The 267699-nt window shown below is 39.9% G+C and overlaps 12 protein-coding genes and 1 long non-coding RNA gene across 23 annotated transcripts; 8 read left to right on the forward strand and 5 right to left on the reverse strand.

Annotated features, from left to right (window-relative positions):
• Positions 1–4156: 4156 nt before the first annotated feature.
• prim2 (DNA primase subunit 2) lies at positions 4157–37576 on the reverse strand. The gene is made up of 14 exons (XM_034101105.1): positions 37500–37576; positions 36408–36557; positions 36194–36306; positions 35370–35464; positions 35152–35272; positions 34493–34588; positions 33069–33206; positions 29496–29563; positions 28063–28135; positions 27600–27785; positions 12254–12380; positions 11945–12027; positions 6801–6869; positions 4157–4489 (listed from the first exon to the last, which is right to left on the reverse strand). The coding sequence occupies exons 2-14, from the start codon at positions 36550–36552 to the stop codon at positions 4268–4270; spliced, it is 1536 nt and encodes a 511-aa protein (XP_033956996.1). The 5' UTR covers positions 36553–36557; positions 37500–37576; the 3' UTR covers positions 4157–4267.
• Positions 37577–38466: 890 nt separating this feature from the next.
• rab23 (RAB23, member RAS oncogene family) lies at positions 38467–45344 on the forward strand. Its single transcript, XM_071205624.1, has 7 exons — positions 38467–38896; positions 41493–41726; positions 41816–41901; positions 42475–42635; positions 42736–42814; positions 42902–42994; positions 43075–45344. Exons 2-7 carry the CDS (start codon positions 41572–41574, stop codon positions 43206–43208), a joined length of 708 nt encoding a protein of 235 aa, XP_071061725.1. The 5' UTR covers positions 38467–38896; positions 41493–41571; the 3' UTR covers positions 43209–45344.
• bag2 (BCL2 associated athanogene 2) lies at positions 44760–48546 on the reverse strand. The gene is made up of 3 exons (XM_034100692.2): positions 48269–48546; positions 47816–47925; positions 44760–46431 (listed from the first exon to the last, which is right to left on the reverse strand). The coding sequence occupies exons 1-3, from the start codon at positions 48388–48390 to the stop codon at positions 46037–46039; spliced, it is 627 nt and encodes a 208-aa protein (XP_033956583.1). The 5' UTR covers positions 48391–48546; the 3' UTR covers positions 44760–46036.
• A 2634-nt stretch (positions 48547–51180) lies between these two features.
• On the reverse strand, positions 51181–60249 carry znf451 (zinc finger protein 451). 3 transcript variants are annotated; one of them, XM_034101403.2, is made up of 13 exons: positions 60146–60249; positions 58676–58736; positions 55955–56032; positions 55758–55871; positions 55275–55386; positions 54890–55040; positions 54662–54788; positions 54378–54537; positions 53533–53680; positions 51915–53386; positions 51759–51830; positions 51533–51598; positions 51181–51339 (listed from the first exon to the last, which is right to left on the reverse strand). In XM_034101403.2, exons 2-13 carry the CDS (start codon positions 58730–58732, stop codon positions 51299–51301), a joined length of 2598 nt encoding a protein of 865 aa, XP_033957294.1. In that variant the 5' UTR covers positions 58733–58736; positions 60146–60249; the 3' UTR covers positions 51181–51298. The 3 variants fall into 3 exon arrangements, with proteins under 3 accessions (XP_033957294.1, XP_033957297.1, XP_033957296.1); XM_034101406.1 differs by lacking the exon at positions 60146–60249 and adding an exon at positions 59631–59735; XM_034101405.1 differs by lacking the exon at positions 60146–60249 and adding an exon at positions 59504–59735.
• Positions 60250–62799: 2550 nt separating this feature from the next.
• dst (dystonin) lies at positions 62800–167352 on the forward strand. Of its 3 annotated transcripts, XM_034100355.2 has the most exons (104): positions 62800–63170; positions 63491–63522; positions 64653–64841; positions 68455–68668; positions 82115–82176; positions 84519–84608; positions 87779–87856; positions 89493–89585; positions 95738–95904; positions 95999–96111; positions 96300–96406; positions 96505–96624; positions 96981–97076; positions 97183–97310; positions 98764–98857; positions 98954–99108; positions 99189–99648; positions 99738–99866; positions 100256–100333; positions 100417–100578; positions 100844–100948; positions 101125–101220; positions 101331–101456; positions 101545–101697; positions 101794–101948; positions 102439–102565; positions 102680–102863; positions 103522–103679; positions 103773–103951; positions 104062–104200; positions 104288–104481; positions 104584–104746; positions 104829–104912; positions 105089–105196; positions 105292–105390; positions 111634–111780; positions 113517–113605; positions 113692–113800; positions 114380–118708; positions 118794–118940; positions 119041–119256; positions 119337–119480; positions 119569–119805; positions 120457–120609; positions 120706–120939; positions 121064–121348; positions 121916–122464; positions 122655–122831; positions 123789–123912; positions 125993–126201; positions 126308–126625; positions 127155–127321; positions 127451–127607; positions 128494–128620; positions 128806–128856; positions 129620–129855; positions 130012–130141; positions 130498–130697; positions 130822–131320; positions 131571–133039; positions 139144–139305; positions 139503–139673; positions 139961–140127; positions 140653–140812; positions 141013–141339; positions 141488–141572; positions 142184–142425; positions 142528–142734; positions 142874–142993; positions 143120–143227; positions 143331–143549; positions 143633–143836; positions 144084–144315; positions 144781–145007; positions 146776–146898; positions 147004–147105; positions 147698–147799; positions 148102–148275; positions 148935–149090; positions 149273–149470; positions 150120–150248; positions 150947–151117; positions 152196–152351; positions 153126–153332; positions 154142–154261; positions 154854–155023; positions 155115–155274; positions 156170–156364; positions 156442–156570; positions 157183–157326; positions 157473–157661; positions 157770–157899; positions 158093–158256; positions 158651–158813; positions 158895–159049; positions 159147–159221; positions 159388–159405; positions 160105–160221; positions 161767–161884; positions 163338–163451; positions 164536–164726; positions 164933–165043; positions 165650–165776; positions 166288–167352. In XM_034100355.2, the coding sequence occupies exons 1-104, from the start codon at positions 62990–62992 to the stop codon at positions 166539–166541; spliced, it is 22314 nt and encodes a 7437-aa protein (XP_033956246.1). In that variant the 5' UTR covers positions 62800–62989; the 3' UTR covers positions 166542–167352. The 3 variants fall into 3 exon arrangements, with proteins under 3 accessions (XP_033956246.1, XP_033956247.1, XP_033956248.1); XM_034100356.2 differs by lacking the exons at positions 114380–118708; positions 118794–118940; positions 119041–119256; positions 119337–119480; positions 119569–119805 and having other exon boundaries at positions 62804–63170; XM_034100357.2 differs by lacking the exons at positions 62800–63170; positions 63491–63522; positions 64653–64841; ... (1 more) ...; positions 160105–160221; positions 163338–163451 and adding an exon at positions 69834–70022.
• LOC139435266 (uncharacterized) lies at positions 105739–109545 on the forward strand. The gene is made up of 4 exons (XM_071205707.1): positions 105739–105779; positions 106032–106038; positions 106125–109142; positions 109537–109545. Exons 1-4 carry the CDS (start codon positions 105739–105741, stop codon positions 109543–109545), a joined length of 3075 nt encoding a protein of 1024 aa, XP_071061808.1.
• Positions 109676–111627, forward strand: LOC139435267 (desmoplakin-like). The gene has a single exon (XM_071205708.1). It carries the CDS (start codon positions 109676–109678, stop codon positions 111335–111337), a length of 1662 nt encoding a protein of 553 aa, XP_071061809.1. The 3' UTR covers positions 111338–111627.
• A 6052-nt stretch (positions 167353–173404) lies between the features above and the next one.
• LOC117460176 (collagen alpha-1(IX) chain) lies at positions 173405–186126 on the forward strand. The gene is made up of 27 exons (XM_034101449.1): positions 173405–173468; positions 173951–174062; positions 175172–175295; positions 176477–176870; positions 176959–177036; positions 177131–177226; positions 177307–177360; positions 179986–180039; positions 180132–180185; positions 180269–180322; positions 180474–180527; positions 180609–180662; positions 180744–180797; positions 181169–181222; positions 181310–181354; positions 181440–181493; positions 181577–181630; positions 181717–181770; positions 181902–181973; positions 182060–182095; positions 182355–182399; positions 182491–182523; positions 183079–183225; positions 183631–183807; positions 184445–184535; positions 185551–185628; positions 185917–186126. The coding sequence occupies exons 2-27, from the start codon at positions 173984–173986 to the stop codon at positions 186120–186122; spliced, it is 2295 nt and encodes a 764-aa protein (XP_033957340.1). The 5' UTR covers positions 173405–173468; positions 173951–173983; the 3' UTR covers positions 186123–186126.
• A 4375-nt stretch (positions 186127–190501) lies between these two features.
• On the forward strand, positions 190502–212787 carry col21a1 (collagen, type XXI, alpha 1). Its single transcript, XM_034101011.1, has 29 exons — positions 190502–190583; positions 195709–195836; positions 196031–196591; positions 196753–196918; positions 196998–197226; positions 198387–198557; positions 200071–200148; positions 200951–201031; positions 202184–202246; positions 202634–202687; positions 202777–202830; positions 202934–202987; positions 205259–205312; positions 205404–205457; positions 205538–205591; positions 205954–206007; positions 207263–207307; positions 207401–207454; positions 207549–207602; positions 208554–208607; positions 208766–208837; positions 209294–209329; positions 209958–210002; positions 210833–210865; positions 210956–211102; positions 211198–211252; positions 211337–211528; positions 211607–211684; positions 211771–212787. The coding sequence occupies exons 2-29, from the start codon at positions 195740–195742 to the stop codon at positions 211956–211958; spliced, it is 2877 nt and encodes a 958-aa protein (XP_033956902.1). The 5' UTR covers positions 190502–190583; positions 195709–195739; the 3' UTR covers positions 211959–212787.
• LOC117459863 (uncharacterized) lies at positions 197793–234839 on the reverse strand. Of its 4 annotated transcripts, none has more exons than XR_004553565.2 (5): positions 234751–234839; positions 228613–228719; positions 220791–220926; positions 220346–220491; positions 197793–198489 (listed from the first exon to the last, which is right to left on the reverse strand). It is a non-coding gene; the product is annotated as an uncharacterized lncRNA (long non-coding RNA). The 4 variants fall into 4 exon arrangements; XR_004553566.2 differs by lacking the exon at positions 234751–234839 and adding an exon at positions 234510–234598; XR_004553563.2 differs by lacking the exon at positions 234751–234839 and adding an exon at positions 234202–234256.
• bmp5 (bone morphogenetic protein 5) lies at positions 214018–222634 on the forward strand. Its single transcript, XM_034101012.2, has 7 exons — positions 214018–214778; positions 217227–217419; positions 220352–220500; positions 220807–221004; positions 221181–221257; positions 221375–221485; positions 221620–222634. The coding sequence occupies exons 1-7, from the start codon at positions 214283–214285 to the stop codon at positions 221767–221769; spliced, it is 1374 nt and encodes a 457-aa protein (XP_033956903.1). The 5' UTR covers positions 214018–214282; the 3' UTR covers positions 221770–222634.
• hmgcll1 (3-hydroxymethyl-3-methylglutaryl-CoA lyase like 1) lies at positions 230011–253064 on the forward strand. Of its 4 annotated transcripts, none has more exons than XM_034101013.2 (9): positions 230011–230308; positions 235734–235811; positions 236271–236378; positions 236734–236829; positions 237004–237152; positions 243989–244052; positions 244299–244487; positions 251300–251425; positions 251801–253064. In XM_034101013.2, exons 1-9 carry the CDS (start codon positions 230213–230215, stop codon positions 251903–251905), a joined length of 1011 nt encoding a protein of 336 aa, XP_033956904.1. In that variant the 5' UTR covers positions 230011–230212; the 3' UTR covers positions 251906–253064. The 4 variants fall into 4 exon arrangements, with proteins under 4 accessions (XP_033956904.1, XP_033956905.1, XP_033956907.1 ...); XM_034101014.2 differs by lacking the exon at positions 230011–230308 and adding an exon at positions 234554–234728; XM_034101016.2 differs by lacking the exon at positions 230011–230308 and adding an exon at positions 234793–234823.
• Positions 253065–254774: 1710 nt separating this feature from the next.
• gfral (GDNF family receptor alpha like) lies at positions 254775–258648 on the reverse strand. The gene is made up of 9 exons (XM_034100192.2): positions 258574–258648; positions 258142–258273; positions 257565–257720; positions 257337–257393; positions 256311–256626; positions 255698–255957; positions 255528–255608; positions 254925–255006; positions 254775–254844 (listed from the first exon to the last, which is right to left on the reverse strand). The coding sequence occupies exons 1-9, from the start codon at positions 258608–258610 to the stop codon at positions 254775–254777; spliced, it is 1191 nt and encodes a 396-aa protein (XP_033956083.1). The 5' UTR covers positions 258611–258648.
• Between the last annotated feature and the right edge of the window lie 9051 nt (positions 258649–267699).

The following is a 267699-nucleotide window of genomic DNA, read 5'->3' on the forward strand; positions in this document are numbered from 1 at the left end:
AAAGTAGTAGGCCTACATCATCAGCTACCATGTCTGACAGAGAGGAAGACAGTGAGGAGAACAGTCAGGAGGGTAGTGATGACAGCTTGTAGGATTACTGGTCGTGCTACTGCTAATGTTGTCTTGTGTTCACCTCTGCATGTGTGTTCTGTGTTCACCTCTGCATGTGTGTTCAGTGCCGTGCGTCTGGCAAATAAAGACCCCTCAAAAGTTACGGTTTATTTAATTTTAAGGATGAGCACCAAGCAACATCTCCAGGTGCTCCTTTGAGAACCAGGGCAAAAAAGTTATGGGCGGGGTGCCCATAACTTTTTGTTTATAACATCTTTTTGAATGGTTCTAACAAGTAAACACATTACTTTAACTATTTTATTTAGCATTTTAATTCAAATGTATTATTTTTCAAACAGCAACTCCAGACAGTTGTCAGCAGATAGGAACAATGTTTTCCATTGTAAAATAGTTGTCCTACTTTCTCTTCCAGCAAAGTAAACAAAGTAATATGTGTTTTAATAAATCCCAATGGGACTTTGGGTTGAAGAGAGGCAGAGGGGGAAAGCTTGTGGATGACATTTGGATGATTCTGGAGGATAAAGGAACAAAATGTCAACCACCATCGTCTTTAAACGAAGAAGGGGTAAGACTTTAGAGTTTTAGATAGCTTTTTCATTTCCGATAGTAAATGGTCAGTCAGTGTGTTGTTTGCCCCTTTACCCTTATTCCTGAAAATGCTAGGAAGAAATTTCAAATGTGAAATGATAATTAATGTAATGTCAAGAACTCCAACCCTTTAAGCAATGTACTGCTCATTTAAGCTCAAAATATTTGTTACCATGATGTACCCTCCTTCAGGCTTTGCTTCAGATCTTTATTACCTTGAAAAATAAATATTATGTGGCAGTAACTAGGGTGCTGAGAACAGAAAGTTTTACTGCAGTGCAGCTAATTTGACAATAATCCAATATAGACCGAACATAATAATCTGCTCTTCCTCACACTGAAAAGTTAATACTCCATCACAACAGCACACACTTTTATGAGATCTGAAATGATGAATGAGACATTTATCAAATAAATTGGGCCCATATTTATAAAGTCCGAGGGTGAGATGTAGAAGAATGTGTTATGGGATGTTATAACCTTTGATTTGTTTTGGTGCATTTCTAGATGATATGATACATTCTTCTTTAGCTATAATGTATACTTTAAAGGTGGGGTAGGTAATTTTGGAGAAACCAGCTCGAGTGCGCTAGAATTTGAAAATACACAACCGGAAAAAATCTGCCACTTCCTAACGGCCCCTACACACGGCGGCGTGCGTTGCCGCTTCAACGCTTCTGCCCATTCACTTTGAATGGGGTGACGTCACGATTCGCCGAACTGCATTGTGGGAGCAAAGCGTAGCTTCTCTCGCGGTGCTCGCTGCAAAAGTAGAGCAATGACGACGGAGGCGTCAGCCAATCAAATCCCGCGTATGCAAATCTGACAGTACAAGCACTAGCCAATCAAACCGCGTGTATGTTGGGAGAGCCAGACCGCAGTTATTTCCCATATGTCAACAAAAGGAGGAGAAAATGATCGTGGCGGTAGGGAATCACCCGGTACTCTATGACCAGTCCCTCTTTACATACAGGGATACAAACCGGAGGAGCCAGGCATGGGGGGAGGTGGCAGAGACAGTGGGTGAAACTGGTAGGTTTTCGCTTGTTTGGGGAGGTTATATCCAGTGTACTTCGTTTGAATGGACAGCTAGCAAGCATAGACAGTATATTTAGCCAGCATGGATGTAGCATGAATGCTTTGCTTTGTATGTCCGGGGCGGGACATTCATGTGATTGGTTGTTGGTCGCGTTTCTCGCGTTGACTCCCCAAGCTCAAGACACGCCCACCGCCAAGCGGCAACGCACGCCGCCGTGTGTAGGGGCCGTAAGAGCCCCTCCTCCAACACACACGACCAATGAGGGCACGAGATAGGTTTGTGCACAGAAGGCTGACAGGCAGGTAGGCCATCCAGTTATTTTAGCCGGGCCGGCTAAAATGAGTGGTCGTGCTTTTTACAGCATTGTCAAAGCATTTAATATATTCATTGCTATCGGGATGTTAAGAGCATTCCATGGAATATAACAAAAAGTGTTTCTGAAATAAATTACATACCCCACCTTTAAGTGTTGTTTTCATTTTCATGTATTTGAATTTATATTATTGGCCTTTAGCTGCAATGCTTATGCTCTTGATGAGGTCATGTTTGCAGCATTTACCAGCTCCAGATTGCGACACATTGACAAAGCTTCTCTCCAGCTCCACAGCACATCCCCGCATACAGATTCTCCCCGCACGTCAGTTTCCATACGAGACTCATGCAACAAATGTTGCGGTTGGGTCTTGGATTACATTTATTGCCCTTTTGGATAACACACCATTCCCAGAACACCTCTCGCCCATGTAATGAAGAAGGGGAAGGGAACAAATCGAGGGATGAAAGAAAGCAAGGTCGTGATTAATGATGGTAAATCCATTTGGAGGAGATAAACAGCGTCCTAGTCAACTGCATGCCTACGGTCTAAGAAAGTGCCAGCTTTATCAAATGTAGTCATGCACAACCAAATATTAAACATCAAGGGTGTCTTGCTGACAGCAGCCCAGCTTTCTAGTTTCCTTATTATACTGGATAAATCCTCTCCGTGTCAAGCACCAATGCCTGGATTTTAAGACCTAAATTTAATTCCAACTCTGGAGCAGGCCGCGTGTTACAAGCGTGAGACAGTGATGAACTGTGGTGTGAGCGTCAAAGACTTCAAAAAGGAAAAGCCAGCAGAAGATATGTGACTAAGTGCTATGATTTCTTTCTACATTTGGCCCCGCGGGGAGATAACATTTGATTAAAAATTCACAATCATTAAATTACAGAAAGAGGTTTTCATTTATACATTCAATATTTCCCTTGGCCTGCTGGAAAACACATTTGTATTCATGTAATTCAGGTCTACCTTTTCAGGGCCTCTAATTGGATCTAAAGTTAGTCATCTAATAAATGAATATAGTAGGAGCGGTGATAAAAGCTCACAATCATACCTTCTAAAAACAAAGAGAGGAGAAGAAGAAGGTTCCCGACTTTCCGACTGCCACCATTGTCCACAAATTATTGCAGACAAAGGTGACAGCGGCGTGCGTTGAAGCTTCCAACGCTTCTGCCCATTCACTTTGAATGGGATGATGTCACTTTTAGCCGAACTGCATTTTGGGAAGCGACGTGGAACGTTGCTGGCTTCAAAAGTTGAGCAATGTTCAACTTTTGACACCTCGACGGAGGCGTCAGCCAATGAAATCCTGTGTATGCAAATCTGTGCGCTAGCCAATCAAACCGCGTGTATGCTGGGAGAGACTACGCAGGTCATTTCCTCATATTCCAAAAAATGGAGGGAAAATTCATTATAGCGGTAGTGAATCACCCGGTGTTGTATGATCAGTCTCTGTTCATCTACCGGGATACAAACCGGAGGAGCGAGGCATGGAGGGAGGTGGCAGAGACAGTGGATGAAACTGGTAGGTTTTCGCCTGTTTGCGGATTTTATATCCAGTTTACTTCGTTTTAACATTGCTATTGCTTTGTATGTCGGGGGCGGGAGATTCATGTGATTGGTTGTTGGTAGCGTTGCGCGCAAAAAATCCCCAAGCTTCAGATACGCCCACCTCCAAGCGTCAACGCACGCTGCTGTGTGGACGCTCCGTTAAGAGAAGATTTAAACACCTCCTGACCACGTATACTTTGAATAAATTGCATTGTGTACTATGAGGCAATATTCCAAGGCGGCATAATACAGCTGTGAAAATTGTTTACTTTCATCCATCTTCCTGCCACCATTCATCCATACTCCTGCCAGCAAATACAATGACATTGTTTCTGAGACAGCTGGGTAATGTTTTAGTCATCACAACCACATCCCTGCCAAAACCCAGTGCACTGAGCCATCTGAGTTCAGACAAGAGTAAAACAAAGAAAGAAGAACTCAGACTTCTTTTACCGCTGCAGAAATACTGTCACAGTGTCACCGACATAACAAGTGATTTAAGGGTAGAACACTTGGAACATTGTCCAGGCTAGTTTAACTCAAAGCCTGTTGTGTTGTGGCAATAAAAGAAGAAGTGGAGAAACAACTGATATGCAACTTTTAATTTTAACATCTCATGTACAGTGACTTTAAACGATTTTACAAAATGAACCCGACCCAACCTTAAGTAATCAAAGGTATAAAAAATAAGAAGCAAATCAGGCATCTTGAAAGAAAGAGTCCAGTTCCTCCGTCATCTCGGCCACATCCTGTGTGTTCGCTGCTGCCTCTGGAGCCGCGCTGGGTGCTTTGGTGGAGTTTTCCTGAGGCTTTTGTGGCGCATCCGTCTCTCGCTTTATGTCCCTGCCACCGGCCAAAACTTTCTGGCTCTCTATAAAGTACTGGTTGGGGTGGTTGAGCGAGAAACTGGCCTCCTCAACCTGCTCAATAAAAAGAAAACAGAGGAGAGAGAGGACAAGAGAACATGAGAATAGCAGTTTGGTTTGTTGCAGGTTGCTAGCATAGCAATTTATTGATTCAATGTTATTGCCTTTTATGAGAGTCATGACACATCTGCTTCATTGGCAACCATGTGGAGTGTAATTTACTAATTTACTAGCAGGCTTTCTTGGCCAAATTAGCGCTCTAATTCAATGAAGAGATGAAATGCCCTTTCAGGAAATAAAATGTCAGAATCACTCATGAGTAGAAACCTATGAATCAATTTACAGATGAAGCTCGAGCACTTTCGAATGATCTTCCTGTGACCTTTTACATCATTTAAAACAATTGTGAAATTGATGTTTTCAAAACCATTACATGTGAATTAATGTTATAATTACTGGGGTAGACTTGTACACAACAGCAAATTAGAATAGGAGACATTTCACTCCGCTGCTTCTACCTGTTGCCGTTAGAGACATCGTGGATGTTTGATAGACTTTAGGGCAATAATGTAGGGATTTTACTACTTCCTATAAAACTATTATATTGCATCTGTGTAGCTGAAGCGGGTGCTAATCAATGTGCATAACATAAAACAATACAACACATACTTGTGCTACAGATTTGTAACCAAATTATTAATTTTACACATGATTGCAGAACATAATGTAAATGAATATACATGTTATGGCATTTCTCATTTAAGACAATAAGCACCAAGCCATCCATGTAGGCCATCATTAGAATAGTGTATTCCCCACATATGGTGGCATTATTTGAAGACCTGTGCAACATGCTTCAAATAGTTATACATCATAGTGTGTTTAAACGTTTCTAGGATGTGCCGAGTCTTAAGCTGGAGCCACACGAGGACGATAACGCAAACGGACCGAAATCCTTATCAAAAAAGTCTTCCGTCCACACGCAACAGGCACCAGAAACGTGTCCGTTCACACGAGACTGCTCGAAAGCGCTGGAGACGCTGTAGTACATATGCCGGGCCTGTAAGTGGCGCTGTAGTTCGGCCACAAAATACACCAAAAGCAGCGAAGAAGACTTCTCGCAGATGCATGGTTGCCCTTCTGTTTATTCTCTGCGCTGGATTTAGCAGCAGAGGTGGGGTTTCGCCGGTCAACATGTCCGTTAAAGTTGAAATCTTCCGGACAAAATTAGAAAAGTGCCGGTCAAAGGTCTTCTTTGTTATTTATTGAGCTTTAAAACAAATGCATAATGACTATGTAATAATATAACAATAATACACGGAGGACGGAGCCTCTTTTTTCCTCCTCCTCTCCTGACAGCCCGTCAGTATCTGTGGTCTCATGCAGCTGGCTGACCCGACAGTAGAAATAAACATATCTATAACTATTTCACAGTTTGAGAGGTCATTAAAATAGCTAAGGGTGATGATCTAACTTGAAGTGTGTGTTTTGTTCTGCTCCATCACAGCGGGCGGAGCTGCAGGTGATCATGCAGAGCTGCGTGTCTCCTCTCCTGTCCGATTAGACTTCACTCGCGTTTATGTCCATATCGATCAAATCTAGCTGGAAGCTCCTGCTGGGTGCACTGTCCTGCGAGATACCGGGACCTGGCTCGAAACACTGGGGCTATTGCGTCATCATTATCAGGAAATGATCGTTATAGGGCGTAGACACGGAGCCGTTTGCCCCCCAGAGCGTTTCGTCCGCAGATCTACCCACCTTGGGACCCGTTATCGTTATCTGCGTTTCCCTGTCAGCGTCGTGTGGCCGAACCGTCTATCTGATAGAGAACTGTAGCGGATACGACCGTTATCGTCCTCGTGTGGCTGCAGCCTTAAAGTGAGTTCCTAAAGTGCTCTTGTGAAATGTTCAGAATAAATTACAGCAGTTAACACAGTGCCGTTTCGTGTGACTCAGCATGTTATATTACTTTAATACTATGGTATTCCACTGATGCACAATGCAACCTTGTATTTGTATTGACCCATCTAACATCTAAACTGTGTACTCACCTCAGTCCTTATGAAGACCTTGTTTTTTTTCTCTATTTACCAAACCCTGCTTTTCTGTGACTGCAAGGGATGATGACTCAAGTACCCAAACTAAAACAGATTCAATTATCCACAAGGAGTATCCAAGCGCGACAAAAATGAATCTAAAGTGTTATAATAAACCAATACAAATTAAGTGGCTGTAACCACCAGCTAATGATCGAGGAGATGACAGTTGAGGGTCTCTCCTGAGCCTTCATGCATGACGTGCAAATCCCTGCCTCTGACACAGGTAGCCCCAGTTACTGCCTGCTTCAAAATAAATCTGCACTTACATTGTGTGTCAGCTCAAAGTACTTTTGGCAGGCCAGCTGATAGTGCATCCCTTTAATCAGCTCCAGGATCTGCGGCAGAAAAAGGTAAGAGACGACAGCAGGTTAGGGTTAACCCTTAGATACTCACCGAGTGATTTAATGGATATATTAATGATTAAATGTTGCAGCTCAAAATGGTTTTAAAAGACATTGAGTCAACTATCTACACAAACATACCTCATCAATTACAAAAACAGCAGTGAAAACATCCTTAGAGACTTTTGGAATGCAGTGAAAACATTACCAGGCTTGTTTGGGCTAATTTAAATATTCATGCCATGAGTCAACTCTTTGTAGAATACATTATGGCAACGCTCACGGCTTATGGTAAATCTCAACTTTTGGACTTTCTTTTTTGTGACCAACTTTTTATTGGGACCTATACAGATACAAATGATATAGACAATACCACTCCGTCCCCCCCTCTTCCCACCCATCTTGCCATTTCACAGAAAATCCTACCTGATGTTTTTTAGCAATCGTCTGGGTTCATCTATATATTATATATTATAGCATAACAATTTATAGCATAACAATTTATCCACATAAAATACATTCATTCCTATTTTTTTTTCTTTTTTTCCCACATAACATTTCATCTGTTTAAGCTGAATTGCGATTAACTCCTAATAAACCACAATTGCACCAAGGTGTGCGTATATATGTACAATCATCATTTACATGAATGCTATTACCCGATCAGCAGCACTTTGAATAGCCTCTAATGTTTCCCCCTTAGCCTTATTAGCAGAAGCGATTGACAGCTCTGAAATTAGTAGGTCATGGAAGGATGATATCCATTGCTTAATAAATAAAGTATGTGGGGGTTTCCATCGTATTACTATTATTTATTTGGCTGCTGTTAGACCAGCAAAAAGCACCCTTTTCTGATGTTTCTGTGGATCAAGAGAAGAATCATCATTCAACAATAAAATATTTGGGAGACAGGGTACGTGAACTCCAATAATCTCAGATACAATGTCAATAACCTGTTTCCAGAACGTTCTTACTGCAGTACATTCATAAACCATGTGTACATATGTGCCAATAGTCTTTTGGTTACAGAGAAGGCATATGGGGCTTGGAATCATCCTTAATTGACAGCATTTTCTGGTTGACAGGTAATATCTGTGTATCATTTTATACTGTATCATTATCAGCACGTGCTCTACGCTCTGCATCAGCCAAACGGCTTGCTGCACCCTCGCTGCGAGGGGGATCCAAGTTCCCATCAGCAAAAACACGTGGGTTTGCTATCCTGGCTCCAAAGTGGTGGAATGAGCTCTCCATTGACATCAGGACCGCAGAAAGCTTACACACCTTCCGGCGCAGACTGAAAACTCATCTCTTTCGACTCCACCTCGAGCGATAGAACTATTAACAAAGCACTTATATACTAATAAAGGACTGGCTTATCTAAAGCCAGTTGAGTAGCACTTGAAACGATTGGCTCTTTGAAACCTGATGTTCTTATATGATTCTGTTTTCTTCAAGGTTGTGTCTTCCTGGTCGAATGTACTTATTGTAAGTCGCTTTGGATAAAAGCGTCAGCTAAATGCAATGTAATGTAATACTGTATCAATTGGTGATTGTGGTTACGCGATGTTAAGGAGATATTATTCCATATTCTCTTCCAATCAATAGTCTGCGTATCATTTTTTAGATCTGCGTTCCATACTGCAGAGATGCCAATATATCCGGTTAATTTATCTTGCCGTTTTTTATATATATGTGAAGTAGTGCCGCTCACACTGTTTGGACTTAATATGACCTTAACCAATTGATGTGTTGGCAGAGGTTGATTCCAAGGAACTCCATATGTGCGCATGGCAGTACGTAGTTGTAAATAGAAAAAGAAGGAAGAGCCAGGCACATTATACGTATCTTTCAATTCTTGGAAGGACATCAAGCCGTTGTCGTTGGTTATGTCAGAAAGATAATGTATTCCTCGGGTTTGCCATTGTGCGAATTGGATTGCTTTTTCCCCAATACGTAGTAACAGGTTATGAAAGATGGGTATGTTACTATGCCAATCTACAGACCAATTGCACAATTTCTCCACATGTTTCCACACTTTCACGGCTTGCCCAATAATTGGTCCAAATGTTTGCATACAGTCATATGGCAGAAAATAAGACATCACCAAGTTTAAGGGGATAGACTATACTTCTTTCAATTTTAATCCAAGGTACATTGGTGCTTTCATCAATCCAGTTTTTCAAGGCTCGAAGCGTGAAGGAATGGTGATAGAGCCCAAGATTGGGAACATTAAGGCCTCCACTGTTTTTGTCATATTGTAAAACTTTGTATCTGATTCTTGGGTATTGGTTTTTCCAAATATATTTTGAAATCCTATTCTGAAGTTTGTCCCAAAAACTGTCTGGTGGAGATAAAGGCAATATACTAGCTAAGAAATTGACTCTTGGTAGAACATTCATCTTTATGATTGAAATTCGTCCTGCTAAAGAAATTGTTATATTAATCCACTTTGTTAGGTCATCTTTAATTGTTGTATACATTCTTTTGTAGTTTTTTGCTACTATTGTGTCTAATGAGGCATATATATCAATTCCCAAATACTTAAATTGTTGGACAATCTGCAATTCTGTATTTAAGTTTAGTTCAACCATGGCACTATTGAGGGGTAAAATACATGATTTATTCAAATTGAACTTGTAACCAGATATTGAACTAAATTGGGTAAAAATATTTAACAGCTTAGGAAGCGTAGTTGGTACCTCGTCCAAGTACAGTAGTAGATCATCCGCATATAACGAAATGTTGTGGTCTGTGTCTTTTACAACTATCTGTTTTACTTCTTTGGATAGTCTTATTTTCTGTGCAAGCGGTTCTAGAGAAATTGAAAACAGAAGCGCGGAGACAGGGCAACTTTTGGACTTTCTATATTTCTTTCTGATTTTTCTGAAGCTCTGCAGGGTTAAAAAGAGAGCATGCAGATGGATACTTTGAAGCCCAGGCTTTGGCTTGGTCACATAAGAGCTCTCACTTTTCTTGTACTTAAATCACAGTAGTGCCACTGTGACTCTATACTGAGAGTGCCGCTTCAAAATAAATCCAAGGCCTACTAAGGAATCTGTGTTTTGCTCCTTTATAACTCCCTATATACCTGAAGGCTGCCTCCAGCGTGATGCAGCCACAGGCGCGCTCACCACTAGGGCTGATGTGACTTGGATCAGTGGAGAGCTAAGTCTCTGCCTGATGATGCACTTTATATTATTGGTAAATGGAAAACCAGGAACATTTGCAAAAGTGCACAGAAACTGATATTTAAAAGCAGCTATGCTATGATTTATCCAGGAGAAAGATATCTTGCTGGTGTGACATTAGGGAGCTTCACTCTGGACTAGAAAGTTCTTAGGAAGTTCAGGTTATTTATGTGTACCCGTAGGTAGATTTGGTTTGCAGTTAAAAGACAAGGTATCCATCGTCACGAGACACGCTTCAAATAACACAGACAAATCGTTAAAAAGTACCACAAGAACAAACCTGGACAATCAAATAAATAAATAAATAGCCATTGCTGACACAGCATCTGTGTTATGCTGCTACAACTTGTTCACCCGAGCGGTGGCTGCTGGAACAAAGCTGTTTTTATACGGCTTTGTTCTGCACCTTGGAACTATTAACCCCTCTGCCCGGAGGAACAAGCTGAAACTCACTGTGCAAAGTGTGGGAATCATCCTTAAACGTGTAACATGTCACGTGTTGAATCCACAAAACACAGTGAAAACAGTGTGATTATATAATGGATCCATGTGTCTATGTGGAGAGTCGTGACATTTATGGATGATTCCTAATCTATTGGTTTCCCTGCCTTAAAGGTGGGGTAGGTAAGAACGGAGAAACCAGCTCGAATGCGCTAGAATTTGAAAGTACACAAAATCACAAAATCTGCCACTTCCTTACAGAGCCCCTCCTCCAACACACACAAACGCGCACATGACCAATGAGGGCACGAGAGAAGTTTGTGCACAGATGGAAGGCTGACAGGCAGGTAGGCCTTCCAGTTATCTGCCGCGGGCCGGGGCAAATAACTGGACGTGCTTTTTACAGCGCCACGGCTTCCACAGATGAAATATTTGTATATATTTATTGTCAAAGCATTTAATGTATTCACTGCTATCGGGATGTTAAGAGCATTCCATGGAATATAACAAAAAGTGTTTCTGAAGTGAATTACCTACCCTTTAAGGTTTTATATTAGGTTCCATCTGTACGTCAAAGTTTCAGTTATGCTGGTAAATATAGGATCATAAAGGTGACCTTATTTTAGGGAACATATAAAAGATGTTGTGATATAGACTAGGGATGCCAGCGATTATTCGATTATTCGTTACAGTCTCCATAATCGAATATTATTTTTAAAAATCGATTTTATTTATATATTTTTTTTATTATTATTTATGTATTTTTTTTTTTTCTGGCTTAGTTTCAACCAAAATATATATAAATATATATGTGCTAATAATAGTAATAGTATTAATAATTGTAAATGGCCATTGGTCACACCACCAGTTTGTTTTACTGTAAACTGGGAGGAAGCCTGCGTGCAGAGCAGACTGCTGCTGCAGCACGCTACACACCGACCTCGCCCCCACCCCCACCCCCCCTCTCCCTCACACGTGCGACTAAAGATGAACAAAGCGGCAGGTAAAAAGAGTTCCTCCTCGTGGAACTACTTCGAACTTACAAGTCCAAAGGAAGTTAAATGCAAGCTCTGTGAAAAGACGTTGGTCTATCACAGCTCAACCTCAACAATGCGTTCGCATTTGAGTGCGAAGCACGCCAAAGAGGTTACAGAGAAAGACGCAGCACAGCCGGCCATTACCAACTTCACTTCAAGGCCACGTCGTTGTGATGACATGCTTGTTTGTTTGTACTGTTAAACATGTTCTCGTAAAGAAAACAACGGAATTCCTTTTGTCTGAGTTTTTTTTTTTTCTCCCGCGGGGGGTTGAATAATCGATTATTATTCGCCAGGGCTGCCGAATAATCGATTTAGATCATGGTCAGTTTCTGGAAACCCTAATATAGACCCTGTCCATGTATCTGAGGCCTACTGTAGACAGGACAGCAGCACCCACCTGAATGATCCCGCTGGGAGACACTTTGTAGACCTGAAGCTTCTGCTTCAGCAGCTCTGGGTTGCTGTGACGGAAAGGACATCCTACAAACATACAATTAAAACATAATAAACAATTCACATAGCACAACACTTGTTTCACTGATGGAAGGAACATGTAATACTGAGCATGGGAAAACTATATACTGTTCATTTGGTAATGATGATCACAGTCAGGTGTGTCACTAGTCCCAGGGAAATGACTTTAACTAAAGGCTGTCGAGTGGTTTATCACATGGGTAATGGCTTCTCCCAACAGCCATCAACTCACCATGATGGTCGCCTTGGCTGGGTGCGTTTGATAGAATCACCTTCATGCAACTGTAGGGGGTGTAGTCTGTTCGCTTGCCTTCTTTGCCAAACATGTGGCGGACGCTGTAGGCATATGCTTTGTCAAACTACAGAGGGAGGGAGAAGAAGGCAGAGAGGAGGAGAAGGCATTAGTGAGGAGGATGAGAGTGTAAGAGGGACATGGTTGGGGTGAAAAGAGGCGTTGTCATACATCATGTCAGTTTTGACAGGGTGTTTTCCTCCATGAAATATCGAGCTATTAGAGCGAACCTGCTGTACAGGTGTCTTCACAGTGTAGATAGGAGCTGAATTATGGATATCGCAGAATCACCATCTTTACCTTTGATTGCTTTGCCCCCTGTCGTAAGAGTACTTTGATATGAAAAGTATATAATAAAAATTAGGGATGTAACGATACCAAAAACTCACGGTACGATAATATCGCGATAACAAGTTCACGGTACGGTATTTATTGCGATATTGAATAATAAAGAAAGAAAAAAAAATGCAATATTTTTTTTTCAATAAACATTTTTTTTACTCGGAAAACGTTTCTTTATTACATAATAAATCTGATTTGTACAGCATTTTAGTAGGATAGCAGTATTTTAAAGTGTCAAAAACAAAGTGACAGTAACAGACTGGAACAAGAAAACCAGTGTTTTTGTACCTATAGTACTACCAAACAAAGTAGGCATTTTCTTTGTGCCACTGCATCTCACACATAAACAAGGACATTTAATAATCAGACCCTCAACCCTTTAACTCAACTCAAACTCACTAGTCACTCACTCAGCATCATCAGACAGGTTTTTAGGAATATGAGAATGTCCACATTTCCAGGTATTTATAAGCTGGGATGTTTAGTCATTTACAATATCCCCTGCTCTGGAAAAAACTCTCTCGCTTGGTACTGATGTTGCTGGGACAGCAGTGGTCGCGTTAACCGAATATTTTATTTAACAATGACGTAAAAATCTGAAAGCAGTCTGTCATTTTGACAGATTAGAACAAACTCGGAACAGCGCCAACGTTTCCCCGCAGCGAGGCTCTGGTGTTATGCCGTGTTATGCATGCCCTCCAAAAGGAAATGATATAGTTTCCAAACCGTACTTTGCCGTACAGATCAATACATGTCTGGGAGGTTTTGCTTTACGCTGTGCGCGCTCCCGCGAGGTGCATGCACACGCGGCATAACAACGCCGCCCCCCCCCGTTGACATTCATTAAAAAAAAAGATCGCGGTAGATTTTGTCAGTCTCATGACGGTATTGGGACGTTTATTTACCGCGATATTCGGTATATCGTTACATCCCTAATAAAAATACATGTAGGATCTGCAAATATCCTTTTCTAGCATTCACTGTAATGCTAGTTATTGTGTTGCAATTTTTTGTGTGAAGAGCTGAAATTATTAAAAGTACTATTTTGAGGTATTTCTTTTCAGTATCTTTATTTTATGGTTCTTTTTACCTCTGCTCCACTATATTTCAAAGGATATAATTAGACATTTCACTCGACTCCCTTAAATTGGCTATGTTACTAGTACAAAGGAAGTGTAAAGTTGAGACGCCTTGTGACATTTCAGGTGTCCGTTAGTCGTTAGCATTTTTATCAGAGGCATACTGTTGAGACTTCTTTGGAGTTTAATTCAATTAAAGAGATACAATTATTTCTTACAGTTGAAAAATAAACTATATTTATTTTATTGCCCATCTCAAATCCTCTCCATTCTGTGACTCATTGGAGGTGGGCAGAGGTTTTTAAATAGAAATTGCTGGACTTACCAAAGACAACTCATATTCTTGGATTCATTAATTCTCCACAATCTTTACTCCTGTTATACGTACAGAGCTCATGCAACCATTACAAGAAATGTACAGCCTCTAAAGCCAAACAGTAAAATACACACAGTGTGCTGAACACAATAACCACGACTGCTCCCATCATAACACATTAATGCTGTAATAAAACCCTTGAACTTGCTAATGTGACAAGCTGCAGTGGCAATTCACAAATCCATAAAATCTTCTGGAAGTGCAATAAATCAAATATTAATTATGTAGAGCTTTGAAGGATTGAGAGGCCGGTTCTTGATTTAGGACCCCCCCTCCACTCTATTAAAACAGATCCTGAAACTCCACTGGCACTAAAGTGTGTTTAATATGTATTATGTAAAGTAATTAGGACATAGAAAAAGATCCTATGTGGTATGAAGAAGTTATACCAAGAGTTAGAAATGATAATTTATTAAACTGTAACTTCTTCCAGGTGAGACTGAGGAGGGCTGACTTTTATACTAAAACTTTCTTTACAAGAACTATAAACTAACTTTCTGACATAAGGATTCACCATCGACAGATTAGTAATCGTTAGAAAATGCCGTTTGCTCACGACTAGTCCCCTTTTTACTCGTATAGAATGCAGCTCCTCTTCACATAAGATATTCTCAGTGCTCCTTTTAATCGCCGACTGTGTTCCTACATTTCAGCCTACACTTCAGATAATCCTGGATGTACTCTCAGCACAGTTGACCTCCAAAATGAGAGAATTTAGAAAAAAACTGAGTCGAGAGCCTAAACACAAGCACAAAAGCTGCATTAACGGCGCGGAGCCACAGCTCTACCCGGGCTCTTCTTGGCTCAGGGGGCTCCGTAGCGGTAACATCCCCCCACACTCTAGGACATATTCACAAAAACCTGCGGCGGTGGAGACAGAGAAAATAGGACACAATCAAAGGGATTACGTACGTGTGTGCGTGTGTGTGTGTGTGTGTGTGTGTGTGTGTGTGTGTGTGTGTGTGTGTGTGTGTGTGTGTGTACACACTTGGCATGGCTTCTTAGGCTCAGTCCACAGTGACTGGTGTGCCTGCAGCTCCAATTCCTCTTATGTGTAATACCATTAAAATACGTCCCGTTTTAATCTGCGCTACAGGCTGCTTCAGAAGCTAAGAACAATAAGAAGGTGAGGGACTGTAACATCCTGCAAGTGAGCACAAGATGAGAGGTTTGATGTTGTAGAAAGAAAAAGGAAAGCTTTTTTATAAAGGTCATTTATACACAATGCACAAGTGAAAGGCATTGGAGACAAATTAGAACTGCAAAGTCACTGAGCCGAGTCTGCTGCAGACACTACAAGTTACAGTGCGCATCTCAACCAGTAAAAAGCTTAAAATCAATGGAAATATGGGGGCTGCAATGTACTGGTATTGAAAATAACCGTGATACTAAAATATTAACTATTTATCAAGTTAATAATACACAAACAATATTATTTTTCCGGAAACAAGGAAATAAACACATACTTTTATAGGCATAGCGTGATACTTTTTGCCATATATTTTGACAGTCCTATTCTAATTATCTTGTTGTTAGGGAACTACAAAATAAAAAAAAAGCATGGATCATGTAAATAATTAAATGAATACATGAATAATGACTGGAATCCATGTATCTGCTTCACCTACTGTACACGCTCGCTCACTGTCACACGGGTACTGGGATAGTTAAACAGGAGAACAGCACTATTCTGCAAGCTACTCACCATAAAAGATAATGACAAAAAGCTTTGGAAGCAGTCCAAATAATGAAACAGTGACCCTACTACAATGTTTTTGTCTTGCACTTTCTACAAGAGGAAACAAATAAATCTCTTCTATATATTTTTATAAACAGGGATGTACTTTATACGTACTGAAAATATCAGTGATACAAAATAACATACAGTGTACAATTGTATCCACACAATAAGAGGTGTTCACATAAAAGTGTCACCAAAAGAGAATCCTCCATTGTGGAAAAGCCCCCAGAGCAAACCAAACCTATGGTGTGAAACACTGTTAATTAACCTGAAGTTCCATCTGTAAAACAAGCAGTTCAAAAGCCTCCCCTCCCCCGAGGCAATATGATACACGGAAATTGAGTTCGAATAGACTCTCCTCCAAATGAATAGGCTAACTTTTGTGGCAAGAGAAATGGATGGATCAAGTCGATGTCATCAATTTCAACTCTTCTTCTAGTCTAATATTACATCGCCTTTTCTCCTGCAGGCCTCCCTCTCGGCATCGCTGCCTCCCATCTTTTCCCTGTGCCAGTCGCATACTAATGAGCTGGCTTCGTGCAGCACGCCACCAAGTGCAGACCCTGACTTAACACATACATCATGGTGAGAGCCGGGATGTGGTCAGCACCATTCTGCCGTGGAACAGGAGCCTGGTCACACTTTCTCTGGGAGCTGGTGCAAGGAAGTAGAGCTCATAATAGAAGCCATGAGGCTCTTACTGCAGGTAGAACTACAACTAGCAATTATTGTCATCTATAAATAGTTTGGTCTATAAAAGTCAAGACAAAGAGAAACATTTTCATCCCAGTCTCTCAAAGTCTAAGGTGGTGTCTTTAAATGTCTTGGTTTGTCAGTTATAATAGGATAACAACCAGAAAAGGGCAGGATGTCTACATATTAGGTGTGTAACGGTATACGTACCCGTACCGTGACATAAAAAGCGAGGTACGTACCGAACCGAAATGTTTGTGAACCGTTACACGTCTCCTACTACATATGTGACCTGCTCCATCGAAATCAGTCGCATTGACCCGAAGACACATTTTGAGTTGTATACACTGTTGGAAAGAGGCTATTCCTAGCTTTCTAATGATATCAGGATTGTTGTTGTACTCCAAATATTAAGCGAAATATGTCACATTATATAATGACTGTCACCGAGTCCTCATTTTGAGAAAAAGGCCTTTAAAGTTTCCTCTTCTCGGAATCCATCGATCTGATTGATTATTAGTGGAGCAAATGATCAAAATACTACGGAGGGAAGATATTTTCGTTTGGAGGGGAAGCTCGCGAGTGTGTGTGTATACGTGTGTGTGTGTGTGTGTGTGTGTGTGTGTGTGTGTGTGTGTGTGTGTGTGTTTGTGTAATTTTGCGTTTGTGTGTATTGTGTTTGTTTCCCGGGAAAAACACTCACGAGAAACACCGGCTGTTGTTGTGCCTGCTGTGACGTTAAGTTACTCCGTTCTCCGCTTGTATTTATGCCGTTACAATCTTCAAAGTTGTATTTATCAAATGAATTTGCCAAAACAAGTTTAATATTCTGAAAGCCAAGACTCTGTTTAATTGAAATCAGATGAAAACAAACTGTAACGGACCCTGCCGTGTTATCTATGATTACTATACTCTTACATTCATAATGTTAGCCGGAGGGAGGGGGGGGCGGCGCTGCTGGAAGAGCAGATTGCGATTGAGAGGTGCCTGTCTTCGTCCCTTTACAAGCTTCAAAAATGTATTTATCGTGTGATTTTGGAAATAAAAGTTTCATATTCTGAAAGCCAAGACTTTGTTTGTTTAAAATCAAACAAAACACCCGAACCCTGAAAAAATTGTTTTTTACGTAAATCCACGTTTATTTTGAAATGAGCCGTTGCGACTTCCGACTGATTTCGATAGAGCGGGTCACATATTAGAGAAGCTGTCGACAGAGTGTTATTCCCTAATTCACAATTCATTAATTATCAAAATAGAGACCTTTTTTTTTATTAACCAATCTTCAAAGCTGTTAATCAGGAGCTAATATCAGGTATTATAGCAGGCCAGTGTCAGAGCACAAAATATGTAATGTCAACAATTAAGTATGTCTAACATAGTTTAATGCAGAGTCAAACCATTTCAAAGGGCTCCAACATTTCAAGATTCAAAGGTTTATTTTCATAACATATACACAACTACGGTGTATGACAAACTTAGATCGCAGGTTCCTCAACAGAGCATACAAAAATGATTGGTGATATTTGCTTTTCTTTTTTATCTCCCATCAGTAGTGCGCCCTTGTAAATTCTATGTATCATTTACCCATGTCTTAAATGCAGTTATTCATTTCCATAAATAGTAAAAGCCGAAGGAAACAAACAAATTTAGAGGCAGGGTCCATGAACACAAGAACTGCATAAGAGTATGACGGTTTTTTCTTTCATAGGTGCATTAATAGATTTCACTTATAATGCATTCCTTTTTGCATTTTGCTAATTCTTCAAAGGTTTGAAAAAATTGATAGGTTCAATGGTTTAATGCAGTGGTTTTCAAACTGTGGGACGCGACCCCTGGTGGGTCGCGGAAGTACTGAAGGGGGGGGCGCGGGAAGAAATTGTAAACAAACACTGCTCGAAAATAAATCTACAAAATGGAGAAGTTTTTAACACGGCCGTCAGTTATATGAAAAGTGGATGAGCCTACGACAAGCCTTGCAGCAACTAAGCCCAAAGCAAGAAAGTATGATGAGTCATACATCTCCCTTGGCTTCACATCTAACGTGGTAGGTGGGGAGGAACGACCAGTGTGTGTCCTCTGTCTCAAAACCTTAGCAGTAGCGAGCATGAAACCAAACAAGATGAAACGTCACTTGGAGACCACACACCAGTGGCGGTTCTAGAACATTTGACATGGAGTGGCAAAGGGGGGGCAAGAGGTCATGCCAGGGTGGCATGGGAGGGCGGACAGTACGTGATATTTTACACTGTATATAACCTATTTATTGTTAATTCATGCCCTAACACAAGTGTTCTTAATGCACAAGAGAAACAAGGTGTTCAGACAAACAATCGGGTGCCCTTTGAGTCCCCCAAGCTTACTTCAATAATTTTAAATGAAAGGAAACTACAAAATGTATTTTAAAGCAATTAATTAATGGAACAGGTTGTTTTGCATTACAAAAAATGTGTTGTCTTAGTATTAGACATGTGCTCACTAAGCATTATTACATATTAATTTAATATTAAACAAATGAAAATGGCCAATTATTCCAAAATGTTGCTGCTAATATAATCATATGCTTGTCAACTTTAACTGATCAAAAATAAATTCTGAAAAAATACTTGAATTATCTATGAAATTGCAATATTGACACACGTCCCTCAGTTTGTTTCAACCCTGTCACGCCATACCATTTACCCTCCTATTAAAATAATGGATCAGTCCATGTGTGATCTGCATTGAGCAGGGGTGTCAAACTCAATTTCATCGCGGGCCACATTCGCATAAAGGTTGCACTCAAAGGGCCGGTTGTAACTATATAAATATATAATATATATATAAAATAATGTATTATATTACATTATTGCCTCTGAATTGGATTATTATCGGATAGGATAATAACTTAGTAATTAACTATGTCTGAAAGCAGAAGTCCAGGGCAAATAATTGCAAGTCTCTTCAGTGCGCATGTCACAAAACGAGATGCATTGTGGGACATGTAGTTTTTGGGCAACGTGCTTCTGTAAAGCGGCATGTAACCGTTTAATAAACGTATTATATTCTTTGCAAGCTCTTGCAGGGCCACGTCAAATGAAGTCGCGGGCCGGATTTGGCCCCCGGGCCTTGAGTTTGAGACTAGGGCTGCAACAAACGACTAATTTGATAATCGATTAATCTATCGATTAATGAAACGATTAATCGACTATTCGGACTATTACTGTATGCCTTGCACAATTTCTCAAACGCTCTTATTTAGCCATCAACTTTTAGATTTAGCTTGAGGTTGTTTTAGGCATGTGGAAACTAACAATGAAGACAATAAAGATGAATACTTGATTCCAAAATAAATATATTATTGAAATAACTTAAATTGTGAACAAAACTAACATTGCTTTTTATTCAAATTAAATAAATAATATTTCACATCAAAAGAAACAACAGTGTTTTAACAAATCGTATTAAATAATCTGATGACAGAACTGTAAACAGAATAGCTGAAACTTTAACAAACTAAATAATAATAATAATATATAATATTTTTATAGCGCCTTTCAGGAAACCCAAGGTCGCTTTACAAGTCGGGTAGGGGGGGGGAGTAGGGGAAAAAAGGCAGACAGGTTAAGGGGGTGGGGGGGGAAGTAGCGGACAAATAAACCTATTAAACTAACTATACAGTAGGGAAAGCCTTGGTAAAAAGGTGCGTTTTGAGGGCTTTTTTGAAAATGTCCAGGGTTGGGGCGCTGCGGATTTCGGGGGGGAGAGAGTTCCAGAGGTTGGGAGATGCCACACTGAAGGCTTGGTCACCAAAAGTCCGCAAATAACTCTGTTACCTCTAATCATTATGTTTGTATAATGTAGTTAGCTCCGTGTGTTGCTGCTAGCATACATAACACCTGACGTGAAAACGTTACTCGTGGACGGGGCTACAGAGCTACTAGAAAGACGGTCGAACCCGGTGCATTCCTCCGTCTGGATGTGGAGCACTTTTGCTAAATGTTTAGACAAATAGCTCGTGTTACCGCCCTTACATGCTAAACTCTTATTCCACTTTTGGTAACGAGCATTCTCCACATCGAGACGGGTAAAGTTTAACCACCTCGGAGCGCGTTCTCTCCGCCATCTCCCACGTGTGTGTGTTGCAGCTGCCCGTGTGTAAACTGCCCCGCCCCCTCGCAAGCAGGCGGGGGAGAGAAAGATCGAAAATACATCATAGACGCATTTGTTTGTCTTTTTGCATATTAGAAACGAGTTGGCGACACTAAGACTGCGATATAATGTCTTTGTAGCAATAATACATGACATATATTTTTTAAATGTCTCCAGTACCGATACAAAGACCAATAAAGTTAGAGCTTAACGGGGCGTAAAACACACGTGATGACGTCACCAACGAATCGACGACTGAATTAGTTGGCAACTAATTTGGTAATCGATTTTAATCGATTAAGTCGATTAGTTGTTGCACCCCTATTTGAGACCCCTGGCATTGAGGGAATTACATCACAAAAGTGTCAGTTTCTTCTCTTACCTATATTTCAGTTTTTGTATTTTCATATTAAGATTGACAAGCTCAACATTTCAACTATGTTGTATGAATTAATAATAGTAAATAATTGTTTATTACAAAAATAAACAATAGTTTTGCAAAATAATACAATTTTGTAATGTCCTTGACTTCCATGTGGTGCCATATCTTAGCTAAACAAGGTTTCATGCCTACTTTTTGTCAAAAACTTCAACCCTGTTAAATGTTTTCAAGTAAATTCCTAGTAATTATTTATATTTTGTGCCTGGGGTGGGAAAATGTAAGTAGTCCACTACCAGATGTTATGACCAAACATTTTGGTTTCATTTTTCAAAGATATAAAGACCCAAAAGGCACCCGATTCAGAGAATACTCTAATTCCGCATACTGTAAGTACTTAGTTATAATTAAGTACACACATGACATGACCCATCTCTTCAGAGAGCTAAAGGTGACCTGTGCAGCAACACATTTCAATCAATAATTGTCAATACTAAGAGCTGCTAGATTGTGCTGCTGTAATGGAATATGTAAGGAGAATAAGAACATACCATGTGGTCCAGCTGGAGTTTCATCTGCCTCCTGATCCCTGCCTCTGTCCCTCTTTCAGATACTTCATCTTTATTCCTCACATATATTTCTTCTTCTTCACTAATGTCTTCATCTCCTCCTCTTCCTCCTGCTCTGACCCTCCTGGTCTCTTCAGTGAATTCTCTTTTCCTTTTCCTCTTTCTGTTCGTCCTGATCTCTTCTCAGATATGTCTTTTTGTTGTTGTTGAATCACTCCTATACTCTGGCCTGCAAGAGTCTACTTGTGAAAAGCACTGGCACAAATGCTTGTATAACTTTACACGTTAGGGCCATGTAGCCTAGCTAAAATGTAGCATATCATCAGAAAGTATTTATCAAACGCACACCGGCTCTGTGTTTAGATCCAGTTTTTACGGTAAAGGATGTATCCTGGTTTCATTGATCTGGCCTCATGGCTGTGATGTGTAGTTTACGTGGATTTAATAGTATGCCTACCGCATAGTTTAGCAAAGTGATCGATCTCCCAGCTAACGCTGTCTGCGTAGTATTTTGTAACGTAACGCCCCAAACAGCGCCCGTCTGTTAAACGCTATCGATTCAAACGGCAGCGTTTTATTAATATTTAGTTTCAAGCTCTCGTCCTTAGTAAAAACAAAACTAGTGGAAAGGGAAATGCTCCCAAGGGAAGCAGATCCATAGGTGCTGGGACAGCTCGCTCCCTCTCTGCAGCTCTGTGAGCCGCGGTCTGTGTGAACGCCGCTCCGCAGTTTAATGCATGGCCGTAGCTGCGTTTTTAACGGGCGTAAAATGATATTTAAAATTATTCACTTTTAACTAATGTAATGCTTGTTTTGTTGCTTGAGAAGCTTGTGGAAATAGTGTAGGTTTGTTTTAGTACAGTTTTAGGGAAACAAAAGTTAGGGGGGCAGCTGGGGGGGAAAGGCTCTACAGTGGGGGGGCAGCTGCCCCCCCTTGCATCCGCCCCTGCCACACACCCCAATGATGTGAACAAGCCCCTCGATTTCTTTCAGAGAAAATTACAAGAATATCGTGATCAGCAGATCTGCTTTGTTAAAACAGCATCTGTCACATCTAATGCTCAACTTGCCTCGTATAAAGTGGCCTATCGTATCGCCCAGTCTAAAAAAAACACACACCATCGCTGAAAAGCTCATACTCCCTTGCGCTATAGATATGGTTTCAACTTTAATTGACAAGGCAACTGCCCAAAAACTCAAAGCCATCCCCTTGTCCGACAACACTATTGCTAGACGCATTGATAAAATCTCAGAAGACATGAAAGAGCAGCTTGTTGAGAAAGTAAAAGACGAACACTTTGCGCTCCAGGTAGACGAGGCTACAGACAGTACTGTCTGTTAATTGCGTATGTCAGATACGTGGATACAGATGAGCTGAGCGAGGATTTGCAACTATGTCCGAAAGAGAGCAACAGCTGATGAACTGTTCAAAAAGAATCGACACCTGTGTGAGTGAAGCCGAAATGAAATGGGAGGACTGTGTGGGGATCTGCACATACGGTGCCCGGGCAGGAACACGGGGAGGGCTACAGGCGCTCATCAAACGCGTTGCACCGAGAGCAGTGTGGACGCACTGTATAATACACAGAGAGGCACTCGCGTCAAAGCAGCTGAGTCCGGAGCTTAATGCAGTTTTGTCCGATGTTATAACCACCCGTCAATTACATCAAAACAAGACCACTGAAAGCTCGCCTTTTTTCCGCATTGTGCGAGGGGATGAGCTCCGAGTACACAGCTGTTCTTTTTCACAGCGAGTCCCGATGGCTCTCTCGCGGAAAAGTGCTGTCCAGTGTGTTGGCGCTTAAAGATGAGATCAGAATCTTCTTGGAGGAGGAGGGGAACGATCTTGCCAGCAAGTTTAATGATGAACACTTCCTCATGAAACTGGCCTACCTAAGCGACATGTTTGTGAAGCTAAATGAATTGAATCTGCAGTTGCAGGGCAACAATACACACCTTCCACAACTTCCACACTCTTTATCACTTACAATTATACTGTATATCCTTCTTAATATAAAGTATAACACATATTTAATGTGCACTTTTCTCTCCTCTCTCTTCAAACATGTTCTTTTGCAATTAGCAAAGAGCTTAACGAAACCTCACAAGCGACAGCTTATCTGATTTTCGAACAGCTCAAAAGATGAAAGACTGTATCTTGAGCATCAGAGTCCGCTTTAGAAGTATTTGATGTTTTTTCTTTACAACTGAAACTGTGGCACCAGCATGAAATAGGAGCTCAAGATCTTCTCAAAATATGCCAGGACATTTCCTCTGTCTGATTCAACACATGTCCTAATTCTTATTCTATTCTATTTATAGAAGCAGCTCACATGGCTGATTTAAATGGTTTGATATCTACCCGTCAGTACTCCATGTAGATAACAGTGAGATGGACGTGTATTTTACAAATTCAGCAATCATAAACATATTTAAAGAAGCATCAATAAAACTAAATATTTGATGACTAGCAGAGCTTACTTTGTTTCAATAAAGCACATTAAGACGAATGCCATGTTGGGATTTTTATTTAAATAAGAGCACAGGTATTTTGTCATGCCGAGCAAGTGATGCTGGTAATAACAAATAAAAACATGACTAAACCCCCTCACTGTATTTAGGAAACCTTTGAGGGTTAATAATCAAAGTTATGGCTACACCTAATGATTTGTATTGGTCTAAAAAGTGTTACAAAACAATGCCTTAACGCTTAAAGGATTATCAAAATAGTAGCAGATTCAATTTAATAATCGTTTCAGCTCGACTCTGGATCCTTAGATTGTGACTCCAAGGGGATTTTTATTTTACATTTAAATCGTTTTTATTTCTCTAACCATGGCACAGAATAAAGTTCAGTCACTTGGAAGTTAATTTGCATGGTTCAAGCACTTTAGAGTGCATCTTGTAAAAGACATAATATCTCAACAGGGGATTCCTAAGTGGCTGCGTCAGGGGGGAGCATTGAGAAATGTGAATGTATTCTATACAACTAGCGCGATTATCTATTAAACATGCAGTTCCAAGATACGGAAAAATAAGAATAAAATAAAGCAGTATTTACATCCATTCTATTTCAATGTAAATACGGCTTTATTTTATCGTTTTAGGTTACTATAGTGTCGTTAAAATAGTCTGTTTTTTTAATTATTGTTTTACTTTTATGTATGCACCATGACACCTAGTCAAATTCTTTGTGCGTGTCAACCTACCTGGTAATAAACCCGTATGAGTTATTTTTTTGAGCTTGTCGAGCACATGGTGCAGAAGTTTGACCTTATAAATGTCAATGAACATTGAATTGACTAAATCAGACACGATGTTAAACAACATATCTACAGGTATCTAATAGATCAGAATCAGGAATATACAAACCCCAATGCCGTTGATAGTTAACAAAACAATATGAGAACTATTAAATTGTTAAATCACCATTAACTTGAATTCACATAAAGAGTCTTGGTTCCGCTCATGCCGAACACATGTTGTGCTTAACTGTCGTCTACTAAGAGACATTATATCTGAACCCTCTAAAGTCTTCATTGGCCTCCACACAGTACTGTGCTCAAATAATGAGACCAGTGAACTTCATTTTAAGCCATGCAGCTTTGATGGGGCCACTTCATCCTGAATGAAGCAGCAGCACCCATTTAAGTGTTGAGCAGCACTCCAGCACTCAGACACCAAGACATCTGTCCCAACAGTCCACTGATCTGGGGTTCAACTAAAACCCTGTCTGGGTCATTTTATCAGGTGACGTTTAGAAGAGCCTTTTTTTTGTCTTGTTTTGAAAATAATTATGGACAAGTGTATAATCTGTAACAAACTCAAAAAACATTGGCATTTGCCCTTGTCACTGAATTATTGCATCATTGTCCTTCATTTCTTTATAATCTTACATGTAGTTAATGTTGGAGAATAATTCTTCCTTACTCCTAAGATATTTAACCTTATTGCCTGTTGACGTTAATAACAAATCCTGTTTGTGACGCCAGCTTTAAGGAATGTGCTCCAGCACTTAGCGTCAAGTTTTATGGCCTGATAGGGGAGTTTACGACTGTGGGAACACTGGCTTTCTAAGCTCCAGAGATGGGAGAGACATCTCCTGTAGCTCCACAGATGTGTACGCCTCCCCCAATATGCTCATTAACTCTCTGTAAACTAGTTAAAAGGTCTATCGAGAGATAGGCTGAGCAGAATTAACATGACAACCCACCCGTGCAGTCAGAACCAGGGCTCGACATTAAGGACTGCCCGATGGCCCGGGGCCATCTAGTATTTAGCTCGGGCAATGAAGCCTCACCTGCTGGTTGCCCGATCGGGCAATCTATTATGCCAGTATCATGCAGCTCGCGGATCCAGTAATGAGTGACCCGACAGTAAAACTAAACATATCTATAACTATTTTAGGTAGTTTGAGAGGTAATTAAAATAGCTACGTGTGATATTCTAACCTGAAGTGTGTGTTTTGTCCGCTCACCGCTACAGGTGATTATGCAGAGCTGCGTGTCGACTCGTCAGCAGCAGCTGATCTCTCTCTCCCGTCAGATTAGACTTCACTCGCGTTTATGTCCATATCGATCAGATCCAGCTAGTTCTAGCTAATGATATGACTACCTGCTTATTAAAAGACACCTAAACAATAAGTGTCGCTATGCAACTGGGTGAGGCCACAAAGTATAGCGCAGCATTATGCATTTGTTTACATGCCCACCGGAACCCCGAGGCATTACCAACAGATCAACGCACAATCAACCCACACAGGACATCTCTCTCTCCACATTACGTGTTAGACATTGGAGTTGACTATTCTTGTCTGTCACATACTCTTCTTGTCTGTCACATAATTGGCGCAACTGAAGCGGTATTGGGCTAAAGGGAAATTATTTTGACCGAAGAGATTTCGATTTGCCGGCTAACGGGAACTCTGACGTCGCCATTTTGTGTGCTTCGCGGATGCGCTCGGCTCCTCTCGACTGCTGCTCGGTCAGCTTCCGGATGAGGAGCCATTCGTTCGACCAACTTACAGTAGATAACATTACAAATATTTTCAACAGGGGCCATAATAGTGTAAATAATGTTTGTTTTGGCAGTTATAACTGAATGTAATGTTTTCTACTTTTTAACATCTGGGAAGGCATTTGCCTTCATCAGATGGAAAGTGTTTTGATCAACAACTTAAGTATTTCTTATAGCTATGCAGGGCATGCAAGCGAGCAAACACAAACAAGAACAAACAAACAAGTGAAATGAAGAATACAATTGAAATTGTACAGTATAATATTGTGGTGGTTCATTTTATAATTCAGGCCAGAGAATGCACCAGACAGCATCTAAGACCTGCAAAAATCTAAATTTTCTAGGGGGAGGCCCCCCAAACCCTTCGTGCGTCATTACGTCCGCGCGCATTTTTCAGGGCAATCTCCATTGGGCTCAGGGCCATCTGTAAATTAGCTTAGACGGCCCACAGGGCCATCTCCCAAAATCCTTAATGTCATGCACTGAGAACCTTTTGCTGCTGTCACTTGTGAAATGAATTCTCCGGCCGTATCCTTGTAATAAACTATCATTGTTTGACATCAAAGCACCAACTCTCCTCGTGTCTCTGAGTCTTGACTCTCCATTGCTGCAGAAGTTTCCCTTACAGTTAACACCTAAACATAGCCTTTGACATAGTTATGTCACTTTTCAAAATAGGTCCCTCTTCTTCCTCTGTAACTGGGTTCTGGGTTGCAATAAGGCATTGCTAAGCAAGAATATTATGTAATAAATATCTGCCAAATCATATTTAGGAGAAAGCCGATTGATGTGTCTATCTCCCCAAGCTGACTTCACGACACTCCGCCATGGGAAAACAGGGAGCTGCACTTGTCTCTTAGCTAGATTAAGCATTCGAATTAGCCTGATGTGGTTTGAAAGTGTCTCTGTTAAGATAATGGTGAACACAACACACATGTTTACAAGTTTGGTTTTCAACCTTACCTTGTCAGCATCCACTTTTCCTTTGATGAACTCTGACCTCCAGAACTGCAGGGCTTGCTCCAGGGAGAGGCCGATGCCTTTGAGGAAGAGGCCGTACTGCATGCGGCCTCCATGACGAAGGTGGTGGTTCTCTCTGAGGCTCTGGTGGACCTGCCTCATGCAGAGCGGGAAGGACTTTCCTGATAGCTGGGCGCAAAAAACATAACATACGAATATTAAGATAATTTCATCTGTACCTGTAAACATATATTATTCTAGTTGTTTAATTTACTCCATGGGAGGAACAACATATTACACATGTGAATTTAAAAGCTTGAACCAAAAATACACTTCTATTCTATTCTAGCTCTGGGCTAACAAAAATACTGTACACACTTCACCCCCCCCTTTAACAGCTTGCATTCCCAGGCAAAAGGGCACCTTGAACCTGACATTTCAAGAATAGATGGTCAATGTAACTTACTGAATCAATTTGTTCCAAGGAGATTTTCCCTACGTTCTTCTGGTTGCTGTAATCCTGTCCCACATAGGCATGACTAAAAGAATAAAAAACATATTTACTGTGACAAATAAGCAACGTTTATAACCGTAACAATTTGAAAAGCAATCAGGGCTTCTATGAAATCGGATTATATTTGTTTCCAAAATACAATCAGCAACTACAGACTGGATATTAAAGACTGGAAACAATCATTACAAAAAAGTAAATAAACACATCCCCTGGGACACCCTGCAAAATAAATAAATAAACAAACTGTGATCGTTCAATTCTTAAGTCGATGACTTTGGCAACCCATTGAGTTGCGTATGGCAGCGCTTTACTTCTCATTGTGTTCCCCCCCCCACCTCACAGATTAGTGGCCTGCCTCCTAATCTCAGCAGCCTACCCCCTAATCCCCATCAACAATCGGGCAACATGACTTCTTCCACCCTTATATTCATGTTCTTACTTTCATCTAAAGTGAGATAAACCCCCTCACTGTGTTGTGAGCCGCTGTTCTTCTCTATTGAAGCTGAAATGAAGGCTGCTGCTATTAAGCCCTTTTTCATATAAACTTAACATGAACTTAGTTCCAATGGTAAACATGCACACACTGTCACTTTATCCTGACAGTGGTGCATGAGTCAGATTATTTTATAGATTTGTAAAGTTTATTTTTTGTATATTTAGTTCAACTGTTTTCAACATGGAAGCTGGGTCAGACTTTCTCCTTTTACAGCTAACAAGGTTCACTAAATGATGTTTCTGACAACGCTTCAGAGAAGAAATAGTCAATGCAGTTACAGAATCTTGATTTATTTTTGATAAGCTTAGTTTGACAGTTTGATCAGAGTCCACAAGCAGTGATTGACACTGCGTTAGACTCCCCTACTCTGATTGGTGGTTTCCCTGGAAGCTGATTTATTCACAGATAATCCGTCTCATGCTCTGCTGTCAGAATAAAGTGACGTTTTAACAAATAGGAAAGAAAGTTATTATTTATGAAAATAGCAAACTATATCTTTAGGGCATCTCCAGGGGGTTAGTAAATAATAGCAGTTTTAAAATCTAAAAGGAGGCCTTGTATTGGTTCATTTCTGTCAGTAATATTGGACATCTATTATTAACATACGATGTTTTGGAACAGTATAAGACTGAAACGACAGCCCCCATCGGCCAATTCTGCATATTCTTAATCACCTCAAAACAGAGTCATTTAACAGTACGAATCGTTAATGCTGCACACGTAGCCTAGGACCACAAGTTCCCCTGGACTTTTCCACAGGGACAGATTGGGTTTACTCAGACCAAGACTCCAAAACGATCTCTGGTGCAAAGATCAATCGTGCTAAATGTCTTTTTCACCGGAGCCCTGGCAAAGTGGCAGCGAAGTTATTAATCCCGCTGCTGCTTACCTGAGGTGGTTGAGGAGCGGTTGGAGCCGTTCATCAGAATGCACTGCTGGTAGCGAGCGGGCTGTCAGCTGCAGATCAGATGGACACCATGTTAGCAATGGTAAATAGTGTTGGTCAAAGGACTAGAAGAAGCTAAGATTGCATGTTAAAGGCAGATTTGTTGTACTACACATAACAGTAATTAAAATACAAGGCCACATCTTAGTGACCCCAGCTATTTGAAGTAAACTGCATCACAGTTAGTGAACGTTTCACTGCTTTACGCCCATCCCTTCAAACAACCAACACATTCTGCCTCAGTCTGAACACGTGGTTCAGCTTGTTGGGAACTTTCTCAGTTGAAAGTCTGACGCTATGCACATCCCTCAAAAACTAAAAGCTGCACTTTGTCTAAATGCTTTATAGACATGACTCACGCCCAAGCAAAAGTGCAGTGTAATCCTTCGAAAAAACTGCCTTGATACACTTTAATATAACCCATTTCTGTTATTTCTGTAGAAACAAACATCCAACCAACAATTAGAGTCAAATGTCGAAACAGCTTTCAACTTTATGCCTTCGAAATGGCACATATTTCCACATTGGGTCCTTCTTGTCCCCAGTGGAAGAGAATTACTATTAGTACTAACACAGAAACAATCATACCAAACAGTCAAAATGGCACCGTTACAAGAGAAAGAGCTTTTGGGAGCGCTATTCCATTCCAGCAGCTAGTGGTCCGGATAATTACCAGAACATGGGAGAATGGCGGGACTGGACTGAATTGCCCTTTTATTCGTTTTTCCTTTTGTCATTTAGAGAAAAAGGTTCTTCCCGTCCCACGATGGAGGATAAGTGCTAAAGCAAATCAAGTACATGTTGCCCACTACGCCAACATTAGTACAGGCAATGACTTTCTACAATTAATCTAGTGTCCAGTCTTGATTTGAAAATAACTTTTTGATATCACTATTGTGTGAATATGTTACGCATATTCCAGTTTGAGTGCTTCACTTTGAGTTGAGTGCACTCTTTGTCATGAACACAGAAATGACACGTTAAGGCACTGATTGAAGGTGACAACACAGTTAATTACAAGTTTGTGAACAAACACCACAATCACCAAAAATAAATGGACCTTTGTTCAAACTGCCAAATCATTTTCTATGAACAAAGCAATGAACCCCCGGTTTTGAAGTGGAATCAAACGGCCTCTTTCAAAAGGCATTGCAATAGGAGGCTCTTATGTCTACACTTTAGTTGGAAACTCAAAATATCACACAGCGAAATAGTTCCATCTAAGGTTTAAGCTATGATAAGCTTAGATTGTGTGTTTTTAGCAATATTAGGACACAATTAGGGATTGGAACGATTAATCGAATATTCGAATATTCGAAATGATTCAGGTATTCGAATAATTATTCATGTATTCGAATATGAGTTATGAATATTTGTATTAATTTTTTTTTTTTTGTATTAATTTTTTTTTTTGGGAGTGATGCCTAAGTTGATTACATATTATCAAATTGAATAATTCAATGTATTTATATACGACTATGCCATAGCTAAATGTGTTAGGTGACGTCTAAAGGTGTGTTTTGCTCCGCTCACCGGTCCCTCACAGCGGGCAGAGCTGCAGGTGCTGATCTCTCTCTCTCGCGTCCGGTTATACTTCACTCGTGTTTATGTCCAAATCCATCAGATCTAGCTACTTCTAGCTATTGATATGGCTGCTGCCCCTCCCTACACGTAGTGTTAATTTCGTCAGCTATTTTTTTATTTAGTTTTAGTCTTAGTCCTGTGTTAAATTTCCTTTTTAGTTTTAGTCATATTTAGTCACCTTCATCCTGTTTTTATTTAGTCAAGTTTTAGTCGACTAAAAGTCTGAGCATTTTAGTCTTATTTTAGTCAACTAAAACACTAACCAGTTGAGCGTGCTCCCCCGCCCCCTGTCAACACTCGCGACACATGAGTGGCCAGCCTAAACAACAATAAGCGCTGCTTGGCAACCGTGTGTGGCGGCAAAGTGCATAGACATTTTGACAGGAGAGATTTAGTTTTGCCGGTATTCAACATTTTACCAGTCATAGTCCGGTAATTATTTACACTCTAAGAAGAGTCCTACACAGACATGGCGTCAAAAAGGAGTAATGTGTGGAAATACTTCGACCAGGTTAGTGAGTGCGGTGTAGAGGTCAAACTATGCCAAATTAAACGTACACATGCAACCTCCGTTCCAGCTGAGAGGGTCTTCTCTCCAGCTGGCCTGATTGTGAATCGCCTCCACACATGAAAGCTGTAGGCCTATAGCTGTCAAACTGTGATCACCAGTTCAATACATTTGACAAATTCGACTTGGTTTCTACACTTATTTGAACATGTATGTATTTCTAAAAAATTCTTGAAAAAACATTTTTTTTTTACCCATTTTTTTTTTATAGGATATGTACATTTCGGTTAACCGGTTAACCGTTTTTTGGGGGGTCGAATATTCGAATATACATTTGCTTTCAAATTCCCATCCCTAGACACAATATTGCTATACTCATATTGATTCCATCATTTCCAGACTATACAATATAAATGTAACGTAATGAATAAAGCATTCTCCACAGACGTATATTTACTTTAGATTTCCTATTCTGATATTGAAGAGCACATGGTTCAGATTGAGGAAAATATCCTCTCTTTGTCGCTTGCATCACAATTACTGTATATTACACAAACAATATGATTACTTCAGTATAGTATTCACATATATTTTTGGCTGATAACACATACAATGTACATAATTGTATGTAGATTAAAACATTGAGATTCCAATCAGAACAGTGAGGATTTTCTGTTCTTTATTGTTGCATATTTTATATCTGTGACTTCTATTCGCCTGCATTTCCGATTGCTTGCACCTCATTAATAGGGAAGGTTTTTTCCTAAACTCTGAACAGCAGTGCGGCTCCCTATGGTTGTTGAGCGTGCTTCTGCCTGTTCCCTAGTCATTACCCCTCACAACGATTAAAGTGAACTGGTTGTCTCCTCACATGTATTATAAAAATGCCTCTGGACCCTAAAATACCATGTTCAATGTCCCTCGGGGCGTTCAATGCATCGCACAAGAATGCTGAAATTGTGCCTTCATAGAACTACTTCCACAGCCTTTAAAAAACCATGCCCTTAAGGATAATGAGTACTTTTATACTAGCTGTCGTCGCTGTTCCCTCCAGACATTTTCTGTCATGTGCGCATACTTATTCCCCCTTCAACTCTGTGCTTCTCCTTTTTCCCACAAGGCACTGAAGGGAACAGCCATGGCAGCAATTTAACAATTTGCCTTATGGAACCAATTTACCGTATACAAAATGTATTTACATAAAGTACATATAGAGGGTGCCGGTGCGTAATTAACATAAACACAATATAATGCAAAGTGTAGCTGTTAAAGTCAGAAAGGTGCATCTATCCATCTGAAAGCCCCCATACAGTGTGTGTCGGTATGTAAATGTGACAGGGTGAATGTTCACACATTTCCCTTTGAATGTTCTGTAAGGTTGTTATTCATTCTCTCTAAAACAGTGAAGCGCTGCAAATACTTACAGCGAGAGCTTTAGAAAGCCTGGTGCGGAAATCGTTCAGAACAATGGTGACGATCTCCTGGTGGGGGATGTACACGTAGCCGGCTTTGAGGTACACTTTCCTCAATCGCACTAGATCCAGGGCGTCTTGAAATGGAACCTTTAAAATAAATTGGTAAATATTCAGAATTATGAATGGATTCATTAGATAAAGATATTAATATTCAGTTTGCATAAAATACGTGTCAGGATTCTGAGGCAATCCATTTCGCCCTTCATCATTTGGATGCATTACATCGATATGCACTTACAGAGAGTCTGATGATTAACATGCGCTCAACGAATAATACTCTCAGCAAAAGCCTTAAATGTAAAGTCAAGTAGGAGGCCATGACACTTTCCCCATTGCTCTCACTTTGTGAACTTACATCTGTAGACTTAAATCCATTCAAATGTGAAAGGATTTTAAGGGGATCTTCTAGCAGTCAATTGTTTTTAGTTTTCGCTCCAATGTGAACATTAAGACATTTGCCAAAATAACGTCCACATTTTTTTTCGGGCAAAAAAAATCAAGACTCAGGGGCTTATTTCTACATTTCAGAGAATAGGGATTTAAACCAATATATGGCATTTATAGTTCATATAATAAGATGGTCTTTCTCCTCCTGACAACATATTACCTAAAAGGTGGGGAAGCTTCAATAAATCAGTGTTTTATTCCATGTGAATTCCTAAAATCAGACTCGGAAGTAAACTGCTAGACTGGTACTCTTGGCCAAGTTAGGATTACACAATGTGGGTGAAACTAAAGACAGATATGTCAAAGTCGAACATTAGACAAAAGGCAGAAGTCACTACAATCCAAATCCTAAACTGAGGATTAGAAACACTTCATTTCTTGCCAATAGGGTATATGTTTGTCTTGAAACTCTTGACATTTGACACTGCGGGTCAGTGTAATAAATGCAATCTCACAGTCTATTGCGATGGGTTCATTGCACAATTTGACATCTAGCAAAAGCATCCTATTGTGCAGACCTAATCAGAAGCATCTCTTCTTAAGCCTTTCCAAACTGGAAAAAGCCACAACTTTCCAACTCCTCACTTTAACCAGTTTGTCATGTAAGAATTACTCAAGCTTTTGAAAGTAAATGTAAGAATCACTTTCAATATAATTACAGTGGGGTGGTTAATTTATTACAGAATGACATCATCTGGCTGTCTGTTGATTTATCAATGTTAAAACTGTCATTTCTTTATTACAAGTCTGTCATATAGAATATTATGAACGGAGTTAACGGTGCTAAATCAATATTACTTGCTTCTTTATCCACCGGTGAGAACTGAAGGAATATAAATGGCAGAATATTATTGTATAAAGCTTTATAGAGGCATAAGCACATGATATGGTAGTGGTGTCCATGGAGAGAGGGATGAGGAACTCACTTTGTAGAAGTCCTGATCCTCCACAGTAATTCCACTGAAAGCGTAACTGGAGTTGACCAGTTTATCAAGCAGAGCCTTCTTCTCCTCGACACTAATCTGAAAGGTTATTGATGAGAATGATGAATTTCAGCGGAGAGCGGCACACGCACAACTATGGCAGTGTTAATACATTGAAGGCTTGTGGAAACAGAACGCCATTCATCAGACTAAGTTGCCTTTTTCGTCCTGGCATGACACATTATGTGTTGATAAATTATTTAATACTTTTCCCCCCCATTTTTCCATTGAGTATTAACCTTCATTTTATGAAAACAGTGCTTTCCTCAAGACACACTTAAAACTCAGAGAGAAACTAAACACATTAGAGTAAGGTTAGAAAGGTGCGACTGTTAAAAATAGCATTTATGTACATTTATCACCTATGAAATATTTGGTCACAAATACATATTTCACCAAAAACTAAAGTGAAGAAAAAACACAAAACATTAAACATTTAAACCCGTATTCAAGGAAAACCCTTAACAATAATGGTTTCTCTAACAGTGATCAAACAGCACCATCTAGTGACCATTTTTATAAACCCTTTGAGTTACAGAATGTATCTACATAAAAGGTAAAAGAAATAGGCTTTCAAAATATTTAAATGGCGAGAAATGTACCGTGTCATACTGCAGATTATTTCTGTGAAGAAATTCAAGCTTTTGTTTTGGATACAGGTCATTGAAGCGGTAGCGGAACAGATCAACTTCCTGTTGTATAAACCAGCGTCTCAGATCCTCCCTTTACAATACAATGAAGACCAACATGTATCAGTTGCATAACATTTTAAAATCACATTTTATTCACAACAAATATTTAACAGAAACTACAGACTTACGTTTGGCAGTAGGCCAGTCTGAGGATGAAGTGGGAGATATGGTCCTTTCTGCGTTTCTCTTGTTCAGTTGGTCCACTCAGAGGTTTTCTGTCATCCTGAATGGGTTGAAAGAGGAAAAGCATGATTGTAGACATTTATATTTTCAGTAATTACTTCTTAATAACTTTTGTCGTCTTGTTGGGTATACTTTCAGTTGTGAGGTAATATCAAAATGACAGAGTAATTGTTTTTACAGTCATGTCTACAATACCTGAAAGCCACCTTCCATTAATTAAGGCTATATTCAGTCACAATAGTTTGGAAAGTAAGAAACCTTTTTTATGCCCAACTCTTATTTCTCTGTGATCACTTCTCTTGCATTTGGATACTACTCACACATTGTACAGAAGATGTTGTCACTTTCATGTATGTTTGTTTTTGGATGTCAATCAAGTGCACAATTATGAAATAATTTGATGGTCTTAAAATTCTAAGTCAATTTGTCCCTGTTTGTAGCTGTATAGTCTTTATGAGAGTCTACCCGACAGCAGGTTCATCTACAACTTGTGGTCATTTTGGACACTGCAGATTGTTGAGCTGTTATGAAGTGTATTACATATCTTGGACAGGTATTTTAATTATTTGATCCAGCCCATTTATATCAATGAGTGTAGGCTCAATAACAGGAGCACTGGACAGTAATACAATACAGTGGCAATTGAGTGTAATTTAAGGAAAGCTAAATAGGATTACAGTGTGAAGCCCTAAGTATCTATAAACATGTTGGATCAGTGCTGTGTAAAAACGTGTAAAACTCTGTTATGTGTCTTGCTAAACATACTCACAGCTTCGGATCTGTAAAGAAAGTTCAGCGCTTTGGATTCAGCCTCCAGTTTCTTTATGTACTGGTCTGAGAGTTTCACATAGCTCACTCCCAAATTCTCAATGGTCTTCAACACTGCAGTGGCATTAAAAGAAGACGTTTTAAATGTTACACAGTCACATAGAAATCACAGAACATTTGACATTTTGTTCGCCTGCATGAGTTCCAGGTCTTACATTTAAGTCGTTCCACAGCAAAGGTTTCAAACTCCACGAGAGAGATGTTTTCCAGAGGAGGCTGCACGTAGAACAGCAGAGGATGACTATAGAGCTCCGTCTGAGAGTTGGTGGTGAATTTCTTTGTCCTGCTTGAAAACTGCATGGTTCCTGATGGCAAGGGAAAACATGAATGTTTTAAAAATGTATAATAATGCACCACAAGACGATAGGCTATTACTATTCACCATGGGGGTATATTTGGTCCAATTTTTTATTTGAGAACACGAAGAAACTAAAACAAGTTGCATGACTTGTGTTCTCCAATGTACCTGCTTTACTGCTGTTAATCAATGTTCCATCTATGTTGCCCACACCAGGGGGCAGGCATTTAGGGATTCGATCAAATAAAGATATATTTGAAAGGATAATAAAATGCATATTTAGTCCCAATAACTTTTCTACTTTCTATAAACCACAAATCATAATCCAACTGTAAATAGAAGGGTCAAGACTGGGTGAATATTCATGCAGAAAGCATTTCTCCCTGTCAAAATGTTTTATAACTGCAACAATAGAGATGCAAATTCGTTCATAGTGCACTGAAGGCAAAATACTTCAAGTCTAAAATAAAATGACAGGTGTTAAATAAAAACAGCTTGTTATTATTCTACAGCTGCCTTCACTAAACTCAGTAATGGGTAATATACAGTCTATGGTATTATGATGTTAATTTCACAAGATGTATCAAATCTGGCAAGCAAACCGTGAGTCCACAAGAAAGACAACTACACTTAACTAATGATACCAGCTAGCGATTAATTATATAACAATGTGTTAAGCAGTAAAATAGCTGTTAGCTCTTTCACATTTAGCCTGTAACCCTCAAGCTAAAAAGCCTGTACCCTAGGCCCTCAGTTCACAGTTACATTAGTCAACAACACATTATCTCAAACATAGAACCGCAACGTCTTCGTGCTGAGGCTATCTTACAGAAACTGTCCTGGAAACTGTGTTGAAGGCAGCAAACGTCTAAAACTGTCTCAGCAACTTATCACACAAATACGACAAGTACTTAACACATAACAAAATGTTGTATTGTTGTTAAATTACCGATACGATGATGGGGTTGTTTCTTCTCTGCTCAAGCCCGCCAAACAAAGTGGGTTGTTCAACAAACGCGGGTAAATGATGACGAATTTAGCACAGTCAGGAAGAGAAACGCTGTCATAATGTGGGGGGCGCTCGTTTAGGTTGTCCGCGTGACCCGCCGTATCTCACCTGATGATAATGACTTTAATACAGAAAATAAAATTAAGTCTTTTACATTTTTGCATAATAACTATCAATCAGTCGTCTGGAATTAATAGTTGATACATGTTGTTATGTTTATGACTGCCGTTTTCGCCGTCGACATAGGTGCAACGGGAACTTTCGGAAGTATCTGAACAACATAACAAGCGCGCCCAAAACACGTGGTTCATTTTAGACAGAAATCCATGACTGAAAAACTGACTTTTTTGTTGAAAGGAATATTATTAAATTGCAAGATTAAGGAACTGTCGTTATTTATCAAGACGCTTTCTGAACTTAATGGTAAAGGTTCACTTGGAAAAACTATTGATGAGTAATTCAATATCCATTTGTATGTTATTTTATGATTCTACCTCACCACATATCAAAGGGAAATGCTGTTTATTTTACCTTACTACATTTGTATTATTATGTAGTTCAAATGATATTCATACAAATATAATAACTAATACATAATGATAATTAATAATTACTATAGTATCAATTATCAATAAAGATTCAACTAACAAGGAGAAAGCTATACAGTATAGAGTAATCTAGAATACGCTCCTTTACCTGCTGAAACACTAAAGCGATGAGTAGGCTACATGCATGTATCAATAATGATTGCTCAATATATTCATATATATATAATTGAAAATTGTCCATTCTGCATGATACATTATTTTATATCTGATACTTTGGGTTTAACTTGATTCGAAATCATACACAATTCATACCAGTTGGTGTCGCTAATGAGATTATGTCCTTGTTTGGAAACCGACAACAAGAGGTAGTAGAAGAAGAAGGCTTTACTCCGCTGCTTAGCAACTAACATTAGCCAGCTAGCCTGTTGCCTTTAGCTACTCTCATGCGCAACGTAGGTAGGCTTGCGGATAGATAGCAATGCTTTTTCATCCCGTTCATGTCACTTATTCAACTCAGTTGTCGATGTTAATTAAAGTGTACCTGTTGCTTTGAAGCGTAGAACATTCGGTCTGTGGAGTCTTTAGCTATATATCATTGACGGGCGCGGAGGAGAAGGCTCTTTTCACTTGGAAAAGTGGCTAACATTAGCTAGGAAGCCTTAGCAGCGGAGTCACTAGCGTCTCCGATTGCCACAGAGGGAGGCTGGAGATATGTGATTGTGGTTCAGCCGGCTGATGAGCTCATCTAATGTTGGCAGACACTGGATGAGTTGAAACGTGATTTTACAGGTAAGAAATTGCCCTCTATGAATTTGCTAGCTTTAATGTTTCATGTTTCCTCACTAGCACAGTGAGTCCTTTAGTCAGCTGGAACGGACTAAACAGTTCCAGCAGCTGCTTCGTACCTAAAGACCATCCTGCCACCTATTCAACAGGTCATGTCTTAGTACACAGGTCATAGTAGAATAAATGTATATGTTTCTGTCCCTTTGGTATATTAGACAGTATTCTCATTTATTCTGTAAATGTTATAGTGTGTATTCTTAGATCTCTTCTGAATTTATGTATGTTCTACTGTGAATATATATATATATATATATATATATATATATATATATATACACAATTGTATATACACATTTGTATATACACATGTATATATTTACTTTTTAATGTTTTAATTAGTGTACAATGACTGTCAAAAAATGCTGATGTGGCAAAACAATTTCCTAAATTGGGATAAATAAAGTATCTACCTATCTATCTATCATTTATTGAGCAAGGCAAGGAATCCTAATTTAAGGGAATTTAACAGAATTAAAGGTTAAACAAATACTTACTTCCATCAAATTCTTTGGGGATGCAACCGGCAGCAACATTAAACCGAATCAGAAAAGTCAACTTACTCATACTGGCATTATCACATTAGTATTCTCTATGTGCCCCAACATATTGACTTTAACGGGGCAGGCCTGGGTAAAGTGATGATGAGTCTGTGAAGATGACTCACTGTTAAGGAGAGGAGGTGAATCCTTTTCTACATTGTGTATTTTTACATGTATCAGAGTTCATCTTAATGTGCATTGTATGAAACCCTGCTACTGTGCTAAATAAAATATATGATTATATTTTTCTCACGTCTTTGAAACATAGAGTATGAACAGGTTTAATCATCTCATTGTAAGTAGAAAACATCATGATCACTAGGAGAACCTGTAGATAAGATGTTTTCTGACGCAGGTATGGAAAACCACCTCTTAGTGGCTGGAAATATTGCAGGTTCAGTTTTTCTTTTTAAATGTTTTTTAAATGTATCTTATATTTTCAGATGTATCCACTGTTGGTAGAAATATCACATCTTAATCGTGATTAAAGTGATAGACTAAGCGATCATTACTAATTAATTGCCCAACTGTGGTATTGGTGTTAACAGTATGATATTGTAAAAGGGCCTTATAAGTCATTGTGTGTATTGTCAGATTATCTGAGACTAGTCAACCCTTGTTTAAATGTCGATTATGTTGTTCTGTGGTCTTCATGTGGTGACTGACAATCTATGGAGAGTACTTGCCAACTTCATAACCCATTACTTTCACTAGGTTGTTTCTGTGTTTCATTTTAAAAACACATCTTTAAATGATTACACTGAAAGATGAGATGACCGCTAATGTGTAACTCAGCTTTTGAGTCACATTTTGAAAGAAAGGAATGCGTCCTGAATCTTTGCCTAACATGAGTTAGATCAATTTAAGAGTTTGCCATGATCACATCTAATCCTCAGTTCCCTTTAACTCATTGAAACATTCACATCAGAACAAAAAGAGCAAGGGGGTTACTTCAAGCCGTGTTTGCCTACATGGTATAACAACTGCTGCGTCATGAATACTATTGTTGACTGTAATACATATTGTGACTCAATTCCGAACAGACTGTTGGATTCCACAGTCACACAGTAGGCTGTCGGCACCCACTGGGAACAGCTTTCCCACAGTATTGTTTAGCTTTGCACTCAGCCGCCCGCCACACGCCTAGAACTGTGGAACACCCAGTTGCTATGTGGAGTCTGCTGCTCGCACTGCTAATGGAAACATAAACACATTGCGCGGTCGCTGCAAACACGATCCTTGTACAATTTACAACAGTTAAATCAATGCTAGCATACATAACAGATTACAGGACAATTCTCCTGTTGTTCTGGTGGTAACCTGTGCTGCTGTTAGTGATTACATTTTCTAATACGACAAGATACTTTTGAAATGTTGTCAAAACACAAGGAGCAATGGCTTGTAATTAAATGTTTTTTTATATAAGGTAACAGACAGTTGCCACCTTAGTGATTTGTAACATAACTGCACCTGTACCGGCTAGAATAAGAATCATCTTATAACAGTTGACTACTCGCATGTTTATTCAATAAGTATAATCAGAACTACTTTAATGTGGTAATCCTAAATGTTCATGTTATGACCATGAGGTCCGCCCCAACCCTGTGTTCTTTTAAATCAAGGTTACAAACCTTTCATTTGAATGCTGCCTATCCTGAGATCCTTTAACCGTGCCTTATCATTGCACTTTTAGCTGCAGCCAGTATTTCACCGCTTTTATGAATTGTCTTTTTTGTTTGTTTTTAATTATTATGTTTTAAATGCCTATGTGAAGCACTTTGAATTGCCTCTGTGTCTTACAATGTGCTATACAAATAAACTAACCTTGAACCTTGACCACTTATCCATAATATACTAACGTCTTACAACAGTTATTATAAATCATATCAGGAACATTTAAAAATCACTACTAAGTGTTTTAATGTTTCCTTAGGCACAGCACAAGGGCTCCAGAACATGTCTCACAGATATGCTTTTTTTTTTTTTTTTTACACTTGCAGGCGGTATATGTGTTGGTGTCACATCACTAAATCTAACCAGGCAGAGTGGAACTGAGTGAGCCGGCCAGACATCGCCACCATGTTGGAGGAGGACATGGAAGTGGCCATCAAGGTGGTGGTGGTCGGCAACGGAGCTGTCGGCAAGTCCAGCATGATCCAACGCTACTGCAAAGGCATCTTCACTAAGGACTACAAAAAGACCATCGGGGTGGACTTCCTGGAAAGGCAGATACTGTACGTGACGTTATTCACAAAAGAATCACATTCCTCTATCAATTACGGCCAATTTTTTCAATGATCCTCCATCCCTCCTTATGTTTTAGTGTGAATGACGAAGAGGTCAGACTTATGCTGTGGGACACGGCCGGGCAGGAGGAGTTTGACGCCATTACTAAGGCCTACTACAGAGGTAAGACCCCCCCCCCCCCCCACTGTGACGAATATAACCCTGACCCTCCTCGCTGCTGGGGTTAAGTTTAGATTTCTCAGATTTTACGGATAACTGGCAGCACAAAAACACTTGCTCTAGCAAATATTTCATTGAGCTGAAAGTAGGGCTGCTCGATTATGGCAAAAATCATAATCTCGATTATTTGGGTCAATAATTGATATCACGATTATTAAAAACAAATATCCATTTATTTTGAAAACATAAATTTATTGGAGAACATTTTTTTTACCAGTATGTTTTTAACAGTTGATTACCCTGAACTTTAAGTATACTTCAACTGAAAAAAAAAAAAGTAATAATAAAAAAATAATCGTTTTATTTTGATTACGTTGTTTTCGTAATCGTTGCAAGCCAATCGTAATTGCGATTAAAATGCGATTAATTGAGCAGCCCTAGCTGAAAGTGAATCTCCAGTGGGGAGGTTCTGAAGTCCACCAAATGTTTTTACATCCTCGAGGGAGGGGGTGAGTTATGTATCATTTTTAAAAGGATGAACAGCTTGAAAACATGAACTGTCGTCTTGCATTCCAGGTGCCCAAGCATGTGTGCTGGTGTTCTCGACCACAGACAGAGAGTCGTTTCAGGCTATCGACAGCTGGAGGGAGAAGGTGGAGGCCGAGGTGGGAGATATCCCCACAGTCCTAGTGCAGAACAAAATAGACCTCCTGGAAGACACCGTTGTAAAAAAGCAAGTGGTTGTTTTCTTTAGTGCAGAAATCACACTAGAACAGAAGAGCTGTTGAATATTAAGGACACATGGTAATTGATTTTCTTTCCTTGCATCGCAGCGAGGAGGCAGAAGGTTTGGCTAAAAGGCTCAAGCTGAGATTCTATCGGGCTTCAGTAAAAGAGGACCTTAATGTCAACGAGGGTGGGTTACTGAAAAATAAAAAACCTGCAATTGAAACAGTGTGTTTCTAGATTTGTTAATACTTTAATATTTCTGCTCTTTTTCTAGTTTTTAAGTACTTAGCTGATAAGTACCTTCAGCGGCTCAAACAGCAAACGGCAGAGGAGACAGAGGTGCTCCATACAACCAGCAATAAAATAGGTGAGGAGACTTTCTTTATTATGTCACATTTTATTACTTTATTAGGATGATATTAATGATAGATTTGTGTTTTTTTAAAGGTGTTTTTAATACCACAAGTAGTAATGTCTGCAACCAGAGCTCCAGCAACGGCAGAGAAGTCATCTCCTTACGACCTAACAAACAAAGGACCAAGAAGAGTAAAAATCCTTTTGGAAGCTGCAGCCTAATTTAGATAAAACATATTTGAGTTTTAGTTACTGACTATTGTTTCTCAGACTAAATTGGTCGTTGTTGTATTCTGTGGAGGTAGCCACCTTTAGAGACCAAAGCCCAAACAGCCTGGGAAATACTCCTCTATACTTCTTTAATGACCTGATGATTCATCTGTACCCTAAGTTGTTCCCCTACATTGATGGTTACATTTCCTTTTGATTCCGCCTTGGATCTCCACCAATGACCTGCGCACAAAATATGTTCCTTGTGGTTGCCTTAAGTAACAGCAACAGCTGCAGCTACACTACAGTACTGTATGTAGTTTATACATCACATGACATACAATCCTCTCGTCAAAACAGCAAACGTTGCACTCTGTGAAAACGTACGTATGACTTTTAAACTCACCCATCCTGTGTTTGACATATAGTCTGTTTGCATGTACTGTAAAAGATTCACAGATCATTTTAAACCATATTCTTGGTTTAAACTATTCTGTTAATTGTGGACAAAACACGATCCAGAGTTATTCTCTGTGCAGAAGTATTTTTGTACGAATCGCTAGTGTTGAGTGATATTTTCACTGAAGTGTTGACATAGTGCCAAATTCCCTCTTTCCGAGCTGTAGATAAATATGAACACTGCCGTGACATGGATGTATCATCAAATAATAGAATGTGCTTTACGTATAACCAAATATGAAACACTAACTGGTCTTATATATGTCTGCTTACAGCTTGTTTGAGGGTTTGTTAATCAACACTTTCACACATGTAAAACACGAGTCGCAGTTATAGCGATGCGTTTTTGATTGCAGGTGTTTACATATTTAATTGTGCTTTTTCTTTAACTTTGGTACAGCTTTGAATTACACGTGGTAAGTCGCAGACTAAAAACTATTATTTAGACGACACAACTCTATTTTTATTATTTCAAACACTATATTTGTAACATTTCAATCACTAAGCATGGTTTAATTTCTTGTTTTTGATTCAATGGTTTGGCTTCTGCAGTATGTAATCCATTTATTTTGTAAATGTCGATATCCGTAGTGTCGGTACGAAAAGCCGATCTTTAGGGTGGGATATTTTGCTTGGGTGTGCTTGAATATGCAAGAAAGTTCCGTTTTTTTCTCAATACACAAGGGTACTTAAAAGATCTCTAAACTAATTCCCAAACCTCAAAACAGCTGGCTGAGAACTCTATGATCCTGCCTTGTCTGCCTCAGGTTTTCCTAAAGCTCATTATCTGAAAGACGTCAGTTTCCTAAGCACAAAAAGAATGTGGTGATGTGGAAGAGGCCACTAACAGACCATTTGAACATACGAATTATTTGAATGTTTTACATGCAATCGGTATAGGACAACTGGGAGTAAACATGCTCGATTTGTAACAGATCTCAGATTATTGCTATAAGCCTTTCCCAGATTGAAATGATTAAAAAAAAAAAAATCGTAATTCTCAAGACATTTCGATAAGACGGTTGTGAAAATCCCAACAGGTGCTTTTATGATGTTGCAGTTTATTGTGTCACAATTTAGGAGTTCTCATTTGGTTGCGCTGTTTTGAGGGGGGGGGGGGGGGGGAAGAGTGTGTCTTAACTGTAATGCATGCACGCCTTTTTCCCCATCAGTGAATGTTGAACCGCGTTGAGTCGTCCGCAATGAGTCGTCCTTGTTTACATTCTTCCCACTTGCCACCATTTTAATCCCTACTCTTGTTGTTTGTTTAAAACTGCCTGCACGGTAAATCTGTCAATAACTATTTCCTGAGCTTTGTAACATCGTGTGTACTTTGCCTTTTTTGCTTTTTGACTGAATGGATATAGCGCACTTTATCATTAAGATGGCATATAATCTTAAAGAACCATAAATTAAAACTAACCATACTTATGTGATGTCACTCAGGTGTTGTAATGATCTTTGTGTCTTACTGTTAATATACCTTATCACACTTCATGAATCAATCTCACACATTTCGATGTTTGCTTTCAGACAAAGACAACACTCATTGTTGGATTTTTTTGTTTTTAACAGTGAAAAAAAAAATGTATAACAACTTTGAAGTGTGCCACACAACTGCACACCCAATATTATGTTTGTGGTGGGGAGTTGATGGTTATATGACATTAATAAAACTTTACTTTTTTCTTGAGCATCCAGTGTCTAATTCCAAGTGACAATATTTCTCTGAAAATACAATCTTTTAAACAACTTATGTTTTTGCATTTTGATCATTGCCATTGTTCATACGCTAATTGAATATTAGCGCTAAGATGTCCCAGCTTCATCTATTGTGACAGAAGACGTCTTTCCTTAACATTTAAGAGATGTATTTTTTATTAGGTTTTTGACATACATGTACAATCTGACATCAAAACTACTTAGTGCAAATATGAACTAAAACCACAGCTAAATGTGATTGGTGTTGCTTTCACACAGAGGTAGATTACACACAACCAAAACAGTTACCAAGGTGATACAATGACACAGAAAATACTTTCATTAGATTCATTGTCATACATTTGGTTTTACTAAGAACTGTGACTACCTCTAATGGTGCTCTATAACATTGTGTCTTTCTTACTTAAGTGCATATGTGATCACACATTGTGAACTGGGAATACACACTAAATAATCTATATTAAGAGATTCAGTGTAAATGGCAATAATTTGAAGGTAACACCTCCCTCAGTATGAGTTACTGTATTTTTGGCCCTAATGTTCAGTATCATTGTAATTTCCCCAATGTACTCTTGCTGCTACTTGTAGTACATTAGTATAAGATAATAACAGTTCTTGGTGAGGTTAGTGGCATAAAAGAAGCATTTTGATTTGTTGACTGGTGCTATTGACAGCCATTGGCTTGTGGGTCCTCCAGTTTCTGGTGATCCATAATCTTGATGTTCTTTCCAGCATTTTCAACGTTCCTCACCAAAGTCTCGAGCCTCCTCTTGATCTTCTTCTGGTCCTCCAGAGCACAGCTGATCACTAGGGCCTGAAACTTCTGGTCGATGGGGACGGGGGGGGCCTCGGTCACACAGGCTGCGTACACGGCCAGCAGACGCTCCCGCCCGCTGTTCATGTCATCAAGCAACTTCTTCACTATTTCATCGATTAAAGAATTGGCGTTGCGCAGGGCCTCCTCCTGCTGGGAGTTCCTGATGGTGCCAACGGAGACCTCCACACACAGCGCCCGGCCCATCAGACGGTTGGCAGTTAAAGACAACTCTTCTCTCTCCCCTAAAAGATACAAAACAAGAAAGAAATGAATGCTGCATCTTTAAATAGCAAAATACACTAACTATACAGAGGTGGACACAATAATTAAAAACACATGAATATTCTGGTGTCAAATCCTTGTCGAGTTTGTTGGTGGATTAGAAACAAGACGCATATTGGGCGGTATGCATGTCTGCGATATGCAGACATGCATACCGCCCAAAGCATTGTGTTTGAGTCTCTTTGTAGTCGTTATGCATATTTTTGTTGTTTGTGTGTGGTCATTTTGTAGTCTTTTTGTGTCTCAGTGGCCTTTTCGTGTCTCTTTCTGGTCATTTTATGTTTGTTTGTGGTGATTTTTCATCTCTTTCTGAATCACACTTTGAACCCCCTGTATGTAAAGCACTATATAAATAGGCTAGGGTGCAGGGCCGGCCCTCCCTACACGCAGATCACGCAGACTGCGTGGGGCCTCATCTTGCGGAGGGGGCCTCATCTTATGGGCAAATGCGGCGCAATTACCCGAGGCTCCAAAGCCCCCCCCCGTCAATGATCGTGACACCTTTGCGTGGGGCCACAAGTTGGCCAGGGGAAGCGCTGCTACAGGTCCCCTATTATGCTGTTTTTCATCAATATATTACAGGTCTCAGATATACAAAACATGTTTCTGAAGCGTTTGGCTCCAAATACCGAACAGATCGTGCACTGCAGCATTACCCATAATCCCCTCTGTTTCAAAAGTGCTGATTATCTGTCTGTTACTTTAGATGAAAATAAGGAGCCCCTCCCCACGCCCCTCTGAGAGATATTTGGTTAAAAAGAACACAATGGTGCTCTAGGAGGAGATTCAGGTGATAAGGTGGGGGGGGTTGGTTGGTAATTGGCTAATGGTTACACAAGCCAAAAAAACGTTATGATATCATGAAGTGGCCAAAATCTGATCAGCTCATTTTCAGACAGGTTTTATATATTTTTATAATGCATCAGGACGAAAAGTGAGCAAATCTTTTTTCCTGAAACTTTCAGAATCTCTTTACACATGTTTATGTATAAAAGACATGAACAAGTAGATTTTGCAAAATAGGTGACCTTTAAATGGGAAATTAGGAAACACTGACTGTATTAAATGTAATAACCATGTGTTTAATATCAAGTATGTGAGGAAGATAAACTCTTTAAACTTGGGCCCTCTTTTCTTGGGTGGAGTGCCTGAGGTTGGGTTAGACACCACCCAACTACAATGAAGCATTCAAAGCATAACCTCATTGGATCACAATGTAACAATGAAATCAGAGGAGCAGCCGAATAAAGCAGATTACCCATTAATGAGTGACTACTACACAGTCACACAAGGAATCAGACTGTACACAAGTCATGAAATGAGCACAGTAAAGTTATGTCTCACCTTGAGAAATGTTTCTCAGCTCCTGTCCGTTCTGGATGGATTGGATCGTTTCCAGGATCAGCTCCCTCTCCTGCTCCATGGCGGATGCTGTTTCGCGTAAAGCCTCCACCCTAAAACACACCGACAACAACACATGACCACCGGCTTCCATTTGAAAACCACATCCTCCTCTGGAAGAATAACGGGCTGTTGCAAATCGAGAGTAAACATAACAAGACCATCTGGTATTCTATTAACATTTTAGAGTATTATCTTACTAAAATACTTACCTACACCCATTTATATTATCATGAAACTATTGAATTAGACCTTATGGATTACATCCGTTTTCTTCTACATTTCTATATATTTTGTATCAGTTAAAGAAGTTATGATATATGAGGATAATGCCTGAAAATCCGCTCAAGTGCCCGGTTTAGATCGCACATGGTACGGCCTGTTACTTCACTGTACCTCATTTCCAGCTGATCCAAACTTTCCAGGAGTTCTCCGGAGCGATCTGCCATGGACAGCGTCCTGCTGAACTTGCTGCCCATAGCGTCGTTCATTTTCGCCTGTATTTTAGCTTGAGCCATGTTGGTGAATGCTTTTTAATATGATAATTGTTAAGATCCGTGCCGGGGAGAAATCCTGTGTGCGATCAACACTCCTCTCCGTCCAGCTGACTGCAGTAGCACCCCAGGGAGAACATTTCCTAACATGGGCTGCGGCTTCCTTCACTCACAGAAGCTTCCCGAGGAGTCCAGATACAGTGGTAACCAAAGTCAGGTCCGAGGACCCCTGCAGGCCCCTGAGAAGCTCCAGAAGACTCACAGAAGTGCAAGATTGAGCTTTTATTCATTTCTGGAGGATATACAAACTATATAGCCTATCCTCCTGGGACCCGAGGAAAAAAAGTGTCTTCCAATTTCCTTTTTTTTGTGATTTCCTACCTATTTAGGGTTAAAAGAAAACATCTTGCAATTTAGACTTTTTTTATTTTATTTTAAAATGTTACAGTATGTCCACTGTAGAGGACGTCGGGACCATATTAGTTTGAAAAGACAGCCAAAATTAACAGATGGACTATGTTACGTTATAGAGTGATATTAATACAATAATACATTCACCTTTATTTAAAACATGAATAAGTAATTGATCTGAACATTGCTGTTTATTTGGTGAATACAAAACTAGCTTGTTTTTTGGTGAATCTTCCAGATCTTCAAGACTTTGTAGTCAATGTAGTGGGAAAGTACCTCATTGACTCCAGTCAGCACAGGCTGTAGGGTCATCTTGACTAGTTTTATGGATGTGGTCTCCATTTGACCTGCTCATAGAAACAAAGCTTGCATTCCTGAGGCAACTCTCATTTTTCATGGCTCCACTTCAAATAAAAACAACAATAAAACATACGTGCTACTCTTGGCCCACAGGGGGCCATGTCTTTCCAGCTCGTCCATATCTGTCTCTATGTATCTATCTGTGCGCTCAAGGAGCCTCCTGCATCTTTCCCCCCCTTCTTCTTGACCCTCTTCTATCCCAGGTGTGAAAGCCTCATCTCTCTCATCATCTGAGAGCTCACAATCTTAATCTCCCTGAACTATCTGGTACAGAAAATGTCTGCTTCAGTTCTGTCTCCTGCAACAATATTGAGTCATAAAGTCCATGAAGATAGTCCTGACGTCCACTAGAATGGACATTTATAAAAGGGCTGTTATTTGAAAACTTGAATTATTTAATTGCTTTCAGAACTAATTATATAGTTCCTCACATGTTAATAAACAAGAACATATATGATTTCATGGTAAAAATGACAATTATTCAACAATATTTGACTTCTCCTGCTTCTATACAATTTTGTTTTTCGTATGCCAGCCATTTTGGATGAAAAGAAAGAGGAACTTCCCAGCATGCAATTTTAACCAATGACATATCACTGGAAAGACCAGGATGTCCTCTGTACAGCACATCAGAGATTGATAGAGTAGCTCAAAAGAGTAAAAGGAGATGCATGTTAACAAAATGTCCACTACAGTGGACATTTTCAATGGGCTGGGCCCAGGAGGGTATTCTTACTAGTAAGAATGTTGTGTTTATTTCTGATATCATTGAATTTGAACTAGTTCAAATGCCAATTTCTGATATCAGTAATTCAATTGTTACTAGTTAGCCTACAATTACATTTGAACTAGTAAAAATACCAATTTCTGATATCAAGAATTCAATTTCAACTAGTCGAAATGCCAATTGTTAATATCAGAAATACAATTATTTGAACTTTTTACATCAGGAATTCAATTGTTACTAGTTATAATTCCATTTTTATGTATAACTAGTTACAATTGAATTCCTGATATAAAAAAAGACGTTTAACTAGTTCAAATTTACAATGAAATTAATAAAAGCTAAATCGGCGTGCCATAGGTTTGGCATTTTTTCTTAGCATGCAGTTTTTGAAAACAGGCAGGTCCTCCAATTAGTAGCATTTTGGGAGCCCTAGTGTTCCTTTTAACTGGTTCATTTTTAACATATCATATAACATAAGATTGTCAGGGCAAGGGCGCCTGGGATGTGAGCAACACAATTCAGAAAGATAGAACATTTGGAGGGCATGTGCCCAGACTTAAATTCTGTGTTTATAATGGTTAATGTTTCAAATGTCACAAAACTGTACTCAGCTGGGCATTTTAAAATTACATTCTGTTGCACAGCTTAATATTTTCAGCCCTTTAATCCCTTTTTGAAACCTTCCAGCAATTATTATATTTTACTCTATTATTATTTTTGATATAGGCTATACTTAAAACAAATTACCCACATAATAATTGCATAATTACTGCAACATAGAGAAAACCTTATTGCCATGTTGTAGTGCTAATCAGGTATTAAAGGAATCTGTCAGTTGTCAAATTATTTTTAAGACAACAGAAAACCTAAGAGAACAAATTGCTGTTGCTATCATTTCAGCTGCCCTTAAACAGAACTTCAACTGTCTCTACTTTCACAGGAAATGTTTACTATCCTAACTTGAAGAAGACTGAGACATGTCTCCATACAAACGTTGGCCCTGCTCCCTACGGCTTATACAAGACACTGGATTTCAAGTCTGCAATGAAATCAGAGACTGCAATGTGAGCTTCAGTTCGCCCTGTGGCCACAAGTTCAGCTTCAACATTTTGCAGTGTCATTCGATGCCATCTTTAGCAAGTGTCGACACACAAGTGTTGAGTCTACACAACAGAAACCATAAATCCACCTCCACAAAACATACCTTCTGCCAGCTGCATCTGCTCTGAACCCTGTTATGTGAAAGCCCTATATCATCATTTCTTTATGTCATCATATATTGGGACATTTCCAAAGTAGTTTAAACCGCAGACAAATTCAAATAGCAACTTGTATTTATTTATTATATTCAGAACACAAATACTTAGGACAAATCATCGCAATATAATGTCAGATAAGCATTGTGTCAAACAAAAAACAAAAATCATCATGTCTTCAAAACTCCAAAAGACTTCTTCTGAGAACTTCTTCCATCTCTGTAAAACAAAAAAAGCTGAATATAAAAAGTCAAATTACACAAAATAAAAAAACGAGAAAACGCAACACCGTAACTATGATGTGTAAATGTCAATTCGACCTAATACTTGTATGTTTTCTTTTCCTCCGGAGACTGCAGTAAGTTAAACTCAGGGGAAACGAGGAATACATGCCAAGCCACAGAACCCTAACCTGTCGACTCTCTTTCTTCTTCTGCATTTGAAGAGGGTTCCTGGTGCATCTCTTCCTCCGAATCACCTGTAAAGGAGCAAAATAAAAGTTGATATGTTGTAGGTTGATAAAAATACCATCACATCATTTAAATTGTTGTCTCTTGTGTACAAGTAGAAGAAAGCTAAAATGTGCTTTTGCCATCTTATCTATTGAGTGATTGATGTATGTATTGTTTATCACCTACTTCCACATGCTTCCTTCTGTCTGTCGGCCGGTTCCATTCTCAAAAGCTTCACCACGGATTCATCTTCAATCTCTAAAAATGACAAAATAAAAAAACAGGTTTAAAATGCTGCATGCAAACAAAGATAATACATGTTAATATTTGTAACAGATGTACCATTGGTGTCTGTTGTGATCTCCACGGCATCGAGCACTGTTACAGGGGATGATTCTGCTTTTGTGATTTTCCTGCAGGTCCTGGAGCTCATGCAAGGTTCCATTGAACAGTGTCGGGAGTGATAGTGTTTATGGAAACTCGGGACACTCGTGAAACTCTCCTGGCAAGCTTCGCATTGTATTTCGTAGGTCTTTTCCAGGTTCAAGGCTGCGTGCTTTGTGTGGATGTGAGTCTTCATCTTTGCATAGGTCTCCAAATATTCACCACAAAGAGTGCACACAAAGTGACATGCTCCCTCAGCAGACAGATACCTCATGCATTGTGTAAATGTAGCTTTTTTCTTCTCTTGGCTCTGATTGGAACCCATGCACGGGCACGTACTCCGACTGCTGCTTTCAGCAACAGCAGGCTGATCGGCTTCACTCTCATCCATACGGTAGTAGTCGGTACTGTGAAGACTCTTGTAGTGCTCCAGGAACTCGGCCTCTGTTTCGAACGGCATGCTTTCGCAGAGGCCGCAGAAGTGGAAGCTCTTTATCTGCCCGTCGTGCTCATTGGCACAGTGTCTCCGCACAGTGGAATCCTTAAAGAACTTCTGGGGGCAGTGTCCACAGACGAACCTCTGGAAGCTGTGGCTGCTCAAGTCGCTGCAGTGTTGGCGTGCGGCCGCTTCCGAGTCAAAGGTGTCCTCGCACATCCTGCACATCCACATCGGCTCTGTGTTGGAAGAAGACGTCTCTGCCATGTTCTGTTGGACCGTGGACCCGGACCGTGAACCCGCTTTGCTGCTGGTTGAAGGCTTGGTATGGACCTCCTCGGGCACTTCCTGTTCAGTGAAGTATGTGTGTCCGCTGTGAGCCTCGGCCACGTGAGACATGATGTCTTCATACCGAGGCATTTCCACGTTGCACTTGCGGCAGTTATACAGGAAGTTGGAGAGATGAGCTCCTCCGTGGAAGCGACTCATATGCAGGCGGGTGATGGCGGACTCCCCCATGTGTTTGCCACACACGCCACACTGATGGAAGATTTGGTTTGAAGCCAATATATGCTTTTTGGCTGTAGCCTCCTCCGAGAACTGGATGCTGCACTCGCAGATCCAGGCTGTTACATAGTTTCTAACAGCGCTGCCTCTCTTACGCTTGGCTGGAAGTTCATCACAATCACTCCTCTTCTTGGTTCTTTTTTGAGAAGGTGACTCAAGGCCAGTGGGCTGTCTTCTGCCCTGTGCCTCTCCAGCGCTCTGGGTGTGTTGCGTTTCCCTAAACCTGCAGTACTGAAGGAGGGCTTTGGCCATGGTGTTGTTCACCTCCACGTCATGCTGGGTCGATTCTTTGTGTTTCTCGATTTCAGCTTGGCTGAGGAAGATTTTACAGCAGAGGGAACACTGCCCGGCCACTTGCAGCCGCTTCATCACCTGCAATATGGTTTGATCAGCCAAGGACACGGCGCAGCCATCTCTGCATTGCACACTGCAAAACAGGATATATAAAGAAAAAGGATTTGAAAAATCCGCTTCATAAAGCCTCTAAAGAAAATCTGCACCTGCTATACAAACATAATGTATTATTTAAAAAAGCATATATGCACATACTGAATAAGTCTCCAAACAACTTACTTAAAGTGAGCCTTAGCTGCTTGATGTGAGATCAGTACTTTGTGACATAAAGAGCATCGGACTTTGAACGGGACATCCTTGCACAACGCGACGAGACGATTCTTAGCGTATTGTGGGACGGCAATCGGTTGTGCTCTTCCTTTGGGTTCTTTAACAAGAGGAGAAAAGGAAAAGGTTTGCTCAAATATTACCTCGAGTGCTTTCTAGGAGTCATTCTTTAGAACATTGGTTCTCAACTGGTCGGGCCTCGGGATCCACTTTTATTTGGATCATGGATATATTACTACCCGACATATTAATAATATTTTATGCCATTGTTTGTTTTTCACTTTGTTCTGAAGCTGAACCTTCTGCTCCACACAGAGAGAAGAGCAAAGAGGAGATAGTCTGTGAATTACTTTAAATTGTGGGTAAGGGTAGATAGCCCCCATTGTTCTGTGACCTGTCAATCATCAAACTGGGGTTCACATTTCATTATGTGTTCATTTTTATCTGAAGTTGTACACATGGATGTATAAAGAATAGTTTTACCGCAAAGTTATTCTCCGTGGGGACTTCCGGCAACAAACTTGATTCTGATTGGCCAGAAGACTCGAAAAAAAAAGAAGTTTTCAAAACCGTTTATGGTCTCCGTTACTTCCAGTCCAACGCCGACTGCATGCACAGCGTTAGAAAATCGGGCCTTCAAACTAAAAGTTTTTTCCACAAAAATAAATACAATTATATTTATTTTTTCTTCCCTCACACATCTGCGAAACGGGTCCGCGACCCACTTTTGGGTCGCGACCCACCAGTTGAGAACCACTGCTTTAGAACATGTTTAGAAAGCGTTCATTAAACTTTACCGCTCATGGCGAGTGACTCTGTGAAGTGGTTTCTGGTTGTCATGTGCTGCAGGCACTCATCTCGGAGGTTGAAGAGGTGGAAGCAGGCCGGACAGGCGAAACACACAATGCTCTGAAAGGTCTGATTGATGCTGTGACCGTCAGCGGCAGATGAGGACACCTAGTGATCAAAACATGTTTCCTTACAAAATAATTATAATATTACGAAGATGTAATACAAACTAATTCGGAAATCAGTCATAAAACAATATTTGTGTTATATGAGAGTCAAAAAGGGCACACACCTTGGACATGATGTGTGTCATCCATGCTTCTTCGGTCTCAAAATGTTGAGAGCAGACTATGCAGGCAAAGAGCTCAGATGGCCATCCTTTAATATGAATGGTTGGGTCACAAGGGGAGTGATCAAACCTACAAATAAGATATGTTATTGCAAAAATATGCTATATTTGTAGTCAGGAAAACGTTGAAATGGTATTACACCGATACTGAAATGAACATAAAAAGGTTACCTTTTTAGGTGACCGTCAAGAAGGGACAGAGTGTCATAAACCCGGGTACAGTTGACCACTGGACAAGTCTGTCTATTGGAACTATTTCCAGGAATAGCAACACGTCTGTTTCGCCCTCCAAATCCAGAATGAATCACTCCAGGTTTAGGACCTAAATATATGATGTAATAAATAAGATGCAATGTAATAAACCATTGTAAAAAGGGTGCTCTTTCATCACATTTCAATGATGTGAATTAAGGTAATTATTTCAGTAGGACAACATATTTTCCTGGCAAGAATATCAAACAGCTCATGAGAGAAACATGTGTTCAAGGTTTATAAACTCCAGATTGACAACGTCAGTGATTATGCAACACATTTCTGATCAACGTAAAAACGGCACCTGCTCTCTTTAACCACATGTCCACACAGTTCTTTGCATCCCGATTGAAGCCATTTGAAGAAGTGAAAGCCAGTTCCTGCCGTCCATGAGCCCTTTGTAGGATTTGCTTCTCCTGTAAGACAGAAAAAGATAAGCAATAGCAGAACATATTTGTACACTTGCCAACACTGTATGGCAGACAGACAGATGGCAGTAAAAACACCTACAGACACTGTTTATTGCTAATTCTTTAGGTCACAAGCAGTATGATGTTGCACTGAGAGGATACACCACTGTTGGTTCTGTAGGTTGTATGCATTCTGCCCACAAGGTGGCAGTGTTGATGCTACAACTGACCTCATTTGACCCCATATTATACCAACAACAAATGAATGACTACTAAGCATTTTATATCACATTTCCTCTTAACTAAAATAAAAAGCAAATTATAGTATCTAACAAGCAAGACATGATAGCAGCTTACTTCCTTTTAAAGAAACTTACCTTGAATGCCCGACATTTATCTATTCTTTCCTGCTTCTCTCGAGCCACCTTCTGTGCTAGTCTGTCCAATGTTGATGAAACACGAGCTTTATTGCGGGAGATTTTATCTTCAATCTGCAGGAAAATAAAAAGGCACAACAATTTTATAAACTCTAGACCGACACTGTCTATTAAAAACATTCTATTCATCAACTTACTGTGCTTGCAAATGATGGACATCCCTCATCCTCATCATCCAGGTCAATACATTCCAATACTGGTCTGGAAGGCCCCTCCTGAAGCAAATGCAAGACGCCATGTCATTTAGTCTTGTTAAACATATCCATATAAAAATCAAATAATGAGCAAACCTTTACATTGTGAAAAGAGGGATTTCTTTATTGCCCAGTGATAAGAGAGGTGATCTATGTCTGATCACAGCTACATCCATACGATACATGGAGCTGTTCAGTTAATCAAAAACGATATATTTATGAATGATGTCTTAGTATCAGGCTACATCAAGGTGTTATTGCGCAATGAGTCATGTCAATGACGAGAGATAGAAAGTAAGCACATGTATTTGATATCTTATCCTTTGAACCTATTGATTTTTCTTAAAGGTCCCATGTCATGCTTTTCCGGTTATTACCCATCCCCTTGTGTGTTATGAAGGTTTTTCTGCATGTAAACGGTCTGCAGAGTCAAAAACCCTCAAAGTACACCCTGTAGCGAGTAAAACTCTAACACAGTCTATGCTGCCCCAAAACGCCTCGTTGGAGATTTCTCATTTTCCATTGTTTACTTCCTGGGTACTCTGACGTGGGGATACCCAGAGGCCACACCTTCTGTCCGCATTTCACGAAACAAAGCTTCCCAAACCTTTCAGCGATTCATGCCGGATATGTACAGCGTAGGGGCGGGCCGTTTCTTCCTATAGGCGGCCACTAGGGGGCCCCCAAGCTGAAAGTATTTTTTTTTATTCATCCGAAAAACCAAAAAAAAGTTTAATTCATACACACAAAGATGAACAAAATTAGTAGAAGCGGGAGGGCTGAAGCATAGCTTGTGGAAAGTAGCCCTCCCGTGCATCATCCTAATACAGCGGCATTATTGCGTCAAAAACGTATAGAAATGAAGGAGTACAAAGAAATAAAGAAAACAGGAGAAAAAATGTAATAAAAGTTAGGGCAGGAAAACAATAAATGCAATATATATACGAAAACTAGATATAGGGTCATTTTCTGCACATGTCAATAGCAGTTTCAACTTATCTTATCTTTTTTTGGAAATTAAAATACTATATATAAATATATACATAGGTACACATGTACTTGGCAAATGAATAATAATAATAATATATGCATAATTGCATATAAACATTGTGAACCCTTATTTTCAAGTGACTTTTTTTACATTCATATGTAGGGCCAGGCCCTCCCATTTGACATTCCTGCCCTCCCCCAATAAACAAGTTTTTTATTATTTATAAAATAAAAAATAAATGTTTTTTATTTTTATTTTGTGATTTGTCCACATTTAGACCAATCACAGCGTCACACTCTGCCGCCTATTCTGGATTTGTTTATTGTGCATTCTGTAGACTCCCATTTCTGTTTGAATTACAAAATGGACATCAGAAATTGGCTTAAAAGGTCTAAGGATTTATTAAAACGAAATAGCTATGAAAGAACTGCAGCCGATGCACCTGCCGTTGCAGCAGCACGCCTTAATGTCACAAGCTGGACCTCGGCAAACCCCGGGGCTGAGTTAGCGAGCCCAAGCCTTGACTCATCAAGGCGGCCGCCACCAACACTGTCCTCCGAGGCACAGCTCCTTGTGCCCCTACAATCACCACCTGCGTTACCACACCCTGTACCACACCCGCCAGCCGCCGCCGCCTCCTCCTCCTCCTCCTCCTCCTCCTCCTCCTCCTCCTCCTCCTCCTCCTCCTCCTCCTCCTCCTCCTCCTCCTCCTCCTCCTAAACTGGATCGTTATCCAGGGAGATTGTTCTCAGGAAAGAAGCGTACTTTTGCCGCTGCATAGTACAACAACAGACCATGGCTTGAATATTCGTTAAAAGCAGACGCAGCCTTTTGTTTCCGCTGTAGACAGTTTAAAGTAAATACGTCTTCATCTGATGCGGCTTTTACTGTCAAAGGTTTTTGCGACTGGAAACACGCATTACAGACTGATAAAGGACTGCTAAGGCATGCCGCATCAAAAGAACACATTTCATGTGAGAGTTTGTGGAGAGAGACACGCGACGAAACAAATAAGGAAATTAGTACTTTGGTGCAGATCAGCCGTTATTACGTCAGCTGTCGTTGATATTATAGCTTTTTAAGCTGTCAACCAACTCCCTCTCAGAGGTGACCACGATTCACTCCACAGCATGTCCGAGTCAGGCAGTGGGCTCTTCCTATCGCTGTTTGAGTATACGCTGCACTAAGATGCAGAGTTGGCCAAAATATTTAGCTCGGCTGAGCGAAAGGATGCACCTGCAGTGCATAGGAACATAAACCATGCCCAAGGCGGGCTAAACAGTTCATCGTCTCCGTCTCTACTATTTCTCTCTGAGTGCAACGATGAGGAAGCTGCCATCCTTAACCAGTGTGCCTTGCTCGTGATTTACCATGCCGTGCACACAATGTTTCAAAAGTTCAAAAGTTTCTATGTTGCCCTTCATTTGTGTATGTATTTGCAATAAGTGTGCGTCTTTACGCAATGCTGTTGGCCTTGCTGTTTGATATATGTTGTGCCGCAGGCCCGCAGCAGCACATGACGGTTTTGTGTGCCCTCCCATGAAAATGATATGCCCTCCCTTTAGATTAGTTCTTGCACCGGGTCTGGTATACCTCAACAATGGAATTATGATCAGTAGAAATGGCCATGACATGGGACCTTTAAATAAATAGATAGTGTACACTCGACTTACTGATACAAACTCCACTTCTTCCACCTCATCGTCGTCTGCTTGAGTTGGAGAAGACATTTATCTGAGGGGGAAAAAACAAATGTAACTCTTGAAGCTTTAGTCCTTGAACATGTGTGCAGGAGAGAGGGACATACTAACTAGTTAACTTAAGCAAGTCAGCAGTGGTGTAAAGTAACTAGGTAGCTACGCAAGTACTGTACTTAAGTACAATTTTAAGGGACTTGTACTTTACTTGCCTATTTAAATGTGTTGCTACTTTGTACTTATACCCTACTACAAATCAGAGGTAAATTGTGTACTTTTGCTCCACTACCTTTATTTAATATCTTTCGTTACTTTGCAGATGTGAATGAATGATGTGAAATATAGTCAATGCTTAAATAGGAATTTGATTACACCGTGAAGCATACAACATAATTAAAACACATTTTCCAGCTTTGATAACACAATATATATTTCATATGAAATGGGTCATCTGGATAATTTTACTTTATGTATATTTTAATGCTAATACTTTTGTACTTTTACTCTGGTACTTTTACTTAGATACACGATCTTAATACTTCTTCCACCTCTGCCAGTCAGGTGTCAGTACTGAACAACTCCAATGTAATCTATAGCTAGTTAGTTTAGCGTTACAAGTTGCATGACATTAACCACACTGACTAAACGGCATCATCCGGTCGCCTGGCTAACCGAGTACAGTTGTAATATCCGGCCCACATTGTTAGTGTGTTAGTAAGGTACGTTTGCTGCGATTGATGAATATTAAAATGTTGTAAAACACATCGGAGGGCAGTAATTAGATTCAGCAACTGTTCAGGAGACCTTTCATCTATTTTCAGCTTGCCCACGGCAACAAAACACGACGTACTCCGGTGTCATTCAGATCAGCGGAAAAATGATGCATCCAATGTTTTGTCCAACATGGAAATTATCTCCCTCGACAACCTACCAGAGTGCTAATTTTTAGGGTTGCCGGTGGAAGCTACATTTCACAGTCTAATGAGCACTTAAAACAGTGTTTTTGGACTACACCTCTTCGCCACTATTAGCAGCACTGAGCGCCGAACAACAGCACTCTCAGCGCAGCAAGGAAGAGGTTCCCGCCACAGGCATAGCTAGCTGCGCTCAGAGCCGTATGCTGCGCTCCTTCGATGAAAGACTTGATTCTGCAACTTTACACACTTGACGGCGATGTAAAGTCTCCTCATTCAACACTAACGAGTTCACTGCTTTCCAATGTTTCTGTTTCATCAACCATCTATGTGCAGCAACTTTAAAGGCAGCGACATGAATGCCACACGTCCTGGATCAGGGTAAGCTAACGTTAGCTCTCTGACATGTATAGTTGCTACGTCTGAACTCGACTAAACGCTTAAAAGGTAAACATGCTAAAGTTCGATTAAAGTTTGCTTTGATAAAACATGGTTGAAATAAACAGGTTTATGAATCTGAGCATGACATTACCCGCTCCTTATTCTGTTGGCTCCTCAGTTCGCAGAGTGTGTAGATGCTACAACAACTACAATCACAGTTAACGCAACTAGTCTGGTCTGAAAGTCACGTGGAGCTGAAGCGCTCCTTTTCTACACGGAATGTGCCGTAGGGACGGGGTTAATGGTGGTTGAAAAGTAACAAACGAAAGATCAAACTCCGCCAGTCTGTTACCTGGTCCGGGATGAACTGTGAAACTATCCCTAACTGCTACTCTATTCATATTTATTGTGTTTTTAACGGTTTTTAACCATGTTAGATTAGATTGTTTTAGACACCTGGGCTGTAAATATGTACTGTACACTGTAGGCCTATGTGACTTCACTTCTATGAAACTAAATACGTTGTTAAAATCACTCTGTGCACAAACTATTTATGATTAAAGTGGATAATGTGATTAATTTATACATAAATGTATATTATATTATATCAAATTTAATATTCAAGCAATTCAAGCCTTTTGCATCAGTTGTCAAAGTCTGACGGGCTAATCTATGAACGTAGGGAAAACCAATTTACAGAAAGGAACAGGAAAATGTGAGTACAAATGATAATGGAATGTGTGCAAGAATATATATTAATAACATGCTTTTCTATTTTACACAAACATAAGACATGTATAAATAAATGAAATGTGTTTTGTTGACATACCCAACTCACCACACCTCGCAATTAACTTTACAGACATATATATTAGTCAACTATTCGACTTGCAGAAGAAGAATCATCTCACTAAACTGAATAAGGATTCGTCTTGGACTTTCAAACAACACATTCAAAGACATTACCTTAGACTTGGAGAACTGGGATTGTCGTTTTTCACTATTTTCTGATATATTGTAATTTGTAAACCATTAGTTTAATTGATAATGAATCTAATCATTAGTTGCAGACCTACTTATAGGAAAAAACATTCATACAATGAATAAAAAACGAGTCATAAAATAAATGAATAACCATATACAAACTTTCAAATTAGTTATATGTGGTTAAATATAGGCCATAACAATTGTCTCTATATTTTCATCATTATAAATTGACACATGTAATGTACCGTATGCTATTGGTTTATTGCATGTATGGATCAACACATTCTCACTCCCAGGTCGGCCTATGTTGACGTTATGTCAAGTCCCCTGTGTCGGCTTTTTCCAACGCAAGGGGGGGGCCTTAGCGTCCTTTTTCAACGCAAGGGGGGGGGGGGCCGCGTCCATTTTCAGCTTTCCGGGATGTCCATATGCTTCTATGGACGCTCATGGAAGCACGGCATTCGTTTGTGTCGGCTGCCCTTAATAGGCAATGTGAGCGTCCATTCTCATTGGATAACAACGAAAACAATGAAAACGTTATGGACGCAATTTCCTGAAGTAATCTTCGTAATAACTAGCAAACTAAAGATCATATACATCCACTGCACACATAATCTGAAATAACAACTCATATTTCTCGCATCAAATGACATCAAAACGCATTTTAATGGCCAAACTAACTTTAAAATAGGCATTTTCCACCGAGAATAAAACGAAGTTCGGCCATGTTTTTTTTCTTCTGCAGGGAGACATTTGAAGATCACGTGACGTCAAACAGAGCACATGGTGTAGTCCAAACGATAGCTGGGGATTCTGGGTAGTGTAGTGTCTTCTGCCATCCTTTACTCCGAAAAAATATTTGTTTCTCCGAATCGAAGGGGAAAAATACAAAAGCATTGCACACAATTTAAACCAATCAATGTTGTGTAATTAACAAGGATAATCTGGTGTTTTTTAGTCGATGAGTAGTGCAGATATCACTGTAAAATCAATCGACAGTAAGGGGAATACTTACTTCCGGGTGTACAATTCTCCGTTATCCAATGAGAATGGACGCTCACATTGCCTTTAAGGGCAGCCGACACAAACGAATGCCGTGCTTCCATGAGCGTCCATAGAAGCATATGGACATCCCGGAAAGCTGAAAATGGACGCTGAGCCCCCCCCCCCCCCCTTGCGTTGGAAAAAGCCGACACAGGGGACTTGACATAACGTATAGGCCGACCTGGGAGTGAGAATGTGTTGTATGGATGTATCACATGTTAACATAATAATCATGTCAGCGTCTGGTTCAATTGGCTCTTTTTAAATTTCCAAATAAAACACACGTTTCGCTCCTCACTTTGCTTGTCTGAGTTGTTCATCATTTCATCCCTCAATATCAGCTCATCCAGATATTACATAACCCATGTTGGATTATGATTAACGTTGGTCCCCCCCCCCCCACCCTCATCCTGAAAGTGTCTGTTCATGCACCTGACTCGTTTCAGAGATTGTCCACTAAGCCTGTAATTTAAATATACTTCAAATAAACGTTATATTATTAGACATTATATGACCTATAATAATAATAATATGTTGTTGTAACATTTGAGGTACACCATATGACAACAGATGTACAAAGGTTCCCTATCCACCAGGACTATTGAGGTTTACAAACATTAATAGGTCTGTATTAGTCTTAGTTATAGTGTTAATAGTATGACAGCATGATACTGCAGCAGATTACTGCGATGCTCAGCTGAATCTGCTGACTCTCCCTGCCCCTGTAAAAAATAAATAAATAAAACGCGCGTCTCTGCTGAGTCATGCATCGTATACCTCACAATAATGATATCAATAGTGTGGGCTGTATACTTTGAAGCTGCATGCTATACGCTGTTGGCTCTACGATGCTTCACGTATGTCCGTCACTGTCTTTATTCTCATCTTGAGCTCTCAGCGACACATCGGCAGCAGAGCTGCTACTGTCTGAGGCAAAGGGCTCTGTCCTACATCTCGCCTTACGATGATTGCTGCGGCGTTTTTGGTCCTGTTGAGGCCGTATAGCATTCAATGTGTGCTGCTGCTGCTGTTGCTATTGCTCGGGACTATAGCGACAATTCTGTTTTTCTGCTGCTGGCATCGCAAGCTTCGGAATGGACAACATCCAATAAAATCAGTGCTGTCCGGACGCTCCAGGAGCCGCGGTGAGTGGCGCAGGCCATGCGCATCTCCTCATCCTGACAGCTCATGTCTATAACCTGCATGTTCTGGATGTGTTAGTCTATTTTATGTCTTATAGCCAGTAAAGCCAACCCTTAGCTGCAATATGGGTTGTTGCATAAAACAAACGCATATAGATGCGAATAAGTGGGAAGATACTGAGTTTTTTTTAAATAGTTTTAGCCTAACCTCTAGAATTATTGTTGAAAACATGAATGTATTTAGACTATATCTGTTGTTTCATACTGTTAATGCTTGTTAAATGTTTTATAATATCTCATAACATCTGTTATCTGTCCTGTAGTGGGCCTCCGAACACATCATTTTCGATCAGAGGTATGAACTTTTTTTAATTATGGGTTTGAGTCAGTGCTCTGTAATAGTTAATCATTATTGGAGACATCAGGAGGTAAATGTGTGAAAGTTCTATTTAGTATACCATATCAGCTTCTTAAGAATAATATATTTCTGCAAAAGCCTGTTTTATGTACTTTTTCAGAACGGCATGACTATTTTAAGGAGCATGATGTGCGCAATGCGCATGTGTTGTAGGCTATCAATAAATGATATGGGTGATGTTGCAGTTTCATGCTTTGAGGAGGAGTGAAACTAGACTGGAGTTTTTTTCTCCAAAACACATAAAACTGAGCTGAAAGTGAGCTGATAGAAAGCCACCATATGTTACTCCACATAAGATAGGCTTATGTCATCATGTTTGATGGCTAAATGCGTCAAGTAGCTTCAGTCGCTGTATTTCCGTTTTACGCACTTCACTTTCAAAATAAAAGTACAAAAAATGAAGTGTAAAAAAAGTGCATGAACACGGATTAAAACGATTGCTATCGCCAAATTGCCATCTTTAAAATTAACACAAACGCTTTCTTATTAGATATAATTATGTTTAAGTAATAATGTTCCTGGCATGGTCTACAGTATAAAGGAGTGGTCTGTCATTTCTTTTAAAATAAAACTTAAATGGGGTTGCATTTAATGCACTAATGCCTAAAAATCTGCTTTTTTGGTAATTTGCAGTGGTTGTGAAGTTCCAAAAGACAAAATACTGCCCTTTGCTGGTATGTTATTGAACCACAGGATACTGAATCCCCACTGGCTCAGGACTGCTGCTGGTAGGGGTTTAGTATCATGTTCAAGGGCACAACAGCAGTGCAGTGCTTAATGTAGAACAACAGTTCCCTGATTTACCTTTAAAAGCATTAAGCCAAACAATGAACAACTCTGAATGGAAGAAACTAAAGGTATAACAAAGAAAACATAGATCATTTAGATTTGCTGAATCATCTTTCTCTATGAATCGAAATGTAGGCCATCTTCCATGACAGTGTGTCTCCATGGCTTAAGAAACATGGAATTGAATCAGGATCATTGTTTATGATAAGAGCTTTTGATATCTCCTACTGCTGAAAGTATGAACTGCTGCCATTTTGATATTTGCTGATGTTTCCCAGGGCTTCAGGCACAGTCCACGTCACGCCAGAAGGAGCATACATGCTCGAGTGACAGAGGAAAAGCCTAATCTGGTTGAGATTCCTGAGAGTGAACCAGAATCATCCTCGACTCTAAGAAAACGCAAAGTAAAGAAGAGGGTCCTGCCAGAGTTTTACCAGTCTGTACAAGTCACCCCCACACGCAGACCTGTAGGTACCCCCTTTAACTGTAACCATGATAAATAATACTGATTGTTTTGCTTGCTCCCCTCCACAGGAACATCAGTCTGCCTTTAACACCGGTAATGATTCAGAAGCTTGCTCAAGGACACAGGGCAAGTGTTTGTGTGTAAACCCTAATGATGCTCATTATAGGTTGTTAGTGTTGTTACTTTATTTATTTGTGTATTGTTTAGTGAATAGTAATACAATGAATATGAATCAAAAAACCGTGTTCACTTGTTATCATAGTCAATCTATTCTACAGTATTAACCTTTTAGGTTTAACAAAACAAAATGTCTAGGGACATTTATTTATAGGGATTATATACCTTTGCTTAGCATAAACAATTAAACATCTCTGCAAATTCAACCATAATGTGGTCAAAAATCCAACACTGATATTGGGCCATCTGTTATATTACATACATGTTTTATACATTAGCATGCAATTTATAAAGAGGATGCAATCTTATGTTGAAAACCTATGTGATCTTATTAACAAATCAGAGCACATTTAACATATCCAAAAACCAATGTATGTATCAAACATTCTAGGCCTTTAGGTATTTTCCTGTTTGAATATCAAATGGTAATAACACATTTTACTTTAGTTTGTTGTTATTTTAGTTGGCATGCTTGTACATCTTTCTTTTTTTTGAAAAATGTAATCTGTTAACAATTTACTATGGTGGCATAAGAACATTATGTATCCCTATATGGCTCAAAAGTCTAACTGTTTAAACAGTTTTAGGCGTTTGGTATTTCCTTTTCGTTGTATCCCTGTTAACTTGCTGCATTGCTTCCAAACCGTGTGGTCAAATGTTGCAATTGTTTTCTTAGTTTCAGATAGTGTCGTTTAAAAGGTGAGGAGGGAGAGTGTATACCACCTGACCCACATATTGATCCATTTCTTCCTGGAAGGTAACACCTGACTCCAGGAACAGAGAGCTGTATAAACACAGAGCCTCAGCAGGAAATGTGTACTTATGGGAACATAAGGTATAACCACATTGAACCCCTAGTGTGTTGGCCTTTCTTTATGCAACGCTGCTCCAATCTGGGAATATCCTTTTTTATGTTCCATAGAAAATAATCCTTATCCCAGTACATCACCGAGCCTATGTCTGCCTTTCATTTGTTGTGTCAGGAATATACTATTATCTTTACATAATTGTTATCCCTATTCCAAAGGGCTACAGTTGGTTACATCAACATTTAGCAGAGTATTTGATATGTCAATGATGTTTGAACTGACTGTGTTTACAGGAACATATTGATCTGTGTGAAACTGATGCAACTCCTTGCTTCCATTACTTGTTTTGCAATTCAGAAGATAACAAAAACATCATCCGTATCAGAGCCAGTTATCATGGAAGACTTATATCAAAATTTGGTTTCACAAATCAACTTCACTTTGACTTTCATTGATATGTATTGGTTGTGGTTGTGTACCTGTGGTGAGCATACTATTGACCAATATTGTTATTCTAATACAACAATAGGCAGATGCATTTCACATGTAACTGGCACCAACAAGAACAGTAATGTGAAGAAATGTGGAATCACAAAAACTAAAAGACGTTCTGTATATGAGCAGACTCATGTTCATTGTAATATGAATATGTAATAGACCTTTATTGACGGAGAGGCCTACATCAGCCCTCCATGCATCATTCATGATATATTAGCATAGGTAGCACACTAATCTGTGCACAATTAATAATTCAACATGATTGCCTTCAGATGGCATAATCTTATTTTTGTGTTTTAACTGATAATCTCTTTGAATTATCCCTTGAAAGATTGAGTAAATCAGGGCTGCATATACAATGGAAATGTATGTTGTAAGGTTTTATGATAGTCACATGATGGTGAAGTCCTTATGTCTATTATTATGTTAGAAACAGCTCATAGGCCAGAATAGGTGTTAATAAAGATAACATGTATCTTAATCTTTCAACTATTCTTATCCCTGCTCAATGCTCCTTAGAGAAAGTGAACATTGATATGGAAAAAATTCACATATTCATGCCTTACTAAGAATCATTACAATTTATTTTTAGTGAGACATTTTGAATAAGCCGGAAGCTGATCAAAACTGCAACACTAAGCTGTCTCTTCAGCACTCACTTGTATCCCCATGAAAAGTGTAGCAATGATGTAAATGCAGCTAATATTAACACTGTGTTGCTTTGATCAGTTCTGATCAAGCACTGAGAACAAATTCTACCCACTACTGCTGTAAAAATAGAAAGTATGTCACGAACCTCATTCGAGATACTGACTGAAGTTTTCGAGTTCATCCTCCATGTGTGCTTTTCATGTACTATCTCCAAGTTATAACACCAAGATGAACCAGGATGCAGACTCATCCAACAATGTTGACAAGTCTGTGTAGGTTTGCATTTCCCCTTCTTAAATACTGTTTTATCATTTAGCAAATGAAGTGTGACTGTTCATACAAGTATTTTTTTGAGCCTCACCCCTCTCTTTCCTAGGCTCCTTCTATTTGTTCTGTTGCTCAATCCCAGGTGTGGCAGGGTGCAGCAGGACATTGCAACATAAAGTCATTAATTTATAATTATTTCATCTTGAAAATGGTGTTTAATTAACCCTTCAAAGACTCAAGAAGACATCAGAGAACCCTTGCAAGGATTCATTTAATGGTATAAAGAGGCTTATTTAATTAGATTTAGGTTAAATTGGTTTAGAATTAAACCTACTTAAACCAAGTATAATCCTTTTTTGTGCTCCCATGGTCCTCTCCATCCTCTCAGGTAATTAGCTCAACATATGTGAATGCTTTCACTGCACCCTGTGTGGTTAACACCCCATCTTCATTGCAGACACTTAAGGTGTTGTGTTCCTTTTATTCCTTTTAGTAGTCTACTCTCTGTGGATCTGTTGTAAAGCCGTCGCTATGAGAACCTCTGGATACCCCTTGTCCTCTTTTTACCCCCGCTTCTGATGTTTTTGTTGTCACCGAGCACCTTTTGTGCAGGGATGGCGCTCTAACACCGCCGTCGCTGTTGGGGCTGCTGCTTGTTGGCTACCGGGTGTGACGCGGAGAGACACTGCTCTCCCATCATCGTCCAGCTCTGTCTCGACAGCACACAGCGTACCATCCGTTCAGCCCTCTGGAGATCTGACATCACCTCACATTCTTAAATGCGTAGATAAGGGACGATATCGCAGCCGGAGCATCCCTCAACGGGCGTGGCACCACCTTTTTATAATTGAGGCGCATAATGTGTGACTAAAAAGGTTGTACTGCTAATAACCTGCATCAAGGATTGTTATTTTTCTTCCTGCTGACAGCTCACCATGTATACAGTGGTAAGTCTTATGGTTGTCCTGGCGGGGGAGCCAGATACTATTGATTTCACATTGCTATAATTTGGCTCAATCTTTTATTGTTATGGATCATTGCGAGCTGGTGGCCGCCTCACACCTACACTCGCAGTGCGCACTTTGACCCGCGACGGTGAGAAATAAGGGGATTTGTGGCGTGTTATTCCTTCCCTTTCGTTTTGTGTGACATCAAGACAAGCATTGTTCCTTTTTTTTTTTTCTTTACCCCCGTTTTTCTTTTGTCTCGCAGAGCTCCAGTTCGGGGAACCCTTCCCTTCACTGCTCCATGTCTTCCTCGGCGGATATTTCAGACGAGGATGACTACAGTGTTAAATCCGGGTCAGCATCACCTGCTCCCGGGGACACTTTACCCTGGAACCTGCCCAGACATGAGAGGTCCAAGAGGAAGATCCAGGGGGGATCTGTGCTGGATCCGGCGGAGAGAGCCGTGCTCAGGATCGCAGGTGAGTCAGTCTTCCTGTTGCTCCTGTTTACGAGATGCTAATGTACTGTAGCGAGAACAACAATGAGCGAATATGCTGCATATGGAGCATATGGAGCATATGGTGGGTGCATGATCTTATAGCGACTTGTTAACAGGGTCTGGGTGTGTGGCATGTGATGGTATTTTCGTCGGCTCTTAATCTGGATATGATGCTTTCCAATTTAACATTGGGTCTTGGATATGTGGTGCATTTCCAAGCTGCTGTTATTTTTACATAACCCTTATAATAGTGGATTACAGTTCATTAAAGGCGATTAAAGGGGCTCAAGATAACACAAAGTATCCTATAACGTCAAGTATTCTTTGTTAGGATTAATATACATTCAACGGAATCAAACGAACTCGGGAAGCTTTCCTTGCTATGCAGGTCAACTGGGCTAATTTTAATTACCATCAACATCTTATCTATTACGAATTTTTACAGCAAAATATGATAATAAAAGTCAGTCTTTACCAATGTGATGTTATACTATTTTACAGCACTTAATTATTTTATAATGACAATATTTAAGATTGTATAATCACTTACAGTAGGCCTATATCAGATTACGATTTAGGGACTTTTTGGGGTTCAGTTTCGCACCCTTAAATTAATCTGTCTGACATAGTCGACAGCTGCTGTGCTTTAGACAGTAAATACAAGAGTATAATGTAAAACTGTACTCTTGTCAATCAATGTGTGAATAGTCTCTTGCAGGTGGAAAACAATGAACAAAGATCGTGGTCCATGTTACGAGCCGGTCCAGCTAGTCTGACAAGGAAAAGCGTTTATTATTGTACACTGTAAAAAATGATCCACCCATTCAGTGTGATTTTTATATATTTACTTACTGAGGCCAATTTCTACATACCGAGTTAAACGACCAGATATTGAGCTTTATGTTTGGAAAATCATATTTAAGTCGTATTCTATTTACATTTAAGACAACGTTTTGGCCCAATGGACCTTTTTAGGACAGACATCTTTTGCAGTGCATTACGTCCGACAGTCCTCCCTATCAATCCAGTGAACTCAGGGGAGGAAGTGTCGCCTATTGGCCAGAGCGCAGACAAGGGAGGGATGTAGGGCGTTTCCTTCAACAACAGCGCCGATCACTCTTGGGTCCCCGGCACATACACATGCACACAAAAACACACGTATAGTGCACACTCAAACACACACATACACGCTGTGTCCCTGTGTCCGCCGCTGGTGAATGTCCAGTCAGTCTGTGGAGCCCGGGTTATGGCTCAGTTCGCACCGCAGCCTTATGGACTTTCGGACGAACAGGAATACCTCCAAGCTTACGAGGATGTTTTGGAAAAATATAAAGGTAGGATCAATGTTGATTGGTTCTTCTTAAGGTTCTGGGACGATAAAGAAATTGCCTGATTGCTGCTTGACAGTTCAATAAATGTCAGCCTGCCCCCTCTCTCTCTGGTGACTGGCTGGTCTTGGTGTCTTTATCCCTGCAGTGGAAAAGTGGAAATATTTCCTGCATGACATCACAATTAGGCTGCATTTTAGTAGTCAAGACAAAATCTTTATTATGAATGTTTTGTATGATAGTCAGCTGATCAATAGATTAGAAGTGTATTCCCTCAGTTTAGTTGTTATATTGAAATCCTGAGCTTGAAATGTGTTTGTCCAATGATCACTATCTGCATTGTTTATGTCAAATTAAAAGGTCATAAGTATCAATTTATTTGTTTTACAAGGCAAATTATATATTTTCTCATTTTAGGGTGAGTATCATTGACTGAATATTGCTCAGCTGTCCTATGTGCTGTCTGTAGGCAGGCAGCACAATGACATAGCAGTGTGAGGCGTTAGCTCATATCAGTAGCTCCTGTCACTTCATGTAGCTGCTCCTTTTGGGTCTCATTAATTAGAGGAAATCCATCACATATAGGAGGTCTATGTTACTCAGCGTCTCTTTGACAGCTCGAGCTCGCTGAAAAAATCACACACGTGCACTCTGAGGCCATGGCCTGTGAAGCTGAATTCAAACTGATAGCAGCGGTTTTAACTCTTGTGTTTCCCCTCCACAAAGGGACCCAAAGTAAAACAAAACACGCAATAGTGTACTGAATGCTTGCCGTGAGCGTGTTCTCTCAGCTGTTGACTGTTGTAGCCAGCAGGGCCAGTCAGCTGTGGTACAGGGCTTACATGTGTTGACTGGACTCTAATGGATCATATGATGTAGCATCAATAGCAGTCTTTAGCTGTTGTCTTCAGGCAGAGGAGCTGGGACACACAATGAGATTCTATCACTAACTATCATTCTGCGTTTAGTTTTTACATGTTCGGTAGTGCATGTTGGGGGATAGAGTCTCCGCCAGTTTTTGGATGAACATGAACTTTGCTAAGAAGGGTAAGACAAATATTGGTATTTTCTTGATCATTTTACCAACAAATTGAAAAGTTATTGAAAGAATTGTTTCTCTGTGGTCTCATTTAAACATTTTGTTCACATTTTATGTTTCTTATAAGCAAAACTGATTCAATTTAGTTTATTTTCTTTACTTCTCAATAATATTTTGCACATAAATGTGTGGCTACTGAATAATTGAACAAGAGACTTGAGATCAGCTGCTGGGCTAATCATTACTTTGACCAAACTCACCTAAAACCTTGTTATTTTTTAACATCATCGTCAGAAAAGAAAATACATTCCAGTTTAGGCTGTTATACAGCTCATGGTATCTTTGAAAAGCTGTGGCCTGCTTGTGTCAGAGAATTGTGGCACATGGAGAGTAAGCTGATCAATTACATTTTCTACGTGAGATGAAAATGGCAGAAGCTTATGATTGGTGGACATAATTGTATACCATAGTTAGCAGTTTATTTGATTTAAATTGTCTTCCAAGGCATGAAAATAGCTCAGAATTGTATTTATGTTTCCATTAAAAACAATATTTGCTTCTCCACAGCTGAGATATGTTTCCCTTTTGAGCTGACTAAGATCTGAAAAATCACTGTTTTTATTGTTGCTATAGTTTTATTTGCAGTTGCGAACATCAAGCGCCCCGAGCTCCTGTCCATGTGATGCGAAGAGAATCACAGGGAGACATTTTCAACAACAGTAACTAGACAAACACAACAAAACAAACCAGTAAACAACCAGTGGGCCAGCTATAAAGTAGGTCTTTGTCTCATCAAGTAGAGATGGTTTATTTTAATGCACTGCGACTTATTTTGAACTCTGTTTTTGAACTCAGTTTTTAAATTTGTCTGTCTGTTAACAGTTTACGGAAAAATGGCTGTCCTGGTTTTTTAATAGTTGAAGGGTGTACACTAGGCGAAGAAAAAGCACAATAAAATGTGTAGCTGATCTCAGGTGGATAAATGCATTACTTTTCAGGGTACCAAGGAGGTGAAATCGTCCTTGGTACCCTCACGTGCCATTTTAGTCAATACATGTGCGATGAGTTGATGTTTATGTGGCTGAGTGTCACTTGTTGTCTGGTTTGATTCTTGATTCATGAGAAAAAACATGATGCCTAAAGGAAAAACATTTTGCAAGCTTCATAATAGAGGTTGACTGCGATGTGTAGGGTTATATGCAAGGAGAGATGTTCTTGTTAAACACCTATGTGTCCTTTGATGAACTGATTAACATTTGAGAAAATAAACGAAATACTGTATGAAGTACTGAACTGTTTGACAAAAGAGTAGAGTTTAGGAATTGAAGTGACGCAGCATAATTATCACCTTTTGACTGCATGCACTGTAGTTCTTACTGCTCCAGCTGTAAGAATGCCACACTAATTAGGTATTGGAGTGAATACTTAAGAAGGGATTTGCAGTGGATTCAATGGAAATTCAATGCTGGCTTTACAATAGACTGTAAACTTGTGGAATTAGATAATAAAGGGGTTGTGCTACACATGCTACAGTGAATGGCACTGGGCATTGGCTGCGTGGGAGCAGAGTGTTCCTGCAGAGCCTGCTCGACAGGCCCTCAGCGTGAAGGGGCCACTGAGTTTTCCACCAGTTCTTCATCCTCTGACATCAGGAAAGGTTTACTAGATTAGACATGCAGTGTTTCAGTTGGCTCTTTTGCAGTTATTTTGTTATGAAGTTGTCATATGGTGTAAATTGTTACATTCGATTTAAAATACCGTACATTTGAACCCAAATAAACATGGTTTGCCTTTTGAGAATCAGCCCTGCAGATAATACTCAGAACATTATAATTCAAGCTGGAGAAAGAGTTTATATTTGAGCATATTTGACCTGCTTTTCTGTGCTCATGAACAGATTCATCTTGAAGGAAGTTGTGGCCAAATACTGTCTTGTTGGGTGGTTTATTTCATTCTGGTTATACATTCACACTACAACAAATTGACTCTATGTTTTTTACTGTATTGGAGTAGTTAAATAATAGTAAGAATTACATTTAAAATCAAACGACATCAAACTAAATATTCGGTATAAAAAAAGGTGAAGATTTAAGCCTGATCTTATTGTTCCTTTCTATTCAGTAACTGAAATTAAATCAATTTGAAGTTTATATCCTAAATATAAAAATGATAAGTTCAACCTTTATTTGATCTGAATGTCACTGACTCAAAGAAAACCTAATGCCGGCTCTGTTAGTGGTGTGTTATACGAGGGTGTGGTCTGTTGTGGATCATTATGTCTGCATTATGACTTAATCTCTAAATAAGAGAAGGATGTGTGGTACATTAAGATATATTAATGAAACGTATAATTATTAAAATCCCGTTTTTCCACTTGTATTTTCATGCATTATCAAACACATTGGCAAGTAAGAGAGCTTTGTGTTTTTTGCACAGTCACTGCCTTTGTGCATCCTCCTGAGCCGTGCCCAGCCCAACCCCTCCGCTCTGTCGACAGCCCACTCATCACATTCAGATGGCCCACACACAGCATGCTGCCCTATGGAGACTGTCTGCTTCTGTACAAAATAAACTTTGTTTTTAGAGTAGCAGCATCTCAGTTCCAGAGACTTGTCGGTGTGTCAAGTTGATCTTGTGACACGCCTTTTTTTATTTTCACTAAATATCAAGGAGCAACATTAACAGTGGTCTCTGCCCAATTAACAAAGCCCACATATTAACCCTGAAACGCTACTACTGAGGTGTGGCCTCCCAAAACTGGACTCTAAAGTCTGAGGTGATATGTTTAAATGTCTTTGTTTACTTGTTAAAAACCCAAATACATTCAGTTTAATATAATATAAAACAGGGAACGCAGTACATTCTGTATATGAGAGGCTACAAACTGATATTTTAGCAGTAGTTGGATATTATTTTCTATTGATTGACTACTCCATTAGTCAACTAATCCTTCCAGTTCCACATAGGTTAAAATTAAACGTACATTTTAAGATTGATTTACCATTGTCAAAAGACAGAATACACAATTGTATTACATATAGTACATAGCTGAAAATGCTGCCAACCAATCAATTTCCACTCCACTGTAATTAAAACCTTTATTTTCCAAAGCAAATGGCATTTTATTGTTATTACCATCAGAAAACAAATTATGGTTTGACATATTATGTAGTTGGTATCTGGAAGGATGTAACTTATTTAAAATAACATACATTGAATCTGATTTGGCAAAACGTTCAACAAATATGATAATAACTGGAATATTTGATTAACAAGGGTCATTTTACTGCTAACAAAGCCAAAATGCTAAGTGCTAAGTGCTAATGGTTAATTGAGTACATTCGATTTTTGGATCCGTATCTGACTCCAGCTCAACTTTCTACTTTGCAATTTCACAATGACATCAAGCAACTGCTTGTGGTTTAATTTGACAGGATTCACTCACAGTAGATATTATCTCAGAACTGTGTGCCAGTTTATATCTGAAATGTATCTGGTTGTTTTGGTATTATTGTCTGTCACTTTGACAAGATTCTATCCGAAAACCAAATGTTAAAAACCCTCTTCAGTGAATACAAAGTACAATATCCATATCTACTTATGCTAACATACAATATTGTTGTCATGGGCCGAGTCCATTCATTGATCTTATCAATAGACTTCATTTAAAATGGGTGGTGTAATCCAATCTACAGAGCTCTCAGAAAGCTTTTTACCCACTGCTCCATCAGTCTTCAGCTACAGAAATATGCCTTTTTTATTTGATCATTAATCATATATTCGTCTTACCTTTATCATTTCGAGATTTGTATGCAATGCCCTTCTGGAATTCTTTCTTTCTTTTTACGTATTGTTATCTATAGCTTTAATGCATTGCCTTGCGGTTGCATTATACGATTGAAATGCCTGCTCACTGTTGTATAACTAAATGTTTTATTTATATGTTGTCATGGTGATGGAAAGACCAGCATTACTGAACCTCATTCCACAGCTCTGTTCAGCTCCTCTTACATGAGATCATCTCTGTGCGTCTGCGTCCCACCCCTGACTCATGCTCTGTAGCCTCTCTGCTCTCACTCCAGCTGCACCACCCTTCTCTCCTGAATGCAGCCGATGCTGAGAAGCATTCCCATTTTAGCAGCAGGAAACAGATTTCTCCGCTGTCTCATAGGTAGCCAGGAAATGAGTAGTTCCATCTGTTTGTGTCTTTATTATCTACCATTTTAAACCAATGCTAGGATTTCATGAATTGTCTGATATCATTTTTTTTATTTGTAAAAAGAAAGATAAAATACAGACCATGGATAAAATGGGTTTGAAGACTGAACATAGTGTGAATCATATACTATGGACGTAATCTAAGCCTCTTAAGAAAAGCTTTGGAGAGTGGAACTAATCTAAATGTTTTCAACACAACTGAGGTTGGCATTGAAATGTCCACAAGCCGATTTTTGTAGTTAAACTAGGTATTTGTGAAACATTTGGAGGTCTTTTGTTTTAGCAGTGTTCCATTTCTTAATTAGTGTTTTATTTGTTGTGTTAGTGTAGCACAACTATTTTACTTGTATATCTTGATGTGGCACCTACATAATTTAAGTGAGAGTCTGGGAAGGAAAACACAATATTCTCACATGCACAAATTCTCACTCAAATGTGGCAGCTGTTGCACATATGCAGGCAAGTATTGGAGTGTGAACAACTGTGTGTGTGTGTGTGTGTGTGTGTGTGTGTGTGTGTGTGTGTGTGTGTGTGTGTGTGTGTGTGTGTGTGTGTGTGTGTGTGTGTGTGTGTGTGTGTGTGTGTGTGTGTGTGTGTGTGTGTGTGTGTGTGTGTGTGTGTGTGTGTGTGTGTGTGTGTGTGTGTGTGTGTGTGTGTGTGTGTGTGTGTGTGTGTGTGTGTGTGTGTGTGTGTGTGTGTGTGTGTGTGTGTGTGTGTGTGTGTGTGTGTGTGTGTGTGTGTGTGTGTGTGTGTGTGTGTGTGTGTGTGTGTGTGTGTGTGCGTGCGTGCGTGCGTGAATTTCCCATTAGCTGCCTATAATGCTTCCTCCTATTGGCTGAGTGCCTCTTTGGTAATGTATCTTTGCTAGCTTCACCTTCATCCTCCATTTTCTTTCCTCAAAGGTAATTTGACTAAAAGTGGAGAAATTGAGAATGACATTTTAGCAACAAGAACAAGTCGTATTGAGCCCAACATTAAGAAAATCTTGGCTTGTACGCGTCTCTTCAACGTAAATGCTACCTGCTTCAGGTTGTAGACAATTATAGTCTCTGCACAGATTCTCAGACATTGTACCCTTCTTTGTTTATTCTTTGTTTTGTCTTTAGTCTGGAGACGAAACAGTGACTTGAGGAGCTGCTTCGAAGGCTTGGCAACCTGTTTCAGTTTCAGAGCTGTTACAGTCACATATTTCAGAAGCTGCCCTGCCCCCCCGAGAAGACTGTCTGCATTGTCTGTTGTGGAGAATGACAACAATGCACCTCTAATTATCTCCCCCCTATTATTGTTGTTTACATCCTATCCGCATACAATTTTCACAACATGTCTATTAAAATGCAATGGGGGAAGCTAGCAATATTTAGCTCAGTCATCATTTCAGTGGACTTCTGTTTAGGTTTTTTACTAACCCCTTAATGCTTCACCTGACAAGGATAAACGGTTAAATAATGACAGTTTAGGTAGCTTATTGCACCAGACCGTTTCAGCCATGCTACTGGCTTTTTTATCCCTTCTATTATCAGTGTGAGCATGTGAGCATGCAGATGTTAGCATTTAGCTCTCAAACCTCAGAGCTGCTGAAATGACCTTTTAGTCTTTTTAAAAACAGTTACTTACAAATAGTTGTGTTTTTAATTTTTTTAAAAAGGCTTTCGACACATCACAACTTAGAGTGAAAACAATTGTTCTTATATGTTATTCATCCTGATGAAACATTGTGGGTCTTGAGTAATATTCCCTGTTTGTATGCAGAACTAGACTTTATGTTGTTGTGCAAAATAATAACTTCAATTATAGTTTTGCTGAATCAAGCCTGTCATTGTGTGCATTGATAGGTAGACTTGCACTTCAAAATCTCTGCCATTGCTATGCAACACACAGCCTTGTACTCAAAACAAAGCTAAGCTAAGGTACACAAGCCCATGCTTTCTGAGCTGGTTGTGACATAAGAGATGTGAAATGCAAGCTGTTTAGCAAGAATGCTTAGCGAGTCCTTGTCATAGGCAGGAAGGTCGAGTGGCATTTGGGTTTATTCTTTGTGTCTGTTTTGATTTCCCTCCCATACAAGGTCAAGAGGATTACACAGGATGGATTTTGATTGCTATGACTTTTTGACTCTGCTATACTCAGAATGTGAGGATATTTTAGGCCATAACAATATGCCAAAGGGTGTCACCGGCCCCTTTTACTCATGCAGGCATTCTCTTGAAAACAAAAAAATGTTATGCTGCTGTTGTTCTGCTGCTGTTGCATAAATAAATTCTGGTCGTGTGTTGTTGTTGAAAATGTCCATCTTAGCGGTAAAAATGCTCCACAATTTCTTATTCATCTATTTACACTCATGTTCATAGCCCAATAGAGGCGCTGGCTTGCCAATTGGGAGACATTTGCGTCCTTACCATGGCAACCTGGGTTTGAAACTGGCCCCCCTAGCTCCATGTCATCCCCTCTCTCTCTCCCTATTTCCTGTCTGTCTTCAGCTGTAGTAATAAAGGGGAAAAAGCCTAACCCTAAAAAAATATATAAAACTACCGTCTGAGGCATTGCTGCCCCAACCTAACATTCATGCAAACGACAACCAGCATCAGCTTATATCCAAATGTATCTTAATGTCTAATAAACGTTACTTTTGAGATGGATATATCACAAACCAAAAAGTAAGACTCCAAAATAGACTTAAACCCTTTTCCCCCTGATGCTTAAGAAATTACGTCAAAATTCAACCACAACCATATACTTAATCATTCATATTGGTTGTATGTTAGGAAATGAAAGGAGTCTCCTAAACGGCGCAGATTATGTGGGCTGCAGTTTCAGGGGCAGAGTGGTTTAGGGGTGTAGCTATTTATAGACACGCACATGTGCTCTGCTGAGGTCTACAAATAAGTGTCTTGCTGCCTGTCTATTCCAATGCTGTGGTGGACTTTAAGCTAGCACCGGGTCCAGACAGTAGGCAGGGTTCACACAGGCAACAACATATTTACTTTTATACAAAACTGGCTGTTTGTCATGATTTCCATTGTTTGCTGCATTGTTACAAGACGGATTTACCAGTTTGCTCATATGTTCATACTACCCAAATAATTGTATTAAATGAAATAACAATCTTTACTTTTGGTTTAACTTCCTATTATGGTGTTAAGTTTCACATCTTAAGGAAGCTTTAATGACAACATTAATTTAATTCAATCAATTCAAATATAATACGAGAGACATGTGGCTATTCAGGCTTTTGTGTCATTGTGTCAAATTGTCATTGTGTCAAACATCGACCCATTTGAATCAAAGGTCATAAGCTGTTTGTTAACACAGTTCAAAACTACCCAAACCTGTGGTGGACATGAATCTGAATTTAAAGTAAGAATATTATTAACACATCATAAGAACATTTGTGTTTTATTATTTAATACCTGAAGCATTATCATGAAGGGTTGTCAGTTGAATCACATTGCTCTAGTTCTAGTCATTTGTCGCATATTGGACGCTTTTCACCTTCTAAGCATATCATACATAAACTGTCATCAACTGTAAGATGATGTTTCCATGTTATTATTAGAAATCATGCCGAAGCCAAACAAGTTGTTCACTCAGTCAGTGTTTAATTTACACCTCGGCAGTTGCTGTTTAGTGATATCTTTGCTTCAGGCTTGTGCGGAAACTTTCTGGATACATTAAACCTTATAAATAACTTTTCAAATCAAACCTGAAATATTTGAAAATGGAACTTAAGTTTCATACTTGTGTGAAGTGACACTGATCTTTTTTTTTAAATCACTGAATATGCTGAATATTTTAACTGAGTACAAAACTCAGTGTAGTGCAGGTGTGAAAAATACTGTGGCAAGTTTACGTGGCTAAAAAAAATCTAATATGTGTAGGCTATGTGAAATAAGATAAAATGGGAAAAGTCAAAATACTATACTGTAATCACAAAATGTATTTGATCGGATAAGTGGAATTCAGAATAATTAGGTTCACAGAGTTGAATAACATCTAATGAGTATGATGATTTATTTTCCTCATCCTTCCAACAGTTTTTATATTATAATTTAGCCTTTTGTTTTTAAGTTTTAGGTATTTTAGAGAAATATCAAAACAGAGTTCAGTTTTTTTATTTTCATATGATCCTCAAGAGGGCACCATACTTTTAAACACCCACATGTTTTGAAGGGAAAGCACAGTTACAAAAATAGTCTCATCATATATTTAAACCTGCTCCCTAGTTCTCGGACCGTTAGGTGGACAGTAACCGGTGGTGACCATGTCTGCTACCGGGTGGATGATGCACTCTTTCAGCTGGACAGTTTCCTGGAAATCTCAGCCAATTAATGAGCTTCTCAGGAGAGGTTTATACATTATGCAGCAAAGAGCTTATATATGGACTTTACAAACCAAATGAATGTCCCACTGCTGGCAGCACTGCTTTAGTCCTCTGTAAATCAGCTGTTGAGTCACAGGGACAGACACATCGGCAATGACACAGCAGCACTGCATCTGCTTATCCCTTTTAATAAATGTTGTTGGACTCTGATGTGATCGGCTGATGTCTTCATTGTTTTATTTGATGTTTGGCTTCATGTGACGCCGTGATCTAAATGTGTAACAAATAATTGACAGACCAACCCACTTACCGATTCTCAGCAGATTTTAGACATGCACTATTTTTAGATGAACTAAATGTAAGAATCTACAGAGGGTACAGACACAGGGCTCCTAAGCTACCTCTCTTATAGTGTCAATGCCTTTTTTAAGCTTTATGATCATTCAAAAGCCTGCAGTATGTACTTGCATGAGGATATTTGAGATGTCCACAGGCCTGCATCGAAGGATGGGAGCCATTTAATTGGTTGTAACTAGTATGATAATAAAAGAAGGAATCTAAATTAAAACTCTTTACTTCCATGGAGAGATTGCTTTTACCTATTGCTACTTTTCCTGTTGTATCAAGAATGGTGTTGATGGTTATTTTCCAGGATGTGAGCGCTCGGTTGTTTCTGCTGATGCAAGCATTGTGCTGAGTCTTGGCAGCTGCTGCACAAAAGAGAGATGATTGTCTTTAGTTTCACATGTTTATATTGCTCAATATATTTTAGTAAGATAACCACATTAATCAAGCGATGCATGCATGCTGTCATCAGAAATGATAGCACATGCCTCTTAAACTGCAGCTTGAATACGCTGTCTGTATCCTGCCGTTGGAACCTTGTTTGCAAGGAACTTTTCTTCTTTTTCCTTTTTTTAATAATAAGCGCTGTTTTCTGCCTGTGGTTTCGAGTGCTGCCGCTAGATAAACACTTATCCACGTGGAAACTGAAAATAGTGAGTAGCCATGGAAAACCTGACAGAACTCGTTCTAGATGCTTGGTGAGAAAGGGAGTCACGGCTGCCCTAGAGGCTGGTAGGCAGGCAGGCAAGAAGAGGGAGAGAATTACGCTTTCCTCAGTCGCTTATCCACATGGCATCGGTGTGCCCGATTCAAGATCCTCTCGACAGCCCGCAGGAGCGAGAACAGAGGATGAAGTACCTGTTTCAGGCCGAGAGGGAGCATAGAGCTCACCTGGTAACGCTTATGTGCTGCATGGGTCAGTATTTATCTTACTGCTTCTTCCTGTCATTTCCTTGTGAGGTTAGTCATGTCTGTGCTTGCTCATTAAGATTTCCTGGAGCAAAACCTCTTTGTAACCGAGGGTTATTAAAGGGAGGAGGTTATCTGCGTTGTCAGTCCTGTGGTCAAAGCTCAGGGACATACTGACCTTCCACAGCGCTGTTGACATCAGCAGTGGGGGAAATGTGAACTAGCTGGCAGATCATTGTTAATGTTATTGATTACACATGGTTGTTTCTTTTGATGTTCACTGAGGAGGATGTTTTGTCAGGCGGACTGGGAGACGTGGAAGCAGTGGCATGAGTCACAACTGTGGTGACTGGCTTGAATCCTGCTCTGCTGCTCTGACACTGGATTGAGGCCAAGAGAGAAAACAGCAACGAGAAACACGAGTTGTTCATAATGTTGAAGAGAAAACTTGATACTTTTTCTTTATTATACTACTATTACTAAAACAAGTATTGAGTTGGGAAGATGAATACAACCAGTTTACTTTGATTTTCTGCATCCACTGGTTACACATTATGTCTCTGGCTACAGGAAGTCTGGTTGCCATGGTAATGGAAAACAAAAAAATACTGTGGTCATTGAGAGCATGCAGGAGAGAGTGATGTCATTTCAGCCTATGGGAAATGACATCCTTCTTTTTATGGACTAGTGGTTTCACTTGTTACTTTTTCACATCACGTTCACTGGAAACATTTTTGCCAAAATAACACATTGTCGGTCCATTAGGAAGCAAAAGTGAACAGCTTTATTCTTCAAAATTCAAGTGATGGAATTTTCAACCCATCAGAAATTAATTGCTGTTTCCCTATTTTTCTCCGTTCTCGGTGACCACTAAACATAAAAGGTTATAGCAGGAGTGTACAGAGCCAACTTAGGCTTGTCTAACAGGATGTTCTCGTATTAAAACCCACCTCTTCTCCTTAGCATTCGTAAACAAGTAGATTTTTGATTTGATTTGCTTTCAGTGGTCTATTGTTTTTATTATATGGCTGTTTTTTATTTTTTTATTATTACGTTTATTCTGGTTTGTTTTGTGTTTGTATCTTTTATTTTAAATGTATTTATTTTGTGTTTTGTGAGCTTATCTCTCTGTACAGCACTTTGGTCTGAAGGTTTTAAAGTGCTATATAAATAAAGTTGGATTGGATGTATGTTGCCTAACAACCTCCGGGTGATTGCTTTACAATATTAAAAAACTCACAAGGTTTTTTCTTTTTCTCTCTACCTCAGATGAAAGAGACAGAGTGCAGAAAAAGACATTTACCAAATGGATAAACCAGCATCTCCTGAAGGTAAGAACTAAAGTGTGATAGTTGCATCTTTTCTGTTACCGTGTCAAATTTAGAATCTTTTTACATGAAAACTGATTTCATTCATGCTCCTATGGAAACTATTCATCAAACCAAAGGGTGAAACCTAAATAATAGTTAAAATTCCAAAATGTTTCACTCTGACAATCAGCAAACCATTTCCCACTAACATAAACAATCCATTAGAGAATAATTGGCAGTCATAATAATTACTGCCTTTTTGTGGTGGGTCCCAACATGCTAACATTCCTCCTCAGATGTTATTAAAGCTGCTTTTAAAGTCATTTAACATGACAAGTGCCGTAGCTCTGCTGCAGCAACAGGTTGTCAGGAATTTAATAAACACTTTATCAGACAGACAAGCACTGGCAAGTCTCATCCAAGACGCCTTTATACAAATGAATCACTACCCAGGAGTCATGTATAATGTTATACTTTATGCAACAGTGGTGCATTAATCACTGCTTCTGTCACTAAAAACCACAATCATTTCTGTTTTATAAGGCATGAACATGCAGGTAAGTGATATATACTTAGGGGGATTTCAATAATTCATTCATGCATTCTTTGATTTATAAAAATGAATGAATGAATGATAAAAGTGAATAGAAGACATGACAGTGCATCGCTTCATGTATAAGATTCCATGAGTCCTGTAAATTAGATATCTTCCAGGGAAACAGTTTATTTTTTTATTTTCAAAAATGTGTTAATCCAGTGACAAAAATGTGAAACAACGGTAGTTTAGTTTGTGCAAAAGATGAGTAAGCATTAGACTTTTCTGGAAAGTGCGGCATTGCAATGTGACAGTAGATTTAGCTGGAAAACATCAGCAGGTCTGGCCAGGATGGCCTTAATGACTTTGCTTATCTGTTGACTGTTTTACACATTCCCAACAGATTCATCAAGCTGTAGTTTGTGTTTAGCTATGTTTAGCCATGTTAGCATGCTAGCCCGCGAAGCTAAGTTGTGGAACATGCTTATTTTTACAACTGCTAAACATCAGCATATACAGGGTGAGACAAAACCTCTGGTCTAGTCCATTAACTGGGACACAGCTGTAGAGCAGCTTCACCCTTACATTTATTCTTAAGAAATGGAAATAGGGCCATGCTGTTAACATACTTGAACTATTACATTATTTATTGTTTTGCTCCTGAGGGGATTTTTGTGTTCTTTGATCATCATCTTCAAAGTGTGCTGTTGGTCATAGACCTGTCCTTGAGGGTCAGTCTAAGAGTCAATCCTTACTTAATGGCAGTGGGGCTCCCTGTGGATCAGTGCTGATGACATGTTTTATGATCTTTGGTGCTGAGTTTTGTCAAACAGGAATGCATTTATTATCTCCAATCAACAAATCATTATAAGGGAGTTTGCATATCTGCCTTAAAGACACCTGCTACAGCTCACACTGTTTTGATAAGGCACATTATGTCATATTTGTCACGTTACGAAGAAATAAGGAAATCATATTTTATATCTTTAGTACTGCAATAAAAGATGACACATGCAATAAAAGTGCAAAGAAAAACAGCTTATAAAAACAATGTGTGCTATACTCTTGTTGTTGAACTTGTCAAACATACTTTTTCTTTGTTTCGTTTTCTCTTTATTTCATGACTCAGGGACAGATTTTCAGACTTCTTTAGCTTATTCTTTAAATCTCTTTCATTCTTTGAGAAGTCAGAGGTGCTGAGTAACAGTTGGGCATCTGCTTTGTTGACCCAATAACATTAGGGTGTAAGTCTATTTTGGCTCCACAGCTATGGTCGCTATCTGGGATTACAGTGTTGAAAGCCCTGTGTGAAAGCAGGTCAACGGGCAGCGGGTAGTGGGGTGATTTCAGAGGCGCGGTATTTAGGACAGGAAGGAGAGATGGGACGGCTCGAAGGAGAAAGCCTGGGACTTGAGTGGTTAGGTGTCCCGCTCAAGTGCTTAGATAAGGCTTCATGGCGATATCCTGTGTGTTTTATGCTACACTCATTTCCATTTAGAGGGAACTGTGAGAAAATAAAAACTAAATTTAAGTTTGTTGTTAAATGGGTAAATCGTTTTCTTCTGAACTTAAGCTGACACCAAGTTGAATGACATAAGAAGAAACACAACAAAGGCAATGGTTTAGTTATATCAACCTAAAGTGTAATAATGTGCAAGTCTGTATTTGTCCCTAATATAATCCTCCAATGGTTCAATAACTTAGACATTTCCAAACAAAATGTATAGCTATATTTGTTAATATAACCAGTCATCAATGAACAGCTGTGTTAGTAATAATTTGATATATGATTTTTGCTCACATGTTGCATTCTCCCTCATGTCTGTAGGTACGAAAGCATATAAATGACCTCTATGAAGACTTACGAGATGGACATAACCTGATCTCGCTCCTGGAGGTTTTGTCTGGAGACACGTTGGTGAGTTAATGTTTCCCTGTTGTTTTTATTTACACGGCTGGATTACGGATGATGTTTGGTGATCCTATTTAGTTCTGAGAGGAATCTTCATTACGGCCAGTCTTACGAATCACAACACTTTCAAACTGTCATTAGACACCATCATTCATCGTGCTCCTGTAGAGCAACTTATCACACCTTTGCATGACTGATGCACTTGACCTTCCTCTCTCTTACTTACATAACTGAAGGTAGGAAGGAAATCCTGGGATTTGATGGTCTGTAATCAGATATGCTGTGCTGCGTCCACCCAAACCCACGGAGATCCTTTCTGGGATATCTGTGAAACTGACTGATGTAATCCTCGTTGTGCTACTAGATGGAAGTAATATAAATAAAGGATGTTTTTTCTTGGAAGCACTAAAAGATGAGGTGCTTTGTGTCACAGTAGTGGTGGTCAAGGAGCGACATACTTGAGGGGATATTAAATACGTAGATTACAAAAGAATGGTTGTTGTTTTTCAGTCGGCAAAATAAAAGCAAGAAAAAGCTTGTGAAAAGGAAAAGTAGCTCTCTTGTTGCCCACTTGAGGTTCACACGAGTTATTGGCCACTGATAATCAGTCATTAACAAAGTTTAACTTGCTAACTAGCCTATTTAACACACTAACTGCTTAAGGCTACCTTTGATTTGACTTGGATCCCAATACCCTAAACAGGAGCTAACCTTAACATTTCAGCAATATATAAACTATGATATAATACTTAAAAAGCTGCAGTAAAATCAAAAAGCACAGCCCCAAATAATTCCTTGTCATCCTTATTAGAGTAAGTAGTAAACTCCAAGCATTGATGCAAGCAATGTAGAATGTAGAAACAGCAAAGATGTATCAGTTTGTACAAGACACAATGATTGCTACAGACCTTCCTTTCTTACAAAATACCACAATTACAGGAGCAGCTATTCAAACTTTTGTATTTAGAATTCATGCATATCTTTTCTGATATTGACTGTGTCCCTCAGGAGACATACATACATTGCTGGTTCATATATAAGTCCTTGTCACGTCTTATTGAGAGTGCTCTATTTGACGCATAGAGAACTACATTACCGCCCCTGACGCAGACCAAACATGAAGATATGGATTGTTTCTAAAAACGTGTATCGTTATATCACAATCATGAGCAGTGTTTATTTTGAGTGCAGGAAGCTGGGCTGTCATGGGGATTAAAATAGGGCTAGATTGATTGCTGTTACGGTAGCTCTGTAAAAATGACTTGGAATACAAAAAATAGACGGTGATTGTTTTCCACAAGGTTTCATTCCATGTTTTATACGAGCAAAAATGTAGAAATAAGGATATTAGAAATTGTTCTCATCCACATAGAATTATCTTATTTTCTTTGTAGAAATGTAGAACAAAAACAAAAATTCATCATGATATTAAGTCTCTGCTTCTTGGTCTTGTTATTGCGTTATTGGGGCTTTTTAACTTGGTTCAGGATAAATCCTAAATTCTCTATATTTAAGTATGTATAAGAGTCCCTTACATACAGTTTAGAGTACACAGCTGCAGACTGCATGTAGCTTTAGTACTTTTTACACCCAGCAGCTATTTGTATTATTTCATTTTTATGTTAACATGTCATTGTTTCATCTTTTACGAAAGTATGTTTATAGTCTTTGTGCAGTCCTTAGCTCCATGATGTTATCAAGCTGTGATGTCCCTTACTGTATTTATATTGCATGTATTCCTGTGGAAAAAGCCCCAGCAGTTACTCCCTTCCTCAGTGTGACTAACTTTCATCCTCTATAAGCTATCTTTTTTCTGTTTACATCCTGTTTCCCTTCTACTTTCCCTCTCTTCTGTTCTCCACTCTCTCATTGGTTTTCTGTCTTAACTTCCTTTTGATTTGGCCGCTTTGTGTGTCCATGTCTTCCTTTCTTCCCCCATCTGTTGCCTTTTCGGTGATAAGCCAAGGGAGCGTGATTTTCTGAAGACTTTGCGGTTGGTGAGTGGGACAGAAGCATGTGCGGTTGAGCAGCATGGAGACACGGTGGATGGTGATGATGATAAGGGGGTACGTGTGGCTTGTCCCTCAAACCCCCTTTTTAACCAACTAATGCAGAGTTTTGCTGTGTGGCCAGTTAACAGGACCGAAGAAACAATCCCACTGAATGAATTGTCTTTATGTAGTTCTTCTATATGCTTAGAGAGTAGTGTTTCCCTTTTCACAATCAAAGAAAATCTGTGATTGCTATTACATAATGCCTTCTTTTCTGATCATGAAATAATGTCTGAATCCTTGTTTACATGACCAGATGGAACTGATGATGCAGGGAAATGGGCACATGATCTAAAGGCCCAGGCCTCTTCAGGCTCAAATTGTCTTTTTGAGCATGCATCAACAACACAATTGGCAAGCTGACTTTGCAAAAGCATGAAGAAGATGCAATAAAGGAAATTGCCTTTTAAAGCCTGGGTCTTTATATCAATGTCGCTAGCTTTGCCCATCTTTGAGCTATACAATCAAAGCGCTGTAAACCGTCTTTAGGTACTTCAAAGCCATAAGAGCTCTTTGTAAGTGTATGAGTTCTACGGAATGACGGCTTTGGGAAATAGGTTTATTAAATATTGTTGCTTTGCTATTTAGATGAGCCGAGTTCTTCTCTCAGCCATTATCATCTTAGAAATATGGCTGAATGCAGCAAACGTATTTTGCTGCTGCTGCTGCATCCTGGCTTCAACGCATTTTCCATTTCATTACATCATGCTGTGGCCCCTCACTGTCCATTTGCCAAAAGACATGGGATATTTGCTCGAACAATGCAGCACTATTATATTTAAAATAGATATTGCACAGCACACCAGATGTATTTCTGTGTGTCATGTACACTTAAGCTGTTTGGGTGTGTTAACCAGCAGGATGACTTGGTTTGTTATTGCACATTTCTAGAGATGCAAATGGTGGAAAATGTTCTGTATATGCTCAGATTGTGAGTGAGCCTTCAGAAATGGCTACTCTTGTTGCAGGTAGAGTTTTGTAGTGCCTCACCAGAGCAGCGGGTAAGAAACTGGAAGCATGTCCTGTGTTCACCATGATGTTACTAATCACTTATTAAATTTGTCCTTTTTTGATTTTGAGAAGAACCTGATCATCATGGCTCTTCTTCCCTCTGTATGTCCACAGCCTCGGGAGAGAGGGAGGATGCGCTTCCACAGACTCCAGAATGTACAAATAGCACTGGATTATTTAAAGAGGCGGCAGGTAAGGATCAAACCAAGTACATTCTCAACTCTTGATCTCTCACACTTTTCATTGGAAAACATTTACATGACCTGTGCAAATTATAGGCTGTTGTTAGAAAGCCACACAATTATCTTATGGACAACATTTATGTCTCTATCCAATATATCGTGACCAGGTTCCTGAGTAATTATTTGCTTTTAATCGTATAACTACTACAGTGTGAATCTAATAATGGACGAGAGGATAATGATTTCTGGAAAGACACATTGCTGTTAAATTATTTCTTGTTTTGGGCTTTGAGCAACACAAGCAAGCATCATGTAGTTCCATCGGATATTTCCAACACTTCACAGCTCAGATCATGTCAATATTTATTGACGAAAAGCACTACAGGTTTGAGGTGAGCTATATATATATTGTATTTATTTTGCGATGAACTGTCCCTTTTTAAGATACTGGAAGCATGCATTTGGAATCTCTTCCATCATACCCCATAGCTAAAAACAAATTCATGTTTCTACCTTCCTGTCCCTTCATGGATTAAGAGCAGTTTCCAACCAATGTCCACATAAACAAATGAGGACATTTGATACAGGAAGTGAATGATCTAAAAGGTTGCAGCTGAATAGCCCACATAATCGTATCACTTATTGTGGCAGCTACAGTGTATCTTGGGAGTTGCATCATATTACTAGAAGTCTGTTCACTTATAACCACTGAGGCAGGGAATTGCAAGCAACGCAACACATGTCATTGAGCTGGGACACAGTATGTGTACAAACCTGGGCTCATACAAAAAGGCCCTATTGTGTGGGACACCCCCATTCAGGAGTGATTATCCAAAGAAGCCCATTCTCCTACACTGATTGACTCGTGGCATTTTCAGTCTTCTCTTGATAAAAATAGAAAATCAGTTCTCAGATATAGTTATGGCAGCATTCAAGGAGCACTGACTACAAATCCCATCAGTGGGGTTTTTCACGGAGCTTTGATTGCCCTCCCCTCCCCCAACCTCTCAGGATGTGATGAAGAACACACAGGCTGGCTGAGCGGTAGCCAGATGTGACGTAAGGCCTGAGACAAAGGAATCATAGATGGTCACAAATGACTTGTTCCATTGTTTTAGGGACAACACATATCAGACACTTCAATGCATCATCTGCTGTCATTAAATGTTGAACACTCTCACTGTGTAAACTCCCTAAAATCTCCCCCTGCAGCCCATTGATTACATGATGATATGATAATCAGGCTGGAACTGGAGGAATAAATTAACTGCTCAATTAAAACAAGAATGTGATTAGACTCTGCTTTCTAGACCATGTTTTATTTATTGAAATGATTAAATATAGATTATTTTGTACTTCTATACGTGGAAGATGAAAACGTCCTAGCAGATTTATAGCATTTCATTATTAGCAATCATTCATTCTCTCTGTCACCTCAGGCTCATACCCACACGATGACAGTAACAGTGTTTCCCTGACATAATATAATGACTATTGTGCCACCTTGTGGTGCTTGTTAAATGACAGGCAAAATAGAAAACAGAGTTACACTTAAATATTTTACTTGGTACCAAATACATTTACATGTAAAAACTTGGAGAAATAGTTTATATATAATATGCTAATCATGTGTTTCCTATCATTAGGTCAAACTTGTAAATATCAGGAATGATGACATCACAGATGGCAACCCGAAACTGACCCTGGGATTGATCTGGACCATAATTCTGCACTTTCAGGTCAGTGTTGTCGTTTTATGTTGTGGTAATTATTAATATAATTATTTTATCGGCCCTGTCATTAATATTCATCACTCAGATACTGGATATTACTTCCTTATATGTAAGTGATACATTAACACTGATAAGGTATTTTCATTTATAATTTTCTGTATCTTTACAAATGTATCCATAACCTTTATTTTTCCAAAGGGTTACCTTGGTCTTTGTAGAGATTAATGATCAGTGCAACAGAAACTCTGGCATGCTGTGGGATTGAGTTACATAATAGCGTGACAAATGCACACCAGATTTATGCTTCAAAGATGATTCTACTTTTGACCACAAGGTGTCAAAACTGTGCCGCTCGCATCATGTTGACTGTTGTAATCGCTGTGTTACTCATTGAAGATTATAGTGTAATATATGATGTGAGTGTTAACCTGGATTACTATAATGCATGTTTGATTCATCCTCTGTGGTAACTTGACAAGTTAACTTCGCATAGGTCCTGTTGGAAGAAAGGTTTTTGGTATGGTATTCACACGATGTATTGAGAGATGGTAAATTACCCTGCACACATTTTTCAACAAATCTGTGTTCGAGTACAATGGTAAAAGGCTTGAACATAGCTTTATTTTGTAAAGTATGTTCAATTTAAACAAAAGAAAAGGGTTTTACTGTGAGTAATCAGTTAATGTTCAACATGTGCTTGGTCTAATGTTTTTTTTAAATTTTGTGCACAGTCAGTGCAACCAAGGTATGCAGTTTTAAAATGTTGTGTGCCCCAGGCTGAGCTTTATGTTTCTCCCTGACCCTGAATGTTTTTTTAAATGTTCTCTCTGGGAGTATTTTCGTGTTATTGCCGCAGTGGAGTACGTTAGTAAGTGTACATTCCATGAGTATCCAGGTGTCTATATCAAATCCAATAACTTGCAGAAACGTCATGCTTACTTCTCACTCATGCTCTCCACCCTTCTCTTTTTCTCTCTGACTGTTTTACATTGGATTATTAATATCTTTGGCTCAAGCTACATGACTCAGTGGTTGGTTAAGGGACAGTATTATTGAAATAGTCTTTAACACTTACAGCTTTTATTGAGATGCTACTGAGACAGATGCATTCTTGTATTAATGGATTAACCCCCTCAATCAAAAATTAATGGAGGTGAAGCAGTTAATATGATTTGGCCTGGACTCGCTGACAGGTAGCGTCGGTGAAAAGGCCAACACCTGCTGTCCGTCTCACGCAAGCCCTTGAGCAGTGATGGGCCTGTTTCTTCTTGATTTTGTAGGGCAGAACAAAACGTTTCAGTCACATTATCCACCCTCTGCTTTATTATATAAGCAAGTATGAACTGTTTTTCAAATGTCAAGCTTTCAGGGGACATACTTAAGGCTTTTCTTTTTGCTGCAGGCTGTTTTTTTATATTGATTTCTGTAAACTGGGAGCACTGACAGGGTGTGTCTTTACATAATAGCTAGTTTTAAGGTGTTTTATAAACTATCTTTGTTTGATAATGATTGTACAGATAATGAAATCTCATCACAAAGCTGCCGCTAGTCCCCACCCTGGTGACCATGCTGTATTTTCACCTGAGACGTGGTGCTGAGTGTGATGTTTATTTGAGCATAGCCTAGTAACAGTGTGCCACCACAACACTGCACTGTTGTCAGGTATTTATGAGCTTGTTTGTTTGTTTTTGCCCTGATTCACTTTCACTGTCTTCGTGACATCTACTGCTCCGGTCATGACTCATGTATTTGAACAATTCACAGATGAATAAATAAGTTTAACCTATTAAATATGAGAAATAATAAATGATATACACCATTTAACCAAAAATATAACATGTACACACACGTAACCTGATGCTGCACCTATACCAGTATGTAATAGTTTGACTTTAGGTGGCCATATGTAGCAGTGTGAGTAATCATTATGTGTAGTTTGAACTGTGATAGCTGTCAGGTGACTTTGCCCTTCAGGGAAACGTCATTGTTTAAATATTGTAAGCTGACAACGGTTTTGTGTTCATTTTTAGTCAAGCAGTGCTGGTGACATATATTTACTCTTTTATACACTACTTTATTTTTGTCTTGTATTGAACATTTAGTTACATTCCTCCACAGTGGGACAGGCGGTGTAATGTTGTTGTAAAGGTTTAATGTGGTGAATCACTTCCTGGTCAGATCATTTGCCCCTTTGTGAACTGCTTTGGTGGTGATCTGTTCAGATAGTAGTGTTTGTTTAAACCTAAGCCCCACCTCTGGTGAAAGGACTTTGTTGTCCAGCACGGATTTGTTTCTCTCGTTGACCTACGCTGTTCTGTTTTTCAAAGCCTCTCTGAACGGCTGGGACTCTGTCTGGGTCACGCAGCCAAACTTGCTGATCCAGAATTTCTCACAGCATAATAGGTGGCCATCAGCTGGCTTCCATTTGCAGTGTAAACCTTGTCCTCCCTCCATCTCCTATTACAGACAAAAATATAAGACTCACAGGCGGCGGCTGTGATGTTCACATGTTTATGTGTTGAGGAAGCAGACAAGCCAGCACAAAACAGGTCTTTCCACAAGTCTTTGCCATTCCTGATCAGCTGAGAGCCACGAGCACATGGGCCACGTATGTGTATGCATTTATGGTGTTTGTACTGGATTAGCAATGCCAGAGAAATGTTTCAAAGGTCAGAAAGTTTCCAGTGTCAGAGTAGAGACTCGGGAGAGAGCATGCAGGCAAGAGAGAAATGCACTGAGGGAGAGAGCGAGGGAGAGAGCGAGGGACAGAGCGAGGGAGAGCGAGAGAGAGAGAGAGGAGAGAGGAGAGAGAGAGAGGAGAGAGAGAGAGGAGAGAGAGGCTGACCGGTTCTCAGCTATGAGTCAACGAAAGTCAACTTTGCTCTGACTGGCGCGAGCATTATGTCTACCACTGTTTATTGTGCGCGAGTGGCACAGTGTGAAAATGGCTTTCTGTCAATGGGATAGTGTCTCTAAAGATCAAGCCATGCTCACCGGATACTTTGCCTAAAAAACAAAGCTCACTGTCTGGATCCCAGCCCTGTCAATGGGTAATAGGCTGTTTGACTGTCAGCCATGGGAAACATCTGCGGCTGCGTTCGAGGCCCTAAAGAGGAATGCTACGTCGACCCCAAGAAAGCTCCACTGAGCCTTGAGTCTAAGGAGCTCAAAGGGCGGCGCTATTTTCAGAGGAAGAAAAGGAAATCAGGGGATTTTCAAGCTGCTGGATCTCTCAGGAGTCCTAGACGTGGGGAGGCCGTTGCAACTGAAGCCAACTGCAGTAGTGCAGAACCTAAAGGTGTCCCAGTAGAGAACCCAGAGGAATCCCAAGCAGGGCTGGATAAAACAACAGTGTTGAAGAAACATGTATCCAGGCAGGACAGCATCAGCACAGGCGTGTATGTTGGTGAGGTACCAGTTTTGGTACTCAGAGATCCCTCTAATCAAACAATCAAAAGGTTAGCTTACAGGCCGGGAAGATTTTTCACGGACGATGACAGAAGCAGGTCCTCGGTAGAAGGAAAGCTTCACTGCATTAAATCAACTCCCAGAGGCGCTTCACCTAAGGATGGTCTGCTTGTAAAGAGGCTGCTGCAGAGGCAGTTAAGGAGGGCTGTCAGCTTTGGAGCAGTGGAGCACATGCTAAGGACTCTGAGGGGTAATGACAGAACTGGGAGTGAGGAGACGTTTGCCAAGATTATATGTGGCTCCCAAGCACACAGGAGGAGGAGACGGAGGGCCCACACCTGCTCTGGTTACGTAGACCATCTTCCAGCTCCTGCCAAATGCATTTCCAACCAGCATGAGGTAAACATAGAGTGGGTTATAAATAGTCATTAATAATGACAGACAATGTTGTGATTGGAGTAGGATTTATCATGAACATTGCAAGGCTTGTTTACATATCATGAATCAAGCACTATGTTAAACACATTTTTACATCGAATAAAGAATTTCTGAAGAGAAATGGCAGTTTGTTCAACTAGTTTCCCCAGTACAGCTTAAGCATAGATAATGATCTCTTTACTGTAGTGTATTTCTGTCTGTTCAAAGTCATTCTTGGGTCACATACAAATCATAGGTTATTAAAGGTATGTTACACCCCAGGCGTCACTTGTGGAGAAGATGAAATACTTTGGCGTCATCATTTACCTAGTTCTGTTAAAATATGTATGCTCCTCATCTGTATGTAGAGAAGAACAGTATGTTGACTATCTATCAATAGTTGGCAGGTGTTTCACAGCATCAGGATGGAGCTAGTAGCTTACTGTTAAAGAGTCATAGCATGCTCTTACCCTGTGTCTGTGTAATAACTGATCTAATTAGAATATTCACTTTGGTATATTATAAAAAACGTGTGTGACAGTAAACAGTGTTTAATCTAAAAGGTGGCACCCTTCCTGGCCTTTAGGGTTGCTGTTTGTCCCCTCTTATCAGTTTGTAAACTAATGGCTTCCATAGTTTGTATGAAACTCGGCACGGTATAAACTATAATGATGATGCAGGGATTGTCTTCTACAGGAGCAGGAATAGGCTTGTGGGGTTACGGTCAATGCGTTTGTATCATGGTCTCAATCCTTTTTATATTTATTTAAAAAAAACAAATCATTTTATTGTTGTTTTCTACTCTTTCTTGTAGAACACCAACTCTTATACAGTGCTCTGAAATCACCTTGTTTTATAATGACACATGTCTTGGGAATGTTTTTCACAGTCACATTTTTCTAATCCTGTCTGTGAGACAGAAAACACACCAATGTCTTTATTTCTTTTGAAAATAATAATTGTTCCTGTGGATCCATGGCGCTGGAACCATGCAGCCTGGTTACCTCTGCCATTGAAGTTATGTTTCCAGTTCGGTTTGTTTGCTATTATGAAAATTGGAGGATAATTCACTTTTTCACTTTTGTTAACATTGTGGGATAGGGCATTTGACAATGGCTGAGGTCTGTGTTCTCTGAGTACCTTTCTAGTTGAATGTGTTTTATCCTTTTGCATCAGTGTGCGATTGACATCTTAAGCCTGTCCTGAAAAACTATTTCCAACAGTCAGTAAAATTCAGCTTGTCTATATCATACTGTGTCCACGAAGTTTGAGGTAGGGCCACAGTCGTTCTTTAAGGGTTCCGGTAGCTGTAGGCGAAGTAACTGTAATATTGGTTGTTAACTGGACTCTAGAAATGTTTCAGAGTTTGAAAATGAAGAAATGTGGTTAGGTTGGTGGTATTCTTCCTCCATTCTTTTCTTCAGGATGTGGTTATTATGGTTACTGTTTCTGTTTTTCACAGCTGCTTTTATGACAGATGTCTGGCTTCAAATCCCTTCCTCTTGGAAGTTTGATTGATGTTCTTCTTGTCAAATCTATTCAGTGTTTTGCTTCTTCTTGGCTTTTGTTCAAACTATGTACTGGCATAAAGGTTCCTGGTAAATGGAAATGAGAAACAAACTCTCTAAGATGTACCCGATGTATTGCTGGCAAACTGACATACAGTGTTTCTGACATGTGGCATTCCCATTAATGTGATTGTTTGGGATGTATGTTACAGGAAACAAAGCGCAGAAGCTTAAATATATGCTGAATATAACGTGAGCTGTAGATGGAAAGTTTGCTGAGATGTCATACATGTGCTTTAAACCCGCTGTGGTAGCAATGCTGTTGAACTCAACCTGTGAAGAGGCACTGTTTGTTTGATGTCATTCTAATCGTCTGTATTCCACATTGTAAAACTGCTGAGTCGTTTAGTACAAATGTTTATCTTACACTGACCTCCTGACTTTTTCCATGTCTCTAGTGTGAGACGGAATGGTAATGAACCTGATAAGGAAACTATTAACTAATTTAAACTAAATTCACAGATGAGTCAAATATGAAATAAAATATTTTTGTTTCATTATATTGTTCCCTGTGCAAAAAACAAACACAGATCTTTGTGAAGCTTAAAGTGTTCCGTCATTGTTGTGACATGCAGATTATTATGTAGTACTTTAATGGCTGTAGCTTGTGTTCTTGTCACGTTTGATTGTATTATTGTATATTTAAAAGTTTTGTTGTGATTGTTACTTATTAGTAATGGTGAAGTCTTGCTTGGTTGTTATCCACAGTTTGTGGGTTAGATGTTTTGTGTCTGTGCACCATTTAACGTCAGTCCATCTGGACAGATCTCGGAGATCCATGTGACAGGAGAGTCCCAAGACATGACAGCCAAAGAGAGGCTACTCTTCTGGACCAGGCAAATGACAGAGGGCTACGTTGGTGTACGATGTGACAACTTCACAACCTCGTGGAGGGATGGGAGGCTATTCAACGCCATTATACATAAATACAGGTACGGCAACACCAAAGTAACTGCGGGGTTTCTTTTCAAAATAGGAAAGCACTACATCCAACTCCTCATTGTTCTCTCTTTCTCTCTTTTATAGGCCAGACCTGATTGACATGAGCTATGTGTCGACACAGCCCAACCGATCAAATTTAGAGAACGCGTTTTATGTAGCTGAACAGCTGGGGGTTGCCAGATTGCTGGATCCCGAAGGTGAGATCCATTCACACTGTGTCATGTTTGCTTTTACTCCAAAAACACTAAAAGATTTGAACAACTTTGTGCTATTAATCATGTGGAGTGAAGCTTGGAGATGTTAGCGTGAGGGATAATTCTTCTCCAAACATAGTTAATTGTCATGTGTGCATATGTGACCTTTTGGTTTTGTCTTCCCTCATCAGATGTGGACGTTCAGTCACCCGATGAAAAGTCAGTAATCACATACGTGTCCACACTGTACGACGCTTTCCCCAAAGTACCTGACGGCGTTGATGGAATCAGTCCCATTGTGAGTTGATGGCATCGGTCCACCAGTAACTCCACCGTCATTCCAAGTCAAAGTGCTGAAAAGTGCTTCATTGCTGATGGTCCTCTTTCTTTGAACAGGATGTTGATATCAAATGGGTGGAGTACCAGAACATGATCAAATACCTCAGCCAGTGGATCAAACACAATGTGGCCATAATGACAGACAGGTCATTCCCCAACAAACCTGTGGAACTAAAGGTATTAAAGAATTATTTGGTTTATTTTGCATTATGTTGGGCTACAGCTCTCTTATCTTACATTGTGTATGTACTGTCAGAAGCGTGAAGGCGAGTTGTCTGCTTCAACGAACCCATGTGAAGCATCTACCTGCTGTAACTGAGACTTAAAGTGATATTGATGGATATGAGAGAGCAGCGGCATCCATTTACCGCAATTAGTCGATAGCAGCTAACAGTAAAGGCACTTTTATGCAGACAAGGGGAGAGTACAGACACATGCATAGAGATCTGTCTACTAGAAAACATCTGTTCAGTTGCCTTATGGTTCAAGTGCTTAATCATCATTTTTGATACAAACTCTGCTTTCTTTTACAGGCACTTTATACACAGTATCTGCATTTTAAAGAAAATGAAATCCCTGTGAAAGAGAACGAGAAGACAAAAATCAAGAATCTCTATAAAATGCTCGAGGTATCCAAAATAGATAAAAGCATGCTACTGTAATCACACATTGAGTGGTTGAATGGTTACATACTGTACTGATAATAACAAGTCTGTATTTTGGCTTATCTGACAGATGTGGATCGAGTTTGGACGTATTCAGTTACCCCAGGGTCATCACCCAAATGATGTTGAGAAGGAATGGGGGAAATTAATAGTTGCTATGCTGGAAAGAGAGAAGAGCCTGAGGCCTGAGGTGGAACGGTATGTGGAGGCACTGCATGTATTAATACCGAGTGTTTTCTGGCTCAAAATAATATGATTTAAAGGGGTCATTTTTATAGTATTTGAAAGCAAATGTTGTGGGTTACTTACTTGTCCGTCAAAAAGTCACCATCTAACAAAAACATATAGTGATATATGATATGACAAAATGTGGACAGTATGAGGCAACAACAAAGGATTTAAAGCAAGAAATATCATATTTTATTTAGTGAAGAACATTTAGAAAATGTGTAAATATCTTACATGAGTTCCTTATGGTGGTAAAGGCTGTGTGATAATATTGCAAGCATACTAATGTCTCTATTGCACTGAGATCAGGGTCAGGGTTTCTGTCAGAGATTGATTGTCCTTATGAAATTACAAATCCCCTCACTGAACCATGGCACACTACGATATGAATTCTATCAACATATTTATGAGCTGTTGTACACAATCTTTCCTGATCAGATTTACTGCAGCCATAATGCACCGTTTCTATGTGATAAGGTTGCGAGGGTTGGTTCTGCTTGGATGATCGAGTGTTTTGAAAAATATGAGCAGCAAACAAATTCATCTTGTGTCAGAAATATGTGTGGGGAGAATATGAGTTGCTTTCCATTGTGAAACCAAATCAGGATGGATCTAGTTACTTTAAAAAGGCAGATATTTGCAAATGCTCATAGATCAGAGTGGCTGCTTTCAGAGGGCAAGCTCAGTCAAGTTTTTGAGCTCAAGCTGGTGCTCTGTTTACAATATTTGTTAGAAGAGTAGATACTGTTTCTATGGAAACTAAATACAGAGATTATGAAGTTGACAATAGTTTAGACAAGGTCAAATCTCTGTCCCTGCCTTTATCACCCATAAACGCATATTTACCCTATTGATGTTGAGAGTGGTGAAATCTGGCAGCAAAAGCAAAAACGGCAACTTGGCCGCTCCTTATGCAGCCTCAGTTGGTATAAAGGAGTACTGTCTCAACCTGCTATTTAACTTTATCCCCTGAGGCAGCACATTATGTCAGGGTGGGAGACTCGCTCTGCACCTGGCCATGGCGCTATAAATATGAGCGAGTTGAAAGCCGCTCCATCAGTTAGGTCTGCGAATGCTGGCCGCCAAACTATCAAGGCTAGGTCGAGGCTGGGATCCTTTCAGAGGGAGGACTAGGAGGAGAAATGTAGCGTGGATTGTTGGAGTCGCTGGTAATAGCAGCGGTGGTTCACCAGTAAAAGTAAGATGTCCTATTTTAGTGGGATCTCGTCTGTAAGCAACAGTAGCTTCAACAGTCTCTGCTCCAATGACACCATCCTCACTGAACCGTTGCAAATCAACAGCTCGATCTTTCTCAATAACAGCATTGCCTATGGATCCAGGTGAAGTTACGTCTGCATTGTGAAGATTCTTCTTCTTTTCTTTTTTTTTTAAGTGATACTAACTCATCTTTTGTTTTGTAAAGGCTTGAGATGTTGCAGCAGATTGCCAACAGGGTCCAGCGGGACTGTGTAAACGGAGAGGACAAGCTGGCGTTGGCAAGAATCGCCCTGCAGTCTGTAAGTTTTGTGTTTTTGACTTGATGAAAATAGAGATAAATAGCAGGGTGTGTACAGTCCTTTGTGATGAGTCTCTTTTTTTCCCCCTCTGCTAAGGATGCAAAACGTCTCGAGTCTGGTATCCAGTTTCTAAATGAAGCTGAGATTGCTGGCTACCTCTTGGAGTGTGAGAATATCCTCAGACAACAAGTGGTGGACATCCAAATTCTTCTGGATGGGAAATTCCCCTTTGCGGATCAACTTGTCCAAAGGTAAAAGATATATCTTCTTGCAAAAAAAAGAAAGTTTTCCGCGTCTCTTGCATCTCATATTGTTGTCTTTTTGAATGCAGGGTATCACAACTCCGAGATGACCTGCTCTCCCTGAGGTCAGAGTGTTCTTCCGTATACAGCAAAGGACACACGCTCACGACAGAACAAACCAAAAGGATGATTTCAGGCATCACACAAAGCCTGAACTCTGGCTTCTCTCAGAACATCAATTCAAGCTTGACACCAGACCTCACCCCGGGGGGTTTAGGTACCCCTGGCTCCACATTCACCTCCAGCCTTACATCGGGCCTGACCCCTTCCTTCAGCCCTGCCATGACCCCCGACCTGCAGCCCGCTTCAGTCCAGGGCTTCATGGGGAGTGGTGGTGGTGGCATGGACCCTGGCAGCCTCAGGCAATTGAAACACATGCAGATCCGCAAGCCCTTACAGAAATCCTCCCTGGCAGACCCCAACATGACAGAAGAGGAGGTCAACATGACATTTGTTCAGGACCTCCTGAGCTGGGTGGAGGAGATGCAGGTGAGTCACAACCATCAACTTCTTCATAATGTATTGTAGCTGTTTTGGACACATATTCAATAATATATGTGTGTTTTTTTGCTTTAAAGTTGCAGCTTGATCGCTCAGAGTGGGGATCTGATTTGCCAAGTGTGGAACTGCATTTAGACAACCACAAAAGTGTTCACAGAGCCATTGAAGAATTTCAAATGAGTCTTAAAGACGCCAAACTGAGCGAGGTAAGCACTATGCCGTTTATCTCTTGCTTGCTTATGTATTATATCCAAGTTGAAACATCAACAATTGTACATAGTGTTATTCCTAATGATTGTTTGTTTCTTTATGCACACACATAGTCAAATTAAACAGATACTGTACATGCATAATTTGAAGGAATTGCCTAAAACCCTCTAGGGGTTTTGAAAATGTGCATTCTCCAGGCGGTATATTACAGGGAATTGTTAAAATAATGTAATGTACACAATTTGTATGTATTTATGAATAGTTTTGGACATGGTAAAAACAGAGAGCTAAGCAAAGTACTTGCAACAACTGGTATGACATTGGGCTGAAGTGGCCTGCACTTGGTTTTTGCAGAATAAAAACGAAAATATTTTTCTTTTCTCAGATTCAGATGCAGATCCCGCTGAAAATAAGTTATTCGGACAAACTGAACAAACTAGAAAAGCAGTATGAAAGGCTACTGGTAAGTGATCCCTGAGCTCAATAGTCTTTATCTGAAATATGTGCTGCTGTAAATGCTAAACGTTATTTATGTACTCTTTTTAGAACAATTCCAGAGAGCGACAGAGCCACCTGGAGAGCCTGCAAGACTTTGTGTCGAAGGCGACTCAGGAGCTGATCTGGCTGAATGAGAAGGAGGAGGAGGAAGTAGCCTTTGACTGGAGTGATCGCAACGGCAGCATCTCCAAGAAAAGAGACTACCATGCTGTACGTATTTCCTGTTTAATAAACAGCCTTCTAAAGTGTAATCTTCAATGCAGATGGAACAGCAAGGGTTTAGATACATATGGTGGGATTACAGGTGCATTAATTTGATACAACTATAATCCCAGTGGAGGGATTTGTGTACTGTGTCCTTAATGATTACATTCAGCTCTGTTAGACAGGATGTGGGATTGTGTGAGAGGATGGAGTGACGGGGTCTTTGCCACAACTGTATGCCAGAGATACTCAGCCTAATGTCTTTTTACAGGACCTGATGAGGGAGCTGGATGAAAAGGAGGAAGTGATCAAGTCTGTGCAGGACAAGGCAGAACGCCTTATGCTCAAGAACCACCCAGCCAGGCTGACTATTGAAGTAAGCCCCGTGTGTTTTTTTTCTTTTGCACACTCATTTCCGCAGACAGTAGTTGCGTGCCGCCCTGCATACTGCTCCCACAATCATTAAAAATAATTGTGATGTCTTTACGTGTTATAATTTTCAGCTATTACTCCTGTTAATTGTGTCTTCATTCTGGGATGTCTCTCTTTAAGGCGTACAGGGCTGCCATGCAGACTCAGTGGAGTTGGATCTTACAGCTCTGCTCATGTGTAGAACTTCATCTCAAGGAGAACGCTGTTTATTTCGAGGTGAGCTGCTGCGTGGTATAGCCAATGAAGCAAAGTGTATTTGTTTGTCTCATCTAATTTATTATCGCATGTCTTTCTTTCTCTCATCGTCCTTCTTTCAACCCATGCAGTTTTTCAGTGACGCCAAAGACTCCATGGACTACCTAAAGAGCCTGCAGGAGGCCATTCAGAGAAAATACAGCTGTGATAGAACAAGCAGCTTACACAGACTGGAGGATCTCATTCAGGAGTCCATGGTACACTTATAGAAAGAAGAATTAAGTGTGTGTGCATTTTGAGAATGAGCGAAAAATACCTTATTTCTTTGGTATGGTGTTTTTCTAGGATGAGAAAGAGCAGCTTCTTCAGTACCGCAGCACTGTCGCTGGGTTGGTGGGCAGGGCCAAGAATATCGTGCAGCTCAGGCCCAGGAACACAGAGAGCCCCGTGAGATCCTCCATCCCTGTGAAGGCCATCTGTGATTATCGTCAGATAGAGGTATACAGATGTCCTCTTACTTATAACACACTTTATTCTCTTTAATTGTCATTCTTATCATGAATCCACGGTGTTTGTTTATCACGACTCTTTCAGATTACCATTTATAAAGACGACGAGTGCGTGTTGGCCAGTAACTCTCACAGAGCCAAGTGGAAAGTCATCAACCCCGCAGGGAACGAGGCCATGGTGCCCTCCGTCTGCTTCACCGTGCCTCCGCCCAACAAAGAGGCTGTTGACATGGCAACCAGGTGAGATGCTAGGCTTCATTTTGTGTCCTGTTCATCTAAATCAGTGCTTCTCAAAGTGTGGTCCGTGAGCGCCCCCTAGTGGTCCCTGAGTATATTGGTAACATTTCACATTTGAAATAAATAAATACATTTAAGTTTTCCGCACTCTCGCGGGAATATCTCCGCAATGGAACGAGCTTAAGTTTCACTTTCTATTGCAAGATAAAGCCCAGGGCAACAGCTTCGTCACACATGTTGCCATTTGTTTGTACCATTTCCAGGCGATTTATAATCTGTTCTAGAAAAACGATGTGTTTTGGGATATTTGTGGAGTTAGGTGGTCCGCAAGTGTTTTTTTATTGGTTAAGTGGTCCATGGTATGAAAAAGTTTGAGAAACACTGATCTAAATAAAGTCCTTCTTGAGTTCAGGTGACTGTTAATGAATGCATAAGCTCTTGTTACTGGACTTTGGTGGCTTACATTTTGTATTCCTCTTGCTTTTTCCTGCAGAACGGAGCAGTTATACCAGAATGTGCTGGCATTGTGGTCCCACTCACACATCAACATGAAGAGTGTGGTATCTTGGTATTATCTAATGGCTGATGTACAAGCCATCCGCAACTGGAATGTGGCCTCAGTATGTTCAAATTATAACATTTTCCTTTTAAAACTCATCATACTTCATTTTGATGTTAATTGTAGAAAAGATGCACATACATGTTAGTCTTATTTCCACGTCATTTCTCCACAGATAAAGACCATGTTACAGGGTGAGCATCAGCTGGTTTTGAGCAACCTGCAGTCCCACTTCGACGAGTTCCTGGAAGACAGCGAGGAGTCCGAGGTCTTTACTGTGGCAGACTGTTCCCAGCTAGAGAGAGACGTTGCCGCCTGCAAGGAGTACTACCAGGAATTACTCAGATCAGCAGAAAGAGGCAAGGCTCACACTTCCCTTTTGTCCCGCCCAATAAGGAGCCGCTGGTGCACATTGAACACGCGAGGGAAACTCATGGCTCTTTAAGCCCATTAAGCCTTAAGTTAATGCCTTTTTGGAATTATGTTTTTACAGAGTTAAGAAGAGAGGTTGGCTTTGCTGTAAATTAAAAGCAAACACTATGATGTGTAGTTCTGAAAAAATACAAAATATTTTGTTTTGATTTTTACAAAATAAACTAATATATGTGTATATAAAGGTAATTGTTCCCTTTTTTAAAGAAAGAGTTTTAATCTTATGAACAAAATTGTTCTAATGTATGTGTAACTTCACTTCACACTAGCAGTGTCAGCTATTTAGTTGCAACAGGCCTTACTCTGCCTTTTATTGGGATAATGATGCCACCTAGTGGTGATTATGTGTTCTTTCAGTTACTGTGTATGAGATTTAATGGAGGTTTAAGAATATATATTTTTTTATTATGTGGTATTGCCATAGACTGTATTGCCCAGAAATGTCCAATGGAAGCAATTGTTCAGCTTTTTTTTTTAAATGTATTTTTTTAATTTCTTTAAATAAGAAATATCTTCATACCTAAAAATATGAATGTAAACATATTGAATATTTTTGTGATTATTATTTCAATTTTTTGTAAACAGAGGAACACGAGGAGTCGGTGTACAATCATTACATCTCAGAAATACGTAACTTCCGGATGCATCTGGAGGCCCACGAGGAACACTTGATCAGGCAGCTCCGCACCCCGCTGGAGAGAGACGACCTCGAACAGAGCCTGCAGCGCATCACAGAACATGAGGTACAAATGTGGTTATCAATAATCATTTCATTTATTCAAGACCTTATGTGTCATGTTATCTTAATCCTTATTGTTTGTCATGCTACTCTGCAGCAAAAGACAGCGGAGATGAACCGAATGAAGGAGGACTTTGACGTTATGAAGGAGAAGTGTGAGCTGTTCCTCAGACAGGCTGCAGGTTTTCCTTCTGTTCCAACACTTTCCTCTGAACTCACCGTCCTCATTCAGAGCATGAGCCAAGTGTACTCCATGTCTTCCATCTATATGGACAAGTAGGTGGCCATTTTAAGAAGTAAACACTGGGCGTTTGGATAATTGTACAATTCATATATTTACATTAAAAGTACCTACATTGAAGGCCCCTTTCTCTTTTGTGTTGCAGACTGAAAACAGTGAGCTTAGTGGTGAGGCACAGCCAGAGTGCAGAGGCTCTTGTTAAGTCCTTTGAATCCAAACTCTATGAGGAAGACGCTATGAACTCTGACGTCAAATCCATCGAGACAGTCATTTCAACACTAAAGGTAATACACTGTTGAATTGAACACATCACTAACATTAGCATCGTTCGTAGTTCCTTTTTTAGTGACCACTTGTCCTTATCATTCTAGCAATGGCGGTCGGAGATTGATGAAAAGCAGGAAGTGTTCCATGATATGGAGGATGAGCTGCAGAAAGCACGAGTCATCAGTGACCGCATGTTCAAAGCACACAACGAACGGGACTTTGACTTTGACTGGCACAAGGAGAAAGCTGATCAGCTGAGCGAGAGATGGCAGAACATTCACTCCCAGATTGATAGCAGGTCAGTGTTACATTTAGGATTCATCTTACATTATGAGAGGTAACAAACAACATTATATATAAGTGTTTGTACTGCTCATTGATGCTATATGTACATTTGTAGGCTTCGGGACCTGGATGGTATCGGCAAGTCTCTGAAACACTACAGAGACTCTCACAGTAGTCTGGATGAATGGGTTAGAGAAATGGAGGCAGAACAACTCAACGCCCAAGAAAAAAAACCTGAAGATAGCAAGGCACTGGCTGAGCTGTTAAACAAACAGAAGGTAGGACAACAGTTCACTTAACTGTTAAGGAAAAGACATGTATACTTTATATGGCAGTATAAATAAAAGTCTTTGTTTTCAGGTCCTTGTTGCTGAAATTGAACACAAACAGGGCAGAATTGATGAGTGTCAGAAGTACTCAGAGCAGTACTCCTCTTCCATTAAGGTAAGCTAATGTATCTTTAAAAAAGTGTGTGGTTTCTCTTATAGATGAAAATAGCAGAGTTTTGGCAGCGGTCAAGATATGATCTAAACTGAACATGGTTGTAGATGTGAAGGAAACAACCTTGTAAACGTAGACACATATATATATATATATATATATATACATTTTCTTTTTAGGATTATGAACTTCAGCTGATGACGTTCAGAGCGATGGTCGACTCCCAACATAAGTCTCCTCTCAAGAAACGGAAGATGCAGAGCTGTGCGGATGCCATTCAACAGGAGGTATCTAAATCTAGGACTTGACTTGGATAGGATATAATTGAATGCTCTTTGTTGAGTTCATCTCAGTCAAACACTTGTTTTTCCTAAATTCACAGTTTATGGACCTCAGAACGCGCTACACTGCTCTTGTGACTCTCATGACACAGTATGTGAAGTTTGCCAGTGAAACCTTGAAGAGAACTGAAGACGAAGAGGTGAGAATTTCATATTTTCTATACTTCCTTGCTTTTTACATTTACAGGAGCTTTTGCAGCATATTTTTGACTTTCGGGGCTATATGGACGCTTAAACTTAAAAGTCCTGTTTCCTTCTTATCTTGGCATGGTTTCTAGGTCTTTTGTTTTGCATCAACATATTTCACTGCCTCACTAAGATGTATTGCATCATGAAAGAATGCACTAAACTCTGTATCCCCCTTGAGTTCTTGACTTCCTGCGAGGGTTGTTTCTATTTTCATAGATGTCCAGCTCATCACAAGTGAAAACATATTCTTCATAGCTCAATAGAAGCAAGGGAATTGCGTGGATGCGGTGCATGTCTGCATGTATGGTATCTCTTTATTGCTGGTGACCTGCTGGGAAAAGTGAGCTTTCTTTATTCTTTCACACAGAGAAAGATGTCCTTTCTGTGGAAAAATAAATTCTCTCCAGGAATGTTTATGGAAAAACTGCCAAAGGTGCAGTGAGGAAATTAGTAACAAGTGCCATCAATTAAACCCTAAAAAATCTTATTTCACATTTACATTTTTAACCCGCCTCAATATTTCTGTTAAATTACAAAGTCACGCAGTCTTGATTTTGTAAATTTCTGGAGATATTGACTTATATGCCTGCAGCACTCTGGTGAGAAGTAAAGTATTCATGCATATTATTCTACAATTTCTAATAAAACATAACACAGTGGATGACGTATTTTTTTGCCCTTATAGAGCAAAAAGGCTTTTGAGAGAACAGAGAATGCACAAAGGACAGAGAGTGTGGAGCTCCAAAAAGCTGCAGGGGAAATAGAGAATAGCCAACTTAAGGAACGGGTTCAGGAACAGGAGGCTCTGCTGGCTGTAAGACAAGCACAGCTGGAAACGTTGGAAGGAAAAGTAGAGACGCAACAGAAGACAATTGATGATCTGACTTTTCAGAAATCAAAGCTTGAGCATGACGTTAATCAGTATTGCACCAAGTTAGAAATATCGGTGAAAGACAAAGCTGCCAGTGAGATGGAGTTAAGTCACACACAACTGTTAATCCAGCAGTCAGAGGCCAAGTGGTCTTTAGCTCAACAGAAAATAGAGGACCTCCTAAAGAAAATTAATGATGATCAAGATCTTAAGCAACAAAGCCCTAAATCTAAGAGAAGAATACACTTGGAGGAAAGTACTGAGGGACGGGTGCAAAGTCAAGTCACGGCTAAAGCAAATAATCTGGCTCAGCAGCCTTTGGCATCTGACACCGAGTCGACAGTCAACAGTGAGCTTGAGTTATCTGCAGTCAGAGAAAACAACAGCAGGGTGGTGGCTGTCCTGCAGCAGAAAGAAGAGGAACTTGTCCTGATCCAGAAAAGAGCAGAAGTGGCTGAGGAGAAAGCACAACGTTATAAACAGCTGTTGAATGACAGCAACAACAGACTGAGGAAGCTTCAGATGGACATGGAAAATGAGAGGAACAACATGAGACAGAAATCAGAGGATCTCCAACAGGAAGCAATGAACATGAGGAAATCAATCAACGAGCTTCAAGAAGAAATCAGATCTCTCCAGAGAACTAAGTCCTCATTGGAACAAAGTTCGTTTTTCCAAAGCACGGAAATTGAAGGCCTGAAAGAGCAATTGAAGAGCACCCAAGGAGATATGCTTAAGAAAAGCTCCTTGGAGCAGGAAAATATCCACAAGATTGACAACTTAGAAGAAGAGGTAGCTTCCAAGCAGGCAGTCGTAGATCAGATGACGTTTAAATGCAACGAGCTAACAAGGATACATGTCTCATCTGAGAGTGATGTTAAAGGTCTCCAGATCCAAACAGAGGCATTGGAGAAAGATAGATCATTTGCTTATCAAAAAGTAAAGTCTTTAAAGGGAGAGATAGAGAGCTGGAAACAGCAGCTTCAAACAGCTGAGGAAGAATACAACTTAGTGAAGAGGTCTGAGCAGGCGTCACAACTCAAATGTAAACACCTCCAAGCAGAACTTGATAAAAGTGAGTTAGTTGCTTCTCAATTGCAGAAAAGCGTAGATGAGTTAAAACAGATACATATGGAGATGGAAACGAATCAGAAGAATGTAACAGCTCAACTCGATCAGGTGACAATGCAGATTGACAGCAAGGATCAGCAAATTAAAATCTTCAAGTCTCAGGCCGAGGGCACAAAATCACAGGTTAAAATTATTGAGGATGAACTTAGTAAAAAATCTCAGAACTCCTTTGAGCTTCAAATGAAACTGCAGGATTACAGCGAGGAGGTAAGGAGAATGACTGAACTGCAGCAGAACATCCAAACACTGAATTCAAAAATAGGCAATTATGAGAATGAAATATCAACTCTGAAATCAGAACTTCAGTCAGTGTTTGCTGAGAAGAACTTTGCAAATCAAAAGATCCACATGTACAATTCTGAAATTAATGATTTGAACACGCTGCTTAAGAAAAGAAATGCAGAACTCCAAAGAGAATCCGAAGAGAGTCAAAAACATCAGAATAAGATTAAGGCATTAGAAGATGAGCTTTACACAAATAAGCACAGTATTACAGGGTTAACCAGCAGCTCAGAGGAAGTGACAGAAAACCTAAAGCAGGAGATGAATGCGATTCATAACGACAAGCGAGCAGCAGACAGAAACGTAGAGAACTTAAACGTCAAAATCTCAGAGCTCAGTTCTTCCGTACAGAGAACTAAAGATGAATTGTTGAAAGAGACCAGAGAAAGAAAAGACAAAGATTCAAAAATATTGCAGATGGAGTCTGAGCTTCAGAAATATAAAGAAACAGTAAAAGAAGTAACGTCCAGTTCTGACAAATCCAGATCAAATCTTCAACATGAAAATAGCATCCTTAAAAGGGAGAAAGCTGAGTCGTTGGAGAAAAGTATCTCATTGGGAACTGAAGTCAGATTGCTGAAAGAAAATCTAAAACGTGCCCAAAAAGAAGCTGAACAAAAGCAAAATGAAAGCTCTGTCCTTAAGCTGAAGTCACAGCAGATGGAAGAACAGCTTGAGAAGTGCACGGACATGCTAGAGGAGTTGAAAAGTAAACTAGAGCTTCAGAAAGAGGGCTATGAGAGGCAGTTGTTGCTAGTGCAGACTGAAGTAGAGAAAAAACTCATTTTACTTCAATCTGAAATCTCAAGTCAAAGTGGAAATTCAAACCAGCAGTCACATAGTGCAGAATTAGCAGAAATGCTTAACAAGTATTTCAGACAAGACGTCAAAAAGATCAAAACAGTTCATCAAACCACCGTGGAAACAAAGCACCAATCAGACAAAGTGCTGCAAATGCAGATCGAAATGGACCAACTGCAACAGGAAAGATGGAAACTCGAACATGAGCTCTTAAAGGCAACATTACAAACGTCCCAACTTGAGGAAGACCAATTTAAACTCAACTCAAAAGTAAGTGCTTTACAAGGCCTTTGCAATGAAAAGTCTAATGAGTCGGCTAAGGGTACAGACAGCACACTGACACTGAAGGAAAATGAAGCTCTTCGGGATCAAATCGAGTCGTACGCCAAAGAGGTTAAACATCTTCAGGAGAAGCTTTTGATGCTTGAGGTCAGGATAATAACTGAAAACCAGGGGATGAACAAACAGGAATTCTTTGAAACCAGTCGTCACAATGTGTGGGACAACAATGCTGCATCAGTGAAGACAGAACAGACAGCGATGCAGAAGATGGTGCCTTCGTATGAAAGTAAATACAACATGGAGGACGAGAGTCGCAAAATCAAAGTGTCCGCAGAGGTATGGATGAAGTTCCACATTACTTTAGCACTGTATTATATTTATAAGAAAAAAACATGTTTAAACGTTTCAAAGTTTTACTAATTATATATCTTTGTAATTGAAACATTCTTTCAATGTCACGTCTACAGATGGCAACAATGGAGAAAGGCAATATTCTTGATGGACCGAAACAAGATAAAATGGAAATAACTCACAGCCAAAGCATTCATGAATCACTGACAAAGCAATCCTTAAATATCTCTACTGCTCAAAATCCCACTACCATCCAAGAAGACATGCAAAATGTGACATACAAGGGCCAACTAAAACCTGATGAGCCCATGACTGTAACAGCACATGGATACATGGCGCTGTGTGGACTAACAGACCCACGTCCCAATGTAACACAAAGCATCACTAAGACCAAGACCTATCAGATTAAACAAACATGTGAAACTGTAAACACATCAGACATTGAGGGAAAACAAAGTGTGATATATTCAACTTCCCAAAAGCTCCCAGAACTCAAAGGCTACACAAGTATTCAAAACATGATCAAGTTTAAACTCCTGGACGAAGAGGTTTTGAGGAAGTTCGAGGTGGGCCTCATCACAATGGAAGAGCTGCAGGCATCGCTTGCTCAATACGCCGGCAAACCAACTACTATTGCTGGAATATATGTGGAGTCAAGTAAGAAAAAGATATCCTTCCTTGAAGCTGCTGAGAAAGGTTTTTTGGCAAAGACGTACGCTCTTGAGTTCCTGGAGGCTCAGGCTGCGACAGGAAGCCTTACAGATCTGTCCACGGGGCAAACCTATCCAGTTGCTGAGGCTGTTGAGAGAGGTATTATAGAGGCGGGCCTGAAAGATAAACTGATGGAAGCTCAGAAAGCTATTAGTGGCTACATCCATGATGGCAAAAAGCTGTCCGTGTTTCAGGCAATGGAGAAAAGGATTCTCGATAGATACAAAGGCAAGAAGATTCTTGAGGTCCAGGTAGCCACTGGTGGCCTGATCAACCCAGAGATTGGTGTCAGGGTGCCGGCTAGCATTGCTGTCGATCAGGGTCTTTTGAACAAGGAGACCCTACAGAGTCTGTACGATCCAGTCAGTAACCCCAAAGGTTTCCATAACCCTGACAGTGGACAGAAAGCATACTACTCTGAAATACTGAAGACATGCCTTTATGACATAGATGGTGGGGTATTTCTCTCCCCATTTGGTGAGAAACATCTAACCAACACCTCTCCCACGAGTTCTCACAGAGTGTCTGTTGTCAGCAGCAGCTCTGGCATCGAAATGTCAGCGTATGAAGCATTCAAGGGTGGACACATTGACAAGAGGACGTATCTGTTCCTGTCACAGCAAGAGAGCGAATGGCAGGAAAAGTCTGTACTAGACTCCAACGGAAGCCCCCTTCACATCATTACTGATGTCAAAAGTGGTCGACAACTTTGTCTGGAGCACGCTCTGAGTCAGAGGCTTCTTGAAAGATCTGAGCTTGGAAGCTATCACAGTGGGCTTCTTAGCATCTATGAGATTTCCGACATCATATTTTCAAGAATGGTGGTTGTGGAAAATGTCAAGAGCCCCGTTGCCGGTCTCTGGGATGTCACCCAGAGGAAAAGGCTGTCGGTTCTTCAAGGTTTTCAACAGGGCTTTACTGATAGAGCCACTGCCTCCAGGCTGTTGGAGGCCCAGGCCTGCACGGGAGGCATTTGCGACCCCTCTTCAGGGGAGAAAGTTACCCTCTCGGAGGCTCTCAAAAGAGGTCTTTTAGACGAGCCTTTGAATCAGCAGCTCCAACAGTTTGAGCAGGCATTTAATGGGATCATTCACCCCAAGACTTCAAAGACTTTGTCCATCACCCAGGCTGTTCAGGAAAATGTCATCCCGAAGGATGCAGGTTTCCGCTGTATTGAGTTCCAGCTCCTGACTGGAGGATTAATAAACCCTGAGACACATGACAGAGTCTCCCTCGAGGAAGCCATTCAGAGCGGCCTTGTTGACAAAGTTACTGCCTCAGTACTCAAAGAAGAGAGGTTCCAGACCAAAAGCCTCACCTGTCCGAAGACCAAGAGAAGAATCACTTTCAGGGAGGCTCTTGAGAGAAGTGTGTTCGACTGCCACACTGGGCTAAGGTTACTGGAGGCTACCAAAATTCATGGTTATGGAGCCAAGGCAACATTTCATTATGTTAGCGCCTACAAGTAATAACCACCTGTAAATAAATGCTTGTCCATAGCATAAAAGCCAAAGCTGTAAATAGATCTCTTTTGGTTTTGTGTTGGCTTTAAAGTTACTCTGACCTTTTTTTGGGGTTTAAACACATGTCTTAATATAGTGGTTGATATAGTGGTTGATGCAACTAACCGCGTTCTCAATTGTTTTAACTGATTATACATGTATTTTGGCAATGTCCCCCTTCCTTTTAGGATTCCCCCCTCCACTGTTTTCTTTCTTTGTAACAAAGTTAACACTCTTCAAAACCCCATCTGTTTTAATTGTAGAGATCTGTTGATGAGGAGAACAGAGAGCATGGTGATAAAGTTAGCAAACTGTTGCACTGGATGTCCAATGTGAAACAGACCACGAACAATGATGGGAATGCTCTGAAAGATAGCAATGCCAACACAGACGCTTCTAATAAGCCCCAGGTAAATAATGTGTGTTGTAGTTTGGCGTTTTCTGGTGTGTCCTGTTTTGATATCTTGCCCCATATTTGTTGTACATGTCAGAATGCTTTGGAAAGTGACAAGTATTTTTCTAATCAAAATGATATTGCAGCCTTTTAGCTGTCACAGTGTATGATTTATAATAAAATAAAAACAGTGTTTACTTAACGATTCATGTAATCCATGTATTTTACACTATAGTAGGCGTAAATACTTTAGCGTATCCCCTGTACACAGAAGGATGGTCAATAATGAGGTTTTCACAATCGTTCAATAACACCAAAAGTTGCACAAGCACTCACATTTCAGAACAACCTCACTGACTAACTGTTATTTAGGCCCAACAGGTGTTTATCATATGAACATTAGGTTCATATATATTATTTTGTCCTTATGTGTCCAAGAAACATTCATTTGATATGTCCCAAAGCTGTCATTATTCAATTAAAATGTTACAGACATTTTACATTTCACTTATGTGTGCTGGAGATCAAGATAGCATTGTCATTATAACATAATTGTTCTGAGAAAGATTTGGGGGATCCTGAAATGATAGGTATTCTTAGATGGTTTGGTACTAAATTAATAATAATAATACATTGTATTTGTATTTAGCACCTTTTATTGCTTTCATTGCATAAAAGGCTTTTTTTAAAAAAAGAAATAGTTTTAGGCCCTTCTTAAAGGGGTCAGTGGACTGTGGATTTTAATAATTGTATTCAATGGAATAACTAGTACTGTAGTAAACTATATTGTAGAAAAAACTGAAGGCACTGACTTGTATAATAATAATAACAATAATAATACCAATGACAATAATCATAAAAGACACAAAAACAAAAAAGGGTGCATAGAGTATTTTGGTAGATATATTTGTTGCATCTGTTTTTGCTTCTCAGTTCAGATCAGGGTATGCAATTAAGCCAAACTTTGTATATTCGTTTTTTTCATTGCATACAGATATTTTCTTTTTACATTTGATTGTCATCAGATATTTTCTTTTATTTTGGTTGTTAATATTGCAACAACAGATAAAGTACAATTTAGTATTATAAAGAATAATAATTATGTGTGATACGTATTACTAATTAGTATTTATTTTGATTTGAATACACAGAAAAATACGTCGGTGTGTTATATTCAATGAACAATAATTGTTCTGATTCAATTTTAGTTTAATCATTTAGTTTAATTATTATTTACATTTTCTTATACATTATGCACACACAAATACAAAAAACAATTCCAACAGTGTAATAATGACAGCTTGGGCCTTTTTCCTTTTGAGAATATAAAACCCTCTCAAAGTATTTCTGAAATGTGTAATGCAGAGAAAATGAAATCAAATCCAACAATACAACAAATGACACCTTCAAAAATGACTTTAGAGCTATCATCATCTTTAGTTATATCAACTAACATTTTTGATGCTTTGATTTTCTATTGGATTGCATTATTTTGGATTATTTCTTTGAAATATAGTCACAAGAGTGTACTTTTAGGAAATAACATATTTTGTATAAATAAGTCAATTGTAAAACATTAAGCAGTTCTCTTGAAAATTGCAGTTCAAGAGAATGTGTTCGGTTGGGGTTTTTGTTGTGTCCCTGTTAACTATGATTATATAAGTTACTACTTTATTGCACGATTAATATTCAAAGAGTAGTCATATAAAAGTTATATTTAGTATTAATGTATCACTGTTTGATGTTTGTCAGGTGTCAGTTGAGGAGATGGTCACTAAGAAGGAACAAATTGCAGAGGCATTGAGGGCCACGCAGATGATGCTGAACAAACACAGTGACAAGTAAGTGTAGCTGCTGCGAGTGACCTGCACAATATTCCTTTCACTGCTTAAATCCTCCGCCTCATGCTTTGTGTTTCATCTGACAGAATGAGCGAGGACGAAAGAGAAAAGGCCCAGGAGCAGCTGAAGGCGCTCAATCAGGCCTACAGTGAACTCTCCCAGCATTGTTCAGATCAGACAACAACTGCAGAAGAGGTTTGATAACACGCTGTTACATCTATCAGTGATTTGTGTCTTATAATGTGTTAGAAAACACACCACCTGACGTCCAACTGCATGACTAACAATGTCCTCTTCTCCTACAGTGTGTGCAGTTTGCATCCCCCTTTGTATTATATTACATTAGTGGACAAAAAGATAGTCCAGTTGTAGCCCACCAAATCTGAGTATGCTGTAAACATGCTTAGTCGCGCCCGGCTTTGGTCTGACATGTCTCTGTTATTAATGTGCTTGACTTCAACAGATATGACACTTAACCCTTTCTTCACAGTACACTATGTCATGTGACTAACTACCCTCTTTTTGCAAGACGCTGGATACTGCATTACCAGACGCATGATAGCTTTATATGTATTATCCGTCGCTCTCCTGTTGCAACCCTGATGCGGTCTTGCACTTGTGCACATGGTGTTTTAACATGCCCGTATTTGTCTGTTGGTAAGTAAACATTTCGTCTTGCATTTGACTACTTATTTTCAAATTTCAATGATTGGATACTACAGATTTTGATGCTATAATCAATTCAGTAATTTGTCAAATTTCCATTTTCTTTAGGTTTCAAAGTCCAATGTTGCAGGGCTTGGGACAGAACCCATGAGTGGCCTGATCGGTGAAATACCAGGGGCCCAACCTATGACCCCTGACCTCTGTCAGTCTGAAACTCACGATCTCGACTATAAATCCACCCTGAACCACTTTCAACAGTTCAACGAGGATAACAAGTGTGTACAGAGCTCACATGTCCCTTCTGTGTCGCTTTCTGACATTGCAGCAGCCAGGGAAGGGGCGACATGTGAAGACCCGATTATCAAACTGATAGAAGTCAAAGAAGTCAGTGATGGGTTGAATGTGTGCTACTCAGGGGGCACGCTGACCCTGGAGAGGGCTTTTCAGGGTGGTGCAATACCTGCTTCCGTCTATGTAGACATTCTTCAGAGGCAGAATATGGAAGACACCAGTGAAGATGCCTCACTCCTAGAGCCTTTGCACAAGGTCAACAGACTGATATTAAAGTGCCTCAGCAGTAGAAAATCACTGACATCAGGGAGAGATATTAACACTTTGAGGTTGCTTTGTGATGGTGTAAGTGATCAGGAGATGACAGAGGATGTTGTGAGTGATAAGTTAAAGGTGGATGCAGCGGTTCAGGGTGATTTGATGAGATCTAGCAGCACTCTCATTGTGCTTGAACATCAGAAGTACTTTATTGGACTCGTGTTGCCTCCCTCTGGGGAAATCCAAACTGTGACAACATCCTTCCAGCATGATCAACAAATGACCACTGAGGAGTTTACCAGCTCACTGTTGGCTAATCGGGAAAAGATAGCAGCTTTTTACATTCCAGAAATATCCGAGGTGGTGGACATCGCCTCTGCCATACAGAAGGATTTGATTGACACTTACACAGCAGAGATTTTGAAAACTATAGAAATTCCTGATGTGTTACCCGATCACCTTAACGACAAGTTTTCATCGTGGCTCATGTACAGGAAACTCACAGTTGATGGATGCGTTCACGCTGCAGATTGCTTGGAAGTTGATAACATCCCTACACAAACAGAGGCAAAGCAGTTATTCGTCTCCTACCTGTTGTTGAACAGCTACATCGATCCCGAGTCAGGACAGAGGGTGTTAATACTCGATAGACAGCTGAGTAAAATGGTTCAAATCTATCTTGAAGATTTGATATTGTTCGAGAACACTGACAAAAATGTAACTTGTCTGAATTTGAATGTCGGAGATCTTTCAGAAAAGGACGATTTAGAGATACCTCTGCACATACATGAGGAAACGGAGGAGAAATACACGCCGCACACATTTGATCCTCATCATTCTGTCAATGGAACAATTAGCTTTGAAGAAAAAGCATATCTAAATGACGAGGCTCTAAAAGAGGAACATGTGTTAGACGATGCTGCTGACATGGACACCACAGTGCTTTGTGTGGTGGAGGAAACCATGTGTCAAAACAACACACATTGGACACAGGCAGAAGAATTTGAAGATGGAAATCCTGAAAATAGTTTCAAAAATGGAATTGGAGGGGCTGATAGTGAAGGTCTTGAGACCCCAACTATTCCAGGCCTTCAAACGTTACACTCTGTGAACAGAACACATGTCGCCTCCCCATCGAGGATGTTAGACTCCGAGTGTTCAGTGACATCCCACGGACAAACACTTCCATACTACGACGCAGAGTCACTTTGTAGTGAATCAGAAGGGACAGGCATAACCAAAGATGAGTTTCTAAGCTCTGAGGACATGTTGGATGATGACAATGAGCAAGACTATGCTATTCATGTTCTGAAAGGGCAAATGAAGGAGGGAGGCATTTTAGATGTAAACTTAGGGAGCCGTTATGACCTGGAGGCGGTATTACTTGGAATACAATCGGAGGATAACGAAAGTGCTGTAGAAGATGAGGAGGACACATTATCTGTGTATGATGAATCCACATCCTCAAATATCCATGTCATGGAACAGCGGAGCCTGTTAAGGGCTGGTTGCACCGTTAGTATCAGTGAGTCAGTGGAGTCTGGATTATCTGTAGCTGATTTAAACCCTGAGGCCAGCAGTTATCCACACTGCACTACCTCTATCTCTGATGACCATTGTCTGCATGTTAGTAATAATAATGAGGCTGAAAACACACAGACTGAGAGGAGAGTTGCTGTCATGGTGCTTGATCTCATCCAAGAGGAAGGTGATAAAGAGAAGGAAAGTGGAAATGCAGATTCAGAGGTGGATTGGGAGAAAACAGGAAGTGTAGGAGAGATGAGTGATTACCCGCATCGTTCCCCTCCCTCAGTTGGCGGTCAGGAGTGGCTGATGATCTCACCCGCCTCGTGGAGTCGGGTTTCTGCAGAGTGTTTCCATCATACAGACAATTCACTTTTCCTGGCTGAAGCCACTGACTCACCGGGTGCGATCGATAACCAGCAGACAGATATGGATGTGAGGGAAAAAGCTGCTCCAACTACATCTAGTGTGAGTGACATCATCACTGATCCAGAAAGCCACACTCATTACGCAACTTCAATCAATCATGAATCTGACGGCTCACCCGTTGATAATGATTATTTAATTACCAGAAATGAAGTAGGAGATCCGACAGTTAGTGAGAGTGACTTGTGCTCATCACACAGCGATGTGTTGTGTGAGGGAAGTAGAGCGGAGAATGACACGAGTTCAGTCCGGTCCCATTTGGACGGGCAAACACTGAGCATAGATTACTCAGCACAAAGAGATTTGGCTGAAAGTGTAATCATGTCGGAGTTCAGTGGTAATTGTAGCTATGACAACAACATTACAGCAGATGACCGCAGCATTACATTACCTCAGCGAGCAGCGCTTTGTTCAGAGCGTGATTTTAGTGTTGGATCGGAGCCCAGCTGCTCTGAAAATGATCCGAGATCTTCACAGTTGCACGTTGTTTCCGATGAACTCACCTCAACAAACTCTATTCATCTAAAGTGTTTCAATGTTGAAGATTCGGACCACTACGCTCTCACTACCGACAGAGTGCTTGAAACAGCACTGGTGGATGAAGATATGCCACAGCACATACCTGCAGAGGAGGATGAGTTAGGCTCAACACGTTTTCCCCCAGAGAGGCAACATGAGGACCTTTTCACCAGTGATACAAAAGAGATATCTGTGTCAAGAAATGCACAGTCAGAAAGTGATTATGAAAATGTGGATATTGGTGGAAATGTGTCAGAAATGAATACAGGGCAGTCTAAAAGTATAATAAGTGTTTTGTTAGAATCTGATATTCCAGAGGTAGACAGATTAGATGTGTTTGCTTCACAGTTGCACGTTGTTTCCGATGAACTCACCGCAACAAATATTATTAATCTAAAGTGTTTCAATGTTGAAGATTCAGACCACTACGCTCTCACTACCGACAGAGTGCTTGAAACGGCACTGGTGGATGAAGATATGCCACAGCACATACCTGCAGAGGAGGATGAGTTAGGCACACAATTATTTCCCCCAGAGAGGCAACATGAGGACCTTTTCACCAGTGATACAAAAGAGATATCTGTGTCAAGAAATGCACAGTCAGAAAGTGATTATGAAAATGTGGATATTGGTGGAAATGTGTCAGAAATGAATACAGGGCAGTCTAAAAGTATAATAAGTGTTTTGTTAGAATCTGATATTCCAGAGGTAGACAGATTAGATGTGTTGGCTTCAGAGCGTCCCCAGGTAGATGCTGACTTCCTATCAGAAAGCCATGTCACATCTGATGCTTCCTCTTCCACTCCATCAGGGTTTCAGGCTGAAAGTGTAGATGACAAGGGGGACATTGTTACAAAAGGGACTGATGTCAGTGATTTGCAAAAGGCCCAAACTCAAGACGATGACAATATCGTGACTAAAGCTCAGACAACTCCACCACCTTTAGACGAAAGTGTTTGTCACGAGAGAGACTCGCCTCATGGACGTATAGAGAGCAGTCACCCAGATCTGCTCATGGATTTACTGAAGCAAAACGCCCTTAGTTTGAACAGCAAAGAAGTAGAAAACTCAGAGCTGATAATGCAGAAAGAGAAAGTCGGTGAGAAGACAGAAAATCCGTCTGACGCTCCAAACATCCAGCTTCAGCTGCTGCAGGTCCTGAGGACTGTTTCCACGAGCCAAGACCTTTCAATGCTCCAGGAGGTGATGGACACTCTCAACAGCACCCTGGGGGGGGACACCCTGGGGGGGGACTCTCAGGAGGAGCGACGGCACACACTAGAGAGCATCAAGGAGGAGAGCTCAGAGGGGGAAGAGGAGGAGTCAGCAGATGACGACTCGGGTCTCGGTCGCTCTGCTGCAGGCAAACTGTCCCCTCAGACGTCTGATGCCTCCAAAGTTGAGGAAGTAAAAAAAAAGGTTTGTAAGATTGAGAGTGCTTATCCCTTTGATTAGTTTTCAAAAAAAATGTCAGCATTCATCAACAGTTTTCTTCTCCCATCAGCTGTTTTCCGTCCAGGATTATTTGGAGTGTGTTGGGAGGCTGCAGGATCACGCTGATGTTTTAGAAGATGTCAGAAAAGACCTTTCGATCCAGCCACCCGTAGGGAACAACCTGGAAGACCTGCAGATCCAAATGGAGGATTTTCAGGTTGGGAATTAAAAATATTGAACAATATTATTCACTCTTAATTTTCACTTATGTATACAAATATGCATTAGTTCCTTACTTTATGATCTTTTTGATCCAGTCTCTGAAGTCCCAGTTTTCTCGACTGGCCGGTGTTATCACAGCAGATCTGGAAAAAGCCAAACAGCTCTTAAATTCCGTTGATGAGGACATTCCCTTACAAATTCACCGAGATTTGGCCTCGACATATCTGGATTTAGAGCCAAACTTTACTGCTGTTACCCAAATGTCTGCCGGAATGAGTAACTCCCTAACTCAAGCAATGGAAACGGGAAAGGTCAGTGTTCATTGCTAGTAATTGAAATACAATGATGTAACAGTTGCATTAGCTAATGACCTCTTTAAATGTTGCTTTAGGTACATTTGGAATCAACATACCAGAAACATATTCGTTATCTCGGTGAACTAGCGGGCTTCATCAAAAACAACTCTGAGAAGTGTGACATGGATTCGAAAACATGTGATGTGGACACCTTGAAACATTTGATTCAACAGAACGAGGTATATCGAAATAAATGTGATTCAAAACATCCGATATCTACAGCTACTACAGAAACTAACTTTGCCCCTTTTCCATATTTTTCTCCAGGACACAGAGAGCAGTCTGCTTAAAGAAGTCAGGCTCAAGTTGGAAGATGTTACATTTGATATCCAGTGCTTTATTTCTGAGCATGCTCAGTTTCTGAGTCCAACTCAGAGCAGCCACCTCCTAAAGTTCCTCAGCTCCACGCAGCGGTCGTTCAGGGACCAGACGGAGAGACTGGGTACCCAGAGGAGCGCCCTAAATGTCCTACTGGACACCAGGGAGAGGGAGAGCCAGGAGAAGGTCTGCCCATGGATATACTTTCACATATCACAGATGGTTTCTTAGAAAAATACATGTTTGGTTTGTGAGAATTAAATAATGATTGCTCACAGTGCATGCAGATTGGGCCGTGTAACAAGTCAGTTTTAAGCATTAAACATGTGTTTTGATCTCTAACACATAAGATTCAGATTTTGGAGGTTCTACTGTGAATACCTTAAAGCTTTGGAAACATAACAACGTTGCATGCCTTTGTGCTTGATGGCTCCTGCAGACTAACTCTTTGTGCTGGTTGTATCCCACAGGCCTTCAAGACACCAGTGAACTATTAACAGTGGACACATGCACCTTCTCCTTTGGAACACACAAAACAAAACATTAACACACTGGACATAATGTGCCTATTACCACGAGACCAAGCTGGCGAAATAGCATGTTTACAGCATACTAGATATTACACTTTTATAATATAGGAATATGCAGAGCAGATTTAGCATGTTACATCTAAATGCTTGAACAGTTCCTTCTTCCTTCTCTTTGTCTTTCCAAGTGTTGTTTTGGCTGTTTTGATGACGTTAACCTTGTTGTAGGTTTTAGGGTCTGTTTTATGTGAGTATGTTTAATGACAGCCTCCTGTGATATTTACTTGTTTTCTTTTTTCTTGTTTGACAGTCTTTATTGGAGAAACAAAAGGAGTTTGCAGAGAAGTTGGAGGAAGTGTGTGATAATCTCACCCTGACAGAAAACCAGCTGATTGGTCATCGACAGCAGGCTGAAAACACTGAGTGTGTCACAGACCTGCAGCAGTACCAGCAGGAGCACCAGGTTTGAACAAAACATGTCTGTCGCCTTTAAGAAACACAAGACATGTCCATGTTTTCATCACATTGCTTTTCTGTCCCTATTCCTTCTGATCTCAAGGCTCTGCAAAAGGAAGTGTTGACTAATGCCAGCGCCTTAAATGAAGTCATCACCAGTACCAAAGCGTTCCTGGAGGAAAACCGGAGCAAGCTGACCCCAGATCAAATTGCAAGCATTGAAAGCAAGCTGGAAGAGGCTAAGAGCAAAGACAAGCTCATCAACCAGAGGGCGGAGGAGTCCAGGAAAGATCTGGAGAAGGTGGTGACCACTGCCATAAAACAGGAGAGTGAAAAGGTCAGAGTTCAGTCTGTAAAAAAACACATTTCTCATGAGAATTTCGATTATTATTACAGTGTAATTCAAATATTGCTGAACTCAACGTCAACATATTATATTTGTTATCCATCTGTCATTTCAGGCAGCAGCTGTTGAGCGACTTGAAGAAAGTAAGAACAAAATTGAAGGACTCCTGGACTGGATATCCAACATAGGCAATGAAAACGAGAGCAATCTGGATAAAGAGGACCGTATAAGTAAAGAGAATGGAAATCTGCCAGAAGAAACTTCAGCCACGAAACTGATAGCAGAGGATGACGATGCCAATGGAAACGTTTCACAGACCACTGAGAATGATTCTGGCAGAGAGACCAGCGGGAAGAGCGATGCCTCCCTGGACCTCGATAAGCAGTATGACAGGGTCAAGGTACTCGAGAGAGCAATCTATGAAGCTTGCTCCACAGTTCATACTCACATGTTGGAGTTTATGCAGGCACTGACTTTCTTTCTTTCTCAGCAAACTGATCCTAAGGATCACAGAGCGTTACTTAATAAACAAAGATAGTCAAATTAACAATATGTTATACTCATTTGTTGAACACTAAAAACAAGCTTAAAATGTTATTATAGACAACATTTAAGAGCAACATCCTAACATGTAAAAAATTATCTAAGAAGTTGTGCTTGAAATATGACATTTGGCAATCGAATCAAAGTCATGTCAATCTTTCAGTTTGTGTGTACAGACAGACAGATGGAAATACCGCTTCCCACAATCCCGCATACAATAATACAGATATATATATAAAAATATGTATATACCTACCTATACACAATCAACTGACACATTTATACATATGCACACATTAAGACATAAATAAAAGCACAACAATCAATATATACAAAATAACAGTCACTTCAATATCTTTGAGAAATATCATATGTACAGCTATATGCTTTGGTATTGTGTCCTCAAGTCTCTATCGTCCCTCAGGCCCGTCATCAGGAGATCCTGTCCCAGCAGCAGGATCTGATCATGGCCACACAGTCAGCTCAGGCTCTGCTCGACAAGCAGGCGAATGTGCTGTCTTCAGAGGAGAGGGAGAAACTGCAGAAGAACATCCAGGAGCTGAAGGGGCGCTACGATGCCTCGCTGACGCAGGCTGAGCAGCAGATGAAGCAGGTGCAGTGTGTCCAGGAGGAGCAGAAGAAGTTCCAAGGTGACGTGGAGGAGTTCGTCAGCTGGTTAGACCAGGCGGAGGCAGACATAGAGAAGCTCGGAGCTCCTGCAGCCTCCCTCAACATCCTCAACGATAAACTCCAACGACAGAAAAGCTTCTCAGAAGATGTGATTTCCCACAAAGGGGACCTTCGCTTCATCACCATGTCAGGACAGAAAGTGCTGGATGTGGCTAACGCCTGTCGATTTGATGACTCTGCAGCCAAGAACGCTCTTTTGGATGTGGATACTTCAGGAACCTGCTCTGCGGTCAAGGACAAGTTACATTCAGCCGCCAGCCGATACAAAACACTACATTCCCAGGTATTTAGTCTGCAGATGACCAGAGAGCTTGTAGGGTTGCAATGACTTGTTATTGCCACTGGGTGGCAGCATTTGTCTTCAGTAAAACTAATATTTCACATGAGCACTCTGAAGATGACAAGGTGACAGTTATCTGTTATCTTCATGTATTAAACCCGTGTACTTAATCATTTCATTTCCTTTGTTTCAGTGCAATCAGCTTGGCAACAACCTCAAAGATGTGGTTGATAAATACACGAAGTATGACGACTCGAGCGCCGGTCTTTTGAATTGGCTCAACGGCTCAGAGGATGAAGGGAGAAAGCAGCAGTCAGAAGCCATAGCAGCCGACCCACACACACTACAGAAACAGCTGGAGGACACCAAGGCAAGACAGTGCAAAACACGGCTTGAGTCTTATTTTGGCTTGGAGATCAAACCTCAGATTTATCTCGGATTGTGGTCTTTTATATCTTGTCTATTTATTGATATTTATGTGCGGCCTCTCAAATTACTGAGGTCGACACAGGAGTCATATAACGAAGCCCTTTTGATCTTTTTGAGTTCATTGCATTTGGGCTGGAATTTAGATTTGAACAGTTAAAGTTCAGCTGGTGTATGTATGAGACATACATTGTCCTTAGATAAGATAAGATAAAGTTGTATTTATCCCAGGGGAAATAGTTTTGCAGCAGTTTCAATGCACATTTTCATCTGTGACCTGTAATGGATGTTAGCTTATGAACATTCCAAGTAAATAAATTATGAATAGCTTCTTTTTTATAAGTAACACATGCAGAACTTGTGGTGTATTGACTTGGTTATAAGGTTCAAGTTCCGATAGACCTGCCTTACCTTATATAGTGTTTCCACTGACTTAAGTACTACATGGTTATTTTTAGCTCAAATTCAAACTCACATGTGAATAGTTTAACTTTGTATATTTGTAGCCTTCATACTCTCCTGGAGGAGGATAATAAGCGATCCTGTCTCTGTCAAAGTTTTGGCAGCAGTCAGCTGAAACATTTCTCTGTCGAGAGGTAGTTACATCACAGATATCCCAGATAAGAGGCGCCTGTGGGCCTACAGAGGAACGCTGTGCTTTAAAAGAATCTAAGCCTTTCTGTTAGTGCAAGAGTGAAAACAGACAGATTCACCTAACCATATCCCGGAAATCACAACACAATTCTGAAGTTGTTGCACATCATCATTGTTTATGTTCTTCTATCCACCACACAGTGAAGTGCTTATTCTAAACAGCACCGTAGAAATATAGAAAGAGGATATTTATCCAAGTCAATACCGTCTTATTTTCTCTGACCTCTTCTTTCTTAATTACCCCTAGGCCCTTCAAGGTCAGATGACAGGACATCAGACTGCTGTTGACACACTACGTAAAGCGGCGGAGTCTCTGATCACTTCTGAAGGAGACCTGCTGAGCAACTCGGACGAAATTCAGGAGACAGCAGGTGAGGGAAAAAAATGGGAGCCGATAAAGTGCCGTGGTAAGGTAGAATGTATTGACGGTTCATATGTATTGCAAACATTTGGTTGAAACTCTTTCTCCAAACATTTCACCCGATGCATGTGTGTAAAAAAAAAAGGGTGTAAGAAATTAATCATATTAGATTATTTCACGTGTCATCATTCACACTCAAATAATGGAGTAGGAGTACAGCTTTTAATATGCACATTTAAAGATATCAAGCATTTAAATTACATCAAATGTTCGGGAAAGTTTCAAAATTAAGTATAACAAAGTAAAGATGTCAGGCATCTATGGAACGCTGTAAAAGGTTATGTTCGAGGCAACGCCATAGCGTACTCCTCAGCCCGAAATTGGGAAAAGCTCAAGACAATCGTGGATCTAGAATGTACATGATCATCACTAGTTAGAGAACTACAGGAACATTACAATTCAGATAAAGAAATAGCAGTATGCAAAGTTAAAGCTGAACTCAATGCGCTTCTTACCAAGAGAGCCACATTTCTGATTCATAGGGTAAGAAACCCAGAATATCTAGATGGAAGTAGACCGAGCTCCCTGCTGGCAAGTACACTCCGAAATAACGAGCAGCTGGCCCAAATATCTTCAATTACGAATAATGATGGCATTGTCCTTTATGATCCAGTTCGTATTAATCATTAATTTGAACAGTTCTATAAACATTTATATACGTCTCAAGTACAGACATCAAAGGTAGATTTAGAACATTTCTTTGTGGATCTGAATTTACCACATCTATCCCCTGAGGATATTGATCGCTTGGATTGTGAAATAACACTTAAAGAATGATCTAAAGCACTGGAAGACATGAACCTTGGCAAATCCCCTGGTATAGATGGTATCCCTCCGGAATTATATTCCCAGTTTTGGCCTGATTTAGGACCAATATTATTGGAAATGATTCATGTAGCACTCAAAGAAGAACATTTCCAAAAGGATATCAATACAGCTATAATTTCTCTCATACACAAGAAGGGGAAAGACCCAAATGTATGAACACATTTTAGACCAATATCACTTATAAATTCAGAAATCAAACTTTATGCCAAAGTAATAGCTCGACGATTGGAGAAAGTCCTTCCAACATTAGTTCATTATGACCAAACAGGCTTTATGAAAAACCGATTCTCATCAGATAATATGAGGACACTACTGCATGTTATTCATCATTTTGCAGCAGACATAACATCGCCTTGCACCGTACTATCAGTTGATGCTGAAAAAGCTTTTGACAGGCTAGAATGGCACATTTTGTGGCATACAATGCAAAGAATGGGTTTTGGGGCAACATGTATGATTATGTTGAAGATCCTATATAATAATCCAAGTGCTATGGTTCTGACAGGAAATCAGTGGTCACCTAGATTTTCAATTCAACGTGGCACACGGCAAGGTTACCCTGTCTCCGCGCTACTGTTTGCAATTTCTCTAGAACCGCTTGCACAGAAAATAAGACTATCCAAAGAAGTAAAACAGATAGTTGTAAAAGAGACAGACCACAAAATGTCGTTATATGCGGATAATCTAATACTGTACTTGGACGAGGTACCAACTACGCTTCCTACTCTGTTAAATATCTTTACCCAATTTAGTTAAATTCCCTATATTTTTTCTTTGTCTTTTTGTATTATTGTCTATATAATTTGTATCTGTGTATATAAGTCCCTCTGTGAGGGCAACAAAAAAAAACAATAAAAAGTTGGTCACAAAAAAACAAAACAAAGTAAAGTCCAAAGTTCGTAAATATAATAGCCCTACGAAAATGTATTACTTATAAGTAGGGAGGTTGTTCAATATCAGACTGGTGGTTACCATCAGTATTCTGAAAGTTGTAAATGATGTCTCCTTCCTACTTCCTCTCTACAGTAATTGGGTTCTTGGCTTCCACTTTAAAATGCTTTAACTACCAAATCTTACTGAATGTAATCCATCGCCAAGATTATAGCCTTTACTAACTCAGATTCTGCTTGGATTTAAAATGTATCCAGAACAAGGAGAAGTCGTTAAATTTTAAACCTGTTTTTTTTCTGCCTGCGCTGTAGAGGACATAGTTGAGCGCTATGACAACCTGTCCAAGTCTGTGAGTGACCGAAATGAGAAGCTGCAGATCACCCTGACTCGCTCCATGAGTGTCCAGGATGGTTTGGATGAGATGATGGGATGGATGGAGGGAGTGGAGGCCAGCGTGAAAGAGAAAGGACAGATTCCCCTGGACTCTGCATCCATTGGAAATATCCTCAGCAAAGAAGCAGTATGTATTCTTTTAGCATTACAATAATTGGACACTGGCTGTAGTGTATATATTTATTTCAGTTAAACATTGACATGTAACTGTCTTACATTGTGTATTTTCTAAGGCATTGGAGCAGGACATAGCAAGTCGCCAGAGCAGCATCTCAGCCATGAAAGCTAAGGTGAAGACGTTTGTGGAGACGGCGGATCCCTCTGCCGCTGCGCTGCTGCAGTCTAAGATGGACACTCTCTCTCAGCGCTTCACTGATGCCTGTGACAAGCATAAGCAAACAGTTTCCCAGCTGGAGCAGCTGAAGGAAAAGGTGGAGCAGTTTGAGGAGGTCTCAGAGAAAGTCCAGCAGTTTGTCGTGAAGCGTTCACAAGATCTACACGAGACAGACGGGCCTGGGAAAACATTCAATGAACTGGCTCAGCTGACGCAGGTATCTATTCTGCTGAAGCTGCTCATGACCATAAATAGAGATAGCTGGTGTCTTTTAATAACGTTTATTTTGATGGAAAGTAACTAAGCACATTCACTCAAGCACTGTATTTAAGTGCAGCTCAGACATACTTGTTTTTTAATTGAGTATTTCCAGTTCTGCATTATACTTCGACTCTGATACAATTCAAAAGCAAATATCTTATTTGTCACTTACTGTTACAAGCTCAAACCCATCCTATGTTGTATCATATGCTATCTATATTACCCAGTAGTAAACAAAGTATCACCCAAAAGCAAAATGTTTGCTATCAGGTTGCAAAATGAATACATGATACGTCAAAAATGTTTTGCTGAATATACTTTTTAACTTTTGCTTGAGTAACAAATTGAATTCATGACTTTTAATGGTAATGGAGTATTTTTAGCGAGAGGATTTCAACGCTGTATTTCTTACACCCCTACGTTTCCATAAAAAACATGTGATTTTCTCCTGCAAAGAATGACAGACATTTCTAATCCCTCTGTAGAACACTAAAGCTGAGATGGCTGAGCATGAGAGTGATTTGGAGACGCTGCAGACTCTGTGCAAGGAGCTGTCTGAAATAAGCCCTGATGGAAACAAAGCCCAGATCCAGGGCAAGATGGACAATCTCTCAAATGTTTTTAACACCTTCAAAGACACTGTGAAAGAAAAGTAAGTTGTGTGACAGTGGAGGGAAAAATAGAGTTTTTGCTCTTAACATTTATGATCCTTTTCTTTAGAAGTTATGTTTTTATAAATGACAGAATGATGCGTGATATGGCTGATTCTTGTCTCCTACAGGGAAGAGGAGGTGTCTTCCTGTCAGGATCAGCTAGGAGAGTTCAGATCTTCAGCTAGCGTTCTCACCAAGTGGCTGGAGCAGACCAATGAGGAAGTACCAGCGGTTCAGCCGACCGGCAGTGTGAAGAGTCTGGAGAAGGACCTGCAGATAGTCACCGTGAGTCTGGAGATAAAATCAAAGTCAACTTTAGAGACATTGTGTATATATTTTGTCTAACTGCACTCTAAGTGCTGGAAAATAAGCCATTGATGATACACTTTGTATTTGGCACGGTAGAGGAGTCCTGTTTTTCCAAAAGATAGATGGTGAGTGTGTTAAAATAGATCATAGTCTTATCCTCCCTAAATTCTCCTCCATCTCAACCTGTTTTCTCTGCCAACTAATGACAGGTGGATGGTGTGTGTTTACACAGACATATCAGGGAGTGAAACACTATGTTGTCCAGGACCTTTTGCATCACGAGGTGTTGCAAGAAAGATCACAGAAGTAGATCCTGAAAGGCAACATGTAGAAACAAATCCAGAAGCAATCAGTTTTTCCAGAGGAAGTTTTTCATGTAGAGAAACCTTAAGAGACAAATGAAAAAATGATATTGTGTTCTTCTTCTAAGTGTTTCCCCATTGTGTTTAAGACTTAAAAAGGTGAGGATAAAAAAGGTATAGCCAGAATACTCTTGCTATGTTCATAAAGTATTGCTTTCGTCAGAAAAAAAAATTTCTAGGTCACTTTTCATCACGATTAATTTAATTTGTATGAGAAAGTAACCACCCGATATATATGTTTTGTTTTAAAACTCACCTGGTAGAAAGCATGTTTTTAGTCCTATTGCGATCACATGGTGATCACATGACTTCAGTCCCATGTGCCCAAAACTAGTATTACAACAACAAACACTATAAATGCTGCCAGGCCTTTAAGTAACCATAGAAATGATCTTCGTGAAACCTTTTTTTTCCCATACATGTACATTTTCACACATCACGTTTTGCTTTATGTGTTATGAATGCCAGGACCTATAACCTTTATCTGTGTGATTACTCAGGGATTATTAGATGAGTGGACGTCCAAAGACCCAGCTGTCCAGGACCTGAACAGTAAAGGATCAGCGCTCTGCAGCCTCATGTCTTTACTCACATCCCCCGCCAAGACAAAGACCCCTAACAAGTCAGGTAAACATCCGCACACTTCCCCTCATTTGTTTGGATCATACAGTGGAATGGGAAGCATGGTGTTCGGGTGCATTTCTGTGGACTGTTCTCACTAACCATTAGGGATCATGGAAAGATCTTGTGCCAACTATCCCAGACAGTCTGCCTTTTCTTTACTTAAGCTTTGTCTTGTGTCTTTGCATCAGCTCTTACTAATGGTGGTGGTCCAGCGAGCCATTCCTACCTAACCAATAAAGGTAATCAAGTGTGTGTGTTTTGATGCTGTTGTGTAAATATATTCGTTGTAGTGTGCTGTGTTGGTATTATGGCTGGTTTTCAAAATGGCTGCGGTGGCTCTACTGTATACCCAACCAATAGCAGCTCTTGACGATCACTGTTGCAGTTTGTTCAAATATGAATGAATGAATGATAAAGGGAGTATATGGGTATTTATGTAATGTCCCATTTAAACAAATAGGCCTCAGCCACAGGGTCTGAGTTATATACATTTTCCATTGAGTGTTTTCAAAATAATTTAAAGTAGGGCTGCTCGATTATGGCAAAAATCATAATCTCGATTATTCGGGTCAATAATTGATATCACGATTATTAAAAACGATTTACTTTGAAAACATCAATTTATTGGAGAATTTTTTTTTGAACAGTATGTTTTTAACAGTTGATTACCCTGAACTTTAAGTATAATTCAACTGAAAAAGCAATAAAAAAAAAATCATAAAAAAGTAATAATAAAAAAAATTGTTTTATTTCGATTACGTTGGTTTCGTAATCGTTGAAAGCCATTATCGTAATTGCGATTAAAATACGATTAATTGAACAGCCCTAATTTAAAGGCCCAAACACGCATATGGAGGACATACGATTAGATGTAAACCAGATTCATTGGGTCTCAGGCAATACCATTTAGAATCCTATTTATAGCTCTTATACTTTTTCAATGAGGCTGGTATCACAAGCACATGATGAAACTCACTTTAAACTGTTGTCTGATGTCCTCAGAGCTGATGGTAATTCAGCAGAACATGTCATTCGTCAATGACGGATACGCAAGCCTCGGGGTAACGCTGAAGAGTCGGGCAGCAGATCTGAGTAGTTCAGTTCAGGAGGTGAAAGAGGCCAAAGAGGAGACGGACAACATGATGACATGGCTGAAGGACATGAAAAAGACTGCAGCGTCCTGGAACAAAGCAGCCACAGAGAAAGACTCTGTGAGAACACAGCTCGAACAGCAGAAGGTAGAGTCTTGTTGTCTTTAAACAGCTGTTCTATTATGTGCTGAAACAGCACGCGACCCTCAATGACATTGTTTGTTCTGCGTGGAATGATAATCATATGACACTCTAGTTTAAAATCACAGGATTCAGCATTCATAATTTGTGTTATTTTCACAGGCATTCGAGGAGGGCATGAAGCAAAAGCAGGAGCAGTTTCAGAAGCTCAGAGAAACGCTCCTTAACTTGATTAAGACTCATCCAAACTCCCCTGAGGCGGCAAAATGGAAGCAGATGCTCGCTGAAATAGGTATGATTCAAGGTGTTGTCTCCAGATGGCCCTGGGTCATTTCTGTCACTGAAACCGAGTATCCTGCAGACAAAAAATGTATCTCATTCCAGCACTGGCCTTTAAGTACAAGCATTTATAAATCGATATATATGGGATGTTAGACCAGCTATGTTACTAGTGTTCATCTAATCGTCTACCCATCATGAGCAGTGTACTGAATGTCTCTCAGTTCCTTCTTTAGTCAAATTAACACATGTTTGGTGCCAGGTCCTGCGTAGTGGGAGGTTTGTAGGGAGCACAGCAGGACTGTTTAAAAAAAGGTGTTTTATGCTGACTAATGCAGACTTGTGTGAATTTCCTGCCCCCCTGCTCAGATGCTGCCTGGGCAGATATCAGCGGCACTGTAGAGGAGAGGAAGCAGCACCTGGAGCAGTCCAACAAGAACCTGGACATCTTCCAAACAACTCAGCTGCAGCTTGGTCAGTGGCTTTCGGAGAAAGAGCTGATGATGAGTGTCCTCGGACCCCTCTCGATCGACCCAAATATGCTCAAAATGCAGAAGCAACAAGTTCAGGTAAGCTTTGGCATGCCTGGTTGAATAATTGGTTAGGATGTTTTGGAGTGGGGTTGTAAGAGTTACTTATTATAATGTTTCCTTTTAAGAAATGTTCATCTTGTATCTTCTGTTGCCCCCCCAGATCCTCCAGAACGAATTTAAGAGCCGCAAACCCCAATATGAGAAACTGGAGGAAGCTGCCTCTTCCATCCTGAGCTCCTCGGGAAACCAGGACCCCTCCGGGGGGAAGCTGGTGAGGGAGCAGCTCTCTGCCGTCACCCAGAAGTGGCAGGGCATCACGGGACAGCTGGACCAGCGAGACAGCCTCATCGACCAGGCGGCGGTGAGGACAGGGCAGTTCCAGGACTTACTGAGGAGTGTCGGTCAGACTGCCACTCAGCTGGAGAATCAGCTCACCAACCATCAGGGCCACAGCACCCAGCCGGACGCTGTGAAGAAGCAGTTGGAGGATGTCCATAACATCTCGGCTCAGCTGAGAGAGGAGAGGAAGAAGCTGAAGGAGGCGGAGGCCATCAACGTAGAGCTCACAGCGATGGTGACGGAGGACTACCTCAAAGCAGACTTGGCCAGACAGCTAGAGAATGTCAGCAAACCTTTCAAAGAGCTGGAAGAGAAAGCAGGTTGGCCTTTCAACTTAACCTAAGTGTTGTAATGTTTGGAGAGAAATAAACATTCTCTTTGTGTTGAGTCACACTACAATATATTTATACTATGACCCAAGAGGCTAACAATCACTATCACTCTTTTAAACTCTGGCTTTTTTGTCATTTTTTTTACAATGAATTTTAAATTTGGTGTCTTATATCATTATACATTTATCCGACATGTAGAATGCTGTATGTACTAATTGCTGCACTTCCTCTCTTGTAGCGAAACGGATCGAGCAGCTCAACTCCACCTTTGCCAGCTCTCAGCAGTTCCATCAGACCTCTAAAGACTTCCAGTCATGGCTGGGTGAGAAGCTCCAGGAACAGTCTAAGCCGAAGCCCATCTCTGCCAAGGCGGAAGTCCTGCAACAGGCCCTGGAGGAGCATAGCAAACTCCAGAGAACTCTCGGGGAACACGACAAAGCTTATAACACAATCCACGGGGAAGGAGAGACGCTCCTGCAGAAAATTGACGGTGCAGAAAAGTTGGCTTTACAAGGGCAGCTCACTACACTGTCGTCCGACTGGGAGGAGGTGAAGAAGAGCTCTGTGGAGCAAGCTGGCAAACTCCAGACCGCTCTGCAGAAATCTCTGAAGTATCAGGAGCATGCAGAGAAGCTCAGCTCCTGGATTCAAGAGTGTGAAGCCAGCGAGGGCCGAGTCAAACTCACTGTTGATCCGGTTGATGTGGAGAGCTGCATTTCTCAGGTGAAGGCTCTCCAGAAAGATGTGGACAAGCACAGGGGCATGGTGGAGCAGCTCAACGCGGCCGCTGATAGTCTTCTTGAGGTGGCCAACGCAGACACTGAAGCAATCGGAGAGGAGAAGGCTAGCATTGGCAAACGAGTGGATAATGTAGTGGAAGGTCTCCAGAACAAAAGGGAATCCTTGGAGAAGATCTCACATACAGTTAAGGAATTCAACGACACCTACAAAGAGGCAAAGGGTCAGCTGGAGGGGGCTCAGAAGCAAGTGGATTCTTATGAATCACAGGGAGTGCAGGCACACAGCAACAAGAACCTGACCAACATTAAAGCCCAACATAAGAGTTTAGAGGCCGCGCAGAACCAGGTGGAGCACCTGAAGGCGTTGGCCAAGGACCTTGTTGTTGGTGTCCCAGATGCTGACGGAGTGACAGACCTCTTACTGCAGGCTGACAGCATGGATAAAGACTACGGCTCACTTAATAAGAAACTAGAGGAGACGTGCCAGGTGTTGGAGGGCAAACTGCAGGGAATTGGGCAGTTCCAAAACCGCATCCGGGAGATGTTCACCTCTTTCACGGACCTGGACGACGAACTGGACAGCATGGCTCCTGTGGATCTCCACTTGGCCACTCTTAAAGAACAGCAGGACAGCATTCAGAGCTTCGTTGCGAAGCTGCAAGAGCTGATGGCCAACACGGCCAACGCTGGAGACAGCTGTAAGAAGATGATGGAGACTGAAAGCTCGCCCGACCTGTTGGGCCTGAAGAGAGATCTGGATGCTCTGAGTAAGCAGTGTGGCAAGCTGCTGGACAGGGCCAAAGGTCGAGGGGTGCAGGTGCAGAGCACGCTCACCAAACTGGAGGAGCTGTACGGGAAACTCCACCAAGCAGACAGTAAACTGAGCGGTGCTGTGGGCAAGGAGGCGGCCCAGGAGGCGGTCGGCATGGAGACGGATGGCATCAACCAACAGCTGGAGGCCTTTAAGGTATGGCTTTCCCAATTACTTTTGTTTTTTATGATGATGGAACTTACAGCAGCAGGTACCCTTATTTCTGTTTATATGCATAAATTATTTTCCTTTATAGAATAAGGCTTAGGGCTTTTTGTTAATCTGGAAACAGTCCAAAAACACAACATATTGAATTTACTGTTCTAAAAGCAGCCCTTTATTACATTTACAGTGCTTAGATAAGAGAATGTTTACATTTTATTCTAACAAAATGACATAAACCATTAATAAGTTATCAATATAGTAATGGAATTATTTCTTTAGTCCTCCAATCAATCGATTAAGGAACACATCTAATTAGTTTATATACATATAAACCAACAACAGCTATTCGACAGCGATTAAAGGAGATCATTAAAGATAATTTGCAGATTCTTTAGGTTTTTAAGGGTAATGTTGGAAAACAGGAAATAATGTTTTTCGCAGTATAGTTCAATAAGGCAGAACATATTACACAACCATTATTATTAACTCTGGTTAAGGCCTTTTTTGTATCCGACCAATCTCACAAATGTCCCCTTTGTTATTTAAAAAAGCATGTGTTGTTTTTATTTCTACCAAGATCACTGGGCTTAAAACTGTATTCTCTCCTTGGTTCCCACACAGTATATTTGAACATTTGATATTTAAGAAGCTATCTATCCCAACACACCTTGCATTGGGGCAGATTATCCTCAGGCTCTTCTCTGAGCAGCACACACGCAAAGCAATCCTCCGGGGACTGCCGGTTCATTAAGGGCATCTGGTGTTAACAAAAGAGCTCATGTGCAGTGATGGGGCAGGAGGGATGCACCCTCGCAGCCAGGTGGTCACCAGCAGGGCCTCACTTGATTCAATGATCCCATTAGAGGAGCTGGGCCTGCCTCCTGATCTCTTCACATTGATAGTGTTGTTGTTTTCAGCCTGAACACTCACTGCCTGATATTTTCTGGGGCTCTAAGCTCAGAGTAGCCTGGTGTTCATTTTGATATAGACACCACTTAGTATAGTGATGGTTGGGTTACCATGACTACAAAACCTTATTGTTTACTGCTGGGTTAAGGTTTGACTTAATATTTAATTGAGTCAAAAATGCTCTAGATTATTCCTTTAGGCTAATTAATATTGTACAACAACTGTTTGTATACAAATGTACTTTTAGGTAATGCTATATTTAGTATTACAGACATACCACACCATTTATAATTGTCCTAATGACCTGTTTTTAATTCCTCTGACACTCCATGTTATCTTTAACATTTTAGTTAACAACAACAAGGGGTGGCCATTAGCAAGCTTTACAGACAGATGCAAACAGGTTTTAAAAGCCTTTCAATTCCTGGAGAGTTTTCCTAAAGAGGATTAACCTATATTCAGAGGTGACATTATGAAACACATCTTCATTTGTAGTATTAGATATTATTACAATAAAACAATGTAAAAGCCGTGGGTAGTCAAATGACACAGATTTGTGCTAAGATATAGGTCAGGGGATTTTTCTTGTAATTACGGGGGTGCTTCACTTAGGCAGGAGGGTGATCTCCAGTTGAGATACATGGATTAAAATATCGTGGGGGTAGGCGGTTTTATTTTATTGTGTGGAATTTGGTTTAGGCCTCGCAGGGAAACTATTAAAGGGGTGATTGATTCAAAGAGTTGCTAGCAGCATTGTCATGGTGCATGTTTCTACCCCCTCTTTGTCCTGTCACCAGGCCGGGTTGAGAGGGTATATACAGCCTCAGCTGCTCGTGGAAAACCCCCATTGTACTAATTTACCAACAAGAGCAGTATCGGAACGTTGGTTGTTTCATATATAGCTGCAACATTAGGTCATTAATATGTCATATTCTGTTATATGTTCAGTGGATCAGGCTCTTAGTTCTGTAGGTAAGTGGACTTTATTGGCAGCTGTTGAGAACGAAATAAACAGAGAAAGACAGCTCTTGGATTCCTCTCTTTTATGTGCTGTTACCATTTTAGGTCAAGTTTTGAAAGAGAGAGCCTGACTTCATGTGTTTACTCTTGTTTTCACTTGAGATTCGCAGGAGCACGCCTGAGGGAGTCCTGGCCAATGTATATCTTTACATGAACCTTAAAGGGCAGCTCTGGTGACTCAACCCCTGGGGGTTGGCGTCCCTTCTTTCAGACATTACATCGTTGTCTCTTACAAGTTCGGGAAGGAGTTTCTAGCATCCGAATCATACTCTAGCTAACCCATTCATTGACGCTAAAGAGGGCAACAAGGGTCATCGTGACCATGTAGTACCGCTGACTCACTGCCACTGATACACTCTTACAGTAAAACGTGAAACTTCTGAAGGACAGTTGCCCTTCAAGTCGAATTTAAGTTGTTTTGATGTAAAGCAGCACGTTTTAATTAATGAAAGGGTTCTAGTCTTTTTCCCCAAAGTAGGCCTACATCCTAAGTGATTAACCGACATCTAGATCTTCAGATGATCAGCCGACTATTTAGTTAATACAATGTATCAGCCTGCTTTGTTTGGTGGATAACAACTGAATTAACCTAAAGTATTATCTACTTGTCTGTAAAAAAATATTTCTACGTTTTTGGTTCCAGCTTCCAGCGTATTTGAACTCTTTTGTGGTTCATCATTTCTGTAAAGTTCAGAAAGTATCAAATATATTTTGGGGACAAAGGGACCCCAAAGAGAAAAATGATAATTTGTGTTCAGACATTTAAATGCCTGCAAATGAAAGAATGATGCAGGTTTCAGTGACCGAACATCCCTTTTTCAGATCCAGATCTTAACTGCTAATTTAGCACTGCCAGTGTCCTCTATCCATCTCCTCTCATGCGTGCAGAGCTGGACAAAGCGGTTGGGTTTGTTCAGCTCTTTACTGATCTGCTATGGTGAAGACAATCCAGGAAACAAAAATGACTTCCTTTCACTATCTCCCCTGTTCTCCTTTCTTCTCCTGCCCCGGTCACTGGACATAAAAAGCGCCTTCATGCACTTGGCAGAGCTGTCGGTGTTAAATTACCTGGGACCTGTGCCTCCCTCAGCATTCCACAGTAATTAACAATATCTGCAGGGTCCACAGCAACCGTCCACAAGAGGAAAACAGAGGGCCAAGAGAGAAAAAAGGAAAAATGTGTATCTATTTCAGAAGAGTGTGATGTCATCAGAGTGGGAGCTGCTGCTGCCTGCTGGTCTAGGTTTTTTTTGTTTTTTTTAAGTAAAAGAAATCTGGTGCGTATCACTTCCCCTCCCCATTCCCTCATTCACTGAAAGAAAAGTGCGTGATTGTGTCAGGATGCAGAAGATGGCTTAGAAGTGATGTAATACGGGCCATGCTGACATAAGGGGGAATTAGAAAGGAGGAGAAAAAAAGGGTCATGTGTCCACCAATCAACATGTGCCGGAGCGGCTCTCAGCACAAATGGAGTTGTGGCAGATGTTGTCTGAATAATGAGCGGGGGCGGGGCATGAAACCCTCTGCCAGGAGGGTGTCTGTCATTGCGAGGGAGCGATGAGGGAGAAAGGGCAGGCTTTTTTGTTTATCCAGGAGTACCAGCTCCCCTCAGAACTGCCCACAGTTTTACGTAGAGCCTGCTGGATTTGCCTGTGGATATTTTCACTTTGCACTGAAGATTTTCCCCAAGCTCTCGTGGATGCTGTGAGGATTTCAGGGGGAAAGAAGCACTTTGGACCAGAGGAATAATGATTAAGATTTGGCAATGCACGTAGAAGAGCCTAAAGGAATATTCTCGGGATAAGTAACTGTGTGGAAAGACTGGATTTGTATTCCTAATACGGAGTATGAAGCTGCTATACAGTCCTAGCATTTGTTTGGGATTTTTTATATTGTTTGACTTATTTGTATTTCTAAAGCCTTTATTTGAATTTTTTTTGGATCAACTTCTTTGTGTTAAAATGAAATCTCCACAAGCAACTGTAGATTTGATCTTTAACAAGACAAGTGGAAACGTTTGATATTTATTTGTTAACCATCGAAAAGAGGAGGACAGTTATCATTTTGTACACAGTTGCTTCTTTTGTAAATGAGTGAAATTGTGTTTCTTTTTAAATTACACATTTTGCACAAGATATACCTCAAAGGATTTCACCTCATCCTTAATCTTATTTTATAGTGAGTATTAACAATTGTGTTAGCATGGGCAAACCGCTGAGCAGACCAGATTGCCTCAGACAAAACCCTTCCTGTGTGGGGAAGGGGGAGGAGGAGGACCTGAACATCGATGACTGCTATGTGCCCCAGAGGTCCATTTATGACACTGTCCGGCTCAACGAGCAGATAGACTCGGGCTCTAAGGGCAGCCTTTCCTCCAGGCACTTCACGGGCACCCTACCTTACACTCAACGCACGTTAGACTTTAGCAACTTGTGTGGAAATGGAGCCCTTTCTGCTTCTAGCTCATTTGAGCTCCGAACCCGCAAACCTGCCATCCCCGACCAACGTGGAGTCTTTGATGGAGTGAAGCTCAATGGGCACATAAGCAGGGCGACTGACACAGTGCTACCTAAGACACGTCCAGGAGAGAAGAAGGATCACCCGCATCAGCGACGCTCATGGAGGACTTTTGCCCCAACTAACTTGGGGGAGTATGCAAGCCGCAGTGGGACCCTGTGCTCGGGGAGTGTGGATAGGCCGGGGTTGATCAATGGCAGGAGAGGGCAGAGTATGACCAGCTCACTGACATCTGAAGAGGACTCGGGTCTGTACAGCCCAACTGTGGAAAGAGAGAGACATGCTCATAGGTCCCACAAGAGAGTGGGCCCCGGCACAAGGAGCCTCTCGTCTTCAGAGGCAATGCACATGTCTGGGGACCTAAGAGCTGGAAGATCGCTGAGCTCGGGGCAGGGGGAGTTCCCGTTCTCACCGGTAAGGGACAATCGGTCTCTTTATCACAGCAGCAGCTTGGTGCAGGGGCTGCGGCAAACAGAATCAGGTGTGGTGGATCTAAATGTAAAGGATACCCTGAGCAATGGAGAATACAAATACTCCACGGGGTCAGCCTCTAGGACCCAAAACGACAGCTCCGGATGGCGCTCGAGGACTTTAACAGACTATGATGAGCTGTCCACTGCTGAGTTGTTGGAGGATGTGTCACCTCAGGAGGACTGTGAGTTGGTCAGTGTGGTGGTGACACAGCCTGAGACGCACGGAAACTCTGTAACTCTACCCGTAGAGAGCTGCCAGCAGGCGAAACCATGTGCCGTTGAGCAAGGAGCGTCCAAGTACAACATGGAGGACCTGGAGGAGTTTCTGCAATCAGTCGAGGCCTGTCTGCCGAAAGGTTTACAGACGTTCCAGCACGCAGGGGAGCAGGAGATAGAGGCCTTACTGAATGCCATCGCTGCTTGTCCTGAAATGAACCCTATGGGTTTTTTCTCCCCACAGGTGCACAAAAATACCCTTCATTTCTTTGTTCATTAGCTGGTTGCACATGTTTTTACTAAATGTTTTGCTTCTTTGATGGTGTTTTCCCGGTTGCTGGCTATAACTTTTTGTTATATGTGATGACATGATTAGTAAAATAGGTTTTAAATTACAAAAGTTCAAGACAAGATCTGAATTGATTGTTCACAGGGAAAATGTACTTCCTGCAGAAAGCAAAACAAATAAATGATGCAGATGGATTTCGTTATAATGAAAAATGGAAGAAAAATGTAAATATCTACATATATACTCTATTTACACCTTTCCCTTTTAACTTATATCTCCTCCTTACTAGCTTACCCTTGCAGCCTATCAATGGGATTGTGCACAGCTGTGCCTTTACTTGTTAACTCTCCTTTTCTAGAAGCTGCTGACTGGTTTAGAGAGTTGTTTATGTCAGCTGGATTTTTAACAACAAACCTGAATTCCTGGTGTCAATTGAATTTGTATCCCCCTATAATATCAAGATCAAAGTCATCTTTCTGTAAATTGAAAGAATCAGCTATTTAATTGGTCTTGTTCTGAAAATCAAGTAAAACTAATGTGTCATTAGTTCTCTGTGCTTTGAAACTGGAACAGTAATCCAGTCATTTCCATGAACCTCCAAGTAAGACTAAACTCCTCGTAATTTGAGTGCTTATAACATATATATTCGTATTTGTTCCATTTGTCTTTAGGCTTTCCAGAAAGACGACATTGATCCATTGCAGACGCAGCTTCAGGACATCAGCTCTCTCGGCCACAGCCTGATACAAAACGCTGCTAAAGGCACGAGCACCAAGAAGCTTGAGGATGACCTGGATGGAGTCAACACAAAGTGGAATACCCTCAATAAAAAGGTTATTTGTTTAATACAACCGGTCTGACTGGTTGTTCTTTGCTTTTGAAAAGTGGTCATTAGTGAAACTATAGAGAGATATTGTCAATGTAATGAGTCATCTGTTTTTGTTGTTGTAGTCTTATCCTTTGAGTACTAGGTGCAGTTTTCAGTTGGCTTTAACAAAGGTGTAATCTTTATTTACCATGTGGTCTGCAGATCGCTGAACGTTCAGCCCAGCTGCATGAAGCCCTGCTGCATTGTGGACGGTTCCAGGATGCCCTGGAATCACTGCTCAGCTGGTTAACCGACACCGAAGAGCTTATGGCCAATCAGAAACCTCCATCTGCAGAATTCAAAGTGGTCAAGGCACAGATACAAGAGCAGAAAGTAAGCTGGTATTATTACGCGGTACAAATGCATAAAGCCATAACACCACAGTTACACTTCTGTTTAATCGTTCCACTTCAACACCAGAAAATCCATACAGCATTATGACTCTGCCATCCATCTCATTTAATTGACACCCATTGTTGAACAAAAGTGTGGTAAACAAAGCTGTTGGCTTAATGGACACTTAATCTGTGCCCGTTACATTTACTGTTTTTCACCACCAAGCAATGCCAGAGCTAGTTAAAGGCACCCAATAACTCTCCTCCTTTGTCTCCCTTTGACAGCTCCTACAGAGACTGCTGGATGACAGAAAACCAACAGTGGAGCTGATAAAGAAAGAGGGAGAGAAGGTTGCACAACTGGCAGAGTCTGTGGATAAAGAAAAGGTTGGAAAGGAGATTGAATGCCTTGCACAGCGGTGGGACAGTCTGCTCAAGAAGGCTGAAAACAGGTCTGTATAAAACACATGTAACCGTTTAATTTGCGTCACAGTTAAATGTTGCTAATTAAGGACTTAACACATTGTAATGCTTCCCCTGTTTTCCGGCTTTGTGCTAAGCTAGCTGGCTGCTGGTGTCAACTTTTGCCACTGTAGAATGTAGCCTGTATAAATGGAAGTGATATGTATTTTCTTGAACAACTCTCTGCAAGACAATTCAAAAAAATTTATTTCCAGAAATGTCAAAGGTTGCTAATGAAACAACCTAAATTAAATAGTAAAGTCTTGCCCTTTTATTAACCTGGGTTTTGCCTTCGTTTAAATCTGGGTATATTTAAAAGTACGGTATGTGAAACTCCAACTAAAAGTAGACCTACCTTACCTTTCTCTCAGTTCAGAACATGGCTCTTACACGTTATTCATATGTAGATAACATTTCTTCATTAACTAATAATGGAATAAACTTGCCTGTCACTCTGTACATTACTTTCCTTTGCTCATGATTCATTGCCGTTACTGTTTTCATAAATGTTTCAGGCAAAAGCAACTGGAGAGCATCTTAGTGGTCACTCAGCAGTTCCACGAGACGCTGGAGCCCCTGAGCGAGTGGCTGGCGGCTACAGAGAAACACCTAGCCAACTCCGAACCCATCGGCACTGAGACGTCTAGGCTGGAAGACCAAATATCCCAGCATAAGGTAATATCATCATTTTCATCATTGCTTTTTGTTTTTATCATACAGTTGGTTTTGTTCAGCTGCATTTCATTTCCTTCATTTTGCACGTTGGTGCATTTCATTATTACCCATTCCGTTTTTTATATAATTTCAGTTGACCTCTTTTGTTTTTTCTGTTTGTGTCATATTTCTTTGGTTTGTTTCCCATCCCCTGTGGTTAGGCCTTAGAGGAGGAGATTATGAATCACAGTAAAGACCTATTACAGGCCATCAGTCTGGGTCAGATGCTCAAAGCTGTTAGCTCAGTGGACGAAAAGGAGTTTGTTCAGTCCAAACTGGACTCCACTCAGTCTGGTTACATAGAGCTCCAGGAGCGATGCAGGAGGAGGGCTGAGATGCTGCAGCAGGCTCTGGCCAACGCCCAGGTGTTCGGAGAGGACGAGGTGGCTCTCATGAACTGGCTGAATGAGGCGCACGGGAGGCTGAGTGAAGTGTCCGCGGAGGACTACAAAGTAGATGTTCTTGAAAAGCAGCTGGCAGAACAACGGGTATACACTCCTCTCCAGGCCACGCACTTTGTACTCCTTTCATTTAAGTTGCATCAATCACTTTATTGTTTGTGTGTTATCATTGCTTACAGTGGAACATTTATTTTCTCTCTCAATTAATTCCTAAAGTTGTGTTTTCCTTTGTTAGGCCCTACAAAGTGAGATTGAGTTGAGGAAGAAGAATGTTGACCAAGCCATCGCTAACGGGATGGAGCTTCTGAAGCAAACAACAGGCATGTTTGACTTTATGACTCCCTATCACAGTTCAAACAATTGTGTCTCTGTCCACTGTTGAACCGCTCTCTTAATAAGGTCAGACATCTTATGATGTGTATTAAAAAGCATTGGCCAGAGTTCTGAATGTTGAACTCTATTATAATCTATAATCTAATTTTCAGAAAGAACGGGCAGTTTCCTATTTGTGCAAGTTAATAACTTTCTTGGGGAAACGACTGTGCCTATCTGGCCACCTTTAGACAGTGCCAGACTAGCTTTTCCCCGCTTTTCCCAGTCTCTATGCTAAGCTAAGCTAACGGGTGCTGGCTCCAGCATGGACACTGCAAACCAGTCAGATATGTGTGCAGTATCAATCCAAAGTGAAAATGCCTTTCTGCCAAAAATTTCAAACTATTTGCTATCAGTCAGTCATTTTTGCATGTTACAAGTAAATATTGCATTTAAATTGTATGGCACTGACTACATTTATGAGTAATACTGCTTACCTGACTCTCATTGCTACTGCTCTATGTTCTGCAAAACTAACAGCATACTGTAGTTACCTATACTACAGCAGAAATACAAAACTCCTTGAATTAATATATAATAATTTACTCTCTATTTACAGGTGATGAGGTGGTTGTGATCCAAGGCAAACTGGATGGAATAAAAACAAAGTATGCTGAGATCAACTCAATGAGTGACAGCGTTTTGAAGACATTGGAGCGCGTTTCGAGTCTCTCTGCTAAGCTGCAGAACACCCATGAGGACTTGAGCTCCTGGCTGGAGAAGGTAGAGGCTGAGGTCAGCGCCTTTGCTGATGAGGAGCCCGTGGGCGAGCAGCTCATTCATGCACAAATAAGGCAGAAGGTAGGAGTTTCTACAATAACATTAAGAGAAAACACTGTCATTACTCCGTAAGCTTCTGTTCACTATGCTAAAGTTGGTGCTTTTTTATGTAATCTTATCCAGGCCTTGTTGAACGAGAGCAAAGACCAGAAACCTGTGATGGACAAGGTGAACGAGTTGAGCAGCTCTCTACTGGATCTGATCCCCTGGCACACCCGAGAGGCTCTGAACAAGCTGGTGACTGAGGACAATGAGCGGTACAGAGGCGTCTGTGACACCGTCACCCAGCAGGTGGACCAGATCAACGCTCAGATACTCAAGTCACAGCAGGTAAACCAGAGAAACCAATAAACAGATTTTCTCATTCTCGTTTTTTTTCAATTGAATGTAACCTTATTAGTCCTTGTTTAATGTTGACCTAATCGTTTTCAGCTTTGTAAAATATAAAGGTCTCTTTTCTGGTTTTTAGTTTGAACAGGCGGCTGACACTGAGCTCTCCTGGCTGACTGAAGCTGAGGGGAAGTTGCTGTCGATGGGCGAGATTAGGCTGGAGCAGGACCAAACCGCAGCCCAGCTCCAAGCACAGAAGGTCAGTCTATCAAACTGTGCATGTGTGTGTATGGATAGTCACAGCCTCCATTTGAACAAAGTACAGTAAACACAGCGGTTTGTTTTGTAAAGAAGTCCAGCCAAACTCACTCTACCGGTTTTCCAGATCTTCTCCATGGACATCATGAGGCACAAGGATGCAGTGGATGATATTGTGAAAACAGGAAAGGCCGTCATGAACAGTAAAGACCCAGAGGAGAAAGAAATGTTGATGGTATAAACACTTTACTTCCTATTTTAGAAGTGGGACGTTAATAATTAGTTAATACACAGTTCAAGGTGGTTGATATTAAAGGTTCTTGTTGATTCCGAAACAGGCCAGGACCCAGACTCTGTTGGAGAAGTACGGCACCGTCAGTCAGCTGAACTCGGAGCGCCTTCTTCAGCTGGAGCGCGCCCAGTCTCTGGCCAGTCAGTTCTGGGAGACCTATGAGGAGATGTGGCCGTGGCTTCAGGAAACTGTCAGCGCCTTCAGCAAGCTGCCTCGACCCTCCATTGAGTATGAAACGCTCAGGCAGCAGCAAGAGGAGCTCAGGGTAAGAAGCCGATACGAGCAACAGTTCAACACACATGATTGAGAAATAAAAAACTAAATATGTCTCCTGTTTATCCTCCCCAGCAAATGAGAGAGCTGATTTCTGAACATAAGCCCCACATCGACAAGATGAATAAGACAGGACCTCAGCTTCTTGAACTTAGCCCGGTGGAGGGAGTGCCCATCAGAGAGAAGTACACAGCGACTGACAAACTTTACACCAATCTCAAGGCTGACGTCAAGGACAGAGCGGCGGCTCTGGATGAAGCCACCTCCAAATCAACCCAGGTGAGGAGCAGTTCAATTACTTATATTTGTGTTGCTTTTATATATAAGATAAGCAAATGTACTTTCAATTTCACGTTATAATAAAGTTACAAAGTTTGACCAATAGGTTTTATTATAATGTCTTGTTGTACATTAATTGTATTTCTGTAACATGTTAGCTAAACATTGTCCCAGCTTTCTTCAGAGATGTTACAATATAAGGTTTTAATAACAAACTGAAGTACTTCGTCTCCTCGTCCTCCACCAGTTCCATGATAAAATAGAGCCAATGTTGGAATCCCTGGAACGGATCGCTGAGCGCCTGCGGCAGCCTCCATCCATCTCAGTGGAGGTGGAAAAGATCAGAGAGCAGATTACGGAAAACAAAGCTGTCTCTGTGGATTTGGAGAAACTGCAGCCCTCTTATGAGACACTGAAGCAGCGTGGCAAGGAGATGATTGCAAGATCTGAAGGAGCAGATAAGGATATCTCTGCCAAAGGTATGCATTTTTTTCCTCCATAACAGCCTATGGGATGAATGTAAGAGCCACAAAGACAAATAGTACAATAAACAGGTCAAAAGTTGGAAAAACATTGAGAATTACTGCACAACATCGCAGACCAAACCTATAATTCTCCTCCAATCAAAACATGCAAACTCCTTGGTTAAAATCCTTGACTCAAGATCTTAGCTTGAGTTTTGAGTCAGCATTTTTGTTTACTGAATTGCACAAAGCTTTCCTCCAGGTGTGACTTTAATGGGAATTCCATTAGTTTTAGTTGCAATAAAAAATCAAAGCAATAAACGGAGACCAAACTGTTTCTCATTAAATGTGTGTGTTCTCTCAGCTGTGCTCCCCAGCACTCAGCCGAGGAATACATGCTGATATCTGTGGTATTCTGTTAGTATCACATTTTTTATTTCATTCATTCATTTATTCTATATTCCTTTCCTGCCACACAAGTTGTACAAGACAAACTGGACCAGATGGTGTTCCTCTGGAGCGACATCCAGGCTCGACTGGAGGAGCGGGAGGTCAAGCTGCTGGATGTGATGGACCTGGCCGACAAGTTCTGGTGCGACCACTGCGCTCTCATCGCCACCATCAAAGACAGCCAGGACCTGCTGCGAGAGCTGGAGGAGCCCGGGGTCGATCCCTCTGTCGTCAAACAGCAGCAGGAGTTTGTGGAGGTAGACAGATCCTAGGAGTTAACCTGTTAAACCCGAGAGTACCCTAATCCGGGTCCGGCGTTTAGCTTTTTCACGAAACTGTGTCTCTCAGGGCTTCTTAATATTTAAAAACCTATTAATGTGTCATACTCACTTAACGGGTTAGAAACTCAGCTAACTGAAGATAAGAACCATTTTTACCAAAACAAAGCACAAGTCTCACAAGTAGCGTCTAAATAAGCCCTGAGCGAAAGAATGCTAACACACTTAGCACAGAACTCAAGGTAAAAATACCCTTATTACTTATCGTAACTACACATACATGATATCATATTAAAGCTGAGATTCCACAGATTATATTGGTTTCAGTATCATCACTGAGCGATCAGAACTCGCGACACGGGAAGCAAACACAGACATCACAACACGTAGCTTTACGGAGCATTCACGGGAGATCGTCTCACTTTAGCTGTTATTCTGATCAATGGCATTAAAACGATAAAAACGCTGCTCAAGGTTAATCCAATGGTTAATCCAATGTGTCTGTGGGTCACTTTTAAATGATTACTGATAATCCATCATTCCATTATTATGTCAAAAACGGAGATTTCATATTAGCTGCTAATGATAGCCACCAGAGTGTATCGCAGCTTCCGGTTCCGGGGCATTCTGGCTGCGCATTTCTCATTCACCAATGGGTAATGTTTAGATGGATTTTAGGAACTTCCCCTCGATTCTATTGGCTCTAACGGTTAAAAAGAGATGTCAATCATCAAAATCGACCGAGGGGGGCCAGAGCTATGGAAAATGCACCCAAATGACCCCAGAAGTGGTTTTCTTTTTCTAAATCTCTCTAAAAAGTTCAAATTTAACTTGTTTTGCATCAATCTTGATGCAGGATACTTATTATATGTTATAGTTTGGATTCCTAAAGCTTTTAGTCTACTATCCCGTCATTCAAGCGTGGTTTTCACTATAAGTTTATTTTTTTGGACGGACACTATAATTTAATTTTTTTTATTGTGTTCAATCTGAATTTACTTTAAAATAAAAACATCTATATTTATTCTGACACTTCTAAATCCAACTCACAGATGTAACCTTGCTTTGAGGAAAAAGATTATTAATATACCCCTTTTAGAAGGGAAGATATGGTCATTTGTTCTGGGAATGTCATTTTCGAGCCTGAGACCTGAAAAACAGGCGAGGCAGGGCTTAACAGGTTAAATCAGAGATATCCAAACTACGGCCCGGGGGCCAAATGCGGCCAGTGGTCCATTTTGAATTGGCCCGCAGCAAATTCTAAAAGTATAATGGAATATGCTTCTTAAATATATATATTACACAGTATTAATGTTTTAAGACGCCCACTTTTCAAATCAATTCTGTCAAATAAAGTTGAAAACATTTTCAAACAAATCATAGTTGATTTAAAAAAAGCACAATAACTGATTTACATAACAAGCCTGAAATAGACCCTTCCTATTTCCCCTTATTATAAGCAATCTGAGGTTTCTGTTTTAAGGAATGAGTTGCCACCAAAAAAATGAAACCCTATGGAAAGCTGTGATGAAGCATATTCAAGTATCAAGCATAATTTACCTACATTTGATTGATTTTGTTAACTTATAACTTAACTTATGAGGCAATATACCCGAGGGGCCCAGCCTTTTGTATGTTTCTCTGTATGTGGCCCTCCGTGAGTTAAATCATTGAATGAATGAACGAATGGGTGATTAAGAGTGATGGAGCATGTCTTAGGTTTAACAACTGCTTCTTGTTTCGACAGGGATTTAAAGAGGAGATCGATGGGCTGCAAGAGGAGCTTGAAGTGGTTCGAGCACAGGGTGAAGAGCTCATGACTGCCTGCGGGGAACCTGATAAACCTGTGATAAAGAAAAGTCTTGATGAGGTACTAGAGGACATTCCAAAGCAGCAGAGTTTTTCTTCTAACTGTCTATGCTGTTTTCTGTGGTTACACATGGCTTATGGTAAAGTTACCCGATCACTTTTCCAGGTGAACTCAGCGTGGGAAAATCTGAATAAGACTTGGAAGGAGAGAGTAGAGAGGCTGGAAGAAGCCATGCAGGCTGCCGTGCAGTTTCAGGACGGCCTGCAGGTATTATAATCACTCCTTCACTGTGTCTTTTAAAGAATTCTCTGAAAAAATACAGAGTAAGGCTTCTGAAATTACCCTGAATCTTCATGTGACTCATACAACTTTTTCATTACTGTTATTTGTTTTTATTGTATGCCTAATTATATAATTGGTAATGGAGACATGCACATGCACTTTAGAGTTAAACACACACAAGGAGCCAGCCAGATTGTAAAACCCTTCTTTTATTGCCCTTGATGAAGTGATACATGTTATGAGACCTTTTTAAATTTGAAACAATAAACAGCAACCACAGCGCTTCGCTTTATTTCGCTCAGACTTCTTCTCATGTGTATGAACTCTTTTCCTGGTTTGAAAGAAAAAGTCCTCTCCAAGACTATTTTAGTTTGACTGAAAACACACCTTTAAAATGTATTCAAGAGAAGAGCTTCTTTCTAATTGTTTTGTTTGTGTGCGTACTTTGTTACATGATACTATTTACTTCAGACCAATTGTACTTGCATAACATGACGCTAGATGTGAAACATGACTCCCTGTGTGTGCACTAACTTTGTTTTCTCTCAGTAACAATGGTTTCCCACCCTGTTCACAGGGTATGTTTGACTGGGTGGATATTCTGGAGGGCAAACTGGATTCAATGTCACCCGTAGGCACAGACCTGGAAACTGTCAAGCAGCAGATTGCAGAGCACAAGGTAAAGTCTTGTAATTTTGTTTAAATAATTAACAGCAGAATATTTCTATAATTCCCTTCCGCTATGTCCTATGTATTTATATCTAACTTTACTCCTGTACTCAGTGCTACAGAGTCTCTGCCATAACCACAGCTGTATTAATATGATGATTCATACCTTCCCCAGTTTGTATTAAATCTCTGCTTCATAAAGTTGTCACATTGTCCTTAATGCTTGAAAGAGCATAGCCTGGTTTGGATGTATTGTCCAACAAGCTTTTGTATTTCTGTTGACTGATTGGGTTGTACCACTGTATGTTCCAGGAGTTCAAAGGAGAGGCGTACCAGCTGCAGATCGAGATGGAGCGCCTGAACCACCAGGCCGGTCTCCTGCTGAAGAAGGTGACGGAGGAGGCCGACCGATTGGCCATCCAGGAGCCAATGTCTGAGCTCAAAATGCTCTGGGACAACCTCGACGAGAAGATCATCAGCCGACAGGTCGGAAAAGGGACACATGTAGAGGGGAAGCTTTATGCACACACTTTATGTTCAATGGGGCAATATGCGCTTTAAATAATTGTATGAGCAATGGCAGAGCGGATTTTGTGCACCTGCCCCAGGATTCAGGATTCAACATTTAATAGGTTCATATTTGGCCTACGGTACGGTACACCCTTCCAACAGGTTTAGTTAAAATCAGGCCAGTATTTGTTTTGTTATCCCGCTAACATTCAGACAAACAGACCAACAAACATGACAGAAAAGAAAATAACAACACTAACAAACCAGTGTTACAAACTGCTTTAAATCTACACATAGAAGACAGTTATAAAATACAAGAAACAGTTTAAATAACCTGGCAAGCATAAGGAAAAGTAAATAAACCAAAATCACATTTTAAAACTGTATAATTAGAAGAAGATATTATAAGAAAGCCATTGTGTGAAGATACATTTTCAAAAGTGACTTAAAAGGCCTATACGCTGTTTGAATACAGTATGCAACGCTCTATGAATTACATTTGTATGACATTAAGAGATCCTACTCTTGGATTAAAAACAGACTCAACTATGGATCCATGGAATATGTTGTAATGTTTACATGCCAGTGCTTTCACACGCTGTAATATCTAATGGTTTAATCTGTTGTTAATTCAGCACAAACTGGAGGGAGGCCTGCTGGCTCTGGGTCAGTTCCAGCACGCACTGGACGAGCTGCTGGCCTGGATGAGCCACACCGAGGAGCTGCTCAGTGACCAGAGGAAGACAGGAGGAGACCCCAAAGCCGTGGAGATCGAGCTCGCCAAGCATCATGTACGGCAAAAGTGCAAATTCATGTATTTGTAAATGAGCATCAGAAACACATCAAAGAGGCAGTGGATGTATCGCCCTCTATTGTTTGTTCCAAAATTAACTTTTACCCATGTAGATTTAAATGTGTCTTTCAGATCCGTCCACCCAGTATCTAATTTGTTCTGGCTGTTTTATCTCCACAGGTTCTACAGAATGATGTGTCTGCTCACAAGGCGACGGTGGAGACGGTCAATAAGGCCGGTAAAGACCTGGTGGAGTTGAGCGCTGGAGAGGAAGCTTCTAGCCTGCAGAGCAAACTGGAGAACCTGAACCAGCGGTGGGAAGAAATCCTGGAGAAGACGGATCAGAGGAAGCTACAACTCAAGAGCGCTCTACTTCAGGTATGAAAAATACTTTCACTGTAACTTAAATCACCTTCATGTCATTATTCAATGTTTAATAAGCCATGATTGATTATTTTCTCCCAGGGTAGCAAGGAAGTTATGTGAAAGTCATAAATTGTTTTTGGAGGAGTGATCCCTCTCTCTGCCCCCTCCTCATTCCTTTTTTTTTTATCCTGTGGAGTTTCTATTCATAACTTTGACTTTTAGGAGCATGCTTTGATGTCAGGGGGGATAAGGGAAACATAAAAATGTTTTGGATTTATTTTTGAATGTTAAGAATGTTTAACATAACACTTAATCTTGACCAGGTTTAAAAGGTTTTAAAGAAAAGTGTTCTTATCAGAAAATTGCCACAAAAAAAAAACATGTATTATTATTTATTTGTTATTTGGTGAGCTTTAAAAGTTCAACCATTTTAACAGTTTATTTTAAATAAAAGTGACACTTTCTAATTATTGAATTTCTTATCAAATGCTTTATTTAATTAAATGTCTTAGTTTATACCGCTGAATACCGCAAAAACCCACTACTACTGCTAATGAATGTGAGGAATTAATAACTCAGACATCCTCCTCTCACCCATGGGATGCGAACAATGAATGTGCGTGACACCTTTTGTCCTGACTCAGGTTGTATTGTGTTGTAGGCTCAAGGTTTCCATGGTGAGATAGAAGATATGCAGCAATGGCTGAAAGACACAGAACGTCAGCTGTTGGCATCAAAGGCTGTGGGAGGCTTACCAGACACGGCCCGGGAGCAGCTTAACGCCCATCTGGTATGTGTTTAACATTGTGAAAGGCCGCATACAGATAGCAGGCTTGGAAGGAGACGACGATGTCTTTCCTGTGTTTTATCTGAAGTATGAAAATTAAATGACATTGCAAAATACACTGCTTGCATCCCCCTGCAGAAGATGACACAGAGCCTTTTAAAGCGTGTCGGATTGATTTCGCCACGTCTGACTATAATGAATTTAGGAATGTTTTCCCTCCTTTGTTTTCCTCTCTCTTTAATGGAAGAGACACTTTCACAACAAACGCCCCCTGAAGGAGCTCCAGTAATGAGGGGGCCAAAAACAAAGGCATTAGTTGTGGGAACCTTTCCTCTAAGAGTGTTATTTTCACAGCATTGTTGTACTAGAAATATAAAGTGAAATAAATATTGTGCATTAACCAATTACTTACACACCATTCAGATCCTCCTGTTCTGTCTGACACTGAAGCAGATAATGATTGTATTACTTCATGAATTTGACTTAACAGACTGTACATGGTTTGTCCTTGTTTGTCATGCTTTGCTTTTTGTTATTTTGTTCATGTATGTATGTAAGATGTTGCTTTTGTCGGGACCCCCTTGAAAACGAGATGCTGCATCTCAAGGGGTTCATCCTAATAAATACATTTCTATAAGAGCTATAATTCATTATCTTTGACAATGGCTTCCCTCGTGTCATTATGTCATGTTTTCTTGCAGGAGTTGTGTTCTGCCTTGGAGCTGAAGGAGGATCTGTATCAGGAGTTGATGAACAAGGGTCAACAGCTGCTTGCCATAACACCCGAGGGTCCGGACAGCAACACAGAACAGGACCTCGCCAACCTAAAGGACAAATGGGACGCCGTGCAGGGGAAGGTTGCTGAGAGAAAGGTATGCAGTGGAGAGTTGTGGCGAAGACATACAGGGCTTCACTGTTGTCAGCTTAACTATTCCTACTGTAGATCCCCAGTGAGAGACCACTGACACACACTTGAGCTATGACTCGGTATGTGTAAGCCTGTAATCCCGGTGCTGATAATGAATGGTGTAAAGATGGCGTGCTGGCACAGACACACAGGATGCGGTTACACTGTAGATCAGAGCGCTCTGAGTCAGCGTGGAACAACTGTGGTCTGTTACAGTGAAGACTTGTCAAATGCAAACAATGAATAATAGTGCTAATCAAGAAAAGTAACAGTCATCGGTCACTATGTTGTTCTTGTGGGAATCGTATTGATGTTATTCCCTTGTGACATTTTCTCACTTTTTTTGCTACAATAAATAAACATCCTCATATAAAATGACTTAAAGAATAAGCTTCTCTCCTTTACCGCTCTCTATCCAGATATGGAGCTCCTTATATTCTGCCGGCTTGAAAGTTTGCTGTAACATTTTTGCTTTTGCTGCCTATTTACTTTGGTCCTGTTCCCAGAAATATAGAGTCGAGTAAATCTTAGAGCCACACAGACTTGCAGCTGCTGGCCCACACTCTCTTCAGCAATGTGAGACTTCCACAGTCTAGTGAGCACAAACACGTTTGCCAAGCATAAAATAGTTTATTCAAATAATAGCGTAAGTAGGGTCTATTAACCTCTCTCTTGCTTTATGAAGCATTCTTACCAATAACTCTGCAGGTTGGTAACGTCATTACCATTTCCAGCCACGTGATGAGCCTGTGCCAGTGGCCTTGGCTGTAACAAATGGATGTTTCCCTCATTGAATTAAAAGCTCGTCATTCCCCTCTTGCTCCACCACCAGCCTCTCCAGAGATGTTAACTTCCTCTGTGTAATTAGAGGTCATGTTCGGCACAATTGAAGTGTAATAGTTTTTTCCACTCCTTTTTATCTAGTGTTGTGGCAACCAAGCGGTTTGTTTTCAGCAGCAGGATATGGATGATAATAGTGCGACCAGACGACAGGATTGTTTCCATGTCTGTGCATAACTCCTGACGATGTGTTGTTTCTGCAGGTGAAACTAGAGGAAGCCTTGACGCTGGCCACGGATTTCCATAACTCTCTGCAAGACTTCATCAACTGGCTCACCCAGGCCGAGCAGACACTGAACATGGTTTCCCCCGCCTCCCTCATCATGGACACCATCATGTTTCAGATTGATGAGCATAAGGTATTGCTTGTGCAGAGAGGAGGGTTTCACAGCCTTGAATTATTAAATATGTATAATTATGTAATGATTGCTTTGATTCTAAGTGGACACATTTTTATGCAATTCCATGCTTTAATCCAGACGCTATATAAGATAAGATAAGAAGTACTTTATTGATCCCAAGTTGGGAAATGTTTATGTTGCAGCAGCATTAAAAGACATGGCATTCTACAATAACAATTACAAGACTAGAAATAAACATTTCAAAATGTCATCTCAATAGCAATAAAATAGCGATAAAAAAAAATGAAAATATACATGTTGAATTATAAATGTTCAGTTAGAAAATATAAAGCAGGATATTATATATACATAATATCAGTGTCTTATAGAAAAGGGCAGTTTAATTTTCCTCATCATCAAGCCTACATCAATGTAATGACTCCACACTGTTTGTTCATTCAGAACAAAGCTCATTAGCCGATCCATAACTCTGCTGTCAAATAAAAAGCCTGTTTCCTCTTTTGGTATTATAATAATAATGCATTACATTTTTTATTAGAGCGCTTTTACAGGTGCTCAAAGCGCTTTACAATTACATATTACAGGTAGGAAAGGTAGCAAAGGTAGGTATTATAGGGTGACATATTGTCATTACTGTGGACATTACCCACAGGAGCAAATGCGGGTAAAGTGTCTTGCCCAAGGACACAGCGGCCTGACGCAGTGGCGGCCGAGGCGGGTTTGGAATATAACACCTGAACTAACCCCCTCTCTCCTCTGTGTGCCGTGCAGATGTTTGTGACAGAGGTGAACTCCCACAGGGAACACATCATTGAACTGGACAAGACAGGAACACACCTGAAGTACTTCAGCCAGAAACAGGATGTGGTGCTGATCAAGAACCTGCTGCTGAGCGTGCAGGGCCGCTGGGAGAAGCTGGTGCAGCGGTCTGTGGAGCGAGGCCGCCTGCTGGACGACGCCAGGAAGAGGGCCAAACAGGTACTGTTCTGTGTGTATTCATTCAGGGGTTTGAAATCAGCTTTGTTCAGAGGTGGGAAGTAGTGGAGTACAAATACTTTGTTACTGTACTTAAGTACATTTTTCTGGTATCAGTACATTACTCCACTACTTATTTTTCTGACGACTTTTTACATTTTGAACACAAATACCTGTACCTTCTACTTCTTACATTTTCAAAACAGGTTTGTTACTTTAGTTTTAATCTACGTTTGGTGGCGTGATCATTATTATTTAGAGTCATTGCCTGCCTATTGATTTTAACACGATCCGTGTGTCCATCATTTCCTGGTCTTCTCTAAAGAAGAACACTTTGTAATTTTGCCATTGTTCAGCATCGAAACATTCATTAGCTAAAATTGACATTATTGTTCTATTAATAGTATTATTATTATTAGAGGTCAGTTACTCTTTAAAACAGTTGGTAGTTATGGGTACTTTTTACTTAAGTACATTTGGAAGCCCACACTTCTTTACTTTTACTTGAGTAAAGAAGTTTAGTCAGTACTTCTACTTTTACCAGAGTATTTTTAAACTCGAGTATCTGTACTTCTACTTGAGTAAAGGATGTGTGTACTTTTGCCATCTCTGGCTTTGTTTCACTGCTATGGCGATACAGTATGTTTCATTGTTATTGGAAAGTTCTGGAAATACTATATCAAACCTGATCATTTTCTGGCTGGAGATTATTACAGTGTTTTATTAATGTGAGCCTTTCCTGTTTGAACAGAACACTGCCATAAATCAATTGACATCATACTTTTTTTTAAATGCCTTGTTTGTTTCTTTAGTTCCATGAGACGTGGAATAAACTGATGGAGTGGCTCGACGAATCTGAGAAGACTTTGGACTCAGAAGTGGAAATTGCAAACGATCCAGGCAAAATTAAGACACAGCTGGCGCAGCACAAGGTGACAAAGCATTGTTTTATGATAATTTAGTTCCAGTTAAAATAACCAGGCCCCTTTGACGATAGAGTTTCATTCATTTAACTGACACAGGTCAGAATAATTAGACAGTATGAGTATGTGGGAGTTGGAAGCAGCAATTCTAACTGCAAAAAATATTTATTGGAATTACAGTATCCACAAAAAGCATCAGTCGTGCATTCACCCGCGTTATACCCCACCCACTCCTCTCTTGTTCTCTCTGCAGTGTTATGCGGGGATATTGTGCTAATCCTACATAATCCCTGGATGGAACAAATGCTTTTGGATACTCTTAATCCCAGTGACTCTAAATTTTTGACCCGTTGTTGGGTTTCCCATCACAGAATACTGTCTCCTTAATCTTACAACACACACAGATTAGGATACATGGCATGCCTTCAGTAGAAGGAAGAACAAGCTGAGAAGGTTCACTGTAACCCAGCACATCTAAAGCATGACATCTAAAACAATCCAGTGAACTTGACTTTTCACTTCAGAGCTTTTTCATTTAAAACCCTTTTAATTATTGTTTTGGAGGTAGCAGTGTTTTGATGACAGTATTTCTCATACACAGGAGTTCCAAAAAGCTGTTGGCAGCAAACACTCAGTGTACGACACCACCACTCGGACAGGACGGGCCCTGAAAGACAAGACCTCCCTGCAAGATGACAACCAGAAGCTGGACGACATGCTGAGTGAGCTGAGGGACAAATGGGACACTGTTTGTGGGAAGTCAGTAGAAAGGTAAGAAATAATTTTCCTGCATATGTTTTAATAACAATTGAGACTATAAGAGATTCTTCATTCACTGTGATTGATCTGTGCTCTCTCGCAGACAAAACAAGCTGGAGGAGGCCCTGTTGTTCTCGGGACAGTTTACAGACGCTCTCCAGGCTCTCATTGACTGGCTGTACAGGGTGGAGCCTCAGCTGGCTGAGGACCAGCCCGTACACGGAGACATAGACCTGGTCCTCAACCTGATAGACACCCACAAGGTAGGAACAACAGCAGACCACACCAACGCAAACTTCAGAAGCATAACAGTTTTCGCTGCTGCACTGACCCCACCCTTTCCTTTTATCACTCATAGTTTATTATCACAATAGAAGATAAAGGGCACTTGAACCACACCAGGGTTTGACTCATATCACAAACGAGCTAGCATTGTAATGCCTATCCATTCAAAGTCCTTGTTCTTTGAAGTTTAGTATAAAGAAGTTATAACTCCACTACATCGGCAATGGAAGTACTTCTGTTTTCTAATGCACTAACATCTGTGAACTTTTGAATTAGATTTATGTAATCCATTAGCACAATTTCCCTCTGGACTTTTTAATTTAAATAATAAATACAGAGAAGCACTTTTACTTCCCTCTCATTACTTATGGATCATATACTGTATGTTCTTAACTTTGTTAAAGTGTAAAAGATTAGGTGTACTCTTGCCAAATTGAATAAGACATGGGGACCTTTGTTGGTCCATGCTAAGGGGTGGTTGTTTGTTGCTGTTCCAGAAAAACGGATTTCTTTGAGTTTGTTGCAAGTTTTACTTTAATTATGCCTACTGTATATCTTCTCTTCTCCATTGTGTGAGTCATGCGTTTGTTTAATGCTGGATGACAAAGATCTACATTTCTGTTGGGATTTTTATTTTGATATTTATGTCCCCACAGTTCAGTTTCCTTTTCTTTGTACGTTATACGTGACTTAATATTGAAACTTTGAAAAGCAACTGTTATTACAGTAAAAAGTGTAAAAACATAAACTTGCTTGAATGCGTAGACTGTATATATAGAGCTTTAAATACACAAATATTAAACTTGTATATACTGTATGTTGTATATGGGTTCATGTAGTTTAACTGTGTCCTTCTCTGATTGGTCGCTGCAGGTATTCCAGAAGGAGTTGGGAAAGAGGACGGTCAGCGTTCAGGCCCTCAAACGTTCAGCCAGGGATCTGACGGACATCAGCCACCATGACTCGTCCTGGGTGAAGGTGCAGATGCAGGAGCTGAGCACCCGCTGGGAGACGGTGTGCAGCCTGTCGGTGTCCAAGCAGGCGCGGCTTGAGCAGGCGCTGTGCCAGGTACTGCGGAGCTACTGTTGGTACGTAGAAGGTAGAGTGTGTCTGAGAGCTGGCTGATGTGTGTCCTCTCGCCGCAGGCTGAGGAGTTTCACTCCACCGTTCACATCCTGCTGGAGTGGCTGGCCGAGGCCGAGCAGAGTCTGCGTTTCCATGGCAGCCTGCCTGATGACGAGGAGGCGCTGCAGACGCTTATCGAACAACACAAGGCAAGCATGCAAATATCTATTTTTCCCTCTCAAACTAAACTTTTTATGACTAAATTAATTAATACCGTTCACATGCTGGCATCTTTTGAGTTTATCAAGATTCAAAGGTTTTATTATCATATACACATAAGCTACAGTGTAGAAATGGCAATGAAATTCTTCTAACCTGAGCTCCTCCAACAATGCAGCATATATAATAAAATACAAAAATACAAATAAAAGAATTGTGCAAGAAGTCTGTATACATGTAAATAGAATATGTACAAGAACAGAATATGAAATTAAATAATGTACATTAAGACGAAATTAAATCCGGTTTATTGCGGTGATAACTATTTGTATAAATAAGTAGAAGGTTGCTTGAATAAACAGTTTGTTAGTAGATGTTATATTTCATTCCCACAATTCAGCATTGTAGATAAATAGGCTCTGACAGCTGTCTGTGCTGAGCACCAAGTGTGACCTTATCTTTTAGGGCCCTCTGGATCAACCTCCCTCAGGAGGTCACTATTATCTCCAACAATAAAAACGTCATGAGCAGTGCTTCCTTTTAAGTTTGCCAAAGAGAATCCAGATAGAAATCTAATCTTGTACCCATTTGCTATTTTTAAGGAGTTCATCAAGAAACTTGAGGAGAAACGAGTGGCTCTAAATAAAGCAACCAGTCTGGGGGAAGCTATTCTGATCATCTGCCATCCAGACTCTATCACAACCATCAAACACTGGAACACCATCATTAAAGCTCGTCTTGAAGAGGTCAGTGCACAGCTGCATATATGCCTATCGTATAACTTCCTGCAGCCTTTCCCCACACAAATCACTAAATGTAATGCCTCATCACACGAAAGGAATTGCTGTATCTCTATTTAGTGTGAACAATGTGTTTAATGTTACTGTTACAGGTGCAGGCGTGGGCGCGGCAGCACCAGAAGCGGCTGGCTACGGCTCTCTCTGAGCTGTTAGCCACTCAGGAGCTGCTGGAGAATCTGCTGACCTGGCTCCAGTGGGCCGAGACCAACCTCAACGATAAGGACAAGGAGCTGCTGCCACAGGAGCTGGAGGAGGTCAAAGGCCTCATAGAAGAACACCAGGTAAAGAAAAGCTGTAGATAAACAGAACTAGTGTTGTTATGACTTGATTGTTGTTATTGACTGTAAGTGTACATTTACTGGAACCATACTTGTTGCTTTTCCCTGCAGGCATTCATGGAGGAAATGACCAGAAAGCAACCAGATGTTGACAAAATCACCAAGACACACAAAAGGAAGGCTGCTGTGGAGCCCCCTGTCCAGTCTCACATCCCTGTGCTTGACAAAGGAAGAACTGGAAGTATGTACCCTATAAATGCCCCTCAGAGAGCATGACCTGAGCCATCTGGCCCTGTTGTTTCATCACTGCAGGGTGACTCCACATCCTCATCATGTCCATTTTAGCACCTGGAATGATGTCAGTGCTTATCTATTCCTGCTCATAACATGGCTAGATCAAAGTCACTATAAGGGTTTTTGTCTTTCACTTGCAGGAAAACGCTCTCCCACACAGACGATGTATGCGTCAGCAACGCAGCCTCCCATTGAGACCAAGAACCCGCGGGTCAACCTGCTGGTCAGTAAGTGGCAGCACGTGTGGCTGCTGGCTTTGGACAGGAGGAGGAAACTCAACGATGCCTTGGACCGACTGGAGGAGGTAATCAAACACTCAAGATTTACACAGACAAGAGTTGTCATTGAGTGTGGAAGTTAAAGCCCATTCAAATTGATTTCTTAAACAAAAGATTGAATCACAATGGCCATTCCTACACAGTTCTTCAACCATGTATTCTGTATTTATATGTACCTAAATAGTTAATTGGATTTTTATATTTTTCAGATTAATTTAGATTTGAAAATGTATTTTGTAATTGCAAGGTATATATATATATATAACTATTTAGGTACATATAAATACAGATATGCACTTACAAAATACATTTTAAAATCTAAATTAATCTGAGAAATATAAAAATCCAATTACAACAATAAGAAATAAATAAGAAATTCTGAAAGTTGTGTTCATATCCCCCTTTATTGTTTCTGTGCAGTTGAAGGAATTTGCCAACTTTGACTTTGACGTGTGGCGGAAGCGCTACATGCGCTGGATGAACCACAAGAAGTCTCGTGTCATGGACTTCTTCCGCCGCATCGACAAGGATCAAGATGGCAAAGTGACCCGACAGGAGTTTATAGAGGGCATCCTGTCCTCCAGTAAGTGTCCAACATACAAACTCACATTAAAAAGCATGTACCCCCACCCCATTTTGTAACACTTTCATGGCTCTCCTGTAGAATTCCCCACCAGTCGTCTGGAGATGAGCGCAGTGGCAGACATATTCGACAGAGATGGTGACGGATACATTGACTACTATGAGTTTGTGGCAGCTCTTCATCCCAACAAGGATGCTTACAAACCGCTAACAGATGCTGACAAAATTGAAGATGAGGTGATAAAATCTCTCATGGCCAGAATTTCTGAAATGTATATCTAGATATTTATATCTAAAGAATTGTGTTTCAATCAAATGTGTTCTCTATTTGTAGGTTACAAGACAAGTGGCAAAGTGTAAATGTACAAAACGATTCCAAGTGGAGCAAATTGGTGCCAACAAATATCGGGTAAGCAAATTTGAAAGAAAATATTATTATTAGCAGATGTTCCAATAAACAGACACACACTGCCTTAAAATGTTTTGAATACTAGCAGGTAAGTTCTTCAAGAAGTGCCAATACGTTGTAAAATCTAACAGTTCTTATATTCTTTTATTGTTCCTCACACCCCCAGTTCTACCTTGGAAACCAGGTACATATGAACGTTTGTTACCCCTCTGTTCGGTGCCTTAGCAAGCCTTACGTCTTTTTTCATTTACCATGTTTGCTTTCTAATGAACCCTCTCTGCCCAGAGTCCTGGCTAATGTTTACAGAATGAAACTCAGAAGTAGAGTTAAAGATCTATGGCCGTCTGATGTAATCCACGAGGATCATTGGCCTAAGATGCATTTTCAGTCTTACGTCAGATTCAAAACATGTATTTTTATTATTTATTGATATACAGTATCTGCTTTTGAGTTTCAGATAAACAATATAACAAGCCAATACCATTTCAGGCCTTATCTTTTATAAGTCCACGGGCATAAACTCATCTGCTGGGCAGCTTGGAAAATAATGCTTTGTGTGCTTGCCTTGGGAATGATTTACAAACATGGCTGACATATTTTTTGTGTTACACTCACACTGTTGTGAATGATTTAATATGAACTATTTACATAGTCAGGTTACGATGATGATTTCAATGAATATATTGTTTTTCATTTTACCGACTGAGTTACTATGTGTTGACAAATTGCATGTTGCAGTGTCAAACTCATGCTTGCTGAAGCTTATTTGGATTCAGATGAATAATGGGAGGTGTTAGTAAGAGGGGCATTCGTGTTGCTTTATAAAGTAGTTTGTATTGATGTGTCACACAACAATTATTAATTATAATAACTCTTTTGACAGTTTGGTCAGGTCCAATGCTTACATGACTCCTTACTCGGGGACGAGACATTAGCAAACAGGGAAAATCAAAATCTTACCCCCCACCTACCTGTTGCAGTTTTGGAAAGCTGTATTCTGGTAAATGGTTATTCTTAAAATATGTCTTGTGCCTCGTTTTTCTCCAGATCATCATCACATTTTGATCACTTAAATCACCAGTGGCATTAAATCATTATACAAATCATAAAACGTTTTTACCAGTTGAAGAGACTTCATGAGTTAATAGGCACTTAGCGGAGCCTCATCAGTGTTTGGTCATGTCTACGTGTCACTGTGATGGATTATTAGACGGAAATGATTCGAAACCATTCCTCATGTTTATCCCGTTGTGTCATTGGAGCTAGCTGCATTGGATCCGCATCCTCATCAGTGCATCCTGAGCTTTTGATTCGTAGTCTTAGAAAGTGCTGGATTGCGGCAGTTTGCTGTTTGTCTGCTTGATCATGGTGTGGAATTGTTTTTGACAGAAAGCATGCAGCTGTGATTGTGAATGATGTCTTTGTGCTAATTCTCATGGTCTCATCCAACTGGCGGACTTCTGTGTGTCATCTCATAAACCTCAAACCATTCGCATCCATCACATGCTCACCTGTTCTTATGTTTGCTGAAGGCAAATTATGATTCTCTAGTGCCTCCTGCTGGTGAAATAATGTGCCTTCAGTTAATGTTTTCTTCACAGGCTCGACCTGCAGTTCAGGCAGCAAACTGAAGCCATACACTGATTAAAACCACACGTGTTGGAAAATAAAGCCACACATTCATTTTTACATTAATATATTCCACTGCTGTATTTATGGGAACCCAAGAACACTTGAAGAAGAACAATTATTTTGTAGGTAATTTGGGTTAACATTTAAAATGTATCCGTTAAGTGTTTTATTTACTATGCAGCATGTCAATACACTGCATAAGCTAACATTCAATAAGCTATAATCTGTGACAGATAACAGTGTAGAGCCTGGCTGATACTAGCCTGAGTCTACTATTTCATAGAATAAATAATCATATGATGCAATAGTAAAATATCAGTCCCCTAAACTTCACAAAAAACATGTACATATGTGATGATGGTACTGTTTCTAAGTTACCAAAAGGACTCTTTACTTTTTTGTGTAACTTTGTGTCTTTATAGATCAAATTGTATACACAAATACCAATACAAAGCATCTGCTGCAGGCCATTATTAGCTAATAGTTTTGTCTCAACAATAAATGAGTGGCTCGGCATGAAATGAGGCTATGTGGGATGAATGCACTCATAAGGTATATTAGGAACAACACATTTGATCTCACACAACAGCACACTCGCTAGAAGAAAGCCAGTTGGATTGCCTTTTTGTGTCATTTGTGTCTTTGTGAATGAGAACTAAAAATACTTGGGTCATAATACTGTTTGTGTAAATCTGTGCAACATAGGAAGGAAATCAGAACTAAAGTGGACGAAAACTTTGATGATTGTTTGATTTGTGCCCGAAGATTTGAATTGAAGTCGTCACATTTGGTATTAATGTCATTCTCCAAACCAGTCTGGTTTTCGGGGTTGCACAGCTTTTCACCTGCAGTAAAGAGTGTTCATGCGGAGGTCAGCAATTTCACACTCCCCCTCTCTGCCCCCCCCTCATAGTTTGGAGACTCTCAGCAGCTCCGGCTCGTACGGATCTTACGCAGCACTGTGATGGTGCGTGTGGGAGGAGGCTGGATGGCTCTGGATGAGTTCCTGGTGAAGAACGACCCCTGTCGAGGTAAGTTCAACAGTTCCCAACAAAAAGCCACAATGCAAAATACATGCATTAAATACTTAAAAGTGTACACATCAAATGTTGTCTCATGTATCCTTCCGTAGTTAGTTACTCTTGATGAAGATCATGATTGTTATGAAGATTATTTTGTGAATTGTTCAGCAGATTGCAAAATGACAGCCCCAATGTGCGGTAAACTATAATTCATATTGATGTGAACTGATTTGAAATCATAAAAACATTTTAGTGTGATTACATACATTACCTTAGATTAAGACTTAAAGAGCCTGTGACAGCCTCCCAACAACTGTTGTGCAATGAAATATCGGGCTACTAGTAATCTCGAACCGTCAGTTTAAAAAAGAAGGTGCGATACCGTTCCGATAAATATCAATAATTTCGAACATCGCGGGGAAATTCCTTCGACTCATTTTGAAGTTTTGGGGGAAGCCGGAAGTGACGTCAATGCGGGAACGCTTCACTGTGCGGCGAGAAAGCCAAACACGGACAAAGTGCATTGTCATTCGTAGAAATTGTGAATTACTGAGTTTAGGCACGTTAATAACGTTGTAATGAAGTTGACTACAGTATATTCATATTTGTCAGTGCTTTCATGTCAATTCGGCGAACATAAACATAAATGATCGTGGTGAAGATGATGATTTAAAAATCGTTTGTTTGAGCCGGTCTGCATTTCCTGAAGAGAAAACAAACCGATGCTTTTTGTAGTTGTAGTACACCAACATGGATTAAACATGTGTTTTTTTTAACCACAATGTTGGGGAAATGAATGGATAAAATGCACGGATTATGATTATTATTCCCACTCCGATCGGGACACGAGGTCTACCGTTTCCCCGCAGCAGATGCTGGGATCCTGAACGGTGCAGCTGGAGCGCTTGGCCCGCAATGACGTCACACATAATTTGGCGGGACTTGAAGAATCCCCGAGAAGATCCAGAATATGATCAACATTGAAGGGCAGACTAATTGATTAATTAATCAAAGTACAAATATCCAAAATTAGTTCAGTAACGATTTTCAATATTTACTCAAATTGATGGGTTTGGATGATGGGGGAAACTCGTGTCACAGGCTCTTTAAGTAACTCATTTTGATTTAGTGATATTTTGATTTAGTGATATTCTTTTCCCCAAAATTACCAGATAAATATTATTAGGTTTTCATTATATAACTGAGGCTATAAAGACAGTCCTATTTGCTTGGTGTCTGATCCATCAAAAGCTTTGGAAAGCCCAATTTTCTATTTGAATATAAGTGGAAGAAGACTGTATGACTGTCTTTTCTTTTGTCTTTTTATATCAGTATGAAACGTCCTCTCTGAGCCCACGTCTTTTGCTCCATGTACTCTTTCTGCTATCTTCTGTATTAAGTATACACCTCTGTATTTCCTGCTTAACCTTCCTCCTGCTGAACATGATATCATTTCTTCTAGTTCATCACCACGGGAGCAAAATGTTGCGCTCGGAGTCAAACTCTTCAATTACTCAGTCTCCGATAGGTTGGCAAATCTCACAATATCTCACCTTGCTCCATGAACCCACCAGTGGTATGTGTGTCTGCACATCCGAGTGTGTACTTCTTGTGTTGGGTATCGTGGTTGTTGTGTGAGCGCTCATCGTGAATGGCATTCTCATGAACTCACTATTAGCTGTCTTTCAGCTAATTTTCATGCATGCAGTTGTTTTGTGTGAGTCACATCTCCATGGGAACTGAAGTCCCAAACAAGCTCTTTTGTCTCTCTGCATGTAGCGAGGGGCTCACAGCCGACCTTCTTTTGCACTTATCAGGTTTGCTTGACAATCAAACAAATAAACCTCATGAGAGTCTCAACCGATGCTTATACTTTTAAATATAAAACTGGACTAACAGCATCATTGGGGAAGAGGATGGAGTGGTGTCTACATAACACAAAACAAAACTGGCAACAGTATTTATTTGACTTTACTTTGTTTGACAGTGGTGATTTAATCTGCATGTAAGACAGTTTGTTTTCAACACAACTGGGGCCAGCTCGGTTTGGTTCATTCGGTGTATTTATGTTTCTTGGTTTTGTCATATTTATTTGGGCTTGTTTTTGGTGTCAGGGTGTTTGTGCAAACTTTAATTTGTTTAAATATTTGAACTATTTGCTTTGCAGTCCAAGCAAACAAGCGTCTGTTTCTGGTTGAGAAACCACACGTTTATTGTAGTAGTACTGCAGCAGTATGGATGAGATGTGAAAGAGCATGAGTCTTGTGTTTTCATCATTTATTCAGTTTTTGATTCCATATTTAGTTTGAATTCATTTTAACACTTTATTTTATATATGTCCCTTATCATTTCCCAGTAATTTGGACATTCCTATTCTATTCTAATTCCTAGTGTAGCCTACAAAGAATAGTAGTTGGAAAATTACGTGTTGGGATTTTATTTCCACGGCAAGCATATATCTGAACGTACAGATTTAAAAACAATTCATAATACAAATTATAATAGTAGATGAATATTGGTTTGGGTGTAAATGCAGCAGTTCAGTGAAATTAGGGACCTAAAGTAGAAAATAAAGTGTTATCTCACTCATCATCATCAACTCTCACAACAATCAATGTTAATATTGTGCAGTCCGGCTAACCTGGAATGTCCTTTCTTAGCTAAAGGCAGAACCAACATGGAGCTGCGAGAGAAGTTCATCCTGCCGGAGGGAACCACTCAGGTGATGGCGAGCTTCCGCTATCGAGGCCGGAAGTCTCGGCCATCGTCCAGAGCAGCGTCCCCCAACAGATCCTGCTCCAGCCAGAGCTGTGCGGTCCCCCCCTGCCCAGCGGTGGCCAGCACACCCAAGGTGAGAGACCCCGCTACGCAGGTATCTAGTTTCTGTCACTCTCTTGGTTGATCACTCCATCAAGATTTCCCTCTCATTTATTCCTTTATTTTACATTATTTGATCACATTTCTTCCTTATTTTTGTGTTTCTTCCATCTGGTGTTTCTCATCGTTTTTGATTTGTGATTCCATGTCTGTGTTTTTTGATTTGCCATTGTTCCCCAGACTCCCCAACACATATGCCGCAATTATGATAAGCCCTGGCTTACAAACAGCAAACCATCCTCTCCTCTTAAATCATCAGACTCCTTTGAGAGCCAAGGTTCATCCTCAGAGGTATAGTCATATACAGAACATGATGTGGGATGCTTCGCAGTCAGGACCCGACTGAAATCTACCACACAATTATCAAATAAAGAGACAAATATAAAGAAATATTGATTTATCAACATTTAGACCAGATAGAGCTCCTAGTTGGTGTATTTGCTAGTGGTTTATATTTCTGATTTAGATGTTCCAATGTATTCTGCATTTGAAACAATGACAGATCCTTTAGATGTTGGTTTAATGTGTTAGAGATTTCAGTTGGGTCTAAAAACATTTAAACTTATCTTATTACTAATTTGCTGATTATTTAATTATCGCCTGACCAAAACGTCGGTCTCATTTTAATGACAAGAATATGAACTTGAGATGTAATCTGAGCATGTGTGATTTTAATGACTTTCTAACTACATGTTTAACATATATTTCAAATACTAACTGCTTCAAATGGATCCTAGGTTGTTGCAAAAATAAGGAATGGGAATTCTTTCTGCCAAATTTCAAACTAACTCAACAACATTTGTCATGTTTTCTTTTAACGTTTAAACACTGTCTCTACGTTGTGCAGTTATCTCTCTTTAAGAACAAGGGAAGTCATTAAAGTTCTTTCTTTTGCAGAGTACACCTGTTCAAGGCAGCAAATTGCGTCTTCCTGGGTATTTGTCAGGCAAAGGATTTCAGAGTGGTGAGGAGGGAACGCTCATCAACGCTGCTGTACTGAAAGCTCGAGGACAGACAATAGGTGGTGAGTAGAGAAAAAACCTCAGCGACTCATCATATTTGAAGAACATGTGTGGAAAACTCGCAGCAAGTGTTTCTGATTTTAAAGAGGGAAAACAATGTTGACACTGATCAAGAACAACCCAATTTGATGTGTTTAAATAAAACATGTTGAGATTACAATAACCTCTTCAGTGGTTTCCAGTCTGTTGAAAATTACGAGTGAGGTGTTGCAAAAACTGCAAAGCGGTAAAAGACAAGATGTATTGCTTAACCTGCAAGGAACGCCTCTTTGTAATGACTAGCTTGTTATCACTTCTGAAAAAGCAATTAGAGACAACCGTCATGGAATATTGAGTATGAATTGAAAACCCTCCAAAATGGCGAGACTAATTAAGCTATTAAATATGATTACTGTGAAAGTAGTACTAAAAACATAATCTTCCAATAAAACCATCTGCCAGTGACATACACTGATACCTTTGATTGTATATTGTTCCGCAGCATTATTTATTGTCCTTGTTTTTATGATTTAGAGAGAAGAAATTCTAGCCGTCCTGGAAGTAAGGCTGGAAGCAGAGGGAGCAGTCGCAGAGGAAGTGACGCCTCTGACTTTGACATCTCAGACATCCAGTCTGTGTGCTCGGACGCGTCTGAGACTGTCGGTGACTCGACCCGAGGGTCGCCTCGTTCTGCATCCCATCAAAAAGGAGGGAAACCATCCAAGATCCCCACTCCTCAGAGAAGAACCACTCCCACGAGCAAACTGGCCAAGGGATCCAAGCGATAGTCAGTGGCCTTCAACCCAAACAACCCAGGAGCTAGTTGCACCCTAAACACGTAACGGACACTGGAGATAACTTAAAAGACTGCAAATGTGTTGAGTGTTATTTAAATTGCTGCGAAGATGTAAAATATTCTGTTGAGAGGTAATATGGTTTAATATGATGTGAGAATGGAATGTTAATGGCCTTGTGAATTTGTTTTTTAATGTATTTTATTTTTTGTGAAATATGTGAAATTGTTTTTATTGTATTTTTTATTTTATTAATGCAAAAACCTGTAGAGGTTTGATGAACACTAGAATATCTGGTAATGACTACGTTATACGGTTAGTTAACATTTCTAAACACACTAATGAAGGGCAACATGAGAGTTACTGAATGTACTGTAATTTATGTTTGCTGATGTTTGGAGTAGAAGGTGCATTATGGTACCATTTCAGGCACTGCAATTATTATTAAGTGCTATGATAAACTGCCAACATGCATTTAAAGGGCAATGCAATATATTACATAAACCCCAGTAAGCACTGCAGAAACCTTTGAAAAAACACTATTTAAGGCAAGTAGCAGAAACCTCATAATCATGAAGCTTTTAAGTCCTGTTTGTTTGTGAGCAGCTGCACTACCTGTTTAGTTCGACCACTTCACAGCGGCTTGTGCGCTGACCTTGAAGAGGTGCCACTCCATGTAGACATTCTCTTGTGCATCCATGTCTATGTATGGTATATTTCGGTAGAGCTGAAATTGTCACTGTATCATTACTTTGTAATAAACCTGCTTGCAGAACGTCACCAGAGGCTGGTGTGGACCGAAGAATTCTCTCTGCTTCGCCTGTTTTAGCTCATTGTGTTAGCAATGCTAGCAGCAGCATTCTTTTGGTGTCACTAAAATGTCATACGTATTGGATGGATTTCCAGGAATGTTCATACAGACAGTCATGGTTCCCAACGAATGAATCCTACTGTTTGGCACTGGTCCTGACACACATTACATTTTTTACATTACATGTCACTTGTTAGACGCTTTTATCCAAAGCGACTTACATACATTCAATACTGTGGGCAATCCCCACAGGAACAATTTGGGGTGAAGTGTCTTGTCACAGCGGGACACAGCGGAATGTTTGACTGCAGCGGGATTTGAACCAGTGCCCCCATGATCCGAAGATCAGCGAGCCACAACCTCCCACACAAACGTCTTAACCATCAGATTGCGTTCGTTTGTACAGACATTGTTTGTCACCGAGGAGGAAACCTTCCTAATGCCAATTGTAACCCGACTTTTTCTATAGCACCATCATCAGGTCTAAATTTGAACATACAGCAAAATAACTGATATCATTACTTTCAACAAGTCAGATAAAAATGTTATTTTTCTTCAATACTGGTTTATGACCTCAAAAAAACAAAGTTCAGCCTCAGCGGTACTTGGTTTGAAAGCTGATAAGCAGAGGTGGGAGTAAGTCCTACATGTGCAAGTCATGAGCAAGTCTCAAGTCTTGACCTACAAGTATCAAGCAAGTCCCAAGTCACTGTGGTGAGAGTCAAGTCAAGTCATACGAAATTAGAGATTAGCCCAGTTTCCGCATAATAACAGTGGTTATGAAAATGGATTCAACCCACACTATGATCTTCATTACATACACAGTTAATCATTTGAAATCTAATTTAGACTGATGACAATCATATTAGATTCATATTAACCCTAAAACGACAGACAATATAGCTAGAACTCAATCAAAAAGTCTGTTCAAAAAGGTAGAATTCCAGGTAAGAAAATCATATATGGCATTTGCCATTACACATATTTAATTTAAATGTATGTTAACACTAGAACAGCCAACGGCGTCAGCACCTACATACACTGAACAAAAATATAAACGCAACACTTTTGTTTTTGCTCCCATTTTTTATGAGATGAACGCAAAGATCTAAAACATTTTCTATAAACATAAAATAACCATTTCTCTCAAATATTGTTCAAAAATCTGAAAAAATCTGTGATAGTGAGCACTTCTCCTTTGCCGAGATAATCCATCCCACCTCACAGGTGTGGCATATCAAGATGCTGATTAGACAGCATGATTATTGCACAGGTGTGCCTTAGAATGGCCACAATAAAAGACCACTCTGAAACGTGCATTTTTGCTTTATTGGGGGGGTCCGAAAACCAGGCAGTATCTGGTGTGAGGGGTAGGGGTAGGGTAATGTTGTGAATCGAGTGGCCCATGGTGATGGTGGGGTTATGGTATGGGCAGGCGTATGTAATGGACGACAAACACAGGCCACTCGATTCACAACATTACTATTGCTTATTATTGTTCTAGTGTTAATTTACCGCTTTGTCTTCTCTTTGCAATGCTTAATCGATTTGAAACCAAGTCTTACGTAGCTTAAACTTAACGTTAACACAACACATGCACGCACCTTTCTCTGTGTTTTTTTTTTGTAGTGACGACGAATGAAGTTGGATGTTGTGGTGGTCATGTCACTGATCTTTATGTTGCAGATAATCCTTGAATCCAAACTTCACTATTTTTGCAGTAAAGTTAGCCGCTGCCATGTTAACTGAGACTCCTGCCTACTCAACCCAGTCTCACGGCATTTCGTGTTCACCAACACGATTTTTAATCTATTGATTCGTGTTCACCAACACGATTTGCCCCTTTTTTTCGTGTTGCACAGCACGATTTTAAAAGCAATGTATTTCTACTGCCTGCAGCACGTCTTTTTCTCCGGTCGGGTCGTGGGAGACCGGAAGCTGTGTGGTTCAAAAACATGTTCTTACTCAATATCAAGCCACAATTATTGCTTTTATTTTAAATCGTATAATTTCGGACTTTTGTTGCCGTCTGTGAGGAAAATAAATGGGGCTCAGAAAATAAATAAAGAATACGGAAATCTGTATTTTAAAAAAAAATGTCCTAATTCGTTATTCTTTTCAAAATAACACACTGTTATTTACTCACCAATAACACACTATTATCCTTGCTTTTATTTATTGGTTTAATTCCATAATCTCTGGCTTTTTTGGCGTCCGTCAGGAACTGAATTTCAAAATAAAAATAACCGGAAACAGACATAGGCCTATAAGGGACATTTCGAGCATCATTGCGATCGTCAACATTTCTGAGTTTAGGATGGCCGAAGACACTACACTACCCACAATCCCCAGCTATCGTTTAGGACTACAGTCCCCGTAAGGTTACGCAGAGCGTCAAACAGCTGTGTGAAATGGAGCGAAACCACGCCAGACTATCCAAAACTGGAATCGAATGCCCCCCCAGAACTACACATGCTGGCTATTGTGTTTCGCAAAATGTTCTATGGGACGTCTCTAGTGAACGTTTTCGTTTTTCCCACAATTAGAAGTTGCCAGTATTAAACACATTGGTGTTATCAAATGTAAAACATATAATTAATACATGGGTGAAAATCGCTTGTGTCCATAATGCGCAGCATTAATATATAGCATTAATATATACCCACATGACAGCTCATTGTTACTTTGTAATTCTACTCCATGACAATTCAGAGGTTAACCTGGTATTTTACTCCACTGCATTTATTTGAGTTACTTTGCAGATTCTGATTAATTATGTGAAATATAAACAACCCTTAAATCAGACTTTAGTTACACGTGACCTGAGTAAAATTCAGGTAAGGTGATTGTCAAGTGCCAACAATCAGGAGAGATATTTGATAGTTGGTGCTTGAGAAGACTAAACATGTATCTGCAATTGACATGAATGGAAACGAGTAATAAAGTATATTCATTACTCGTTATTCTCTACTAATAGTTAATTAAAGACTGTATATTATGGCTATTTTGCACATCCCTTTCAAGATTTTAAAGGTTTATTGACATATCATATACACAACTACGGTGTAGTTATGCAATGAATGAAACACTTGGGTCACAGGTTCCTCAACAGTGCATTACAAGACATCTATCAATGTGTGTGTACCTCCACCATTAACCATATTCATATTCTGCACATTTCTTATTCTATTTACATACATAAGAGTATAATTCATATGTATAATATCAGTTAAAATAAGTGCTTCAACATAGTTAACATTGCAGGAAAGCAATATATTAGACGTCAAGTACTTTGTCAGGCTTAATATTTATCTGTAGATAGATAGCCCCAAAGTTGTTTTCTTATTTAAAAGAATACCTTAATCTGTTATTTAATGTTTAAATAAAGGTTAATTCGTGTTTCTGTTTTGCACCTCCTCCTATTAATATCTTTGTACATCCTGCACTAAACTGTTTTATTGTAGAGATCACTTATAGTATCTTCTTGATTTTTTATATTCTATATTTCTATCACAGACCTTCTACTTTCCCCCTATGAAAGTATGTACTCTTCATATTTTTATTCAAATAATATTTGATGAAAAAAATATTAAGAGTACATTATTGTTTTTATGTGTTATATTATAACACATAAAAACAATAATTCAATAACGTGCTTTAACCACTAGGTACACAAGGTACACACAGCCATAATAACTTTGTATTATTAGTGTAGGACACGTTTTATTCATGCTTTCACATAATTTTACAGCATATTGCTATACTATTTCAGACTCAGTATTTACATTCTTACATTCAAAGAAAATCAGTAATATCTTTAAAAACTACAGTCCTTTTATATCATCTGTGCACCGTTATGGTGTAAATATAACCTATCTGTGAATTAGATCAAATGTAAAAGTCAGCCGAATTAGTGTTGATATTGCAAGGAGACGTATTGTGTGAAGAGAAATTGAAGATGTTGTTTAATTGTTGAATATATTTATGATCCACGTCCGGTATTCAGTTTCGGCGGCATTTTCTCAGTTTTTCCAAAGGTCTTCTCATCAGAGCTCTATACATAAAGAACTACGGCAGATCTGTAATATACAATGCAGCCGAACCGTGTATTACAATGCCGTTATGTGATGACTTTCAAAGAGAAAAGCAAGAACACTCGGAATTAAGTATTTTATTCTTTTAAAATGTGTTCCGGATTTCACATCATATAAACACCAAATCCCAGCATGCATTGCGGCTAAAACATCCAATAAGCGAGCTTAAAACCATAGCTGAGGATCTTGGGTAATCGCTCGAAATGCCTACGTCTGTTTCCGGTTATTTTTATTTTGAAATTCAGTTCCTGATGGACGCCAAAAAAGCCCGAGATTATGGAATTAAACCAATAAATAAAAGCAAGGATAATTGAGTGTTATTGGTGAGTAAATAACAGTGTGTTATTTTGAAAAGAATAACAAATTAGAAGGAAAAAAAGAGTAATACAGATTTCAGTATCCTGAGGCTCTGAGCCCCATTTATCGGCACAGACGGCAACAAAAGTCCGAGATTATACGATTTAAAATAAAAGCAATAACTGTGGCTTGTTATTGAGTAAGAACATGTTTTTATGAACCACACAGCTTCCGGTCTTCCTCGACCCGACCGGAGAAAAAGACGTGCTGCAGGCAGTAGAAATACATTGCTTTTAAAATCGTGCTGTGCAACACGAAAAAAAGGGGCAAATCGTGTTGGTGAACACGAATCAATAGATTAAAAATCATGTTGGTGAACATGAAATGCCGTGAGACTGGGTTGGGTGAACACGAAATGCCGTGAGACTGGGTTGGCCTACTAGTGGGTTGCCAAGTTTGCGCGCATGGCGATATAATCACGTTTTTCGAAAAACCTAAACGTAATATCTCACTACAAAAACAAACGCAAATATTTAATTTTAAACAGTCAAGTCCTTTCAAGTCATCTATCTCAAGCTTAAGTCAAGTCTCAAGTCATGAATACCAAGTCAAAGTCAAGTCAAGTCTTTTATCAATGTTAGTCAAGCAAGTCTCAAGTCAAAAAATATGCGACTCTAGTCAAGTCATATGTGACTCGAGTCCCCACCTCTGCTGATAAGTGACGCATCTATGATGAATAAGATGATAAATATTAACATATAATTTGCAACAACATGTTGCTATTGTAACTGTGAGCATGTTAGCATACTAACGTTAGCATTTAGTCTCACAGAGCTGCTAGCATGGCTGAAAACTCTCGTATCTCGCTTAGCTCTTGTCCCTTTCTTCCATGCTGCTAAATTAAAACACTTGAATACAACATGGTGCTTCAAGTATAAGAACATGGGAAGCTTTTAGACTTCTTGTTGCCATATAGTGAAACAGTTATCTCCTGTTTATTTGTTTTATACAGTTGTCATTTCCCACAGTCTCCCTACAGCCTGGTTGCTACTAGCAGCAGTGTGGAGGTTTACATCGAGGCTGTGGTCTGCTCAGGGTGGAATGTTTGCAGAGCATCTTGTGTTTGGCTGTGACATACTACATCTTTCTCTCATTGAGACTATGACGGTAAAACACTGTCTTTTCAATGAACATACACTAAAACCGTGAGACTGTTTTATAAGCAATTGTAGACTTATTTCACAAATGTCCAAATGTCCCCACAAAGGAGTAATTTATGTTAACTGTACCAGCGTAAGTGTAAAGAGACACACATCCTCATAGTAAGAAACCCCCAAACTTTTTTTTTTTAGAGTTGCATTTAATTGTTGAAGCAACATACTGCAATTTGCATACAACATACTGCAAGTTTCAAAAGCTACACTAAGGCTCTTGTATGATCAGCTGCATTACTTTAATGTGAGTGATGACTGTTTCCCGGACCTGCAGTGACAGTAGTTGTAACTGGCCTATGAGAAGAGACAGATCCCCTGGGGACCAAAGGTGGAGTGGAGCTCAGGGGTCAGGCTCCTCTGAGAGCCACAGCTTTTTCTCTGAATGGTCCTCCTGTTCAACCACACACAGGGCCGGGATGGATCTTTAGAGTGGGATACATCCTCACACCAGAAGCTGGAATAGACCCATCTGCAAGAGCCCTGGGACAATTTTGTTCAGGAATATGTGAGTAATGCATCCTTCTCTTAAACTGTTCTTTATTTGGGTTTTTTTCAAATAGTTTTTGATGTTAATTAGGGTTTCATATCATGTTAAGTTAGAAATCTTAAGAATATCTATATAGTATTATCCAGATGTCTGTTATCTGGCAATAATGCTTTTCTCTAATGTGGTGAAACTAAAGAATGTTATTCAATAGAACTTATATTTGTTTACACAGATAGTCTTATCATTAAATTACCATAAAACCTAAACTGTCAAAGACATTTTAAACAAATATTTAAGATGACCCAAAGGACAAATAAAACTGTTTTGATGTGATATACCAGGGGGTTTGGTAGAGACATTTAAGTTTTATTTTATTTACTATTTCTTAATATTTAACATGTATGCCTTGAAATATAAAGTTTAAACAGTTTGAATTCCTGTCTTGTATTTAACAGCCTATTTTCATTTGGTAATTGATTCATTTTATTGCTGTACTGCAGGCACTTATAGCCCCTGACTTCATAAAATACAGAATGCCAGCCTACAAAGAAATGCTGGTGTTTGCAGCACTCTCTGCCTTCCTGGGACTGACCCAATGTCAAAAGCTCCCAAGTAAGTTTTATATATTCTTCTTACCTATTTGATATTTCCAACAAAATAACACAAACACTGCCTCATCATTTACATAATATGCTAGTTTCATATGGAACCATTTGTTATAATGGATATGCTGTTTCATTTTTCCTGTCGTAGAGATTTACAATCTCAGAAATGTATAATTTATGTTACAACATGTATCATAAAAAAACTTGTTGGGCATTAATCGCATAAATCACATACATTTTCTGTTGAGAGACTTTAGTTTTCCAGATTGAACACTGTATGTACCATGACCAGCAGATGTCAGTATGTGTCAGTTCATGATCTATTGTTTGCCTTCACACCAGTATTGTATTTCCTTATGTGACACTGAGGGTCATCCTGGGTTAAGCTGTGTACATGAACCTTTGAAGCTCACTGTCTCATCTGAGTCTCACTTTCACTATACATAAATTAGTAAACACAGGCCCTTTGTTTTACCTGAGGGGTCATACCCTGAGATAGAACAGTCAGAAATAGTATAAGCCACACTAAGCAATAATAATAGTAGTTATTCCTTTTTAATGTAATCTGTTATCAATTTTAAGTGGACTTTGATAGGTCTTGATGGTCTAATGACTGAAATACATTATAATTACACAGTTTTAGAACAAAACGTGACACCTAAACGTTATAATTTGTCTCTCAAATACTCACACTAGAATACCTTGACAAGTCTGCACATTTTAGGTACGGATTCCTTTTGTACATGCTCTAAAGGAGCAGGTATCCGTTTTTCTTTCGAGAGTTAGTTTCTTCATGAGCCATGACATTTGTAATCAGATCACTTTACCTAATAGTTTTGACTTCACAGGAAACATCCCAGCTGTGGTGATCTCATTCAAACTGTGTTTAGTATTCAGTAGCCAAACATGTAAGAAATAAACAGCCTTTTTCTGTTAATGGGTTTCATAAATGACCTCATTGGGGCTGTGAAGAGATGGCATTATTAATGGCATTGAGTAATGCAACTATTGGAACAATCCGTGATATTCGCACTGACGTATATTTTAGAAGCAGTCCAGCACCTTTGATGCTGAATCCCTTTGATGTCAAACTAAGCCTGCTGTTTGTGCTTTGAGGTTTTGATCTGCTGGAGGAGTTTCGTGTTCCGTTGTCGAGTGGAGTGAAGATAGTGGAAGGATCTCAACCTGAGGCTACGGCCTACCGTGTCAACCCTGCCATCCACCTACGGAGGACTATAAGGTACAATCCCCCACAGCCTGAGCACAGTTCATTTAAATTAATCTGGAAAATGCACGTAACACAAGGGCTCGAAATAACAACTATTTTGGTCATTATAATTGTAGTATTTCTAGCATTCTATTAAATAAATTAACATACTCCTCTTATACAATGTAGAAACTTGAAACTTAATATGGACACCCGGATGCATCTATTGTATGCACTGACAATAAAGCTGATAAAAACGTATATTAAATACTATGGTCAGAATATTCCTCACGTTTCTGTTGTAAAGCAGAAATAAACTATATACATTTAGACTTTCTCTGATAGTAAACCTAGTTTCTCTTTAATCTAATTTTAGCTAAAAGCATTAGTGGTTGCCTGTAAAACATCGCCTTAGCTACGTGCACATTGGCTAGCTGACTGCCCTCACCTCAAGAGACGTTGCCACTATGCCTGCAGTCCATCATCACATAGGACCAACTAATTGATGATTTTATGTATTGCAAACTATTTTAATAATTGATTTGAATCAACTTAACTTTTGATGATCTTCTGCAGCGTTTCAACTGGCTACAGGGGTAATAGTGAGGTGATGTAAGTGTACTCGAGTGTCTGTTAGTATCTTGAGACATCACTGCTTTGTGCAGACGTACAACAAAGCACAGCCATCAATGTTTCTACATGTGATGAAAATACAAACTTTTAAGCAAATGTGGAACAAAATACTATATTTTACTATGGTTCTCAGTTACTCTTTAGAGCTACATTTCAACACATTAATATTGTGTTGTGAGCTTGAATGATGAGAGGTATTTAGCTCAAAGAACTGCTGTGCCTGAGATAGCTGCTAGCATGGGTGTAGACCTTCTTCTTCTCACACCCTGACAATGAGTTCAGCATTGCCTTTAGATCCAGATTTTGTACCCTTGGGTTAAGTGAACATATGCTTTACTCGAATTAAAGAAAGAAAGAATGTCAGTTCGCTAAATAGTCCATTATTCAAAAAAAGTTACAAAGAAATATGTCACATGCTAAAGTGGAATTTGAAATCCAAGAAGCTCTGTTTCTACTTATTCATGTTCTTATTAAATAAAACCCATTATGTCCCTACAAAAGCCCTTAATTGGTGTTTTGCCCCTAAATGCTGCCTCTCTCTAATGGTACCCAGCTTTGTAAACCACACTCTCTTCCCACAGCGATGTGTATCCAGATGGACTTCCCTCCGACTACTCGGTCATTGCAACATTTAAGGTGACCAAGGACACGGCCAAGAAGTCCTGGGACCTGTGGCAGGTCAGCGACCCCGAGGGACGAGAGCAAGTCGGCCTGCGTTTCCAGGGGGATACGCGCTCTTTAGACTTCTTCTACACCAGCGCCCATGGGAGCCAGATGCTGAGGACCTTCAGTGGTGTGGAGAAGTTTTTTGATGGCGAGTGGCACAAGTTGGCGCTGAGTGTGAAGGGCAGTCGGGTGAAGCTGCTGATGGACTGCGAAGAGGTCAGCGTGGAGTCCATCGATGAGCCGAGGCCAGTAATCCATCAAGGATACACTTCCATCGTGAAGCGCGCAGCAGGAGACCGCTCTGTCTCTGTACGTTCACAGTTTGGATTTATATATACATCTAAAGTAATATTTCAAAAACTTAACAACGTACCATATGATCCCTGTCTCTTTCCAGGTGGATCTCCAGCAGATGGAGGTGTCATGTGACCCAGAGAAGGCTTATTCAGAAGGCTGCTGCGAGCTCTCCAGTGTGGTAGGTCTACTCTCATTCAACATGGTTTAATTCAGTCAGTTGGAGAAGTTTTTGTGGTTTGAATACAGTTTTCTCGCCTTTCTGTCCATGGCAGTGTGGGGGTTACGCAGAGATCGGCCTAACAGCTGGAAGAGCGTCTTGCAAATGTATGCACGGACAACCCGGCATCCAGGGATCTCCAGGGCCAAAGGTTAATGTGCCTTTACAGTGAGATTTACTGATAGGACAAGTTCAATCTTTGTTGACATATTTTGTTGTATTCTTTTACAGGGTCACATAGGTCTTCTAGGAAAAGCCGGAGACCAAGGAAGACATGGAAACTGGGTAAATACATTTACAATATGTCTCTCAGTGGATCAAATATCAACCCCGGTGTAACACTGGATGTTTACTCAGTATAATCTTTAGCACCCACTTCCTCTTGCTGTACAATGAAGAGTTAAAATAAATTGTGGGAGAGTGACATTGTAAAACTTTTATTCTTGAGACAGCAGCGAATCTGTGGAAAATGGCAATGGAAGTACAACTGAGACAGGACAGGATGGAAACAGATCTGGAAGCAGAAGCGCTTAGCGATAGTAAACATAGAAGCGATCATAGTTTTAAAACTAATGTCTGCTTTGCAGAAGGTTCAGGAGGAAGCCAATATAAACACTAACCAATACGGATGTAACAATACATTTGCTTTTGCCGTTCTGAAATAGCTATTTGCATTTTAAAACACAGGCCCAGGCTGTTTCGAATATAGGATTTAACTCAAACTGGCCTGAGATCACAGGATTTCTAATGGTTTTGCTTTTCCATTTGAAAAGAAACACCCAGCCAAATGTAGTGAATCCCACACACAGTAAAACCAAGCAGTTGAGCAAGAACCCAACCCTCCAAGTGTTGGTAATGAACACCATTAGTATGCTTTACTGTTGGGTGACATTTGTCTGGGTAAGGCAAATTAATTCCCCACAGGAAATTGTGAAAGGGAAGAGATGTTTAAGAAAATTATAATGAAGATGGTTTTCTCCTGCAGTTACACATGCATCGATGAATGAACAAATACACTCACAGTTGTAAACTTCAGGGAGCCGCAGACGTGATTATTTCCACTTAAGATGACTTGTTAATCTCTTTCATGCTTAGCGGTCAGTGTTGTGTTGAAACAGATCTGAGAGTCTTTTAAAACAGTCTAGAGAACATGTGTTTAAAGAAGGTGGATTATTTTTTATTCGTGTGTGATCGTTTGGCATTTAACATGTCCGTTGCACTCAAAGAAATCCCCCATGCTGCCTGAGCACATGCACGCCTCCAGACCCACGCACATTCAAAGCACATTTCCAGAGCTCTGTACATGCTAGGCTACACATTCGTGTCCTGAGTTGCAGCTGTAGCTCATCTGGGAGTAAACTTCTGTCTTCTGTAACTCGTTAGAGTTTTGACCTCCTGCCAGCTTGTGAATCACAGAGCCCCAACATGTTTATCTCCTCCCCTGCTGGCATTCAAGGAGGGCATTTCCTGGCACGGATTTAAAAAACTGTCCATCTTAGGTGTTGGGTGGTCCTTTGCTTGTCCGAGCTATAACGCCTTCGAAACGTTGTAAAGTTCACGGTCATGCCTCTCGCCCTACTGTCGGCCATGCCTGAGGTTACCCTTTGCCCAGCTGACTGGGCTGGTGAGGTGGGCAAATAAACGGACAACACAAAGGCATCCTGGAGCTTGTTTGATCTGTTTGTTGACTCAGTGAAATACAGCCAAATGGAAAACACTTTTTCTTCTACTAATAAGGAAGTCAGCATCTGTCCAAACCATTCTGGTCCATTTTGTTGGATTTATGACTCATGGTTCCTAGATCCTGCTAATGCTTTTGTGTATTGCCATTAATATTTACGTGCATGAAACTTGTAGTAGTTTCAGATTTAAAACTTCACTTCCTTACTACAGTTCACGTTATAGGAATAGTTTTTTAAGAGATATCATTGTTTTTTCACAAAGTAAGATGATTGATACAAGTCTATGCTACAGCCAGGAGATAGTAAGCTTAGCAGAGATAGACAGCTAGCTAGCCATGTTCACTCTGGTTTGGTACAAATTAAACAAACACAAAAATTAAATAAAGGTCCAGAGTGTAGGATGTAGGCGGATTTATTGAAGTAAATAGAATAAAGTGTTCATAATCATGTTGTCATCAGTATATTATGGCCTGAAACTAAGAATCCTTGCGGTTTCGTTAGCTTAGGATGAGCCCTTGATATCAACATAGGATCTGGAGTTGACCGTGTTGCACTGAGCTTAATGCCGCCTGGCTGTAGCTAAATAATTAAATTAATTAATACTTTGAGGAATTTGCGCTTCGTTTTTTAGAATATTGATGACCCTCTCATAGCTGTCTGTTAAATATAAAACTACAGACAAAAGCTGGTCTGCTTAGGTTAGTAGAAATACCGGGAACAAGAGAAAGGCCCCTGTCCAAAGCCAGAAATAAGACAATGGCTTTAAAGCATACAAATGAACACTTTTATAACTCAGGCATTACTGTTTCTTGCCCAGGCACAATGACTTCCTGCAGTCTTGTCACCTTTAAATATGTAATGTTAGACGCCTGGCGTGTTGCATGTTGATTTGTGAGCTTTAGGTGCTGGTAGGCAGATTTAGTTTACTTTGAACTGAACCAGATAAACCGTTCCCCCTGCTTCCAGTCTTCATGCTAAAGTATACAAGCATCACACATGAACGCTTTGCTCAATTTGGTCACTGTCTGTCGAGCCACAATGTCTGCATACACATCAAAGCTAATTTCCGAGTGTTTAACCGTCATGTCTAAACTGTTTTTCTGTCTGATCAGTCCAAAGTTGAATCTCCCACAAGTCATTATTGCCTTTCTCTCTTGAACCAGCCGCCAAAATGTGTATTTTATGCTGTATTTCTCAAGCTTTTGATTGACTCAAACTTGTTTTGCAGGGGATCCGGGGGAACACAGGAGATTATGGTAACATTGGCGACACAGGCCTAAAGGTGAGATCTGACTTTAATACCCCCCTAGAAGGGTTACACTTTGGTTTGGCTTGTTATCAAACACTTTAATGAAACCTCACACGTTTCCTCAGGGTGAAGAAGGAATCAAAGGGGAAAAAGGAATGAGAGGACTCTGGGGCCAAGTGGTAATTTATCACACTGAGATGTATTATGTTATTAACTCCTCATATGATACAAATGGTGTATTAATGACATGTTGTGTTTACAGGGAGACAGAGGACCTAAAGGGCTGACAGGATTACAAGGGGCAGGGGGTTTCAAGGTAAACTCCTGGCTGGGTTTAAACTTTAATGAAATGTCTAATTAGGCAGCTAATGAGGTTACAGACTCTTTATTAGATGTATTTGCAGTTTGCTGTCCAATGTTACAACTTTATAGACAACTGTTAATGTCATTATTGTGACTAATTAAAGGGAGTGCGTGGACCACCTGGAGGCCTCGGAGAGACTGGAAAACTGGGAGAAGTTGTGAGTTAACCCTTCATACACAGAGGTAAGCCTTATTATAATTGAATTATTTTTATCTCTAACACTTTGGCCTCCTTAAAGGGTGCGAAAGGCGGGATAGGATATGAAGGCATTCCTGGGTTTCAAGGAGTAAAGGTATGTTTATTTCCTTCCTTTCAATGTCTTGTTTTTAATCTAAACATTGTGATTTAATCTCAATATGTATTTATCTTTCAGGGAGAAAGAGGGAAGACTGGTGTGTTAGGCCGTGCTGGACCCAGAGGAAAGCAGGTGGGTTGTTGTGTGGGATCCCCTGTCCCAAAGTCCATAATGGGCTCTTAATTCTTGTCCACCTTCAAAACTCCCATGTGAAGCACTGAGAGCCAGACAATCTGTTTTAATGTGGTTTAACTCTGGAATCAAACTCTGTGTTTGGCTTATGTGCCGTCTCCATAAACAACATTAGTACATGCGGTAGGATTTTGGCTGAGAACGTGAACTGTATCAACATAAACGGGTGATTCACTGAATAAAGAGACTCAAACACAATGCTAACCTACTCTATAGTATATGAAAGAACGCTCCATGGTTCACCGTGGTTATAGCTGACAGAAATGTGTTGCATATATTATAATGTATTACTTATGCTGATGGTTTGACAGGACATTCTGGGAGATCCTGGAGAGAGGGGAACTGCTGGACAGAAGGGGAAGCCTGTATGTATTACATTAAACAAAGACAGTGTGTCCATTTGTACGGTTTTTGTTTTGAAATGTAATGGATGTTTTCTGTCTGAACACTAGGGAGTCACTGGTCCTGGGGGCAGAGCTGGCACCCTCGGACCAAAGGTGATTTACTGCTGACACACCTGAGAGCTCAACTACCCTCCATAAATCATGTGTCTGTTCTATAATAATCGTGTTGTTTCACTAGGGCATTCTTGGAGACCCAGGCTTGCCAGGCAGAGAGGGTGATTTAGGAATAGAGGTATTATATTCTCCTAAAAATGATGTCTTGATGATAAAGTTAATGGGAAGTGCACTCGTGGTAATGTCATTCATCCCTGACAGGCTTACCAAGGACCACAAGGACAGAGTGGGAAAGTTGGGCGCATTGGAACAAAGGTAACTCGCCAATCTTGTTTGTTTGTCTGAAGATATGTTAAATTGTGTTTTTTCTGGGCATGTTCATTCATTTGTGATTTTTACAGGGAGAGAGAGGTGCCCTTGGGCCTGCAGGAGAAATGGGTCCCCAAGGCCGAACTGTAAGTCGTTTTTTCAGAAGATAAACACATAATACATGTTCTTATACGTAAAGTAGTTTACCATTCTAAAGGAAAACACCAAAGACTAAAGCAGTCCCTTAGGTCGGTTTAATGAATGTTTTATTCTCGAGGGCCCAAGAGGTTACAAGGGTTCTGCAGGGAAGCCAGGAAGACCCGGATTTATCGGCCCACCGGGACCTGTTGTAAGTGCTCCACAAGAATTTTCTGAAATCTCCCAAACAGTAGTTCATTTTCCTCAATGCCATTAAACCATGTTGTCTCTTTGCAGGGACACATTGGTGTGTCTGGAAAACAAGGATCCAAGGTAAATACATCTTCAGCCATTACAGATACAAAAAATGACGCTAACAACACCATCTAATGCCTATCTGTATATGTTTTAAACTGGAGTATTCTGATTTAAATTGAATAATTTCTGATTTAAAGCGGTACTGTGTGGATTTAAAAGATGCTATATTTGACCAAGTATTAACTATCCATCTGGTCATGCAGTGAACACCTGTGAAGTTCTGATACATCAAATATTTGCAAGCTTTTTCATATTTTTCATTTGCTTTGTTCAGGGTAACACGGGAATCCAGGGAATCCAAGGAGTAAAAGGTGCACAGGTACGGACTCAAATGTTTCATCTTCTCTCATCATCATCACATTTTTTGGCAACCATTAAAATGAACATAAATGTTTCTTCTTCTTTGTTAGGCGGAGAAAGGACTTAAGGGCCCAAAAGGAAAGGTGAGCTGTGATTCCGTTGTCAAGCTTCTTTGAGAAATATCATGTTTCTGTTTGCAAACTGAAAAGTCTAAAAACTACTAACTACTTAGTCTACCAACTTTGTTATTTACCTAGTTTTATTTGTGGCATTTTTTGAAAGTTTGGATCAATGCTCTTCAGTTCAGTTTCTGTTCACAAAAAGTTAAAAGACAAGTACAATCATAAGACATAATGCATATGAGAAGGGACACTGATAAGCTACCTAGATATTAGGGTCCCAGACAGATATCATGTCATATATGTTAGCGCACACATTGTTTTGATTTGAATGTACAAAATGGCAAATAATAACCAAAACCCTAAAAATATGTATTATGTGTATAACCATTAGTTTAAAATTGTCCCAAAACATGAATTCCATCAGTTGAAACCTTTGTTAAATAGTGCAGATAAAAAAACAATGAGACAAATGTCAAATAACAGTACAACTCAAAGGATCTTTTCAAACTAGTTTAAAAGTCAGAGGTTTGCTGAACTCATTTGTCATTGTCATGCTGACGGATGCACTGCCTGTAGGTTGGAGACAGGGGGGGGCCGGGTCTTCAGGGGGGACGGGGGAAGCGCGGCCCCGCCGGCCCATCTGGACATGCAGGTCCTGTCGGAGTCAAGGGGGTTCGAGGTGAAGGAGGACTTGATGGCTTCCAGGGTCCCCGGGGTCCACCCGTAAGTAAACTACAAGCTTCTGAATCTGATGTTTGGTTCCTGATACCACACACATTGCAGAGCTATAGTGTTGCAGTACTACTCTTGAGCCTGTGCTATATTAGGCAATCCATGTATCTTTAAATGATGGCACAGAAACCGCAGCAGTTACACAGACTGGCACACAAACAGTATTTTGTGTTAAAAAACACATTTAAGAGTTTCACATTAGCCCGTAGTAATAAGTGACTCGCAGCATGGGTTTCATTAAGTGTGGCTATAAATCCATAATGAGCCTAAGGAAATATTATAGGCTTAATTTCTTCCTTGCATTTCCTCTGTGAGGCAGTCACTGCTTCAGCATGCCTTACATTACATGTCCCCCAGTAGGGTCCCTTCCAGTGATCATTATGATTCTTCACACAGGGCCCGACCCTCTCAGCTCAACACGTCATCGAGGTTTGTAAGAAAGTGGTCCTGGTGCAGATGTCCACCTTTGCCAACTCAGTGAAGAGGACGTGTGCTGCGGTTTGTCCTCTGTATGGGGACGTCCCCATGGGTGCCCCTGGTCCCACCGGACAGAAAGGACCCCCTGGACCTAATGTGAGTTTTACAATTGTTCATAAATTGACACAAAGTCATTGCTGTTAGTGTTTCTCCCTCATTACGCCAGAGCCCGGTACATTCTCTGTACATTGTTTGATTTGGTTCTACCCTGGCTGAATAAAATGCACATTGCAAGGGTCTGGACTGGACTTAGAAGCTGAAGTATTTGGCAAAAACGATTTTCCACGTCTCCATGAGGACAAATAAGGAATCGCAGACTAGACACTTGGTCTGTGTTGAATGGTTTTTGGAGAGTATCAAGGCTGTCCTTGGATTGGAAGGCCTTTTCCACATTATAATAGTGTTGAACCGATTCATGTTCCACAACTTCTTTAATCAAAATGCCTCTCAGGCTGATAAATGTTCTTGAGGCCGTGACTTTAAATATTTTACTTTATTACATTATGGCCTGTAAGCCTCATGTTGTGGCGTTTAATGCCAAACAAGGAACAGTGATCTATCACTACTGTACGAGGTTTTCCCAACAAAGTATTATATAATCATTCAAATAAATCTCTTGATGTTTTAGCTGGTTAGAGGTAGCGGAACCTTGATTCAGGAAAACATTGCAAGGTTTTCACTGAAAACACATAAAAAGATTAATGGGGTATTTTCATATTTATGACGTTGTCAGGGTGACCTTGGTAATGACGGTGTTGACGGAGAACTGGGTCTGCCGGGATTCTACGGAGAGGTCGGGGATCTTGGCCGAAAAGGAGAAACAGGTGTGAAAATTGTTTTCAAACATTATTTATGAATATGTTGAACAGCAAAGCTATAATTCACCAGTTTTAGCAAGATCTACTGTAGCAGAAGAAAAATAATTCACATCCTTTAAGCCAACAATAATTGATTTTTTGGACCACTAAGAGGCAAGACAACAAGCTGTAACATAAAACATATCATCTTATTCATCGAGCAACTGTTGTTTATTTCGCATCATGCAGACAGTTACTGAAATTACTATTTATTTGGAGTTGTTTTTTTGGCTACCTGATAAGTGTTTTTCAACTTTTTCAACTTTAACTATTTACTATTAAGCAAATTCAACTCTATGTCCACCAGCTAGTTGCAGTGAAGCAAACAAGTGAGTTACAAGCTGCAGAGAATAATTATCGGTGGGTTTGTCTCTATGAAGTCTATTGATCTATTGTTAATACATTTATATATGTACAGTACACATTCGTATTTTGTCCCATCCCTTATTGAGTGATTCAGGTTACAGTAAGTAAAAGTCCGGCATTTGTAAATAAATGTAGTGTAGCAATAAAAAAGTTCAATATTTCCCTCTGAAATGCAGTAACGTAGAGTCCTTGTCAAGGACATTTAATTCAAGGCCTTTTTAAAATGGCATGTTAGTACAGTAATGACTAAATGTGCTTCTTTTTACCTTTTCCACCACTGGAAGAAACTCGCTACCTTTCATCATGGACCAATTCAATAGTGTAAAACTAGTCTCGGCTAACGTGCACATGCTCAGCTCTAATTCAGAGTTAGAGGCCTGAGCATGATGTCACACTCGTGCCACATTCACTTGCCAATTCGATGTAATCAAAGAATATTTACTAGGTGTTTAAATGTTTATTTAACAATGATCTCAGTAAGCCATAAGGTCTTTAATCAACATTTATGATGTGTATTTGAGTGGCGCTCCGTCCTAGAAGAATGGCATTTTGACCCGTCTGCTGTCTAGACCAATGTGTGTGTGTGATCGTGTGTGCGTGTGTGTCTGGCTTGCAGGTGACGGAGGAGAGCAAGGTGATAAAGGACCCAAGGGTTACGGCCTGCCCGGATACTTTGGAGACCAGGGACCAAAGGGTAAATGACTCTTCCAGTACTTAATAGTGTTCGGTTAAGATGAGAATTTAATAGATGTTCACATCTGGGCCTGTGCGTAGTTTTACAAACTATGTTCAGCTGAGTCAGTACTTTGAATCCCAGGAAAGGGTAGAGGAGATATGTTACTGTAAGAGAGGTGTGATATTTCCCAAAAAAGAAAAAGAATATCTGTGTAAATGCTCTCTTGCCTGTGAAATAGTCTTAGTCAGCTAAGTGAGTAGACAGAGAGGCCTTGAAGACTAAACAGCCATTTTTCCTCGAATACAGGTCAGCGTGGACGTACCGGCAGAGCCTTTAACGGGCAGCCAGGACAGCAGGGGGAGAGGGGCCACGGGGGCCGGCCGGGCCTCAGGGGCCACGCAGGTCTCAGAGGAGCTCCAGGAGCTTGTCTCACCTCTGGGTGTGCTGCTGAGTCTAACTCCAACAGAGAGACACCTCGACCTGCGGCGCGGAGGCTGAGGAATCGCCAGTAGAGACAAAAAGATGCCATGTGGATAATGAGAACATTGATCTTAAAGAAGGGAAAAATGCTAGATTGTTTTTGTTAATATTTGTTCAAATCTATTGAAATGTTCATGTAAATATGAATCCCAAACTGAAACTGAACTTCTGGGAGCAGTTTGATCTATAAGGTTACTACAAGGGACAACACAAGGCGAGTGGTAACAAATTATTATATTATTAAATATTTGTATAAAAAGGCCGTCTTCATTGATAGTTTTATTTAAATGTTTTCACAAGTCTGAGTTGTCTTTAAACATCTGTTCTTTATAATAAAAATCCAAAAATGAGACTGAAGTTTTTTAACCAATTGTGTGAGAGACTTATTCATGTTCATGATCGCAGATGTTTATTTCCCAATAAATGAGAGCTAGTGTAAATACTGGAGCAAAACAACAACAACAACAACAACACTTTGGAGGAAAGTGCAGCTCAGGGTTTATTTTGCCCATAATGTCTAATGACATTCTAATGTATTAAACAGATATTAATCATAAAGTTAACAACATCATTTGGATGTAACAAAGTGCAGATGCTGTTTCTATAAAGTAATCGTAATTTTGGATAAAAATGTAAAACAGACATCAGTGCATACTTGCCAAAAAATAACATTCACAGCCATTGGAATTAATTTAAAACTGAAAAATGACCCTTAATTTTAAAATTGTATCCATTCAGTACGATATAATTGCTAAAAGAATGTCAGTACATTTTTAGTTGATCAGAATAAAAGCCATAAGTTTGCGCGGTCTTGGAAGATGTACGAACACGAAGTAAGCAACTTTAATTTTATTAAATGTAGGTCCATCTTGGAAGACATTATCAAGATTATTGTATGGTTTTCTTGCGTGGGACTGTAAGTATACCCCTTACCAATTTTGGGGCAAGATCCCGTCATTTTGACTTTCAAGATGCAATGGTGCTGTAACAAAACCTGGGAATATCTTTTTGAATTTCACAAAGCTAGAATTTGTTCAGCGTTTCCACAAATGCACTTTAGTAAATGCTCCCTGTAATGATTTCTGGTTACAATATGAGTAGTTTCAAACTTAATTCAGGGATTCAAAATGTAGTTCAGCTGCCAACAGATAATTTAATCATCCATAACGTGTGGCTTCTCGGTTAAAAGACGATGCGAGGAGAACAAACAGTGAAGTTTCCCTCATGGTGGCTCAGCACATGCTGTTGAAGCGCTGATGCTTCACAGCAACACAGAGATGGTGTGACTCCTGGCCTGTGTGCCGTTTCCAGCTGAATAACCTGCAGGTCAAGAGGAACTCTTAATGGCTTGAGTTAAGTCTGTCTGTATCAGCATTGTAATGGACCACCCTCCCACTTCCCTACTTTGTGTTCAATGTATCCTGGGTGATGAAAGATTTAGTGAGGTGAGAAAGAGCCATGATTATGTGTTTTCCACAGCTTTAATCTGATGAAGAATTATATCTAAAAGTGAAACTCTGCGTGTGACTCAGTGTCTTTCCTGGCTCCCATGTTCTTCCTCTGAAGGCCCGGCAACCATAGATCGTCATCCCTGATCCCCTCGGCGACGGCAGCATCATGTGTGCCATGCTGCTCTGTCATGGAAACTATTACTAATCCACGGTTATCCTCTGATTATTCTCTCTGGGCTCAACCACTTGCTTCAGACTGCAGGCTCACTATTTATCTCTGCGGCAAACCGTGCAAGTGATCAAGATAAATGCGGCTTAATGCATGTGAGCTGATTAAAACAACCCAGGACCATTGAGCTTCAAAGTGATGGCACTGAAACAGAGGTTATTAGAGAGATACGTTGTATGCTGTCCACAGGCAGATTTGAAAGAATGTTGACCAACTGCCACACACTGTATATGTTAGTGAATGTAAGTCATAAGCATAAGTGTTATTGTGTTATGTAGAAGTGAGAGTGAGCAAAGCCAGTGCACTTGTGTTGTTAGGCCAAATGCAGGTTTCATTAAATATCCTCCTGCCACCACGTCTTTTAACATGTTGGCAACATGAGATGCTGCTCGGTGGCTGGACAACATTAACTTTTTATTTGGTCAATTGAATTCCTTTAATTTGACATAACATATTCCCATGTATACTATTTATTTCACGTACTTTACTCTGTTCAGCTTTGTAAAAGACATCAAAATTAAAAAGGATGTATATTTTGGTTTATAAATGTTAAACATTCTAGGGATTAGAAAATGGTTTGTCGTGATTATGTGGAAATAAGATAAAAATGCAGAGCAAAGATCTGTTGAATGGCATTTATTCCTTTTGTATGAGACTGTGGGGACATATAATGTGAATCGCCAAATAGAAAAGGCTTTTAACTGAGGATTTTTCCACACGGTGGCCCAAAGGCAAATGTGTTATCCAAAAGAAGTTGTAAAAGGAGTCCTCAGTTTTGTGGAATCCTGGCAACATTTAAAGCTCTTTAACAACATGTCTCTGAACAGTGGTCAGTATGTTTGTACAGATTTGTACCATGTGAGACAACCCTATAAATGTGCACATTTTACATCAATTGCATTGCTCTTTTTACCACAAGATATAAGCACATGTTTTATACACTGCTCACATAAAAAAGCATGTGGGGTCGGGAACCCAAGGTCAAAAGATATACAGTACCTACGAGGTCGCTGATTCTGTATGTGTGAGTATGCCTTCTAATAAGGTAAACAAAACATTGGGGAGCTCTGCTGTAGATCACAAAGTCCAGAAGGGACAGCACAACAAGAGGGAACATTTTTGAGGCCACATTTGTGCTTGTCATGATGTTGTGTAAATTGAAAGTACATTGAGGTCACGGCCTTGTTAGGATATGATTGCGCAAGATGATTATGGCTTTTTTTGTTTTGATTAACTCACACCCCAACACGAAATGTAATTACTTCATTCATGGGAAGTTCTAATGATGCAAGTTTCAGATTGACTTTACTGGCATAAACTGTTGAAATTATACTTTTTTTAATTACATCAGATATGCTGCCATTTTTTTTAGGTGCAATTCAGAGTACGTCAATTATTACAATATGTCCTGTTCTAATGCAAAGGGCCTAATCCAGCCAAACATATGTATTATTTAAACTTGAGCTCAAAGCTAAATGTAACCATTGTCACATGTACAGAGATGACCACCGTCCACAATCATATTGATCCTTGTGAAGACCTCAAGACTTTTGAAGTGGCTTCTTGGGAGGAAAATAAGCACAACGGTTTTTCTGCCCGGGGATTTCCTTCATGTTGGTTACAACCCAGAGAACAGTACGTAGAAACAGAAGATTAGTCAGCATTGGAAAGTCTACTCTCACCAGCAGATCGGCCACTCCCCGGCTCCAAACAGCATCACAGTATTTTCCTGTGTGATCCACCAGAGTGTGCTGAGGCTCAGGGTCAACAAGGCCGACATCAAGGCTGCACCGCTCAGCACGAGAAGATGATCTATCTTTAACGTGAGTATTCACTTGTTTGCAATCAAAAGGAAAGTACAAGTACCTCAAAATCATATTGAAATAGTGTGCTCCCATAACAATGATACAAAAACAATGAATTATGTATCGGTTGAAACGTGTTGTCCAACCAAGTGGCTTCAATAAAAGATGTTGTCATGCTGCATTGTGCAATACAGCCTGAACCATGTTCAGCACAATACTACGCTTTTCAGAGCCTTTGAGTGATACTGCAAGCACCGAGGTTATTCTGAGTTGATGCAGAGCAGCCACTGAGCACAAACATGATCAAACTTGTTAAGAGAGGATCAAACTGAGATCTGCCTGCTCTACAGATAGCAGACTCAGCTCCATATTTCTAAACACTTCCAGCTGTTCGTGCAGAAACAGCACTGCAGTAGCTCTTCGCACCTAGTTCATTGCTGACTTGTTAGAAAATAATCTGCAGTCTATTTGGGTGATGAAGTGCAAATCAAAAAGGAGTTATGCATTGCGGAGCCCTTTAGGTCCTGCTGGAGGTACCGTGAGCAGTGTCTCAGTGTACTAAAACTTGTTGGCTTGTCTCACATCCAGAAAACTCCATGTTCTCTGGAAATGCCCCTAGCAACCCCCAAACGATCCAAACCCTCAACACTTGGAAGGAGGCTGTGCTCATTACTATTATGTTCCTTTTGGACTTTCAGGGATGGCCTGTCTGCTTCACTATTTCATGCTCTCCTTATCTGCTTCTCTTTCCACCCATGGTAATTGAAGGTGGCTGTAGGCCAGTACAAGTCCGGAGAGAAGGTGGAGGGGGGGCGGTGGAGAGGAAGAAGGGCAGAAACAGAGTAGACAGAGAGAGCTGCTGGAGAGGGCAGGCTTTCATTCAGCAGAGAAACATGTGCACTGCTCCCCTAATTCACTTGCTGTAAGCCCAGGGCTCTGAGCAGTATTGATGACTGGCAATCATTGAGAGGATTAACAGGATTTCACACAAGACTTGGACACTAACTGGTAACTTTTTGCTTACATTGTTTTACTTTTCTGAGGCAACCTATTTCTGAATTTTAGAAATTCTGTAAGGCATTAAAAGTGTTGGTGTTGTTTTCATTCACAAACATGCACCTGCAATTTTTATTTCATCAAAAGATATTAGAATATTATAATCTAATGAGTCTGTTTTTTTTTTATCATTTGAGAGAACTTATTGGGCTTACTATAGTGTTTTTTTTTCAGTGAACAGTGCTGCATGTGTTTTGATATGTTCAGATTAGTTACAATTGTTGCACTGTTTCAACTTTTACTTTAGTGTCCTTCAGAGTCTGTGCTGCTACAGTTGCATATTGAAGATATTAAGCTCAGTTATCAGTCCCTTGTTGGTTCTACTGTCATGCAAAGAATGAATGGAATCAGCTCGAAAAAATTTCCTGGCCATTTCACTTCTCGTAAAATAGATTTGTCTTTCATATTCCTAGAATCTGGGCAGGCATACTGCATAGGGCACCATGCCATTGCATTTACTGTACTCATAATGTTTTTTACAGATGTGAGACTTGCATGTATATGGACAACAATAATATGTATTTTGTGAGTAGAAACAATTTTGAAAGCATCTCTAAGTGAACACAGGGATAAGATCCCCATTAGCAGATGTTTTACAAGACATTATTGATCTGTTTGGACATTATTTAACGATTTGAATTAGTTGAACAGATTTCCACGGAGAACAACAGATAGGGCTTTCCCTTGTTGCTTGAAAAACTTGGCAGTGATAAATCCTGCTTATTTTGGCAACCATTCAGCAGGAACAGTAGTTGTTTTTTCTGGAATGGAACCATTTCCTTTTAGCCAAATTTACAGGAGATAAGTTTAGCTTCCAACAGTTCAAGTGGAGTTAAAACATGCTGTTGCATAACATAAAGTGCAGCAAGCAAACAAATTGAAAAATTATGTTCTATCTGGGCCCCATACCTTATATATTTTGGTTCCTGTTGAATGTAAAAATGTCATTTTGAAGGGAAGTATACACTGTTAAGCACTAAATGTTTGGTCTAATACTGTCTTTACAATCTGTCTGATGACTCAGTGTTGCCCAGTCTGAACAAAAAATGTTATCTGGTGAAATGGGAAAGATATTTAGTTTAACAGCTTCCTGAACAGCAGTCTCACATAAATCTTTGCAAATTATTCCAACAAACAAATGGTACAACTCTAAATGAATTTATGGTAGTTATATTTATAGCCTTCAGACTTTTTGTTTTGTTCAATATTTATACTTGTGTTTCAGTTCTGCCATTCAGTCCCAAAAGGAGTTACAAAGTGTCTGTGCTGCCTCATTAACGTTATACATCAATGGAGTTTGGTACTAACCTGCACCACAAGTGCACCTGTTATTTCTGCTACATTATGCATGCTACCCTACTTTAGTATTATAGCACAGCACGTGTAATGTTGCGTTTTCATTCCTGGATGAAGGTTGCTTCCCCTTCATCATGACTACATGTGTTTGGTCACAGTCCACAGCTGGAATTTCACCGTCTGAAGGTGTAAACTAATTCCATGTGGCTTGAGCAGAGGTGTAGAAACACTGCGTTTGGAGAAAGTCAGTCGAGGGGAAAGTCATCCCGACTGGACCCTGCCAATGAGGGGGTTTTCCAACAACCTCCTCCAACTCTCTAGAGGGGAGAATTCTGAAGAAAATGGCTTGCATAACTATTGCAGCTTTACGCCTCCTTCAACTGTGTTATTTAAACACTGAGTTTACATGGTGGAAAATGCAGTCATGTTAAAGAGTGTGACCTCTCGTTGGCTGTGCTGTAATAAAACATTTTGTAGGCCAAGGGGTTATGTCCTAACCACTGTTGACCTTCATGTGTCACATTCAGAAATAGCTATGGATAAGGTGTAGGATCTATTCCTTCCCATCAAATTCCTTCCACAAGTCCTGCTTCTTCTACTGTACTCTATCTGGTCCTCATTTGTAACTGCCTCCTTTTAGGATGTCAGCAGTTTCTTCCTTTCACATGTTGGAAAATACTGTAAAAGATCATTTGATAGAGCAGCCAAAGAAATAGGCATGATTAAATGTCTACCCTCTGCTCACATGCACAATGTAAACACAGCTCTTTTCATTGTTTTACGTGGTTCTTAATATCCCATTTCATCACTAATTATGTGAGCATGAACATAACCATCATTATACTCCACTATAATGCTACATGTTGTTTGCAGCACCATCAATAATATAAGTGTTCACCTGGTACTAAAATGAACTTGCGAAATGCAGTAAATAGAACATATTTAACATGCCACTGTTTTGTATTTGACATGAGACGATGATAAAGCACTGCATTCTGTCTTGTGTTGCTCTTGCCTTGACATTTGCGCGATTCATTTTCCACTTCTGGGTTTGTGGCGCAAAAGCATATCCAAGACTGCAGTCACCATAAAAGTTGTAATTTGTAAAAATGGCCCTCTTGTTATGTGATCAAACATCAAACATTAACAGCCATGCTATTTTTGGATTAAATGCTGACGTCAGCATGCTAATATGCCTACAATAACAAGGTCAACATGCTACTGGTTAGCAGGGGTAATGTTGACGATGTTCACCATGTTAGTTTGGTATAAGCATGCTAAATTAGCATCAAACACAAAGAACAGTTGAGGCTGGTGAGGGTGTAGTTAGCTTTGCCAAAGTATTGGACAAATAGACATTTTGACCTGTGGTGATACATGTACAGTCAGGGGATCACCAAGGTCCCGGAGACATGAATTAGTACAATATGGATAGCCTATATACCACATTTTCGCAAAAATACCCACAACCAAAAACCTTAAAGGTGGGTATAAGTTTGAGAAACCGGCTCGAGATAAACTTTTTGTTAAATTCCATGGAATGCTCTTAACATCCCGATAGCAATGAATATCTTAACTTATCTCGTGCCCTCATTGGTCATGTGCGCGTTCGTGTGTGTTGGAGGCTGTGTATTTTCAAATTCTTGCGCACTCGAGCTGGTTTCTCCAAAATGACCTACCCCACCTTTAATCAAATTATATTAGCTACACGGTCTATTCAAAACCAGTATAGAACAAAGTATTTGTTCTGAACAAAGTATTTTTTATGTACTGCCAGTGATGCTAGATAAGGAAACACTTAAAATGACTTATTATCCTGTTAGACCATGCTAGATAGATAGATCAGATACCATTTATATGAGGGGTGTCAAGAAACCATCATCTAATCTGATACTCTCAGCACTAGGAGGTTATATTGGGACCTCAGCGCCTTTGTTTTGAGTGCCTCAGGTTAAGGATTGGCCTTTCAACAGTCTGCAGTCAGTCGTACAGGAGAGATGTTGCTGTGCGGGAGTAGGATGGGAAACCTTTAGGGCTGAGCACATGCTGTGAAATCATTATTGATTGAGTCAATCATGCAGGTGAAGAATGGCTGTCGGGCAAAACATCACAAAGGAGGCTGTTTTAGTAGAACTAACACGATGGATAAATACAAAACAGCTGGAGGGAGTTGAAAGCATGGAGGCAAACCAAAAAAGATTAATCATGTCAAAATAGTTTTACATCCCAAAATATCAGTTTCCTTGTTCAGACTTGCTAATATTTTGAAACATTTTGCCATGTGTAAAATAATCATGCTCCCAGAATGACACTACTGTGAGTTTCTTGGCAGCACAAGATGGGAAACTGGCTAAAATTACTTCATCATCTCAAAGGTATATTTAGTATTATAATTGGTTTTATCCGTGAGGAAGGAAAAGTGTGGGAGAGAAGACTTTCTGGGCAGGCGTGTTGGATTTGAGCCGAGGCGGGCAGAGATTGGCAGAAGCCGCAGATTTGAGGAAACAGCTGATGATACCACAGGAAACAGTGAGCAATGGTTTAAGGGTAGTTGTGGTCAGAGGTTCAGAGAGTTGTTTATGTACTAGAGCTGATGGTGCCATGTGAGGATGTGGTGGATGAGGCTTGAAAGGGAAAATGCTTAGGTGTACTGAGGCCCGTGCAGCAAGACTGGAAAGATGGAGTGTGCCGCACGGAGGTTTGTGGTAAAGTGAGTGAATTAGGGATTTGTGGGTAGTACAGCAGTGGGAGGTAGGACATGAGTTAATTAGGGGAAAGTAAACACAGGTGATAGGATTTGCACTTGATAGCCTCAGTGACATCTGACTGCAGCTATTTTTGGAGCTTTGACCAACCCACTACTGTATACCAGCCCAGCACTTATCAGCACATAGACAACGTTAGCACTAGCTTGTAAATATATAGTGAAGTATATATCAGCTAATGAGCCAGATATTTATCTCAGTCTTTAGTAGAAATGGAAAACAGAGCTAAAAGAGAGTAAAAAATGGACAACAATTCATTATGTTGATAATTACCTGAATACAAAATAAATACTGATGTCGTCCGCCGGATATGTTTACCATACATTTTGCAATTTCAACTTTACAAGGTGATTATATGTCAATGTTGTTTTACTGCCCCCAAGTGGCCAACAAATTAAAGATTAAGAACACATGTGTCTGAGTAAATCATGAGTCCTTATAATCACTGAAATTATTGCTAAGCATCTTTTCTCCAAAATGTTCCCATCTGGTAGCCATTGTTTCTAAATTAAGTGTTTTTTCTACATGTCATATAAAGATATGAATTGGCCTCTTGAGTAATGTGTTTCCAGGAGATAGCTACTGTAGACAGCACAGTTGATGAAACATGTTAATAACGATCTGTCCAATTAATTAATCCTACCTAACCAAATTTAAAAAAGTCACATTAAAATGAATATATGTACAAATGCACAATTGCTGCTATTCACATGTGCAATATGTTTGAATCCTTTATTGCTTTAATTGAATCATCATTTTAAGGAATCACACACCCTTTATTATTACTTATTTTATGGTTGACAGTGCAGGTATAGTGGAATAGTATTGTGTTTAAAGTCTGGTTAGAGTGGACAAGCCACATTAAATGGCAGCCAAACAACTCACTAATGGAAAAACAATATGAATTTACTTCTGTCAAGGCAAGACTTACACAGAGAACACATGTCACAAATGCTTACATTGTCCTTTTTCCTTTTTACCTGCAATACAAAGCATGTGTTTCCCTTTCCCTGTAGGTGCACAATTGGAACTTGGTACTGCTGCATAATGGGTTACAAAGCGACATCCATGCATTCTCTCTTAAGATGCCTGTGCTTCATGCTTCTCCATTTGTTTAGTGCAGCTCAAGATGAAGACTTAAGAAGTAAGAGTGCTTCTGTCTTCATTTTCTCACACTTTGTTTTGCTTGTTGTCCTTACATTAAAAATCGAATGCATACATCTGGCAAAGGTCATTTGATGTACAGTAATTGCATTTTATTTCATGTGTTTCACCTAACTAAATTGGAATTGTTGGAAAAAATGTTTAAGTTGATTGTTTATTTCCTGTCTGCTTCAGGTTGTAGGACCGCACCATGTGATTTGGTCTTTATTCTAGACGGCTCTTGGAGTGTAGAAGATGTCAATTTTGAACTAATTAAGCGTTGGCTTGTCAACATAACATCCAGCTTCAACATTGGACAGAAGTTTACCCAGGTTGGAGTTGTCCAGTACAGCGATAACCCCCTCATAGAAATACCTCTGGGGAAGCATTTCTCCAGCAAAGACCTCATCAAAGCGATGGAGTCCATTGATTACATGGGGGGAAATACAAGGACTGGGACGGCCATTAAGTTTGCAACAGATAAAGTGTTCGGCCTGTCTGAGCGTGGCCCTTCAGGTATTTCCAGGATTGCTGTTGTTCTCACAGATGGGAAGTCTCAAGATGAGGTTTTGAAGGCAGCAGAGGCAGCGAGGAAAAAAGGAGTCATTCTGTTTGCAATCGGTGTTGGGACAGAGACAGAAGCGGCCGAGTTGAACGACATTGCAAACAAGCCATATGCAAAATATGTCTTCTCGGTTGAGGACTACAAAGGTATTTCCAGGATCATACAGATCATTCGACAAAAACTCTGTGAAGGTAAGCAGCTGCAGTTCATTGTCTATAGCTAAACATGTCATATATTATCAAATATTACTCTTATGACAGTATCATTGCTATGAATTTACCTCCGATTACATAATTCCTCCACATCTAACTTATTCTCGACTCGTCCTTATTTCACTCTTTGTTTGTTGCAGAGACTGTTTGTCCAGTCAAAATCCCCTCAGACTCCCGTGAAGAGAAGGGTTTTGATATTCTGTTACATTTAAATTTGGCTAAAAAAGCCAAGAAGACTAAAGGGGCATATTCCGGCACCAACGCCTATCAAGTGACATCTCGCGTCGACTTGAGTGAAGCTACACGGTAATCAGCTTGCTGTTATTATTTTTCATCTCCACCAGTGTATTCCCAAGCTGATTGACTTTTAAATTTGGTCCACCAGGACCCTTTTTCCCGATGGCCTGCCTCCGTCATACGTTTTTGTGGCCACACTGAGGTATACAGGAGCGGTGGCCATGGAGGAATGGGATGTGTGGAGAATACAGACGCGTGATGGGAAACCTCAGATGGCGGTGACTTTAAATGGAGTTCAGTTCACAGTCATGTTCACCACAACCAGTGAGGCACCCAGTGGAATTCAAACAGTGACATTTTCACATCAAACAGAAAGGGTATGGGAAAACTTTTATTTATTTGAGACTTTGGTAGAATGAAAGGATAATAAGTCTGTTTGTTTGTCTGGTCATGGATGTTCTCAACAATCGTCTTCACAGGGCTGGTTTATTGTTATGTACGGGAGAAAGTGCAGTGTTGAGTACCAGGTGTTTGAAAACAGTTCTCCAGGCACTTCACTGCTTTTACACTTTATGAACAATTGGCTCTACAAAGAGATTACAACAGTCTTTTGTGGTTGTGATATAAAATAACAGCTAGGTCTTGACCAAAAATAGTGGGTCAAACGATGGTATAAACTGAGTTGCACTATTGGAAACTTCGGATTCAGCCTTTTCTATTGGGACTAAAGTAGTTAATTAAGGATATCTCGGCCTATACTGCTTCTATTTTGAATATTGTTATTGTAATCTTACTCTTGATAGTCCACAAATTCTTCTGAAAGTAAATGTTAATTGCTGGAAAATGGCTCTAAGAGCCTGAATAATACATTTATGCTATTAATTCTGAGTATAAATGCTTGTTACTTGTTCAAGAATCAGAGTTATCAACGGTACTCAAAGGGTATTCTTCGCTTTAATATTTGAATACTCTGAGAGGCATAAACATTTCTTTCAAACACAATACTTGTATTATATAATTGGAAATCGTCCAATGCACACATCCACAAGGTTACATAGACCTGAGCTTCAGAAACGTATTCAACCTTTACAAAAGTAGGATTGTCCTTGTCCTTGGAAAAGTAACGCTACCATTTCATTCATACAGCTAGTCAATCAACTATCTCCCCTTCAGTTTATTCAGAACATATAAAACAATATCAAATGTTACCGAATGAGTATGCCGACATTGCATGGTAGATATTTTATAGTAGTATTTAGTAAGAGCCTGTTCTCGCAGAAGGTTTGAAATGCCACAATATTTCGAAATACATCATCAAAACCAAGACTGACCATGTTCAGGTTTTTAACAAATCAACAAATGATTTTGAACTTTGTTGATTTAAACAATAATTAACAATTGGTTTGCTCTTGACAACAATAACAGCAGTGAACACTCACCCTCCAGGGGGCAACATTTATGTCTTTATCAGCAGACTGACAGCCCGTACCATTTTAATGAATGAATTGTTCTTTCTCTTTTTCTTTGACAAAAACAGCTGTTTGATGAGAACTGGCACCAGCTGCGTCTGCTGGTCACCGAGGAGGATGTCACTCTTTATGTTGATGACCTGGTAATTGATACCCAAGCCTTGGAGCCCCCTGTTGGTATTTTCATCAATGGAAAAACACAAGTCGGAAAATATGTCAGCAAGGAAACAACAGTGCCGGTAAGTTCAAAAACATCAAGAATGTTTGTTGCCAGAAATGTAATCTAGTGGTTTGTTTACTGGACAATAGAAAGAGGGAGAGTCTGTTAAATGAATAGTTCTGCAAACCCAGCCCTGATACTGTATATGTTCAAAACAACAACAACACACCGTTAATGGCTGACTCCTGAGACACATGTTTAACTCTGTGAACAATAAATCTTTGGCGAAAATGTGCCTTTTTCTCCACAAGTTCTTATTGATCTTTGTTTTATAGGTCTCAATTCGCACATTTTGCTACGTAAAATGGCGCAATGAATCATAATTGTGCTGTGTTGTAATTAGCTCTGCAGAATGTTACGTAGTGTAATTTAATAACATAACATTTAATGTACTGATAATAATATGGAAAACAAGAGTAGCTGTGTTTTGCACAATACTTATTTTGCGTGTTATTATGATAAAACAAGTTGACTATTTAAACTGCTTCAAGCACATATGTGAGCATTTAGGATGGTTTATCATTGCACAGCATTGTTGGCCACTATGATGGTATATGGAAAAAAATACATATAAAATCATGTAAATAATGCAGCCCCCTTTTCTTCCTTCTATTTTCAAAATAAAATCCTTGGTAAAACTGGCTCTCTATTCTTATAGATAAATATGATAAAATAACTTACATCCTACTAAAGGATTACTTCCCATAAGGAATAATAGGATACGGTTCGTGCAGAAAAAAATACAAATAACATTATTAATTTATGACTTTTACATTTGTCAGTATGTTGTCACATCACTAAAGCTGTGGATAGTGTAAGCCGCAGCTTGGCGGTACATGTTATTGTGCGTACGGATCCATTGTTAGAAGGATCACATAGTTTGAAGTCATTCAACAGTCAGTGGATGTCCTTGTGTGAGTATCACTTTCGGATAAATACACTTATAATTGGAAACATATTTCTTTATAATTGGACATCTGAAAGTACCCCAATGCTATTTTATAAACAGTATTACATTATCATAAACCACAGATCACAGCATTCTTATCATGTTTAAACCTAAATACAAGACACTGTTATTGTTAACAAAACAATATTGTTCTACATTGATTAATGCCCCCCAAACATGCAGTCGTACTAATGTTTTCATGAGGTCAAAAATAATATAAATCATATGTGGGGATTATCTTTTGGCCTAAATGGATTACTGAAGTGAAACAGCGTACGGGACATTCTGGAGCAGTTTCACCCCATCATCCACAAAATACCAAATAATGGAAGAAAAGTGTAACGTCGCTTTAGAATGCTTCCAACACTGAGGGAGGTTTGGCAACATGTAGCTGCTCAATGCCCAACGAGGGCAATGTAACAGTTGTTTCAGAGCAATTTCAATTCATTAGTAGCAAAGCACTTATAAAACCCACATAACATTGCGAAATTACCCCGATGTTTGGTTTGTCAGCTTGTTTGGAGTTTCCCACAGCTGAGGTTGTTTTTAACAAGAGTTTCTTCTTTTTTCAAATGTTGTTTAGTTTGAACTCCAGAAACTTCGCATCTACTGTGACCCTGAGCAGAATAACCGCGAGACTGCATGTGAAATACCGGGTGTCGTAAGTACAAGAGTCTGCTTGGCACTGAACATGTGTTTTGGTCCAAAAGCAACAAAGATAACTTATTCTCACCTACTTCGCATCTTGTCCAACTACATCTGCTTCTGTTTCGAAGCACTTCATTTCTCTGCACATCTCAAACTGCATGTCATGAAATTATTTTCTTGCTTAATGTTTCTCAGCAGCAGTGTCCTGTAGTATGGTGTATTGGAAGTGTACACTCAGCATATCAATTTAAGTCACATCTGTTGATAACAATTTGTTGGAAGAAGATGCATGGATCAGGTTCAAACATTTTGCACTCAGCACTTTTTTTTATGTCTGCTGGCTGTAACTGTGTTTGTGAAGCATTGGCCTTTTATTATGCTGGTGTTGAAATTGCTACATCCAAAGAGCCAGCGCGAAATTACAGCTTTTACTTTGATGATGTGAGATAAAAAAATTTCCTTTTGATGTAAGTTAGAAATTGCCTGATATCAGGAAGTATTTTTTCGAGTGAGATTAAACTATGAAAATGTAAGCAGTGTGTAGATGCAGTGTGTTGAACACGGCAAGTTAGGTACATTTTTTTACAATATAGTAAATATATTATTTTTATTTGAACGCAACAATGGGTTCGAGTTTCAGTATTGGATTTTGTGACCAACACAAACATTTGAACATGAATTAACAGGTTGCTAATTTTCTAAATCATGAACCAATCGTCCAAAACACAAGGCTACATATTATTATACTCATCATTTAACCTCTAACATATATAATTCTGTACGTGCGCACAATACCTGCTCTTTGTTCATTGCAGTGCTACACTCCCGATGAATCTGAACCAACTCAGGAACCTTGTGTTTGTCCTCCTGGATCCCCTGGAACACCAGGAATAAAGGTATTTTAAAAATACATTGTTCTTTTTATAATATTTGTCATTCTTTGTATTTGTGCTTGTTCCATATGCAGCACATCCTGCTCCACTGAAAACCAGATTACAAGCCAAATTAGCCTGCAGAAAGGCCTGCAGAGACAGTCTGCTCTTGGTTTAGCACAGAGCCCTTTGTCCTCATTGTTCATACAGTTGGTTAAATGTTTACTGAAACTGTTTTCTGTTGAAATCATATCATCTTTAACAGTTATGGTTTATGGTGGGTGATCTTAGGAGATAAAGGAGACAAGATGGCTTTTGCTAAAAAAACAGCACACAAACCTTCTCTCCCTCACAGCTCAGCTTTGAGGGAATGTGTGCTGATGTCTAAATGCTGCTGTCTGATAAGTCTACGTGATGAACCTGTGAGGTTACATCTTTCCAATACAGTAGATCAAATGTAACTACAGTGATTACAGCCTGTAAACATAGACTTCCTGGGTGCCAGAAACTGTGCGGTTTGGGGAGTTTTGGCACTTTTATCTCCTAAATACACAGTTACCTGCTAAAAAATACAAATTATGGACGCACATAATAGCACATAATAGCCTCTTTTTCTAAAGTAAGGCAAATTGCAGCTAGCCATTGTGACGAAGTTAGCCTTGTAAGATCCTAATGTGCTGTTTGCTTGAAGCAAACCAGACCTTTGCTTGGGATAAACACTGGTTTGAAGGGGAAATTACCCAAATGGGGTATAAAACCTACATGTTTCCCTTTATTGATCGCGGTGTATCAACCAAATAATGGCAGCCTTGGTCATAAAAAACTTTACACACAGACCCTAGAGAGATATTACCTCAGCAACAAGACTCTTTGTTAATAAAACCTACATGGTTTCAGGCATGTTTGTGTTTATAGTGTCACATCCAGGTTTTACTACATGTACTAATAGATCCAAAATGCTGAGACCATGGCAGGCTTGCAGATGTTCCTTATGACCCACAATGTGTTCAAGAGCATCTTACATTAGATAAAACAACTCAGCTTTGTTCAAAATGATAAATTAAATCGACAATCTGTGCCAGAGAAGGCATATTGTTACCAGATACGTTTCAAAATGGATCCATTGTTCTGCTTTAAGATTGCACGATGAAAATGACCTCATTCCACTTTCTTTAGGGGGAACAAGGAAACTCTGGCAAAGCTGGTCAGCCTGGACCTGCTGGTGCTGATGGTAAGCCTGTGAGTACTACATAGTTCAATATACAAACATACAGATCATAACCATCATAGCGGCATCCACATCAGCATCTGAGAAAATACCCATACCAATTAAGTCATTAAATCATGACAGTGTCTGCTCGTTAATCCTATGTGGTTAAAACCGCTCCATACGTAAATATAGTTATTCTTCCAATGGGTAAATAGAAAACATGTCTGAGTATACCACTGGAGGACGCACAGCAGTGATGTTGTGTGATGAAAACCATCCAAAAGTGAACCACATGTTCTAGAGCATGATCAAAAACCTACCCTGCAGCATAGAATCACTTAGAGAAAATACACACAGTTAAGGGGGTTCAAATGTTTAACCAATTGTGAGTATCTCTTGTCTTTTTCTGTCTGAAGGGTATCCCCGGGATTAGAGGAAGTCCAGGGCTACCAGGTCCAACAGGAGTAGAGGTAATGAAAAACTTGCCCGAACATTAACTTCAGCATCCAGAGTACAGTATTTAAAGCTGGTTTACTTTGTCTTTGGTTACTCCGCTCAGGGTGCTCGTGGGTCAGACGGGTACAAAGGCGAGCAAGGACGGCCAGGTGTTTCGGTAGGAAGGTCAAACATCACATTGTGGCCCAATGGATTTTGGAATTAATCTGTTGCACAATATTTGACAACCAACAACAATTAACCTAACTCTGTTTTGTTAGGGGGAGAAAGGTGTGTCTGGATTACGAGGACTGCCTGGACAACCAGGAAAGAAGGTGGGGATGATCAGTATTCTTAGTACTCGATAATACGCTATACATATGTTGTTCAATATACTGTATTTTTGGGTTTAAAAAAGATATCCGTTGAAATAACAAGTGATGGTTAAAATACAAATATAGATTGAATCATGAAGATAACAAATATAGGATTGACAGGGTATCCCTGCTAGACACATTAACTTGAATCGTTTGAACAACGTCACATCAATCACGCTAGAGACCATATGTTATAAATATAAAACCATATTCTCCGGGAGAGTAAAACAAAGGCAAGCAGTGCACAAATCATCCAGCATTTGGCCATTGAAGGTCTCAACAACAGCCACGGCAGACTGGAGCATAAACCAGACAGTTCCACAGCTTGATGTATTTTTTGTATTGCTTTGATAGCTGTTAACGTTTTGCCATTAATGGTATTTTGAATTGGGTAATGCATCCTCTCTATATCCTCTCTTTCAAAGCATCCTACCTTGTAATCAGTGTGACCGCAGGAGTTCCTGCCAGTTGGATGAAGTGGACAACAAGTCAAGCAGTACATGTCATTTTGAAAATGGTCTCAGCTGTCTGCACCTGGAGCGAATCCTCCCGTAACATCTGCCCCATTGTTTGAGTGTTACTCACAGGTCCAGGATGCATCAAATGAAGTGTTTAATAGTGCCTTGACTGTCTTTTCAACTTTCTTTGATTAGGTAAAATACTTTGGATTTTAGCAACACAAATAAAATACAGAGCACTGCATTACCTAATGTCAGGAGGATTTACTATATCTTTCCCCTGCTTCCTGTAGTGCTCTTAGGATGTAACTATCATCATGTTTAATGTTCTGCCGAAGCGCTTCAAATATCTCATAATTGGATATTTCATTAGTGTAATGGCATCATGAAAGAGGTGAGCACCTAGAGGGGGTGGACTGCTAGTGAATTTCCATCACTTCTTTCATGGCAAAGTAAAAAGAAAGATCTGGTCAAAGAGGGTCTACACATCACAAACATATTATAGTTATGTGGGTTGTAAGGTATATTTTCTTTGGATTTAAACCTATTTACATCTACCTCACCAAATTGTTCCCACATTTGAAGGCCACCCAACGGCGTCCTCTAATTTTCCTGGCAAATGATGTAGAAAACAGAAACATGAGATGTTTGCTAACTTAAGTCAGAAGCACATCATTTATGGACACAAGAGGTAGAAGTAGTGTTTGCCACTTAGCCAAAGTAATGGCTATGTTTGTGTTACTTGTTCTTTACCACAGTCGTTCATGGCTTTAGAAGGAACAATGCTTAGGTTGTCTCCATCTTTGCTAATGTTCTCTGTAGGTCATCAACAATGTAACTACCATTTTTTTTCCCCTGAAATCTGCGTTCCTATTAAGAAACTCACAGTTGAGCTTTGGGAGTATGTGAAAGCTCTTACTTGCATATTTGCTGCACACCCAAGATTAAAACATACCAGCCATTGCTTACACTATCTATGCTAGCAGCTGCCCATGTTTAATGCTCCATAGCATCAAACAAAGTGCTGCCAACACAATCCCACACTTAACGTGGCATAAAGACAATTCAAGCACTACCAGTTGGCTTCCATGATGGTGCCTTTACTGCACAACTTGGACAAAGGCATAAATCCTTTGTCATGGTACCGCTTCCTGTTTGTAAACCGATAGTTGAACTCAGCTCAAACTTAAAGAAAGTAACTGTTGAAACGTTTGACTAAAACGTATTTTCATGCTGTATACACATTTTTTTTCAAATGAAAGAAACAAACTGATCAAACCAGTGATACATACGTCATTTGGTTTAATGCTGTACAGTCATTGATTCCTCGAGTCGATTACCATATTTTTGGTTGATGGAAAGCAAAATCTGAAAATAAATGATGCTATCTCGCGCTTTGTTTCCAAGTGCTGTCCTTTCTAGTGAAAATGTGAAATTGCAGAGAGGGATCCTTCCAAGGTCTGGGACCATTCAACAGACACGTTCCTCACGTCTACTTTTAGGTCGACCAGTGCAATCTTAACAATGCCTGATGCAGTTTAACTTGTCACTCCCCAAAGTTCTAGGCCAAATAGTTGCTAAATTCAGTGTCTATCCCAGAAAAACAAAACCACTGCTGACTAACGTTGTATAATGACTGCATAATTGTGACTAGGCTTCACAATGGGCCTATGACGTGCTTATTTCCCAAGCGGTACAGTGTAACTATCTTTCTGAGAAACATGGATGATTTTGTCTAATATTCTTGCCAAATCTTTTGACTGTTTTCCAGGGTTCAATAGGATTAACAGGAATTGCAGGGTTACCTGGAAAAGCTGGGCAACTGGTAAGGGTTCAACCAATTCTAATGGCTAATACAAATTAATTACACAAGAAATATAAGAATATAAATCAACTTGATGCCATGATGTTTCCAGGGAGAAAAGGGAAGTTCGGGACCTCCTGGGCCACCAGGTTTTCTAGGAGCACCTGTATGTATAAATCAATTCAAAATTGAATCTAAAGCTCATGTGCCGCTATAGTCTTGTACATTTGTTTTCTCTGGTTTCAGGGTCTACCTGGAAGAAATGGAAAGGGCGGATTTCCAGGGAGACATGGTCAAAAGGTCTGCTTGTTTTGAAATTGAAGAATGTTAAAAATCTCATTAAGGGATTATGAGAATAATGGAGGCATGAGGTTGTCTAAGCTGCACATTAAAAGACTTTGCTGTTCCCAAGTGTTGTCTTGTGGATGTTTGGCAACCATGGAAATTAAGCCCTACAGTCCTGGTGTCTCCCTCGTCTTTTCCCAACCCCATTTGACTTGTGTACACATCAGAGTTTGGATTGATGCCGATTTAATGAATCCAACATGACATGTAAAAATATGAGCAAATGATGTTTGTGAGGTTTCAAATTAAGGGTGCCTTACTACTAAATTCGATTAGAATGTTATGTATTTATAATGTTTTTGCTTTTTTGTCTTAAGGGAGAAGCTGGAACTGGTGGGATACCTGGTGTTGATGGAAGGGAAGGCCATCCAGTGAGTTGTAAAAAAAAATGGTGCACATTTGTTATTGGTTTGAGCTGATCAATCTTGGCTCTGACTTGAAGAAATGTAGGTTTTGATGAAAATTGTATGAAATATGAAATAATTGTCAGATTAAAAAGAAGGAAGGAAGAGGGGAGTTTTATGTACGTGGTAATTACATCAAGGTTTACTAATTGAAGCTGACATAAAATTATACTCTCATTTACGGAACATTAAAAAAGGCAAATACCGTAGAAGACCTGATTTTATGGATCATGCAGATTTGAATGCATAACATGCATTATTGTAGTACCGCTTTGTGTTAAAATACTGTCAGCAGTATAGAGAATACCCCTGACAGCCAGTAAATTAGGGGGGATTTCCCCTGTAGTTCATCCCAGGATAACCCTGTTATGCAACAAGAGGGCTCCAGCTATAAAGTAAGGCAGAAAAAGTAACTCAGCGAGGGAATGCTGTAAATCTGTTTTAGGAAGAAAGTGTTTCAACCGGGCAGCTTCCCCACTGATCATGATATTAGTGTTATCCAAAAGTTTGTGTTGGGTCCACAAAAGATGAGTCACTTGCTCCACAAGCCTGTAGCATTTTCTCCTTACCAGAACAATAGAGTCATAATGTATCCATGGAGATAGGATTAGTAGTGTAGCTACTCAAGTTAAAACAAGATGAAGTTAGCGCTAAAGTGTGGCCCCAAGACGGGGATTTCCTCACCTATAGTTCTAGTGTCTGGGTGGCTCACAGTACATTTCTGTCCCCCCGCCTGCCTGTCAAATGTATTGACTAAGAACATATGTTACTCAAACTTCAGTCTGAGGCAACCTCTAAGCATCTGCAAGCATTTATCTCAGAGGAAAATAATGTCAAAACACAAAACTTCCCAGGGCAGCTCTATTGCATGTTGTGAAACACACCAATTTTTATTGTATTAAACCATTAAATTCTACATTTAGATCCCCATTTCTTTTTGTCCCCTACAGGCAAGAGCAACTACTTTTTATAGTATTGCATTTATCAGCGAATAAAACATATGGACAGTTTATTTGCATTAGATTTATATCTAAAGGTCGTAAGCTTTGAAATAGTGCTTTAACAATTGTTACTGACACATGAAAGCAATTATATTACTATGAAAAAGAATGTGGTCAATCATACCGTTTTTAGTATAATTTCAGATTCTGAGACATCTTTTTTTAAATCTTGAATATATTGATATGCGATACAGTAGCCTAATGTGTTTTATTGCTACCAGGGTATGCCTGGATTGCCAGGAATTGCAGGCTTAAATGGACAAAAGGTGAGTTCCTGTACCTAATGTATGCGGAAATAAGATAAACAAATTGTTTTGCATCCTCTCTCTTCTCATGTTTGACTATAATTCACATTGAAGGGGGAAGCTGGTTTGCCTGGATCTAGGGGCTTCAGCGGATCTACTGGACCTCCTGTAAGTTAAAAATATTTTTGGACTATTCTTGTGTACACCAAAGAGTTAATATTGAATTTGAAGGTTACCAAAGCTATTCTCTCCTCTCCTGTAGGGTGAAATGGGTTTACCTGGTGCACCTGGTTTAAAAGGATCAATTGGACTTAAGGTAATCATGTATAATTGTTAGAAAATCCCCTTTGAGGTCTTTCAAACAGCTTTACTTTGAGTGACGCAAAGCCACAATGAACAATCACTGACGTTCATCCCTCTGACAGTCATCCAAACCATTGAAAAACATATTTAAAATGGATTAACTGTACACTAAATATAATGTGAGTCGTGTATCCCCTTCTGCATCCCTTGGGCAATGAGCGCCAAGAAAAGACAATACTGCAGATCAATCACACCAGCTGGCATTAAGAACCGACAAGCTGCATGCCGAGATATGTCATGATTTTAGTTGAGTCCAAGCCCAATATAGTATAGTTAAACAGCTGCCAACAAATATGGATAAGTGTAGCATTATATGACATAAGATTCCCAAGCCATAAAAGCAGTGGATAGCATCACTAGGAAAAATCTCAAATCTTTGGAGCCGAGTTGGTTGAAATGCATATAAAGAAGTTGGGTCAGCAGCATTGAATGTTTTGTTTGGTCTATATTTTTTTAAAATACACTTTAGCACAAGCAACGATCTCTTGGCCATACCGGCAGAGCTAGATTAAGCGATGATCCGGTCTTACTGCTTTCGTCAGTGATCTGGTCTGGGCGCTCTGTCTCCTAATCACTTTTCATTAGCTGATCCGGGTTTAAAAAGCCAATGTGTAAATGGCACATAAGTGAAAAGCTAGTTTATGGACAGCCAGGCAATACTTTGATTTTATGGCAGAGATTCAGACTACAAATACAGAGGCTTGTTCAACTGGAAAAGAAAGCACACGCGTAGACATAATTGAACGTCAGACTGCAACTCACAAAGCATTGTGAAAGTAAAACATGCATCAATGATGATGAATAATGACAAAAACAACAGCAGTCCAGTCAGTGAATTTATGTGTTTTGGATGTTCTTACATTGTATTTCTGTAACATAAAGACATGTTTATGTTTTAATCTAGGGGAATAATGGTGAAAGTGGAATTCCAGGTATACAAGGAACACCAGGGCCTGTGGTATGTTTTCATTTAAATAATGTAACATGAACCAGTTGGCTTTATGTCTGATTTTAAATACTGTTATCATTTATTGAATCAAAGTTTTATGTCCTGCAGTTTATAATTAAAGGTGTTGTTATTTTTAATGATTTGTGTTAAATGTCACACTGCTACAGGGGAGCGCAGGAGAACCGGGGAGAGCAGGGCAGCTGGGGCACCCCGGCATGCCAGGCCTCACGGGCAGCGAGGTATTTTTACATACTTTTTTCTGCGAGTGTTGTGACACCGTCATCTCTCCTTATTAATCCTGTTGAAACCTTTTTTTAGGTACATCATTTATGACAAGACGATTCATAATTTGTAAAGTAAATGTTTACTGGTCTGGGTTAACCCAGTCTGGTCAAACATGCAGTATATTTGACTGATATTCAATTATAAGCATCAGTTTGCCACACATTTCAGCTGTAATAATAACTCACATTCCATATCAGCAACTGACTTACATCACAGTTAGTTTTCAACCCAGAATTGTAATAACTTTTTTATATTTGTATAAAATATAAGCCAGATGTGAGAAGTATTGTGTAATGAACTATATGGAATTATTGTGTTGATATGTTGTAATGTTGACTGTATTTCACTTGTGTTTGTTAACTCTTCCAGAAAACGTAGTATAAAATATCCATGTCCTTTTATTTTTTCAGGGTCAAAGAGGAAGTGCAGGTGACAGAGGACAGACGGTAAGATTCAAGATATATTTAGATTAGTCACCCAAGCAGATCGTACAATGATCATGTTGATCTGTGCAATGCTAATTTAAATAGTAATTCACTTTATCACTATTGGGTTTTGGAAAAGGACGTCAGTGCATTACAATCACAGTGAGGAATTCATCAAATAATTGTTTATAATAAGCATCCCTCTATTAGTGGAGGAACATATTCTATTACATGAGTGTTTGTAAACCAGTGTAAATATAGTCTTTTTTTCACATATTTATTATGGTTTGGGAAAGCAATATGTTTTTTGGATGTTTGATAGAACGTTTGCCATTCTGTTGACTTTCAGAATGGTTTTTCTACATTAAGATAAACTGGATTCTTTTTTTAATGACACCTATATCACCTTGAGGGTGCAACAGGGAAGTGTAATCATATTTATGTCTACTGGGCAATAATGTGATTCATTCAAAAGACATTATTACCCATAAATAGTACATATTTATATTTTACATCAATCATGTTTTGAATTGATATGTTTACCTTCTATACCGTCTACACAACCATAAGCTGCACACAGTTCAGGCTTGTGCTTGAAACACTGATTATAGATGGTATCATGACGTTGGTCTAATGGTTTTCTCACCAGGGAATTACCGGTGGAAAAGGAGAGCAGGGTCGGCCAGGGGAACCCGTGAGTTTCTTCAATCAGCTTTGTTGTGTTACAAAAACGTTCAACAAATGGACCAAACAAATTACCCTACCTACAGTATATTATAGGACATTTTAATGAATTTGTTCATTAAATAGTTTTCTTTTCATTTGGTGCAAATTAAGATTAACTTGAACAATATATAAAAAATTGGCCTCAAGAATGGACTATGAATCTTTTCTCTGTCAGAGGAGGAAAGTTCAAAACTGTGACAACGTTTTATATGTGGATCGTGCCACCATGTGGCCATGTTTAGGGCAAGCACTTTAAACCTTAACTCATTACTCCCCAACCATGAGGCTAAGCAGCCTTATCTTTTGTTGGGAAAATAATGAATAAGAAGTTCGTTCAAAACAAATCTAATCTATCAATACAGGATATAAAGGACAGGACATTAACAATATATTTGTTCACCACTCCTCATTTGTAATGACTCTTTTCCACAATTTCTTGTTGTCAAATTATTTAAATCATGGCCTATTTTAAATAAATTCACATAATTGCGAGCACATGCAGGTGAAACTGTAACTGCATTTGGATGACATTGGTACACATCAGAGTGATACCGCACAATGTGATGCCATTGAGCCTACAGGTAGGGCTATCATGGCTTGACACATACTCAGTGGTCATAAGTCTGACATGTTACACATTTAAACCACTGTATTTCCAAGATGTTACCACTGATAATTGAATGTCTTTTTTTAACTATAATCTGAGTTTCTGTTATTATAAATAAAATAAAAATTGTCCAGCCTTGTGCTCTCTTGAATGTTTTCTATGTTTTAATTAATGAATACTTTCATTGACAGGGCTCCACTGGTTCAATGGGACTTAAAGGAGAGGTATGTTGGGCTGATTGCTTTATTAACTGTACCTCCATCCAAACTGAACTATTGTTAGTATCGCTAACCCTGGGGTGGTATTTTTGCCAGAAAGGGACAACAGGAGATGCTGGGCAGAGAGGTCAAGAAGGTCATGTGGGACGGCCCGGACAATCAGGCCAGTCGGGCCTACCCGGCGCCAGAGGGCTGCCAGGGGACAGTGGTCCAGCTGGCCCACCAGGACCTGAAGGAAGACCTGTATGTGTGCTAACTTTACTCTCCAATGTGTATTTTATTCTGATGTTTTATCTGATTATGACTAACATAATGTAATGGTCTGATAAATACTCAAGGCAGGTCAAATGTCGGACAATCACATTCGGCAAATCTGCAGAGAGATCCTTCAGTGTGAGTATCATCATTGACAGATGATATATTGCTGTGTGTCTCATCACATGTCATAAATATGTTTGGTTTCATTGTCAATCATAGCTGAGCTGCCTATATTAATGGTGAGCAAGCAGCAGAGTAGCTGTACAAGATGTCAAAGCCGGCCTGGATCTCCTGGTCCTCCAGGGCCAACTGGGCTCCAGGGACTCCGGGGTTCTTCTGGTCTTAGTGGCTCCAGGGGACAGCCAGGCCACCCTGGTCGGCCAGGGCACCCTGGTCTTAATGGGTTGAAAGGTACAACCAGTGCCAAAGTCTACAGTGTGATTCGAGCTGTTTTGCAGGATGCTTAAACAGGTTCACTTCTGTTTGTAGGAGAACAAGGTTATAAGGGTGAGAAAGGGAGCCCGGGTCGAACCACCAATGGAGACCAAGGGCCACCAGGGACTCCAGGTAAATCCTGTGGCTGATGTACTCCAGGTAAATACTGTGTACTGTTTTGTTGAACTGATAATAGCTTAGTATTTTTTATTTTACAGGTCCAATGGGTCCCCATGGGTACGGTAAGCCAGGTACTCCGGGTGAGACTGGATCTCCTGGTCTGAACGGAGCAGAGGGCAAAAGTGGGAATCCTGGCATCCCCGGTCAGCCTGGGATGTGTGATCCATCCATGTGCTATGGTAGCATGATGAAGCGGAATCCTTACGGCAAAGAGCCAAACTATTGACGTCACTGCAGGCGACAGTCTCCAGCTGATGTAGAACAGTCATTCTCAGGAAGATCTCATCATTACAGTTTCTCTATCACAGAAACAAGACGGACCTCTGCTAACACCTTGTCTGTGATCTCAGACAGTCAAAAGAACTAGATCTTATCACATTTGCTGGCTTTATTATTCCCAAGTATTTCAAGATGCTTTTTGTGGTGTTAAGATAATTAATAATTGGCTCCTCCATCTAAAACCTCTCATCTGACCACCGTCCACTTCATGTCTGACTGAATCTGTCTCTAAGCAGTGTGCTTGGTGCATTTCCCATATTGCCCCCTATGTTGCTTCATTGTATGTTGCTCTCTACATTTTTACCACACATACATCTTCTTTTAAAAAACCACACAACCTCTATGATCTATACATTCCATGTTCAGTGAATGAATTGCCCATAAATGATGTGTAATTGGCATGTTTCAAGACTGTGATTTGCTGTAGCTGAGTGTGAGCTACCTGTGTTGCTAAAGCATTCAGTGTGACTGTTAAGCACTTCAGCCTTTATGAAAACCTTGTATAACAGTTAATATTGTGTATCACCCGAGATGAATGAATACTTTTCCCCATATCACTCATTTAAATGTCATTTTATTCCATTTAGGAAGTAAAACGTTTCATCGCCACAGAGCAAGCGAACATTTTACGTTGAAATTTGTTGTCATTTATATTTCCGAAGCGTACCTTACATTACTGTAGCAGGTATTTTATTGTTATTTATAAAAAGAGAAATAACTGTGTATTTCTACACTGACATGTCTTAAAAGCTTTTGTAATTGTTTTATTTTGTGTTATGGTGATTTTGTATGAACTTCTTAGAAGTAAAACATCATAATGATTTTTGAACATAGTTTGGTTCTTATTTTGTTTTCAGCGTTATGGGGTGTTTCGACTGGATGTTCCATTTTAACTACAGCCTCAAACAAGTAGATGAGTGGAACAAAAAAAGAGGTCCATCACATTGGTTCTCATCTAAGGACAGGGCACTGGACACTTGAATACGTGCAGCTATAAGCTTCTGTGGGCGGCATGTGTGCGTTAGAGACTTCAGGAATATCAATTGAAGTGTTTTGAACACTAGGTGGAGCTATGTGGTAACATCCCAGCACATTCAGGAGTTTTACTCTACCTAAGAAGGGGGCTTCCTTTTTTTTCATTTTGGACAGCAGCCACCCATCACATGGAAACCTCTGAGTATTTATGTTTTTAATTATCCCAGCATACTTCCTTCAACATGCTGTTTACTTAGTTCTCCTCTGAGAATGTCAGAGCTATATGCTCTTTGCGTTAAATTAACTTTTCTTTCCACTACTGTTTGGGTTTTTTTTTTTTAGAATTACAGAGATTTAAATTAGTTTAGTCTGTGGAGAGTCTAATGCTCTTAATACTGATTTGCAGTATTAACCTCTGTGTTTATTGTTATGTCAAAGCTGAGGTTTTCCTAATTATGTATAATTTGAAGTGAAACAAAATACAAGCTGGCCTACGTGTTTGTTTGTGCTTTTAATAAAAATAATAATGAACATGCATCCTAGGAGATAATGTTTAAAGCCATACAGAAATACAAAACAGGATCCTTATTGTTGGTGGAGAATGCAGTTGCAGTGCTGTCCCATAAACACGGGACTTCAATAAGTTGAGGTGATTAAAAGGCTCCGTCATTATTCTTTCACTCGTTAAGACGGGCTCTCGGATTTCAAGTGTCTCCTTTTACACTCCTGAGCCGCCACATTCATCATGGGACCGGGCTGAAGTTTTATTGCTGCCGCTAGAGGTGGATGCAAAAACAAAAGTTGAGTGTGGGATGGACTCAGAGGGCAACCAGCTCCAGTGCACTTTCTCTCAGGGGGAGAAAGAAAAAAGAAAAGAAAAATACGAGTAGGAGCATGAGTGGAGCTCATTTTTGACACATTTCATCCGCTGGAAACTCCGGGTTATCCCTCGACGTTATGGGCGTACCTACGTGCTTCTGCATCACAGAGGAGTAAGGTGAGGGACGGGGTCATAGCTCCATAAATACTTGGTGTGGCAGAGGATTTGGATGGACCCTGGAGGAGTAAATACTGCTGGAGGAAGCTCGCACATAGGAGAGGAGCGGCGACTTTTCTGCAAGCTGATACCTCATTTGTAGAAGGCTGACCTCCTTAGTACCACCGTGAGAGTTGTGGTGCCTCTGTCTAATATGGAAAGTCTATGATTCCATATTGGCAGGAATATAAATCATTTTATTTTTCTCACAAAGTGCGATGTAGTTCAACTTCACATCCCAAAGTGAACTATTTGTCAAGATGACAGCGCTTACACCTCTGAACCGTGCTGTACTTGGACTCGCGTGGAGCTGCTTGAGTTTTCTGTACTGCGCTCAGTGCGGGTTAAGTGACAACCATGTGCACTCCAGTTTTATTTACAGGAGATTGCGCAATCACGAACGCCGGGAGATTCAGAGAGAGATCCTCTCCATCCTGGGCTTGCCTCACCGTCCGAGGCCCTTCTCTCCCGGGAAGCAGGCGTCCTCGGCGCCGCTCTTCATGCTCGACCTGTACAACGCCATGGCCGTGGAAGAGGAGGAGGAGGGGGTGCTGCAGGGCGCAGGGAAGAGCTTCAGTGCCAAGGCTCAAGGGCACTCCAGGAAAGCGTACTACAGCACCCAGCATGCCGGGTTCTCCCGTGTGGCACAGCCTTACCGAGCAGCCCCTCTGTTAGGCCACAGCCCCGCGCTCACCACGGCGCACGACACCAACTTTCTCAATGATGCCGACATGGTTATGAGTTTTGTCAATTTAGGTAAGTGGCATTCAACTGGGGTATTGTATTTTCAGGTTTCCTTAAATAGATATGAACCGACTTTATAATGTAGGCCAGGTTTCAATCTTATTTAGAGAGATCTCAAAGTTTAAAAAAACTCCATCTCCAACTCGTATTGTTCTCCATCTTCATTCATTTCGCTGTAAAAGGAAATCATTAAGGTATAATAGGCTTTTTACCTGGATCTGCGCTCTTGATAAAATGCCTTATATTTAGGGCATATTTTCCATTCAAGTTTAGGCAAGAAACAAACAATTCTGCAGCATTAAATACTTTAACCATTTATTTTAGGAGTTGGGTCAATTTCTATGTATTAATAGACTTTGTAGCATGGCCTTTCTGTAGCACATAGGCTACAGTTCATTAATTTTGTCAAAAATAATTTGACGTATGTACAGTAGATTGTGTTTAAATAATCTGCTCTCTTATAAAACAATATTAAATCCAGTTGTTTACTTCCTTGCACATTTCTAGGCATTTTTATGTCTACATCAACATGTAAATGTGTAATTGTATTTTCAAAACTGTCAGTTCAGTTGCTTAAGTCTTGTGTGAAATACTCAGTATTTAACAGAATTAGGCCCAACATTTTGACCTTTTACCAATTTGTGCTGCTTTCCATTAAAAAAGCAGCTGATCTGTATAATGATTGTGTTTGTTCAGTAGCAGCGACCCTTAACCCAGCAGTTCAGAGCATCTTATCAGATGACTGTCTGACCTTGAGAAAATTGGTCTAAATGATTTCCTGTTGTTAAAAGGGGAGTGATATTGACTGATGCCTGTATTCCTTGACATCCTGTTGCTAAGAGAAAGCAGAGGCTTTAATGTTCATATGTATATTATAAGTAACATCTATCATTTTTAAGTAAGAATTAAAATAATAATGATTCAACATGGGAAGTTACTCACACAATGAAATAAGATGCAGCAATACAAAATCACAAATATATATATTTTTGATATTTACCAGAAATATATTAAAGACAATGTTTTTAGGATGTGTTAAGGATTTTGTTTTCTTAAATTTAGAACAAAACATGTAAAAGTGAGTTTGTGTAGTTGGAAGTAATCCCTCACCTTGGCCTGAGCCCATCTGTTTCCACTTACTATAGCAGGGCATGTACACTGTCAGCCTTGAAAGCTCTGCTCTCGTTCTGGGGACTGTCAGTGAAATGTTCAATGGGGCTCTGTCTTTATTACAGTACACTCAAATGCTACTGACCTCAACTGTTTTAGAAACGTCCATGTGGCATTTCATGCAGTGTAATATGCTTACTGTAACAATGTCTTTCAGTGTATAAATAAGAAGTTAGATACTGAAAATTGTATGCATTATTTAAACAATTATATGTATTCTCTCCTGGTAAAGCAAGCTGAATCATATGCAACAAGAATCAAGAAATCATTTTGCTCTACATTTTTTATTTAAGTTTAATGCAGTCAGTGGCACCTCTGCTTCAGATTACTGCCTGTGGCTAATATAAAGGAACACGCACAGTTGGTAAAAGTCAGGCCTGACCTCTGACCTGCTTGTGCTAAGTAACCACAGGCGTTCTCTCTCGATAAAATATCGGGGAAATGCACTGCATAAAATTACTGCTAGTGTCAGAAAATCCTCAGACATATGCCACATGCCACTTTTCCTGCATGCTCCAGGCAGAAGGAGAGACAATCAGCGGCCACTTCAATAGGAGCATCATAACACATTCACAGTATGTTCAAAATGTAGACACAGAGAGGCAGTTTAACTTTTTAGGCCAAGCCCTATTAATTTACATTATCTATGAAAATAGAAACAACCCCTTGAAAAACAAAAAAATAAATACATTTAATGCATCAACATATTAAATAATTACTTTGTTTTTAAAAGTCTTAAAATAAAATGTCAGGTAAAACAAATATATTCTAATACTAATTATATTTGGTTTTAAATGTTTAGGGTCATTAAACACAGAGCGCACTGAATGAAACCTACAGGAGGTCAGAATGAGGTCAGAAATGAGGTCAGAGTAGACGCTACATGACGTTGAAGAATCCTGTCTGGTCTTTTCTCTCACTTGAGGAGCAGTCGAAAGTGTCTTTAATTGAAATCAGCCTGTTTTTCTAAACTGACAGCCCATTCATCATGGCCAGAGAATGCAGTTAGGCACACAGTAGAGGGCCTGTCTGGGAACTGCTACCTGTATTCAGTTCACTGATTTAATGAACTGGAAAGTGCTTTTGTTGGTAGTCAAAATGTTTTGATTGGACCTGGAATGTAAAAGAAGATGTGATAAATTACTCTTTTTCTGTGCATTAATGCCGACATATTTTTCTCTGTAGAGAAACGCACGCAGCGGTTCAGGAGGTGAAGTCATATTTTTGATAAGTGTGGGCTCTGCTGCCAGTGAAAATGAAATTCATCATGAAAATGTTTTCTTTTCCTAGTGGAGAAAGATAAAGATTTTTCTCACCAACGTCGGCACTACAAGGAGTTCCGTTTTGATCTGACTCAGATCCCGGACGGAGAGGCGGTGACTGCGGCAGAGTTTCGGATCTATAAGGACCGCAGTCATAGCCGCTATGACAATGGTACTCTGAAGGTTACCATATATCAAGTCATCAAGGAGTATCCAAACAAGTAAGTATCGAATAAATCAAAAACAAACATTTAAGGTAGTTGTGGATTGTGAAACTTTCAATTTAGTATGAGTAATTCCATTTCTGATAGTTTTTAAATTACACACAATATTGTATTTTTTACTACTCTATATTTATCTGACAAAGAAGTTGTACTAAGTTACTAATAATGTGTATTTTCCATGTAAGTATCCATTCATATAGAAAAAACTACCAACACTATATAATGTACTTCAAATAAGCTTTACTTCCACAAGTTAAAACGTTAAAGAAGTGCATTCTACAGAGAGAGTTAAGTTCAGTTACAATTTGGCGGGGGCCGGATGGGTATTTTTACCCCATGCAGTTATCTTATTTCACAGTTAAAAAGCCATACAGTCCAACAGCTTTTGTCTTGCACCGTTAAAACTTTCCACTTGCACAGAACGCCCTTCTATCTCCAACTCTGCTCTCCTTCATTCGCACCATGTCTGCCTTACAAATATAGTCCTCGGATAAAGAGAACTCCATTAGCAAGTCGGCCACTTATGAACCTTGGAAGGTCCATCACTTATCACTCGTCTTGTGTTGCCTGCCAAACTGGCCGCGTCCCAGATGAAGCCATGAGGGCCCACAATAGGGGGGAAGGGGCTCCCTCGGGTGCTCCCGTGGTCACTGTTATGCCCGCCACCTGCCTGGCTTAACAATATTCCGGAAGTTTAAACCATGACATAGCTGAATACACAAGGGTGTACTTAAAAGTGGGCCCACATTTGCTTGCCAGAAATGTGTGTGGGTGATTGAAGGGGAGATATGGCCCTCCTGGGCTTTGAAAAGGTCCAAGTCAATGGACTCTGCCATCTTAAAAGGGGAAGACTGCACAGGCTAAGTTTTCACACACGCTTTCATGGGGAATAGTGTGTTTTGGTTAGTGTTCACAAAGCACGATTATTTCCCAGTGCGAAAAACTTTAGAAACAGCTTTGGAGAATGTGAGTTTTTTCTTTAACATATAAAAGTCACAATGAACTATATGAATACTATTAGTTTGAAGGAAGATTTATCCTGCTTACAAACATAGATTGCTGCTAATTTGTTTAAAAACCTCAATATGGTAAAGTTAGCAAGTAGTTAGTAAGTTTAAGAAGCAAATTAAAACCTCTTTGTTATGGTATCTTAACAGTTTAAGATAGTGAGCATGTACAGCAATAGCAATGTCCCCAGTTGAAGTACAGCCAGAGTCATTCTTTGTTTCCGTTATGTTTACAGTAATTGTTTAATAGAAAACTATGTAAACTATTAGTCCTAATGAGTAACAGTATGATAATGAAGTCGAGATTTTGTGTTAAAGTGACACAATAGTTGTTTTTCTACAGAAACAAACATATGTTTAAATTCCCTCATCATTTGGGTTTAATTCATGCATTTCCACATTTTGTTTGAAACCACAGTATTTACTATCATTTTAATTTTATCGTTGTTTGGACATTGCAAAAAGACTTTGGTACTGTAATTTGCTACGGATTGTCGATGGGGGAAACAGTTGTCCTTGAGTTTTATTAACACAAAAAATAACATATTGCTTCATATCTACAGTACTTGTGGTCAATCCACAGGGTACCCTTAAAGCTCATGATAAAACTTCGCACCACCCTGACCTTCTTCCACTCCACTATATCAACGTCCTGCACTGGAACTGAACTTTGCTGCTGAACATAAATTGCTAATGGGGAATAGTGGCCATGAACATAATTTGCAGAGGTAAGACTTGTCTTAAGTGCCTCTATCCTTAAAATCCACAGACTTTGACTCACTCTGTGGAACAGTGCATCCAGTAATCACAGATAAAAAGGCAGGATAAGCATTTCCCTTTTGGATTTGGCGGTGGGAAACGTGAATTCTTACCTACACAAGCTCAAATTAACACAGGATATGAGCTCGATACTGTACATTTCAAAAAGGAAGTTCACCAGTATGTCATTGAATTCCACATGAGGTGGAGTTTTATTACACCTGTAGTAAACACATGAATAATTCCTGAACTATTGGGGCCACCTGGAAAATCTTGATTCTGTCCAACCAGCGCCATTCAACCACACAAACTGAACAGGCGCTGCCTTATCCGATCTGCCACTTGAAAGGAATCCAATGCAAATTGCTAAGCAGGACTTTTTCAATTCAAGGTTGATTGATGCCTTATGTCAGGCTCATGTTCAAAAATACACAAGGGCTGATTAACATGATTCATAACTCCTGAAATGAATTGCCTGTCAAATAGCTGAAATCCTGGCATACTTTTTACCACACACAAATGTGCAGCTTATTACAAGTCACAACCTTTATAACAATAGCAGGACTGCATCTTTTCATTTCAAGTACAAAACTGGCATTCAAAACTAAATACCATCACCAGTTTTTTATACTGACAGCCTTTCAAAAGACGGACTTCAGAAAGAGGAAGAGATGAAGGAACAAATAAAAGCCACTCAGACATTTATCTTCTGCTCCAGTGTTCGGGCTAAAGCATCCATTTGTGATCAGTCAGTGATACCTCGTTGATCTGTTCCAGCCTAAGACCTTTTGGACTCCGTGTTTATGCCCTCAAAGAAGCATATGGTTTCTTTTGTGTGTCCCATTAAAGCCTTGCAACATGAATGTGCACAACAAGGTTTTATTTGTTTTAGAACTCAATACACTGTAACAGGCACTGAGGTTTTGTAATTTGTTTATAATGCAGCTGTAAAGTGACACAATCATTTTACTGGCACTCTAAAAAGCAGGATCATCTTAATAAGTAACATACTCACAGCTTATCTATTTAAATTGTTTCTTGTTGATCCTTGTGAAATAACAGTTGCTGCTTGCATGTTTGTACTGGCTGTTTGAGTCAGCATCATTTGAACTGTGAGTCTATTAATCGCAGATGTTTGTTTCATTGTTTTTTATTACCTTCAGAGATGCAGAGACATTCTTGCTTGACTCCAAAAGGGTCCAGGCATCCGATGGGGGCTGGCTCGTGTTTGACATCACGGCCACCAGTAACCACTGGTTGATGAACCCACAGCAGAACCTGGGCCTGCAGCTCTGTGTGGAGACTATAGATGGCAAGTAAAGTTCCGTTTTTGTTTTAAAAAATGTTAGTCTTGTATTTGTTACTCTTGGGATCTAGAAAAGGACAGGAAGTCAAGAAATATAATCCACAAATTCTCCTTTTGATACAAAAACTCAAACTAATTAATCAGGAGAAATGCGACATGTATGGTTGAGAATCTGTGCATTATGTTGTCTTTAAATCCACAAAACAGATGAATGGTTTGTCCCAATATGTATTAAGACACTAGACTCACCCTGCAAGAATGACCATGATCTGTATTTTAAAACCTTTTTAATTTACCTTCTGTTTTTTACAGGGCGAAGCATCAACATGAAATCTGGTGGAATCATTGGGAGGAATGGGCCTCAGTCCAAGCAGCCTTTCCTGGTTGCTTTCTTCAAGGCCAGTGGGGTGTTGCTTCGCTCTGTCAGAGCGGCTGGTGGGAAAAAAAAGAACCACAATCGCAATAAATCTACGACTCAACAAGAATCATCTAGGGCACCAAAAACTGGAGGTACGTGCACTTTTAGGATATTAATTTCTATATTTCCATATGCTATATATTGAATATATATTGAATATGAATAATACAATTTGTATGGGCAAACCATCTGACAGTTCACAAACAAAATATATAATTCATTACTTGTTTTGCTATGAATACCCTTTTATTTATTTATTCATTTTCAGATTTCAACACAAGTGAACAGAAGCAAGCCTGTAAGAAGCATGAACTTTACGTCAGTTTTCGAGATTTGGGCTGGCAGGTAGGAAATTATTTCCCGTCACAAAACACAACACTAACAAATGGTAGTTACACAATGGACAATACACGTTGGTTCGCTTATAAGGTGTCATAAATAAAGGAATCCCTTCTTTTTAAGGATTGGATCATAGCACCTGAGGGCTACGCTGCATTTTACTGTGATGGGGAATGTTCTTTTCCACTCAACGCACACATGAATGCTACAAATCATGCAATTGTGCAAACCCTGGTAAGTATTCTTTCACATGAATTGCATACGCCTGTTGCAATAAAAGCCACCATAATGTTCTCAACAGTTATAATTCATTTGAAACCCACTGCTGTCGCACCTCTTTTAAACCTACTTTATGCTCTCATTTATAGGTCCATTTAATGTTTCCTGACAACGTGCCAAAGCCATGCTGCGCCCCAACAAAGCTCAACGCAATATCAGTGCTTTACTTTGATGACAGCTCAAATGTCATCCTCAAGAAATACAGAAATATGGTAGTTAGGTCTTGTGGTTGTCATTAGTGGCAGGGCTAACTTTAATTTATGCTATCTGGTATGGGAATCGCTGGAAAACACATCTGCTGCAGGTGTGATGTGATGTACAGTATTATGTATATAAAGTTTGTATTACCTAATTTATTTTCTTCTTCTTTTTTTTTTTTTTTTTTTTAAATAGCACTGAATATCGTCATATTTAAATGATTAGGACGACATGTTGATTTTACTTTGCGCCAGTTATCAGTTCACTTTTGTGTCCGTTGGCATATACTCCTTCTTAGTGACGTCTGTATAACTTTTATGAGTTAATTATTCACTGGAGTCATCATGATACATGAGAGCACTTCCCCTCTTGTTCTCCCCCTTTTATAATACGCTCTATAAATGATCACCGAGTTAGAAATACACATGGTATATGATGTGCTTTGTTTTTCAACGCTAATTTATCTCCTTTGTTTTCAATGTGGGCCAGAAGTACAGAATAATGTCAGCACGGCATGATGCTTTAGCACTTACATCACAACGACTGTTTGAAATATCTTACATCAAATTGGTTCACTTTGGGAGAAACAAAGTGAACGTTTAAACCAAACTGCCCAAAGCTATTTTAAAGCTGCCACTGTCTTTCAGCACTGATACCGTTTCACGTTTTCCACGCCAACCTTTTTCAAATGTTTTTCGTAGGAGAGGAGGAGATTATATACGTCTGAAATCTCTTATTATGTTGAGCGTTCACTTATGAATGCTTTACAAGTTATGCCATTTTTTAAACAATGTTTATGTTAATCTCTTCCATAAACACTGTTATCTCATTCCTCTGTGGACTAGCTGTAAACGTCTTTACTCCACACTGATTCTATTTTATGTCTGGGGAAAGTATATCTTTATGTCGAGTGTTAAGTGTATTTTAATAAATGTACCACTTGAGAAAGTTTATCTTTTGCTCTGCCTTTACAGCTTTTTTTCTTGCTCCATTTATCACCCTCAACTCTATCTAGAAATACATTTCAACCCCCTCCTCCAGCTGCGAGTCCTCCAGCCTTTTCAAATTCAAGTTGTCCTTTTGTATTTGTTTGGAGTTCTGCGGATGTTTTACACGCTATTTTACACACTAACGTCTCAGATTTATAAATGTTTGACAAGTATGATATAAACTAGGGGTCATACTCTTGGGGGGAGATAATGCTGCTGGTAATGTGTGAGCAGAGACAGCCCAAAAGGGGGCTTATCATGGAGCTGTATAAATATATCATTTTCTAAGCAATCTATTTCTGATTATGGGGAAAGGTACCATCCATCACCTGGAGCATGTGATGTGTATGTCAACCTCTGCTTGCCTATATTCTGTTCACTTGTATTTTAAATATTGTCATCTAAGATTCGCCCCTGGAAACAAAGTGGAAACCATCAACTAATGTGAGCGAGTGTTTGCTGCATTACCTCCTCAGTCAGTTTAATTTCCAGAAACATGTGGACGAACGTGCTAATATCCAGAGAAGAGCTGAGGGGTTATTCAATAGTCTTGGAAATCTAGGGATAAGGTTAAGGATTAATGTGTATTTACACAACTGTGTTGACCTTCACTGAACACAGGATATGTACTGTTGCACCTTTTCTCTCCCTTACCCTCCCACTTCTAGAAAATTTTTTCTCTCTGACATGGCCGAACATTGAGTGACTGTATTTCACTTAATTAAAAGCAGTGGCTGGCCTGCCCAGATGTTACGTGGGCTCCGTCTTAAAGGAGTGTTGACATTCGGTGAATAGAGGAGGCCACCTGCTAACTTAACTCCTGGCTTGAGGGATGATTTGCATTCCTGCGGCCCGTTGCCTGGCATGATTACTCCTAGCACTTCACAATCCCATCTACTGTTTAATATCGTGGATTCTTTCCAATTCAGCTACATTTCTTCCTTTTCTGTTACGCGGGAGCTGCTATGAATGAGCCCTATTCGAGTTCACCTAAACTACACAGCCCTCACGAAATCAACCTCCTGACCACATAAAGGGAAAGAGTAACAATTGCCATACTCAGGGCAGATTAATATAGCGGTGCCCTTCTCCTCGGAGACCCCCGTGGTCAAAAACAGTCAGCAGTGAGTCAGAGGTGACTTGACATTCATCAGATCAGCACTTCCACTTCTGAAACATGCTGGAAAAAGGTCATCTTCACGAAGGGTCTCTAGTGAATCATTCATGAATCATGCTCTCAGGTTAACAGAGTGTCACAACATCTAGCTGGCTTTACAGAGAGCAAGTTACGTAATGTCCGGATGTGTTTCCAGGTGCTGATATTAGGATCTTTCTTCTACAACAAACATGTTTATTATCTTAACCTGATTGAGAAAACAGATACGTCCACCCACGTGAGCGGCTGTTTAGAACACGCCCGTTTGTTCAGCAAAAGTTCTATATCTAGTGAGGAGAGATCATCGTGAAGCTCTTAGCAGGCTGGAGCTGGCTGGCTATCACTTTTTTAATAATCCAAACCATCAAAAGCAGGAATATGTTGATTAACACTGCCAAACAAAAAAGTTGATTTCACGAGGCGCAGATTTTTTCAGAGTTGCTTCTGCTGAAGATGTCCTAATAGAACAATTCATGCAGGCTGCAATATTAAGCAGTCTGTTCTTTATACAATAAGGATGAGTGTATATATGCTTAAACTTCAAAGATTCATAGTATCAAAGTCACACAATGAGCAACAGTTGAAGGAAAACATTGATCCTAAAAATGTTAAGAAATTATGACGGGGAAGAATTTCCTTATTATTTTTGGGCTATTTCTTCTTTTTATTTTGAACGTGTGTATTTTTCATGGCAAAATCTCCTTAAATGTTAAAGGCTTCACATGCATGTAGAACACTTCACATAATGATTTACTTAAAGTTTTTCCAAAGTATTTTTCTTCATTTTGTAAACAAGTGTGTTAAAGGAGAACATTTGTCAAATATATATAAAATGAAGTCAGCGGTCCATGTAAGAAATGTTGGATTAACGCAAACTGTGAAACTAAACATTTATTCAGTCTGGAGTTTAATGTGCCAGTGACTGTAATGGCACACTTTTAGTTATATTTAATTTGCGTTCAATCTGCTCTAATGCACACGGGTCAGATGATTGACATAATGTTCAAATTTTGGTCAATCTAAAACAAGAACCAAAAAAATAGTTATTGTTTCTTTGCTTTAGTAATTCCATGTTTCATTGATTTACCCTCGCTTAACCGGAGGCCCTTTTTTTCTTTCTGAGGCTCAAAGTTTATTTTCAAAGTGTCCCCTTGCAGTCCATCCACAAGGCAAGTGAAATTTTATCTAATAAAAATGTTGTGCAGTTTACCTTATTCATCTCCCCACATATGGTTCTCCTTATTTGTGTTCTGTGGGTGGGCCATGACTTCCATACAGCTCAATCAGTCCCTCATGAGAAGGGAGACCATATGGGTCGCATTTTTACACGTTGTTTGGTATGACAAGGCTGCAGCAGGACCGGCGAGGAATGTGTCCCGACAGAGGGCAACGCAGAAGCACCGTTGTGTTAGCTTGTTATTCACATATATGCACATTAGCTTCCCCAGCCGGCGAGGAGAGGGTTTTGGGTTCTCAGCGTTACAACAGCCTGTTTGTGAAGTCAACTGTCACTTCCCATTAGCACTAGAGGTGGCACCTGCGCATTTAAACCCTTGAAATCCTGTATTTTTAGTGTGGATTCAACACGTGCATTCAAAAACGGCTGAATTTCATTAGCAATGCTTTCATTAGGTGATTTCATGAATATTCTAAATGTATACATTTAAAACTTCTGATACTTTGTAAGCCTTGTGGTTGTTGTTTTAAAAGTAAATCTTTAAAGTTGGGCGTTGCATTTTCTACATTGTGTGCCGCATTTATGAAATATGTTTTTCCATGACCATCCGGAATAAACTTTTCTTTAGTATTCTTCTTCTGTGGTTTGTCTCAGGAGAAACAGAAAGCCTCTGACATGATATGCTAACAATGTCTGTTCTCTATTTGTTATGCATGTTAGTTATGTTCCCCATCTATCTACAATTTATGTCAAAGAAACAACACATAAAATGTGTAAAAAAAGGTTTAAAAGGAAAAATACAAACCAAAACAGATGCACAGGATATTAACCTGTTTTGTCAAGGATGTCTCAATCCTGTAATAATCGTGCTGATTTACTGTATCAACAAGCCCTCTTGCTAGTGTTCAAAATGCTGCCAAAACAGAGAAGAACCAGGGCATTTCCGAGCACAATTATCAACTAAGGGAAAAAAGCAACAAAAAAGCAAGACAGAAGAAGCAAAAGTCACTCCTTTAACGTAACCCTGTTCTATTAAAACCAGCAAAAAACGAATCAATATTTCTATAATATCTGTACTTCGAAGTCTCTTTAGTTTTAGGGACTTCAATTGGGTAAATGTCTCAAAAAAGTGGACCTTGACTTGCTTAGCAAAAACCAATGTTAACACAATACTTGGCACATCTGAAGGTTCTTTTTCAGGTGTTTTATTTCTCAACTACAGACATTCCTACATGAAGCTTTTGGGAAGAGGGATGATGTGTTGTCAGTGATACAGTATTTTTATCTTGTACAGTGCAGGGTCATGTCCCCATTTACAGTCCAGCTTTTTCTATAGACAGTGTAGACTGCTTAGACTGAGTTAAAAAGCAAACGTCACCATTTCTTTTTAATTATTATCTTAAAGATTTAAATCCCAATTTGATCCTAATTATATCCATATTTAATGGCTGTTTGAGTTCAACAATAAACAAAGTGTCATTGTGTCTTCTTTGGTTTAATTGTAAAACAAACATTACGCTCAAAAAGAGTAAGATGAGAAAGTATTAAAAAAGCAATCCAACAATACCCAGTTCTACACTAAGACGGTTGTGAGTTGTTTACGATTGGCTGTCCTGTTCATTGTTCCACACCACAATGAAAATATTGAATAATACATGCGTTTAGAATTCAAATGGAGAATGTCAACAGCCACCACTTAACCCACCTCATGTGAAGTCTGGCTGTTGTACATGTTACTGTGAAATTCAATTTCTTCCACCAAGGATTCGGATACACTGTCGGAAATCTCTATGCTTTATGATCCGGTCGCAGCAGTAATCCAGCCATGAAGTCCTCTGTGGTACAATATAAAAATCTGCTCAGGCTGCTTAGAAACATCCGCTCGAATGTCTTTGTGACAAGTGATATATTCCAGACAAGGAAAAACTAAATGAATGTACTGTAGCATGTCATATTGAATGATATGGATATATTACAGCCAACTGATTATTAACTAGTGGGTTTTAAAGTGTTGTGCTCACACTCCTTAATACATTTAGATTAATTCATTAGTTAATTAGCTTGATCAGGCGGGTGCCACAGCGTTACTTTATTCTGCATGTACAGAGAAAAGTAAATTGTATTCCACAGTCCTGATCACATGTGGACACAACACACAGGTCAGTGGCTTTTGTGACTGAAGCCACTGGGCGCTCTGTGGTGTGATTACTGGGAGGATAATCTTTAACACACATGCTGTCTCTGAGGAGAGCTGTGGAAAGTTGGCTCAGAAAAGCCTTCCTGAAGAATCTGTAAGGTAGGCTGCTATTTTTATCAAAGCTTTGCATTTTATACAAAAAAGGTGTTTGTGGTCATTTTTTTTCTCTTGAGTTTAATATGATGGAAATGAGATGGAGGGCTGATGCCTTTACTTCCATAAGATTATTTATATATGTTCATTCTTTGCTGTTTTTGTACAGCATGTGGTAAACATGATTCAATTCCAATCCCACACCATCAGTGTTTCTTTAGGACTGAGTGTGAATTATTCTAAGTATACAGTATATCCAACAAACACTTCAAATGGTTCTGGTTATAAAACAGTCATGATTAATGCTTTCAGTGCGATGATCATGTGCTATACTCAGCATCAGGACTCTCTTGTTGTTACAGTTCAGTTAAATCCATGATGTAGAAATTGAAGACGGATGGAGGATGAAAATTGATTTAATCTGGTTCCTGTTTTCTTTCTCCCACTTTGTTTTCAGTGTATATCAGAGAGCTTCAAACCTCTTTCATGCCCTGCCGAAACCTGTACCCTATAAAGCAGTGTTTCACATCTGTTTCTTAGTACAACAAAAACAGAATAGTCTCTTTCTTTAAGACACAACTGTTCCAGTTCAGCAACACGTTGTGACACTTGCACTGTCTGAGTTGTATTGAATCTTTTGAGGCATTCATCATGTACTTGGTCTCCAAAATCCTCATGTATAAGACATATTGTTCTCAGGAGAGAGCTTCCAAACAAGCGCTGAGACATCCTTTTTCCTGTCAAGAAATATCTGTTAGCCTAATCTCCACAACCGTAAAGCGTATTGTCCCTTTAGAGTTTAACCTGTAGGAACCTCTTTAGGTTTGTGCATATATTTTATTAGACAGTGGCCTAATCATTAGACTCATTCGTCATTTTTCTTCACACCATTATTTGACTCTTTATTCTCTGAACAAATTGAACATGTTTGCAGTGATTTGTGGGGTTGAGATGTAGGATAATGTGTTAATGCTGTTCTATTCAATCCCTCTAGTGGATTTGATTGCAAAATGCCCTAATCTTCCGTCCTGTGAACACTCTAAAAGTGAGATTAAAGAAATAAAAACGACTTCAACTCAAATATGTCATTGTAAGTTAGACCTGTTTAAGTTCTATTGTATTTGTTATTCTTATAAAAACCTAAATATGTACTACAGAAAAATATACTTTTTTCACACATGTCAGGTGACCGGTTATATAATACGATGTCTTTGTAAAATGTCAAAACCTTCTCCACTTACATGCCATCATAGCCTTTAAGTTTCCACTCACCTGCATTACATTGACTCCTAAAAGCAGGAAAGCCCCTGAAGGCCAGTTCTTTAAAGTGACCCTCTGCAGCTGGCATTTGTCAAGATAAACCGTAGCTGCCGAGTTTCCTTGAAAGTAGAAATGTAAAAGGCCAGTGAGGGTTAATTGGTTGATGCAGTTATCATTTATTGAAAAAAACGAAAAAGTTGTCATTTTTCTGACCATAGACTGCAAATACAAATGACAACTGATCTTAGGAATGTTTCATTATATTATATTTCTTAACATATACTTTTGAAGTTCTACGTAGAGTAAACATGTCCAACGCTGTACACTGGGAGACTTTCTCGAGAAACAATTTGCATGAACTCAATGTTTCAGCAAATGCGGTTTTTATTATTATTTGGGCTTTGACACATTTAAAGCACAGCTTTGCAGACATCTGAAAGAGTTTAAAGGCTCACAAACCACAGAAACCACGACATTATTATTATGATTTTCAGGAAAATATAACAATAGAAAAATCCTCTGATAATTCTTTAGCAGAAATATTCATCGGTAATGATTTTATTTAATCTAAAAAGCTAAATAATATGTAAACCTTTAATTCTACAACATTCCACCATTCACATCTGCTGCACTGTTATTTGTTCTATCCTCCAGAGAGCCATGAAAAGGCGATTAGAGGCAATACACCATTTTTAGAGGGTGGCAACTGATAGACATCAACTTTGAAGTCTGCTACAAAAAAGCCTTTTTCGTGGCTGATCATACAAGTCGCCCTCCTCCCCTGAGAGAGAGGTAGAGGTCTCTCATCACGGAGCAGTTTAGCGTGGTGGGATGGCTGAATGCTAGGACTTCATTAAAGCCCCTCTATTGTTAACATCTGGGTTCAGAAGAATGGCTCTTTCTCTGGTAAATGTTGCCCTGGCTTAACAAGGGATTTTATTACACCATGCAGTTGACATTGGCAGCAGTGGCAAGTCTGGCAATGGAAACCCTTCGACTGTTCAGGTCACAGGAGATCAATCAAAGCAGCCCGTTTCCCTGAAGCCTTCACCAGAACAGGGAGTCAAACGTGTATCAAATGTTGTTGTTGAACCAAGATACACAACTTTTTTGTGAATTCTGGTTAGAATGTTTCCACAGTGAAGAAAGCACTCAGTACCTAGCCTGATTATATAATTGGATCCGATTTAAAGTTGTACAGACTCTTCTTTCCTTACTGTATCTTTTTTTCTGCCCTGCACCTGCTTTTCTTTTTTTAGATGCACATAATATATCATCCCCATGCTCACACAAGAACTCCCAGACTAAAGTGCAGAACTAATCTCCCATATCGCTCCATTTGCGCTTCACACCATCTCCTCTCCCCATCCCCCTCTGTATAAGCCCCTCCCTAGTAGGAATGTGGCTGCCATGGCAACTGCTGAATCATCCTCCGCCGTCCATCTGCAGCGTCCTCTAATTCCATCTCCTCCTGAAGCCAGGCCCTCCAGCATCCAGGCCTGTATTAGCGTATTGATCTAACGCTTCAATTTGCCATATGACTTGCAGCATTCTTTGCAGGTCATTCTCAGAGGACACAGAGGTGCAGCAGGGCTGAACAGCAGCCATTTGAATGGGTAACGTACCCACTACAGTGAAGCACTGCCTGAGCTATGAGCAACTCATCCAGGACTATCCATGGCTGAAGCGCTGGCTGCAGGAGGAGAAGGTGGGCGTCCTTTTTCTTCTTTCTTATTTGCTGCACATGCTCTGCCACATGACTCAGTCATGACAGAGAGGATGCACAGCAGCCAGACACTGATTACAGCACTGGTGCTTCTTATGTAATGTCCTCTTCAATGTAAACTCTGCTCTACATTCACACATCACTGTGTTTTAAAAGGATGCATGTATTTAAAAATAGTAAAATGAAAAAGTCTTGCTAAATTGTTTTTATGGGACAATAGATGAGGATAAATTATTCTGTTACTTTTGAATCCGTGCATCTACCGTCCAATTGTTTTTCTTTATTAAACACGTAAACGGAAGAGCGTCTGAGAGGCGTTTTTGCTTTTTGCTTTTCACTTTAATAAATGGTCAAATGGTCCTTGGAGCAAGGGGGGGGGGGGCGAAACTCACGGAGGTGATTTCAAAACAAAAGCACTCGTTTGTTAAAATCACACTTTGAATCACTCGAGTATCCTGCTGAAGGACCGGTGATTATTATAAACAAGGGGAATTTAGCGATCACAACGAAAACGGCCAAGACACATATTGAGCCCAGAAAATGGATGTTATTAAGGGCTGTCAATATAATAAGCCTCTGTCTAAAATGGACAACATTGTTAGGAGATTTAAACTATACAGCGATTCTGCACTGCGGTCACTCTTTCTTTTTTCAAATCAGCTGCTCTTCATTCCTGCTATATTTGACGAGTGATATAAATATGTTTCACCACAAGTTCTTAAGGAAACTGACACTGTTGGACTCGGTTCTAGTTTGACTTCTTTCAGAAATAAAATGAAGTACTTTTGCTGTGTACTTTGTGAGTAATCCTCTGTCAGAGTCCCCTTAGTACATTATGTCTTTGATGAATGATAACAAATATAATTTTACCATTAGTTCTTAATTAAATTGATACTGTTTGACTTTTTATTAGTTAGCCTACTACTTACAAATGTTGAAGTACTTTTACTGTGTATTTTTTGAGAAATACTCTGTCAAAGTCCCCTGCTGAGAACAAAATCAACCCACTTCTGCCAAGTTTGATGAGGGAATTCTTTTTTATTGCCATTAGTTCTTCGTGAGATTGATCCTGTTGGACTCAGTACTACTGAACTACCCCCACAAGTACTATGAAGTACTTATTGTGTACTTTTCCAACAATCCTCTGTCAATGTCCCCTCCTGAGTACAAAAATGCATGTTTCTCTGCTATTTTGAATAAGCGTTAAAAAACCTTTCTTCATGAGACTGATATTGTTGGACAGAGTATTTTAAGAGGATGGTAGACTGCACACTGACTCACTCTGTCACTCTTGTTGGCCTCTTATGATGCTGCTGTCTTTTAATATATGATTATTTCTCAGCTGCTAATTCGTCACAGATTCTTCAATCTCATCCTTCCATCAGTCCCGTCAACCCATCAGCCTCCAGCACACTTCCAGTGTCTGACTCCAATGATATTGTCCTGATGCTGTAAGGGTGATGCCCCATGATCACACAGTGCCAAGGACCTCATATTATGTCTGTCATTAATGTTACATCACCCATTATAACAATTTGCTTTCCTTTTTCTCTTCTCTTAACTGAATAGCCCTGTCTTTAAGTATAATACAATGTAAAGTCCTTTTCCTGCACCATTTTAAGGCTTCAAAACAGGCATTTTTACTGTATGTGTTTGGAGAAATGACACAATCAATGGCCCAGAATTGTACTTTATAAACTCTTGTGGTGCTTGAAGAATTACACACTAGTTAAGCCGGCCAGGTTATATATGCCTTTTTTGGAGCCCTTTTTTGCAATATTTATTAAAATGTCAGTAGCTATTTAAACAAACCACTATCTGAGGATAATACAAGCAACCATAAAACACTCTTTACTAGAGCCATTGAAGCCCATGAAGAATTTATCCTTTCACAAATCTTTTCAACGTAAGTTAACATTTTAAATATTCTTCATTTGTAGTATTTTTTTAAAAAAGTGTTCAGAAAGACTGCATCAATTATATATGTATATATATATATATATATATATCAATATTTTTATTAACTAACCAAAGTCAATTTAAATAGCGGGCAAAAATGGGTTAATTGCCATGCATGTGGTGTTTGATATAGTTTTACGTTCAATTTCAACTATTTTAGGCAGAAAAACGTATATTGACTAACCCTTTTTTAATAATTTACTATAATTTAGAAAGGTTTTTGTGAGAAATCATTTCAAAAGTAAACTTATTTTTCATTTTATATTTAAATTTGAAATGTTTGAACACAACATTATTAATTTATACATTTTTATCAATTTTTTAAAATGATGAATCCATTTATTTTAATGTATTTCCTTGAGGCTGGGGAAGATATCCAGCATGTAGTTCAACATGCAAATGTTCTAATTCAAGTAAGTATAAGTATAACATGGAAAAGTAAATAAAATACGTTTCATAGGAGGATGTGGATTTATTTTCTCTCACCTTGTAATTACACAATCAAACAATCTATAATTTAGCTCTGGCCTTCACTCACAAAAAAACATTTTGATGAATTGGACACATTTTTAGAAGGTCTATTGATTGACATGCAATGACTGGGACTGAAGGAAGAATCTGCGAGGAATGAACTAGGAGCAGAGAAATAATCATATTTTAAAAGACAGCAGCTTCATAAGAGGCCAACAAGAGTGACAGAGTGTGTCAGTGTGCTGAAGGATAGACCAGCTATCCAGGCCAGACTCTAAAGACTTTCCAAGGTGTAAAATGCTGCTGCCGGAGTACTGACTGGAAGTATTGCTGATATCATGTCTACCATCCTCTTAAAATACTCTGTCCAACAATATCAGTCTCAGGAAGAAAGGCTTTTTTTAACGCTTATTCAAAATAGCAGAGAAACATGCATTCTTGTACTCAGGAGGGGACATTGACAGAGGAGTACTGGAACAGTACACAGTAAGTACTTCATAGTACTTGTGGGGGTAGTTCAGTAGTACTGAGTCCAACAGGATCAACCTCACGAAGAACTAATTGCAACAAAAAATAATTCCCTCATCAAACTTAGCAGAAGTGGCTTGATTTTGTTCTCAGCAGGGGACTTTGACGGAGTACTTCTCAAAAAATACACAGTAAAAGTACTTCAATGTATTGTAAGTAGTAGGCTAACTAAAACAATGTCAAACAGTATCAATTTCATTAAGAACTAATGGTAACATTATATTCTTATCATTCATCAAAGATAGCAGTAAAACTACTAAGGAGGGGAATTTGACAGAGGATTACTCACAAAGTAGGCTACAGTAAAAGTAGGCTACTTTATTTCTGGTAGAAGTCAAACTAGAACCGAGTCCAACAGTGTCAGTTTCCTTAAGAACTTGTGGTAAAACATATTTGTATCACTCCAAATATAGCAGGAATGAAGAGCAGCTGATTTGAAAAAACTCGAGAGGCGGCGGAGTTGACCGCAGTGCAGAATCGCTGTAGCCTGTAGTTTAAATCTCCTAACAACGTTGTCCATTTTAGACAGAGGCTTATTATATTTACAGCCCTTAATAACATCCATTTTCTGGGATCAATATGTGTCTTGGCCGTTTTCGTTGTGATCGCTAAATTCACCTTGTTTCCCTTTGTTTATAATATTATCACCGCTTTTGTTTTGAAATCACTTCCGTGAGTTTCGTCCCGCCCCTTGCTCCAATGACCATTAGACCATTTAGTAAGGTAAAAAGCAAAAAGGCCTCTCAAACGCTCTTCCGTTTACGTGTTTAATAAAGAAAAACAATTGGACGGTAGATACACGGATTCTTTTGTGTTGTGTAACTATTTGTGCTGCCTAAACAAAATAATTCGATAACAAGAATAATATTTGTGTTTTGCAAGTGGACAAATATTCTGACCTACATTCAAATACTCACATAATATTGAATCAAATTACTTGATCATCCATCTTTTCGGCCTCTTGTAGATAATTGTTTTTGTTTAAAAGGCTGCATAATTCTCGAATAGCTGAGTCTGAGCGTTGCTTCACTTTCAATTGTGAAACTCAGAAGTACAAGTACCACGGTGACATACTGCATTTTCGAGTTATCATAAAGCGATGCATTCAAAATCCTTCTCCAATTTGGAAAGGGATTTGGCAACAGAGACTATTTACCACAGTTACAGTATACAATGTGTTTTGGAGACTCCAAAGCACATTATATTGCAGAGAAAATGTACTTACGTAGCAGAAGTAAAGTAGCCTACTACATTACTGATGCAAAAGTTAGCAGGAGTTCGTTGGTGGAGTTAATTCAAACAAGCTAACGTTAGCTAGCTAGTGTAAACTACGTCTGTCAATATTGACTTCTGTTCGCTAGTTGGTGAAGACAGGTGGTAAATGTCTATTCTAGAAAAGACGAAGACATCTTTCTCAGAAGTTGGTGGACATAAAAAAAAGGAGGTACCGTTAAAACTGAACTTACGTTTGTCATGTAACGCGTCATAGATGCTAATGTAGCTCCATGTCTGTGTGTGGAAGGTAGTCTTTGCCAACACGTGAGTTGCTAGCTGCCATGTCTGCCGGTTTGTTTTGTTACTCTCCTCCCTAGTGGTCAGTGGTGTAAAGTAGATTTACTCAAGTAGGCCTACTGTATTTTAGTCAAATTTTGAGGGACTTGTACTTTACTTGAGTTTGTCCAATGTTTACTACTTTGTACTTCTCCACTACAATTCAGAGGTAATGTGTGTACTGTAGGCTACATGTATGCTAGACCTGAAGTAAATTCACAAGTTAACCTGCAGCATCCAAAGTTATTAAACTGTGATAAAACCCATTAATAGATCAACAGTTTGAATCAAAACATATGATAATTATTCTGAAATGGGTAAATCTGCATAATCAGTAGGCTACTTTTATTTGTATTGTACCTTAAGTATATGTTGATAGCCTACTAATGTCTTTCTTCTTTTACTTGAGTAACATTTTGATTGCAGTACTTTTACTTGTAAAAGAGTATTCCTACACTCATTCCACTTATTCCACCTCTGCTAGTTTTTTTTATTTGTATTGTCCCTGTCTAAAAAGCTATCTAGAGCTATATCAATTCGTATTATCTTTAATCTCTATTGATTTTTTATGTTTTAATTTGAACAATCGCTTTTCTCTTAAAAAACAACGAGGTTAAGAACACAAAAATACCCTGATACTCTGAATATCTCATGTGGTTTGTGTGGAGTTACCCTGGCCTGTCCTTTCTCTATGAGACATCCTGAGTTTGCATCTTAATGTCATGAAAAGTGTATGTTTAGGTTCTCAGGTTTCATGTGGTTTAGAGGTAGACAGTTGTTCATGTTAAAAATACCATGTCCTGGAGCATCTCATGCCAAAAGGATGACTGCATGCCTTCTTCAATTCAGTCCTGTGTACCTCTAATTCTTATGACTGTATCTCTCGATATTTTCCCAGACTATTACAGGACATGAGTATCCAGAGTTTGTTAAAATAGTTGAAGTAGGACCACGAGATGGACTTCAAAATGAAAAGGTATACTACAGTCACAAATCTCATTTATATTTATACGTAGGCACCCTTGTTTTGTATCTTCATGCATGACCACCCGGGAATTTCCCATTTTTCATACATGAAACAATCCATAACATATGGGTTGTGTGCCATAATTGTCAGGAGCATATGTTTCACATTTTCTTTGAAATAGAATAGGAAAGATGACACAGCTTCCGGCTCAGTTTAATCAGCCTAGCATGTCACTGCTTTATCATTTCCTTATTGCACGCCTGTCGTTTTACAGATTGCACGGACTAGATGCATGGATAAAGTAAATGTATAATCACAATATGTTATTATTATTAAGCAAGTGCAAGATTCAGCAGGGGAATATAGATTTTATAAATAAAAAGCGTTGCTAGATATCTTCTTGTTCTAATTCCCATCCTGAGTGGAATCAAAGCCAAAATAAGCAGTTTCAGTTGCATTGTTCCCCAGGAAATTGTTCCAACAGGGGTGAAAATCCAGCTGATAGACATGCTCTCGGGAACAGGCCTGCCTGTGATCGAGGCCACCAGCTTTGTCTCTTCAAAGTGGGTACCGCAGGTAATAACTCTTCTTTGTGCACAGCAAAAGAGTGCTGAGTGATTTATTAGGCTCTCTTTCTTGTCTGCATAACTCCTGTGGAAAATCTCCTCTAGTATCCTTGTTAGACCTACAAGTGCCTTTGGAAATACTATTTGAACTCTCTCGTTCCCTGTCATAAATTGTGTCAGTATTGACTTCCTAAAAAAAAAAGCAAACATGAACATGTCACATTTTATTTACTGAGATGAAAAAATTATTCTGTCCTTTCCGCTGACTACAAGTATGTAAAAACATTTGTGCAGGGTGATTTATTCTCAGATGATGTAAAAGGTTTATTTTTCTACGTCATATGTTTTCCCCCCACTTCATTTAGATGGCAGACCACTCTGATGTACTCAGAGGAATTCAGAGAGCACCTCATGTTCGGTATCCTGTTTTGACACCTAACATGCAAGGCTTCAAGGATGCTGTAAGCATTCATTTTGAATTCAGCTTGATGATGTCTGTTTTAGACCAAAGTTATTTTTACATGCTTGTCAATCTAAGTTTAATGTAGTGACTAGTGCTTTTTTTCCACATAAGTGTGACTCCAGCACCGTGTTCAAAACTGTTTTACAAGTTCATTTTTCTCTCCTGTTTTAAGGTTGCAGCTGGTGCTACTGAGGTGGCGGTGTTTGGGTCAGCGTCTGAAACCTTCAGTAAAAAGAATATTAACTGCTCTATTGATGAAAGCATGCTGAGGTTTGAGGACGTCATTAACACTGCCAAAGAGCAACAGATTCCAGTCCGCGGGTGAGTATTTGGAAAATTAATGATCCTTGCAATTAATGAAAACACATTTCTAAAGTTCAACCACCTTTGAGATTGTTGTTTTTACTCCAAATTATACACTGTTGAAAAAACTATAGGTTACTTACGTAACCCCAGTCTCAGAGTAACATGAAGTGAGATGTCTCACTATGGGATGCGCCTCATCGCGGAGCAAACAGAAGCATCAATCTCATTACGCCAATCCTGATTGGCTGGTGATCTTGACGAAGGCGTCAGGGGAAATCACCCCCTATAAGTAGCTTGCGCCACAACGCATGCGTCACTCAAAATAAGCACCTCTTCTCGCTTCACCATAGCAAGGAGGGCCGTCTGGTGAGACATCTCACTTCATGTTACTCTGAGTACTGGGGTTACGTAAGTAACCTATAGTTCTCATTCATAACACTCCGTTCGATGTCTCACTATGGGATATTGTAGCTCCCATATTGCCAGATGAGCTTATCTCGAAAATCACTGATCAACCAGAATTTAACAGGTGGAGTCCCGACTCAACAAGGTGCCCAGCACTGCTCGGGCCACGCTTGGAGCGGAGACGTCTAGCCTGTAAAAGCGGACAAAAGTGAGTGGCGAAGACCAGCTCGCCGCTGCACAGATGTCTTGGATGGAAACATCCTTGAACAAAGCCCAGGATGTAGGCAGGCCCCGAGTCGAGTGAGCCCGCAGACCCAAAGGTGCTTGCAAATTCTGACTCGTATAGGCCAAAGCAATTGCCTCCACGATCCAGTGTGAGAGCCGTTGCTTAGTAACAGGCTTGCCCTTGTGAGGGTTAGCCCAGGACACGAAGAGTTGGTCATTAAGACGAAGCTCCTTTGATCTGTCCATATATTCATTTCATTTCAAACCTTTATTTATACAGATAAATCCCATTGAGATCATTGATCTCTTTTTCAAGGGAGACCTGCTCAAGTAGTTCCACATGAAACATAAAAACATAAACAGAACAACAAAAGGACATCATACAGCATCATTTACATAATTATCCACATAAGCAGGTACCAATAGCTTCCGATTGACTAGCATCCAACCGAGCTTTAAAAACATTTAGTGGCACCAGATTGTTCAGTTTCCATTTAATTTGCAGACTATTCCAAGACAGAGGAGCTGCGCATCTAAAAGCTGTCTTCCCTAAGACAGTCCTAGCAGTTGGCACATTTAATAAAACCACTGCATTCGATCTCAGGCAGTAGCCACTTACAATTCTCCGAGAGATCAGGGAGCAGATATAAGATGGAAGTTTCCCTAACATGGCTTTGTATATAAAAATGTACCAGTGACTGAGCCTCCGTACAGTTAGTGAAAGCAAACCAGCCCTTGCATACAGGGTACAGTGATGGGTTAATGCTTTACAGTTTGTCACAAATCTCAGTGCACTGTGATACGCAGCATCTAACTTGACCAGGCAATTGGCAGGTGCATTCATATAGACCAGATCCCCATAGTCCAGCACAGGTAAAAAGGTCACAGTGACTAGCCTTTTCCTGGCCTCAAGCGAGAAACAGGACTTGTTTCTGAAAAAGAACCCTAGCCTAACCCTCAGTTTTTTTAGCAGGTTATTGACATGAAGTTTAAAAGTGAGACAATCATCAAGCCAGATACCAAGGTATTTGTAACAGGCAACAACTTCAAGTTTTGTTCCTTGCGTAGTTACAATATGTGTGTAAAGCCCGGACTGGATACAACAGATTCTGCTGCTGCTCCCCGGAGGAAACCAGCGGCGGAGGAAATGCCTCAATGTCAATTGGGGTACACGAACCAACCACCTTTGGTGTAAAGGCAGGGTTGGGCTTTGTTGCAGCCCTAAGTGCCACTACGCATTACATAATAACCAATACTCTCCGCACGCCGTGGCGCGCGGGGTTTAGTTTTATTATGAGACCCATGTTGAGCGGGTGCTTTACGAGGACATTTGTCTGCGTAATCTGACTCTGCTCGGCGGGTATTATAGATAAAACCCTTCTTTTTAGGAGAGAGAGAACCTCTCTCTCCAGAATATGGGTTGACTCTCTCCGGGTTTGTGAAAACAGATAAAGTGTAACTGTTTTGAGAAGCCCAGGCAGATGTCGTGAGTATCTTCTGCTGTATGCTCCTTAGAGCCAGCTGAGATGTCATGGTTACGGCTCCGGCCGGCACTGCACATGCGCGTGACGGTGGTGCCCTTACAGCTCCAGCCGGCACTGCGCATGCATGTGACGGTGGTGCCTTCACACATAGATATATATAAACACTAGATGGCTCACACGCGCTGCTGGCCAATGGAGACCGACGTTGCCACTTGGCCGCCATCTTGCTACAGGCAGTGCTCTCATTCATAACATTATGGTTTACTATTTAAATAACCATAGCTTGCTCAATTTTCAACCGATTTTCTAACGGTTTGGTTTTTTATAAACATCAAAGATTTAGTTATGATACTGCATACTTATAATCATGGACTTTCATATGAAAATAACATTAATCAGATAAAGCAATAGCTATACACACACACAAGGTATTTATATTAAATATTTGCCGGTGTATATATTTCCATTTATTTTATTATATTGTCAATATTTAAAATAAATTATAAATAAATTATAAAATTAAAATACATTTATATTTTATATATAAAAATCGGTCTCATGTTACCACTCTGTAAACCAAGAGTTGTTAATTGAGCAATGCCTTAGCTTGAAGAACAGGGACACAACTAATGACAATAGCATATGTTGGTATATTATTTAGATATTCACACCTTTATCAGAAGAACCAAACCAACATAAAATGTGCTCACAGACAGGCCAGTTCTGTCTAATTTATCACAATTATTTTTGACATGAGATCTTCATATCATCCTAGTTTTGTATTTAGTTTCTAGATTTGTAAACAAATCCAGAACCTTTGAAATATGTTATTGAAAAAAGACCAAGAATAATATAAACTGTACCATATGTCCTTCTGTAGTCCATTTGTGGTTTGTCTTGACTCACCCCGGCTGATATATCACAAAATCCACTGTTTAAATTGTTCCCTATATTGCCCCTATGCCCCTGTAAGGTGTCCTTGGGTGTTATGAAAGGCGGCCCCCCAACATAAATGTATTATTATTATTAAGAAGAACAACTTGGTGTGGTGTGGAGGGGATGTAGGAAGCAGGAGCAGGTGGGGAGAGATGGGGCTTCAAGGTTCAAGGTTATTTGTTTTAAATGTGTCTTGCACACAATAAAATAAAATACAGTATACCACAAAACCAATAAGACACACGGTGACACATGGCACACCAACAATCAATCATCGTCCAGCCTCAGCTTTGGTATTCTTTCACAACCATGTTATGGGTTTATTAGACTGAGCAAACATAAACATATGTGGTGATCCCACGGGTTCTTGTTTGCAGACAGCGGCGATTGGAGCATCCGTAGGCTGCACAAAAGTCCGGCATAGTCAGGTACTTCTGTAAACACAAAGCCAGCAAATTCCTGTATCATAATGCAAGATGTTTTTAACAAGCCAAACCACTTGGAAGAAATCATGTGTAACTTAAGTTATGTTGAAAAGAAAGAGCAGTTCTGCCTCTCCCACTGGTGTAAAGTTGCTGGGTGAACTTTGTAATACTAGGTCTCACTGACAGCCTCTTGTTATTAGCCAGCTAATAAATACAACCACATACACAAAGAAAAGCTGCAATTTCAACATGTCCAAGCATCCTGTATCATAGCCATGCTAATAATGTTTATAATAAACCAAACCGTTTGTAAATCAGTCAAGATTTCAGCGAGTTAAGAGTATTCTTGTGCAGATCACTCACCTTACAACAGCTACCATAACGCGAATCAGAGTAACTGTTGACTGTAGCAAGATGGCGGCCAGTCAGCTACGCTGGAAAATCTCCCATGAGCCATCTAGTGTTTATATATATCTATGCCTTCACAACCCCAGCCGGCACTGGGCATGCGCGTGACGGTGGTGCCTTCACGACCCCAGCTGGCACTGCGCATGCGCGTGACGGTGGTTTCTTCACAGACCCGCCAATAATCCGCCTTTTGAGAGATGCCGTAGCTGCTCTCAGAAGGGGAACAATTGACTGGCTGTTTATTGGCTTCATTGATTTTCTTTTCATTTTTTTGAGCTGCGCCCTCGGCCTGAAGCCTGGATGCGTCAGCGGCAAATGTTTTATGACAGAGGAATCAATCAATGTGTGACATGTGTTTGTGCGGACTTGAGGATGGTGTTTAGGCATCTCTCGAGGCGGCGGGAACACATTCACGGAGGGGAGAAGGAGGGGCTGTCACGCCGCTCGCTTCTTCTTCCTCGACTGCTGAACGAAATTCTGGGTTGGCTGAGCCTGAGCTGCAGCCGGAACCGGAGATTTTCTCGGCCAACTTGCCCTTGTCTCCAGCCTGGGCTGGGGACTCGGGGTGGGCTGCGACCTCTGCTTGTCCGGTGCTTTAAACCGAGCAGAGTTCGAGACAGCTTGGGTGAAGGACTGCTGCTGCGAAGGCAGCGGCTGGACCCTTCCAAATGTCCGTGACCGCTGCCATCTCGTCCAGAGTGGCTGCCCCCGGGTTACCCGACAGGTCCTCGCAGAGCTCCGCTTGGTGGGCGGTTAGCAGCGAGGACACGTTCAGGGCCCTGGCGGACAGCGCTGCCGCTTTGTAGGACTTTTCAGTCATTGTAGACTGAAAACGGTCCGCCTTTGCTGGCAGCGTGGGGTTCCTGCTCGGTGAGGGGCCCACCTTCGGCAGAAGGTGGGCCGCCACCAGCGGTTCCATGGGCAGTATGCGGAGCAGGCCGAGCCTCTCCATTCCATCGCATTCCAGGGAGGAGACACCCTGGATTGGGACCTTGTTGCTGAAGGGCCGGTCTCTCCACGAGACCGGCCCTTCATCCAACATTTCTGGAAAAACCGGGAGGAGTTGCCTCCCTTTGCCCGCTGTTTGGGGAAGATGCTTCCCCTCGTAGCGGGACCTGGAGGTCTCCTTGGCCATTTCGGGCCACGGAACATTGAGTCTGACCGCAGCGCGTTTGCACACGGCCTGCAGGTCCATGCTCAGACCGGGCGAAGCTGGTGTGCTGTCGCCCGGGAGAGCAGCCCTCGCTCCAGGCTTTGCAGCCTGGGCCGATGACATGAAGGTGTCCTCTTCTTGTTCATCTGACTCGGACAGGAGGAACGCCAGGGCGTCCTCCTCATCGTCCTCCTCATAATCCAACTCGAGGACATCCTCCGCGGGTGAGACCATGGTGAGGTCTAACCGGGAGCCCCAGCTTGGTAAAGCGCGGGAATCCGTTCCCGCGTGTCTTGTCGTCACCGGGTCCCGGCCTGCCAGGGCGCGGGATTCCGGTTCTGAGGCCATCGCTGATAATGAGCCCCAGACCGACACGGAGAGGGGTTCGCTCTCTGCGGCGGACGCCCCCGTGTCCTGACTGCCGGCCGGCAGGTCCATGGACATGGGGGGGTCCTGTTCCGACAGGCTAGCTTGTCTCGCTAGCCGTCGGCGGAGGCTCTTAACGGTGAAGCGGACACAATGTCCGCATGAGCCGGGGTTGTCGATAGCGCCTCGGGCGTGTTCCAGCCCGAGGCAGGACGAACAGAGCTGGTGTGTGGCTGTGCCCGAGATCTTCAACCCGCAGCCGCAGAGTCGAGCCACCGAGTCCCTGACTCCTCTGGTGTGAGGGAGAGGGGCGTCCATCCTTGTCGCCTCGTGGCGTGGAGAGGGCCCGCTCTCGACAGGTGGGACGGGAAAAAAGGTATTACCACCTTGTCCTTAATCCGGAGAACAAGGACGGTGTGGGTCTTTTATTCCCGGAGAATACTGACTGGTGTGGCAGTATGCTCCTTTTTTAATCCTTTTCCCCTCCGTGGTGTCGGTAGAGAGGGAGCGAGCTAGCAACAGGTGTGCTGCTAGCTTGAAAAAATCGGACCTACCTTACTTTCTCGTAGAGAAGGTCGAGGTCGATTTTTAAGTACTAACGGTGTTAGTACTACCGTCTTCCTGCGAAGCAGAAGGAGTAGCCGGCTAGCGCCCGACGACCGAAATGGTATTTTGGGTTCAGTCTGTGGACAGTGAAGCTTTCCCGGCTACTGTGAGATGTGCTCTGAAGCGAGAAGAGGTGTTTGAATGACGCATGCGTTGTGGCGCAAGCTACTTATAGGGGGTGATTTCCCCTGACGTTGACGTCAAGATCACCAGCCAATCAGGATTGGCGTAATGAGATTGATGCTTCTGTTTGCTCCGCGATGAGGCGCATCCCATAGTGAGACATCGAACGGAGTGTTATGAATGAGAACTGCAGTTACTATATGAAGGAGAAAACACACAATTCAGTAATGATAGATTTAAATAAAACGTCCAGATGTTCCCGAGGTTATATTTATGCATTAGTGAACCGCTCGTCCAGATGGACATTTAAGCAAACCAAACATTGAAAGTTACTGCAAATATTTCAATTGTTATGCATGTTGGATTAAATAAACCTCTCTGTTTAAATAGGATGAACACATCAGAAAAACAGTGAATTTGTTTCCAAGTGCTAAACAAATGTTTGATAGTTAAAAAAAATGTCATCCAATTATCACACTAAAATCTAATCACGGATCTGGTAACCAAATCTCATATTAATCTTTTTGTCGGCCTTTGAGATATCTCGAGATGAAAAGCCAAAATAATATTAGAAAATTACGACAGACAACTGTGAAACAGTGTTGTCTTCCTGAAAGTGCCTAACATAAAATCCTGTTGTTGAATGGCTTCTACTTCAACAACGGTTGTTTCAAATGTTATAGTTCATCAAATGCAAATCACAAATGTTTTGTCTTTCAGATATGTGTCTTGTGCCCTTGGATGCCCCCACGAGGGACACATTGAACCTTCCAAAGTCTCTGAAGTAAGAAAACCTTTCGAAAATCCTAATATTCATATTAACTGTTACATTCAGTGGAGAAAATATTAATGGAGGTCATTCTGAATTGTTATCACCTCACATGACATTGCATATTAACAAACATATACAAAATACAGGTTTTCAAAACAAATGTATTCATTAGAAGATTACATGATTTATGGTTAGTTATTTACTCTATGATTCTGTGTTAATGAGAGAATCTCACACGTTTTTGAAACAATCTTTTAGGTGGCCAAGCGGTTATATGCGATGGGCTGCTATGAGATTTCCTTGGGAGATACCATCGGTGTTGGTACTCCAGGCTCCATGTTGAAGATGCTGCAGAGTGTGATGGAGGAGGTGCCTGCCCACGCTCTCGCAGTTCACTGCCATGACACTTATGGGCAAGCACTGCCCAACATCCTTACTGCACTTCAGGTAAGAACTCATAATGTACTGTGGGAATGGTAATTGATAATTATTGTATTAGCAGAAGTAGTGGTAGAAAAGGCTTTTAATAATTGAGTTAAGACTGACAAACAAGGACTCCGTTTTATTGTTTTGACAACAATGATAAGACATGTGTCAATACCTTTTACTGCATTTTGCAAAGCCGCATCAACTCGTTCAATTGTGACTCCCTGTAGTTTCACAGTTTAAGGAGTTTTATTACAAACAGGATGATTGTAAAATCTAAGATGAACACATCCAAAAATATCCATTTTAAATGTATTTAAAACTTCAAGGTGTACAACCCCTGAGCGATCTCTTTTACAAGGCGATTAACAATAAAACCAAAAAAAGAAAATCAAAAGGAAAAGATAATTAAATAAAATAACAAACACACTCTCACACACACATAAAACAAGATTTCAACCCCAGTCTCAAATTCACAACAATATATTCATCTGCCAAAGCCAAATAGCAGTGACGGTTTACAAGGTGCTGCTTTCTCTGGCAAGTCTTTGCTGCCCTACTCTGGGTACAAATTGCTCAAGGCACCTGGCAAGTTCTTTACAAATCAAGTGGAACAGTTCCAAGATTTTTCTCAACGTTGGGTGCGGGACCTGTGAATTCTGAGAAACGTAGAGGACGGAGCTAGAAATTCCCAAAACCTGTATCTTTGAAAATAAGAGTGAAGGAAATCTCGGAAAGTAATGTTTTACAATTCTCAGATCTTTCTCAATTAAAGATAGACATGAGCTCTTATAATAATTATTTTATGAGATGAAAACACATTCTGATCTGTGTGTGAAAAGTGTTCTAATTGTTCTAGCAGAGGTCTGAAGAGGAACTACAAATACTGACATGATTAGAAGAGAGGGCCTCTGTACTTTACAAGACATTAATATATCATCCTTTTGATCCACACATCCTCATGTTGAGTTGCTTGATAGCTTGATATTCTTCAGCGGCTTGGCACCTTCTCCCTCGCATGCACATCTTCCTCCTTATGATGAATATGAACAATCTTGTGGAGAACCGCAGGCCGATTATGGATTAAGGCCCGACCTTTTCATAAATCAGTGTTCTTGCTCATGATGACATGAAGAGGAGCAACCAGATGTGGAAGCACAGTTGAGGTGGTGATTCTTGTTCCAGGATATCTTTCAACTTCCTTAAGTAACTGCCAACATTGCCGAGATCACAGTGGTTTTTCTGATGCTGTAAATCAATGTTCCTGCTTCGGTAATCATATGTTAAGCTGCTCCCAATCCATCTTGTGGCAGATGTTACAGTACATTCAAATACATCTTTTCTTGATTTTTACCATTTTCAAGAGCAAAGGATAAGTAGTGTTTATTTTCATCTGGCAAAATGAAGTTATATTGCATCAAAAAGTTCAATAAGGCTGATGGCCATATATTTTGGTCACTTAAGGTTGTTTGAAATGATATTAGAGATTTAACAACCTACGCATACAAATGTTTATCCAACATACATCTCTTAAAACACTGTTTCTCCTCTTAAACACATGTGTACTTTTTTAGTATGAAGTGTACCACAATGTTAACCTGCTCTGAGCTTTAATAACAATGTGTCTGTTTACAACATTATGAATGTATCCTCTGTATTGGGGAGTATGGAGAACGCACAAAACAAATGTATAGGTTACAAAGGGACACACAGAAAAGCAGGAACCATCAGTCAACAAGGAAGAGGGGCATTAAGAAACATGATCTTAGCTTCCCCACAAAGCGAGATGATTCACAAACTGCCCACTGAGAAAAAACTCCCAGAATCTTAATGAACATAAGATATTTCCAATGGGCCTTTCCAGCACAGTGCACATGTATTGTAGTGAAGAAAACAACAATTCATGGAACACACACAGTAATAAACTCGGTTTCTACACATCTCACAAAAATGTAATTAGGTTGTACATTTCCCGTGGAAGAGCTCTCGTCGGGTTGTTTTTACCGCTTTGCTCGTAGCGAGTGTAAAGCTGACATAAATGCAGACATAAAACAGACGCAACGCAGATATCAGTTCTCTGGAGCACATTGTCATCACAGAGGAGGAAGCTCATCGGGGGCTGGGTGGGTCAACACATGTGAGGAGGTCAGCACAAAGGCTCACCTATTCAGTGTCTATTGGACAAAGCAACTGAGAGCTAGGTGGATAGAAGGGCCCGGGGGGGCTCCTAACTCATCTGTCGCTTGGCTGTTGAACTCCCTGACAATGCTGCGCTTAAAGGCCAGTGGAAAGTGATCCTTTCATTTGCTCGCTGCAGTTGCCGGCCTCTAAAAAACGTTGATAGGGCTCGATAATAACTGGTGTGCAGAAGATAATGTTGAAGTTTGTTTATTAGGGTTAAACCATTTGAGAATTAGCATCTAGATTTCAAAAGGGTCCTGTTATGCTGTGTGACTTTCAGTTCTGCATAATTTCTGTGGTTATGTTATTAATTAACAATGTCACAACAAAGACAACGTTTTAAGACCTTGACACATTTCATTAAGTTACACTCCCGCTAAGACAAAGGACCTAAATATTCATTCTAATAAATATTAGAATCAGTTAACTTGTCAAACATTTACTCACATTTATTTTGTGGAATTTAATTTAAAGTAGGCCATAGTACAGCCTTTCGGTCTAGTAAATACTGTCCGCTGTATTATAAAATATTATGGTGCCAGTGAATTATATAAACACAGAGGAAACTGAGATAGGGCAGACCTCCATCCATTCCCTTTTTGCAATGGTAATGAAAGTCAAAAAATAATGTATCTATCCCCTCATTATGTGAACCTGCTATGTTGCCATGCCATGATTTATTATGGGTCCTTCTAGCTGATTCTACACCCTTTCAACAAGTTTAATTACAATTGGAAAAGTGCTTTTCCTGCTGACAAACAAACAAACAAACAAATCGAGGCCAAATCAAATCGTCCCTCGTGGAGGTAGTAAATATCTACTTTTTGTAACGTTATTTTTGTAGTTCACTGTATTATAACTTGAGAAGCACACCCACTATTTAAAAAACTGAGTTGTCAGATGTTAAAGGTATTTACTTCATGAAAACTTAAAAAAATAAAAGATTGACAGTCAGGACACAAAACAGCATAAAGCCTTAACAGTCCTTAAAAGAAAAAAAGATTTGATTTATTTTTAAGTGAATGCTTTTCTCTTTATTATTTACATTTGTATTCCTCTGTAACCCTGTAACATATTGCTCAAGAAAATATAAAGAATCTTCTTGTGTTAAATAGCAAATATATACAAAAGTTAGCCTTGATTTTGGATTGCTGGGTGAAAAGCACAGCGGTGCAGTTCAATTCCTCGGTGGATCATATTCAGAATGATTCATCACAGCTGCCCTGTGGCCACAGAGAATAATAGCAGCCGGGGATATTTTGCCTACCATTTACTCACCCATAAACAAGATGGAAATGAAAGATTTTATCATAGCTTTTCATTACTGTGTGCCAGAAGTCCACACCACCAACTGGGATAGAAATGAATTCCCCCAGCGCTGTCAGCCCTGAGTCACCTCTTTTGTTCTTGATAAAGACATTCCTCAGTCTTTGTACCTTTTCTCTTTTTTTCCCAGGAGGTCTGGGGGGGCTTTGTTACAAACCTACTCCTGGCAGGTCACACAATGACAGCGTATGTACTTATATTTCACAGGTTTGGCAAGGAAGATTATTTATTCTCATCCACAATTTTTGGTGTATTGTGTACAGCTGCAGCTGGGGAATACAGTAGAACCTGTTTGCGCTCTCAATCGAGTCCTCAATAACACGCTAACAATAACATTCAGCGCTTTCCTTTAAAGCACTGTTCAACTTTGATGGACTATGCAAATAACTTAGTTTTACTAATAATTGACCGTCTAACTTTTTCATATTATAATTGCCACGATCTTCATCACTGAGGCCTAATAATTAAAAATTAAAAACTTGAAGGAAACTTAAAAAAGTTGATGAAACTGAATGTTTATATATACAGCATATGTTTTAACCTGTTTCTGACCACACAGCTTTAACCTAACATAAAGCCATAAAATGTAATTATTTACAAGAAACACAGATCTTGCATTGGGATCATAATATTGTTTTTATATCATAATATTTATGAGATTGTGGTTTTTGGTTGGTCATCCATTAAGAAGTTGATCTTTTATGGTGAATGATGTGATTATATGGTTCCAAATATTTATGCCCAAATAAATACAGAAGTAAAAGTGTCCATCCATCCATCCATCCATCCATCCATACATCCATCCATCTTCTCCCGCTTATCCGTGGTCGGGTAGCAGTTCCAGCAGAGAGCCCCAAACTTTCTTTTCCCTGCAACATCAACCAGCTCTGACTGGGGGATCCCAAGGCGCTCCCAGGCCAGCGAAGAGATATAATCCCTCCACCTGGTCCTAGGTCTAACCCTTGGTCTCTTCCCAACTGGATGTGCCTGGAACACCTCCCTAGGGAGGCGCCCAGGTGGCATCCTAACTAGGTCTTAGGTAAGACAGCTTTTATGTGCGCAGCTCCACTTGCTTGGAACAATCTTCAGCAAGAATTGAAACTGAGCAATCTCATTCCTCTGCATGTTTTTAAAGCTAGGCTAAATGAAATGCTTGCTGATACAATGGGCACTTGTAAATGTCTATAACTATGTATCCTGTAAATATAATGTATAATGTCCTTTATTGTTTTATGTTTCATGTGGAACCTATATGCTGCAGGTCTCCCTTGAAAAAGAGATCTATGATCTCAATGGGACCAATCTGGTTAAATAAAGGTTTGAAATGAGGTGCCCGAACCACCTCAACTGGCTCCTTAAGAGTAAAAGTGTCATTTATTTATTCTTAATAGGTTGTTTTGTCTATCTCCTAGCTGCCTTCTGGTATTCGGGGCAATCCTGTGTATGCGTTCCTGGAAAGAGGTGATATATGTGTCAGCAGTCGATCTCTGACACTTTCTTTCAGCTTCCCAGTTTATGTAGCAGTGGGTAAAGCATCACTGCTCCATATCCTTCAGTGAATGCACACTCTCTGTTTCTCTCTCTCTGACGCAGTTATAAAACCAAAATGGGAGCATGTCCATCTTCCGCCTCGTCCACTCGGAGCAACAAGCTTATCCCAAATCATGCAAGTTTAAAAAATGCACTGTGTCTTTACCGAGGAATGTATTGTTTTCTTATCGCCACAGCTTACTCAATATGGCTTTTTTAACACTGAGTGCACATCTGGTTTCTGGGCAGTGTGAAACTAACTGAGCATTGGCAAATTGGAGCTGCTGACCACCAAATCCTGCACAATTAGTGTCCTGAGGTACAGGGCACGCTGATGAAGGGTCCGTTTTGTTCCTCTCGGAAACTGTATGCCGAGGACCCCTGGCCTTACACGGTTAGCAGCTGAAAGCAAGAGGATTGGCATGTTAGATTACAACTCTGTGTTTATGCTTTAAAAAAAATCTGCCTAGTACAATATCCTGCTCTGGCTTTATCCAAGGTCTGGAAATCTCGTGCACTCCACACACCAGAGTCGATCTCCTCCTCCTCCTCCTCCTCCTCCTTCCACCCCCACCTTCTCCTCTCCCCTTGCCAACACAAACAGCAATTACGGCTGGCTCAGACGGCCCCTGAAAGAAATAGGTTCTTGTCTGGAGGAAAAGCAACCAATTAGCAACATTGTTCGTAAAAAGGCAATAGAGATGCTTTTAATTTAGCTTGCTTGGTTCTGCTCCATGGGGAGAAAGTCCTTCATGACCCGATGCCACTGTGAGGATCAGCGTGTTAATTTTGTTTCACTGTGGGATCCTCTGACATCTGGCTCTGCCACGGAAGCTGGAAAACATCTATAATATTCTCATGACGATCCCAGGGACATGTGGAAAACATCACAAGACCTTAGGCTGTAATGACTTTAATTCTGAAGGTCTGGCTTCATATGTTTTCGGTGTGAAAATGTACACTTGTAGGTTTTTTACACTTTGAACTGCAGTTTTATCGCTTTGCGTAATATGCGAATTCAGGGAACTAGTAAAATACAACTATATAAATGTACTCATCTTGAGGCATTAACATCAAAACAAAAGCAGTTACATTTTCATTCCTAAGCCGTCACACACATCTTTTTTATATGGGGCACACTTGGTATTTGTTGACAGCGAGTAAAAAAGAACAAAATAAAAGTTTCCCACTAAATATAACAATAACTTTGATTGTAAGCAGCCTATGAGACAAACATGCAAACAGCCTTAAAATAAATCTTTTGCAGGCACCACCACCACAGGACAGGAACACATGTTACTGAAGTCATCAGCGAGATTAATTATGACATTAGAGATTATTTGTAGCAACTGCACGTTTGTCGAGAAACGCTACAATTCTTGTATTGCTGGCACGCTGTAAGTGGATACCGTCCAGCCGAGGGGAGAAACAAAGTATTCTAAATGTGGGAAGAAAGTGAATCCCCATGGTTAAGGGCAGAGTGTTGCTGTAAAAACATGAGTAACACGGAGAATCAGGAACATATTCTGTTCTGCATTTATAAAGTTCCTCGCGTATGAACGTAATTATGCGGTGCTGGTGGTTGGAGCTGACAAAGAGGATGACTAAGCCACATTCTGTGCCCACTCATCCTCGGGACATAAGCCCGCAGTTCTCCTAAACAGCTGTAAAACACGACCGCAGCCCTGGCAGCGGGCAGAACAATCCAGCAGAACAAGGATCTTTGTTCCTGGATTCTACCTGAGATGGAGTGTGTGGAGGTCTGTCTGAATGTCTCTGTTGTGTGTCCTCTGCAGATGGGGGTCTGTGTGGTGGACTCTGCAGTAGCTGGCCTGGGAGGTTGCCCATATGCTCAAGGTTCATCTGGCAACGTATCAACAGAGGATGTTCTCTACATGCTCCATGGCATGGGCATTGAAACTGTGAGTATTTCTCCACGTTGCACTTTGTATTTAATTTATCCATAATCCCAACAGATCAACCAAACTCAACAGTCTTTCAGAGTTTGTTTACATTACCAGATCGCTCTGCAAACATACTGCTCTGTAAATGTTTATGTTATAATATCAGTGGTTTTACACAACTTGCACAAGCCCACAGTGTTGCATGCCCCATCTCAGGAACAATTTATTTAACAATCCCTACCCCTGCTGGCCGGATATTTTCACTACACTTTTTCTATCACCTGTTGCACACGTTCTTCTTAAAGTCACGAGGAGCCTGTGTTCACATGTTTTGTTCATCTTAACACAAAGTCCCAGTGTAGATGCTGATGCTGCAACATGTTTTCTTTGCAGGGTGTGAATCTTGCCAAAGTGATAGAAGCCGGTGACTTCATCTGCAATGCTTTACGTCGCGAGACAAACTCCAAGGTTGCCCAGGCAACAGGCAGAACACTGTGAAGGGAATATATTTAAATATTAACCTTTTATTTAACCTTTTAAGTTCTTCCCCTGTCGTTGCTGCATTCAGATATGTTATGTTCTGTTAAAAAAGATTTTATGTCATTTATCTCATTCAACTAATATAAACTGGCCTTTTTAAAAGCCACATTTATTCACTTCTGTTTTCAAACTTTCTCTTACTTATGGAGAAGACAAGTGCACTGATTAAATATCAGTCACTTTTATTACTTTGCGGTGCTCAGTGGCCTTATAATTATTTTTTACAGAATAAGTATTTTATTCGTTTTTCCAACCCACTGAACTTTATCAACAACCACCACATAGGTGTTGTGTTTTAATAAACAGAGAAGACAAACAACATGAAGAAAAGGCTCTCTCCTGCCTTTTAATAAATAGCTTTAATGCACTCCTCCGAAGACCCTTTCAGCTCTCATACTAGGTCAGGTCCTCTGAGAATAGCAACTTAAAAACAAGACTTCTCTCAAACAAAACGATTAAATAACACCTTGTCAAAATTGTTTTTGCCCTCAGGTTTGCCTAAAAGCATTAAGTAAGTGCCCCTTGATCATGTATGTGCCATTAAAAAAACGTGTACCATTACATAAGCTACCGTCTGGGAGTATAGTCTGTGTAAGTGTCAAATGTGTTTCTTCTGTCTATTTAAATCCTATATGTGCTATATTAAACCTAATAAAATAGAAAATTACATTATTTTGTAATTAAATGTTATGCAAGACAAGGTGGCAAGTATACATTGCTTTTATATATATATATATATATATATATATATTGTGTTTGAGAAAAAAATATCATTATCAGTTTTTTGTCTTTTCATGTAACCATATGCTGGAGGATTAAGATGATCCAAATTTAAAAAAACTGAACATAGTAGGAGAAAATACTTTGTGAACAAGGGGAAACCAAGTTGCAGCAATAAAATAATGAGCTCGCTTGTAAGAAAACTTTGGAAGTCTCCAAGTTTTGCAGTCTGAATAATTTGAAAGACAAAATACAGTTGTATTGGCATTGCAGTACAAATCTGACATCTGACAATAAGAACATGCATACTTATTCCTTCCAGTTGCTAGTTGTGTACTGAAACTGTGATTCAATGTGGTGTCATTTAATAAAAGTTAGTTTGCTTTCTACAAGTCTATACACTTTAATCTGGGTCTTTTTTCGATCTTTTCTATAAAACAGGACTTTTTTGCAACCGACTGTGTGAGAATCAAATCAAGCAAAAATCTGCAGCTCTTCTTATGACAACTTGAGACTGACTACTAAGTGAGCAAATCCCCACAGACAACCATGGTTAAAAAACAAGAATCCGTCACCTTTTCCATTTTAAATCAGCCTGGATTTGGGCACTGTTGTCATTGCAATTATGTCGTCGACGGCATAAGCCACCCACATTGAGCTTCACAATGGCCTTTCAGAAACCATGACTGACGTCTCAGATAATATGTCCATATTGTATACGATCTATTTTTGCCACCAGAAAAGTCAGACCCTGCTTGCTAGTAGACATAATGCAGGTGAAAGCACTTTCAGGAGGTTCGTGCTTTGGTCATCTCCTATATTTATATCTTCATGGTTGATTCAGTGTCCAGCGTAGCAGTCTAACTGCAGGAATGTTCTGGCTTCCTACCAGCGGGGGTCTTTCTGTGTGCAGCATGTGTTTGCATGTGGTTTTGTGTTTACTTTCAGTCTTGATCCCTCATATATTCGCGTGGGTTTCTTTCCTCCCGCAGTCCAGACATGTTGGTCAGGTGAATTTAAAGCTGTGAAGCCTTTCCAGCTTCACTTCTCTTCTCCTAAATATTGTAAGTAGGTCGTTAGCATAAAAACAATACCACAATCATATTTCTTAACATAATTCATAGTGAGTGAAGCTGTTTATTATAAATTACACCAGAGCTTTTAATTCTCTCTGATTTTTTATTTATTAGACTCATCCTCAACAAATTAATTTGTGAAAACATGAATTGGCAAGATTTAAGAGGTCACAAGAAAGTAAAATGCTTTAGAAAAAGAAAGACAGCATAGGTACAGATGATAAGCTGAAGGCCAGATTTACCTGTGTTTCTCTGGAGCCCAATAATTACAGTAAACTAACAGACCATATCATTGTCTCCAGGAGCCTGCATGGCTGAAAAGTTTCTCCAGCAGAAGGAAAATAAACCCGAGGTTATATTATTCGAACCAAAGCCATTAACCTTTCTCCCTACTCCTCTTCTAATATATTTTGTCAAGTCAAATGCAGATAAATCAAGTTTGAAGCTCAAGTTTGAATAAAGAAAAAACAACAAATCAGATAGTTGAATCAGTTTAGTCAGGCTGTTCTGCAATGTTTCCTGTCTCTTAACAATGCTATGTATTTGTACTGGAACAGGTTTTCATATACAACGTGAGACCTTCCGGTGTCAAGACTCAAGAGTGAAGTTTATTATCACATAAAGTTGAAGACTAAAGATCACTATTTAATCATCACAAAAAGACAACTGGTGACAGCAAAATAAAATGTTCCAGGTGAGTTTTAACTTTCGAAGATGGAAAGACCAGGTCAGTGTGAAACAGACTACATTACAAGAAGACTGATCATATACAGCAGAAAGAAAACAATTGTCCTTTTAATCAAAATAAAATTGTTAAAATATATGAATCTGTTTTAAAAATCTCTGATACACAAGTTAACATCTCACATTAAAATGTAAGTATAACAAAGTATATGTCGATATTTTTTCATATATTCTTATCAATATTATGAAAAAATCAGGCAACTTCTAAAACCGTTTCAATCTAAAAAGGAACAAAATGTTGACTCATGATTATTGATGACAAACATTTTATGGATGGATAAACACCATCAGGGATTAACAGCACAATTACTTTTCTCTGGATGGTGAAACTTAGTTTTGTCTCTTCTTCTGAGCATCCTATAACAATAAAGAAAGTAGAAAGGCTTTATTTTTAGATATCAGAGAGACTTGATGTATTTTACTGTTGATGTTCTTACCATATTTTACTGACAACCGCCAGAGGCACTAACACAACAACTCCAACAAGTACTGCAGTTGCAAAAACGAATAGCAGATCACCTGAAAGATAACATTCATTATAACATTTCAATATATTCAAAAAAGAATCGTATCCATAATGTAATCAGCTATAATACTCATTCATTTATTATAATAACTATAAAATGATATGATACTTTGTAATTTCGGTGAGCAGGTACTAATATCCCAGAGGAGAAGAGTATTAGGTTTTACACACTACATTTATTTGGTAACACTGTATCTGATACAAATACAAAAATTCGCCATCAAATATGAAACAGTATCATATTTTATGGAGACATTTTTTCTGGTTTTCCCTCCAAAGTCCTCCACTTGCTCTGCCTCGCTTTTCTCTGTTTTAGAACGTTTCCTGAGGCACAGAATGCTTTTCCTGCTAAAGTAAGGCTAACTGTTCTAAAAGTAGCTGCTGATAGCTAGTTAGCTGTTAGCTCAGTTGGTCATGCTGCCAGGACTTACCAAAGTGTATGGTTGAAGATATTCACAATAGTGGTGTAAACTCATTTTCATTGTTTAAACTGCTTTAAAGTGCTTAAATGTACCATTTGACCATGTGTGAGCTTGCTCAGATTCATCGACTTCAGGATATGTAGCTGGACCATCACTGCTCTTCCAAGATGTCACTGGAAAACACAAACTTTTTAAAATGTTTCCTTTGAAACACATTTTCATTATAAAATGTGTTTCTTTTGTAAATCTAAAACCTACTCACTGAAGTGTGATCTGTTGTGAAGCAAGTCATGAATGAGGTTGCACGTCAGTAGATCATCATTGTGCATTCCTTTGCATTGACAAGGATAATGAAGAGCTGTGCCCAAAGTATCCAGGAAGGCCTTTTTACATTCAGAATCTGCACCAAGGATGAGAGCCGGGTCCATCTGGCTGATACATTCATCATTGTGGAGGTCTCTGTCGCTGCACCGTGCTTCTTCAGGACTCCAGCATTTGACTCGGAAGCTATTTAACAGATATCTGCTAATCCAAAAGAAAATATGTTTGAGTTGCAGTATTCTTTGCTTAAGGGGTGTTTAGAGAAGACGTTTTTTTAATCTTTGAATCATCTTAGCTTTCCACTGATCAGAACTCCCAACTTGTACAGTTTCACTCAACTTGTTCTATGACCTTTAAAGAACAAACTGTAAAATGACTTCACATAACATTATTATAACATTTGAATATAAACGTAATATTTCACAATCTTTGACGTAAGGAAGACTACCACACTCAAATGGCTCACATGTGTTCAAAATCCACTCAACTATTTTCTTCTGTAGTATTTTTGCAGTTCAAGACATACTGAAAGGAGGGAAAGAATAGCGACATGCCTGCAGGTGCTGTCCTCAACACACAGGTTAACTGTATCCTGGCAGATCCATATCTGGTCTCCACATGTGCCGCTGTGCAGAGCAGTTTTTATATCCAGACAGTTTTGATCCGAATCCTTACATTCGCACATGACAATTATTTCTGCAACATCGTGTGGCATGCTGCTGTAGAACTGCTGAGAAGCTTTCTCACAGCGGTCATGGTCACATTGTGGTGCCATGCATGCCTGACTCACGGGGATAAGGTACTTGTTGCAAACTGCATCATTGATGCACACTTTCATTTGGTCCAAGCAGGATTCAGCACCGTTTTGTACTGCAACAAAAATAATGCAAAATGTTTTTAGACTATAGAAACATCACTTGTATATTGATGAATTCAGTGTACATAATTGTATATTTTTTAACGTAAGGTTGAAGGCTATACTACCCTATTTTCCCATGTTTGTGTGTCTAATTGACTAAAAGGAGAGTCGTCTTTTTATTCGGCCCAGTATGTGGCCTCAACAGGCTATAAATGAGTTGTTTTTTGCCACTCACCCTACAAAGATAATAACCATTTTTGTTTTCCTCTGCTAAATCTGGTCTGTTTTTGTCTTATTAAATTGTTTCCAGAAGAAAACGGTTAACATTGGGGAACATCTGGAGAGAGGAGTGCCAGCACTTTGGTGTTGTCAAGATGATTTTCAGTGTCATGGCTTCATTTAAAAAAATGTGGATGCGATGCAAGTTTTCAGAACAATACTTTTCCTCCAGGGAGACTTGGTTGGACACATTAACAAACAGTAGGGTCTTTTTCAATTTCGATTTCAGCCACAATAACAATTTGAATCTGTCAGTCGCATAAAACAAGCACTTAAAGTGGAAGAAATTGATGGTGGACAATAGTATTTAATTACAGCTCGTTCGGTGGTTGCCAGCTGCAGCTCTCTCACTCAACACCTGACCAATTTAAAAATAAAACCAGTCACCAAAAAAATGGGAAAATATGGCACTTTACTCTTTAAACTATGTTCACATATTTACCATATCTTATTAAACTGCTTGACTGCCAGTCCTTCCCTGCTCCCCTCCTCTGCCCTGCTGTGAGGAGAATTGGAAACATGATTCCTACGAATGCCTATTAAAGCCAGCCTTTTTTTATTCAGTAGCACAGAAGTGTTTAATCACACAGTACATCAGAACGCCTTTGGTAAACAGAAATGCAATTTCACCTATAAATGCTTATCTCAGAGACTACTGAGAATACTGCACCTGTCTTTTGGTTGCATTGTGTGGCCAGTGCTTGTATAGAGCCACAATGCTCCTCCTCCCAGGCACACACACACCCGTGCAGAGAGGGAAATTGGTCCAGCACAGTCTGGATGGTCAAGTTACAGACCTCTGAGCCTTTTATTTGGCAGCCTTCATCTAGAATAACACAAACACAAGGGGGAGGTAGAAAAACTGGATTTTTTTATAACCAGGCGAGGTCTTGTTTGTGCAACAGGTGTTTCCTGCTGTATCAGCCTGCTGCTCTGATTGTCTCCCCTGAGATGTCAGACAACATAAAACGCACTATAAGTCAAAACAAACATAGATTTTAAAGGCTGTGTCAGGCTATTTATTATAATGGATTTTTAGTTATACAAACTTTGCTCCAGGCTATTGCCTCCGTTATTACATTTAAGCCATACTCCAAGAAGTGCAATTCAATTAAGTGGCCTCATGTCCCACGCTTCCTGAGGAAATGGAATCAACACTTTTATAATGCCACAAGAAAAACATCTAAAAAACCGTGTCCCAAACGCCCTGCAGCAGGAATGGTAAATTGGAAATGTGTCATTTTTACCCTCACAGATGTTGCCGTAAAATGCTTCTTGACTCCACTTGCACAGATTTGACATGCAGGTGTCCACATCAGCAAAACAGTTGGAAGGTGGAGGTGAAATGCTGCTGCTTGATATCTGATGAATCATTATCCCTGAAATACATTACAATAATTTATCCTGAAAACTCTTTCTTTGTGATTCAAATGTGATGTTATTGCATCATCTCCAAACACACACCTGGTATATATATCTGTCTTGAGCTGTTATCTTAAAGGAAAGTTCAATATAATAATAATCACTAACAAACACTCTTGACTCTACATATATTATAAGCTAAGACATGTAACTGTATTTAATAGCATTACTTTTAATTAGATTTTCTGTTAACGTGAAGATGAATTCGATAAGCTAGGAGTTGAAGTTTGAAAATATCACAGTGAAAGTCGACTTACCAAGTATGATCACAGCTTCCAGGCGTATCAGTTGCATGATAGCAGCTGTAGAGCTGTCACTGTCCCTCCAGCAGCTGATCTGAGCCTCTGGTCGGCTGGGATGGGAAACACCCCCCACAGTCAACAGGATGTAACACATTTACTGGAGGCTGCACCGTGCGCCATGCAATGAAATGACACATGCTCACAAGAACAGAACAGACACTCAATGGATGTCACTGTGTCTCTTTCAAAGTAGGATTTAACATTCAGATGTGGTTGTTGATGAGTTTTGGTCAATAATGTTTCAATCATACTTCTTTCACCTGCAAAAAGTATGATTGAATATTCAATCAATCAATCAATCAATCAATGTTTATTTATATAGCCCAATATCACAAATGTTACATTTGTCTCAGTGGTCTTCACAGTGTGTACAGAATATCAGTATGACAATACGACACCCTCTGTCCTTAGACCCTCACATCGTACAAGGAAAAACTTCCAAAGAAAACCCAGTTTAAAGGGAAAAATGGGAGAAACCTCAGGGAGAGCAACAGAGGAGGGATCCCTCTCCCAGGACGGACAGACGTGCAATAGATGCCGTGTGTAAATTGAAAAGATAATACATTTGCAACATAGGTAGTCCAAATGTTTGGAAATGCATGTGTGTATAATAGGAAGATGAATCCACGAGGATATCCATCCAGGACCTATGATCCAGGACCACAGCCACGACTCAAGATCCAGCGCTCGCGATCCAGGACACAGGACCGCAGGATCATCCATGACTCCGGATCCCAGCGTATATAGACACCAAAAAGAAAGAAATGTGGGGAAGCTGGGTTAATCGGAACATGAGAGTACACGGGTATAGACAGAGAGAAGGAAGAAGTAAGATGTCCCCCGACAAACTAAGCCTATATCAGCAAAACTAGGGGCTGAATCTAATCAGCCCTAACTATAAGCTTTATCAAAAAGGAAGGTCTTAAGCGCACTCTTAAAAACGGATAGGGTGTCTGCCGCCCGAACACAAACTGGAAGCTGATTCCACAAATGTGGAGCTTGATAAGAAAAGGCTCTGGCTCCCATTGTACTTTTAAAGATTCTAGGAACAACCAACAACCCTGCATTCTTGGAACGCAATGCCCTAGTAGGACAGTAGGGTATAATGAGTTCTTTAAGGTAAGATGGCGCCTGCCCATTAAGGGCTTTGTAGGCGAGAAGAAGAATTTTAAATTCTATCCTGTGTTCTATAGGGAGCCAGTGTAAGGCAGCCAGAACAGGAGTAATGTGGTCCCTTTTCCTAACTCTGGTTAGTACACGAGCTGCAGCATTTTGAATCAGCTGAAGCGACTTGATTGACTTCTTGGTACTCCCTGATAATAAAGAGTTACAATAATCCAGCCTAGAAGTAACAAATGCATGGACTAGTTTCTCTGCATCGTTTTGAGGCAAGATATGCCTGATTTTTGCAATGTTACGTAGATGGAAGTAGGCGGTCCTTGAAATTGATTTTATGTGGGCGTTAAAGGATAAATCCTGATCAAATATAACACCAAGATTCCTTACAGTCTCACTGGAGGCCAAATTAATGCCATCCATAGTTAGTATGTCTTTAGATAATTTGTTTCGTAGATTCTTCGGGCCAAGTACAATAACTTCAGTTTTGGTCGTGTTTAACATCAAAAAGTTTAAGGTCATCCACGTTTTTAAGTCCTTAAGGCAGTCTTGAATTTTATTTAGATGATTAATTTCATCAGGCTTGATTGATAAATATAGTTGAGTATCATCCGCATAACAATGAAAGTTTACAGAATGATTCCTTATAATATTGCCTAACGGAAGCATATATAATGTGAACAAAATAGGTCCGAGCACTGAGCCCTGTGGCACTCCATGGCTAACTTTGGTTTGCGTGGAAGATTCATCGTTAACACGTACAAACTGAGAGCGTTCAGATAGATACGACCTAAACCAGCCTAAAGCAGTTCCCTGTATGCCAACTAAGTGCTCTAGTCTTTGCAATAGGATATCATGGTCGATAGTATCAAATGCAGCACTAAGATCGAGCAAAACAAGAATAGAGACAAGTCCCTTGTCTGAGGCTATTAGAATATCATTTGTGACTTTAACCAGAGCTGTCTCTGTGCTATGATGTGTTCTAAAGCCAGACTGAAAATCTTCAAATAAATCATTGTTTTTTAAGTAATCACACAACTGTTTTGCGACCGCTTTCTCAAGAATTTTTGAGAGGAACGGAAGATTAGAAATAGGTCTATAGTTGGCTAAAACCTCTGGATCGAGGTTGTGCTTTTTAAGAAGCGGTTTTATCACTGCTACTTTGAATGATTGTGGAACATAGCCTGATAATAAAGACATATTCATAATATTTAATAAAGAAGTGCTAATTAATGGAAAAACTTCCTTCAACAGCTTAGTTGGAATTGGGTCTAACATACACGTTGATGGTTTAGAAGAGAGAATCATTGAATGTAATTGTTCAAGGTTAATGGCTGAAAAGCATTCTAGTTTACTATCTAGTGTAATATTAGAACTTACGATTCCGGGAGCTGTTGATAACACTATACTGGTCGAAGGCAAGAGGTCATTAATTTTGTTTCTAAGAGTAACAATTTTATCGTTAAAAAAGCACATAAAATCATTACTACTGAGTGCTAAGGGAATAGAAGGCTCAATCGAGCTGTGGCTCTCTGTCAGCCTGGCTACAGTGCTGAAAAGAAATCTTGCATTATTCTTATTCTCATCTATTAATGAAGAGTAGTAGGCTGCTCTCGCTTTACGCAGTGCTTTCTTATATTCATTGAGAGTAATATGCCAAATTAAACGAGATTCTTCAAGTTTAGTGGAACGCCATATCCTTTCAAGTTGTCTAGACTTTTGCTTTATTTTGCGGGTTTCGGCATTATGCCATGGAGCTAATCTATGTTGTTTTATTTTCTTCTTTTTCAAAGGAGCAACATAATCTAATTTTATTCGCAGCGCATCTATAGCACTATCAACAACATGATCAATTTGGGGTGGTGTACATTTTGTATAAGTTTCCTCCCCTACATGCAGACATGCTATCGAGTTAAGTATTGGTTGAATCTCTTCCTTAAATGTGGCTATAGCACTAACAGATAGGTTTCTGCTGCAAGAGCTTTTGACTAATGCTTTGTAGTCTAGTAACAGTACTTCAAAAGTTACTAAGAAATGGTCGGATAAAGCAGGATTATGCGGTTCGACTAATAGTTGCTCAATTTCAATACCATAAGTCAGAACAAGGTCGAGAGTGTGATTATAACAGTGGGTTGGTTTATTTACACTCTGACAGAAACCAACAGAATCTAATATAGAGTTAAATGCAACAGTAAGGCTATTTTTATCATCGTCAACATGAATATTAAAGTCACCTACGATAATTACTTTGTCTGTTTTAAGAACCAAAGTTGATAAAAACTCAGAGAATTCTGATAAGAATTCTGAATAAGGACCTGGTGCACGATACACTGTAACAAATAAGATTGGCTGCAAAGTTTTCCAGGTCGGATGCGTAAGACTAAAAACGAGGCTTTCAAAAGAGGTATAATTACATTTTGGTTTAGTATTGATAAGTAAACTTGAGTCAAAGATTGCTGCAACTCCACCTCCTTGGCCCGTGCCTCGAGCAATATGAGTGTTGACATGGCTGGGTGGAGTGGCCTCATTTATGCTGACATATTCTTCATGTCTCAACCAAGTTTCAGTGAGACAGCATATATCAATATTATAATCTGATATTAAATCATTTACCAATATTGCTTTAGATGCTAGAGATCTTATGTTTAAGAGACCACATTTAATCTTCCTGTTTTGTTGCACTGTAGTAGTTGTTACATTTACTTGTATTAGGTTATTATGTATGACACCTCTATTAGGTTTTACATTAAATTGTCCTTGGGCAGACACACACACCGCTAATATTGGGTATTTTATTGGGTTCGGGATTCCTATGGGTGACTGCCTAGGAGAGAGCGCAGAGAAGCGTGTAAGACTGCGACTCTGCCTCCTGGTCTCAACTCCAGTTTGTCATGGATTACGTCCACAAAGCCCTGAAATGTTTGCCGAAATGAGATCTGCACCTTTCAAAGTAGGGTGAATGCCGTCTCTCTTAATCAGACCAGGTTTTCCCCAGAAGGCTGTCCAATTATTTACGAAGCCCACATTGTTTGCTGGGCACCACCAAGACAACCAGCGCTGAAATGATGACATGCGGCTATACATGTCATCATTGATCAGATTGGGGAGGGGACCAGAGAAGATTACGGTGTCCGACATTGTTTTAGCATAACTACACACCGACTCCACATTACGTTTTGTGCATTCTGATTGGCGTAAACGAACATCATTACCACCGACGTGAATAACAATCCTACTGTATTTACGTTTATCTTTAGCCAGCAGTTTAAGATGCGCCTCAACGTCGCCCGCTCTGGCCCCCGGAATGCATGTGACTGTGGAGGCTTCGGTCTCTAAATTCACGTGTCTCATAATAGAGCTACCAGTAACCAGAGTTGGCTTCTCAGCGGGTGTCTCGCTGAGTGGGGAATATCTGTTAGATACGTGAACGGGTTGGTGGGGACCTGCGGGTTTCGCGTTATGCCCCTTCTGAATAGTCACCCAGCCTCCCTGCTGCTCGGGAGTTGCCGGGGGACGGCTAAGAGGAGCTACATTTTGCCGGTCCGCACATGCTAACATGGGCTTTACTTTAACTGAGTTACTTTCTAAGATGCGGAGCCGGGCTTCTATGGCTATGATTCCCGCCTCCAACCTAACAACTATACTACATTTAACACATGTATCCTTACCAGTAAGGGAGGCCGGGAAGTAACCAAACATGAGACAGGAAGAGCAGGAAATAGCACCAGAAGGTGGGGAAAGAGCCATGGCTAGCTATCAAGCTAAAGTAGCTACCGTTAGCAAACCCGAAAAGAGTGTAGGCAACTGTGGAGTTACAGTCGCTAAGAGAAGGAGAGTTGTGAGTGCTTAAGCTGTAGTAACGTGTGATTACAACGTCAGGCAGTTGCCGTGATCAAGAGTTTTAAAACGATCGATTAAGTTTAAGTTAATAAGCTATCAGCAACAGAACAGGCACACGGGATACCCGGAGATGAAAACAACAACAACCGGAAGTTACAACGTGCAACGTGCTCACCGCAATAGGTTCCTCCTTCCGCTCACTCCAAAGAATAAAGACAAAAATATTAATATTATTATTATATTAATTATACAATTAAGTTGTCGCGAGGATCGCCTTGCATGAAAGCCTGTATAGTGGTGATTTTAAAATCCCCAAATAAAGAGTGTGCCATTAGTTACACCAAACAAAACTTTATGAATGCTAATGTTTCTCTAGGTCTGCTGGATGTGTACATACATGACTGGTAATACATTATGATAACAACTTAAAGGGTAACAATATATATATATATATATATATATATATATGTGTGTTGACAGCTTGCTTTTGCTGCCTCTTAAGTGGTAAAGATATAACAGCTAATTGCATACAGTAATTACAGCACATTGTTTTTTTGTTCAGTGTATTTATTCAAATCCGCCTGCATACTAAGTTTGGCAACTTAGCAACTGAAGTGCACAACCTTGATATACTGTACAGTAAGACTTGCTAATGTATGTTTGAATGGCAGTAAATACCCCCACCAAGTAGGGCCTTTTTTCCAGTTTTAACAGAATAACAAGAACAAATGCAGGCCTGATTTTCATGTTGGTAGGGTGGAGAATGTGCCAATAAAGCAAATCTAAATCAAGGGTTGGGTACATGGACTATTTTTCACCTTCACAGCCTTTGTGGCTGTTTGCACATTCTGGATGCTCTTCTCGTTATGAAAGTCTTAATTTTCATGATATATATTTTCCTGAATCTAATTTTCTCTATTACTGGAGCAACATTACTCTATTACTATCTAGAGTCTGGTGTACCGTTGCAATTCAATAAAAATACCGTTGCATGTGTATTTCTGTTTGTTGTTATAAGTGTTTTTTTAAGAAATGTAACCCAAAGATAATCAGAATCTGGAATACACTATTAATTCCAGGGGGAAATTGGTTAGAGACAACAGAAAATAAACATTGTAGTACAATATAGACTTTATTGATAAAAGATGTGTAGGGATAAAGACACGATGAGGAGTAAACAACTTATTAATACACTTTATAAGCTCACTCAGACAGAAACATCAAGTCAAGATACTAGAAATGTCTCAAAAGGTCAAGCTGAGGACACATGATGAGATTCACAATAAAAAGTGATTAATACACAAATAAATAAGTAAATACATATACCTGAATACATTCATTGAACATCACAAAAACTAATTGTAAACATCCTTTCAATGTCTTAAATTCAGTTTATAGTCCATCTAGACCAAAACCCCACACCACCAGAACACTGCCCATTGTTCACAATGCCCTAAAAATGCATTACGTTGATGTATTTTTTTTTGTAAGGTATTATCTATGCACATATTCTTTACACTTCATACTGTAAACATTTCCACATTCCTTGGTGAATATTTTTAACATTCCATCCATTTTGATAACAGAAATATTTTACATTTTTCTATGTTACATTTGATATTGTACATTTGACTTCTTATGTGTATAACTCTTGTCTTTTGCAGTACTTGTTTTCTTATTTTTATGTTTGGTTTTGTTTTACGCCAAATTCTAAGGCAAATGTATTGATTGTATGACATTTTAAACCTTGTTAAAAAGATCAAAAATGGCATTCTGGGAGTAAAGGATCATGACAATATGGGGTGAAGGATCTTAAATGATGCCATTATCAGCAGCCACCATTAAATTAAGTTAAATTAGCTCATCAACAACAGATATAAACATATTCACAAATGTAATTATTTCTAAATATACAAAATGATACAGCATACTTTTTGAGGAAAAAAACAGAAGTAGGGTCCGAAACGGAAATGCAAAACCATCAGAAATCATTTTGTATTGAAATCCATTACAAAATCCACATTTACTTTACAAAATGTGTGAAAAAGTTAGATTTTAATGCAATTACAATGTGTAGATTTGGAGTGGAAGATTTTGTAAAATGTCTTGAGAATGATTGATTGAGCAATGGGAGAAAATGCATTGTGATACTGTTTGCCACAATAATCTCTTTAAATACCTCCACTAGAGGGCACACATCTGAGATATTTCCTGAATACGCAGGAGGCTCTAAGGCAGGGGTCTCAAACTCAAGGCCCGGGGGTCAAATCCGGCCCGCGACTTCATTTTATGTGGGCCCGCAAGAGCTTGCAAAGAATATAATACGTTTATTATACGGTTACATCATGCCACTTTACAGAAGCAGGTTGCCCATAAACGACATGTCCCACAATGCATCTCGTTTTGTGACATGGCACTGAAGAGACTTGCAATTATTTGCCCTGGACTTCTGCTTTCAGACGTAGTTAATTACTAAGTTATTATTCTATCCGATAATAATCCAATTCAGAGGCGATAATGTAATATAATACATTATTTTATATATATATTATGTATTTATATAGTTACAACCGGCCCTTTGAGTGCAACATTTATGCGAATGTGGCCCGCGATGAAATTGAGTTTGACACCCCTGCTCTAAGGGGAGGATGTGTGTTTTTTTGAGAGCCTTAGACTTAAGATTTTCATTGCCACCAACTACGCTGTAACCATTGTGCATCTGACAATAAAGCCTTTGAATGGTTGACATATTTGATTTGCTAGATTCACCAAGAGATTTTCACATAAACTATATAAGCTTTGATAGATTTTGCTTTTCACTTTTTGCCTCTATGAGCAGAAGTAACAGTGGCGCTTGCTGAATGCAAAGACGATTACGTTTTTCACATTTGCATTTATTTGCTGGTATTTCAATAGCTGCAAGTTTTTCGATCTATATTCTAAGACCACAAGCTTTAGCTTTGAACAGGTGCATTAGAATGCTATTCACCCACCCTATTTCTCATGGATATGCCCTGAGGAAAAAGTGTCTTGGTAGAAAAGTTTAGGTTATTAAATGTGCATGAAACAGTGTGCATAAGCTGGTTTAATATTCTTTGTCTCACTGTTTGGGTTTTTTTATTTCTGCCCCACAAACACCTCAGCTCCATGCGTGCATCAGAGTGTGAGGTTTAGTGTTTGAGGGCACAGACAGAACACATTGATCATGGGTACCTCTGTTGCACATTTAACAATTACAGTATGCTGTTTGTAAATATTCAAGAGAATAATATTTTGCTCAGGATTATTTTTCACAGGAAGAGTGTGCTTTTATCTTTTCGCAAAATTATTCAGTATGCTTCAAAGAGCCTGAGGAAAGCAGAAATTGTAAAAGTTGCACTGTCCTTCCTAAAGCAATAATTAATAAGAGACATTCTTGAGATTTACTATGGTATTTGAGACAGCACGCCTATGTTAATGCCAACAAATTCATGTGTTGCTTTTTTGTTGACAAGGCTTGATTAGTAGCCATTAGTCAATGCACATGGTTAATGATGTCTATCACTGAACATATATCTTATTCACACTTCAGGACGGTTCTTGGTTGTGTATATTTAAGAGTTGTTTTTGTATAAGTATAAAAAATACTTTTTTTTCTATCTGGCTCTGAATCTCTTTGTAAAGCCACAGAAGCATTTAAGGGCATTCACAAAGAAACCTTTGAAAATACTGTTTTCTTTTAAAACTTTTGTTTAGAAACTCCCAAATGTCCACTTTTTGAAGGTGTGAAAAAAGTGAAAAGTGTGAAAAGTGAAATAATGAGGTCCACCGGGAAAAGTTAATGCATACTTCATGAGGAACAGATGCAGAATCATCTTGGAGGTTTAAGATGTTTGACATAACATCCATGCTTTTTATGCAAAGATTCAATTCAAGACTTAATCTCTATAGCACTTCCTCTGCCGATGTTGTATAAAAAAGAGGCAACCAATAAATACATAAATATGAAATAAATATATACCCTGTAATACTATCCATGTGCAATTATTATAAAAACAACATTCGGATGAGGTTTTGAAGGTGCAATGAGCAAGATATGGCCATAATGTTGCTTCAAACATTTAAAAATGAACTAACAATATAAAC

The sequence above is a fragment of the Pseudochaenichthys georgianus genome, chromosome 15, assembly GCF_902827115.2.
Source record: "Pseudochaenichthys georgianus chromosome 15, fPseGeo1.2, whole genome shotgun sequence".
Taxonomy (NCBI): Eukaryota; Metazoa; Chordata; class Actinopteri; order Perciformes; family Channichthyidae; genus Pseudochaenichthys; species Pseudochaenichthys georgianus.

What these genes read in the sequence shown, in the direction of transcription:
- LOC139435267 (XM_071205708.1), top strand. Translation starts at nt 109,676, where the DNA reads ATGATCAAGTTTAAACTCCTGGACGAAGAGGTTTTGAGGAAGTTCGAG.
- LOC139435266 (XM_071205707.1), top strand. Translation starts at nt 105,739, where the DNA reads ATGTATGGTATCTCTTTATTGCTGGTGACCTGCTGGGAAAA.
- hmgcll1 (XM_034101013.2), top strand. Translation starts at nt 230,213, where the DNA reads ATGGGTAACGTACCCACTACAGTGAAGCACTGCCTGAGCTATGAGCAA. An exon ending in GCTGGCTGCAGGAGGAGAAG is followed by an intron (nt 230,309 to 235,733) that starts GTGGGCGTCCTT and finishes ATATTTTCCCAG; the next exon opens with ACTATTACAGGACATGAGTA. An exon ending in ATGGCATGGGCATTGAAACT is followed by an intron (nt 251,426 to 251,800) that starts GTGAGTATTTCT and finishes TTTTCTTTGCAG; the next exon opens with GGTGTGAATCTTGCCAAAGT.
- col21a1 (XM_034101011.1), top strand. Translation starts at nt 195,740, where the DNA reads ATGGGTTACAAAGCGACATCCATGCATTCTCTCTTAAGATGCCTGTGC. An exon ending in CATGTGAAATACCGGGTGTC is followed by an intron (nt 200,149 to 200,950) that starts GTAAGTACAAGA and finishes TGTTCATTGCAG; the next exon opens with TGCTACACTCCCGATGAATC. An exon ending in CAGGACCTGAAGGAAGACCT is followed by an intron (nt 211,103 to 211,197) that starts GTATGTGTGCTA and finishes TAAATACTCAAG; the next exon opens with GCAGGTCAAATGTCGGACAA.
- znf451 (XM_034101403.2), bottom strand. Translation starts at nt 58,732, where the DNA reads ATGTCTTCTCCAACTCAAGCAGACGACGATGAGGTGGAAGAAGTGGAG. An exon ending in TGACACACATCATGTCCAAG is followed by an intron (nt 54,538 to 54,661) that starts GTGTGTGCCCTT and finishes TTTGATCACTAG; the next exon opens with GTGTCCTCATCTGCCGCTGA. An exon ending in AGAAGAAAGAGAGTCGACAG is followed by an intron (nt 51,340 to 51,532) that starts GTTAGGGTTCTG and finishes TTTGTTTTACAG; the next exon opens with AGATGGAAGAAGTTCTCAGA.
- bmp5 (XM_034101012.2), top strand. Translation starts at nt 214,283, where the DNA reads ATGACAGCGCTTACACCTCTGAACCGTGCTGTACTTGGACTCGCGTGG. An exon ending in TAGGGCACCAAAAACTGGAG is followed by an intron (nt 221,005 to 221,180) that starts GTACGTGCACTT and finishes ATTCATTTTCAG; the next exon opens with ATTTCAACACAAGTGAACAG. An exon ending in TTCGAGATTTGGGCTGGCAG is followed by an intron (nt 221,258 to 221,374) that starts GTAGGAAATTAT and finishes CTTCTTTTTAAG; the next exon opens with GATTGGATCATAGCACCTGA.
- bag2 (XM_034100692.2), bottom strand. Translation starts at nt 48,390, where the DNA reads ATGGCTCAAGCTAAAATACAGGCGAAAATGAACGACGCTATGGGCAGC. An exon ending in TTGGATCAGCTGGAAATGAG is followed by an intron (nt 47,926 to 48,268) that starts GTACAGTGAAGT and finishes GGTGTGTTTTAG; the next exon opens with GGTGGAGGCTTTACGCGAAA. An exon ending in GCTGAGAAACATTTCTCAAG is followed by an intron (nt 46,432 to 47,815) that starts GTGAGACATAAC and finishes TGTATCTTTTAG; the next exon opens with GGGAGAGAGAAGAGTTGTCT.
- dst (XM_034100355.2), top strand. Translation starts at nt 62,990, where the DNA reads ATGATTGCTGCGGCGTTTTTGGTCCTGTTGAGGCCGTATAGCATTCAA. An exon ending in TAAAACAGGAGAGTGAAAAG is followed by an intron (nt 120,940 to 121,063) that starts GTCAGAGTTCAG and finishes CTGTCATTTCAG; the next exon opens with GCAGCAGCTGTTGAGCGACT. An exon ending in AGCAGCTGGCAGAACAACGG is followed by an intron (nt 141,340 to 141,487) that starts GTATACACTCCT and finishes TTCCTTTGTTAG; the next exon opens with GCCCTACAAAGTGAGATTGA.
- rab23 (XM_071205624.1), top strand. Translation starts at nt 41,572, where the DNA reads ATGTTGGAGGAGGACATGGAAGTGGCCATCAAGGTGGTGGTGGTCGGC. An exon ending in TTCCTGGAAAGGCAGATACT is followed by an intron (nt 41,727 to 41,815) that starts GTACGTGACGTT and finishes CTTATGTTTTAG; the next exon opens with TGTGAATGACGAAGAGGTCA. An exon ending in GGACCTTAATGTCAACGAGG is followed by an intron (nt 42,815 to 42,901) that starts GTGGGTTACTGA and finishes CTCTTTTTCTAG; the next exon opens with TTTTTAAGTACTTAGCTGAT.
- prim2 (XM_034101105.1), bottom strand. Translation starts at nt 36,552, where the DNA reads ATGCAGTTTTCAAGCAGGACAAAGAAATTCACCACCAACTCTCAGACG. An exon ending in ATAATCTGCAGTATGACACG is followed by an intron (nt 34,589 to 35,151) that starts GTACATTTCTCG and finishes ATAACCTTTCAG; the next exon opens with ATTAGTGTCGAGGAGAAGAA. An exon ending in GAAAAGTGGATGCTGACAAG is followed by an intron (nt 12,381 to 27,599) that starts GTAAGGTTGAAA and finishes CTCCCTCTGTAG; the next exon opens with TTTGACAAAGCATATGCCTA.
- gfral (XM_034100192.2), bottom strand. Translation starts at nt 258,610, where the DNA reads ATGCAACTGATACGCCTGGAAGCTGTGATCATACTTG. An exon ending in TCACAACAGATCACACTTCA is followed by an intron (nt 255,609 to 255,697) that starts GTGAGTAGGTTT and finishes TGTGTTTTCCAG; the next exon opens with TGACATCTTGGAAGAGCAGT. An exon ending in GCGGTTGTCAGTAAAATATG is followed by an intron (nt 254,845 to 254,924) that starts GTAAGAACATCA and finishes TTATTGTTATAG; the next exon opens with GATGCTCAGAAGAAGAGACA.
- LOC117460176 (XM_034101449.1), top strand. Translation starts at nt 173,984, where the DNA reads ATGCCAGCCTACAAAGAAATGCTGGTGTTTGCAGCACTCTCTGCCTTC. An exon ending in CTGGACCCAGAGGAAAGCAG is followed by an intron (nt 180,798 to 181,168) that starts GTGGGTTGTTGT and finishes ATGGTTTGACAG; the next exon opens with GACATTCTGGGAGATCCTGG. An exon ending in AGGGTGATTTAGGAATAGAG is followed by an intron (nt 181,494 to 181,576) that starts GTATTATATTCT and finishes CATCCCTGACAG; the next exon opens with GCTTACCAAGGACCACAAGG.